Source organism: Peromyscus californicus, unplaced genomic scaffold (genome assembly GCF_007827085.1).
Source record: "Peromyscus californicus insignis strain IS unplaced genomic scaffold, ASM782708v3 Scaffold_7__1_contigs__length_154581171, whole genome shotgun sequence".
NCBI lineage: Eukaryota > Metazoa > Chordata > Mammalia > Rodentia > Cricetidae > Peromyscus > Peromyscus californicus.
Window position 1 is genome coordinate 2,716,124 of NW_026294595.1, and position 245,600 is coordinate 2,961,723.

Here is a 245,600-nt window from a genome sequence, read left to right on the forward strand (position 1 = left end):
ATGGAACAGGCTCAGAGTACTCCCTGTCTCTGATTTTTCTCCAAACCTCTGGAACTCACCTCTTCTATCCAAGCACCATCATGGTTATAAGATTCAATGTTGACTGTATCCCAGATCCATTCTTTTAAGGGTGCTGATCTTGCCTTTAATGGCCTAATTACTCTTTTGCATTGTGCATTAGCATTTTCAAAAGCCAAAGATTTAATTATTATTTGTCTAGCTTCCAAATCATTTTATTTACTGCTGAAGTCAATCTTTGTAAGAAATCAGTGAAAGTTTCTTTTGGGCCCAGTAACATTAGTAACTTTAGTAAATGACTCAGTTTTCTTTTCTATTTCATCAATTCTCTCCCAAGCATTCAAAGTTGCTGTGCAGAATAAAGCCAGGGTGTGGTCATCATATAGAGAATGCCTTTGTATATTAGCATACTCTCCCTCTCCAAGAAGTTGGTCTTGGGAGATTTCCATACCTCCAGCCCTACTTCATTGTTCAATGGTCTTAGCCTCATCTTTCTACCAGGTTCTCCACTGTAATTGAGGACCAGGCTCCAAAACTGCTGCAACCAAGTCTCTCCAGTCTTGAGAAATAATTCTATTACAAGTTGACCACAAGTTTAACATCTGCTTCACAAAAGGTAAATGCATGCCATATGAGACTATCACTTCCTTGAATCTCCTTAAATCTAACATTTCCCAAGGAGTCCATTCAGCTCTTTCACAGTCTTGAGGGTATCTATCATTTGGCAGTTCCTGTAAGGTTCCTGGATAAATTAAAGTTGTTTTTTTGAATAACTTAGGCTGTTTCCCTCTGACCTTATAATGCAATGCTGAGATTGGTTTCCCTTTAAATTTCTCTGTCTGGGTCTGAGTATCTCTATTATCTGTTTTAATAAGTTTTTCTAAAACCTGTACCTTAGCATTGATATTAACCAACGTTTTAAGTGATAAAACAAAAATGATAAAACTGATAGTTTATAATTGGCATCACATAAATCCCATCTAAATTAATTATCCTCTCATTTAATTGTTCCATTTTCAAGCCATCCAGTGTATTATCATACACAGATCTAACTCCCTTTATTGTAATAGTGTTTCCCATTTTTTAATGTGGGAAAAATCTCCCTCTTTTTTATTAAGAAATATTTTATTCATTTTACTTATCAACCACAGATCCCCCTCTCATCCCTTCTCCTGCTCCACTTCAAGCCTTCCCCCCTCAACTCACCCATTAGGGTCATAATCTATTAGAGGAAATGGGGGCTATGCTTACCACACATGATAAGGCCTTTTATGAGGACATAGTAACACATGACATGACAGGTCAATCTGGTAGAAACTCTAGCCTTCACCTCCAATTCTAAGGGCCACTGCTCCCTGCACAGATATAAATATTCCAAGGCCCATACCATTAAATTGGACATTGCAGAAGCCTTTGTGGGTAGAGAATTGAGAAAGTTAGTTGAAGAGCAATTGTCACTGGGCCATATTGAATCTTCCCACAGTAGATTTAACACCCTCATCTGTGTAAAGACCCCCTTTTTCTTTATATTAACCAATTTCTCACAGCCTAAGCTGAATTGCACCAAGACAATATGCTGGCTTTGTGCCTGCTGGAATACAAATGAGGCCATTCATGCAGTTTTGGTACATATTCCTGCTCTCATTTGGATACCACTAAATAATGTGACATACTATCATAGAGTGGAATTGATGGAGTGTACTAGAATAAGAAGAGACTTTGGAATAATGACAGCCATAACAGCCACTATTCTGCTTGCTGTGGCAGGTAGGGTGGCAGCCACAGCCTCCCTGGTTCAAATGGGAGCCAGCACCTCTACACTTAATATGGCCATAGAAGAATCAGCCCAATCATTAAACACTTAACAGCTGATTAATTCCCATTTCCAGTCAGCTATACTTAATTTACAACAACAACTAGATTTATTGGATAAAGAAATCCAGACATTAAGATGGCTAGTAAGAGGAAACTGTGATCCCCAATTCTCCTCCTTTTGTTTAACCCCTTATCCAGTCTTGAATATAACACAAGCTAGGAGTCGGTTAAGGGAAATCATATTGGGACCATGGAGCAAGGAGTTCTTAAACCTTATGGTACAACTCTCTAATGAAATATTAAGCCTGAACTCCACACATGTGAAAACACTGGAGGTGTCTACAACATACATAAAATCAGTCCTTGACCCTTCAAAAATTATAGCAAGGGGAATGATACTCTTAATAATTCTGTTGTTTAAGTGTTTCCTACAGCATGTTTCCTGGCAGCACCGCATCAACAAAATGACCCTGCAACTGCAAATGACTCTGGAATGCCCTGATCATCACCCCACTAAGGAAGTAATAAGAACCTGGTTCATGAAAATTGTCTGATGTTCTTGTACCCTAGGCACTTTACTGGGGAACCACCCTCTGTGGGCTGGTAGCCAGAGTCAGGTGGGGACAACAAGATTAGAGCAAAGAACTCCAATTGCCACTAGCAGCCACAAAAGAAAGTAAAAAGGGGTGGTATGAGGCAGGTAAGGCCGAAAGCACTGGGCCACGCCCTAAGCAAACAAACAGCTGTGACATGTGCAGAGAGCATTCTAGGCAGAGGAAACCTGACCATAAGCTCCAAACCAAAAGATGATGACATGCAGACCAGAACCAACTGAGAAATGCCATAGCACCTAGGAGCAAAGCCCGCCAAAAATCCACATAGATAAACTTCAGCCCATTGTTTAATAAATAAGAGCTTGTTTGCAACCTCCCAGAGTCTGTGTCATTGACTCTGCATCTACCCACTCCCTCCTCCCAGGGTCAGAGAGAACAAGACCCCAACTGCAGAGCCATTGGGTAAGTCGGGTAAGTCCTACATGTTGGGAGCCAAGTGAAGTGTGAGCCCACGAAAATCTATTTAATAACTTATTAAGGGGTGAAGTGGAAATACAGACTTACTGATACAGAACAAGGAAGACACTGATGCTGATCCTGCTGGCCCAGCTGCCACTGTCCTGTCCAAGCAAGATGGTTATCAACCACAAGCTGCTGCATGCCACTTGATCTGGTTCTGGCCACCCAAGAGAGTGCATGATCCCTATAACTCTGCTCTTAAATGTTCACATATACAGGCCAGGCCAGGCCCTAGAGCTTTCTACCTCAAAACTATTGACTGAATGGAACAAATTCCCACAACAGGTCAATTCCAAACCCAGCATAATGAGGCCTCCCACCAGGCCCAGATGCCCCACCTTCCCTGCTCTGCCAAGTGAGTTACCCCCTCCCATGCTCCAGGTGGAGCTTCTGCAACCCACCCCAGGGTAGGGGGGCTGCCCACCATGGCATCACTTCCTTCATTTCTGTCTACACCTGGTCAAGCTTTGGCTCCATGGCTGAGAGTGGAGGTGGGAAGCTACACTGAGAAGCTTGGGAAAAATTCCATGTCCTAGCAGATGGGCTTGGAGAACCATTCCCTCTCAGGATTAAAAGGCTGATACAATTTAGAGCTTAGAGGTATTGGTTACTCATTGTTATTGGTTAAGGTAATAAAAAAAGACTACTGTTAGTCTCAGATGCTTCACCCTGATACAAGTTTTTAGGTGTTTACACAAATTTAGAGTTGTTTTTGTTATGGTATATGTATGTTTCTGTTCCTGTTTAAAATACTGTAGCCACACAATATTGTATCCATACAATATATTCTAGACTACTGAGGAAAACCACAAAAAGAACTGTGGTAAAAACTTTTTATGTTGTCTGGAAAGCAAGAGAGAAGACAGGAGACTGGAATAATGGAGAGAAGGAAAGAGAAAAAGGCATTTGTCTAAAGTAAAAATGTCTTAGGAATCAGAAGAATGAAGATAGAAAAAAAACCTTACCTGAAGGTATATAAAAAGTTGTAGAAGGTCAGAGGAAATGTGAACTATATTTGTATATTTTCTTTGATTCTTCATACCTGCTTGTGTTTGTCTGCTTTCCCCCACTAAATGCCCTTTCTAGATCTGCTGCAATGTGTGAGTCAGAGATGGAGAAGCCAGCTTTGTCTCACTCAACACACACAGGTTCTGCTTTTCTTTTATTCACCTCCCATTTAAGATATGTGTGTGTGTGTGTGTGTGTGTGTGTGTGTGTGTGTGTGTGTATGTGTGTGTGTGTGTGTGTGTACATGTATGTGACTTGGATTTGACTCTATATGTGTATGTGTAAATGTAAGCTAGCTTTAACTCTGCATGTATGTGTATATAACTTGGATTCAAGTGTACATATGTGTGCATGGAACTATTGTTTAGAAGAACATGTTTTAAACAGCAACCATGTGGCTTTTGGCTGGCAGCTATCTTTTACTAAGGTTAAAAAGTACATTTCCTAGTCCTAATGAGCTCTCTGTTCATTGTATCTCCTTCTAGACTAAAGAAGCAACAACTCTCATATATTTTAGATTGGTATGAACTTTTGTATGATGATAAAAATAGATGGTTAGATTTGTTACTGTGTGTGACACAACTCTTGTTTATAATATACTCTATATGGTGATAAAAATTTAAGGTTATCAAGATCTATTCATATTAACAAAAGCTGACTTAGAGATTTACACCTAAGTACTTATGTCTTTGCCAAATGTTCAACACCAAACTTCTAGAGAATTTAAGTAAGTGGCAACATGTGTTTGATAAATAAGGTACTTGATAAATAAATATATTCTATAATAGAAATTCCTAGTACCCCAAGAGGTCCCTTTTCCCAGAGTTGTGCTGTGGGATGGTCTGTATGTCAAGTGTGTTGCTGATTGGTCAATAAATAAATCACTGATTGGCCAGTGGCCAGGCAGGAAGTATAGGCAGGACAAGGAGGGAATAAAGTTGGGAAGTGGAAGGCTGAGTCAGAGACACTGCAAGCCGCCATGATGACAAACAGTATGTGAAGATGCCGGTAAGCCACGAGGCATGTGGCAAGGTATAGATTAATAGAAATGGATTAATTTAAGCTGTAAGAACAGTCAGCAAGAAGCCTGCCATGGCCATACAGTTTGTAAGCAATATAAGTCTCTGTGTTTACTTGGTTGGGTCTGAGCAGCTGTGGGACTGGCAGGTGAGAGAGATTTGTCCTGACTGTGGGCCAGGCAGGAAAACTCTAGCTACAAATGGCATCCAACATGGTGGCAAGAGTTTCCACCTAAAAACTGAGAAAAAAGATTCTAAAATGGAGCTAAAAACAGTTCCTAATTATCTCTCTCAAATGAGCGGCAACTGCCGGTTTGAGCTACTGGCCTGCTGTATGGCAGGAATGAGGCCTCTGCAAGTGGCACAGTAAGCTGTGTGGTGGATTTAGCCTTTGCTACTACAAAACAAAAAAAGAGGTTTCTGGGCTACACGCTGCTTGGATAAAAGCATAGACCCATGATAGCTCCCAGAGCTGGCGGTAAACCACCGCCCTGTTGGGAAGCTGAGGTGGGTGGAGCCAGCAGCCACAGCTGCTGCAGTTTAAAGCAATAGATTCACAATAAGACAGATTCAGATGTAATAGTTTACAATGTGTGTAAAATATATGTAGGCTTGAAAGAGACAAAAAAGGTGATATATACAGTTGTATAAACAAATACATAGTTTTAAAAAATAAAGTCTTTAAAGAGACAGTAAAATTAATATAAAAAATAAGCCACGTAAAGATGAATATTACACAGAGAATCTGGATTGTGTTGTCTTTGGGATTTTTAACTGCAGAAAAACATTTGATTGCAAAAGCTGTTGAGTTATGCCAAAATGTATATTTTAAAGATACCTTGACTTCAAAATTTGGATGTAAGGATGTGTTGCTTTGGAAAGGAGACTCTGCTTTTGTTCCCACAGAAAGCCAGAGGCTATGGATTTGTTCCAGATTAAGATACATCAGGTTTAACCAGCCAAGACCCCCTGAAAGGTCTCTGATGACACCATGGCCCAGATGATCCAACATCCAGAATGGTTTGAAGGCAACTGGCTCAGACAATACAGCCTCATGGACTATTCCATAATCCTAAAATTTTCTTTGTGTCCCCATAAGATACAGTGCCCCCCTCCAGCAGGAAGTAGTAAGAGAAGCTACGCCCAAATTCCCAAATTATATGTAATTTTACTTTATTAAGGCTAAAACCTTCCTTTTTGGAAAAAAAAGAAAAGGGGAAGTGCTATGGGATGGCCTGTATGTCAAGTGTGTTGCTGATTGGTCAATAAATAAATCACTGATTGGCCAGTGGCCAGGCAGGAAGTATAGGCAGGACAAGGAGGAGAATAAAGCTGGGAAGTGGAAGGCTGAGTCAGAGACACTGCCAGCCGCCACGATGACAAACAGCATGTGAAGATACCGGTATGCCACGAGGCATGTGGCAAGGTATAGATTAATGGAAATGGATTAATTTAAGCTGTAAGAACAGTTAGCAAGAAGCCTGCCACGGCCATAGAGTTTATAAGCAATATAAGTCTCTGTGTTTACTTGGTTGGGTCTGAGCAGCTGTGGGACTGGCAGGTGAGAGAGATTTGTCCTGACTGTGGGCCAGGCAGGAAAACTTAAGCTACAGAGTTGGGCATTTGAGCAAAGGCCCCCATGGCCTGCCAAGGGCAGTGCTGGCTTCTGTGGCCCCTCAGTCCCTGCTCATGGGCCACACCCCAACTCACAAGCCCCTCTTCTCCTGTTCCCATTTTGCTCTGGGATCTTGCCCCTTGTCACTTTTCCTTGCCTCCCCAGGAGACAATTTTAACAGCTTGCTACAAACTTGTTCTGTTTTTTATGCTATTTTGGTTTCTTTACTGAATGAGCCCATTATCTATGATTACAAAGTTTATTTTGATACTAGAAGAGCTTCAATTCAAAAATCATTATTTTTAGGGCTAAACCTGACAGGAATGGAACTTAAAGCCCTAGTCTTATGAAAGCTGCTAACTTATTATAGACTGTTAAGGAACACAAGTTAATAGTCAGTCAGTCATCTTATAAATGATCAAGTTCTTTAATTGTAGTCAAGCTAAGTACTAATATAATTAATTACAAAGATAAGCCTTAGGTAAGCCCCTGTATATGTTTTCAAATTTAATCTTAAAACAAGTAACTAGAAATAAGCAAACATTGTCTTTTCAGATATACTTAATAGACAGACAGTCCTCAAATGCTCAGAGATCTACAGAATATGAACTTTAAAATGTTTAATTAAAAATTTAATTAAAAATAAAATGTTTTGTAATAGAAAGACATGCCAGCTCCTGACAGCACCCCAATTCCTCCAAAGAAGATGAATAGGCACAGAAGAACCTCCACCCAGAACTTGCTTCAAATGTGGTGGTACCAGTCACTGAGAAAAAACTTCCTTTCACCTCATCTGCTGCCAAGACCTTCTCCAGACTATGAACAGGACACTGAGGAACTGATTGCCTCAAGTTTCCTAGACAAGGTAGGTTGTTCCTGGTCCCCCCACAAATTCAAGTTCCTACTCCACAGCTGTCAGATTTTCTGGCAGGCCTGGCAGCCAAACACTGATATTGCCTTGAGATCTCTGCCCTCAACAACCATGGCAGATCCTGGGGTGGCTGTATAGGTAGCCAGCAAGTAAGTATCTGTCATTTCATTTGCAAATTCAGGTAAAATTTACACTTCGCAGAACTCTGATGCTGTTTGACAACTAGGCTAGTGGTAGCTTTGTCAACTTGACAGCAGCCATCAAGGCTTCAGCTGCCGTCTCAGTTCTCTGTGTAAAATTCACAGGTCTCATTCTCCTAGAGCTAATAATAAATCTAAGCATAGCTCACTTTCCTACCAGATTCAGAAAAGAGATAAACTCACAAAACAGATTTCAATGTAACCTTTACCATTCCTTTATTTAAAGGAACTCAATTTGCAGTGGCTGCTCTCAGTGGTCAGCCACCTGTATCTCCTGGTGAATTAAATAGAAAGAGATGTTTTAAGGTGTAAAGTGTATATGAGAATATGAAAACTTAAGATATGAGGATCCAAGAATGATTTATCATCTAAGAAAGTGACTTGAGGTGTGCAAAATGCAGGTTATTAAGATATGAAAGTTTAAGTTGTAAAGGTTCGAGTATGGGTCTGAGAAAGTAATTAAAAGTCTGAGGATATCAGAATCTATGTAAGTTCTGAGGGTCTGAGATATATAAAGGTCTAAAAATATAAAAGCTCAGAAAATGATTTAAGATGTAAATTGAAGTTACAAAGGTAAAAATATGATTTAAAATATGAAAATTGCTTCATGTTTCTTTCCCATCTATGATATTGTTATATAAAGATTTCAAAAGTTTGGAGTTTAACATTAATAGAGTTCTGACTGCTTATTCTTTGGGCCACAAGCTCAAGATTTTAGATTTTTTTTGGCTGTCTTCTAAATATAAACTTAAAGGTGCTTCTCACCAGGCCAAAGACATCTCTGTTCAATCTATACTTGGTTGTCTGGACAGAAGGAAAATGTCATTTCTTTTGACCCAAATCTCTAGCTTTTGCTAGGACTCATAGCTATAAGTCTACTTCTGCAGTTTTACAGATTCTCATTACCTGCATTTTCTATGATATGGATTTCAGTACATATTGAGAGCTGCTGATAGCAAGAGACCATGGGAGTATACAGCAGGTGCCAATACTAGTGTTCAGCACTAGACTCTCTGATATGAAGCCCCACCTGGTAAGACCATATCAGAGAGTCTACCCACTAGACTCTCTGATATGAAGCCCCACCTGGTAAGACCATGGAGTTACTGACTGTTAATGACCAGTTACTCCTGTCTGTAATTTCTCTCATCTGCCATTTCATTTCTTCCCTAAGAACTGCTGTGGGTGTCTTCCCACTGCTTATGTGTTTACTTCATGAATATATTCTATCTATTGGACACACAATATATCCATGGATAGTCAGGAAGATGACTTCTCTTTAAGCTGTACAATTTTGATATATAGAAAACATCCTAAAATATGCTTCATGAAGAGATCTATTGTTCCATATGGACTGTAGACACTAAGAAGTCTGTTTTCCATCCTCAGCTTACTGACAGGGCATTTGGGCAGATGAAATGTCTCTATGGTTATATCACAGGTTGGACTTTCACAGATTGGATTCAAAGACAAAATTATGAAATGTCTGACTTTCTTAAATCATACTCCTTCAGAAACTGAAAAACTGACAGCCTTGCCACATAATATTAGCCTGCTTTGTTCCTTTTACCCAAACTAACATAAGAAAATAACAATTTAAACTTGCTAGAGACAATTGTCTTATTTGTAACTTTAGAACAATTTCAAACTAAACTAAATGCTTTGGCAAAGGTTTCATGAGGTTAACCTCCACAAAAAATATACAAGGACATTTTCTCAGAGGTTTCTCAGAGGTCTATTGCAGAATCAAGGTCATTAGCACAAAACAACCTAAGTTATGATGCCAGTTCTTCACTAGCTAAAGTCAGACTGATAGATAACTCTGACCAGTGGCCATGGCTCTGCTCCTTATTGTCTATTCTAGGAATGTGCTATGACCTTGAGAGTTTTGAAATGTTCCTCAGGATTGTAAGGAGTCTCCTGTTAGAAAAGTATACCTAGCCTTGCAAGAGAGGAGCTAAGAATGAGAGATGAGAAAAATTAGAACTTGGGGGAAATGAACCAAAAAGAAGCTGTAGATTTAGAGAAGCAGGACAATAAAGAGACATGACTGAAGCAAGACATATGTGAGATTTTTCTGTAACCCCTCAGATTTAGAGATATCTTAGTTCCCTTCACTTGCTGTAGTGTGCCATCTGAACCCTGTAGATAGTCTTCAGAGCTTGACTCTGAAGCTATCAATAAGTACAAATTGGTAATACTAATGTATCTAAAATTTTTATGACATTTTATAAAATAAGAATTCATATAAGCTTCAGAGGATCAAAAAAGTCATAAAACTTGGATACACTTCTCACAGGTCAAAAGGACTCCAGATAAGTACAGCCTAAGTTTTTCCTACCTGTCTATTCCAGAGGATGGTATTTTTCTCTCTCCTGGTCTTGGGACTCCTGTCCTTCCCAATTACTAAGACTATGGGCCTAAAAGTTCCAAATAAGTTCAGAAATTTTAACTTCTGTTCATAGTTTAAACTTATCTCAACAGGTTTCCACTTAGCTGGCAGAAACATCCAAGCATCAGCTGCTGACTACAACCTGCTTCAAATGACTATGAGCCCTGTACTTGCTAAGAGTTGATGTGGACCAGTCCAGCCAATGTGATTGCTCCCTATCTCTATAGCTGGGTCAGATAACCACATGCTTCTGAAAAATGCCCCATTGCCCAGTCTTTGACTAGCCTTTCAGTCTTCCTGGGCCCCAACAACAACACCCCAGTGTCAGCTGGAAGTAGTTACAGAAGAGAATACATTGTCCTGTGCTTCCTGCCCTTAATAGATTGAAATGCTGAGTCAAAAGGAAATTTCCTGGCATAAGAGACAAAATGACTAACTATAATGCCCATTGGCATACCAGAAAAATGGGCCCAGGGTTGTCAATTGATGAATTCATTAACTAAAATGGTTCCACAATATGATAAGATACTTGGCCTTCTTTATGCAGAACCAAAGAGATATTATATGGCCTTAAGAAATTATTATTTCTATATAAATCATTCAGGATTATCAGATCAGAACTACAGGGCTTTAAGAATGGCAATAGATGCAGATGTCATTGCCCTAGAAAAAAATCTGTTATACATTTAGAGGAATTGCCCACCTCTCTAGCTGAAATAGTTCTCTAAAATAGGAAAGGCCTTGACTTATTGTTCCTTCAACAAGGAGGCCTATGCAATGCTGTTTTTATATTAACCACTTAGCACTCATTAGAGACTCCTTAACCCTGCTGACAAAGCAAATCCATAACAGAGAAGGGCAACAGCAACAAGGAACCAGCTGGTATGAAAATTTGTTCACTTGTCCCCCTGGTTAACCACCCTGGTGTCTGCCTTAGCCAGCCCCTTAATGATCTAGCTTCTTTTGCTTACACTTGGCCCTTGCCTTATTAATAGATCATCTTTGTAAGGATCAAGTCAGCAGCATCCAGCTAATGGTTCTCAGATCCCAATATTATTCCCTTGAACTCCTAAATAGACAAGACCCATGATTGAGTCCTATCCTTAGTACTTGTGAAGGGGAGAATGTAGGGCCCAGGGCAGCTTGACTGAACTGCCACCATGACAGGCTTGAAAGACACCAGCCAGAAAGTAGGCCTGTGTTTAGGTTTACTGTAAGACAACATCCAGTTCCAGGAAAGGCCATAAACTGGCACCACCACAAAATGGATCCATCATCATCTAAGGATAAAATACCTAACATGCCAACCTAAGGGGAAAGTACCTGAATTCCAAATATTTCCAATTGTCATAGATAAGATCACCAGATGTCCCTTAGCCCAGCACATACCTATCTCCTTTCTCCAAGATACTCCTAGGCTAATGTCAGCCAATTAGGATCCTATACCCTGGAAATCCCCTCACCCTAACCTCTGCTATGATCAAAAACCCTACTTTGACTGGGCTTGGGGCTCTCTGCTCTCACCACTGCATCAGACAGATGGAGAGCCCAAGCTTGAACTTGAATAAAAGCTCTTTGCTTTTACATATGGATTCTGTCTCTGTGGTGGTTTTTGGGGTGTCCCTAATATCTGGGCATAACACTGGCATGATTGCACAGATCTTCTGAGTTACAGATAAGACAGTCCTAAAAGGAGAGTTTATAGCTGTAAGTGCTCACATTTAAAAATATCATAGAGGGGCCACTGAGATGACTGAGGGGTTACATGCCACCAAATCTGGTGACCTGAACTCAATCTCTGAACTTACATGGTGGAAGGAAGTAACTTAATCCTGAAACTTGTCCTCTGACCTGCACACATACAAACATGCACACACACACACACACACACACACACACACACACACACACACATACACACACACACATACACATTGAGAGGCAAAGAGAGAATAATGTAAAAATAATTAATTAAACAGATTGTACTAGAGAGCTGGCTCCGCAGTTAAAAGCACTGGCCGTTTTTCCAAAAGACCCAGGTTGAATTCCCAACACTCACAAGCCTTTATCACTCTAGTTCCAGAGGAGCCAATGAATTCTTCTGAATTTCATGGGCAGTAGGAACTCAAATAGTATACAGACATACACACAGACTAAAGACTCATTAAATAAAATAAGCTGGTATGGACCATATGGTGACCATTGCAGCTTGACTAAGTTCCAGCATTTTGACATTGCAGACCACACTTCTCCAGTACCTTTTCACTTTCATTTTTAATGGTTCTCAATATTAATGCCTTTCCCATTGGGAAATTTTGTTTGGGCTTTGGAAAAGGATGAAAATGTGTACAATGGTAGCCTTTCTAAACAAAATAATTCTTTGGGAAAAAATCCCTGCCACCTCCAAACCAGAAATTCCACTGTGCCCTCTTAATTACACCAAGAACAGGAAAGTTAGATATTTACTAGCACACCTGATCCCAAGAATGAAATACCTACAATTCAGATCCAGAGCCTGAGGCCATCAAGGTCAAGAATTCAATTAATATAGAGAAACCAGAATGGTACAATATAATACAGAGTAAGACATCAGGACCTTCCCTTTGGGGAGTGTTGTGAGGTGAACAGGTTCATATAGTAAGACTAAGAAATTGTAATATAGTGTCAGCTCCCCAGAAATCCTTTTCCCAAGGTCAGGCATGTGAATAAGGGTCTCCTTTCCCTGGGGGCTTGAGGAAACTTCCTGCTTGATAAAGCAGTCATTCTCCTTATCTCTAGCAAGAGGAATTTGTGGCCTTTTCATTAACATATGATTAATACCTATTATCAAAGTCAATGTTAGATTCCTCAACACCTGATCTCAAGCCATACCCCAGCTCTCATATGCCTCTTGTCTCCCCTTTAATCCTATGTGCAACTATAGAATATAAAGGGTGTATTCTTTTTCAATTAAAGGCTGCTGGCAGCCACCCCAATTCACCCTCAGATTATATCTATCTCCTCCATCTCCTCCCATCCAGCCAACTCCACATATCTTCTTTGGGACCTGGAGCCCCCTCAGAAGCAGGTCTTCAACAATAATATTTTTTTGATTTTTTTAACTCAGACTTCAAACAAATAATATAATTATGAACCTCAAGGCTCTAGCAAAACAAAGGACTAAACTACAGCCAAGTTTATAATAAGAAATAATAAATTAATAAAATAGAGACTACAAGAGCGATACATGAACAATTCAGCAAAGAATTGTTTTGTTTTGTTTTTTAAGGTTAACAAAATGGATACAGTCATATTTTAATTTAGACATATGTGCCAAGAACAGTAATTTTAAGGTCTCACTATCATGTTCTGGGGGGTAACCATGAGACCCTATAGCTAAAGACACCACATACTTGAGTCATAGAATATGGAGAAATCAGGCTGATAACCAACTGGAAGATTTGTCCCTCCTGGCTAGCTTTCACAGTACTGGAAAGTGTTATGAAAACTAAAGAGGAAAAAAATAATCATCAGTCTCATCCAGCTATGAGCCCTGTAGACTACAATAATAGCTGGGTTAGTAAGACATGCCCATACTGTATGGATGCATTAAATTCTCAAATAATGAAAAAGAATATTTATTTTATCATCCAATAAGCTTTTTCAAGTACTAAATGAAGCTGCCAGAGTTTTAATACTCAGTTATTTTTAGGAATTCTAGGTGAAGTAGTGGCACAAATATTACAGGAGTGACTAACCACTTTCTGGTTGATTTTGAGACCCACTTCATAAGATAAAACTTCTACATCACTGGCACTGTTTACAGGGTGTTTCAGTTAGGGTTTCTATTGCTGAGAAGAGACACCATGACCACAGTAGCTCTTATAAAGGTAAAACATTTAATTGGGGTAGCTTACATTTTCAGAGGTTTAATCCATTATCATCATAGTGTGACATGATGATGTACAGGCAGATATGGTGTGGAGAAATAGCAGAGTACTACATCTGGACTCACAGGCAGAGGTTTGTTTCACTGGGCATGGCTTGAGCATACATGAAACCTCAAAGCCCATACCCACAATGACATACTTCCTCAAACAAGTCCACACCTCCTAATAGGGATGTTCCCTTTGGGGCCATTTTCCTTCAAACCACATTTCACTCCTGGCCCCCAAAGGCTTGTAGCCATATCATAATGCAAAAATGCATTCAGCCCAACTTCCAGTGTCCCCATAGTCTATAACAGTCTCAATCTTATTTTAAATTCTAAAGTTCAAAGTCTCTTCTGAGGTTCATTCAATCTCTTTAACTGTAATCCCCTATAAAATTAAAATAAAATAAGATCATATACTTCTAACATATAATGGCATAGGATCTACATTAACATTCCAAAATGTAGGGAAGGGAGCATAGTGAGGAAACACTGGAACAAAGCAAGACTGAAAACCACCTGGGCACACTCCAAACTCTGCATCTCCATATCTGATCTCAAAACCTCTTCAGATCTCCAATTTCTTTCAGCTTTCTTGACTACAACACACTTATTTCTCTTGGACTGATTCCACTCCCTGTTAACCACTCTCCTTAGCAGGTATATCATGGCTCTGACACCTCCTACATGTTGGGGTCTCCAAGGCAATCCAGGCTTCAACTTCACAGCTTCATTCAATGGCCCCTCTAGGCCTCCATTCAGGGACACCTCTGACACATGCCTGACCTCAGCAACTTTCCTTAGTCATTATGTTCCATAATGTTCAGTTGGAGTCTCCAGCTGGCTCCTGCATGGTCTGGGAAATCCCCTTCTTCTTCTCTCTCTCTCTCTCTCTCTCTCTCTCTCTCTCTCTCTCTCTCTCTCTTTCTCTCTCTCTCTCTCTCTCCAAACTCCACCCACTCAGAGAGTCTCCAAACAAAGAAAAGACACCAAAAGCCCAGTTCTGCATTCCTGGAGACTATTCCAATTTCCTCCCCTGATGCTGCCAGCCACCCAAGTCCTTATCTAAGCACTCAGCTTTTGACTATCCTTGGGCACAAACCCAGCTTGTGGCAGACACATCATCACTCCTTGCCTGCAATCTATAAAACATTCCTGCCCCAGCTCAGGTGCAAGATTTCTCTGACCTCATTCTCTGAGATCAGTGAACTCGCAAAGGAGTTGATCCTCAGAAACCTGCTATTACACTTTTTCAATTTGGCTTGATCTGGCTTACTGTATTAGTGGAAAAACTTACTATTAGAAGGCAGAAAACCTATTACATAATGCCTTTCTTCTATTCTTGACTCTAAAACCAGAATCACATAGCCAAAGCTGCCAAGTTCTGCTAATTGCTGAGGCTGGAACGTGGCCCCTTATTCAATTACATCTTCACCAGCTTTCTGTCCTTCACTGCCTAAGCTTGGCTATGGTGATATTTTATTTGTACTAAAATGTGATTTGTATGTTAATAAATAGCCGGGTGGTGGTGTCTCCAAAGTGAGTTCCAGGAAAGGCACAAAGCTACACAGAGAAACCCTGTCTCGAAAAACCAAAAAAATAAATAAATAAAGTTGCCCAGGGGTCAGAGCTATTAGAGCCATAGCAAAAGCTGGGTGGTGGTAGTGCACACCTTTAATCCCAGCACTTGGTAGGCAGAGCTAGGTAGATCTCTGTGTGTTCAAGGATACAGCCAGCATTAGAGACACACGCCTTTAATCTCAATACCAACCATAGAAGACCTGGAGGTCTGTACAGACAGGCAGTGATGAGGCAGTCATGTGGTTGGGTTTACAACCAATGAGAAGGCAGAACAGAAAGTCTATATAAAGACAAACACACAGGAAGTAGGTCTCTCTTGGCTGAAGAGGATAGCTGCAGCAGTGAAGGGTAAGGCACTTAGCTCTGACCTCTTGGGCTTTCATCTTCGCACTGGATCTGTGTTTCTTATTTAATAAGATGGTTGGTTGCTTCTACCCTTGGCTGTCCTGAAACTGGATATACTTAGGGGGCTTCAAACTGACAGATATGTCTATCTCTGCCTTTTGAGTGATGGAGATTAAAGGTGTGCCCCACGACACCCACCTCCAAAGCTTTCCTTTCATTCTTCTTCACATGTCGGAAATTTAGCTGGTGGGATCTTGCCCTGAGATCACCACTCCCTTTATTCCATTTCTTAATCTGTTTATCTCCTTGAACATAGGACTTAGCTCCATTCCACTTTCTGTTGCTCCTTTTCTCTCAAATATTTTTCCTTGCTCAGCTTGCTCTTTTTCATTCATATATTTCATTAGAGTTAACACTAGTAACCACGAAAGAATTTATACTAAATTCTTTTGAGATTTCCTCTGCCAAGGGAATTAATCCAAAACTCTTCACTTTAGCCTCAGACAAACTTTTTGGACAAGGGCAAAAAGCAGCCCTATTCTTCACTAAAATATCACAAGAATAATTTCTAAGCAAAATACTAAAATTCTTCTTCTCTGAAACCTCTTGAGCCAGCCCCCAACAGTTCAAATCATTATCAGCACCTTTGTCTTCCGTACTCCTATTAGCATGGCCCATTAAAAGCATTCCACTGCTTTTCTAACCCAAAGTACCAAGTCCAGATTCTTCCAAACAAAAGCATAATCAGGCCTATCATAGCAATACCCCATCCCTGGTACCAACTTCTCTTAATTCGTGTTTCTATTGCTGTGAAGGGACACCATGACCACAGAAACTCTTATAAAGGAAAAACATTTGATTGGGGTGGCTTACATTTTCATGGGTTTAGTCCATTATCATCCTGGTGCAAAATGGAGGTGTACAGGCAGACATGGTGCTGAAGAAGTAGGTAAGAATTCTTCATCTTGACTCACAGGAAGTGGTCTGTCTCACTGGACATGGCTTGGGCATATATGAGACCTCAAAGCACACCTCCACAGTGACACACTTCCTCAAACAAGACCACACCTCCTAAAAGTGCCACTCCCTTTGGTGACCATTTCTTTCAAACCACTACACTGGGATAAGAATTTGTGGGTAGGAAGTTCATAATGTTGATAGAAGAATCTACTACTATTATTCTGCTAAATGTACATGGTAGCAAATTTCCCCTAAGTTCTTACCTTTATAGTTATAGATAATGTGCCTCTCAATCCTCAATGGAGACACTTCTTTTTGTAGTAGATGGAATTTAACACAGAGACCCACAACTGGTCAGCCTCAGAGAATAAGAGACTTCAGAGTGATAAACCTGAATGAGACATCTATATCATGCCCTTTCATCCAAAGGCTCAAAGAAATATTGTAAGAACCAAAGGCAGTAGAGGACTACAGAGAAATTATTTTCCAGGACACAACATGGCAGGTTCATATATGAAATCATACAGGCTAAGACAGCATATACAAGACCTGTACAAGATCAATCCAGACAAAATCATAGCATGGATGAGAGAAGTGGGCATGAATTCCCACCCCTAGCTGAGGAGACAGTGCAATTGATGACTTTTGAGAGTTGGGGAGCCAGGTTTGGTCAAGAATTTGGTCCCTGAAGAGAGCTATATGTGATCCAGTAAGTGGCTCCTATACCCATGCACAAGCTGGCATCACTAAGTGGACTCCATGTGTTTAAAAAAATAACACATGAAACTGGAAGGGAATGTTGGTAGATGTCTTAGTTAGGGTTACTACTGCTGTGATGAAGCACCATGACCAAATAAACTTGGGGAGAAAAGGGTTTACTTGGCTCGCACTTTCACAGCACAGTTCATCATTGAAGGGTGACAAGACAGGAACTCAAACAGAGCAGGATTCTGGGGAGAGGTGCAGATGAACAAGCCATGGAGGGGTTCTGCTTAGTGGCTTGCCTCCATGGCTTGTCTGCCTGCTTTCTTACAGAACCCAGGACAACCAGCCCAGGAATGGCATCACCCACATTGGGCTGTGCCCTCCCCTATCAATCACTAATTAAGAAAATGCTCTACACCTATATCTTATGGAGGTATTTCCTCAGTTGAGGTTCCCTCTTTTCAGATGACTCTAGCCTGTTAAGTTGACATAAAACTAGTCAGGACAACTTGAGGTATAAAGGAGAAATAGGAGAGGTGGAGGGTGAACTTTATCAAAACACTTATGGATGATGCATAAATGTTCCCAAACTACAAAAAAGAATAACAATTTTATCATGAAATAAGCTTTTTTAAATGTGAAGTAGAGCTAATAGAGATTTGCTACTCTGGTATATTCAGGAATTCTAGGAAGAGATTAAGTTTTGACTCATTGTAAGTTTGGCTTTCTTTAGACACAAAACAATTTCATTTATTAGGAGCACACTCTTGAATAATTATCAGTTATAAAATTTGGTTAGCTAGATTTCTTCCTAGGAGACCCCAGGATAGCACAAACTTAATGTTTTCCATGGTTACAGGAATTACAATAGTGTACCTTTGGCAGAGTCCTCAAAGATATGCAGTAGATGACAGATGATATTCATAAGGCAGATCCACCAGAAAAACAACTCTCTGTTGAAGGAAACTCATGAGCAAGGCTTATGAGAAATATTGCCTATGAACAGCTGACTGCTTCTGTCTGTAATTCTCTTGTGTGATGCCATGGTCCCACTCTAAAACAGCCATGGGATTTGTCCCACAACCTTGGTAGTGTGTTCTTCACTTTCTGGGCACAATTATTCCTGTGTACTAATAGAAAGATGACTTCTTCCTACACTGTGTAATTCTGGTGAATAAAATAAGCCTTTATAGTCAAGTGCTTGTTCTACAATATGGTGAGAAACTTAGAAGCCTATTCTTTATAATTAGCTATATTGAAAGGGCAATTTGGCCAGATGAAATATCTCTGTGGATAGATTACACATTGGACTTTCACAGATTATATTCAAGGATGGAATTATAGTGTGTCTGGTTTGTTGAATCAAAGTCTTTCAGAGACTAAAGTGACCTAAATTGCCCTAAGCTTCCCCCCGTGGGTCCAGCTGATAATGGGACCCGCAGCACTCCCCTGCTCTGACCCTTTAGCAATTAACACTTTGTATGAACATTCTAACCTCAGTTTATGGTACAAGATTTTAGGCTCAGTTTACTAAGTGTTTGTGTTTAAGTCCTGAAATTTATGTGAATAACAGCAAAAAGCTATTATCCAACTAACCATGAATGGAGAGAAATAGCTTTACACCCAGTTACCATGGGAGAGGCTTCACAGATGGCCAGAACTGCAGGGAAATAGCTCAGCCTCTCAGCTTTGAACAAAACAGTTACAAGGTTCCCTCCTTGTGTTCTGAGGCTATGCACAGGATAGAAAATGTATTTTTAGACCTGAGACGTTTTTCTATACCAGTCAGCTTTTGGAAAAAATGCTGATGCAAAACAGTACTGTTCTCTTCCCCCTTGCTTTACACAGGTTGCCACAGTTACTTCCAGACAGCTTGCCCATTGGCTACTTGCAAACTGTTTCCAACCATGGCTGTGTTTCCCTGGGGCCAGGAAAAATCAGCACTTTTTGCATTTTGCTGATCATAAAATGTTAGCCTATAATATTAGTTACACTTAAGAAATGTAGAATAGTACACATATCTTCACTTCTTCCTTAGATTTCTCAATGGTTTAGCTTTTTCCCTTTGTAACCCCTGTTAGTTATTCCTTTAAGAGATAGTGTTTCAAGCCAAACTTTTTTAACCATAGCTACAGCTGGCCACTAATCAAAGCTGACAAGTTTATGTTGCATGTGTCTCTTATTGTCTTTACAAGGAATGATTTGTGACCCTGAGAAATAGCCTTGTAACATTTTTATTGCCAAAGTTCACTGTTGTATGTGTATATAAGCTATGGAAAGTTGAAGCTGTGGCAGAAGAATAAAAGAGCATGACTCAAACAGTTTGTGTGTGAATTTATTACAGATAATAAATTTTTCTTAGTCCCATATGGTGATAGTTTGTTTGTGCTCTCACAAATAAAGCTTGCCTGGAGATCAGGGTCAGGAGCTAGCCACTAGAGGCCAGGCAATGGTGGCGCACACCTTTAATCACGGCACTTGGGAAGAGGAAACAGAAAGTGATATGGCTGGGTGGAGAGAAGAAGTGATAAGGCAGGGTGGAGACAGGAGCTTGGCCCTTTCAGGCTGAGGATTCAGTAGAGGTAAGAAGTCTTGCTGGGCGGTGGTGGTGCACACCTTTAATCCTAGCACTTGGGAGGCAGAGGCAAACAGATCTCTGAGTTCAAGGCCAGCCTGGTCTACAGAGCAAGATCCAGGACAGGCACCAAAACTACACAGAGAAACCCTGTTTCAAAAAACGAAAAAAAAAAAAGTTTCTTTGGTGGCTCATTCCTTTACTGATTGGCTCCAGGTTTTTGTTATTAAGAACAATTTAGAATTCATGCTACAGTCCCACTCCTGAAAAGCATTCTCTTAGCAACCCTGGGAAGCGGTTTGAGAGCTCGTCTTGCAGGCTGCATTATACCTTGTTACCAATACAATTTAAGCTTCCCTATCATACATCAGACACCCAAATGTTTCTACAGAATTCAACACTCAGAAAAGCTTCCAAACTGGCAAGGCCTTTTGTATACGTGACATAATCTTCCCAATGATTCAAGAGAACCCAAAAGGCTCAGAAGAACTCTTTACAGCAAAGCTAGTCACACAAATGGTAGTGAAAGAAATGGTTCAAAAGGAACTCAAACTTAACATAGCCTCCAAACTAAAGGAAAGGCAATGCTGGAAGTGCCCTGATCAGAGAGAAACTCATCCAGTGTCAGACCTCAGGGTCTGTGCACTTCAAACCCCCCTATCTAAGCAAAGAGCAGTTGGTGGGGGATGAAGTGGGAAGATAAGGAGTCCTTGGAATAAAATGATTCCAGCAGCTGCTAGGACCATTCAACCTTTCCTCTCTATTCTGGGTTAACTTGCTACTGAACAAATAAAACATCTTTTCTTCTAGCTTGGATTGCCAAAAAATGTTTCTGGGGATTTTAAGGTCAAATATGAACCCAGAAAGTTCTAATAGGTGAGGCTCAGCTAACCTCTCTAAATTAATCAATTTAATACTTCTAATAGTGGAAGTAGAGGGAGATTTATTCTGTGTGTACACACCAGATGGGAACAAATAAGGAATTTAATTCCTTTTGCCTCAGCTGCCAACTCCCTCAGCCTTTCCCTGTGAACCTGTTAGCCATGCCAGCCATGGAAACAAGTAGGCAATATTCACTCTCCCTCCTCTTCTCCAGATTTAATCCCCCAGTCTCATCACCAGCTCTGTAGCAGGCCACTTGCTGCAACCTCCTCTTCCTCTCTGCCCCATTACCAAAGGACTACACAGATCCTGGTGTTATACCCTGCTTTCCTTCCTCCAGTTGATCCTCTCTCCAACCTACCCCCATTTCTAGCTCATCCCCATTCCTTAGTGTCAGATCCCAATACCTAAAAACACATTCTACCCAGAACTGATAGGATCTCAGAGCATTGTCTACCAAGAAACCCATAACCACCACACTCTCCTAAGACCCAGCAAGGTCAATAGAAACAAAGGAGCAGAACAACATCCACCCAACAAAGACAAGAACAGATATCAGTACCTAGAATTGCAGTCATCCCAAACCCAAATGCCTAGATGCCAACATAAAAACACAATCAATAACAACACAAAATACAGTATGTCTCCTCTAGAGCCCAGCAACCCTACTAGAGTAGGCTCTGAGAGATGCAATATAGATGATACACAACATAAGGACTCCAAAATAGCCTTTATGAATATTTTAGAGGTCCTTAATTAGGATATGAACAAATTCATGGATGAAAACACAAACAGTGGAATGAAATGAAGAAAACCATTCAAGACACGAAAGTGGGAAAAGAATCAAGAGAGAAAACCTAAACGGAGGGAAAACTGGAAGTGAAAATTTAGGAACCTCAAAGGAAAGCCTCCCCAACAGAATACAAAATTGAAGAGAAAGTCTCAGGCATTGAAGACAAGATAGAAGAAATGAATACTCAATCAAATAAAATGTTAAATCTAAAGAAATCTAGGGAGGAAACCTGGGGCACTATGAAAAGACCAAACCTATGAATAATAGGAATAGAGGAAGGAGAAGAAACACAAGTCAAAGGCACAGAAAATAGTTTAAACAAAATCATAGAATAAAATTTCCCTAACTTAAAGAAGGAGGTGCCAAGCTGGGGGTAGTGGCACATGTCTTTGATCCCAGCACTTAGGAGGCAGAGACAGGTGGATTTTTGTGAGTTTTTGAGGCCAGTCTGGTCTACAGAGTGATTTCCAGTACAGCCAGAGCTACACAGTGAGACCCTGTCTTGAAAAAAAAATCACAAATAAAGAAGAAGGGGGCTATCATGGTAAAAGAAGCATACAGACTACCAAGTAGATTGGACCAGAAAGAAATTCCCTATGGTACATAATAATTAAAATACTAAATATACACAGCAAAAATAATTAATAAATAAATAAATAAAAACTGCAAGAGAAAAAGATCAATTAACATATAAAGGCAGACATATTAAAATAATACTTGACTTTTCAATGGAGATTCTAAAAGCCAGAAGAGCCAGCCAGATAGATGTTCTACAAACTCTAAGAGACAACAGATGCCAGCCCAGACTACTAGACCCAGAAAAGCTCTGAATCACAATGGAAGGAGAAACCAAACTCAAGCAGTATCTGTCTACAAACCCAGCTGTACAAAAGATACTAGAAGGAAAACTTCAGCCTGAAGAGGTTAACCTCACCCAAGAAAACACAAGTAATAAATAATCCCAGATGAGCAAATCAAGAGAGGAGGGTAAAAAAATCCATACCACAACAACAAAATAACAGGACTCAACAAACACTGCTCATTGATAAGTCTCAACATCATTGGTCTCAAATTACCAATAAAAATACACAGACTAACAGAATGTGTGAGAAAACAGGATCCATCCTTATGCTGCATTCAAGAAACACACCTTAACATCAAGGATAGACATCACCACAGGACAAAAGAATGGAAAAAGACATTCCAAGTAAATGGACCTAAGAAGCAAGCTGGTATTACCACATTAATATCTGACAAAATAGACTTCAAACCAAAACTAATCATAAGAGATAGGGAAGGACACTACATAGTCATCAAAGGAGAAATCCACCAAGAGAACATTGCAATTCTTAACATCTATATAGCAAACACAAGGTCACCAAATTGGTAAAAGAAACACTACTAGAGCTTAAACCACATATTGGCCCTCACACTTCTTCAATACTCACTCTCCCTTAAAGACAAATCATCCAGACAAAAACTTGACAGAGAAATGCTGGACCTAACTGAAGTTATAAAATAAATGGATCCAACAGATATTTACAGAACAATTCACCCAAACACAAGAGAATACACTTTCTTCTCTGCACCTCATAGAATTTTCTCCAAAATTAGCCATACACTCAAACACAAAGTGTATCTTAACAGATATGAGAAAATTGAAACACACCCTGCACCCTATTCGACCACCATAGATCAAAGCTGACCTCCAACAACAACAAAAAGCTTACAAATTCATGGAAACTGAACAACTCTCTACTGAATGAAAAATGGATCAAGACAGAAATTAAGAAAGAAGTTAAATACTTTCTAGAATTGAATGAAAATGAATATGCAGCACACTCAGACTTAAGGAACACAATGAGGGGCATTCTAAGAGGCAAGTTCATAGCACTAAGTACCTACATAAAAACATTGGTGAGACCTCATATTAATAACTTAACAGCACACCTGAAAGCTCTAGAACAAAAAGAAGAAATAAAATCCAAAAGGAGGTGATGACAAGAAATAATCAAACTAAAGACTGAAATCAATAAAATAGAAACAAATAATAATACAAAGAACCAATGAAACGAGGAGTTGATTCTTTGAGAAAATTAATGAGACTGACAAACTCTTAGCCAAATTGACAAAAGCCAGAGAGAGACAATCCAAAATAACAAAATTAGTAACAAAAAGGAGCATTAACAACAGACACTGAGGAAATCCAGAGAATCATAATGACATATTTTTAAGACCTATGCTCCACCAAATTGGAAAATTTAAAAGAAATTGATAATTTTATTGAACTATACCACTATCTTAGTTAGGGTTTCTATTGCTGTGATGAGGCACCATGACCATGTCAACTCTTATAAAGAAAACATTTAATTGGAGTGGCTCACTTAAAGCTTCAGAAGTTTAGTCCATTATCATCATAACAAAGAGCATGGTGGCATGCAGGCAAATGTGGTGCTGGAGTAGTAACTGAGAGCCCTACATTTTTCAAGCAACAGGAAGTCGACTGAAACACTGGGCAGTATTGTGAGCATAGGAAGCCTGAAAGCCCACCCCCACAGTGACACACTTCCTCCAACAAGGCCTTTCTCACTCCAACAAAACCACACCTCCTAATAATACCACTCCCTATGAGATTGTGGGGACCAATTACATTCAAACTTCCATATTCCACTCCCTGGTCCCATAAACTTTTAACAATATCATAATGCAAAATGCATTTATTCCAACTTCAAAAGTCCCCATAGTCTATCACAGCCTCAACAATGTTTCAAAGTCCGAAGTTCAATATCTCTCCGAGATTCATGCGATCTCTTAACTGTAATCCCCTGTAAAATCAAAATCAAAAGACAGATCACATACTTCCAACATACAATGGCACAGGATATGTATTACCATTCTAAAACATAGGGAAGGAAGCATAGTGAGGAAATGCTGGAACAAAGCAAGATCAAAAACAGCAGGGCAAAACTCCAAACTCTGCATCTCCATGTCTGATGACAAAGTGCTCTTCAGATCTTCAGCTCCTTTCATCTTTGTTGACTGTAGCTGACGTCTTTCTCTTGGGCTGGTTCTACTCCCTGTTAGCAGCTCACCTAAGCTCCCATGACTCTGGCAACTCTAACATCTTAGATTCTCCAAGGCAATCCAGGCTACAACTTCACAACTTCATGCAGTGTCCTCTTAACTAGGCCTCCATTCAGGGACACCCCTGACAAATTCCTGACCTCAATGGTTTTCTTTAAGTGTAGAGGCAAATTCCATAACCCATTTCTTCTATTCTTGACTCTAAAGCCAAATCACATAGCCAAAGCTCCTTACTGGGGCTGGAACATGGCCCCTCATTCAATTACATCTTCACCAGCTTCCTGTCTTTCACTGCCTAAGCTTGGCTGTCCTGAAACTAGATCTGTAGACCAGGCTGACCTCAAATTTAGAGATCCACCTACCTCTGCCTTCCCAGTGCTGGGATTAAAGGTGTGCCCCTGCTTCTAAGTTTTTCTTTAATTCCTCTTCACAAGTTGGAAATTTAGCTGGGTGGGATCTTGCCCTGAGATCACCACTCCCTTTATTCCATTTCTTAATCTGTTTATCTCCTTGAACACAGGACTTTCTGTTGCTCCTTTTCTCCTCAAATATTTTTCCTTGCTCAGCTTGCTCCTTTTCATTCATATATTTCATTAGAGTTAATACTGGTAACCCCAAAACAGAGTCTATACCAGGCTATTTTGAGATTTCCTCTGCCAACGAGATTAATCCAAAGCTCTTCACTTTAACATCAGGCAGATGCTTCAGACAAGGGCAAAAAGCAGCCACATTCTTCACCAAAATATCACAAGAACAATCTCTAGGCAACACACTAAAATTCTTCTTCTCTGAAACCTCTTAAGTAAACCTCCAACAGTTCAAATAACTCTTAGCACCATTGTCTTTCATGCTCCTAATATGGTCCATTCAGCAGGGCTTAAAACATTCCACTGGATCTTGCTCCGGACTTTCCTTTTGGAAAACTGGTGAGTACCCTTCCTTGCCCCAGACCCCATCCCTGGGCACCAGCCACTCCAGGGAAGACCTGCCCAACTTGGCCCCAGGTTCTGGCCACCGGGCAGGTTCCCTGCTAGCCCCACCTGGAAGGATCCCCTTCTCCAAGACCCCTGGCAGACCCTGCAGTCTCCACGCCCTGCCCCCACTCCCATCTCCCTGAGCCCCAAGCCTCTTCCTGAGACTTAGAGGCTGGCCCCCAGCTCCCATCTTGCTCCGGACTTCCCTTTTGGAAAACTGGTGAGTGCCCTTCCTTGCCCCGCACCCCATCCCTGGGCACCAGCCACTCCAGGGAAGACCTGCCCAACTTGGCCCCAGGTTCTGGCCACCAGGCAGGTTCCCTGCTAGCCCCACCGGGAAGGATCCCCTTCTCCAAGACCCCTGGCAGGCCCTGCAGTCTCCACACTCTGCCCCCACGCCCATCCGCCTGAGCCCCAAGCCTCTTCCTGAGACTTAGAGGCCGGCCCCCAGCTCCCATCTTGCTCTGGACTTCCCTTTTGGAAAACTGGTGAGTGCCCTTCCTTGCCCAGGACCCCATCCCTGGGCACCAGCCACTCCAGGGAAGACCTGCCCAACTTGGCCCCAGGTTCTGGCCACCCGGCAGGTTCCCTGCTAGCCCCACCGGGAAGGATCCCCTTCTCCAAGACCCCTGGCAGGCCCTGCAGTCTCCACGCCCTGCCCCCACGCCCATCTCCCTGAGCCCCAAGCCTCTTCCTGAGACTTAGAGGCTGGCCCCCAGCTCCCATCTTGCTCCGGACTTCCCTTTTGGAAAACTGGTGAGTGCCCTTCCTTGCCCCGCACCCCATCCCTGGGCACCAGCCACTCCAGGGAAGACCTGCCCAACTTGGCCCCAGGTTCTGGCCACCGGGCAGGTTCCCTGCTAGCCCCACCGGGAAGGATCCCCTTCTCCAAGACCCCTGGCAGGCCCTGCAGTCTCCACGCCCTGCCCCCACGCCCATTCGCCTGAGCCCCAAGCCTCTTCCTGAGACTTAGAGGCCGGCCCCCAGCTCCCATCTTGCTCCGGACTTCCCTTTTGGAACACTGGTCTGGCTGAACCAAGTGTGAGGATAAGGCCAGTAACGAACCACAAGGAGATGGGCAGACGTCAAGGCAGAAACATATACAACAAAATGAATAGCAGTACAGCATCACCAAGCCCTAGCCCTCCTCCAACACCTAGACCTGAACATCAGAAATTGGAAGAAGCAGAAGAAAACAGCCTTATGAATGACATCATGAAGAAGCTAGAGGCTTGTGTAGAGGAAAAGACAAAAAAATGTGAAGAACGCTGTAAACAACTAGAGGAAAGGGCAAACAAATTAGAAGAAATCAATAAAGTCCTGGAAGAAAACAATAAAATACTGAGAGAAAATCAAGAAAAATCAATGAAACAAATGAAGGAAACAGTCCAAGACCTGAAAAGGGAAATAGAAAAAATGAAGAAGACACAAACAGAAGGAATGCTGGAAATAGAAAATCTGAGAAAACGATTGGGAACTTCAGATGCAAGTATAATCAACAGAATGCAAGAGATGGAAGAGAGGATCTCTAGCGTTGAAGATACAGTAGAAGAAATACATTCATCAGTCAAAGAAAACACTAAAGCCAACAAAGTCATGAACCAAAATGTCCAAGAAATTTGGGACACCATGAAAAGACCAAACCTAAGAATAATAGGGGTCGAAGAAGGAGAAGAATACCAACTCAAGGGCACAGAAAATATATTCAACAAGATCATAGAAGAAAACTTTCCCAACTTAAAGAAGGAAATGCCTATGAAGATACAAGAAGCTTATAGAACACCAAACAGACTAGACCCCCAAAAAAAGTCCCCTCGCCACATAATAGTTAAACAACTAAACGTACAGAATAAAGAAAGAATATTAAGAGCAGCAAAGGAAAAAGGCCAAGTGACATATAAAGGCAAACCCATCAGAATAACACCCGATTTCTCAATGGAGACTTTGAAAGCCAGAAGAACCTGGACAGATGTAATGCAGACACTAAGAGACCATGGATGTCAGCCTAGACTAATATACCCAGCAAAACTTTCAATCACCATAGATGGAGTGAACAAGACATTCCATGACAAAGCCAGATTTAAACAATACTTATCCACAAACCCAGCCCTACAGAAAGCACTAGAAGGAAAATTCCAACCTAAGGAAGTCAGATACACCCTCGAAAACACAGGCAACAGATAAAGCCACACCACTAAACCCCAACGTATAGAAGTACCCACACATCACCACCAAAAAATAACAGGAATGAACAATCACTGGTCATTAATTTCCCTCAATATCAATGGACTTAATTCACCTATAAAAAGACATAGGCTTACAGAATGGATACGAAAGCAGGACCCATCTTTCTGCTGCATACAAGAAACACATCTCAAATTCGAAGATAGACACTACCTAAAAATAAAAGGCTGGGAAAAGACTTTCCAATCAAACGGTCTTAAGAAACAAGCGGGTGTAGCCATCCTGATATCCAGCAAAATAGACTTCAAACTAAAATCAATCAAAAGAGATCAAGAAGGGCATTACATACTCATCACAGGAAAGATCCACCAAGATGAAGTCTCAATTCTGAATATTTATGCCCCAAACACAAGGGCACCCACATATGTAAAAGAAACATTACTAAAGCTTAAATCACATATAAAATCCCACACATTAATAGTGGGAGACCTCAACACCCCACTTTCACCACTGGACAGATCTCCCAAATTGAAACTTAACAGAGAAATAAAGGACTTAACTGATGTCATGACTCAAATGGACTTAATCGATATCTACAGAACATTCCATCCTAACAAAAAAGAATATACCTTCTTCTCAGCACCCCATGGAACCTTCTCTAAAATTGACCACATACTTGGCCACAAAACAAATCTAAACAGATACAAAACAATTGGAATAACCTCCTGTGTTCTATCAGACCACCATGGTCTAAAGTTGGATTTCAACAACAACAAAAACTACAGAAAACCTGCAATCTCATGGAAACTGAATAATACCCAACTGAATCACCAATGGGTTAAGGAAGAAATAAAGAAAGAAATTAAAGACTTCCTAGAGATCAATGAAAATGAAGACACCACATATCCAAATTTATGGGACACTATGAAAGCAGTACTAAGAGGGAAATTCATAGCACTAAATGCCCACATAAATAAGTTGGAGAAATTTCACACTAGAGACTTAACAGCATACCTGAAAGCTCTAGAACAAGAAGAAGCACAGTCTCCCAGGAAAAATAGACGCCAGGAAATTATCAAAGTGAGAGCTGAAATCAATAAAATAGAAACAAAGAGAACAATACAAAAAATTAATGAAACAAAGAGTTGGTTCTTTGAGAAAATCAACAAGATAGACAAGCCCTTATCCAAACTAACCAAAAGACAGAGAGAGAGCATCCAAATCAACAAAATCAGAAATGAAAAGGGGGACATAACAACAGACATTGAGGAAATCCAGAGAATCATCAGGTCATACTTCAAAAACCTCTATTCGACAAAACTGGAAAACCTAAAAGAAATGGATAACTTTCTGGATAGGTACCACATACCTAAGTTAAACCAGATAAACTATTTAAATAGCCCAATAACCCCTAACGAAATAGAAACAGTCATTAAAAGTCTCCCAACCAAAAAAAGCCCAGGACCAGATGGTTTCAGCGCAGAATTCTACCAGATCTTCAAAGAAGAGTTAATACCAATACTCTCTAAATTGTTCCACACAATAGAAACAGAAGGAACATTACCAAACTCCTTCTACGAGGCTACAATTACCCTAATTCCTAAACCAAACAAGGATACAACAAAGAAAGAGAACTACAGACCGATCTCCCTCATGAACATTGATGCCAAAATACTCAATAAAATACTGGCAAACAGACTCCAAGAACACATCAAAACAATTATCCACCATGATCAAGTAGGATTCATTCCAGGGATGCAAGGGTGGTTCAACATATGAAAGTCCGTCAATATAATACACCATATAAACAAACTCAAAGAAAAAAACCATATGATCATCTCACTGGATGCAGAAAAGGCATTTGACAAAATCCAACACCCCTTCATGATAAAGGTATTAGAGCGATCAGGAATACAGGGAACATACCTAAACATAATAAAGGCAATTTACAGCAAGCCAACAGCCAACATCAAATTAAATGGAGAGAAACTCAAAGCAATTCCACTAAAATCAGGAACAAGGCAAGGCTGTCCACTCTCCCCATACTTATTCAATATAGTACTTGAAGTTCTAGCCAGAGCAATAAGACAACATAAGGAGATTAAGGGGATACAAATTGGAAAGGAAGAAGTCAAGCTTTCCCTATTTGCAGATGACATGATAGTATACTTGAGCGACCCCAAAGATTCCACCAAGGAACTGATACAGCTTATAAACACCTTCAGCAACATAGCAGGATACAAGATCAACTCAAAAAAATCAGTAGCCCTCCTATATACAATGGACAAAGAAGTGGAGAAGGAAATCAGAGATACATCACCCTTTACTATAGCCACAAATGACATAAAATACCTTGGGGTAACACTAACCAAGCAAGTGAAGGACCTATATGACAAGAACTTTAAGTCCCTGAAAAAAGAAATTGAAGAAGATGTCAGAAAATGGAAAGATCTCCCATGCTCATGGATAGGCAGGACTAACATAGTAAAAATGGCAATCTTACCAAAAGCAATCTACAGATTCAATGCAATCCCCATCAAAATACCAACACAATTCTTCACAGACCTGGAAAGAATAATACTCAAATTCATATGGAAAAACAAAAAACCCAGGATAGCCAAAGGAATCCTGTATAATAACACAACTTCTGGAGGCATCACGATCCCTGACTTCAAGCTCTACTATAGAGCTACAGTAATAAAAACAGCTTGGTACTGGCATAGAAACCGACATGTGGACCAATGGAATCGAATTGAAGACCCTGACATTAATCCGCACACCTATGAACATATAATTTTTGACAAAGAAGCCAAAAGTGCACAATGGAAAAAAGAAAGCATCTTCAACAAATGGTGCTGGCAAAACTGGATATCAACATGTAGAAGGCTGCAAATAGATCCATATCTATCACCGTGCACAAAACTTAAGTCCAAGTGGATCAAGGACCTCAACATAAATCCAGCTACTCTGAACCTGCTAGAAGAGAAAGTAGGAAGTAGTCTTGAACGCATTGGCATTGGAGACTACTTCCTAAATAGAACACCAGTAGCACAGACTCTGAGAGAAACAATCAATCAATGGGACCTCTTGAAACTGAGAAGCTTTTGTAGAGCAAAGGATACGGTCAACAAGGCAAAGCGACAGCCTACAGAATGGGAAAAGATCTTCACCAACCCCACATCTGACAGAGGACTGATATCCAGAATATATAAGGAACTCAAGAAATTAGACATCAAAATGCCCAACAGTCCAATTAAGAAATGGGCTATAGAACTAAACAGAGAATTCTCAACAGAGGAAACTCAAATGGCTGAAAGACATTTAAGGAATTGCTCATCATCCCTAATCATCAGGGAAATGCAAATCAAAACAACTCTGAGATACCACCTTACGCCTGTCAGAATAGCTAAGATCAAAAACACTGAAGACACCTTATGCTGGAGAGGATGTGGAGCTAGGGGAACTCTCCTCCACTGCTGGTGGGAATGCAAGCTTGTACAACCACTTTGGAAATCAATATGGCGCTTTCTTAGAAAATTGGGAATCCATCTCCCCCAAGATCCAGCTATACCACTCTTGGGCATATACCCAAGAAATGCTCAACCACACCATAAGAGCACTTGTTCAGCTATGTTCATATCAGCATTGTTTGTAATAGCCAGAACATGGAAACAACCCAGATGCCCTTCAACTGAAGAATGGATAAACAAAATGTGGTACATATACACAATGGAATACTACTCAGCAGAAAAAAACAATGGCATCATGAGGTTTGCAGACAAATGGATGGATCTAGAAAAAATCATCCTGAGTGAGGTAACCCAGACTCAGAAAGACAAACATGGTATGTACTCACTCATAGCAGGATACTAGACATGAAACAAGGATGAATTGTCTGCTACTCACATCACCAGGGAGGCTACCCGGAAAACAGGACCCCAAGAAAGACACAGGGATCGCCCAATGACAGAGAAATGGAATGAGATCTACATGAACAGCCTGGACATGAGTGGGGGTAATGAAAGGCGAGGGTCGAGGGAAAGAGAGCTTGGGGGAGCGGGAGATCCCGGCTGGATCAACAACAGAGAGGGAGAACAAGGAATAGGAGACCATGGTAAATGAAGACCACATGAGAACAGGAAGAAGCAAAGTGCTAGAGAGGCCCACAGAAATCCACAAAGATACCCACACAACAGACTGCCGGCAATGGTCGAGAGACAGCCCGAACTGACCTACTCTGGTGATGGGATGGCCAAACACCCTAATTGTTGTGCTAGAAACCTCATCCAACTACTGAGGGATCTGGATGCAGAGATCCATGACTAGGCCCTGGGTGGATCTCTGGGAGTCCAATGAACGAGAATGAGGAGGGTTTATATGAGCGAGAATTGTTGAGACCAAGGTTGGATAAAGCACAGGGACAAATAGCCAAATGAATGGAAACACATGAACTATGAACCAATGGCTGAGGGATCCCCACTGGATCAGGCCCTCCGAATGGGTGAGACAGTTGATTGGCTTGATCTGTTTGGGAGGCATCCAGGCAGTGGGACCAGATCTTGTGCTCATTGCATGAGTTGGCTGTTTGAAACCTGGGGCCTATGCAGGATTGTTTGGCTCGGCCTGGGAGGAGGGGACTAGACCTACCTGGACTGAGTCTACCAGGTTGACCTCAGTCTGTGGGGAAGGCTTTGCCCTGGAGGAGGTGGGAATGGGGGGGGCGTTGGGGGGAAGGTGAGGGGGACGGGAGGGGGGAGAACAAGGGAATCCGTGACCGATATGTAGAACTGAATTGTATTGCAAAATAAATTAAAAAAAAAAAAAAAAAAAAAAAAAAAAACATTCCACTGCTTTCCAAACCCAAAGTACCAAAGTCCAAATTCCTCCAAACAAAAACATTGTCAGGCTTATCACAGCAATACCCAACTCCTGGTACCAACTTCCATCTTAGTTTGGATTTCTGTTGCTGTGACTATACACCATGATCATGACAACTCTTATAAAGAAAACATTTAATTGGAGTGTCTCAAAATTTCAGAAGTTTAGTCCATTATCATGACAGGGAGTATGGCAATGTTCAGGCAGACATGGTACTGAAATAGTAGCTGAGAGTCCTACATCTTGCAGGCAACAGTGTTATGAATTATTACTTGGGGGTCCCCTGAGAGTATCCCACACATGCAGGGAAACATGCTGGCATGCTGGGAAGATGAAGTGGCAGGCTGGCGGGTGACCCACTTCATGTGGGCATGGAGGCAGGGTGGCTGGTGGACATTCACAACCCAGATGCTACATCTGCACAGAAATGGTTTATTATAATAGAGAGATGAAGATAGGAAAGAGGGAGAGAAGAGAGAGGAAGGGAGATAAGGGGTGCACACTTCATAAGAGGAAAAGGTGGAAGAGAGAGAGAGAGGTAGTTTTTCCTTAAGAAGAGGCTTCTACATCAGGACACAGGGTGGCCCCAAGGGGCGGGATCAGAATATTAACAAACAGGAAGTGAACTGAAACACTGGGCTGTATCCTGAGCATAGAAAACCTCAAAGCTCACCCCCACAGTGACGCACTTCCTCCAACAAGGCCATACTCACTCTGACAAAGTCACACCTCCTAATAGTGCCACTCCCTATGAGATTATGGGGCTAATTATATTCAAACTACCATAACCACCTACTAAAGTTAAATCAAGATCAGATAATTAACTTAAACAAACCTATAATCCCAAGTAAAAGAGATGCAGTTATTAAAAGTCTCCCATGCAATGAAAGCCCAGAGCCATATGGTTTTAGCACAGAATTCTACCAAACTTTCAAATAATTAATGCCAATATTCCTCAAATTATTCTATAAAATAGAAGCAGAAGGAACAGATAGGATGTCTCTATCAAATCCCTCCCTTCAGGGCTCAGGAACTCTGCAGAAAATGAGACAGAAAGAATGTAAGAGCCAGAAAGGATTGGGGACACCAAGAAATCAAGGCCTTCTAGGGCTGGCACACATATGAACTCACAGAAACTGTAGCAGAATGCACAGGGTTTGCACAGGGCTGCACCCTGTGGAGTCTTAGCGCTGAAAAGAGAAGTGAACATATGTCCCCATCCCCAACCCAGAAGCTATCTCCAATTGATAACCACTTTCAACTGAAAAATTAGTTTTCTCTAAGGGAGTCTCACTGGGGAAACAAACTACTCTTGAGGGTAGGCCTCATACCCAACAGTAGATGGCCAACAAAACCTCAATGGCATATTTGGGAGTTTTTTGAATCATAATGTTTAAGTCAGGGTTTGGTTTTTTTTCTTAACCATATAGGTCCTTTGTATATATATTATGGCTTCAGTTGTGTGTTTTTACGGGCTTCCTGTGTGTGTGAATGGCTGTGTCTCTGTGTCTATGTTTCTCATGCTTTCTCTTCAGCTCTTTTTGTTTTATTTATTTTGTCCTATTTCAACTTGTTTGTTTTATTTTACCTTATTTTATTATTGTTCCTTGGAGCCTAATTGTTTTCTAATGAGAGACAGAAAGTATGTGGATCCAGACAGAAGGATAGGTGTAGGAGCCCGTTTTCAGGTTCCTCGTGACTTTACCCAGCAGGTCTGCATAGAGGATGATTAGGACCACGGGCCTGAGTGCAGGTGTCTGGGATGGTCTGCACTTGGCTGTGTTGGGGGAAGGAGGTCTTTTGCTCCACCCCTTGGCGTCTCTATAAAAACCCTGGGGCAGAGAGAGTCGGGGCCGTTGGAATAGGTTCTAGGCCCTCTCGAGGCTATCCTTTATTTTCTGTTTATCTCTGCAAGATTCTCCACAATAAATCTTTCTATCTAATATTTCCTGCTGCTCACACTCAAGAAAACTCTGGAGAACTGTGGGGTTGGTGGGTAAACGCCCCACAGAATGGTGCCATTAACAGGGACTAAAGAAAAAAGAAAAAAGGGGGGACTAAAGAAAAAGGGGGAACCAAAAGAAAAAAGGGACTGAAGACAAATGAACAGGACTAAAGACAAACAGGGACTATAGAAAAAGGGAAATAATAGTTTTATTACAGTTTTTGGTGAAAGTGCTGAGTCAGCCCTGCCAGTGGAAAGGCATGCCAGTGTTATGGAAAATTATATATATATATTATTGAGGGGCAGGGGTTTTATCCTCGAGAGAAAAGGAAAATGGACTGGAAGGATGTCCGATGCTGCAGCGCAAAATTGTCTTCTGTCAAAATTTTCTATCTTCTACCCCTTTCTCAATTTCTATCTGTGAAAAATATAAGGCATAGTGTAGTAATATAGTGTAGGAAAAACTTAGAAGTGTAAGATTGTGTAGAAAAAAATTAAGATAAGTAAGGCAACTGGACAGAAAAACTCAATTTTCTAACTTTGGGGGCTATGAATGCAAACTGGGAAAAATCTATCTTTGGGCTTTACGGGTAGTAAAAAGAGCTCTTCTCTGAGCTTATGGGGAAGAAAAAGTTTCCTATGGAAACTTTTGTCCTGGGGACAGCTGAAATGCTAAATCCAAGCAGCAGGAGAAAGTGTTTTCTCCCTGAGGCAAAAATGCAGGGGTAAAAAGCCAAAAAGTTTAAAGTTGGGAAGTTTTTGGGGAAAGTTGGTCTTTCTCTCTTGAGGGAAAAAAATCTTTCTCTTAAACTAGAAAGCTTTTCTTGGAAAATTTTGGGGGAAAAAATCTCTCTAAAAAGCCTTAATCTTTCTCAAAGCTCTGAAACTTAATAACTAAAGCCTTTAACTTTCTCTCAGAAAGGACAAAAATTAGAATCACCTGAAGATATTAGTATAGGGACCACCTGTGACTAGCTCTAAGGGAAAACAACAAACCTCTTAAGACAGCAAAACCTCTCCAAGTTCTGTCTTTCAAGCTTTAAAAATCCTCCCTGCAATGCGGGAGGCAGGGACAAGTTCCTAAAAACATCTTCTAAGCTCTGTCTCTTCAAGCTAGTAAAAGACAGTGGGTCAAAGCCCCCTGAGGGAAACGCTTGGGAGAGTGTGGGTAAAGAGCTACAGAGAGCCCAAAAGGGCAGGAAACCTTACTTGAGAAAAGCAAAAAAAAAAAAAAAAAAAAAAGCCAGCCAAGCTTTTCAGTTACAGCCAAGCTGAGGCATCAAATGTTTTGTTTCTGAGTGAGCATTTCAGAATGAAAAGGTGCTCCTAATTGTCCTAAACAAAGATCCCCTGAAGCAATGCAAACTGTTAGCATTGTATCCTCCCTTCGGACCAAAAACCTAGAGGTGACTGGCCAGCATCTCCGAGTTGAAATGCATTTCGGGGATACTAGGGTTCCTGCAGTTGTAAACTTCTTGGAGCACAGAGCTGAGGCAGGAAGGTGCAGGACCCAGGGGAAGATTGCTAATGAACAAACAAAGCTAAAACCAGTGGGAAAGGCACAGTTGCCCGCTTTCCTACAAGTCCTGGGTTGATAAGTCCACAGCTGCAAAAAGAAATCTGAGAAAAGCTTTCCTATCAGAGTAAGGACCTTTCTAGGAAAACAGTAAAGCTGAACTGTGTCTGAAGCAGTTGTGCTGCTGAGTCAGAATGCTGTCTGGGGAAAGAGCCCAGCCAGGGACAGAACAGAACTATCCAGGAGTAAAGCTTTCTTTTCTATCAGAGAAAGCATCTCTTTGAGAAAAGCTTTGTTTCAACTGACTCCTGGTGAGATGAGGGAGTGTAGCCTTAAGGGGTGATTGCCTCTGGCATAAGCTCTTTCCTTGAGCACCCAGGCAAGCAAATGCAACCCATTGGGGCACTGGGTCAGGTGAAAGGCCTGAGGGGAAAACACCTGTCTTAATGTGAGTTTAGAGATGGCAAAAACCTCCCTTGTTAGATTTTCAGTCTGTACACAAACCACAAAGGCCCGGAAAACAGAAATGGACAAAAAAAAAAACCCTACCTTCAGTAGCAGGGAAAGCCGCCACTGTTGTGTTGGAAACTGTTTCTGGGATAGAGGGGATAAACTGAGACCAAACTGGGTACTGTCTGGGAGAAAGACTCTGAAGAAACCGAGTAGGGACATAATCCTCCCCAGAAAATATATGACCTGAGAAAGCTGCAAGAGTTTGAGGCAGATTGGTGGGGAAGAAAGCCCCTACCTCCAAAGGCAGCTAGCAGGGGAATAGAGCAGCCTGAGATATCTATAGCTCTGTATCTGGGGGAGAAAGGAACAAGCAAAATGAGAATAGATCTGTGGGAGAAAATCTCTGAAGGAGCTATGGAAAAGCTCTGTTGTAAATGCTTGTTTTTCACTGACTGGCTAAGGCAAACACAAGCCCCGAGGAAAGCTGCTATCAGAAATGCCAGCCTCAATGCCAGCTAATGAGGCAGGCGTGGTTCTGATGGGGGCCAGTGTCAAAAGAAGGAGAGACACCTGCTAAAGCCAGCCGAGGAGAGACCAGAAATCTCCCAATATTCCATAGTTGAAAATGTAAAATGCTTGTTCAAATCTCCCATTGCAAAAGCAAAAAACTTTGTTCAAACCTCCTGGGCAAGAATTTGTAAGCAAGTCTGGTAAAAAAAAAAAAAAAAAAAAAAAAAAAAAAAAAAAAAAGAACTTAGAAGTTGACTCTCAGACCCAAAAAGAACTATGGGAAATGAAGTCCAAAAGCTAGCTTGCAATAAGGGACTAATATAAGGGAAATGCATTCTGGGAAAGGTAGTTTTTCCGCTAAAGAATACGTTTATGGTAAGTTTAAAATACAGCTTTTAAAAGAATAAGGAGGAAAATCGTCTAAGAGTTTAAGTGTCAGTTCCAATGAAAAATTGAAAGGATACGGAACTAGGTGCTTCGTGGTTTGGGGCTCCATTGGTAAAATGCCTTATTTACCCTAATAGCTGTGCAAAGTTTTTACGGTAGTTGGATGACAAAAAGCTACCTATAAGAGCAAATAAGCCACTTTAAAATCCTTAAAACAAGGGAAAGCAGCTTATACACTGAACGTTGTCTTAGATATGAGGAAACTTATGTGAAATTAAAAATTCTTTGCATTTTGAACAAACTGCCTGCAATGAGTAATTCCTTTGCAAATCTAATAAGGAGACGAGGAAACAGGCATTCAAAAAAGAAATGACTGCTTTATAGACTGGAACAAACTTCAGAAAATCTAGCTTTCTTACAAAAGAGTTGCTTTACCTGAAAGTTCCTTATAAGAAATCAATGCTAAATATCACAGTTGCTAATAACATCAGGAGTTAAAGCTAGTGAAATGAAAATACTAAATCCTGAAAATGCTTTTTCTCGAAGTAAACTAATGAAGGAAATGTTTCGTGAAAGAACATCTATTCTTGATTCCTTTGAATAGTAACAGTTTTGGTGAAAATATTGGAACTTAACAATAAAGTCAAAATGTTTCAACAAATTCAAGACGCTATTCACAAAAGAAAGCTGCCATGCTTTGTAGGCCATATTAGAGCTCACTTCAATTTTCCTCATCCTTTAGCTGAGGGTAATGCAATAGCTGATAAGTTAACAAAGATAGTAGTATTATCCCAAGTGGAAATGGCTCAACAGTCACATGCTCTTCATCAAAATAGCAAAAGCTTAAGAGAAAGCAATTCAATATCGAATAAGCAGCTGTCAAATAGTTAAACGATGTGGGATATGTCCAAAATATTTTCCTATCCCTCACTTAGGGGTAAACCCTCAAGGTCTTCTTCCTAATCATCTGTGGCAAATGGATGTTATGCATATTGCAGAATTTGACAAATTAAGATATGTGCATGTGACCATTGACACTTATTCAGGATTTTAATGGCTAGTGCACAACCTGGGGAAGCTACAAAACATGTAACTATGCACTGCTTGAAGTGTTTTTCGTATATGGATATACCAAAAATTATTAAAACTGATAATGGTTCTGGATATAGTAGTAAGGCATTGCAACAATTTTGTACCCAATGGGAAATCGTACATAAAACAGATATTCCTTATAATCCCCAGGGACAAGGTATTGTAGAGAGGGCTCATAGCAGTCTTAAAGTACAACTTCAAAAAATAAAAATAAAGGAAGAAATTTACCCTCAATCACCACATAATGCATTAAATCATGCTCTTTTTGTTCTGAACTTTTTGAATATGGATGTCCATGAGCAGTCTGCCGCATATAAGATTTTGTCACAATGGCATCCAATCGACATTTGCTCAGGTGAAATGGAAAGATCCCTGCTCGGGATTATGGAAAGGTCCTGATCCTGTTTTAATATGGGGTTGAGGACATGTTTGTGTTTTTTCACAAGAGGAGAATGAAGTTCAGTGGTTACCGGAGCGTCTGGTAAGGAGCATGGAACTAAAGAAGGTCAGCTCCAATGATGTTCCTATAAAGGAACCAGAATGAAAGTGGCTCAATTAGTGTTTCTGAGGTTTTGTCACTTGTTAATACAAACAGTGAGGAAATAGAGTTCGGAACTGTGCCGCTTTTGGCTTTACTAGCTCCTTTAGAAAAATACTTTATATCAGTATTTGGTGAAGAGCTTTACAGCAGCTAAATACGGTAATTTCACCCTCAGCGTGAAGTGAAGTTTTTCAGTAGAATGAACCAAAAATACTGCTGTAATAGAAATGTTTGTCTGAATTGAAGCACTTAGGGGAACTATTATGAATTTGGGTAAAGGGACAGCCTCTAATTAAAAACCATTTACCACTGACAGTGCATCTCTGCCAGTTCCGGAATGGCGTATCACAACTCTATAACGACAACACTCACTAAATTCCAGTGTTTTATAGCAAAGCTGACTATAAACTCTAAACTTTAGAAATGATGTATGTACTTCCTGTCTAGTTAAGAGAATCTTTCTAATAGAGATAGTGATAAGAGTAAGAAGTAGAAAAAGATGAAAATAAGATATGTGAGTTTGTAGAAATTATTCTGTTTTGTTAGATCTGTGTTAAGAAATTTTTAGGTGTTTGCTAAGTTAAATATATGCTAATGGTAGCCCTATATAAGTTTGTAAAATAGATCTATAGAGTTCCTTTAAGAATACAAGCTTGCAAGAAGTATCTAATGTAGTCTTAAGACATATAGTGATAAGCCTGTAAGAAGTAAAGATACTAGTTGTAAATGTAAGTTTAAATAAGAAAAAAGATAAGAAGTAATAAGAAATATATTTGCTAAAGTAGTTCTATAGTTTCCTTAAAGAGTATAAATAAGTAGATGTTAATATATTACATGTGAGTTTGTAAAAAAAAAAAGTGTATGTTAAGTGTGAGTCTATTCTTAATGTATATGGTGAAAGAACCTGAGACACAGAAGGTAGTGTCCTAGTAGACTGCAAAGCAGGCAGTCTGAATGGTTTCAAAAGCTCCAGAAGCCACTAAGAAGCTAAGAATGGCAGATGCCAGAACCAGCACAACAAGGCATCTGCAGCTGAGATCCATGGAAAATCAACGCAACATAGAAAAACCTGAGCTAACATCAAAAACAGTGTGGTTTAGAATACTACTGTACCTAAAAAGGTCTCTGGCTTGAGAATAAAAGTTGCAGAGATGCTTATTTGAACTAAAATTGTTAACTGCAAAAAGTTTTGGTTGAAAAACATCTTCATATTTGGAAGTGAAAGCCTCATACCAGAATTTATTTCTTGTTTGAACTTTTTGAACTTAAAATGAAATAAAACTGCAAAACGATTTTGGTTACGGATTTCTTCATATTTGGAAGGCTAGTACCAGAATTTATCATTTGAATTTTAGGACTTAATGAACTGAACAATAGATTTCATTGCAATGGGACAATTTTGAGTTTACTGATAGTAATGACCTAGAAACAGTTTTCTGAAATTGGGTTAAAAATGGAACTGTTTAAATGAAGAAATTTATTGTTTCTACCTAGATTAAAGATGCAATTTTGTGTATGCATATATGCTTTATTAACTGGTGATTCATGAATTGTTTTATGGAACTGTTCATGTAAAAATGGAATTACTTATGGAACTGATTTTGTGTTACAAATGGAACTGTTTAAACAGAAAAGTTTGGGTTTTCTAACTAGCCTTGGGACTTTGTTTAAAAAATTATAAAGAAAAGGAGGAGTTATGAGGTTGAATTGTTTGCAGAAATTATGTTTAACATATTGATATTAATGCACCCTAGTTTTATGGAGTTAAGGAAATGTTTAAGTTTGATATGAATACATCGAAGTTTTTCCTATGTTCTGTTAGCAAGAATATTCAAATGATTAAGAGTTAAAGTTGTAAGACGGAGAAAATCGTTAACTATATATAGCACAATATATGCTAATTCAAACAGTTCTCTTGTTTGCTTTGTGTTGTAAGATAGGGAGAATTGTGACTATGTATAGCAATATTTATGTTATCCTGTTAATGGTAATGATGAAGCTAAGGGATTCTTTAAGTTTGTAGTTGCCTTAAGAGTTTTTGGGTTAGAAAGGGCTTGAGGCAGCTAAGACTGCTGTAGTCACTTTGGACCTAATTCAAAAGAGAAATGCCATCTTTATCATCCTCTACTCCCATACTGGGAGGTGTAACAGCTATGGAGATTGCTGTAAGTCATTAATAATGAGTTATTTTTTATATATTAAGAAAGGGGGACCTGTAGGAGCCCGTTTTCGGGTTCTTTGTGACTTTACCCAGCATGTATGCATAGAGGATTATTAGGACCACGGGCCTGAGTGCAGGTGTCTGAGATGGTCTGTACTGGAAGGAGGTCTTTTGTTCCACCCCCTTGGTGTCTCTGTAAATACCCTGGGGCAGAGACAGTTGGGGCCCGTTGGAATAGGTTCCAGGCCCTCTTGGGGCTATCCTTTATTTTCTATCTGTTTATCTCTGCAAGATTCTCCACAATAAATCCTTCTAATATTTCCTGCTGCTCACACTCAAGAAAACTCTGGGGAGCTGTGGGGTTGGTGGGTAAATGCCCCACAGATAGGTAGGGAGGAACTAGACAGAGTTTGGGGAGGGGAAAACAGTTTTCAGAATGCATTGTGTAAAGATACTTATTCTCAAGAAAAGAACAAACTTTAAAAAAAAAAAGACAGAAGATTCGCTAAGTCTATCTTCAGGGTACTCTGTGAGGAGTTATTAGGAGGGGATAAATATGATTCAAATACACCGTACAAAATACTCAAATAACTAATTTTTTAAATGAAGAAAAGGAATAAAAAGAACTTTAGTAGGTAACTCTCAATTGCCAAAAGCAGCGCCAGAGCCAATTTCATCTCTGTTCCTCGGGCTATAGATGAAAGGGTTCAGCATGGGGGTCACCACTGTGTACATAACTGAAGAAATCGTGTCCTTAAATTAGGATTTATTTGAGGAAGGAAAGAAATAAATAATTGTAAGAGTCCCACAGTGCAAAAGTACTAGGAAGAGGTGGGGAGCCACAGGTGGGTAGAACTTTGCAGGCCTTCTTAGTGGAGGAGACCCTTAGGACAGTAGCCCCAGTGCAGATATAAGAACCCAAAATGGTACCCAGTGGCAGGAGAGTAAACACTCCCACCTCAATGAAGACCACTAACTCATTGAAGGAGGTGTCTAAGCAGGACAACTTCAAGGATTCATTGAGATCCTAGAACAGGTAAGGAATGGATGGGACAGAAGGGAGTATGCAACAGGGTGTGTAAACAAGAAATTAACCAACACCCAGCCACACACAGCTCCTCCCTCATCATAATGGTGTAGTACAGTGGGTGGCAGATGGCCACCTACCTGTCATAGGCCATCACTCCAAAAAGCAAATTGCCAACATATACAAAAAGTAAGGAAAAATACATTTGAGAAACACCCCTCAGAAGGAATGCTTAGGTACTGAGTCTGAATGGGTCCTGAGCATCTCTAGGACAGTGACTGATGAGCAAGAGATGTCTATGAAGGCCAGTTGTCTGAGGAAGGAGTACATGGGGGTGTGGAGGCTGTGTCCAGCCTGATGAGCAGGCTGAGGAGCATGTTCCCCAGCACCATGATCAAGTAAATGGTCAGGTAATGTGGGATATCTTTCTGTATGCTGTGAATAAATATCTGTATCCTTGGTTAATAAATAAATCTGCTTTAGCCTATGGCAAGGCAGGCAGGAAATCCAAGCAGAGATACAGGAAAAGGGCGGAGTCTGGGAGATACCATCCCAGCTGCCCAAGGAGCAAGATGTCAGCAGACCAGTAATGTCACAGCCACATGGCAAAATATAGATTAACAGAAATTGGTTTATTTAAATGTAAGAGCTAGCCAATAATAAGCCTGAGCAATAGGTCAAACAGTTTGTAATTAATATTAAGCCTCTGGGTGATTATTTACAAGTGGCCTCAAGATGGGGCAGGACAGAGAAAAACTTCCGGCTACCAAGCACCTGCCTTTGTCCTCTGGTTGAATAGGGAGCAGGAGGGAGAGCTCGGACACAGTGCTCTGGTTCTCCCTCCTCATGCTGCTCTTGTCTCGTTGGAAATGAAAGACAAGGGAATGTCAGAGAACTGAGCCCCTCGCCCAATTGACAACAGACACACGCTTTTTCTCAGGGGACTGACTGCATCAAAATTCAGATGAACTTTTGCTTTACTGTCTGAATCTTAAGTTCTGAACACAAAGATAGTATTCCCAGTGCAAGCAAGGCTTCCTTCAGGACACAGTATAAATTTGTTCACCTATTCAAGCATGGTCCAAGCAGTGCTTTCAGCACAGGGAATCTAACAGATAGCAAGATTCCTTCTTGGAGCCTATATCCTATCAGCACCTCACATAATACCAAACAAGAAAGCAGAGACGGGTTCTCCACCAGGAGGCATGAAAAGACCCCATCCTCAGCAGTTCACTTCTGCAGCAGCCTTAGGCAACGTTTGCTGTGTGTGCTGAAGTTCTTCTACTAAAAGAGTGTTATCTAGCTATGGGGATTTCAGAGAATTCTGTGTTAATACATGTAACAATCTTATCAGAGACCCCTATACATGATCCCATTCATTCATGTCAGCTGCTGTAGTAGGACACATTCAACAACAATAACCTTCTGTTAGACTCCAGGAACTCAGAAAAATAAGACAGTGGACATCAGACCAGAGGCAGAGGCAGGCGGAACTCTGTGAGTTTGAGACAGCCTGATCTACAGAAGTACTTCCAGAACAGCTAGGGCTGTTACATAGAGAAACTCTGTCTCAAAAAACAAAAACAAACAAAAAATCATTAACCTCCCAGACTTTTACACTCTCTGGGAATGTAGAGACCAAGATCCTAGATCCTGGGCCATCTAGATCATGCAGATTGGCTACCTGCAATAGCAAGAGCTCTCTCTCTCTCTCTCTCTCTCTCTCTCTCTCTCTCTCTCTCTCTCTCTCTCTCTCTCTCTCTCCTCCCCTCCTTTCTCCTCTCTTTCCTCACTTCTTCTCTCCCTCTGCCCCAATACAAGGGTTCATTCACAGAAACAGACTTGAAAATTTGCCCCAGGAAGCTTCTCACAACAAGAACTGAGAACTTTGTCGTGCTGCATGGTTTTGAGGGTCTAGTAGATTCATAACCATCCAATTATAACTAATTCCTAACATTTACCATCAGATTAATCATAATTGGTGCTGAATGAGCCTAGTACAGGCACTGATAACATTATATTCTCAGATTTGGAGATCAGAGAACTAAATCTCAGGTGATTAAGCAGTTGGTCCACTGCATTGAAGTAAGACTTGATACTGTCACAGTTCCAGACAGCTTTAGTATGATCAGATTCAAGGTAGACGCCATGATGTATGGAAGCCAAGGCAGAAGACTATGCATCTCAAAAAAATTAGAGACCTTGAAAGAGAGAGGAGCGTTAGTCAGGTCTGAAACTATTTCAGAACTTCAAAGTCACACTGTGCCACCTACTTAATTATCTGCCAACATACATACCTAGAATGACCCTGTAGTTTGTTATTTACTCTAATGTTTGAGAGTAGAAGGTTAGTTGTATAATAATTATGTCAGTACACCATTTCTATATTGAGCCTTTCCTGGGAAAACCAAAATGTACAGTCACATCAGACATTAAATTTGCAAGGAACATTTATGTGGTTTAATTCCAACAGGAAGCAAACATTCACATGTGCTTATAAAGTAGACATTGCTTTTGTAATGTAGTTTACAAAAGTTTGCTCTGTGTGGGATTTTTTTTTAATGTCCTTAGTGTGAAAAAGGGTGTTGAAGCCATGATGAAGAACACACAGTGCTTGGCAAATCCTGATCTTGAGTGTTTCCTGGAATGCAGCTTGGTACTTTATCCAGTGAGAGTTGAGCCACAGATCACATACAGAAGCCAGGAAAATGAAATCCAGGGAATGGACATTGTGCCAAGGATCTGGTACCTGGTAGATAATCCTCTCTGAGAGCCAAAAGGAGCAGAGAGAACAGGTGGTCATCTTGGTGGAAAAAAGAAGAACATGGTATCTTAGACATCCAGGTGAGATCTGACAACCCACTGGTGTTTACTAAATCTTGAAACTTAAGCATCTCTGGAAGAAAACACAAAGGTTAGAGGTCAAATGAATAATCAAATTTGATGGTAGAATAAGCAAAAGGATGACCTTGATTTAAACCATCCTTTGTGTAAAAAAGGCAGCTGGACACCTTCAAGAATGAAAAGGAAATGTAGGGAGATGGAGTTTGACAAAGGGTCTTAAAGGAGACTGCCTCCTCTGTTCTTGCCAAAATCATTCCCCCATGGACAGTTAAGAAATGACTCATGAGCTAGTCTGACATATTTTGCATGCTCATAACACATGTCGGAGTAAATATTTGGTTTTGTCACATTTTACAGTTTAGGCAATTGAGCTTCACAGAGTTCAACTGAGGCTATGAAGGGTCAAAACTAGAGATCTGAACTAAGATATGTGTGAGATCAGAGCCCAAGAATTTAGCCACTATCATGGTCCTAAGAATACAAATATGGCATTGCTGAAGGATAAAAAAGGAAAGGGCCCATGCAGAAATTGGGTAGCTTCAAGTCATATGGCCAAAATCTGTCCATTTAGCTTAAGGAGGACCCAGCTGGGACCTGACTAAAATAAGATAAAACAGCATTAAAATACACATGTGTACACAAATATATGTATCAGTGTACCATAACTTTGGTTCCATACCAGATTAAAGTATGAATGTTACATAGTCACATACAAACAAGCAATCAGATCTCTCAGACTAATTGTCATTCTCTCTATGACCTGAATTCAGCCTAGCTAGAAGACATTGTGTCACTTTCACATGAATTTGCACACAACTGATAAATACCACCATACACCACACTCACCATGAATGTTACACCTAGTCATCTCTCAAAAAAGTGCATACTGCATATACACAGATACTCATAAAACCAAGCAGTCAGAGAACAAACCCAGCAGATGCAAACACACTATCAAAAAGCAATGCTTCCCCAAGATGTGTAGTCCACACCTGTCTTTCTTGTGGTTATATGAATCAATTGCCTACTAAATACACTATATTTATTTTTTTAATTTATAAGTTTTCATACATTTTATAAATTATTAATAAAATACAACTTCATACATATTTTCCATGAACACACAAATCTAGTGCCAACTGATAATTTTTCATCTTCTTCTGACCTGTTATAACCCTTGATGAGCTCAGACACCTTCTGTTCAAGCCTATTCCCTGAGCCCTTGCTGCTGGTCAATAAGGACTAATATCCAAAACACAGGAAGAAGTTTTCAAACCAAAAGATCTATTGCATGTTTGTCTTCAAGCAGCAGAAAAATAAGGAAAATGTATATTTATCAACAAGAGTGATACCCAGGGGGAAACAGCCCAAACTTCTAGTGAGAAAGGGAGTCAGCATGGACTGACTGCCTAATTTCCTACACTGCCCATGTGAGGGAGTCTGTGATGGGACTAGATGGTCTGAGACAGGAAAAAAATGTGCTTGACCTTGATGCTAGCGTCACCAAAAGCACCAGTGGCCATAGACACCTTGGCTTCTGATGCAAGCAAGTATGGTCTGAAGTAATCATGAATCATACACTGGCCCAGACAAAGCAGGACTTGTCCTTCCTCCCTTCCATACCCCCCAGCACTGGTTCCATCTCCTAGCATTTACATCCCACTACTTTCTGAGAGGTTGCAGATCTCCCCGTTCTACTGAGATGCTCTATAGAGCAGGGACCAAGGCTTGTTCAGGAGACAGTGGGGTAGTGAGACTGATCTCAGAGTCATTTCATGTAGACTGACCTGAGAATATTACCAGCTGTACCCCTTGTTTACCATGTACCCTAACCAAGAGCTTAAGTTCTATGCTAATTAATAACACAAAATATGGAAAGATGAAACCATAGATAAATGTAAATGCACAGTCAATTCAAAATTCTCATGTTCAGTAGTGGTGCTGGACAAATCAGTTTTATCCTTAATATAAATGTTAAGAAAAAAGCATTAATGAATGACACTAATAGCATGGCTGAAGACTCTTGCAGCTTTTTATCCCATCTCTCAAAATGATCCAATTAATAACTATCTACAGATAAGAATAACCCCATAAGTACTCTAGAAATCGAGATTAAGGCTAAAACACCCACGCTGGACCACAGAAATGGGAAAGCCACAGTAAAACAGTATGGAAACTGAATTTTTGCATCTACATCACTCCTCATTCAAGTAAGCACAACACCACACACAGGGAATGCCTCAGGACTCACAGGTTCCACAGTTGCACAAGCAAGCTGAAGAAAGACATTTAGCTTCTCCACTATTCTGGGACCCTTCACAGGAGACTCATTCTGTCTCATCTTGTGAGTAGCTTGGGGAGCAGCAATAGAGAAAGCCCATCTGGGATGGGATAGAAACAAAACTGAAGTAAGTGTAGTTAGGGTTTCTATTGCTGTGAAGAGATACTATGACCACAGCAACTCTTATAAAGGAAAACATTTAATTAGGGTGGTTTACATTTTCAGAGGTTTAATCCATTACCATGGTGTGACATGGTGGCATGCAGGCAGACATGGTGCGGAGCTTGACCCACAGACAACAGGAAGTAGTTTGAGGCACTGGGAATGGCTTGAGCATATATAAGACCTGAAATCCCACCCCCACAGTGACAAACTTTCTCTAACAAGACAACACCTACTCCAACAAGGCCACACTTCTTAATAGTGCCACTCCCTTTGGAGGCCATTTTTTTGTTCAAACCACCACAGGGAGTACAAATGGATGTGATTGCCCATAGTTGTGCTATATTCTGGCCAAAGGTGAGAAACTACATACCAGAGAAATTAGCCAACACCATCACATTGAAAGAAAAGCAATCTGTGAGTCTTCAAGCCTTGAACCCCTGGCTGGCTTTCATGCACATTCCAGGTACTCTTATGGAGTCTTCCATGGACTGAGTCAAACTGGAGACTGCATTAGCCCAGCAGTGAGGAAGCCCAACCTGGAAAGATGCTGTCCAGTGCAATTCTGGGACCAGGATAGCCTCAAGGAGGAAAATTAGTGAAACTGGATTTGTTTAATATAGTCCTGTAATCACTCATTTCTGGTAATGCAGGGGAATAATAATAGAGAAAACATGGTAAGGGGTGTATGGAAAAGTCATGCTATATTTGTACAACTTTGAAACTACTAGGGGGAAACCTAGGGGCATTTTCTCATTGGGACCTAGGGATATTTTCAAACTGGAACATCCATTTTTGTTTCCTCTCACAGTGCTTTCCTGTAAGGTGTCCTATCAGGTCATTGGTCAAATATGAATAACTTGCCATTAGCAAGGCACCTGGTCTACTCAAAAGCTACTCTGAAGCTTTATATCAGCTAATGGTATACAGCTGTCTTGGCAGCTGGGGAAATTCAACTATTTTCCTATGTCAACCTGAGCTGTAATATAAAACAGCTTTTTAGTGGAACTCAATAAGCCCTGATTGTGTCAAAATTATACAACATCTTTCTGACAATCCATAGATATAAACCCATTAGATTGAGATGTAATCATGAGATAAATACACAACAACACAGGTAGTGGTGCACTGCCACATATAAATGCATCATATCAGATACCAGAGAAAAGCATATAGCAGCAACGATGTGAAGGCACGGCAAAAGTCATTCTGAAGTCTATGTTCTCATAAGCCTTGCTTGAACAAGACATTCCCATCAGAGAGTTGAACTTCTGGTGGGCTGACACCTGAATATTAATTGCCATCTGCTGTACTATGTCATGGCTCTTGGCATGTGATCTTTCAGGTTCTTACCCTGATATTTGACTCCTGATTTTTAACTGATAAAGGATTAATTAGGTTAATGCTTCATTTGATGTCCAACTTTTGGGTCACAAATTCACAAGATAGCTACACACCTGTGGCCTTAGAGCCAATGGCACCATCCAGAGCTGCCACCACCAGAGTCACCATGCTGCTGGCTGGCTTTCCCTTTCTTTCTCAAAGCCCTCTGAGTGAGTCTGAGATTTTCTTTCTGTAGCCTCTTTACAACAATCTCTGGCTGCCACCCAAACTCCACAGGTTCCAAACTCCAGAGGCACATGGGCTCCAAATGCCACCAGACTTATCCACCCATAACTGGTTGGTTCTGACTTCAGGCATCTCCCACCACAGTGTTTCTTCTGCAAGGACCCCTGTGCCAGCTTTTCAGACAGCTGGCTTCCTCTCCCCATAGGTTTCTGGCTTCCCCTGGACCACATTATCAGGTTGCTGCCACACTAGGTAGCCACCTTGACACCTGCTTGGGTTTCTATTGTTGTTGCAACCATCACACACTCTCAGCTCACAGCTCCATGTGAGCAGCTGCAGCTGTTCTCAGCCAAGTTGTGCACTGTGTATTCCCTGCTGCAGTTAGCCTCATACTTTACCATCATCCTTAGCAGATTTAGTGAGACAACTGGGAATTCTTAAAGAAGGGAATTAGTTTTTTTAAAAAAGGTGAGAGTTTTTCCCCATGTTAAAATTAAGAAACGATATTATAATGGAGGGAGTTAGGTCTCTGTATGATTCCACAATGGATGGTTTAAAAATGGAACAATTAAATGAGGGAATAATTAACTTAGCTTTGATTTACATAATGTCAATTATAATCATTATTGGTTCAGTAATTCCTGTTTTATCCATTAAAAAAAAGTTGGTTGATATCAGTGTCAAATATGAGAAATTGACTGCTAAGATACAGGCCTTAGGAAAGGTTACCTCTTGGCTCACAACCATCTGTAACGATATCTGGTGCCCTCTTCTGGCCTGCAGTCATACATGCTGTATACATAATAAATAAATAAATCTTAAAAAAAAGAAAAAAAATCCTTTAAAAAAAAGAAAGAAAGAAAAAGCTACCTCTGATAATAAGCAAGCCCTACAACTAATTACTAATGAAAATAATGCAATTTTGATTGATAAGTTACAAGCCTTAGAAAAACTTATTAAAGCAGATAATAGAGATTTTCAGACAAAGACACAAGAATTTAAAGGAGAACCAACCTCACCATTACATTATGAAATTAGAGAGGAACAACCCAAGGTTATCAAATAACCAACCATAATTTATCCAGTCACCACATAGGAACAGCTTCCAAATGACAGGTATTCCCAAAGTTATGGAAGAACTCACTGGATTCCTGTGGAAATGCTTGATTTTAGGAGATTTAAGGAACAATAGTCTCATATTGTATGCATTCACCTTTTGTGAGGCAGATGTTAAATTCATGGGCAACTAGTAACAAAATTATCCCACAAGACTGGAGACTTGGTTACAGCAGTATTGGAACCTGGTCCTCAATTACAGTGTAGGACCTGGTGGAAAGATGAAGCTAGGACCATTGAACAATGAAGTATGGCTAGAGGTATTGAAATTTCCCAAGACCAACTTCTTTGAGAAGGCAATTATGCTGATGTACAAAGACAGTCTATATATGATGGTCACATCTTGGCTTTATACTTTACAGTAGGTTTGAATGCTTGGGACAGAATTGAAGAAGTCAGAAAGAGAACTGAGTCATTTACTAAAGTTACACAGGGCCTAAAAGAAATCTTCATAGATTTTTTTACAAAGATTTACTCCAGCAATAAATAGAACAAATCCAGAAGCTTGACAAATACTAATTGAATCTTTAGCTTTTGAAAATATTAGTTCAGCCAGGTGGTGGTGACACACAACCTTAATCCCAGCACTCAGGAGACAGAGACAGGTGGATTTCTGTGAGTTCAAGTCAGTCTGGTCTACAAAGTGAGTTCCAGGATAGGCTCCAAAGCTACAGAGAAACCCTGTCTTGAGAAACAAAAAAAGAAAAGAAAAAAATGGTAGTTCACAATGCAAAAGGGTAATTAGGCCTTTAAAGGCAAGATCAACACCCGTAAATAGATCCAAGGTACAGTCAATATTGAATCTCATAACCATGGTGATAATTGTATAGGAGAGGAGATTTGCAAAGGTTTGAAGAAAAATTAAAATGTCAGATTTTTTAATTGTGGTAAACAAAGTCACCTAAAAACAGATTTTAGGCAAGGCATTCCTAGAAACAATGTTGTTTTCCTAGGAATAATCCAAACAGAAGGCCCCTGTCATCTGGAATATGTAGAAGGTGCAGTAAAGGCAAACATTGGACCAATGAATGAAGATCAACAAGGGACAGATAAGGTAACCCTTTTCCATAGGGAAACATCTTGGAAGGCCTCTAGTAGACCCCCATGTCAAATTTGGTTCAATCATTCCCTGTAACTATGGGGGAAACTCCTCCCCAGAGCAATTAAAGGACCTAATGCTTGTTGTAAAAAAACAAAAACAAACAAACAAACGAAACCCATACTACTCTGGATGATAGAACAGCTTTAGAAGGTAAAACAAAAATTTCAAGAGAAACCATAAATCAAATATTTTGGCAAACTTCTATAAATGGTCAAAGACCAAAGTTAAAAATACATAGAAATGACATTGTAATTGAGGGTCTTGTAGACATGGGGGCAGATGTAACAACAATAAAACCAGAATCTTGGCATTCAAATCAGACTCTTCAGGAGATAAATGTTCATCTTTTAGGGATTGAACTTTATCTCAAGTAAAACAAAGTATAAGATGGGTTGAATGTATAGGGATGGAAGGACAGAGAGGAAAATTAAAGCTGTATGTGGCTGACATAGCAATGAATTTATGGTGATGTGATTTGTTATAGCAATGGAATACCCAGATTAACATACCTCCATTCTCAGAAACAAACATAAACTGATATATGTCTCTGGGAAAAATATTAAAAGGTATTATAAAGAATAGTCACTGACCATTCAGGATGTATATAAACAGGGCACAACAGCTGCTGATATTTCAAAGGTACCAACAACCCCATCTTTAAAATGATTAACTGACAAACCTGTTTGGGTGTAACAGTGGCCTTTGACATCAGAAAAAATCACAAGCCTTAGAACTGCTGGCACAGGAGTAGCTAAATGTTCAACATATTAAAGAACCAACCAGTCCTAGGAATTCAATTTGTCATTTAAAAAAAGTTTGGAAAAATAGAGAATGTTAACAGATTTGAGAGCCATAAATAAAGTAATTCAGCCAATGGGCTCTCTACAGCCTGGAATTTCCCTTCCTTCTCTATTACCTAAAAGATGGATCTATTATAGTGATTGATTTAAAAGATCAATTTTTTACTATACCTTTACAGGAACAGGATAGAGAAGAAATTGCCTTCATGGTGCCTACTTATAATAATTCTCAGCCCATTAAAAGATATCAGTGGAAAGCTCCTCCACAAGGGATATTAAACAGCCCCTACCCTGTGCCAATATTTTGTGCAACAGCCATTGGAAATGATTCATAAGCAGTTTCCTCAGTCTATAATTTATCATTATATGGTTGATATCTTACTAGATGATTCAAATGTAGATACTTTAGAGAAAAATGTTTGAAGTAGCAAAGAAAATATTGCCTTGCTGGGGATTACAAATTGCTCCTGAAAAAAATAGCAAGAGGAAATTCTATTAATTACTTAGGATAGAAAATAGAAAATTCAACCCTGAAAGGTACAAATAAGGAGAGATCAATTGCTGCCTCTTAATGACTTTCAAAAATTGCTGGGAGACATTAACTGGCTATGTCCCACAATTGGATTAACAACTCAAGAACTAAGTAATTAATTCAAATCTTACAGGGTGACGAGGACTTAAATAGTCCAAGACAATTATCAGCTGAAGCTGAAAGAGAATTGGCTCTGGTAGAAAAGAAATTACAGGAAGCACATGTGGATCATTTGGATCCAGAACTTGATTGTTCTCTGGTTATTTTACCTTCTATGCATTCACCTATAAGAATTCTAATATAGAGATAAGATCATATCTTAGAATGGATATTTTACCACAAAAACAGGGTAAAAAATTAAAGACCTATGTAGAAAAAATTTCTGAGTTGATGCCTTTTACTAATGCTGAAATTTCCTCTTTGTGGGCAGAAAATGAACAATGGCAAAGAGCTTACAATATTTTTTTGGGAGAGATTAGCAACAAATATCCCAAAAGCAAGAGAATTCAGTTTATAAAGAGAACTAACTAAATCCTTCCTCACATTGTACGGGGAACACCAAATTCTGTAGCCCCTACATTCTATACTGATAAAAACAAATCAGGAAAGGCAAGTTATATGTCAGGAAATTTAAGCAAAATATCTCAAAGCCCTTATGATTCTATTCAAAAGTCAGAATTATATGATATTCTCATGGTATTATTGGATTTTTTAGAACCTCTTAATATAGTTATTGATTCTCAATATGCAGAAAGAGTTGTTTTACATATTGAAACTGCAAAATTTATTCCTGATGATTCCAAATTAACTTCATTATTTATATAATTACAGGAAATAGTTGGGAATGGCAATAATCCCATGTATGTAACCCATATCAGTACCATACCAGTCTGCCATACCCTCTAGCACAAGGTAATGATGAAATTGATCAGTTAGCAGGAAATGTGCTAGAGATCTCAAAATTTCATAAGAAGCACCATGTCAACCTCAAGGATTTGAAAAAGGACTTTTTCATCACTTTGCAACAAGCCAAGGAAATTATAAGAAAATGTCTTACTTGTTCCTTATATAACCAAAGTCCACTACCTACAGGAAGTAACACAAGAGCTACTCATAGAAATGAAATTTGACAAATGGATGTGTTTAATTTTGCAGAATTTGGAAAATTAAAATATGCACATGATATCATAGATATATATTGAGGATTTCAATGGGCAACTGCTTTGAGTTCTGAAAAGGCTGATTTTTTAATCATACATTTGTTAGAAGTTACAGTCATCATGGGGATAGTTGTACAAGTTAAGACTGACATATGTCTCTGGTAAAATGAAACATTTTTTTTGCACATTACAACATAAAGCATTGCTGCTATTTGTCACGGCACAGGTGTTTGGGTTCACATGAATTCATGATTAGATCTCTCAACAATTGCCTAATTTCAGCATTGATATAGAGTACCATAATCTCAGCTCTAGCCATACCTGACAATTGATGAAGTATTAATCTTTCCTTTATGATCAGTTCAGAAACCTTTTTTATATAGGTTTTCAATTTTTCACTCTGTTTGTGAGCTAAGAAAATCCATTCCAAAATATAATCCTCTCTCTGCATAATGAGTTCAGTAGGGGAATGATTTGAAGGTAAAATTACTAAAATACACCTCTTTGTAAGGTCTAATCTGTCCACATAGGCAGTTTGTAACTTTTGTTCTACCAGGGCTATTCTTTTTTGGCCTCAGCTGTTAACTGTCTTGGACTGTTTAAATCTGAGTCACCTTGCAGAATTTGAAACAAATTAGTTAATTCTTGAGTAGACAATCCAATTGTAGGCCGCAACCAGTTAATGTCACCCAATAATTTTTGAAAATCATTAAGAGTATGCAGTTAATCTCTCCTAATCTGTACCTTCTGTAGCTGAATTCTCAGTTTACTTAATTTATAGCCTAAATAGCTAAGAGAATCTCCTCTTTGTGTTTTTTCAGGAGAAATTTGTAATCCCCAATGGGGTAAAATTTTCTGTACTACATTAAACATTCTTTCTAAGGTATCTGTATCAGAAGCAGACAATAAAATATCATCCATATAATGATAGATAATAGATTGAGAGAATTGTTTATGAGTCATTTCCAGTGGTGGATTTACAAAATATTGACACAAAGTTGGGCTACCGGCAGTGGCTCCTACCCTAAATTTGGATAGCCAATTCCTGTCCTGTCTTGCCTTTGTACAACCTGCATAGCCTGTGATCTATCCTTATAATTCTTCCCGGTGTTCTTTCCAGGAATATATCCCAATTTAAACATCAATTTATGAGCTGTTTCTCAAATTGTAGGAATATTAATTTGAGGTCTCTATTGTTGTAACAAATCTCTTCCCCATAAATTCATGGCTATATCAGCCACATAAGGCTTTGATATCCTGTCCTGTCCTTCTGGCCCTGTACATTTAATCCACTCTATACTCTGTTTTCCTTGAGATAATGTTCCAGTGCCAACAAATTGAGTGGAGACTTCTTGTAGAGGCCAGTTGGGATCCCAGGATTCTTGTGAAATTATAGATATATCAGCACCAGAATCCAGTAATCCTTCAATCTCAATCCCATTTAATTTTACTTTTAATTTCAGTTTTTCATCATTAATGACTATTTGCCAAAACACCTTTTCTCATGTACTTCCAAATCCTCCAGTTCCACATATAGGTACCACTTTGCATTTAAGATATGGAAGCAATAATAATTGAACAATTCTATCACCAGCTTCTATTTCTATGGTCCTTTTTACATATGCTATCTATAAAAGCATTATATACAATCTCTATAGGATTTTAAGAGGTAACTTTAGGCAATACTCTGGAGTATTTTTATAAAATCTTAAAAAGAGGATCCTTTTTTATAGATCCCAAGTAATATATTAGTGCAACTCACCAATTATTAACAATGTGGATCAAACAATTTACCTGTATTTTATTTAGTGGAAAAATAATTTTGTAACCTCTTTGTCAATAAGAGATTATTTTCTATGAGTTATCATCTTAGTAACCATATCTGTTAGCCTAACAACCCATTCTGTTTTAGGTATTACGTTTTTAAGAATTTAACCAAGAATTTCTAGATAGCAATTTAAAGAGCAGAGCCAAATTCTCAGTAATGATCAATAGACAAGAGCATGCCTAATATATAGTTCAAAATTATGAGTCCTGTTCCTTCAGTTTATCTACCATGAAAATCAAACATTCATCCAAACATTTATTAGACAATCAAAAAAGAGAACATTTTTTATACACTGAATGATTGATACCTCTGGAAATTCAAACAGCATCAACTTAGCATTCCATGTCATGAATGAATCCATTCTTTACCAGAAGTTGGACCCATCTAAACTTCCTCTTTTTCCCATGAAGGGACTACTAATAATGACTTATTCCCACCATTAGGGAAAACCAGAAACATTTCCTACAAAGGGATCTTTAATATTGAGTTATTCCCACTCTGAGGGAAAAATAAAAAACATTTAAACCAAAGTTAAGCAAACAGACAACAAAATTCTAAGCTCTGGGCTTGCTGTGCTTGTTCAGGCTGCAGCAGTGAGGCCACCTGTTGATTCTTTGTAATTCAGATGCTGCCACTCTAAAAACTCAAGAGTTTTAGCTATCCTCAGTTTCTTATATTGGAAAGAGCCTTTTCTTCCTCTATTTCTACTGGGAAGAGGCTTTTTTCTTTCCTTTATTTTTCTTTTATGAGGCTTTTTAACCATTAGGCCTAGTTATAATACTTTTCCCCTTTTTACTGGGAAAATCCCTTTTTCTTGATTAAAATGTATTCCCTTTTCTATCAGGAAATTTCCTTTTATTTCCTTTCCTTCCCTCTTCTCTATTGGGAAGATTCTCTTTTTATTTTCTTTCTTTCCCTTTTCTCTATTGAGAAAGGTCTTTTTCCTTTATTCATTTCCTATCTCAGGAGCCATTGTATTTCTATCTTTAAAAATTGTGCAGTTACCACTTTTTATTTTGACAAGCATTTTAGCAACTGTACATTCTGTTGCTCCTGAGATGAGGAGTTTAGCTTCCCCTTGACCCTGCCAATCCTGGAATCCTCTTACCCTAAGTGCATTTCCTTCCAATTCCTAAGATGGCCAGTTCCTCTGTCCTTCTTCAGTGGATCCTTTGTCCTTCTTCAGGCTATGAGCATCATGTTGGGTGCCAATTGTCACTGTTTGTCACAGCATGGTTTGTGGGTTCATGTGGATCCATGGAAAGAAGACTCAGAGGCATCTTAAGAATGAATTTAGCTTTTCATGGCTGCAGGGGGTCCAGCCTCTAAGGACTGAAGCACTTTCCCTTTGCCTAGGGCATTTTTATTTACTCTCTGTTTACAGTTTAGCCAGTTAATTTCTGTACCTTCCAAGCAACCTCCCAAAGATAAAATGCCAAGTGCAAATTTCTTGATTTCTCATGTATCACAGTTTTCCAGGTTTCCTGAACCAAGGTTTGCATAGGCCTTTGATCCTTGGGAGACTCTCAGACAAGATTCACATAGGGCAATAAGAGAAACAAAAGGTATAAGAGAAACAAAGGGCATTGGTTAAAAAAATGATGGATTAGGGCTAGGTGCTACTCTCTGGAGCCAGGCCAAGAGTAGCTCAGCAGGAATGCAGCCACAAAGCATACTATAGGTATACCACAAAATTCTACAGGACAAGCAGTAATAGAAAGATCTAATTGAACTCTAAAGGATATGCTTAATAAACAGAAAGGGGTAATAAAGACCCCCAGAGATAGATTGCACAATGCTTTATTAACTTTAAATTGTCTAAATGCTAATAAAAGAAAAGAATGACAGCTGTGGAGAGACACTGAATAATAGAAAAAAACTACAGAATTAAATCAGCCTATACACTTTAAGGACGTGTTGACCTCAGAAGGGAAATCAGGATATGTGTTACATTGGGAAAGAGGTTTTGCTTTTGTTTCCACAGGAAAAGAAAAGCTATGAATACCATCAAAATTGATAAAAGATTAGATTTAAACAAGAGAAATCTCTTGATTAGAAGAGGTGATAGTTCATCAAACAACATGACCATTCAATCTAAACTAACTTATAAGACTAACAAATACTTCTCATTTGATCAGATTTTTCATCCCCCAAAGTTAGGGTTGGGGTATGGTTTTGGTTTTGTCTTTCCAGGAGAATGAAGGCTAAGGAATCTGAAGAACACTGGACAAATGAGACATCTGAAGAAAAAGGATGAATCAGTCATCCAGAGAAGATATCCTAAGAAAAAGAGTAAATTGGTCTACTGGTATATCACATTTCCAACAGGATATAATTTCATAAATCTTCCCAAATGTCTGTTTCTGCTGTTCTTTATAGGAATATAATGTAAATGCTCTTTTTGTAGTTCCAGTTCAACTGAAAATTAAAGCTGTCTCTGGAATTGGAGTGCAACTCTCTCCTCTAAACCTAAGCATGCTTGTTAAAGTAAAATCCAAAATCTTCATCTTATGTCAGAAGAGCCACCTGATATGGAACAGGAGAAAAATCAAAATTACGGCATTATCCTATTGCCACTAACATCATGATTCTTTGTTTTATTTTGCCTCTTTAAAACTTTTCTCTAGTGCTGGACAGTGGTGGCACACACCTTTAATCCCAGCACTTGGGAGGCAGAGCCAGGCTGAGTTCGAGGCCAGCCTGGGCTACAGAGTGAGTTCCAGGAAAGGCACAAAGCTACAACGAGAAACCCTGTCTCGAAAAAAAACAAAAAACAAAACAAAACAAAACTGAAAACTTTTCTTAAGGTAAATTTAATCTTCAAAATTTATAAAATTTCAGGTTTGAGTCTCTATCAGGTAACTAGGAAATTAAGTTTTTGTACATAATTTTTACATAACAAATTATGGTCCTTTAACCTCTTTGAGATCTGCTGCATATGACATTTAAAATGTTTAAGTTTTCTGCAGTGAACTATGACCATGCCTAACAGTGACCTTTGAAGTCTTCAAAAGTATTCTACTTGGATTGTGGTAATGCCACTAAGCTGACAAACACCACCCCAAGGTCAATTTTGGACTACAGACTGCTCAGGATAATTTCAAGGTGGCTAGCTGAGATGATCCAGCCTCGCAGACTACTCTACTCAGTACTTGACATAAGCCCTACACTTTCCTATTACACAAAGACTAGATAACAAATGATACAGCTACCTCTCCCAGGACTTGACAATTATCCCAATTTTTTCAGGGTCCCCTAAAGATGCCATCACCCCATGACAACAGGAAGTAACTTTAAGAACATGGTGCCCGACATTCCCAAGAGGTGAGATGGGTAATTTTTGTTGTTCAGTGAGTTATGGATATTTGTCATGGTTTTTTTAAATTTTTTTATTCATTTTACATACCAACCACAATTCTCACTTCCATCCCTCCTCCCGCTCCCATCAGCCTCCCACCAACCTACCCTGTATCCACTCTGCCAAAAGGGTAAGGCCTCCAATGAGGGGGTCAACAAAGCCTGGCACATTCAGTTGAGGCAGGACCAAGCCTCTCCCTGCTGCATCAAGGCTGAGCAAGGCATCCCACCATAAAGAATGGGCTCCAAAAACCCAGCTCATGCAACAGAGATAGGTCCTGATCCCACTGCCAGCGGCCCCTCAAACATACCAGGCTACACAACTGTCTCCCACATGCAGAGGGCCTAGTTCTGTCCCATGCAGTGTCCACAGCTGTCAGTCTAGAGTTCATGAGTTCCCATGATCTTGGTTCAGTTTTCTCTGTAGATTTCCCCATAATGATCTTGAACCACCCTTTCTCATATAATCCCTCTTCCCTCTCTTCCACTAGACTCCTAGAGCTCAGTCAAGTGCTTGACTGTGGATCTCTGCATCTGGATGAAGGCTCTATGATAGCAGTTAGGGTATTCATCAATCTGATTACAGGGGAAAGCCTATTCAGGAACCCTCTCCACTATTGCTAGTAGTCTTAGCCAGGGCTATCCTTGTGGATTCCTGGGAATTTCCCTAGCAATAGGTTTCTCCATATCCCCATGATGTCTCCCTCTATCAAGATATTACTTTCATTGCTCTCTCACTCTATCCCTCTCCCAGCTTGACCATCCAGTTCCCTCATGTTCTCATCCCCTACCCCCCTCCTCTCGACTCCCCCCCCCTCATATACCCAGTTTATCCAGGAGAACTCATCTATTTCCCCTTCCCAGGGTGATTTATGTGTCCATCTTAGGGTTCTCCTTCTTGCCTAGCTTCTCTGGAGCTGTGGGTTGTAGTCTGGTTATCCTCTGCTTTACATCTAGTATCCAGTTATGAGTGAGTATATACTGTGTGAGTACATACCTTGTTTATCTTTCTGAGTCTGGGTTACCTCACTCAGGATGATTTTTTCTAGTTCCATCTATTTCATGGAATTCTGCAAATTTCATAATGTCATTGTTTTTTTACAGCTGAGTAATACTCTATTGTGTAAATGTACTACATTTTCTTTGTCCATTCTTCAGTTGAGAGGCATCTAGGTTGTTTCCAGGTTCTGACTATTATGAATAATGCCGCTATAAACACAGTTGAACAAGTGCCCTTGTGGGTATGATTGAGCACCTCTTGGATATATGCCCAAGAGTGATATCATTGGGTCTTGAGGTAGATTGATTTCTAATTTTCTGAGAAGCCACCATACTGATTTCCAAAGTGGCTGGACAAGTTTGCACTTCCACCAACAGTGGAGAAGTGTTCCCCTTGCTCCACATCCTGTCCAACATAAGCTGTTATCAGTGTTTTTGATCTTAGCCATTCTGACAAGTGTAAGATGGTATATCAGAGTCATTTTGATTTGCGTTTCCCTGATGTCTAAGGATGTTGAGCAATTCCTTAAATGTCTTTCGGCCATTTGAGATTCTTCTGATGAGAAATCTCTGTTTCAATTTGTACCCCATTTTTTAGTTAGATTATTTGGTAATTTGATGTCTAGTTTCTTAAATTCCTTATATATTTTAGAGATCAGACCTCTGTCAGATGTGGGTTTGATGAAGATCTTTTCCCATTCTGTACAGTGTCATTTTGTCTGATTTACCATGTCCTTAGTCTTAGAGAAGCTTTTCAGTTTCATGAGGTCCCATTTATTGATTTTTGCTCTTAGTGTCTGTGCTACTAGTGTTATATTTAGGAAGTAGTCTCCTGTGCCAATGTGTTCAAGGCTACTTCCCACTTTCTCTTCTATCAGGTTTAGTGTAATTAGATTTATGTTGAGGTCTTTTATCCATTTGGACTTGAGTTTTGTGCATGGTGATAGATATGGATCTATTTGCAATCTTCTATATATTGACATCCAGTTATGCCGGCACCATTTGTTGAAGATGCTTTCTTTTTTCATTGTACAGTTTTGGCATCTTTATCAAAAGTCAGGTCTTCGTAGGTGTGTGGATTAATGTCAGGGTCTTTAATTCCATTTCGTTGGTCCATGTGTCTGTTTTTATACCAATACCAAACTGTTTTTATTACTATAGCTCTATACTAGAGCTTGAAGCCAGGAATGGTGATGCCTCCAGAAGATCCTTTATTGTACAGTATTCTTTTAGCTATCCTGAGGTTTTATTTTTCCATATGAAATTGAGTATTGTTCTTTTGAGGTCTGTGAAGAATTGTGTTGTGATTTTGATAGGGAATGCAATGAATCTGTAGATTGCTTTTGGTAAGATTGCCATTTTTATTATGTTGATCCTACCTATCCATGAGCATGGGAGATCTTTCCATTTTCTGATAGCTTCTTCAATTTCTTTCTTCAAAGACTAAAAGTTTTTGTCATACAGGTCTTTCACTTGTTTGGTTAGAGTCACCCCAATGTATTTTATATCATTTTGTGGCTATTGTAAAGGGTGATGTTACTCTGATTTCTTTCTCACCCCATGTATCATTTGTATATAGGAGGCCTACTGATGCTTTGAGTTAATCTTGTACCCTTCCACATTACTGAAGATATTTATCAGCTGTAGGAGTTCCCTGGTAGAATTTTTGGGGTCACTTATGTATACTATCATATCATCTGCAAATAGTGAAAATTTGACTTTTTTCTTTCCAATTTGTATCCCCTTGATCTCCTTTTGTTGTCATATTGCTGTAGTTAGAACTTTGAATACTATATTGAATAGATATGGAGAGAATGGACAGCCTTGTCTTGTTCCTGATTTTAGTGAATTCACTTTGAATTTCTCTCTATTTAATTTGATGTTGGCTGTCAGCTTGCTGTAAGTTGTCTTATTATGTTTAGGTATGTTCTTTGTATTCCTGATCTCTCCAAGACCTTTATCATGAAGGAGTGTTGGATTTTGTTGTAGGCTTTTTCAGCATCTAAAGAGATGATCATGTGGGTTTTTTCTTTCAGTTTGTTTATGTGGTGTATTACATTGACAGATTTTGATATATTGAACCATCCTTGCATCTCTGGGATGAAGCCTACTTGGTCAAGATGGATAACTTTTTTGATGTGTTCTTGGATTCAGTTTGCCAGTATTTCATTGAGTATTTTTATATCAATATTCATGAGGGGCATTGGTCCATAATTCTCTTTCTTTGTTGTATCTTTGTGTGGTTTGGGTATCAGGGTAACTGTAGCATCATAAACAGAGTTTGGCAATGTTCCTTCTATTTCAATTATGTAGAATAATTTGAGGAGTATTGGTATTAGCTCTTCTTTGAAATTCTGGTAGAATTCTGTGCTAAAACCATCTGACCCTGGTTTTTGTTTGTTTGTTTGGTTGGTTGGTTGGTTGGTTGGGAGATTTTAATGACTGCTTCTATTTCCATAGGAGTTATAGGTCTATTTAAATTGTTTATCTCTACTTGATTTAATTTTGGTATGTAGTACCTATCCAGAAAATTGTCCATTTCTTTTAGATTTTCCAATTTTGAGGAGTACAGGTTTTTGAAGTATGACCTGATGATTCTCTGGATTTCCTCTTGTCCGTTGTTATGTCCCCCTTTCATTTCTGTTAAGTCACTAGTGTGAGATTTCTCCATCTTCTTTATGTGGGCATTTAGTGCTATGAACTTTCCTCTTAGTACTGCTTTCATGGGGTCCCATAAGTTTGCATATTTGTACATTCATTTTCATTGAATCCTAGGAATTCTTTAATTTTTTTATTTCTTCCTTGACCCAGTAGTGATTCAGTTGAGCATTATTCAATTTCTATGAGTTTGTAGGCTTTCTGTAATTTGTGTTGTTGAATTCTAACTTTAAGCCCTGGTGATCCAATAAGATACAGGGGTTTATACAAATTTTTGTTTGTTTGTTTGTTTGTTTTGTTTGTCTGTTGAGATTTGCTTTGTGACTGAGTATGTGGTCAAATTTAGAGAAGGTTTTATGAGGTGCTGAGAAGAATGTATATTCTTTTGTGTTTTGGTGAAAAGTTCTATAAATGTCTGTTAAACTCATTTGAGTTATAACGTATGTTAGTTCCCTTATTTCTCTGTTAAAGTCTGGCAAACCTGTCCATTGGTGAGAGGGGGTGTTAAAGTCTCCCACTATTAGAGCATGGGGTTTGACATGCAATTTAATCTTTAGTAGTATTTCTTTTACACGTGTGGGTGCCCTTATATTTGGGATATAAATGTTCAGAATTGAGACTTCATCTTGATGGATTTTTCCTGTGATGAATATGAAATGTCCTTCTCCATCTTCTTTGATTAATTTTAGTTTGAAGTCTATTTTGTTAGATATTAGGATGGCTATAGCAGCTTGCTTCTTTTTTTTTTTTTTTTTTTTTTTTTTGGTTTTTTTCGAGACAGGGTTTCTCTGTGTAGCTTTGCGCCTCTCTTGGAACTCACTTGGTAGCCCAGGCTGGCCTCGAACTCACAGAGATCCGCCTGGCTCTGCCTCCCGAGTGCTGGGATTAAAGGCATGCGCCACCACCGCCCAGCCCAGCTTGCTTCTTAAGTCCATTTGATTGGAAAGTCTTTTCCCAACCCTTTACTCTGAAGTAATATTTGTCTTTGATGTTGAGGTGTGTTTCTCATATGCAGCAGAAGGATGGATCCAGTTTTCGTATCCATTCTGTTAGTCCATGTCTTTCTATAGGTGACTTGAGTCCACTGATATAAGGGATATTAATGACCAGTGATTGTTAATTCCTGGGTTTTTTGGTGGTAGTGTGTGTGTGTGTGTGTGTGTGTGTGTGTGTGTGTGTGTGTGTGTGTGTTTCCCTTCTTTGGGATTTGCTGCTGTGGGGTTATCTATTTCCTATGTTTTCGTGTGTGCATCTGACTTCCTTAGGTTGGAGTTTTCCTTCTAGTACTTTCTGTAGGGCTGAATTTGTGGATAGGTATTATTTAAATCTGGTTTTGTCTTGGAATATCTTGTTTACTCTGTCTATGATCATTGAGAATTTTGTTGGGTCATTGAGAGTTTTGTTGGGTATAGCAGTCTGGGCTGGAACCTGTGGTCTCTTAGTGTCTGCATAACATCCATCTAGGACCTTCTGACTTTCAGAGTCTCCATTGAGAAGTCAGTGTTGTTCTGATGGGTCTGCCTTTATAAGTCACTTGGCCTTTTCCCTTTGCAGCTCTTAATATTTTCTTTATTTGGTTGTTTAGTGGTTTGATTACTATGTGGCAAGAGAACTTTTTTTGCAGTCTAGTCTAGTTCGTGTTCTGTAAGCTTTTGTATCTTCATAGGCATTTTCTTCTTTAAGTTGGGAAAGTTTTCTTCTATGATTTTGTTGAATATATTTTCTGTGCCTTTGAGCTGGTATTCTCTGTCTTCTATCCGTTATTCTTAGGTTTGGTCTTTTTATAGTGTCCCAGATTTCTTAGACATTTTGTGTTATGACTTGGTTGAGTTTAATGTTTTCTTTGACCAATGACTCTATCTCCTCTATCGTATCTTCAATGACAGAGATTCTCTCTTCCATCTCTGTAGTTCCTGTTTGCTTACCCAGATTTTCCATTTCTAGCATTTCCTCAGTTTGTGTTTTCGTTATTACCTCTATTTTGATTTTCAAGTTTTGAACTGTTTTTCAAGTTTTGATTGGTTTTTCTTGAAGGGATTTATTGATTTTTTCCAATTTTGTGTTTATCTTTTCCACAATTTCTTTAAGGGAATTTTTTCATTTCCTCTTTAAAGACCTCTATCATCATCATAAAGTTATTTTTAATGTCATTTTCTTCTGCTTCTTCTAATGTTGGGATGTTCAGGTCTTGTTGCTGTAGAACCGCTAGGTTCTGGTGGTGCCATGTTGCTCTTTATGTTGTTTAATGTATTCTTGCACTGGTGTCTACTCATCTCTTCCTCCAATCAATGTAGACAGTGTCAGAGCTGCTGGGGGCCTCTCTTCATGAGAGTGGTGCAGGTGGTGTCTGTGTCTCAGGGAGCTGCTGAGGTTGAAGGGGATGAGTGGGTTTGGGGGGCAGATGACAGGGTCTGATGGGGGTGAAAATGCCTGCCCACCGGAGCCTTACCTGCTGGCCAGGTAGTGGGGCTGTGATGGGTGGGGGTGGGGAGGTACCTATTTGTCATTGTTTAAGGGGGTTGGTTACAAGTTGTTATTGGTAATGGTCAAGAAAAATGCTAAACAAATTAGATTAGATTCAGGGATCTTGTTCTGAAAAGAAAAAGGGGGGAATATAGAAATGATAGGATAAAAGGGTAGATTATTGAATATACTTTTAAAACAAAAAAAGCACCTACTAGTCTTAAATATTTTACATTGGCATGAATTTTTTTGTATATTGATACATATTTGAGGTTATTTTTGTTATGCTGTATATGTTTGTACTCATGTTTAAGATATTTTTATATATTGATACAAATTTAAGATTATTTTTGTTGGAATCTACTATACATATTTTTCTACTCTTGTTCAAGGTATTGTGCCTATACAGCTCATTTAACAATTTACTGTAAATTTCTAGTCCTTGAAAGTTATTATTACAAACTACTTAGGATAATAAAGAAATGCAGGTTAATAGTCACCTATTACAATCAAACTCGTAGTCATGTTAGGTATGTTTTCAAGAGCAAACAGAGATATATTTTAGTTAGATAGATGGTCTTCAAACACTTCAGAGATCTACAGAATATGTCATTTAAAATGTCTTAATAACATAAGGGTTTCTTTATGACATTGAGACAAGTCTGCTCTTAGCAGCACCAATCTACCTCAGAGAAGATGATGGACATTGAAAAAACTCCATATGGAGTTTACTTCCTTTGTGGTGAAAGTTAGCCATTGGTCAAGAATTTGCCCTTGCCTGGATTGCTGACAGTGTGCTGTCCAAACTGGACAAATAGGACACACCAAAAAGTGACTGCTGAACTTTTCCAAGACAATGTAGAATAGTCCTTCAAAAATCTTGCTTCTCAGAAAAGTCTGTCAGATATTCTAAGTTTGCAGGATGAAGATGGATACCCCCAAAGTTTTAGAGGAACCTTGGATGACTGTCCAAGCAGCCAGCTGTTTCTGTCATTTCTTTGTTTGCTCTGCCCTTCCTGTTTACTCAGGTAATATTATTTCCTTCTCAGGTCTCTGATGAAGTTGAAGACTAGATTGTTATAGCTATAGTTTTCCTTGTTACCAAATTCAGAAAAGAAATTCACAAGAGAGGTGTAAAGTATATAAGATTGAGAGACATAAAAAGATAGTTTTGTGTTGATAATACAAATTAGGATAGAAAGTAAATTAGGTACAACACTTTGGACTTATCAAGATAGGACAGATAATGGAGTATTTTCTCTGAATTGGTCAAATGCAAATGGATTGGACATTGTTAATGTAATTCTTGCCTGTATATATTTATATATAGTTATTGTATTTATTGTATATAGTTTTACTATGTTAGTTAAAACCTTCACTTTTTGTTTAGACAGAAGGGGGAAATGTTGTACAATATTTTGATTGTGTTCTGACAAATAAAGCTTGCTTGGAGTCAGAGGGCAGAGCCAACCACTACTTGACCAAAATTAACCATAAAGGTTTGGAGGACTGTAGACAGAGAGGAGACAAGAAGTAGTAAGGAGGAGCAGAGAGAGGATCTCAGCCCTTTGGGACAGAGGAACAGTAGAGGTAGGAAATGACTGGTGTCTGCTCCCTGCTTCTCTGATCTTTCATGTTTTTACCCCATTATTTGACTCCCAATTTTTTATTGATAAAGATTAATTAGATTAACACTTCACCATGTCTGTGTCTATGACTATACAGCAGCTAGAATCTGAGTTGATGTCCATAGCTCCTATTACCACAGAAGGTCATGTGAATATCTGAGGTCTGGTCAACCACCTCAGACCATTTTGGTGTCCTAGGACCATGCTGCTGCCAGGGCCATACTGATCTGGTTGCCCTGGGCTGCCACCAGGGTCATGGTGATGTCCAGGCCTGAGCTGCTTCAGAAGGGTCTGGATCTGTGGTCCTACTGCAGCTGGAGTCTGGGTTGATCTCCATGGCCATGTTACCACAGGCAGCCATAGGAACCATGAATGTTGAAATCCTTGGGCTGTGCTAAGTCAGCATCACCTTTTACTGACCATGGGAAAACTGGCCCTGCCCCTCACTGGCCACTGAAACAGAAGAGCTGTCTATACCCTCTCAGTAGAGTTGGCCCCACACTCAGGAAGAGATGGCCCCACCTCTCACTATTGGTGTGGGAAAGCTGGCCCTGATGGCATGGGCATAGAAGAGCTGCCTCTGGCCCTCCCCTAAGGGAGCTGGTCCTAGCAGCCCAGACTGACCAAAGCAGCTACCAACCAGATCCACATCCAGGGTTTCAAGTTGGCCCACCCCAACATCTACTCCATCTTTGACCAGCTGGAGTGTGTGAAGGGACTGTTCCTGCAGAACCATAGATGCAGAATCTCCATGACTTGGAGTAACAGCAGGATATCTGAGAAAAGTTTTAGTGAGGGTCCAGTGATGATGCTGTACTAGAAGCCAGAGGCCTTGAACCAGACCAACAACTCATTGCAATGAACATTTTCAAGTAAAGCTGAGTGGACCAAAGGGTATGCTGCATGACACACTGTAGCTCCCAATGCCACTAGGACAAATGAAGAGGTGTTGGACAAGTGGGAAAGACAGAGAAGTGAAGTGTTCTTCATTTGTTTTGTTTTGTTTTTAATCAATATTTTTAAAATTTCCCTTTAAGGGGATACACTACAGGGTTGAGGGGTAGATATGGAGGGGCTGGGAAATGAGTGGGATTGGGGTACATGATGTGAAATTCCCAAAGAATCAATTAAAAATTATGTAAAAACATGAATAACAGAAGATTTGTTTATAATGCTTCAAAAAAGAAATGGCTGTCCTGGAGTGCTAGCACATGCCTGCAATCCCTTCACTTAGGAGGTTAAGGCAAGAGGATTGTGAGTTTAAGGCTAGCCCGGGATACATAGTTTATTGGAATTACCCTACATAGGGTATTATGCTCATTCTAGCAGCTATATGTTGCCAAACAAAAACCCAGTGTCAAGTGTGGGACATCTTTCTAGTTTCTAGTCTGAGGTGTCCCTAAGGCCCCCAAAACAGTATGAGCTACTACCGTTGCTCTTGGTTGCCCACAGAACTTCATAAGACTCTAGTGTTTAAAATACCACACACACTTGGCAAAAACATGGAGAAATCAATTCAGTACTGACCAGGAAACTCCCTCCATACTGCCTAGCTCCTATAGTACTGGGGAGTACTATATAGCCTGCTTGGGGGCAGGGGAAGCCATCTTCAGTCTTAGTTAGCTATGAACCCTGTGAATTGCAATAATGACAGGTGTGGCTAGATATGCCCATACATGCATTACTGACACAAATAGTATGAGAATAACCAGCCACTTATGATTGGCTTTAAAGCCTGTTCCACAGGAGGAAGCATATGCCCATTCCTACAAATCTGCCAAAAAGCCCGTGGTTGGGAGCTCACAATCCCTAGAGGTGAACCTATTAATACTGTTTTGCTAAATGGACATAGTATCAAAATGGACTCTAAATTTGTATCTCTCTGCCCATAGATTAGTGAATGTCTCAGAAGTCATCAGAAAAACTTCTTTCTGCAGTGGATGGTGGTTAACATAGAAACTCACAACTAATCAAAGTGCAGAGTGTGTCAGTGCAGTTCTCGGCCAAAAATGGGATATCTATGCCCTTCATGGATTAAGGAAAAAAGAAACTTTTCACGATAAGCCCAAATCCATGACATAACCAACACTGCAGAAGACACTCAAGGGAATTTTACATATGGAGGAGAAACGCGTCTGTGGGGCCACAGGAAAGAACAAACTACACTTAAATAATAAATAAGCAAATGAGAATTAGAAATGGATCAAACATTATAAGAACAACAAAGTGACAGGAACTAATAAATTCTTTTCTGTAATAACTGTGGATGTTAACAGTCTCAATTCTTCAATGAAAAGACATAGACTAACAGAATAGAAGTTTGAATTTGAATAACAGAACGCATCTACTTGCTACCTATGAGAAAGGTATCTCACTAGATAAAACAAATATGACCTTGGAGAAAAAGGATGGAAAAGGATATGCCCAACAAACAAAACCAGAAATTTCAATGATGCTAATAGTAGTTAAAAAAATAGTCAGAAGAAATAAAAGAAGTCACTTGTATCAGTTAAGGAAACAGTCCTTCAAAAGACCATTACATTTCTAAACATGTACTCAGGGGCCATTGATGTGCCCAGTTTAATGAAGTAAACACTATTGACTGTATCCTGTATGATCACATGATTAAAATTAGAAACCAACAGCAAGAAAAAGTACAAACACCGCAGACTCTGAGATGGAACAGCACACTGCTGAGTGGATCAGTCTTGGAAGAGGTTGAGAGGGAAGTTTGTAGATGTAACCAACCGTCTTATTAAATAAGAAACACAGAACCAATACAAAAAGAAAGCCAAGAGGTCAGACCTAAGAGCTAAAAACCTTACCCTTCCTCTTGCGGTGGTCCTGCCTCTCCGAAAGAGACCTACTTCCTGTGTCTGTTTTTTTATAGAGTTTCTGTTCTGCCTTCTCATTGGTTGTAAACCCAACCACATGACCTCCTAGTCACTGCCTGTCTGTACAGACCTCCAGGTCTTCTATGGTTGGTATTGAGATTAAAGGCATGTGTCTCCAATGCTGGCTGTATCCTTGAACACACAGAGATCTACCAGCTCTGCCTACCAAGTGCTGGGATTAAAGGCGTGCACCACCAATGCCCAGTTTTCCTATGGCTTGCTAATAGCTCTGACCCCCAGGCAACTTTATTTATTAACATACAAATAAAATCACATTTCAGTACAAATAAAATATCACCATAGAAGTTTAGAAATGCCTGGAATCATCTCTCCTGAGAGGGAAGTTTAGAAATGCCTGGAATCATCTCTCCTGAGAGGGAAGTTTAGAAATGCCCGGAATCATCTCTCCCTACCTCCTCCCACTTGTTTCCTTCTTTTCCCCACCTCCCTCCAAATGTCGTAAACATAAATAGTTTCACATGTCTACAAACTCCAGGACCTATAAATGATAGGGAACATCCAGGATTGGCCTTCCAGTTCTCACTTGTTTTGTTTATGATGTAGATCTCCAGTTCTAGCCATTTTCTAGAAAATGACATAATTTTATTCTCCTTTATGGCTACATAAAACTACATTTATAGATTAGGACCTGGCGAGTGAAGGGCACTCACAGGCATTACCAGTCTGCTGGCATCCTGCTTCTCCTTGGGCGGCAGCTAGGGACTCATCAACATGGGCCATGTTTGCACCAAGACTGTGAGGAAGGTGGGCCAGGTCATCATTGAGAAGTACTACACATGCCTGGGTAATGACTTCCACACCAACAAGCATGTGTACGAGGAGATCGCCGTTAACCACAGCAAGAAACTCTGCAACAAGAGAGCCAGCACACATCTCATGAAGAGGATTCAGAGAGGTCCTATGAGATCTATCTATCAAGTTGCAGGAGAGAGAGAGCGAAAGGAGAAAGGAGAGTCAGAGGAGATGCCTAGCCACCACCCAAGGAGAAGCAGCATGCCAGCAGACCAGTAACACCATGGCTACATGACAAAACATAGATTAATAGAAATGGGTTAATTTAAGATGAAAGAGCTAGCTAGCAAAAAGCCTGCCATAGGCCATACAGTTTCTGCATAATATTAAGCCTCGGAATGATTATTTTGTAAGTGGCTGCAGGACCGAGGGGCCAAGTGGGACCATGGGGCTGGGCTGGCTGGAGAAACCTTCCGGCTACATTACTCTTAACTGCTGAGCTATCTCTCCAGTCCTTCGAAGTGTTTTTTGTTTGTTTGTTTTTAATTAATATTCTTATTTGTATTTTTTTATTTTATTATTTTATTTTAAGTTTTCCTTTTGGGGGGATACTACAAGGGTGAAGGGCAGATATAGAGGGACTGGGAAATGAGTGGGATTGGGGTGCATGAAAGTGAAATTCCCAAAGAATCAATTTTTTAAAAATATGTCTAAAAAACTACATTTATATGTGTATATGGTATTATATATGTATATTATGTTTTCTTCATATGCCTGTTAACAGACACCTAAACTGATTCCATTGCATGGTTATTGTAAATAGTGCTGTGATAAACATGGGTGTATAGACATCTGAGATTCATCCAGCCCCAAATCCAGAGAGGAATGTGGTCCTAGATGAGATCTTTCAGGAGGTTGGAAAAGGGAAAGAACTGAAAGAGAAATGAAGGAGGATATGGACCACCACAGTGGGTGTGGTGGCTTGAATAGGGATGGCCTCCATGAACTCATGTGTCTGAATGCTTGGCCTGTAGGGAGTGGCACTTTAGGAGGTGTGGCCTTGTTGGAGTAGTGAGGCCTTCTTAGAGGAAGTGTGTCACTGAGGTGGGTGGGTTTAAGCTATGCTCAGTGGTAGACAGTTCACTTCCTGTGGCCTGCAGATCAAGATGTAGAACTCTCAACTCCTACTCCAGCACCATGTCTGCCCACATGGTGCCATGTCCTGCCATGATAATGAACTAAACCTCTGAAACTGTAAGCCACCTCAATTAAATGTTTTCCTTTATAAGAGTAGAAGTGGTCATGGTGTCTCTTCACAGCAACAGAAACCCTAAGTAAGACAGTGGGACTACTGATGATTTTTGAACTTCAGGGAGCTTGGGAAAATCCAGGAAAGATAAAGAGAAGAACTCCTCAGACAAAGAAAGAGTGGAGAAACACAGGTGCAGCTGGGTCCCCAACAATGTCCCGCGTGCCAAGGGCAGTGCCTCCAGCCCCACGCTGCCAAACAGCGCTGGACAGGGTCACCTCCACCCCAGGCAGCCAGAGAGGCTCCAATGCTGCAAACCCTACTGCCTGCCCTGTGTGGATGTGGCCACCCAGCAGAGAAGTTAGTGGGGACTGCTGCCATGTCAACAGACCATCAGAGCACCTGATTGGTTCAAAAGACCAGCGTCCACTCTGCTTGGCTGGTGAAGCCCCTGAGCCAACCTCTTTTTTTCTCCTGGTTGGCTCCCCCATGCCCACAGTGTGTGGACAGGAATGGGTGCATGGAACCAAAGGACAGAGTCAGCAAACAGTAAGACGCCACCCTCACTGTCCTCAGAAGGAGCCGCTCCTCTTCTCTGGATGCCCACTCTTTGCTCCTGCTTTTCCTGTGAGGCTCCAGTGTGCACTGGCCTCAGGAAAAGGTGTCTTTCAAATTCACACAGCACACACTGTGCACAGAACACACTGTGCACAGAAAGCCTCCCCCATTTGGGGAACAGAACTGGATATTTTGCCTCATTCACTTGAACTGTAACAATGCATATAGTTTGTTTGGTCTCCACTATTTAATTTTTAAGAAGCGTATTTTACCGGTATTTTGTGCAAGGAAAAGCAGTGCAGAAGTTAAACCTGGGTGGTGTTTGTGTCTGGGGTGTTGTGTTTTAAGGTGACTGTGAGATACTGCTGGCTCAGTTTTTATACACCAGAGACAGAGAATCTATGGCAGTTATTTTTGTAATTTTAGTAACTTGTGAAAAAAAATAAAATAAATTTTAAAAGACCAAATGAGGGTGTGGAATGAAGGCAGGCCCAACCCACAGGCTGAGAGGACAGTGATCTGTCATCTGTAATGTGCTTTCATTTGCAGAACCTAAAAAAAAAAAAAAGCCAAACAGTGGTGGCTTGTGCCTTTAATCCCAGCATTTAAGATGCAGAGGCAGGAGGATGTCTGAGTTCAAGGCCATCCTGATCTACAGAGCAAGTTCCAGGACAGCCAGGACTACACAGAGAAACCCTGTCTCAACGCCCCCCTCCAAAAGACAGTATATGTGTGAGTGGAAAATACAGGAATAGAAAATGTTTTTCAATAAAAAATAATGTGTCAGACAAGAAAGCACAGAGCCTGAGGGCGGCACCACGCAGCTTACTTCAAGGGACAAATACACAAACTTACAGATGGGTTTGTCATGGACAGCATAAAAATTCTTAGACACTACCCTTACAAGTGAAGACACACATACCACCTCTCAAGGAGAGCTGAAGAAGCTCATCAAGAAGAAAGACCCAAAGGAAGTCTTCAACCTTGGTGAAACACAATGGACGGATGTTGGACCAAAAGTCACCACAACCGAGGAGCACTCCTTCATCCAAGTTTTCAGCTCTGAGCTGAAATTATTCTAAAAAAAAATCCAGAACCAAACAGTTCACATGCTTTAAATGATGTACCCTTGGAAGTAATGTGATGAAATCTCCTGATGCCTGCTTGATCCTGTCCAGGACATGACTCATCCTTCTGTCCAGCACATCCACTCTTGTATACATTTCCCACCCATTAGTCATTCAGTAATGCTCTTGGTTATCAGCCACACTGCTGTGGTACCACAGTGCATGTACTCAAATAACCCTCATCTTATGTAACAATGGCCCCAACATGCAAGAGTAGTGTTTGAGATATGCCAAAAAGATGTTTTAAAGTGTTCTTAATTTTTACATAGGACTTCTGAACTTTATTACAGGTATGTGTGTGGAAAGAAAAACAGTGCATATATAGCATTTGAATCCAGATGGCTCTTTTGTTTTTTTCTGGAGCTGAGGACCAAACCCAGGATGTTGGGTTTGTTCAAGTACCACTGAGCTAAACCCTCAGCCCTGAATGTAGCATTTGATACTACTCTGCTTGAGTCATCCACTAGGATCTTGGAATGTAGACTATGCAGATAAGAGTAGAGACCACTTAAGACTAAGTCCATTTTACCATACAGACCTTGAAGTTCAGCTTTAATAGAAATGCAATGGCTTTGAGATAAGCCAAGGTTTGAGAGGCAATCAGGCACCAAGGCACAAAACAGGTTAGCACAGGGATGACTAGATTCACTGGGGTCTAGTTTGCTCCTTCAGCTGCAACAAATGGAAACTAATACAAGTCAACGCTCATAGAATATATGATTTCAAGAAGGAAATATTGGCATGACATAGTTGTCACGTATCAATAATGATTTCCCCCTAAAACTTCCAAGACTTTGGAACACTAGAACTAGATGACATGAGGGATTAAATAGCACTCTCTTGGGATCACAGTTCAGTTTTGGGTCATGACGTTCACTTAAATTAGACTAGTACCATAAGTGTGCTTGGCAGCAACACTAATGATAACATATTCCATGTTGGTTCATTGTGCCAAACGGAACTTGGGAATTTGATTTTGTGTATGGCACCAAGTACACAGCTTTCCTGAAGACTTGCCACTAGAGGGAGTCCTATTCCAAGAAACTGGCTGAACTTGGCACATAGCCCAGAAATACAATGACGGGGTATTTGGATGGATTACAGGCTTTACTAAACTGACTCAGCATCTTGCTTGTCAATAAGTCAGGATAAGAAAACATATGCCCTAAGGGTCGAGGGAAAGAGAGCTTAGGGGAGTGGGAGATCCCAGCTGGATCAAGAACAGAGAGGGAGAACAAGGAATAAGAGACCATGATAAACGAAGACCACATGAGAATAGGAAGAAGCAAAGTGCTAGAGAGGCCCACAGAAATCCACAAAGATACCCCCACAATAGACTGCTGGCAATGGTCGAGAGACAGCCCGAACTGACCTACTCTGGTGATAGGATGGCCAAACACCCTAATTGTCGTGCTAGAAACCTCATCCAATGATTGAGAGAACCGGATGCAGAGATCCACGGCCAAGCCCCAGGTGGAGCTCTGGGAGTCCAATTGGCAAGAAAGAGGAGGGTTTGTATGAGCGAGAATTGTTGAGACCAAGATTGGAGAAAGCACAGGGACAAATAGCCAAACGAAAGGAAACACATGAACTATGAACCAATAGCTGAGGAGCCCCCAACTGGATCAAGCCCTCTAGATAAGTGAGACAGTTGATTAGCTTAATCTGTTTGGGAGGCATCCAGGCACTGGGACAGGGACCTGTCCTCTGTGCATGAGTTGGCTGTTTGGAACCTGGGGCTTATACAGGGAGGGACCCTTGGCTTGGCCTGGGAGGAGGGGACTGGACCTGCCAGGACTGAATCTACCAGGTTGAACTCAATCCCCAGGGGAGTCTTCACCCTGGAAAAGATGGGAATGTGGGGTGGGCTGGGGGGAAGGGGGGGGACGGGAAGGGGGAAAACAAGGGAATCCGTGGCTGATATGTAAAATTAAATTACAAAAATAAAAATAAAAAAAAAAGAAAACATATGCCCATTAGGAAGAACAATTGCCATGTTGCTGGCCTTAGTATCTGCTACTTAAACAGCGGAAGTCAGATGTGTTACCGGCTCAGGCAAAGGTGGCCCTTGTGAGGACACTTCAGCCAGCCTTAACCATGGCATAGGCAGACGACAGATGAGGACGGCATTTCATGCTACTCCTCAGCCATGGGGTCTCAGAAGGGAGCTCTGGCTCCCTGCGGTGCTCTAGGTTTGGGTACCTTAAGGATCCACATTGGGTTATCCCATGGAAGCCAGGTAGGCTGTGTTCCACAGTGATGCCTGAATTAGTATACAACATACTTATCCCTTAGAGCAGGAAGGAGACCATGCCCCTAGATTAGATGGAACCTAGAATTTGTTAAGCAAATGGCTGCTACCAGCCACTGGCTATGGGAAATGTATGGGGGGAGGGGGAGGAGAGAATAGCCTTTTTGTTGGGAAAGTTAGAAATTGCCATGATTTTAATAACTAATGTGTTCCCTCTACAACAGAACGTGATGGAAGACAGAATTTGTAGGCTGTTTTGGTCTGTTTTCTGTCCTTATAATGGAAAACCACAGACTGGGCAATTACTAAAGAACAAAAATTTGTGTCTCACAGTTGTAGATGCTGTGAAGGTCAAAATCAAGACATCAGTGTTTAGTGAAAACCTTCTGTGCTGACATGGAAAAAGACAACACATGCTCAGCTCTAATCTCTCTTCTCTCTTTACGAAGCCACTAACCCATAATAAGTGCCCCACCCTACCTCATCTAATCCTAATTATCTCCAAAAGGTCCCACCTCCAAATACCATCAACCTAGTAAGCATTAAATTTCCAACACAGGAAATTTTAGGGAATATATTCAACTCATGACTGAACATAAGCTCAGTCAGAACATTAGTAAAAATAAGGCAGAGGTTTGAAATGTTCACCTGAATAGAAAATTGTTTTGAAATAAACTGTAATCTCTAACTGATGCTTTTCACAGGTATGTGTCAATCAAAGAAAAAAGTAAACTTAACTTTAGGAATGATACATGCAACCCCACGCCGCTGTCAAGGGTTATTTTGAAAATGGGAGTGACAGTGGGAAAAAAGGGAAGCAGAGAAATGCAACTGGGGGGAAAAAGCAAAAACCATAAAGGAATAGCGTCATGTTTCCACGGAATCAGTGGAAGGAATTCCAACTCCCCATTAGATGAGACTCCTTGTGGTCACATAGGTTTTTTTGTTGTTTGTTTTGTTTTGTTTTGTTTAGGATTATAATTTAACTTAAAATGTCTATTTTTGTGAAGCAAATATTATAGAAATTATCTAATTAAGAATTAATTTTGGAGACATGGTGTGTGTGTAATGCCTGCATTTAGGAGACTGAGGAAGGATTGTCAAGAGTTTGACTTCAGTCTGGGTTACATAGTGAGTTCCAGGACAGTCTGAGCTTCAGTGTAAGACTGTCTGGGGGAAAAAGTTCTAAGTGTTTAAGTGTGAAATGTCCGCCACAGGCTCATGTGTTTTAACACATGATCCCCAACAGGTGGTGCTATTTTGGATATTTTTAGAGTGTGGTGGTTTGAGTAAGAATGGCCCCCATAGGCTCATATATTCAAATGCTTAGTCACCAGGGAGTGGCACTATATGAAAAAGAGTAGAAGGTATGGGCTTATTAGGAAGCTTGCCACTGAGGGTGGGCTTTGAGGTTTCAAAAGTCCAAGTCAGGCCAGCCTCTCTCTCTCTCTCTCTCTCTCTCTCTCTCTCTCTCTCTCTCTCTCTCTCTCTCTCTATTTTAGGAGGTGAAATCTTTTTGAAGGAAGAGTCACTGAGAAGCAGGTTTGATAGCCAAACCCCACCAATCCCTTCACAGAGGTAAAGCCCTTGTGATCCAAACACCCTTCAAATGACCTCCAGTTCTCAAATCTGTCACACTGGGGACTCAACTTCAGCTTGAATTTCAGAAAGGAAAAACCACATCCAAATCACAGCAGTTGTGTTGCCTGGTGTCTTAGTTAGGGTTTCTGTTACTATGAAGAGACACCATGACCATGACGACTCTTATAAAGAAAACATTTAATGAGGTGGCTGGCTTATAGTTCAGAGGTTCAGTTCATTATCATCATGGTGGGACATGGCAGCGTGTAGGCAGACATGGTGCTGACAAAGGAGCTGAGAATTCTGCATCTTTGATCCTAAGGCAACAAACAAGAAGTGAGCTGAGACACTGGGTGTGGCTTGAGCATACATGAGACCTCAAAGCCCACCTCCACAGTGACACATTTCCTCCAACAAGGCCACACCTCCTAATAGTGCCACTCCCTATCATAGGGGCCAGTTACATTCAAATTACCACACCTGGCATTCATCATATCATGGTGCTAAGTAAAGCTGGTGCTGGGGGAAGTCTATTGTGTTCTGTCAGGGACTTGGTGACTGCTAGTCCTGCCTGTTACACCGCCTCCTACTGCTCCTATGACTCGCTTCACCTGTACCATATTGCTGCTTTCTTTCTTTTACCTCTTAAATCTCAACTAATATTTACTCTTTATTGGCTTCTTTATTTTGGTGCTGGTGATCAAACTCAAGCTCCCATGCACACTAAAAGCATGATGTAACACTGAGCTATGCTCTCTAGCCCCTGTTTTAAATTTACTTTTAATTTTATCTGTTGCATCTTTCTTTCAAAAATCCTTGTTTTTAATTATTATTAAATAATTTTTATTTATTCTTGAACAATTTCACAGGTGTATATGACATATTTTGATTATATTCATGCCACATCCCCCTACTCCATCTCCATCCCTCTGGAACTCTTCTTTGTCTCAACATGTCCCATAAATATGAGCATATATATATATATATATATATATATATATATATATGAGTTTATATATATACGTATATGAGTTTATATATATATATATATCTGAGTTTAGATAGTAGAGAGATTATAGATAGATGGGTGGATGGATGGATGGATGGATGGATGGATGGATGGATGGATGAATAGACAGATCTGAGTTAGAGCTGCTGGTGTGTGGGTAGAGGTGTAGAGTTATTGACTGGAGCATGAGCAATTTATCAGTGGCTACATTCTTGAAAAAAGATGGCTCCCCTTTCCAGCAGCCGTTTACTGCCTCCTCCATTCTAGCTAGGACACTGCGCCCCCCCCCCCCACCTACAGGTCAGGTGAACCATAAAAGCTGTGAATCCATGAGTGTTATGGCCATGTTGTATCCAGAGACAGCGTTTCACAACACTCCTTGTGCACCCTTTGGCTCTAACATGCTTTGTGCTACCTCTTCCATTTTGTTCCCTGAGCCTTTGAGAGGATGATGTATTCACTATTTTTCTATTTTGATAAAATACCATGACCAAAAACAACTTATGGAAGGAGTTTATTTTGTCTTATGGTTCCAGAGGCATAAGAATCCATCATGGCAGAGTGGAGACATGATCCAAGTGGCAGGCAGGAAGCAGGTATAGCAAGCTAAGAGTTCATGCCCTCAATGTCAAGCATGAGGCAGAGAGCAAACTGGAAACAACAGAGGTTTGAAACTCTCAAAGCCCACCCCCATGATGTACTTCCTCCAGCAAGGCTGCCCCTCCTGCACTTCCCCAAACATTGCTACCAACAAAATATTCAAATAGCCAAACCCATGAGGGGCATATCTCATTCAAACTGTGATAGAAAAGTCCCACATAGAGGTGAGCACTCAACAGTCAGTTATAAGTCTCTGCATCAACCTTTGCCTGTTGAAAAAAAAAAAGCTTCTCTAGACAAGGTTTTACCACAATGTGGGATGCTAAAGGTCTGAACTGTTGGCTATCAGGAAAGTCTTCTACGGCTCAGGACCTTACTGTTGGCTTATAGACAGTTGTAACAGTGTAACAGAAGTCATGAATGGCTTGTGGATGGCTGTAACAGTGTAACAGAAGTCATGAACGGCTTGTGGGTGGCTGTAACAGTATAACAAGTCAGAAATGGCTTGTGAATGGTTGTAACAGTGTAACAGAAGTCATGAATGGCTTGTGGATGGCTGTAACAGTGTAACAGAAGTCATGAACGGCTTGTGGGTGGCTGTAACAGTATAACAAGTCAGGAATGGCTTGTGGATGGTTGTAACAGTGTAACAGAAGTCATGAATGGCTTGTGGATGGCTGTAACAGTGTAACAGAAGTCATGAACGGCTTGTGGGTGGCTGTAACAGTATAACAAGTCAGGAATGGCTTGTGGATGGTTGTAACAGTGTAACAGAAGTCAGGAATGGCTTGAGGATGGCTGTAACAGTGTAACAGAAGCCGGGCGGTGGTGGCGCACGCCTTTAATCCCAGCACTCGGGAGGCAGAGCCAGGCGGATCTCTGTGAGTTCAAGGCCAGCCTGGGCTACCAAGTGAGTTCCAGGAGAGGCGCAAAGCTACACAGAGAAACCCTGTCTCGAAAAACAAAAAAAAAAAAAAACAAAAAAAAAAAAAACAAAAAAAAAAAAAAAAAAAAAAAAAAAACAGTGTAACAGAAGTCAGGAATGGCTTGAGGATGGCTGTAACAGTGTAACAGAAGTCCTGAAAATTTCTGCAGCCTGGCAGAGTCCTAGCCAGAGTCCTAGCATCAGAAGATGAACTTGCCTCCCAGGAAGGTATCTCACATAGTTCTGACTCACAGCCAAGTCTGCGTATTTTGCTTTATTATGGCAATGCTCACAGGTGATCACATAGCTGCTCTTGAGAGATGCTGGTCTGCTTACAAATGTGAAATATATGGGTTTCTTGGCTTTTCTTTTGTTACAGATTCTTCTTGTCCCCTCCCCCATTCTTCCTCTTTTCAAACCTAAGGCTTGTGTCAGTACTCTGAAGACAGACTTGAGGGTCACTGGGCCCCTTCATCAGTTCCTCTTCTCGATGAGACACTTGGGTTAAATTTCATGGTTCTTTGCCATTGTGTGTCTCTTTGAATGATGTATCGGGGAGGGTGGCTGAGCCTAGTCCTTCAGTACTCCTGTATCTGGGCTTTGTCCTAAAACTCTGAGGACTCCTGTGAACACCAGCTTCTCCTGTGTATGTGAGTCTCTGTCTCCAAATTCCTTTCTGTCAGATGCTGCTGCCCCGTAGGGTTGGGATCTACCCTAACAACCTATTTTAACCTGATTTGCTCTGCAAAATCCCTAGAGAAGACTACATTCTGAGATATTCAGAGTGGGCACTACCACCTGTCCTTCTCTAGAAACACAATCAAGGTATAATGGCTGCTTTTGTCCAGTGTGAAGCCTCCCTGTCACCTGCAAACTGCAATCCTGAGCTCATCGAGTCTGGACAATATGGCTTCTACAGAAGTTGGTAGCCTCAACCCTTGCCTCTCATCCTGTCACTTGCATTCCAGGCTCTAAGTGTAAGCTGTGGCTCGTTTCTTCATGCCTTAGGGACTTCCTAGTCCATCTTCCTGAGAATGTCCATTTACCCTATCTGTTCTTCACCCTCAGACTCAGATTAGCTAGCTAGCACATTTGCTCAGAAATCTGCCCAGGTGTCCTTCCATCAGTTCCAGATCAGTCTGCCATCCTCTTGTACAAACAGTTTGGTAAAGGACTAAATCTTAGTGCTTATAACACTGCCTTCCTCAGTAGACTGTGTGCTGCCCAAGTATGAAGCCTATACCTGGTTGCTTATTGCACCGCCCACCTTGGCAGGGTGCCTGGAACACAATGGTCCCTTGATAAATATTTTCAGAGTGAAAGAATGCCTGGATGGTCATTGAGGATTCTGAACAGATGCAATGAAGACAGGCAGCAGATCTCAAACCACCTAAAGACCACTTCAGCGACAGCAAGAGCCCTCCATGGAGCTTCTTCCTGGTTTCTTACTGACTATACTTTTGAAACAGACCCCTCAGGGCCCTGAGCTAGCGACATGCTCAGAGATCAGGAAGCAACAAACTTCTGTTGTCTGAGCCATCCACTTCACAATACTGTACTGTGGCAACCCTCACTAACGAATGTGCTGACTCATTGGTGCCTGCATTTTAAGGAAAAGGAGATGAGAGGTCAAGGCATGACAGAAGAGACTTACCACTTTTACTGTTAGGGTCAAGACTGGTACCTGGGCCTCTCGGCTTCTCTCTGAAGAAGTGCTTTGCCTGATGTGGAAATGATGCTGCATGGAGCCTGAAAGTGTAAACATTGGTCCACATTTACCCATGCAGTCCTGCCCCTTATCAAGTGAGGGGTCCAGGGCAAGTTACCTTTCTCCAATTTGGTTTGTCTGCCTGTGAAGTGGATAACAAGAATACCCGCTTGGTGAAGTAATAGCTGGGGGGACTTTCTGAATACACCATTTAAAAAGCCCAGTGCAGGGCAGGTGTTGGCATCCCCAGCCCCAAACATCCGCTACTTACTCTAAGAGCCAGATATTTTAGTGCAGTGAGTAGTCATTGCAGTTAACTTTTTGGAAGCCTGCCTTGTGTGCACTTATGATACCCAAACATGTGAAAACCAGAGGCTTAGTCACAGTGGCCACCCACTCCTTTTTGTACACATGGATAGTGCTTGATTTCATTTGGTTAACTTGGATAATAACACAGATAACCTCTCCCTGATTCACGGGCATCTTATCAAAACAATCAAAATGATTCTTGACAATGTTTGACTCCTGGACACTTTGGAACCCTCTGTTCTTCCTCAGCTGCATCAAGGAAGGCATACCTGCTCGATATGTGCTGTAAACAGGCTGCTTGGTTAAAGTAGCTTTCTATAGATATGTTTCCCGTCTGCTGCACTCTTCAGGAGCAATGGCCTTTTCCATGTCACGTCTGCACATTTACCCGGGGAAATGTTTCAGCCTCCTGGCATTTCCCCACCTCCACTTTTTGATCAGAACAGGGAAGACAGAAGGGAAACGCTAACACCCATCAGGTTTTCCCAACCCTGTTCTTACTCATTTCTCATTCCCCACTCCATCCACCTGTAGCCCTGGCACTCTTCATTCCATAAGACAGAGGTGAGACAAATGCTACTGAGATCTCTCAGGCCACACTATCTCCACAGTCCTTTGCCAGGATTTGCTGAGTCCCCTTGTGCCCTCATGGAGTAGCACATCACCTGTCCCTGTTAATTCCTTGGGGAACCCTTCCTAAATTCTTCTTCAAATTTAGGAAAGCAATGCACAACTGTAGGAGGATGGAGAATGCCACCTCTTTCCCAATGTTGAGAATATTCTCAGAGCCTCCTTGATCCTGTCTCAGAGCTGCAACTCGGTTTCCCCCATTGCCAGATGACCAGGATTCAGGAATAGCAGTGGAAATTTTGGAAGGTAGGGTGTCTGTAGTGTGTGTGTGTGTGTGTGTGTGTGTGTGTGTGTGTGTGTGTGTGTGTATGTGTCTGTGTCTGTCTGTGTGTGTCTGTGTCTGTCTCTGTGTCTGTGTGTGTGTGTGCCTGTGTTTGCACTGGTCTACACATCAGTAATGGAAATCCATTAGCCTTCAGTGTTGATTTATGACACAGTATCGGATTTTTTGGTTCAAGAGCTGGTGATGTCAGGGGATCTTACTGTTTGATGTTTCAGTATGGAGTCAAAGTAATTTTACACGGTTTGTCCATTGGGAAAGCTGAAGGTTGTTCTACTTTCAGTTCAAATAATGGCACCCAGCAGCTCTTTCCAGTAACTGGCCTTTGTTAAATGATGTGGAGTCCTTTGTCCTCCAAGACATGAATTCAGTGCCTGCGTCAGGGAGGGAAAATGAAGTCTGGATACTGGGAATATCCTCAAGTATTTACATAACTTTGAAAGCCTGTCGTGCTTTCTGCAGTAGGGATTTACCACCAAGTCTTGGCATGCAAGCAGCAGCAGTATAATGCTGGGGGTGCGGGAGTTCTGGCGACTCTCTGGCTAACAAGTACGTCCCCTAGAACTGGTGTTTTCATATAACAACTTTATGGCTCCTGTGGAGTATCCTTTCCCACTCACAAAGGGAACTTTGACTACATTTTTACCCTCCTTCTTGCTTTTCAAAATCTGTAAGATATTTAATGATTGGCATTTTAAAATAAAATATTTTTTACAAAGGATGGGCAGGAACCTGAAGGCCCATCATTGTCCACTTCAGTCAAGTAACAATTGGTCTTAGACAGATACTAAAAAAGAAATATTAACAAGATCCAATACAGCACAAAATTAGTGAATCTCTTGTATCTATCTGTTCTATTGCTGTGAAGAGACACCATGACCAAGGCATCTCTTATAAAGAAAAGCATTAATTGGAGCTTGCTTACAGTTTCAGAGGTTTAGTCCATTATCATCTTGATGAGGAGCATGATGGCAGGCAGACATGGTACAGGAGAACTAGCTGAGAGTTCTACACTTGGATCCACAAGCAGAGGACAGACACTGCAACATACTTCTCTCTCTTGGGTTGGTTCCACACCCTGTTAGTAGCAGGTGGAAGTTTCTGCACCTTTCTCCTTGGCAGGTGAAAGTTTCTGCACCCCATATTAAGTCTCTCCACCAACACAGTAATCCAAATCAAGCCAAAATTAAAATAAAAGACCAAGTTTATTGGGCAAAAGCATTCCCAAGTGATTTTCCAGGCCCCTAGAGATGAGACCAGGAGAGGAGACTGGAAAAAAACATGTGGCCATTCTCCAGGAGGCAGTTTAAACATCCTGTGGGTATGGTCTTGAGTAGTGCCAGGGGAGGACTTGCCGCTTGCTGGGCTTTGTGAGGGCAGGGTCTGGAGAGAAAGAGGTGGGGCTGAAGCAGAGTTCTCTGCTAAACAGCAGGTATCCCATAACAGAGAGAGGGGGAGTCAAGGGGTGCACACCTTGTGGGAGTGGAAAGAGAGAGGAGAGAAAGAAAAATGGGTGGAGTTTTTCCTTAAAAAAGAGACTTTTGTGTCAGGACATATGGTGGTGCCAAGGGGTGGGATCAGAATATTAACATTTCTCCGTTTGATTATTATAAAAAAGAGATGAGTTATGAGGGAACAAGGGTGCTGGACTCTTGAGGCTACTTCAAGCTGGAAAGGGGCAAAGTGAGGAGGAGGAACCCAGGAATCATGCGTGGAGGGAGGCGGGAATGAAGAAGCATCCAGTTAACTGTCATCATGGAGATCTCAGGCATCTGTTTCTTGAGTGAGCTGTGTCACCGTGAAAATCTCAGGCATCTGTTCCTTTGAATGTGCTGAGAGGGCAGGTTACTAGGAGAAAAAAATAGATCATTATCATGAATGAATGAGGCATGAGAGCAGGAATGTCCTTCATTGGAACATCTGGTAAAGCCAGGTTCCAGTTGCTGGGCAGGTGCCTGCCTGAGCCTGGAGAGGTGGCACCAGCAGTAAACTGAGGAATGTGTTCTTCAGGATTGTAGGAGCCATCACATCTGCCATTTCTCTGGAGGTGGGGGTGCCTCCATCTCAGTTGGTGTCCTTGGTTAGGGGTTGGCATCCTTGGAGCTAGTGCCAGCTGGTACAGGGGCTGGTGTATCTGGAGAGCCCCTTGGCATAGGCAGAGGAGGGAAACTGTAAAATATGCTCAAAAATAGGTGAGGTCAAAAATGAGCTCTGGAAATTGCTAGGTTTCATCAGATCAGATTTCTTGATACAGTAGCAGAACTTTTCCCAGAGACCCGTAGGTATCTGTAAGACAGCTGGAATAGATTTACATCATAGCAAAAGGGTTAAAAATCCATAGAAATTTAAGGACTCTTAAGAACTGTTTGTAGTCAGTGTATCAATTTATCAAAGCTGTACTTATCAATATTAAAATTTTGAATCTCTGGAATTATATCTGAAAACCAGTCTATCCTGTACCACGAAGTCTGTAAATAAGGCATACCTGTCTGTAATTTTAATAGGAAACTTATTAATGAACTGTTAGTAATCTTGGGATTGGGGCTGTCAAATTTATACACCCTAGTCATCAAACATTGTCAGACCTGAGAAGGATAAATTTAAGGAGAAATGAGACAGCTTTCCAGCTACCTAGGCAGCAATCCCAAGTCTCTCCATGGTCGTTGGGGGACAGAGGCCCCAAAGGCAGCACTTGTTCAGCTGATAAGCCCAGAAGATCTGACAGATGTTTTTGTGGAGTAGGAATTTGGGGAGATTGACCTACCTGTCTCAGCAGGGGGCCAATCGATCCTCATTGCTCCGGTAATTCACAGCCTGGACTGTGAATGAGGAGGGTTTATATGAGAGAGAATTGTTGAGACCAAGGTTGGATAAAGCACAGGGACAAATAGCCAAAAGAATGGAAACACATGAACTATGAACCAATGGCTGAGGGGTCCCCACTGGATCAGGCCCTCTGAATGGGTGAGACAGTTGATTGGCTTGATCTGTTTGGGAGGCATCCAGGCAGTGGGACCAGATCTTGTGCTCATTGCATGAGTTGGCTGTTTGAAACCTGGGGCCTATGCAGGATTGTTTGGCTCGGCCTGGGAGGAGGGGACTAGACCTACCTGGACTGAGTCTACCAGGTTGACCTCAGTCTGTGGGGAAGGCTTTGCCCTGGAGGAGATGGGAATGGGGGGGGAGGGGTTGGGAGGAAGGTGAGGGGGCCAGGAGGGGGGAGAACAAGGGAATCAGTGGCTGATATGTAGAACTGAATTGTATTGCAAAATAAATTAAAATAAATAAAAAAAAAAACTAAAAAAAAAAAAAAAAAGCAGGATGCAGGCCCCACACTCTCTCTCTCTGCTCTCTGATCTGCTCCCTCCTCCACCCCCCCAACCATCTTTCTCTCTCTCCAGGTCTGGCTCTCCTCTTTCCCCTCCCCCCCCCCCTTTTCCCTCCTAATAAAGCTCTGAAAGTTAACACTGGGTTCTGTCATGACCATGACCTTTCCACGTGGTAACCAGCACTGCATGCCGCAACCAGCGCCTCCACCAGCACTGATTATCATCCTTTCAACTACCAGGAGCTAACATGTCTCTTTGCCATAAAAAGCTTTTATATTAAATGGCCATATTCTCAGATCTCTACAGATGTTTGAGGACTGGGAGAATAAAATCTGTTGGATGTATTTATAATTTTGAGAGCATATATATGACTCAAATCTGAGTATACAGGTTTCCCAGTTAGTTACAGCTTAATGAAGTTAGCAAGGACAGGGGGACTGATCTTTGAGTATAGCCAGATTATAATCTTGAATGATTTATATAGATATAATTATTTCTTAAGCTGTCTCCTGAGAAGGTAAAGAAGAGTGACAGGGAAAGATCTCAAGGCTGAATGAGAACAGGAGAAAAGGGGCTTGTGAGTCAAGGTGCAGCCCAACTCTGAGAAAAGGAAAAAGACCCTCTTGGTGGACTCTATGCCAGGGTTTCCATCCCTAACCTAGCCCTCCCTGTCCTGGGAACAGGGAGCACAGGACAACATATTTTCCATAGCTGCTTCAAGCTGAACTGGGGTGCAGGTGTTCAGGACCCAGGCAATGGGGTATTTATCGTCTGACCTGGCTGTAGAGGAAGAAAATGATTACATTAGGCTTGGCTGGTCCACATCACATAGACAGGAATCTCTGTTGGCAGGGAAAGCTGCAGGTTCCATAAGTGCTGCTTCGATGTTTCTGCCAGCCTGCTAAAATATAGCCTAGAGACGGGAGTTAAAATTTTGTGAATTTATTTGGAGTCTTCAGGCCTGTAGCTTTGGTAATTGGAGACCAGGAGAGAAAAAAAATGCCATCCTCAGGAATAGACATGTGAGAAAGACTCCTGAACTGGGGAAGAAATGGGACATCTGAAAAGCAGCAGTAGACTCATGCCTATAGGTTTAAAATCCTGAGCTTGTGACCCCAAGACTATCAGAATTGTATTAATGTTAAAATCTGAAATTTTAAATCTTAAACATTAGTGCTGCTACCCTGTCTTGGCATAGGAGTGTCCTGTCCCTACCCACCTGGGTGGCTGCAGGGGAAGGAACGCCAGACCAAAGCCAGAGGACTTTTCCTCGGCCCATAAAACAATGGTGAAACAGTGCATGGTGGGAGATTCCCTAACCTCCTACCATACTGACAGCGTGAATGCTGGGCGCCCTGCCCACGCTGCTCTTAGTAAAGATGGTGGTGAGGTCATATGACCTTAGCCAAGATGGCGCCTGACTATGTGACTGCCCTTATCAAATATGGTGGCTGACCACTTGGTCATGTGGGTTTTTTTGTTTTGTTTTGTTTTGTTTGATTTTGTTTTTTGTTTGTTTGTTTTGTTTTTTTGTTTTTCGAGACAGGGTTTCTCTGTGTATCTTTGCGCCTTTTCCTGGAACTCACTTGGTAGCCCAGGCTGGCCTCGAACTCACAGAGATTCGCCTGGCTCTGCCAACCGAGTGCTGGGATTAAACAAATACGGAAGAGGTAACGTGAGGCATTTAATAGTCAGAAACAGATTAACACGGCCATCTCTCAAGCCCCGGTAGCAGTAGCAGCAGTGAGGAAAGGCACTGTTCTAGGAGGGAGGGGTGGAGCCTCTGCATGGCTCAGTCTGCACAGTGGCAGCAGGGTCAGAAATACAGTCAAGTAACCAGATATTTGTGCGGCTAGTCTGTGGGCCTCCAGAGGGGCAATTTTACAGGTCACGGAAAGGAACCCAGCGACAGGTGATGATGCAATTGGTTAGTGGAGGCTGGAGGAGCATGGGAGGTGGGTGATAGGGAGGGGGCTGAGATAGGGTAGGCGCATCTTTGACAACGAGGTATAACAGCGCAAGATAATCAAAGGACCGTCATCACAGGGGCCATGCGCCATGAATTCAGGGCACAGGCCTCCTCCTTATGCCGTCGCATGGGACCGGAGCCAAGGAGCTATGAGCCTGACAGACAGCAAACGAAAAGAGACAGACCTCCAGCATCCCAGAGAGTCAGCAAGAACGAAAATCTCAAGACAGCTAACAGACCGTCATCAAAATGGCTACGGACCAGGAGGGCATAGGCCAGAGCGGCTTAAAGCCTGAAAGAGAGGTAGGTGGTCAGCACCATGAGATGGGTGAATCCTCAGTTGTGGGAAAATGGCCAAAAAGGAAGGGAGGAATCTTACTGATTTGATTGGATGTAGTGTTTCCCATGATCCTCCAGCCGGAAAAATGGTGGGTGATACGGGGTCCCAAAAGCTCCTCAAGACTGCCGGTGGGCAGAAGAAAGCAGTAGGATTGTCCGGAAATATTGGGTGCCAATGTTATGATTTATTACTCGGGGGGGGGGGGGGGCGGGGGGAGGGACCCCAAGGGTATCCTGCATACAGGGAAACATGCTAGCGTGCTGGGCAGATGCAGCCACCGGCTGACGGGTAACCCACTCCGTGCAGGCATGGTGCTGGGGCAGCAGGTGGACATTCACAACCTAGAGGCTGCATCTGCGTGGAAATGGTTTGTTATATTGAGGGATAAAGAGAAAGAAAGGAAAAGACAGAAAGGAGAGGAAGAGAGAGGGGAGTGTTGAGGGGTGCACATCTCATGGGAGTGGAGGGAGAGAGAGGAGAGAGAAATGGGTGGAGTTTTTCCTTAAAGGATCTCTGTGAGTTCGAGGCCAGCCTGGACTACCAAGTGAGTTCCAGGAAAAGGCGCAAAGCTACACAGAGAAACCCTGTCTCAAAAAAAAAAAAAAAAAAGAGACTTTTATGTCAGGACACAGAGTGGCACCAAGGGGCGGGATCAGAATATTAACAGCCTTCCCCTTACATTTGGTAAAACAGTTTGAGGCAGGCACGGTAGTGTTGGGTCTTCTTTAATGGCTAAGCATAGAGAATTAAGCAACACCCTTGGCAATAACCTGTGACATTTGGGGATGGAGGATTCAACAAGATGTAATCTGTTCCTGGCACTGGAGGATTTACTGGTGGCATAGGATGTCCAGCTGGGGCTTTATCTTCCCCATTATATGATGACTGTTTAAATTTCTTTTATATATGTATATATTTTAGGAAGCTTCCATAGTAACAGGTTTCCATATGGCTTTTCCAAAGGCCTTTGGTGTTAGTATCCCACCCCTCCCCACACCCCCTCCTTTACCCTGCCTTCCCACCCCCTCCCCACACCCCTCCTTTACCCTGCCTTCCCACCCCTCCCCACACCCCTCCTTTACCCTGCCTTCCCACCCCTCCCCACACTCCTCCTTTACCCTGCCTTCCCACCCCTCCCCACACCCCTCCTTTACCCTGCCTTCCCATCCCTCCCCACACCCCTCCTTTACCCTGCCTTCCCACCCCTCCCCACACCCCTCCTTTACCCTGCCTTCCCACCCCTCCCCACACTCCTCCTTTACCCTGCCTTCCCACCCCTCCCCACACCCCTCCTTTACCCTGCCTTCCCACCCCTCCCCACACCCCTCCTTTACCCTGCCTTCCCACCCCTCCCCACACTCCTCCTTTACCCTGCCTTCCCACCCCTCCCCACACCCCTCCTTTACCCTGCCTTCCCACCCCTCCCCACACTCCTCCTTTACCCTGCCTTCCCACCCCTCCCCACACTCCTCCTTTACCCTGCCTTCCCACCCCTCCCCACACCCCTCCTTTACCCTGCCTTCCCATCCCTCCCCACACCCCTCCTTTACCCTGCCTTCCCACCCCTCCCCACACTCCTCCTTTACCCTGCCTTCCCACCCCTCCCCACACTCCTCCTTTACCCTGCCTTCCCATCCCTCCCATTCAGTCCTCCTATTCTAGTCCCTTTTATCTCTTTGCAGCACTGTACACTATTTCCCCTTCCTTGGAAGATCCCCTCCTCCCCCTGGTCCCTTACTAGCTACCTAACCTCTTTGGTTATTCCAACTGAAACACACAAGGCTAAAGCTTAAAAGCTCACATCCGCATATAAAAGAAAACATGTCCTCTTTGTGTTTTGCTATCTGGTTGCCTCACTCAGGATGATTCCGGCTCAATCCATTTACTGGCAAATTTCCTGATTTCACTCTTCTTAGCAACTAAATAATGCAAATGTATTACATTTTAATTATCCATTCATCAGTTGATGGCCACCTAAGCTGTTTCCAATTTCTGGCTATTGTGAATAGAACAGCAATGAACATGGATGAGTAAGTTTCTCTGTGGTAAAACAGAGTCCTTTGGGTATATGCCCAAAAGTGGTACAGCTGGATCTTGTGGTAGATCAATTTTCAGCTTTTTGAGGGACCTCTACACTGATTGCCGTAGTGGCTGGACCAGTTTGCACTCCCACCAGCAGTAAATGAGTGTTCCCCTTCGTCCTCACCAGCATGTTCTGTCATTTGTTTTACTGGTCTTGGCCATTCTGACTAGAGTAAGATGAAATCTCAAAGTAGTTTAATTTGCATTTCCTCCAAACATCATTGCCAAAGCTGTTGGTTTCTCTCCACAACCTGATGGTAAATCCCTAGTGATGAAGACACAACTTACTTATGTCTTTGAACAGGTATGAATCAAGCTGGTGCCCAGCTAAATGCCTCACCCCTACTAACTAGTGTTCATGGTACTGGAAGGTACTTTGTAGGCTACTGGAGGGAAAAGTAAACATCAATATCTCTCAGCTACAAACACTGCAACCTGCAGCAGCAACCTGACTGCAAAATGTACTGCATAATGACATGAATATTATGGGAGTAATCCAGCACTTTTGATTGGATTTAAGGCCCACTCCATGAGATGGAACCCATACATGACACTCTAAAGTGACCAAGAAAACTGAAAGTAGACAGGCCATGGACCCTGGGGCAAAACCTACTATTATTATTCTGCTAAAGGAACCTAGCAATAAAATGATTCCTGATGACATATTGCAACACCCATATGTGATAGTTTGAATGAACTATTTCCCCCATAGGCTCATTTATTTGAATGTTTAGTCATCAGAGAATGGCACTATTTGAGAAGGATTAGACAGGTGGCCTTGTTGAAGTAGATGTGACCTTGTTGGAGAAAGTGCATCACTGGGCATGGGCTTTGGGCTTTCAAAAGCCCATGCCAGGCCCAGTTCACTTTCTCTCTCTGTTTAAGGATCAGGATGTAGCTCTCAGACACTTCTCTAGCTCCACTCCTGTCTGCTGCCAGGCTCCCCACCATAATGATAACGGACTAAACCTCTGAAACTGTACGCAAGCCCCCAGTTAAATGTTTTCTTCTTTAAGAGTTGCCTTGGCCGTGGTGTTCGTCACAGCAACAGAACAGTGACTAAGACATCGTATTTCAAAAAAGCTCCTTCTTGCAGTGGATGGGAATTAACAACAGTAATTAATGCAGAGGCCCACAACTGGACTGTGCACAGAGAGTGGGAGACTTTGGAGCAGTCAGCCCTAAATTAGATGTCTTTATCAAATCCCTCCCTCCAAGGCTTAGACACTTATGTGGAAAGGAGACAGAAAGATTGTAAGAGCCAGAGGTGACAGGCAACCTTACTCCAAGGAACAGTGTCTCCCAAACACAACAGGATTGGTACACATGAACTCACAGAGACTATGACAGCATGCACATGTTCAAACCAGGCAAAATTCCAGCACACAGAAGAAACAGACACAAAGTCCCACCCCTAATCAAGAAGCTATTTACAGTTGCTAGAAAGGAGAAATCGGTTTTCTGCAAAGGCATGTCACTGGGTGTATCAACAACATTCCAGGGCAGGCTCCGGATCCAGGAGCAGCTGAACAACACAAAAGGGACTTCGTGCTGTTATGTTTGTCTTGGCTATTGTTTCCTGATGTTTTTGTCTTGTTTTGTTTTAAGGTAAAGAGAGAACATGAAATTGGGATAGTGAGGTAGATAATATACAAATACATAAAGGCAAAAATAAGTAAGTGGTTGTCTGGAGCCCAGGGGAGGGAGAAGAGGGGTAGAAGAGGGGAGGGCTGAGGAAAGGGAGAGCTGGACCTTACTAAAATGCCTTACAATTTAAAGTCATACTGAGAAACTCAAAAGCCAGGCATGATGGCACACAGCTTCAACCTTTGCATGTGAGAGATGGAATCAAAAGAATCATGAGTTTTAGGTCAGTCTCAACTGCATAGCAAGACTTCATCAAAAACCATGACAATGATTTGACCTATTAGATGGCTCAGGGGGTAAAGGTACTCACCACCAACTCTGACACCTGAGTTCGATCCCAGGACCCACAAGGTGGAAGGAGAGAACTAACTCCCTCGGCTTGTCCTCTGACCTCCACGTGCACACTGTAGTATGTGCACATGTGCACACACACACATAATTAAATATCATTTTGGAACATTTAAAAAGAAATCAAAGAGCAAGCAGAAACTGGTATAAAACCTTTGCAGTCCTATGCCTTACACCAGTGATGAGGACACTGCTCAATAAGTGACAAAAGCTTCCGAAGGACATGGCTTAAAAAAGAGACAGAAGCTGGTACGGTAGCTCCAGGCCTCGGGGGATCCAGTGCCCTCTTCTGACCTCCCCAGGCACTGAACTCACGTACACATATTTACGCAAACGTAAACACATATACACAATTAAAAATAACAAAACCATGGCTAGAGAGATGGTGTGGGATGAAAAGGACTGCTGGGTTTCAATTCCCAGCACCTACATGTTCACCTACAGCTACAGTCTGTCACTCTAGTTCCAAGGGATCTGAGATCCTCTTCCGGTTTCTGCAAGTACTGTATGCATGTGGTGCACAGATATGTGTGTAGGCAAAACACCTATACACATTTTTAAAAATTAAAATCTAGAAGAATAGTGTATTGTTTAAAAATAATAGTAAAATAAATCTTTCTTTTAAGAGTACACTAACCAAGTGTTTCCATGATGAACATCCAGAATTCTCACACTGCTGAGGAATGAATCGTAGCCTAGCATTGAATGTCCTAAATTCTCACACTGCTGAGGAACGAAAGCAGAGCCTAGCCATTTGGGAAAACTATTTAGCAGTCTCTTACAGAGTTACACACACACCTACCACATAACCCAGGAGTCCTCCTCCAAATATTTATTCAACAGAAACTAAGATATATATCCACAAAGACCTTGCATCAAATGTTCATAGTTGATGTGTATATAATAAGCCAAACAAGAAACAATCCAAACGTCCATCAACAAGTACAGGAACAAACAAATCACTGTATGTTTACGCAATGGAACACTGCCCAGGTTTTTAAAAGGACAAACTGCTGATAAACAGAGCATGGATCATTTCACGAGACACGACGTTGGGCAAGAGAAGTAAGAAACAAAAGTGTGTCCATACTGCAGTTTCATTCACACAAAGATTAAGGACAGGATGCACAGTCCATGTACCTAGTAACCACCTCATGGGTTAAATAGAGTTTACACTGAGCAGTGAAGATCTGTGCCCTTTAATTTGTGTAAAACAGATTGCAGCTATTGTGATGCTTTGTGAGATTGTCAATTTGGCATGATCTAGAATCACCGAGGAAGACATTCTCAGAGGGAGATTGGTTCAGAGTAGGCCTGTGGACATGTTTGGGGAAGGTGGTTGTCTTAAATTAACGATGTTAACTGTGGGCAGCACAGTTCCCAGTTTAGGACCCTGGACTGTGTAAGGGCAGAGAAAGCTAGGCCAGCAGTCAGCACGTGTGTGTTCATTTCTCTCTGCTCTTGGCTGTGGATGTGCTGTGACTTCCCAGGGACCCTTTCTCCTCTAAGTCGCTCACAGTGTCAGAACACAGCCACAGAGACAAAAGCAGGGTGATTCCATATGTGCTTCAAACCGGCGACCGCTCTCCTGATCTCTGGACTTCTACCAGCAAAGTCGCGCTCACAAGTGGCTGGGACCTTGCCAGCTTTTGCGCCACTCCAAGTCCATTCCACGATGAGATTCTCTGCCCCACTCCCTTATTTGCCAGTGATCTGGTATCTGGATGGGCCGTCATTTTGAATGGCAGCTGCAAGCTCTGCCATAAGTATGTAAAAACTTTTCCTTGGAACAGTTAATTGAGGAACATAGGTCAGTATTTTTCCAAATATGCAGGGCTCTCACCTCTGAACTCTGGTCTGGCTATGTGACAAGAATGGTCACATTCCAAAGAACAGGCAAAGTGCTACCCATCAAGGATGCTCATCCAGAGAGACCCACAGAGCCAGGCTACATCAGAAGCTTGTGGCTCAGTATCTCTGCTCCACCGAGTTCCTCAAAGGCTTGCAGAATTGTTTGAGAGTTGGAAGAAAGGATGTATTTTCTAAAATACTAAAATAAAATGAAACAAAATTATAAATACTTAAGAAATAGAATGTTACTCTGCTACAAACAGCCTTACGTGCATAAATTATATATATATATATGTATATGTAGAATATACACATATAAATTATATATATGTAAATAATGCTAAATTGATACACTGGTACATTTTAATATGCTTGGTGAAGGATGAAGGATGGAGCATCCAAAAGAGATGCCTTAGTAGCAGGAAGTCAGGAAAAAAAGCCTGCCTTGGTTACATCACAGTCACATTTCTGTTAAATAAATATTTCCCTGTGTTCTCTTTTTCTCTGTCTGTCTGTCTTTCTTTCTCAATTTAATTTTGCATATTTTAGTGGTCACTGCAGTGACTCTTCCATTTCTCTGACCATATTGGAAGCCTTCATGGTCGTGGCAACCAGAAGCCCAAATTCTTGAACAGAGAATTTTCAATGCACACGAGGCACCTGGGTCCCGCTAGGCCCTCTCTCCTGAGGCCCCTCAGTCAGTAGCACACAAGGATTCCCTCTGTTTCTTACCTGGCTGCCTTGAGCATCATCCTACAATTTGCAAATGCAACCGACAGCATCTTGGGTCCCATTATCTGGGATTGTGGCGGCAAACTGCGTCCCTCAACTCAGTATCCCAAATTCTGGAAAATTCCTAGGGCATAAGTCATTTGAATCTGTGTTCCATTTTTTTTTGTTCCTACTTGACCTTTGGGTTGGAATGGAAGGAATATTCTTTCATAATGGAGTAATGTGGGCTTTGAAGTCAGCCAGACCTACGTCATTTATGTTTATCCAGGAAAAGTTCTCAGGGCTTGGCCATCATTTAACACAGGATGGAAATGGCACTGGGTTTGGAGTTCCAGTCCAGAATCCGCCAGTTACAGGCGTTGTGATTTCACAGATGTCTTTTCTCTCTGGGCTGCATTTATTTCACCTGTGAGTGGAAGAACCCAGTCTCCTGGAGCTGCTTGCCCAAACCTTAAGGTGTGTGTACAGCAAGGTTAGCACAATGCCTGGCATGCAGGGAGTGCTCAGAACACAGTCAAGCAAAACGATTGATAGTCACCAGGGGCTGGAGGGAGAGAAAGCAGGGAGAGCCTGCTTACTAGATACTGGCTTCCTTGTGGAATGATAAAAATGTTCTGGGGCTAGATATTGGTGATGATTGCACACTATTGTTAATGTCCTGAACGGCACACCATTACACACTGCAAAGTGATTTAAATGGGGGAGGGGGAGGATATGGTTCAGGGATAGAACATTTGTCTAACATGCATGAGGCCCTGAATTTGATCCTCACACCTCAAAAACAAGATTAAAACAGTTTATATTACGTGTATTTTACCACAATAAAAGATGAACAACTACCATATCTGCATTTACACCCCATGGGGTGAGGAAATGGAAGAGGAGGAAGCTAGGACCAGCCAGAAATTCCTCCCAAGAGAGCAAGAACTGAGAAGCAAGACAAAAATGGACTCCTGAGTGCAGCACGGTGGGAAGGCAAAGCCTGGGTCAGTGGGTGTCACGGAGTGCCGCAGGGAATGGAGGGCAGAGCAGAGGAAACAAATGGCATCACTTTCCAGACTCCAGGGAACCAGCTGTGCTCAGTGAACTTCGTCATGGTCATCGTGGTGTACAGAGTGCAAGTCACAGATGTGGAAGGAGATAGCAGGCCTGGAAGAAATGAGTCATGGGAGAGGAAAGAAATGTCACCCACCCACCGAGGGAAGCACAACCGCAGGCCAGCGTGATATGGAGCCCAGCGCTCCATCTGAGGCCTGCCACAGACTCCCCTGAAGTGAGCTAACACTTCCAAAGCCTGTCACACCCCAGCTCCATCTATTCTCCCACTGCCCACTGTGATTCGCCTCCTGGATGACCTGAGTGAGGCTCAGGCGGGACAACCCACATTTGGGAATGTAACTACCACCCATCAGACCACCACCAACCTTGCCACTTCAGAGACGTCTGACTTTGAACAAGTTGTCTGTTTTTTCTTTCCTTTTCTTTTTTAGTGTGTGTGTACATGCTCCTGTGTATGAGTAGGGTCATCTGTCTCATGATACACCTGTGGAGGTCAAAGGACAACCTCAGGGGGGCTCCTCACCCTCCACCTTGTTTGAAACGGGGTTCTTGTTGTTCAGCACATCAAGCTCATCCACCTGAGAGTGTCTACAGGTTCTTCTTCTGTCTACATCTCCACCTCATCCCACCACAGACTCGTGGAATTATGGGTATGTCTAGCTTTGTATGGGTTCTGGGGATCCATACTCAGGTCCTAACCCTTGTATGGCAAGCACCTTAATAATGGAACCCCAGCCCCAAGTTGTTTGAGTTTTCCAAACCTTAACTTAGTCCCCATGAAACAGAAAAGCCTTTTCATGGTGCTGCCAGGAAGGGTCCACGTGTCAGGCAGTGACGCTTCACCACAGGGCAGACTCCCGATAAACAGACCCTTTCCCCTCCAGGGACCCATTTTCTCTTTCCACCAGCCCCCAGAGCAAGAGAGTCATGGAAGCAGATATTGAATAAAGGAAGGATCCATCTTACATGATAAGTGAGTATAAACAGTAACATTTAAAATTCATGGCTTTATTCATAACAATCCTGGGATGGAAACAGCATAAATGGCCATCAACAGGTAACTACATACATACACATTAAATATTTACACAGCCAAGAGATACCCTTGATAAAAAGAAGCCAGACACACACAAAAAGAACACACCACGTGACAATATTCAGGTGAAGTTTGTAAGTAGTCAAAACTAACCTGACGGTAGGAGTCACAATAGCAGTTAGCTTTGATGTTCCTGACCACAGAGGAGCACAAAAGAGACCTCTGGAACTCTGAAGATGTGCTACATGTTGATGTCCTTGGTGGCCACATGTGTGGCCACATGTGTAAAAACTCATCAAGATGTGTATGCAGGCTCAGTGTATGATAAGCTATGGAGGAGTGGGAAGCAGGGACCTGACACGGAGGTCTGCAAGGTCATACGACCAGGTTGCCCCCAAACACATATGCTTAACCAAAAGCATAAAGACGGAGCACCGAAGAAATACTTAACCGAGCCCGGGGGGAGTCAACTTAAAATAAAACCAGAAGAGTGTGTAGTGAGAGAGTAGAGAGGAACTGCCTCCTTCATTCCCAAGACTAAAAGCAATTTGATTTTTCTTCTTTTTTAATGTTGCTTCTGACTGGTGAGATGGCTCAGTAAGTACAGGCTCACTGAGAATGCACAGTGACCTGTGTCCCATCCCCAAGTCCCATGACGGAAGGAGAAAATCAGCTCCTGAAAGTTGTCCTCTGACCTCCACATGACCTTAGCATGCACACACCTGCACACACTAACAAGGTTTAAATATATAGATTTAGTGTGTGTGTGTGTGTGTGTGTGTGTGTGTGTGTGTGTGTGTGTGATATTGTGTGAGAGCACTCACATACCACAGTGTGTGTATGGAGGTTAGAGGACAGCTACATGGGTCTATCCTCACCTTGCACTTTGTTTTTGAGGCAAGGTCTCTCATTAGCCACTGCTACACAGATACTCCAGGCGAGCTGGCCCTTGAGCTTCTGGGGTGGGGGCGGAGTCTCTTGTCTCCACTTCCAGGAGTGCTAGGATTCTGTCTGGCTTTTCCATGGATTCTGAGCAACTGAACTTGGGTCACCAGGCTTGCACTTCAGCAGGCATTTTGCCCGCTAAGCCCTCTCCTTGTCCCCAGTTGTAGTTTTTCTTACAGTCACTCACAGCAGCTGTTTTAGTTGAATCTCATTTTATCGGTAGACTGTGGTAGAGTAGGAAGGTGAGCACGTCTAATATGTTGACACTTTCCATGAGCTTGATTAGACGATGGGCTACAAGCCCTTCCCAGCCTCTGCTTACAGCTCGACGGGACTGTCACCAGCCACTGCGGTACCTTCTGGTGGCCTCTGCGGTGTTCTAAGGCTGGAAAGAGAGGCAAAAAGCTGGGCAGATTTCCAGCCCTTCGGATACTTTTTTCATCACAGGAGACTTCTCACATGATGAGTCCCTTCTCTCCACGACCCAAGCCAGCCAGAAGATTCACCTCCTTGCCCTCTCTTGGAACTGGAATACAGACATATAAGCTAGTCTCCAGCAACCAAATATGAAATAAACATGACCATAATAGAGGAAGTGAGGTGCAGGCACCACATGGAATCCATTTTCTAACAAGACTAATGATAATAACTGCAAGCTCTCGAGACCCTAGCAGTAAAGGTTTGGCAACATGGATTCGACTTGAGATGCCTGCATCCTCTAAGCCAGTTGCCACTGTTCTTAGGCAAGAAGCTCCCAAACCTGATTCTGGTGCTGGCGATGTTGGTGTGAGCTATGCAAGCCTATATTATATCCTTTCCTTTTCTGAAAGGCTAGCACAGCTTCTGTTGTTTGTACTGACAGCCCTGAATGAACTGACAGTAAAACAGTGTTCCTCCAGGGAAGCAAACCCAACCAGGTACCAATGGGTACATCATACACGCACAGGGAAAGTCTCTTCGTGGGGAGGTTGGCTCACACAGTTGAGGGCATTGGCCGGCTTGAGATCTAGATGCAGGAGCGAGACTCACAGAGATGGTGCTTGCAGGCCGTGAAGCAAGCACTTTTTTTGTTTGTTTGTTTTTCAGAATTCGGTTCTTGTTCTCAAGGCCTTACAACTGACTAGGACAGGCCCACCTGCATCACCAAGAGTAATCCTTGTTAAAACAGCTGGTTCTAGATACAAGCTGCATCTACAGACTATCTTCACAACCTAGACTCGCAGCCCCTGCAGCCCAGCCACCCACAAACCCCAGAGGAGTGCCGGTGTGTGATCTTTCACTTTGATTGAGCCTTCTTGTTTAGACCAACAAGTTTAGTTATCCAGGCCAGAGAGATGGCTCAGGCTCCAAGCCTAACTACTTGACAGTGCCTGGTGGGCTGACATAACGAGAGGAGCCAACTGACTCCCACAAGTGTGGATACACACTTGTGCACACAATAAATAGGTGTGAACTGTTTCAAACATATGCAGAGTTGAATACTAAGCAAGTCAAGGCAGCTGCCCCCAAGAGAGCAATGCCCTGCAGCCCACCCCATCAGGGCCCAACCTAGTTGCCACTACCTCTTTGTTAGACTGTAGCTACAAAGTCCTTCTGATCCACTCTTCTGCCCAACCTACCAGAGACTATTTCCAAAGCAGTGATCAGATTGTGCCTCCCCAACTAAAAGTCTCTCCATTACAGACTTGTCTTAGCTCTTCTACACCTCACAGCCATCACAGTTGTTAAAAGCAAAAGATAAATTCCTGAAACAAACCACAGTGTGGAGGAAAAGCTGAAGTCATTTTTGAGACAAGGTCTCTCTACAAGGCTGTGGCTGTCCTGGAACTCACTCTGTAGACCAGACTGGCCTTGAACTCAGAGATCTGCCTGCCTCTGCCTCCCCAGTACTAGGATTAAAGGCATGTGCCACTACACTCAGCTTAAAAGCTGAAGTCTTGAGAAGATTGGGAAACACAACTGCCCCTGGATCATCAAAGCAGGAGCCAACAGTCTTCTGAGAATTTAGCCTTAGCTTCAGGGATGAGTCAGTCACCATCTTAATCTGCACGGAACACACTCCTGGGGCCAACCATAAAGGTCAGGCTGTCTGGCTGCCTGGCACAGATTCATATCGCTGCCTTTGGCTGAAATATGCTCCTGATATAATTGTTAAAACTAACATTAAGGCAGGAACATAGCACACTTGGGAGGCAGAAGCAAGCAGAGCTCTGAGTTCAAGGCCAGTCTAATCTACATAGCTAGTTCCAGACCATCCAGGGCTACATTATGAAGCCCTGGGAGGGAGGGAGGGAGGGAGGGAGGGAGGGAGGGAGGGAGGGAGGGGAAAGAGACAGAGAGAGACAAAGAGAGAGATAGAGAAAGCTAGGAGTTGTTAATAAGAAAGAGACAGAAATGGCATGCCAATGTGGATGGAGGAAATCTCACAAGGCCAAGATAAAGACAGGCAATGAATGACTGCTGAGAGAGGCAGAATTAGTCTTCCCCAGGAATGAGCCCTCTAAATGGCTATCAATAACAAATGGTCAGCCCTAAAAGAATATGTGTGTATACATACATATACATATATGTATGTGTGTGTATATATATATATATCACTAAATTGGCCAGCAGGTTTTATCTATATATTTATCCATATGTGTGTGTGTGTGTGTGTGTGTGTGTGTGTGTGTGTGTGTGTGTGTATGTAACAATAATGGTTAAAGAGAAAGAGGCCATGAATTTGAGGGGGGTGGGCATATGTGACATGGGAGGGGTTGGAAGGAAGAGAGGGAAGAGGAAATGAAGTATTATATTTTAATTAAGTTTTTTTTAATTTTTATTGTCTTATGTGTAACAGTGTTTTGCCTGTACGTATGTCTATTTCCCACATGCATGCAGAGCCTGCAAAGGCCAGAAGAGGACGTCAGAACCTCTGGAACTGGAGTTATAGATGGCTACCAGTCTTCATGTAGGTACTGGGAATTGAACCTGGGTCCTCTGCAGAAGCAGTGAGTGTTGTTAACCACTGAACCATCTCTCTAGTAATTAAGTTTTTAAAAGACTGATACTAATAAGAAAGGGCCAGAAATGGGCAAACAATCAGGTATTGAAAGGGGAAAACAGATACTGGGTAAGCAAGAACAACACACATGCTCTGGCCATGTCTGGCCCCCAGAGGATCCTTATGTGTGAGAAAGAGTTGGGAGGTGGGATGCCAGGGATCATATTCTTTGTGTCCAGCAGGGCCAGGGTAAGTGGCCCCGAACTGGACACCTAGGAACAGGCTTTCTGAACTACAAGACCCAGCCCTGAAAAAAACCTCCAGCCAAACCCCGATCCATCTCATTTCACAGCCACAGTTCTGGAAGTGCTCTAGGTCCAAAGAATGGAACACAAGGCTTTTCTTGATCTCTCACCTCAGCTGTCTGTCTTTGCCTCCCTCCTTGGCTGTCTGTCCTTGCCTCCCTCTTTGGCCACAGAACCTATGTGGCAAGGTAAAGAGAACCAGGCCAGGACTAGAGAGAAAGGTTGCCTACTGCCGGGTCTCCACTGTGCTCTATTAAATGTGAGCTCTGAAGAGCAGAAGCCACATCAGTACTGTCCACTCAGCCATGTCCCCATCAAAGTACCCAGTGCACAGGCAGCATGAGAGAATGAACACTGGGCATGAAAAGCAGCCAGCACATAAAGGGAAGCTACCCCCGAGCCTCTCATGTCAACCTCAGGCCAGAGGCAACATCAGAGCTGGCAAAGAGGCAAACAGGAGGGAGAGGCGCTGGCTTCCAAGCCTGGTTCTGGGTCCTGTGGGACTGGCATGTCACCTGGACACTCTGCAGTTCTACTGTCCCGATGTCAATAAATGAGAATTAGGTGTGAAAAGTTGGCACAGAGTAGTGTGTTCTTCTTCCCAGGTATCCCTGGTTTTGCCTGCCTCCTCTATAAGAGAAGGCCATTTTAATCAGCTAGCAGGAACCGGATGCTACCTCTCCAAGGCTTGGGAGTTAGGTATTCTAGATGAACAGACTGACAAAGGCAGACCATACACCAAAGAAGAGATGAAGCATCAAAGGGAAGGCATGCATGGCAGGATGGACTCCAGGGATGTCCTTGGGAAGTCCCGTTGACCTCAGGCACACCTGGCCCGTGGTTAGGAGGAAAGCCTCATCAGCGCTCACTTGCAGATGGGACTTAAAGAGATACATAACAGGCAACTTTGGAAAGATAATTTTATTAGCTTCATGAGAAACAGCTGCCACAAGCAAAGACCTGGATCGGGACAGAGCTGAGGCGGATTCCCACCTGTTCCCTCCACATCTTTGGAAAGGGTCTAAGTGTGACTCCCAAGAACAACATCTGACTTCCTTGCCCTTCAGTGTAGAAACAGACGTGGGCAAGGCAGTCCTTGTTGGACATTGAATTCTTTTGTTCTGTGTCCATTTCACTGAACAGGAAAATTAACCAATTCCACATTCTAGACATTCAGATCTGGACTGGTCTGGCCCATGTTATGAACCATTGACCAGGAACATGGCCTTCTGAGTCTCCAATCAGTCAACATTCTGGAGGGGTCCCCAGATTCTAGAAAGAAAATTAAGAACCCCTGTAACTTTCAAGGAATTTCTTAGGAGCTCTACATTCTAAAATTGTTTGTTTGTTTGTTTGTTTGTTTGTTTGTTTGTTTGAAGACAGGGCCTCACTGTGTGACCATAGCTGGCTAAGAACTATGTAGAAGAGGCTGGCCTCAAACTCACAGTGATTCAGCTGCCTCTGCCTCCCCAGTGCTGGGATTAAGGTGTGTGTTACCACACCATGCCCTATAATATAAAGTTTTAAGTCTATATTCCAAATCAACCAGAACTCATACCTTCTGGGTTGCCAACAAGGAACCAACTTCTGGCAAGCCAAATAAAATCCACTCCTAATATTTTTAAGGGTTAACAAAGAATTCAGCATCCTAGAATGGCAAAATCACAATATTCTAGGCAAGGGTGAGATCCAAAGTTCTAAATGTCAGTGTCAGTTCTCACAATGCCAAGGCAGGAAACAGACATTCTATCTACCTCAGCCTCAGAGCATCCTAGAAGGACAAATGCAAAGCTCTTCCCTCCAGAAAGCTGCCTCCCTGCCCCCTCAGAGCTCAGAGGACGGTCTCTCTACAATAGGCCCATCATCTCCAGGTGAGTCTGGCACGTGGAAGGAAACATAGGGGCAGGTCTTGGTGTTGAGGCAGATCAGTTTCTTCAGTGAGGCTGTGTTGACAAGGTTGAAGCCCACATCACCCCCAAATGTGCTGGGCTTCCAATACTCTGGAGAACAAATGGGATTTCCTAGGAGACCCTTGAGGGAAAAGGGAGCCCCAATCTCTATCATACTCTCCCCAAAGATGGAGTTGGGCTGACACTTTTCCAGAAGTAGCCCCGGGTAGAACTCTAAAGCATCGATGTCACCATATAACTCCTCCAACTCAGCGGCCATCTCCTTCTCTCCTGAAAAGTGAGAAGCTACAGTCAGAGTCACAGCTTTGTTAAGGTCAACCTGGGGATGGAAACTTCTAGATTCAGTTTTTCTCTAGGGATGACGGAGACTCTGGGAGAACATTTGGGGCAACAGGGGAAACGTCCTAAAATTTGGCCCTGCTGGTATCAGGGAATAGTTAGGAAAGAAAGAACAGATGGGCACTTTAACTTGGACTCTGTGATGACAAGAGTCTAGTGGTCTAGGTCTGTCCTCAAATAGCTGACCTCCAGCAACTCACCCCAGTCTCTGAACTTAATTCTTGGGCCATCACAACATGGAGAGAACAGCCTGTCTTGATCCCCCTCAAGGAAGATTTGAAGGCCTTGCCTCTGCCAAAGCCCTGTTATTACCTAGAGTCAAGTGTGTTCAGGTTCAGACGGATATTCAAGGCCAGTCTACTCTCTGCTTCTTGGAACCCTTTGTCATGAGAGACTAGAGAGTCACCAAGGTTACTGTCCCAGGATCATGGGAAACTCATCTACTGATCTCAGGATCTGTTCCACTCTGACAACTGCATGTTCACAGATGGTGACCAAAGAGAGACAGACATAGGACTTGCCCACCCATTTCTTCAAACCTATCCCTCTATGGGGTACAGGGGTCTGTCACACCAGTGGTAACAGGAGGGATCCAATTTGACTGCCCAATATGTGGGGAATTTGGGGGAAAGAGAGGATGGAGGGAGGGAGAACGAGATCTTTTAAGATCTATTTTATTTTTAACTATATGTGTATTGCCTGTGGCAGCCAGAGGAATCAGATCACCTGGAGCTGGAGTTACAGGCAGTTTGTGAGCTGCCTAAGATGGGTGCTGGGACTCAAACTTGGGTCCTCTGCAAGAGCAACACGCACTCTTAACTGCTGAGCCATTTCTCCAGCCCCATGGATGCAGATTCTTGAACACCATGAAAACTGATTGAATCATGATCTCCAAGAGAAGCATTTGGGACTTGGGGATGGGGTGTGGTGTGTGTGTGTGTGTGTGTGTGTGTGTGTGTGTGTGTGTGTGTGTGTGTGTGTGTGTGTGTGTGTGTGTGTTTTATTTTGCTATGTTAAGGGGGTTAAGCCAAGGGCCTCATCTATGCTGGGCAAGTTCTCAACCACTGAACCACATCCCCAACTAGATACTTTTTATCAACCTTCTAAGTAAGTATCTAGGAGCCACTAGACAGAATAAAACCCAAGTCTTCAGCAGATCCTAGTTCAGTGTGAACCCCCCTTCTCCACATAGCATCTCCCAAGATTTACTCCAGTCACATCTATGACTGTCCTCCCAGACGGGTAACTACTTTTCACAGCTCTGTGCCTTTGTTCTCCCGCTTCCACACCTGAAGCCCTCCTCCCTCTATCTTCAACCTGGAAAGTTCCTATCTGTCCCTCAAGCCCACTGGGAAGGTCATCGTCTCTCCCAAAGCAGGCTACTGTCACATTCACTGCTTTCCCTTACAATGCTTGGTCACAGTGCTGGCCATCTGCGTTGTCCCAGTCTCTGTCTTTGTGACCTCCCTCACTTTCTGTGCAGACCTTGAGGGTAGAGACTGTGTCCAGGAAGCAGCTGCCTACCTGTGAGCTCCTGGAAAGAGGTGTAGGGCTTCATGCCAAACCTCTTTCGATATTCATTGAAGGGCTGTATGCGCATCTCTCGGGACTCCTTGATGACATCCACAGCCACATGCAGAACGTGGTGGTTAAAGTTCCTACCCCCGCCAATCTGCCAAGAGATTAGCGCAGCTGTCAGCCTAAGAACCAGACTGTCCTGTGTAAGGTCCTAAAAGAAGAACTCCATGGCTCTCGTTCTTTCCAAACCAGGACAGAGAATGTCGTGACACTGTGGTTTGCCTCTAGCTCTGCCCTGTCATTCTATTCTGAAGTCTACAGTTTCCCTGCTTCCACAACACGGAAGTGTGCATCACTCCACTCCCTAATGACTGGAACTCCTTGGAGTCACACCAACAGGTAGCGTCATTTTTATTGAAAGAGAGAAAAAAGTCCAGATGAAAAAGGACTCCAGATCCCCAGGACTTGGACGGCCTGCCTAGCTCACTTGGCAAGCTCCAGGCCAAGTAAGAGATCCTGTCTGAAAGTTCAGGTGGACAGCTCCTGAGGAGTCACACCCACAGTTGACCTCTGCCACACAGACACACATACAGACAGACACACAGACAGAGACAGACAGACACACACACACACACAAGACCCCACAAACAGTCATAATAGTTAAGGAGCATCAGTTTAAAGGAAGCTCTACTTCTGAGATCTGTTTTGACAGAACAAGTATAACTGAGCAGAAAGAAAAACATTTGAATTGAAATCATACGGCTCAGAGCGAAGCAAACTTGGGCCAGCAAACAGAGAGCAGCTCCAACCCCAGCTCTACCCATGACAAGCTGTGTGGCTGGAATTGTGCACCCCAAAGGTGTACTGACGTCTAACCTGCAGCACCCACAAATGTGACCTTAGCTGAAAATGTAATAGTCTCACCTTGCTGGTGGCTTAGCTTTACACACTTCCCATCACCCACAGGCAACTACAATCTGATAATATTTAATGGAAAATTCCAGAAAGAAACACTTCCTAAGTTTTAAATTGCATGCTATTCTGAGCAGCATGATGAAATCTGATGAGGACTCTCTCAGTCCTGCCCAGGATATGAATCATCCCTGTGTCCAGCATGTCCATAACACACAAGCCCCCTGGCTTGTCAATCACCTGGCATCTGTTAGTTACATGGTATCTGAGTGCCATGCCCAGGTAACCCCTGCTCAGTAAACTAAACATCCTGTGCCTGTGTCATTCATCTCGCCCCATGTCCTCACAGTGACACAATATCAACTCACATTACCCCAAGAGAGATGAGTACTGTACACCACTGAGAAAGACCATCTTATACACTTTTACTACAGAAAATTGATATACATATTCAATTTTTCTATTATCACTACGTCTCTTACTGTACCTAGTTTATAAGTTAAACTTCACCATACTTTGTATGTATAGGAAAAAAGTATGTATATAGTTCAGTACTCTACCATTTCAGACATCTGGGGGGAAGTCTTTGGATGTATTTCCTATGGATATGAGAACTATATAGTATTCCCTGGCACAGATGGAAATAAAGTCATACTTGATTAGGGAAAATCTTAATCCAAGAGGTGATGCCTTGTTTGTTTGTGTTTAAGTTTTTGCAACAGGGTCTCATGTAACCCAGGCTAGCCTAGAACTCACCATAGAGCTAGAGTGACCTTGAACTCCTGGTGCTCCTACCTCCACCTCCAGAGTGCTGGGATTACAGGAGTGTGCCTCTGTGCCCAGCCCAGTGGTCGCTCTTAAATGAAACTGGAGACATGGAGAAGACACCATGTGGCAAGATGATGGAGGCAGACAGTTGAGTGACACTTCTTCTACAAGCCAAGAAATAACCAAGGATTTTGGGAGCCTAGTGAGAAAGGCATAGAACAGATTCCTCTCGAGGGCCCACAGAGAGAGTGGCCATGCTGCCACCTAACAGTGAAGGACATGTCTCTGTTATCTCAAGCCACCCACTTTTTGTTGGAAAATCCTGGCACACAAACACAAGCACAGACTATGTGTTTCCTCATGTGCAAGCGTGGGGAGTGTGGGAGCATCCTCCTGATATGTTGTGGTAAAATGAAGGGAATGAAGAATGAAAGACGCACAGAGGTTGTCACAGTGCCGGTCACATGGCAACATCAGACAGTAGCCATCATGCTGATCATTAGGGAAAGGCCAGATCTGTCATGCCTCTGCCCCTCTTCTATATCCTGAGAGTCAACATCTGCTATCCTCTGCCAGTTCAAAACCCAGATTTTTCACACACTTCACAGCCATCCAGCCCCACGCAAGGCTACTATCCCTTCTCACACCCGCGTCCCCACAGAGAGCAGAGGGCATCAGCCTGCCAGCATACACAGGTGGCAGCAAATGCTAATTGCAGTCAAATTACCAGGAGGAAATGCAAATCCACTAAGTGTCACAGCTTCCTAACAGGGCTGAGGGACAATGATGACCGAGAAGCAAAGGGCTCAAGACAAGAATGACAGTCCAGAGAGCTGGGCTGGAGGAAAGAGAGCTTCCAACTGTAGGGAAGGAAGGATTTCAGAGGAGCTGGCTTCCAAGGGAATGCATTCATCTGCCAGGGCCACACATAGGTGTCTCAATTAACAGAAGCTTATTCTCAGTGTGGAAGTGAGTGTGTCTGATGCTTGGTCCCTTCTGAAGTTGGCCTCTGTGGCTTATAGATAGCCACTTCCCTGTGTCTGCATGTGACTTTCCTTCTGGGTGAGTCTGTTTTAATCTCCTTGTCTTACAGGAACACCAATCACATTGGGTTAGGGCCCACCCCAATTTCCTGGTTAGTCTCAATTGTCTCTTTAAAGACATTATCTCCACATGTTATTCTGAGGTCTTGAGGGTTAGGATTACAGAATATTAATTTGGGGAAAGACATAGTTCAGCTGACAAGAAATATAGAATTCAAAAAGCATTTCTTTGTACAGGCACTGTCATGTATATTACCATATCCTAACAGGGTCCTTCCGTCCCTCAGATTTCCTGCCCTCTGACCCTCAGGCCTTTGTGCATGCTGTCCTCTCCATCTGGAACACAATCATAACCTTCACCATCACCACTCCTCCAGGGAAAATGCTTGCCCATTTTTACCATCTCTGCTTTGCCAGCACACTAACACCCAGGTCTGGGTCACAGAGTTGACAGAGCAACATGGCTTTCTGCACTATGGTCCTCAACATGTTCTTATCATTCTGAGGACATCAGCAGTGCCTGTCATGGTCCCTCATACACAGCAAGTACTCAAGTGATGCTGTCACTGGACGGTTTCCCTTTTATGGTGTTGGTGCCAAAGGGACAGGGTCCAAGAACCATGCCAACCTTGTTCCTCTGGAGTATGCCCAAACATCTGGAATAATGCCTGTGCTGTGGTCTGAACCTGAAATGTATTCCATAGGTTTGTATTTTAAACACTTACTCCCCAAATGGTGGCACTATTGGGGGTGCTGTGGAACCCTTAGAAGGTATAGCCAAACTGAAGAAAATGGGTCACTAGAAACCAGCCTTTGAAGGTTACAGCTCAGCCCCTGGTTCCTGTCTCCTGATTTCCTGGTCTGCTGTGATGTGAACATCCTTTGCCGTGAGCTCCTGCTACCACAGACAGGGTCACTCTGCCACGGCTTTCCTCGCTGGGACACTGTGAGCCAAATCTTCCTCCCTTGGGTTGCTTCTGTCAGGTATTTGAGACATAGTAACATGAAAGTAACTAATAAACCCTGGTACTGTCACCTGCATGAGAGAATTCATAAAGAGATCTTTATGACCACTGGTAGAAGTAACACCATGCTCATTCCACAGATGAGGAAGCTGGGTTTTAGACCAAGTCTATCAGATCCCAGAGCCTGCCCCTGATGACTCTGTTTCTCTGAAGCTTACCTGGCCAGCCCTCTGGCGAGAGAAGGCATCCACCAATGCCTCAATACCATAGTCCACCAGCATGGAGGTGTTGAACAAGAACTGCTCATAGCTGTACTCTTGCGTGCCCACTTTGAAGGAGTCGGGCATGAGTGGGTGCCAATGATAGAGATGGTTGAACTCCACGGCGATGCGATTTTGGTACTGGAACTGGGCTCGGAACAGCAGTTCTGGGTCAAACTTGAGCTGCAGGAAGTAGCCACTCAAATGCTGCACGTACTCCTCAATGATAATCTTGATGGTTTCCCCTGTGTAGGGAAGATGGGAAATGGGGTCAGCAGAGCTCAGCGCGTGGGAAACGGGACAGCTCATGAGAAGTGCTTGCTTTTGTCTCCTTGCTGTTGGTGGTATTCATTTATCCCCCTTGGTCACTTCTGCTTTCTGTCCTTGTAAGAGGATGTGAAAACAGACTGTCTCAGATTTGACTGAGATACGCAGACAAGGGCATTGCTGCCCCAGAGGTAGGTCCTGGACCCAGTAAGGCAGTAACCAAAACCTGGTTTCCAGGGGCTAGAGAGAGATGGAAAGAGGTGAAGAGCACTGACTGCTCCTCCAGGGGACCCAGGTTCAACTCCCAGCACCAACATGGTGGCTCACAACTATCTGTAACCCCAGTTCCAGGAGTCTGATGCCCTTTTCTGGCCTCCTCGGGTACCAGGCATGTACATGGTGCACAGATATACATGAAGACAAAAACACCAAAATACATAGAATAAATTAAAAAAAAAACTATTTCACAACCCCGATGTAACCTCTCTCCTACAGACCATGACAAACAAGGTCTGGGGAAGTCATGAATGGTGACACAAGCCTGTAAACCAGACCTTGTGGGGCTAAGGTAGGAGAGTGGCAAAGTGGATTCCAGGATGGCCTACTTGGGAAAAGGTTGTCTCTAAAAAAAATTTTTTAAGCTGAGAAACTCTGAAAGGTACAAAAATACAGTGCTATGTTAGTGAGGATTATCATTTCACTGAAACCCTTAGTGAGCAGGGAGGGCTTCAGAGACACCCTCTGACAGCTGCTGCTGCTGCAGCCAAAGAAAAACCACAGAGGGGAGTGTGGGCTGGCGTTTGTCTAAATGGACCATGTTTCTCCTGTGTTGTTTTGTACATTAGAATCTCGTGGGCAGAGATATGCTTTGATCCCTAGGGAAGCAGCTATACACAACAGAAACAGCCAAGAAAGAAGTCAGCTGAAGATTCCAGACCAATAGGAAAGCTGGCCAGTGGATAGGTGAAGGAAGCTGGTATCTGGACCAATCAGCCAAGAGATGAACTGGCTTTTTAGTAAACTGACCTGGAGCCACAGGATTTGGGGTTAGCAGACATGGGTTCACATCCTAGCTTCTTAACATGTAGGCATCTGAGCCCGGGGCTCACTTTCCTCACCTGTAAACTGTAGGCTCTATGAATTCCCATGTGATTTCCATATGACCATGTATCAGGTCACATGAAGAATAGACAGCAGGCATTTATGCTGTTGGCATAGGGCAGTCAACCTCAGCCATGTCAACACAGGTCAGCTTGAGTCTCAACCTTGATCACAGTTTCTCCACCAGCCAAGGTGCTGGGCAACCTCTAGCCAGAGACCTGGCCTCTCTAGTAAAGGTCTGTGAGATACAGACTTCCAAAGAAAACTCAGCCTGTCCATCCTCAGGCTGTTCTTATCCCCAGAGCCCGACTCTTCCAGAAGCCAGTAAATTAAACACTGTAATTGGGACCAGCCATACCCAGTAATGCCCAGAGGTGGTAACTCACAGAGTATGGTCAGGACAGAGGTGTCAGGGTCCAAGCTCCCAGGCAGGAAGCTATCTGACATTTTAGGTAATAGACTCACTCCCCTTAGGAGACACAAAAATATCTTGTCCCTGAGTCACCTAGAATCTATCAAACTCCACAAAGGCTGATAGACTGAGAGGGGAAATTGGGGTTTCCTGAGGGTGAGGTAAGCTGGGGTTTGATCCTGGTGTGCTGGAGATAACCAAACTGGGTGACCGCACAAAGGGGAAACTGGGATTCAAGATTGCCAATCTAACATGCTCAGAGCCTTCCCACTAGGCGGCATTGCAAATCCTTCCAGCCTTCCAGCAACACATCCCGGACTTGAAGCCACAGCCTGGAGGCCCCGGCCTCAGGTCTCAGCCACCAGCGACTGTCCCTCTTACCAACGTGACCACATTGACTAAATCTCTTTTTCCTGCTTTTTACTATTAATTTGTTTTACTTTTAATTGGGTTACTGAGTATGGGTGACCAAACCCAGCTTGGGACTCAGGCTGTGACTCCCCCAGGTTCAGAAACACCAGAGGCCTAACCTGCCTGCCTCCCAGCTCCTTGGACATGCTCACCTATAAGGATGAGGCGAGTGGTCTGGAAGAGTTGCTCGTCATCCCAGGTGGGGTGCTCCTCTTTCAGCAAGTCGCACACGCGGTTGTGCTCACGCAGCCAGATCGTGGAGACGACCATCAGCCCTGGGAGCAACCCAAACACCTCCTGGCCCACAGCCATCTGACTCTTGAGCGGGACACCCGGTGGGTAGCGCATCAACACCGACGCCTGTTCCACGGACGGTGGGTACACCTCTCCGTCCAGCACCTGTGGGATGGGGCCGCCTGGCAACCTGGGGCCGGGCAGAGCAGCCGCAGCTGACTCCAGCCCTCCACCAAGATCCCTCTCTGTCCACATCCGGTCCCTGTGCTCCAGCTTTACTTCCTCAACCCAGGTCTACCTGCCTGGTACTCTCTAAGTGCCTGCCCGAGACCAACTCTTGCTCTTAGACATCCTTTTAGGTACACAGCACTCAGTGTGCCCCTTTAAAAAACAGACAACAAAAAACCTCAAATCTAGCACCACAGGCTAGCTGCGTTAGCTTGAAATACTTCCAGCCGCCCTCTGCTCTCAGCAGAGATCAGAAGCCTATACACAACATGCACCCTGCTCCCCTCCTTTCACCCAGTCATTCCTCACGCACCCCTGGATCTTCCTGCCTCTAAGTCTTCTCACAGCTAAAGCCTCCGGAGAGCTAACAACCTTGGCCCCTTCTTGGCCTGCTCAATCCCGCTGCAACTCTGACTTCCTAGAGAAACAGTCCAGGCCTCAAGGCCCTCCGAAGGTACCAACTGGTTGGTGGCAGTTACCCAAGAGTAACTAGGTAGGTGGTGGTTTCTTCATCCATTCATGAAATATACACATTGTCAAGCTATACGCCAAGTATTGTTCTCAGCTCTGAAGACGCCCCAGTGAATTTTCCTTCCGCTCGTTCAGATTTCCGTAATCCAATGTAGTGGCCACTAGCCACCTGTGGCCTCTGGGCACTCCAAATTTGACTAGAGTGAAGACCTCTATTTCATTTAATTTAGATTTTACTTGATTTTTGTTTTAAATTTTCCTTTTTTAAGATTTATTTTTGTATGTATGTGTATATGCCTCATGTGTGGGGATGCCCACAGAGGCCAGAAGAGGGCATCCGATTCCTTAGAGCTGGAGTTACAGACAGTTGTGAGCCTCTTTGTGGTTCTAGGAAGCAAACCCAGGTCCTCTGGAAGAGCAGCCAGTGCTTTTAACTGCTGAGCCGTCTCTCCAGCCCTACAATTTTAAATTTAAAGCTGATGTTTTAGCTATTGTGTATGTGAATCTGCTTATTCAATTACAATTTTTATGAAATCTAGAGAGAAATCGGCTACCTCCAATGAAAACCTTTTTAAATTTTATTACATTTATTTATTTATGTGTGCACAAGACAAGAGCACACAGGTGCCAAAGCAAACCTATGGAGGTCAGAACACAAACGCTAGTCACCAGGCTTGGTGCCCTCACAGCTGAGCGTCTGACCACCTAAGTAAAGTGCATTGTTAAAATCCATCTTGTCTGTTTTTCACTTTTGTTAATGTGGCCGCTAGGAAATGTGAATTACATATGAGGCTTGCACTACTGTTGGACAACTCTAGTTTACACAAGAAATCTTGCTACAGCCCATACCCTGGCATTCATGTACGTGACCCCTGATGGACTGTGGTTCCCCCATACCCTGGCATTCATGCACATGACCCCTGATGGACTGTTGTTCCTTGATGACTGGGCCTATAGCTAAGATGAACACTGCTTAGTCACCTGCACAAGTCCCACCATGGTGCCCATTCCACAAAGTAGGACAACAAAATGAATGAAAGCATCTCCAGTAGGCTATGGGAAGCCATGGGAGTCCATGAGGGGCATGGGAAGTCATGGGGGACATGGCAGACCATAGAGGGAATGGGAGGCCATGGGGGCATGGGAGGACATGGGGGACATGGGAAACCATGGGGGACATGGGAGGCTATGAGGGGCATGGGAGGCCATAGGGGGCATGGGAGGCCATGGGAACATGGGGGACATGGGAGGACATGGGGGGCATGGGAGGACATGGGGGGCATGGGAGGCCATGGGAAGCCATTCCTGTTCTTTATTTGCTTTTTGCCCTGTTAGCTTCTCCCAGCCTTGGATCTCTGGCCCATTCCCCTACCCAGCCATCTTAGCAAGAGAAAATGAGGGAGACCCTTCCCACAGTCCCATCTCCAAGCCAACACTACCTGGTACTTGAGTTTTCCATCTTTGAAGAGACGCAGACGATACTGTCGTTCCAAGTTATCTCCATAAATGTGGCCAAGGTCTACCTGAGGACAGAGAAAGGTCCACTCAGATCATCTGGATTGTGGTAAGAGCCTGCATGTGGTGATGAGCCCCTCCTGCACACTCACTCCGTGGCCCAAGGCCTTGGTGAAGCCAGGACCCATCTTCCCAGAGGTCTTGAAGAACTGGTGGGTGAAATGTTGTGCAAAGAAGGCAAACAAGACATTGGTCCCCTGTGGGGCGGGGATGAACTTCCTCCTCAGCAGCAGTCGCTGGGCTAGGAGCTGAACATCAGGCAACTGCTTCTTCCCTGGTTAGGGAAATAGGAAAGAACAGTAGATGCCTAGGTCCTGCTTGTATCTTCCTGCCCTGGGGACCACTGGTCTCCCAGAAGTCCTCAGGCAAACTATCTCAAGCAGGAAGGCCAGAGCATCCTCCTCAGGACCTGTCCTCCCTCCCCACAGGTAGCCTGTAAAGAAAGATCTTGAAGTATTTGCCAAGGAAATGGCCTGGTATTTGGAATTTGCTTTAAAATCCCCTACCAAAAGCCAGGCATGGTGGTGGACACCTGAAATCCCAGCACTGGGGAAGCTGGGGCAAGAACATCTCCAGTTAAAGTCCTGCCTGGGTTACACAGACTGTGCCTCAGAATCACACAGGGGTCCATTGACATGGCTCAGCAGACAAAAACGCCTGCCACAGAGGACTGACCACCTGAGCTCAAGCCCCCAAGCCCCTAATCATAACTCACACACAGGGTCAAAGTTCCTCACGCTGTTGGCTCTGTGCCCAGAAAGAGAAGCATTTGCAGAAGGGATCTTAGCATTTCTGTGAAAGCCAGAGGGAGGCACCTCCTGCCAGGAGCCAGGAGTCCTGGGTCTGCCTGGCTTTGCTCTATGGTTTTGGCCAAGCAGTTCTCCCTGAGCCTCAGTTTCCCTGGCTGAGCACTGTGTGAAGGAGGGGCTGGACCTGGATGAACTGAGTGAGTGTCTAACAACTGCTGAAGCATCACTGAGACCACAGAGATAGGACAAGGGGATGACAGGGTGGGGGAAGGATGGGGATTGGACACAGGGAGGGACTTCACTGTTGGGGGTTCATGAGGTGGAGTAGGGAGGAAGGAGGGTGGATGCAGAGTTCATACACCATCTCAGGAGACTTCTTCCCAGCCAGGATCTTCGAATATAGACCCATCTTCATTTAGGTCATCTGAGCCTTTTAGGGCAGCTCAGATCTTGGGGTCCCTCTCCCTACCACTTGTCCTTTATCCTTGGTTCTGAAAAACCCCTTTCCTGGAATTGATGGCTGAGCCTGAGGAGGATGGGTAGAGAGGAAATGAAGGGATGGACAGTTGGCCTGATATGACCATTTCCTGGTGACTTTTTCTGACCTCAGTTTCCCCACCTGCAAAGTGGGCATGATGAAATGTGCTGTTCCCTCCCTTCTGCAGAAATGGAAGACTATTCATCCAGTAACTGATGGAAGCAAATCCACAGCCAAGCCCCAGGCTGAGCTCCAGAAGTCCAGTCAAAGAGTGGGAAGAGGGATTCTATGAGCAAGGGGCATCAAGATCATGATGGGAAAATCTACAGAGACAACCAAACAAAGCTGGTGGGAACTCATGAACTTTAGACCAACAGCTGTAGAGCCTCCATGGGACTGGACTAGACCCTCTGCATAATTGAGACAGTTGTGTAGCTCAGTCTGTTTAAGGGACCTCTGGCAGTGGGATCAGGATCCATCCCTGGTGCATGAGATGGCTTTTTGGAGCCTAGTGCCTACGGTGAAATACCTTGCACAGCCTTGATGCAGGGGACAGGGGCTAGGACCTTCTTCAACTGAATGTACCAGGCATTGCTGACTCCCCATGGGAGGCCTTACATTTTCAGAGGAGGGGACGGGGGGTTGGCTGGGGCAGAGAAGGCTCGGGGGAGAACGGGAAGAGGCATGAGAGAGGGATCTGTGGTCGGTATGTAAAATGAATAAAAAGTTTCTTAATAAAGAAAAAATTAAAAAGAAAATAAATGGAAGGTTAGTGGCAGACCCTGTTTTCCTAGTATCTAGGTGCTCACAACATGGGGACTCATCTGGGAGAACCTGCCTCTGATTTTACTTTCACCTTAAGGAAGGACCTTAGCTGCCTTTTCTGTCCTCTTCCTTGGTCCTAGACATGTCAACTGCCTTGCTTTGCTCCACCTATCTATGACATCGGTCAGTAATGGCTCTTCTGCCTGCTTTTGCCTGAAGAGGAGAACTCAGGCCAGCTCCTTACCGCAGCCCCTTACCTTTGGTCCCCATGGGTGTGGGGCAGTCTTTGGGCACGGAGGGCAGAACTCGAGTATAGTAGCTCACATTGGAGAAGGACTCCCAGCTGATGTAGTCATGTGCTAAGTTGTAGGTTGGAGGGCTGGGGATAAGGTTGGACCGTACTGCAGATCAAAAATAATGGTGACAAGGCTGTTCCCATCCCACCCCACATCCCTGCCTCCTACTATGCCAGGCCTTGTTTTATCTGGCATCAGAGAGTTTCTCCACCCACTGTTTTTATTAGATGCCAAGAATCCCAAGAACTGGGGTGATTCCTCGTTCCTCAGATTAGAGGGGCCCAGCCCCACACTCACCTGTGAGTATCAGCCGCATGAGTGTTTCTCTGATGAAGGTGGCATTCACAAACTCCCAGAACCAGCGCCCATGTGTCAGGAGGAAATGGGTGAATGAGGGGCTGGGGCGCAGGAAATTCCGCAGCCAGGTCCAAAGCTCAGCTGCAGGAACAGTGGGAACCACTGAGTCCATCTCTTCCAACAATACCAGAGCTACCCATGGTGAGAGAATGGGGACCAAACAGGAATCTATGGGCAGCACCCTTAGGAGTAAAGATACATGAAAGAGCCAGGACCCAAAATGAGGACAGAGGACGAGGAGCATGGAGATGAGCCACCACAGAGTGGAATGGACCAAGAAAAGAGCTTACATGGAAGCCATGTTTGAGCAGGGTCAAAGCCAAACAAGGAGGCAAAAGAAGCCACAGCCAGAAAGGAAAGCAGGTGTCAGGGTATAGAGGAAGATCCAGAGGAGCAGGAGAGATGGGGGCCTGAGGCCTAGCTCACGGATGGTGCAGTTGGGGCCCGAGTAGCCCGTGTGAGTACAGTCACACTGGTAGTGGTCGAGGCCGAATCGGACACAGACACCCTGGTTCTGGCACGGATAATAACAACAGGGATTGACTGTGGATGAGAAACAAGTATTAGGGACACTCTCAAGTAGCCTCCTGACCCCACCCACCCACCCCCAGTGTGGAAAAAAGGCACAGAAGCAGCTCTTTCCCAAATGACCTCTGGACTTCTCTCTGGCCAACCCCACTTGTTACCATAGACATAAAATCCAACCCTGCCCTGGACCTCTAGCCTAGCCCATGCTCCAGGCCAGGAGAAAGTCCCCCTCTCTCCCTGCTGCCACCAAGGGGGTGAGGGAAAGAGTCCAGACCCAAGCTGTTGATACCCAGGCTGGGAAGCAGCTGATAAGACAACCTGCTGTGAGCTTCTGAGGGCTCACTTCCTACCTCTTCAGAGTCACGTGACTAGGGTATGTGTGAGGGCTTCAGAAAGGAGACCAGGGTGTGGGCAGATTCTCCCAGATGACCCCCCCCCATGTTGTGAGCACCTAGATACTAAGAAAATAGGATCTGCCACTAGTCTTCCATTTCTGCAGAATGGGGGGAACAGCACATTTCATCATGCCCACTTTGCAGGTGGGGAAACTGAGGTCAGAAAAAGTCACCAGGAAATGGTCATATCAGGCCAACTGTCCATCCCTTCATTTCCTCTCTACCCATCCTCCTCAGGCTCAGCCATCAATTCCAGGAAAGGGGTTTTTCAGAACCAAGGATAAAGGACAAGTGGTAGGGAGAGGGACCCCAAGATCTGAGCTGCCCTAAAAGGCTCAGATGACCTAAATGAAGATGGGTCTATATTTGAAGATCCTGGCTGGGAAGAAGTCTCCTGAGATGGTGTATGAACTCTGCATCCACCCTCCTTCCTCCCTACTCCACCTCATGAACCCCCAACAGTGAAGTCCCTCCCTGTGTCCAATCCCCATCCTTCCCCCACCCTGTCATCCCCTTGTCCTATCTCTGTGGTCTCAGTGATGCTTCAGCAGTTGTTAGACACTCACTCAGTTCATCCAGGTCCAGCCCCTCCTTCACACAGTGCTCAGCCAGGGAAACTGAGGCTCAGGGAGAACTGCTTGGCCAAAACCATAGAGCAAAGTCAGGCAGACCCAGGACTCCTGGCTCCTGGCAGGAGGTGCCTCCCTCTGGCTTTCACAGAAATGCTAAGATCCCTTCTGCAAATGCTTCTCTTTCTGGGCACAGAGCCAACAGCGTGAGGAACTTTGACCCTGTGTGTGAGTTATGATTAAGGGTCGAGAGGGTGGCAAAAAGTCAGAGCAACCTAGCATGGACTGGCCAGTCATCAAAGAGGCCAACATCAGGAGGACTGACCCAGAGCAGGGCCTACCCCTCCAGCCTGAATCCTCACCTCAGTTTCCACAGTGCAGCACCCTCCCACCTCCAGGGGCTTCCAGATGTCCCCAGAACCACCATCACCACACATACACCAGCAAAAATAATACCGACCATGCAAATAGTTTTGCTTAAGCCCTGGTAACTTTGAACAACCCCACAATGACATTTTTGTGATCTCTGGCAGGAGTTTGGAAGAGAGAAGCCAAGGGTAAGACGGCTGGACAAAAAGGCCTTATCAAGCTGCCACAGGCAGACCTGGCAAGCAAGAGCCAGGAACAGGAGAGCTGACAAGACCCCAGTCCTTCACATCCCTGGATGTTCCCCAGCTGGTCACAGCCCCAGAAAGACCAAAGGAGCCTGGAGCCACTTCCAGCCTACCGGAACTAGGGCTTTCCTGATACCAATTGCTCAAGTGCAACTCACCTGCCGTGAGCCTGGCCGGACTTTGGCATAGAGCTCTCCCATACCCAGGAAACAATCTTACCACTCAGAAGGAACAGGGAGAAGGTCCAGGCCTCCTCTGAGTTCCAGTTTCCTACTTCTACCTCAACAGAAGTCTCAAGAGGTTCAGAAGCTCAAAGGGGCTGCAGCAACCCTCCCTCAGGCCCCAAAGACCTACCCCCACACTTACCTAGACTATACTTGTCACATCTCTGAGCCCTCCCCAAGGAATCGCACTCTGCTCCCTGCTCAAGGCTCACCAAGTCCCCACTCTGAAGTCTGCCTCTCCTTCTTGCCCTGAGGGAGGGCCACACCTTCCCAGACATCCACCTCCCTCCTGGACTGGGCTCACAGCCTGGGCTTGGCCCACGTGCATTCAGGGAACTACTGGTGACCAAGCTTAACAAACGTGTGTGGAACTAACAAAACAGCATGATGAGACCAGCCATTCCCTGCCAGGCAAAGAGAAGCTTTCCTCCTCCCAGCAGTCCCGGAGGCGAGCTTCGAGGCCTCCTGATGCTGTCAGGGTTTTTCACCAACTAACCAGAGTTTCCTGCAGCACCAATGTCCTGTCTCAAGCCAGAAGAGGGCCTTCCCTCCCAACCAGACTATGGCAGCTTTCCCTCACCCCTCCCCACCCTCTTTCCATAAATACCAGCTGCCCCAAGACAGGAAAAGTCCTCTTGGGCAGGGACAACAGCCGCAGGAGCTCCGGGATACGAAAGTGTGCAGAGAGGGTGCCGCTTGGCCACGCTGACTGTGACGGCCATGCTGGGAAAACTGGGCTGTCACTGCCAAGTCCATGACCCCACCTCCCCAGGGTGCATTTGTCTTCCAGCACCCAGTAGCAAAATGGGTGAGTCTCCTGTCCACAATAAGGAACTCCAGGTCAGAGCAGGCAAGAGGCTTACGCTCAAACCCCACAGCCTCCGGGCAGCAGAACCAAAATGTGAACCTCCTTCCCTTTCCCTGCCTGACTCCTCCTGGGATGTCTAGGACTTGATTTAGGGGAGAGATAGAGCAGAATCACACTGATCCAAAGGCCACGGATGTTGCTGTTTCTTCAAGGTGAATTTTGCACATCCCAAGTGAATGTGGAAGCCTGGGGTCACTGTCTCCTGCTATAAGCAGACCTCCAGTTATTCAACAGGACAGTCGTCCTTTTCATCTGACTTCAGGCCTGCAGGATTCCATGCCAACCCAGTCCTCTGCCTAGCAGAGGGGACCACTCTACTGAGGCCACCCATCTTTCTTGATGGAAGTAAGGGGCCATCAGGGGAGGAACAGGCACCCAATCTAATTTACTTCCAGTGACCCACACTCAAGCACAAGTCGGCCACCAAGGAAGAACACAGGAAAGATGAACTCAGAAGTAGTGTTGTCCCTGGCTGTGTCTATGAACAAGTCCCCTCCACACTTAGGGCCTTGCTTGCCTGTCTGTCCCATAAGCAGAAAGAGCAGGTATCTCAAAGGATGCTTTCCTCTGATCCTGCCCCCCCCCACCCCCGTCTGTACTCTAGAGGAAGCCAAGCTGCTCCCCTAGGTTATTTCCATCATTCTCCAGCCCTCGGCACAGGACTCTGCAACTGTTCTCACTGAGTGCCTGACGCCCATGAAGCAGGACGATAGACAGCCACTGTGCCTGCAAGACACAGACCCAAAGGCCAAAGCAGTCAGCTTACGTACCCACAGATCTTCCAGCTCTAAAACCCACCCATGGATTTAAGTAAGATGTCCTTCAGCCCAAAAGCTGGAGATCTGGACTCAGAGGCAAGCAGGGCAGGGGACAGGTATGGCTGGGGAGCACCCAGTCCTCCGGATGTGGAGGTGGAGGTGGCATCAGGCAGAAGAGAAGAGGCTGAGCCCAAATCTCCTAAACATAATATTTACAGAGGCTCGGGGGCGGAGACTGTGTGGCAGTCAAGAAGAAAGCCAGCCTGAATAGCCAGGCCTGGGCCTCCCAACACCATGCCTGTAAGCAGATCCAGGCCAGACAACTCTGTAGCAGGCCCAAACAGCAGCCTACAGCAGGAAAGGAAGGCCCCTCCGGGTCCACAGACCTAGCTGGGGCTGGAGACAGGAGCACTCAAGGAAGACAGAGGGAGGCTTTGGCGTGTAGTCAAGTCTCACCCCACGTGCAGGAGCTGGCCTCAGGCTCCTCAGCCTGGCACACAACTCTACTGGCCAGGTCATGCATGCCCTCTCCTTAGCTAGGCATGGGGTCTCTTAAATGGTCTGGGTACTATGGTGCATGCCTTAAATTCCAGCACTCAGCACACAGGAGGCAGAGGCAGGTAGATCTCTGTGAGTTCAATGCCAGCCTGGTCTACAGAGTGAGTTCCAGGACAGCCAGACCTACATAGAGAGACCCTATATGTGTGCATGCGCACACACACACACACACACACACACACACACACATACACACACACACACGCACACACACACACACATGCACACACTTGCATGTACATGCACACACACATGCACATGCTCTGGAAGGGAAGCATTTAAACACTGTGGGTCCCAGCACAGTCTTGAGCTCCAAACAGGGCACTATCTCTTCCCCCACCAAGCAGTAGAGGCCTCCTGCCCTCAAAGATGTCTGCAGCTTTGGGCTCCAGGCAGGTGCCCAACCAGTTTGAGCCACTGTTTACTGCAGACTTGGGGGCAGGCAGGCACCCATCTGTCCAGTTCTGTCCTTAACCCTTGCAGGGGTCTGTGACCAGCTTCTCAGCCTCTAGGCTCAACCCAGAATCATCTGTCCTCATTTTCAAATTCCCAGGGACCCTTGAATACAAGCTCTGCTATCCAACACCCAATGCTTCCTGCAAGAAAGACCCTCACAGAACTCCAGCAGAAAACCAGTCTCCTCCTCCCACCACCTCCTTTCCTTCAAGGTCTAGTTGAAATAAATGCCACCTCCTCCAAGAAGCCCTCCTGATTCCTCACACGGGGGCAGATATTCCCTCCTCGACATCCTTTGCTTCTCTCACCCTTAGCCATTGCCCTCACTCCCTGTAGAACAGTCCTAGCATCTGTCTCCACCACTAGACTGTGAGCTCCGCTGGGTTCTGTGTCACCAGGGCCCCAGCCAAAGACTGGCATAGAAGAAACCTGTGGAATGCAAAACAGAAAAATCCCACTACAGCACACGCACTATGAACGTAAGTGGAAGGGATACTATGGCTCCCATCACCGTGTGGATCCTCTGTGCAGCTCGGGTCACCAGCTCACGCCCACTCCCTGGTAAAGAGAGCCAAACCCAGGGCCTGGATGCTGAGCACTGGATTTCCCAGCAGAGCAGTGCCCTCCAAGCTAAGCTCTACCCCTCCTCCCCAGGAGTCACAAGCAAGGAAGACAGGTGAGCGATGCCAGGTACTCAGGGGCCCAGATGGGGTCAGGGGCAGAATGGGAGCCGGACTCATGCTGACACCGACAGCACAGGCCCACGGCCAGCATGGCCAGCCTTGCCTCTACCTCCAGCTCACTGTGGGATCTCCAACAAGTGACCCCACTTCCTCGGCATCTCAGAGTTCTGTTCTATGAAATGGGTCTAGCAATCTGCCCCACAAAGCACTGAAGAAAAATCTACCCAGAACTGAGCTTGGTAAGCTGAAGTGCTGGGTCAGAAATATTCCCTCCCAAATCCAGGCTTGGGGGGGGAGGGGTGTTAGTCCCCATTCTTGCACAGGTTTCCCTAAATCTTCTCACACAAACCCTCTCCTCCAGAAGTCTACTCTGACTCCCAGTCCACTCTGACACTGCTCTTCCTTCCTCTGAGCTCCAAGTCTCAGCAGCATCCAGCAGAAAGCCAAGACTCCCATCCCTCCTCTCCCACTGCCAACCTTTCTTGGCCGCAGTTTACAGGTAGGCATCCGAACTAGAGAAAGGGGAAGAAAAGGCAGGAGAGGGGAGAGGGACTGGGGTGGAAGAGTGGATTCTTTTTCTTTCCTGGAACCTGGTACTGGCCTGAAAGAGGGATAAAGGACAGAACTGCAGGGGCCCATTGCAGGTATTGGGAAGTTCTGGATTAGGCGAGCCCTGAGTTCAAATCCTGAGCCCACCATGCTCTATGTGACTTGGGGGTGTTATCATACCTACTGAGCCTCAGTTTCCCCATCAGTGTGTGTGCACCTCTCTTCCACCTCCCTGTTCCCAAGATAGCTGGTGCCCCACCCTAGCCCCTGTCTCTACCGATGTGGGGGAGGTTGAGCTTGAGCGGCAGGATTAGTCCTCCAAAAGTTAGAGGCTAAAGAATGGGAACTCGCTCTCCAGCCTGCCTTCCCCTTGGCGCCTGCAGCTTCCTCCCTCAAAGATCCCTCACAAAACCACACACACACACACACACACACACACACACACACACACACACACACACACACCACCACCACCACCAACAACAACAACAACAACAACAACAACAACAACAACCAGAACTTGGGGCGGGGGGGGGGGGGGGGGGGGGGGGGGGCGGAGAGAGGGGGTTGTGGAGGGAGACCGCTTGGAAAGTTGCAGCCCAGCACAGGTGAAATTAAAGAACCGTCTCTGCTTCCCCTGCCGGCTCCTGAGCTCAGTTGGCTGTGTGCCAGAGAGACCCTAGGTAGGCCCTAGCCACGGCCACACCCCTGGAATTCTCCAGGGAGCCTCATCCCACAAACTCAACACCCCACTCCCAGGCACCACTCCCAGAAAGGGGAAGTGGGGCCCTCTGGAAGGGAGAAGAGGGAGATGGACCAAGCCAGCAGCGCAGGACTCGGGATCACCATGGGCATTGGGGCGGGGAGTGGGGGTGGGGGGGAGTTGCTTACCCGGTGAGGGCACCCCAGGGTCTGCAAGCAGGATAGGGGGCGGTGGCAGCAGCAGCAGGAGCAGCAGCAGCGGGAACTGGAGCGAGAGACTCCTTCCTGAAGAGGAGAGACAAGTTGAGCCTGGCGTTCAAGGCTCTGCCTGCAGGCCACCGAATTCTCCCGTGCGGTGTGTGGGGGCACTGGGGTCGGACTCACGGCTCATGGCTCTGGGAGTTGATGGATGTGAAAGCCAACTGCTGGGTCCTCGGGTGCAACTCCAGGACTGCCCCAGCACTGGCGGGTCCCCTCCCACCCATCCCACGGCTCCACCCCCACTCCTCCCTCAAGCTGTCACCCTCGACAACGCCCGCTGACTTCCTCTACTCAGGCCTTGGCCAAGATGTTTTATTAACTACTGCATTAAGACTGTCACTCAAGATCCTTTAGGTGCACAACCTTTTTAAAGTGTTAGAAATGCATCTATTGATCTATAGGAAACTGAGGCTGGCTGAGGATAGACATGACAGAGGACAGGGCTCAGACACAAAACAAATGCTGGAAGAAGTCAGTTTGAACCTGCTTGCAGATGAGGAGAAAGGGGCTGAGAAGCCCAGCACCCCAGCCCTGCCTGTACACAGGGGTCCTGCATGGAGGCAATAGGACTCTGCCTGCCAGAGATGAAGAGCTGTAGTTTAGGTTTTAATTACACAGGCTGCCAGCTGGGCCACCTTAGATGAGGTACATGCTCATCCTTGCTGGTCCTCGGTGTACTCATCTATAAAGTGGGCACATAAACCACCCTAGGCAATACACAGATCTCATATGCAGACGTGATCAGAAGACGTTCTTTCAAAGTTGTCCTAACTCAGATTCCAGGGCTGGTCGAGTGCCATCCCCAAGCTGGATGGCCATCAGGCAGCTTTACAGGATCTCAGCATTTGACTCTTTTTGATGACTGGGGAAACCGAGTCTAGAAGAAGGGGAGAATAGGCGCAGTCACAGCGTCTCCTGGTCCTCTCACTTAGAAGCACTATCCCTCGGTTTTCCCAGCACACCTAACTGCCCTCTGCCCACACCCATGGGAAGGCCTGGTGGAAGGACCCATCCGTCCTTGTGCTGGCTGTCAGATATCTCTAGGTACAGGAAAAGAACCCTGCCAGGTGGGAGAGGTGAGACCTGCTTCCAAGCCAGAGCTGTTCCCATGCTCTACTGGGACAAAAGCCAGCTGCTCTAGGGAGGCAGAGCAAGCCAGGGCAGACCAGGGGAGGGACCGGAGCCCCAGGACACTGAGAGGGCTTCAGCCTTCCCTGCATCCCAGAGGCAGGGCCCTCTGGTAAACCACCCAGTCAGGCAAGGAGCCCTGAGTCAAGTGATTGTCAGCAGAAACAGTGAGGTCTGGGAGGGAAGTTGAGGTTCCGGTGTCCAGAGGAAAGGGGACTTCTGGTGATCAAGTACTGGAAGAAGAGCTGGCACAAGCCTCCTCCTCTAGTCCCAGACCTGCCCTCACCTGGGGCCTGGACCCAGGCAGTTACCACACCTGTAGCTCGCTCCTAGACCTCATCTCCTGTAGTGAAAATAACAAACACTAGCTCAACCTTGGCCTCGCAGGGAGGAGACTTAGCTTGGAAATCAAGAAATTAAGTTAAAGTCTCCCTCCTTTGCTCTGACCATAGACGAGTCTCTGGGGCCTGTTTCCCATTTGAACACCAGGATAATCAGATGAGGGGGTTGGTGAAGACAGGTACCCCACCAGTGGGGAGCAAACGAGTCCTTGCTGTAACCAATGCTCTACAACCAATCATGCAATTCCAAGGTGGATGCAGTGAAGGAGAGATGCAATGGCAGTATGGAATTGATGAAGGGTGGATGCAGTGGAAAAGCCAGAGGCCAAGAGACCAGCTGGGGCCCCAATTCAGGCCTCCAAGGACCAAGCCTAACCAAGAGAATGGAGACGAGGGAGACGGTGGCTGAAGTGACACCAGCGTGTGGGTAGAGATTCTGCCAGGGAGACAGGCACTCTGGGACAGGCAGTCAGCTGGGACAAGTAGTTTGGATTTGGTCCACTTCAAAGGAACATCCAGACCAGCCCTCATCCTTGTTCTGCTAGAAGGGTCGAAACACAGGGTCCCCTTTCCTGGCCCTCCGCTCCAAAGCCAATGTCCTGAATGTGGACTGTGTGGAGGGTGGCTGATCTCCTCGGCTCCAGGTCATGTGACATGCTTTTCATTCTCTCCTGCAGGAAGCTCTTCTCTGCTCACGGTGTTTCTAGATTGAAGCTGTCCCTCTCCCCCCCTTGAGCTGCCACTGTCTTGGTCACCCTGGCCTCCCTAGACCCAAGCACAGGGTCTGACTGACAGAAAAATGGCACAAGAGGTGGGTGCTTGGATTAGGAAAGGCATGAGCACTGGTGTGAATAATCCAGAAAAGGAGCTGCAGAGATGCCTGGGCAGTCAAGAGCACTGGCTGCTCTTGCAGAAGACCTGGGTTCTGTTCCCAGCACCTACATGGTAGCTTACAATCATCTATAACTCCAGTCCCAGGAGAGCTGACATCCTCTTCTGTCCTGTGTGTGTGTGTGTGTGTGTGTGTGTGTGTGTGTGTGTGTGTGTGTAAGAAAACACTTATTCAACATAAAATTAAATAATCTAAAATAAAAAATTTAAATAATAATTATATAGAAAAAATTCATATGCCTGAGGGGACCAGAGCCATGTTCATCAAGGTGCCTGCCCATCTATCTGCTGGGGCAACCCCCAAAAGGGTCATTGCCTGCCTCAGTTTCTCATTGAGCCTCCTGGTCAACACTCCTCGCAGTCCCATAGGTTCAGCTCCACCACAGAGCCTGGGCTCTTTCAAGCCAAGAAGTAAGAACAGCTTCCCTACCCAGTGACAAAGTTTTGTCTCTCTGAGGGCCCCATCCCCTGCCCCCATACCAACCACATGCCCCGCTGCAAACCTAGGGCCCACATCTGAGTGTTACTGGGAAGGTCTCACCCAAATGGACTCCACCCAGCATTTGGAAATCCCAAGCTGACTCTCACCTGAATCATTCATGAGCCCAGCCCCACCTCGAAGGCAGGTTCACAGAACAGAAAGTTCTGCAGTCAGCCTCAGATCTCTTCAAACCTCGGTCCCAAACCCTGGTCTTCACTCTCACCACCTGAAGCCTTCAACTGCCTTTTGTGGGCCTCAGTTTCCCCATCTGAAAAAAAATGGGTTTACTAATTCCATTTCTGCAACAGCTACTCTGAGGCCAGCGAGAGCCAGTCCATGTGGGCATCCAGCCTTCACCAAGAGCTCAGCATTGTTTCTCCACTGCCCCTTCTTTCCCTTCCCTACCTGAGCAGGGTCGGCTCCATGGGAAGTCCCCCCCCCACCCCGTACCTGCTCAGTGCCAGGTTTCCATTAAGTACTATATAATCTGTGAGATAAAATATCCCAGTAGCCCTGTGAAGCCAATATTGTCGTCTCCATTTACAGAGAAAGAAAGTTGAGGCCCAGGACTATAACGGTTTGCTCAAAATTGCACTAAGAGGAAGCAGAAACCCTTTAGGACAGTGGGTGACTGGTTGGGGCCTCTAGCTAAGTTACACAACCCAGTCCACCTGAGCAGCCAAGGCCCGAAAGCCACAAAATCCACTTGTTTGTCTTTCCTGCTTAAACCTTTAAAACAGCCCTGAGAGGAAGGAGATGATGCAGAAGGAGAAGCAGAGGCCCAAGGACTGATTCCTCCAGATCTTGCATGAGGTGAGGAGGGAGAGAAGGAGTGACAGCCCCTTCCGGAGCACTTTGTAAGCCAGGCAGGATGCTGAAGGCATGTCACTCACCATAGCCCCATGAGGGGGCTTTTCTTCTTCCTGTTTCTATAAACAGGAAAACGTGCTCACCCACTAGAGCTGCACGTTACAAGCGATGGGGATGAGACCGGAGGCCATGCTGTTTGACGTTAACTTACAGGTTTAATACCTGCCACATCCTTTCAGCCTCTCTTGGACTCCAGCCCTGATTCTTTAAACACCCAAATCCTGCCAAGGACAGGCCCAAAAGATAAGCAGGCAGACAGTTGGTGTGTGGAGAGTTCCCTGTTCATCCAGGGAGTTTCCACTGCAGGGTCCGCTGTCACACAGACCTCACCACCAGATTAGCCCAGGATGGCCCAGTGGTCCTTCTACCATGATGCACCCTGGTTCATAGCCCAGCTTCCAGGTCTAGCTGTGTGACTCTGTTGACTCTGAGTAACTCATATGATGTCTCTGAGCCTAGTTTCCTCATTGGACAATAAAGACAATAATAACCATTGTGAGGGGCCCAGGATCACTTAGCCTAATCCATAGCCCCCAGGAGGCATTTGGGAAGTGACCAGTCCTGCTGTCATGATTATAATTAATAATTACACAATGAATTCAAATCTGTCATCATGGTCCTAGATTGGGGATCCTTAAGAGAACTGTAGAGAGAACGACAGCAGGCGTGTGCTAGCTTCCTGTGTCAGGATTACATTTAGTTGCATATGACAAAAAAGCGCCACACGTAGGAGATTTCATCAAAAGAGGGGATGGGGGTCTTCCTCAAATGGCAGGAAGTACTGAGATGGAGATTCCAGTGTTGTGCAGTCATGCCACAAGGAGTGGGCTCTTCAGTCAGTCCTTCTGCTGGCTATGTCTGTGTGTCACCCCCTGGCCCCTTGCTCCAAGTGTGGAAAGGCTAAGGAGAGAGCAGACACCCCCACAGACCCACAGGTACTTCTCTTATGCCAGACTTTGTACACGGCCTCCCTTAACTGCAAAGGAGCTTGGGAAATGGAGTTTTATAATAGGAAAGCAAAGGGCAAGAAGTGTGGGATGGAACGGCCAGTTTTGGTGTCTACCAAGAGCCAAGAGTGTTTCCGGTGTGGTCTGTCTCCTCTGGAGAATGCAGGCACAATTAGATGCTGCAGTTCTGAGGTGAGCAACCTTTTCCAGCCAAAGGAAAAGGTCCAGAAATAGCAAGACTACAGTGAGACACAGCCAGGGACTCCCAGAGAAAGTCCAATTCAGCTGCCCACAGGAGACTTTGATCTCCTCCGTGCCCCTGTGGCCTCCTCTAAAATGGACCAATCGTGTAAGAAACTGTCACACACCAGTGCAAGGGCACCTCATCCTTGGCGAACTTGAATACTGTGGCTCCATGGCTTAGAGCCTTGGAGGGCAGGAATTCATACTTTAAACAACTCCTTCATTCTCAGGCCAGAGCGGCACAAGTCCACTGTGCAGAGCTGGAGAGAAGCGGGCTGACTCACCCCATGCAGGGAATGCGTCCTCACTTTAATGCTTTGTTAATCGCTCAGCGCCACTTCGCCATATACAGCCTGGAATCATTCTTGCTTACGTCAACTTCTCATTTGATCTCAGCAGCAACCCTTGGACGAAGGGGTTTCACCTATGACTAGGGAGTCCCTGAAGAAACCAGGATCATTTCCAATGCAAGAGACATCCAAGGTCACTTTGGCAAAGAAGCTACATTAAATTCATATTCATCCCCTCTCTCCCCCGACTTGAGTATCTCCAGGTTCACACTGTCCTCATGCCCTGGTCCTGTATGATAGGATAATGTCTTTCTCCTCACAGCCCCAAGAGAGGCTCCTGAGACTCTTGATTGTTCTGCCTTTGCTCCAGTAGTCAGTTTTGAACCAATTGCTATCACCAGGGAGATGGAATATCCCGATTATTCTGGCTGGCCCTGCTCAGACTGTGCACCCACATGACGGAACGGAAGCAGGATACTTCCACAAGAAACCTGGGTGCAGCTATCAAGAGTAAGAGCAGATTTGCTGGGAGATGGCTTGAACCATGAAGAACCTGTCTTGCAAGCATGAAGAGCTGGGTTCAGATAGTCCAGAACCCACATAAGGAGCATGCCTGTAACTCCAGCACTTGGCAGACAGAGACAGGAGGATCCCCGGCACCTGGAACCAGCCAGACTAGCTGAATCTGTGAGCTCTAGACTCGGTGAGAAACAGATCTCAAAAAATAAGGTAGAGCTGGGCAGCGGTGGTGCACGCCTTTAATACCAGCACTCGGGAGGCAGAGGCAGGCGGATCTCTGTGAGTTCAAAGCCAGTCTGGTCCACAGAGCAAGTTCTATCAGGACAGCCAGGGCTACACAGAGAAACCCTGTCTCAAAACAAAAACAAAAAATAAAAAACAAAAGGTAGAAAACAGTTGAGGATGATACCCAGTGTCAAACTCAGGTGTCACATACATATGCACACACATACACACACACAAACACGTACACACACAATTTTGAAATTAAGTTAAATTAAAAGAGGAAGGAAGAGAGACAGGCAGGAACAGCCGAGGTCCCTCTACCCCTCTAGGTAACAAGGAAGGAGCAGGACCGCACTGAGACAAGTGGCTTTGTCTGCAGCCCGAGAGCTGGAGATGAAGGAAGGTCAACAGCCTTGGGCCACATGGGGAGAACCCAACTACTGCAGCATCCAGGGCCATTTCTTCTCTGCCCTCAGGAGACAGAGAAGGGTTGGTAAGGGGCACTGGGGGCCAGGCTTTCTTCACCTCCTGCTTCAGCTGGAGAGTAGCCAAGGCCCACAGAGACAACCAGACACAGGGTTATGGATTCCCTCTTTTGGCTTCGTAGTCTCAGTAATGAAAAATGGACTCAGAAAGAGGCTTGAGTTGTATTAAGGTGTAAGAGAGAAATAACAGGGCAGGTAAGCTATAAATCTTGGCAGCTGCCAGGAGAAGGGAGATGGAGGAGAGAGAGAAAGAGAGCGTCACGCCTTTAACATCAGTATACAGCCTCACCGCAAAGAGGAAGAGGGGGCTTCAGGGAACTGGTGAGAAAGCCCTGCTGTGGTGACAGTGTGTCCCCAATATACTGTGCACCCTAATAAACTTATCTGGGGTCAGAGAACAGAACAGCCACTAGGTAGACATAGAGGCCAGAAAATGGTGGCACACACACCTTTAATCCTATCAGTTGGGAGGCAGAGATCCATCCGGATCTCTGTGAGTTCAAGGCCACACTGGAAATAGCCAGGCATGGTGACACACACCTTTAATCCCAGGAAGTGATGGCAGGAAGCAGAAAGGTATATAAGGCATGAAAACCAGGAACTAGAGGCTTTTAAGCTTTTAGGCTTTTAGCAGCAGTTCAGCTGAGATCCATTCGGATAAGGACTCTGAGGCTTCCAGTTTGAGGAAACAGGATCTGATGAGGAGTTATCGAGGTGAGGTTGGCTGTAGCTTGATCTGTCTCTCTGATCTTTCAGAATTCACCCCAATAACTGGCACTGAGTTTTTTTAGTTAATAAGACCTTTTAAGATTCGTGCTACACCCTGTGTCTAGGAAAGTGTATTTAGCTTTGGGCCAGTACCTAAGAAATAAGGAAAAAGTTACACATTGAGTTAGCGTTAGTGTCTGACCCGCCCCCTGGACACCTGCCCAGCATCCTGACGTGAAGTTCCCTTTAAAAGAGAAAATCTCCTCCTTCCTCATCTCTCTCTCTCTCTCTCTCTCTCTCTCTCTCTCTCTCTCTCTCTCTCCCCCTTTCTCTCCCCCTCCCTCCCTCCCTCCCTCCCTCCCTCCCCCCCCCTCTCTTTTCCCCACCAAATAAAACTCTTCACTGAGTGCTGTCTGCATGGCCTCTCTGTCTCTCATCCTCCATGAGGCACCTTGGCTCCACCCGCCAGGGCCTCCCTGTATCATAACAGTTAGGCAGTTAGGGCACTGATAAGTGGGCAAGCCATGGCAGGGGTCCACTATGGTGCCTGGTAAAAAACGCCCCACGAAGCTGCCTGGAGGGAGGGGCTTCTGGGAAGAGAAAGTATATTATCCCATTAAGATAATTAATTGTACACTCTCCTTAGCATGTCTCCTCCCGATGAATCAGATCCTGAGAGGTGGGACTCTTGGCCAAGTGATTGACAGGTCCAGCCGGTTAAGAGAAACAGATATTCTAGTGGGATGCTTTGGGTCTCTTCCCAGGCTGGGCCAGAAGTAGAGCTTAGATTCTATTTTGACCCAGAGGAAATAACTTTGCCTTAATGGTCTCAACAAAGCCCTGGTACCTCCTTCCACCTTTGCATATGGTGATTTAAATTCTAAGGAATGATGATGCTTTCACCAGGGAAACAGAGGTGGGGCCCAAAGCTTCAACAGCATCCTTCTGAGACTATTATAAGGTCCCTCCACCTGAAGAGGTAAGCCTAAGCCATTTTTGGACCAGACCAAGGACCGAAGCCCTCTATAGTAGCAACATTTCTTGCCTCAAGCCAGGGCAAAAATCAAAGACTTTTCTTTCAGGCTTCCAGCTAGGACATGAACCCTGTCTCTAATTTCCTGTCCTGCTAATACTCCCTGTCCACATCAACACGGTCTCTGTCCTAGTCAGGGTTATCATTGCTGTGATGAAACACCATAACCAGTGGAAGTTGGAAGGAAAGGGTTTTGACTTACACTTCCATATCACTGTTCATCAGGAACGCAAATGGGGCAGGAACCTGGAGGCGGGAGCTGATGCAGAGGCCATGGAGGGGTACTGTTTACTGGCTCGCTTCCCATGGCTTGCTCAACTTGCTTTCTTATAGAATCCAGGACCACAGACCCAGGGGTGCCCCACCCACAATAGGCTGGGCTCTCCCACATCCATCACTAATTAAGAAAATGCCCTACAGGCTTGCCTCCAGCCCAGTCTTATGGAGGCTCTTCGAAATGGAAGTTCCCTCCTCTCAGATGACTCCAGCTTGTGTTAAGTTGCCATAAAACCGGCCAGCACAGTCTCTAAGCATGTTTTTTAGAGGTGAGAGCTGAGCCTCACAGAGACAGAGTCACTTGTGCAAGTCACACAGTCAGAAAATGGCAAGTCTGGGCCTCAGCCCAAGTCTGGAATGACTCCCATATGCCCTCTTTCCTGAGTAGTTTATTGACCGGTGCTGCTGTGAGGGACTGGCCTGCACAGGACAGGAAGCTGATAGTGAGCTAATATTGATCTCAGTGTGGAAACAACACAAATTCACACCCCCGCAGGCCCAACTTCAGCCCCAGCTCCCTCTTCCACCACCCTGTGCAAGTCTGGCTCCTTTCCATGGGTCCAATGCCTGCTATACAGAAAGCTCTTAGTAGGCATGTGTTAAATGAATGAATGAACTACTTCAGAGGAAATGTACTCGGATACAAAACCCAGCAGGACCATTCACTAGCTGGAAGTCATTGAGCAAGTTACTTGGCCTCTCTAGGCCTTGGTTTCCACATCTGTAAAATGGAGGCAATGCCAGTATCATCCTCATAGGGCTGTTTTGATGCTGCCTGGTGCCTAATAAGCACTATGTCAGTATTTGTTAAGTTAGCAAGAGTAAATGAGTGTGTGTGTGTGTGTGTGTGTGTGTGTGTGTGTGTGTGTGTGGTGTCTTTTTACACACACTCTTGTGTTTGTGATCTTGCAGGCCCTATATACCACGAGAAGATGAAGATCTGCAGAAAGAGGTGAGCTGGCCCAGCAGGAGTCTGCAGGTTACTTCACTTCCAGAACTACAGACTTCAGCCACTCAGCATTTCCCACCCCTGCGAGTGATAGACATCCTCTAAGCCAGAAATGAACAAGTGCTGCATGAAGGAGCTGCAAAGACCCCAGCCTCTGGTAGTATCCTGGCCCACAGCTGTGAGGAGCCAGGATCCCCTCCATCCAACCCCAGTCTCTCTCTCCAGCTACCCAGTGTGCGTGTGCATGTGCGTGTGTGTGTGTGTGCGTGTGCATGTGTGTGTGTATGTGTGTGTGTGCATGTGTGTGTGCATGTGTGTGTGTGCGTGTGTGCATGTGTGTGTGTGCGTGTGTGTGCGTGTGTGTGTGCATGTGCGTGTGCGTGTGTGTGTGTGTGTGTGTGTGTGTGTGTGTGTGTGTGTGTGTGCAGGGATGAGTCACTGAGGTACCAGAGAAGGAAGCACAGCCACCCAGCCAAGACCACAGGACCACAAGAAAGAACTAGGTGGTAAGTGAACACTGAACACTGGTCAGCCACATGCCCACACTGCTCACTCTGAGACACACTGGATATGTGGGTACCTCAGGACCCCAAAACTTGTTGCCCTCCACATGCCACCTTATGGATAGTACAGAGGAGTGACCCCACAGCTCTGCTCCATCCCACCCATCCTAGAAATACTCATCCGAGCCAGCTGCTGGACAAGCCTTTGAGACCAACACCAGTCCTCTCAGAGACCTAGCAGACGATGGGTTGTTGTGCATCTAGAGCAGTGGGGGAGGGGGGCCTCCAGCCTAGATCCTAGGAGGGTCCCAGCTCCCAATGCTGAAGTCATAAATCAGTGCGTTCCCTGCCTGACCTGCCTGGCAGGGGCTACAGACTCCCTGGTGATGTCTCAATGACAATGGCATTTCTGGGGTGCCTACCCTTCACCCTCTCCTCTCTTCTGCTGCCCTTAAATCCACCTGTCTCACACCCAGTCTCCTTCCATCCCTAATCAAATCCGTCAGAGCTCTGCTCATCCAAGCCTGTATGTTCCTCTTTCACTCTCTTGCCATAGAAGGCTGTGCCTACATGGCCTTCTGCCACACAGTGTGGCCTTGCATTGTCGTTTAAATTCCGTGGGCCGTAGTTTCTCTAAAAGACAGTGAAAGTGTTTGGGAAGGATTTAATGTAACAGTGGGTGTGAAAATACTAAGCACACAGTAGGTGCTCAATTAGTACTACTTTTTCCCTAAGGGCTAAGAGGCTGAGAGAAGGCCTTCTGACCTTTGCTTCCCCCTTCAGTCTTAATAAAAAAAAAAAAAAAAAAAAAAAAAGCCAGGATTATAGGTGGTGGCGCACACCTTTAATCCCAGCACTCAGGAGGCAGAAGCAGGTGGATCTTTGTGAGTTCGAGGCCAGCCTGGTCTACAGAGCGAGATCCAGGACAGGCACCAAAACTACACAGAGAAACCCTGTCTCAGGGAAAAAAAAAAACAACTGCTCCTAGGGATCCTGGAGATTGTTTAAGAGCTACCCCGAGGGAGGAGAGTGTTTGAGAACTACCCCTAGGTAGCCGAGAGTGTGTTCAGTGGCTAGGAGCACTCCCTGTTTGTCCAGAGCTAGCCCTTGGTTCTGAAACCCTTCTGAAGTGGCTCACAACTGCCTGTAATCCAAGCTCCTGGAGATCTGACATCTCCTTCTGGCCTCCACGGGGACCTGTATCTCACACACACACACACACACACACACACACACACACACACACACACACACAAATAAATAAAAATACATTTTTAAAAACAACCTGTGTATGTGTTACACACTCACACATGCAGTGCATGCATTTGTTAAACAAGGTTCCTGTTCCCACTTCCTCTACTAAGACACGAATGACAGCTGTGAGTTCCATTGCTGGTAGAAGTGTGGAGTGATTAAAAACTGGAGAAACGCTGAGGCAGAGCCTCCCGAGTCACAGCTTGGCTTCAGTCTGGGTTGTGGACATCCCTCTCTGCCAGTGTGCTGCCCCTTCATGGCCTATGGTCACCGGGGTCCCGGGCCTTCCTTACTCAGTTAACTTTCTTGACAGTCCAAGCCAATCTCACTCAATTCATTTCAGCCCATCTCAAGTCCATCTGTTCTAGTTTATTTCCACTCAACCACGGCAGCTGGACTTGCTTTTGGGACCACCAGCCCCCAAATAATGACACAGAGACTTATTATGAAAGCTCGACCTTTAGCTTAGGTGTGTTCCAAACTAGCTCTTATAACTTTAGTCAACCTGTTTCTATTACTCTGCATTTTGCCACATGGCTTTTTACCGACTCCATTCTGCATGTCTGACTCCCTCTGTGTCTTGCTAGCGTCTCTCTGGCACATCTAGATTCACCCGCAGCTCCTCTCTGGGACATTGAGCTCTTTATTAAACTGATCAGGTGCCTTATAGCAACACATCTTTACACAGTTTGCTCAAATATCCTGCAACAAACCACCCAAACCCAATCTCAACTAATTCAAACAAATTTAACTCCACTCAACTTGCCACATAGATTTAAGCCACAAACTCAGCTTCTCTCTACTCCACTGATGTCGAGTTGACAAGGGATGAACCTGTAAGGGTCATCTCGATTGTGAACCTCATTGAACTGCGTGTATCCATGAGCTTGTTTCCAGAGAGAGTTAACCAAGGGGAACACCTGCCATGAATGTGGAATGGAGATGGCCCCATCCCATGCATCCCCGCCACACCCCTGCCATGCACCCCTGCCCAGCTACCGTGAAGTGAGCGACTATGCTCCCCCAAGATGGACTGGAACCTCTGAAACCAAAATCTCAAGTCGGACAAATCTTTTTTTTTTTTTAACACTTTTTTAAATTTAATGTGTATGAATGATTTTCCAGAATGTGTGTCTGCACAGTGTGCTCCCACCTTGTGCTCTCCCTCCTCCCTCTCCCGGTGTCTCCGGTGTCTCCATTCTAACTCTTCCCTTCTGCCTGTGTTTATGGCAGGAGCTGCTTCTCTTTCCACACTTCCCTGGGGAGTATTCTGACCACAGATGCTCTCCCTCCCCTTCCCCCTCCCCTCCCCTTCCCCCTCCCCTCCCCTCCTCCCTCCCCTTTCCTCCCCCTCCAGCATTCCCAGGGAAGCGGTCTGAGAAGCCCTTGGAGGCTGCTGCATGCACGATGCCTGATGCGCACTGAACCCTGAAGCTACAGCTTCCCTCTGCCGTGTGACCAGCACACACCACACTGAGAGGGGCTAGAGGAGCTGCCGGTGTGTCTGGGGTCCGTGGAATGAGAAGGAAACATGGTGCTGAAGACCCCAGACCCTGAGCTCAGAGGAAGGAGACTTGGACGCAGGAAACCCAGAAGGCACAGTGGTCAACCCCAAAAGCCACTGCAGGACTGACAGAGACTGTGGGTCCCGAAGTGGCTTTCAGGGCAATGACTCCTCTGGTGCGTTCTCTGGGCGTGGGAGGCGAGGACACAGGAAGGAACGCTGAGGGCTTGCCCCAAGCTAGGGCAGAGTTTACCACACTGAATTCAGAATCCAGCTACTGAGCCCTTGGTCACAGCTCCCTGCCCAGCCAGGTATGAGGCTGTCCCAGGCAGAGCAAGCATCTGGCCGAGTGCCAGGGCTACATTCTTTCTGCCCCACCCACCACCAACCTCTTGTGCGTCCAGGTTTCAAAAAGAAACTATGTTTCCCTGGAGAAGGACAAGAACAGGGCCAGGACAGGATCCTTTGTGCTCCTCTCTCTGAGCATTCAGGCCTAGCCTCCTGTGTCCCCACACTGAGAGCGGCTTCTTCCTGAGCCCATGCCACCCACACACGCCACCACTGCTCCAGAGATGCCTCCGTGCAACCGAGTGCCCAGGTTCCGCCAGCAGCCTGGGCCTTCCTCAGAACTCTAGGACTTCTGAAAATAAAAAAGGAGAAGACGAAGATGTGGTCTATGTGGTGGGCAGAGGAGAAGCTGGGTGGGGGTGGGGGAGCAAGGCCCAAGCCTGTGGACAGAGGCTGGAGAGACCCATCCATCCAGGCTCCTCCCCACCTGCTTTTCACACCTTGTGTCTCTGCAGAATCAGCCTCCATTCACCCACCTACACCCCTATTCAACACACACACACACACACACACACACACACACACACACACACACACACACACACACACACAGGAGTTAGCCAAGGACACATTGCAGAGCTGAGCCCAGAGCTCCCGGCCCCCAGAACTTTCCCAGCAGGCTCTCAGGATGGAGTCTGTTAGAGGCCTTGATTTCTGCTCCACCTGTCCCAGGGACCAAATTCAGGTGGCCCACTCTCAACCCTAGAGAGCCTCTTCTCTCAGAGCCAGAGTTCAGCCTGTGCCTGGAAACCCTGACTCCTGGCTCCTTCCCAAGGGCTCCCTCCTCCTCCCTCCTGCTCTCAGGATGACCTCTGCCCAGGGCGATCTTCCTTCCGCTTTTCCTGGCCCTCTCTCCCCCACTCAAGCCTGGGTTCCAGCCCCAGCCCCAGCCTCCCTAACTGCAATGTCTGGGTCTCAGAACACCCTAGGTCCCTACCCTGGGGCACAGAGGTGGCGTTACCCTGTGGCTGGCTCCCCTCAGCACACAGCCTCTACCCTAGGAAGGTCCTGGGGCACATGAAACTGGAGTCTAAGCTTCTAATCTCCTGAACCCACTGAACATCACTTCCTCTGCCCCAAAGCCCGTTGGAGCCACCAAGCTCCTTTCAAGAGGTCATGAAGTTGGGTTTGGTGGCGCACGCCTTTAACCCCAGCACTTGGGAGGCAGAGGGATCTCTGTGAGTTTGAGGTCAGCCTGGTCTCCAAAACAAGTTCCAGGACAGCCTACCCAGAGAAAAACAAACAAAAAAGGCCACCAGGGAGCAGGGGCCTGCCTGGCTCCTCCTGTCCTTGGGAAAGTCAGCCGTGTGCTTCTCTGACATGGAGGCAATTAGGCACACAAGAATTTAAATGAGAACCAAGGTGGCACAGGCATCCTGGACCCTGAATCCACACTCAGCTACCAGCAGAGTTTCTGTGCTTATGTAGGTAACAGGCTCGGATCCTTTCTCCAGATCTAACCTGGTTCTTAAGCATGGTGGAGAACTAACAAGTAACTTAGTAACTGGCTGCCCAATGCTTACTCTGCGTGTAGCGCTGGGATAGGAAAGAACAGGACAAACACCCTCCTGCCCGGGGAAGATGGGCACAGACAACTGACAAGACCGTAGCGATGGCACAAGAGGCAAAAACGTACACCTGGGGCACCTAACTGAACCCTAGTGTTCGTTCCTGAGAGAAGAGCATCTGCAAAGGCCCAGAGGCAGGCAGGGACCTGTGAGAAGCAGAGGGAACTGCCTAACAAGGGCTAAGACTCTGAGGAAGCGGGTATGTCTATGTAGTTATGGACTTGACCTCACCCTGGGCTTCCAGGAAGTTCTGTCTGTTGTATCTCCTTGGGGTAGACTGGATACTCTTACAGGTGTGATGAACGGTGGGACAGCCACACTTGCATTGTCTTAGGGTTGGGGCTGGCCATGAAACCAGGCATACGACTTAAGGTGTGGGGCTTTGGACCAGGCTACACATGTCACACACAGACTGAATGTGGGGAGCTAACCGGCACATCAGTGATGCCGTACTACATCAGCTCTGAACATGGAGGCACAGCTGAAATTGACCTTCTGACCACCCTCCATGCATGATGCCAAGTCCATGCTCAGGAACACCACATCTAGGCAGGCAACTCCCCTCCCCTGGGGCTCCATCTTTTCCTTTGGCCAATCTTCCCATGCCTGGAGCCAACTATAACCGGAGTACGCCAGCTCCTGGGGGAGTTCGGTGAGTCTTTCTAGAAAATTCTCAAACCTGAGAATGGCTCAAGGAACCTCCCAGCTTACAGCTGGGGTGTCATGTGAGGGTGGCCTTGCCTGGCACAGTACCTCTAATCTTGTAGACAGCCCCAACTCAGCACAACTTCTTATATGGTGTTTCTTCCTACCCTAAAAATAACCCCCTGAAGGAGGCATAACTAACCTTAACTCTGCTTTCCAGATTGGGACACTGAGTCAAACGACCTGACTAATGGGGCGTCTAATGATAAAAGCAAGCTCTGAAAGTGGGATCCAGGAACTGGAATACAGCCTGAACTGTCCCAGCCAGGGCTGGCGGCAGGGAGCAGGGAGAGGTGGGGGTGGAGCTGAGCTGGTCTTGAAGATGAACATCAGGGGACACATTTCGTATCTGTAGAATGGGTCTGGGGTCCCAAGAAAATAGCCACACAATCCAAAGTATTTCGGCAAGGCAGTAAGTTCGACTTCTGCAGAGGATGCACAGCCGTGTCTAACCAAGTGGAGAGCACATGCCGTGTGGGTCCTGTGAGGCTTTCACTCCCGAGCATCAGAGCTCTGCCTCACACTCTTACAGGACTGACTAATTCAAAGTGGTACAGTTGATAATCAGAAAGCGATTGTGAGCACCTTGATTTCAGGAAGTGCTGATCCCGGGGCTGGAGAGGTGGCTTCGTGGTTAAGAGCACAGCTGCACTTTGAGTGGACCCAGATTCGAGTTCCAGAACCCATACCGTGAGTCACAAACACCCAAAACTCCAATCCTAAGGGATCCGACACACTCTTTTGTCCTCTCTGGGCATCGGCAACACACACAATAACAAACAAAAATTCAAACTGAGAAAAGAAGTGCTGACCTTGAAGGAATCTGAGTTTCTGCCAAGAAGCTTCTTTACAATTTTTCAAAATGGAATTTGTCTCGTTTAATCTTTGGATAGAAAAGATACTGAGTTTCTTTTACATTTACCACTGGATTTGAGATGCATGGAGAGAAAGGAACCAAGACTGAACCCCAGGCTGCTGCATAGACAGCCAGGGTGCCAGGTCCCCAGGCTTAGCAAATACAGAAAGCAAACCACGTGACAGGATCGTACCGCAGTAAAGGTCTCTAGAGTCGCTGAGGGCTGGACGCACACAGGACGCGCACCCCCTGCACAGGACAGTGCTCCGGAGTGACCACCAGATGGCAGCATAGGCCACCTTTTTCAGGTCTGCTGGGGAAGGCATACTGAAGAAAGGCCTCCTAGGGGCCGTACTAGGGGTCTGTCCGCCCCAGCGGACAGTGGAACCAGGATGGGGCCTCCGCCAGCGCCCCTTGGGAGGCACAGGGTCCAACGGGCCCAGTGGAGAAGGCTGCCTAGCCACAGCAGTTGTCTCTGTGAGGCTCCTTAGGGAATTTACATTTTCACCCCCAAGAGCTGTGGTCTCGAAACAGATTTTGAGGCAACATTTTTGTTTTAAACAAAGTTTCGATACCCCGACTCTAGTCACATTGTAAAACTGAAGCCAGATTTACGTTGGCCTGCTATTGTTGGAGCGAAGACGGGGAATCCTCCTGAGCAGCCTGAAAACCCCTCACTTGCCATTGAGACCCCTCATCCCTAGCTCTTGCCCACTCACCCCATCTCCACCCGGCCATCTGTACACATCCTTAGTGTTACCATGGGAACTCCCTCGGTAAGGCTTCCTCCAAAGCTTCTGAGGAAAGTGCCTCCCTCCGCACACTGTCACTTGCACCTTGGCCCTCCAGCAGAGACCAAGCACTTGGAACAAGCAGATCCTGAGTGTGTCCAGGGTGAGGGACTATGCTTGACTGCCTGGTAGCATGCCCAGCCTCACCCACATGGAAGGCAGTTGAGAGTTCACAGAGACCAGAGCGAACAGAATGCGGAGCTTCTGCACAGGGGTCACTGTCTACGCTGAGATGGTGTCAGAGGACATTAAACTCACCACAGGTCACATGCAGGAAACCACCCTGGCTGCCAGTAAGCATTTACTATCTACAGAGCACAGTTCAGGCCCTGTAATCAGCAGTGAGGAAGACATGGGGGTGGGTGCTGAATTCCAGACAACATGCACCCAGGGATGTTGGCCAGAAAGACTGTCCCTTCTTCCCTCAAGGGCCCTTTCTGCTACTGGAGCTGTAGCCCAGCAGAGCTCTGTGCTCTCAAAAGGGACGCCCCAGGTCACACAAGGTGCTCTACCAGCAGGCTCCCTGCCTGTGCCCCTGCAACTGTGCCAGGCTGCTAACAGATGAAGAGGAGTTGGAGGTGAGGGATTAGCATCAAGGTCAGCCCATACTGGAGCCCATACTGGAGCCCATTCGTGTTGGTGCAGGAAGGAAGTAATGGACGGACACACAGCAGTCAGACACTCAGAAAAGGTCCTGCAGCAACATGGCCCAAAACAATATTGAGAAATACTGGGGCTGGCAAGATAGATCAGCAGGCAAAGGTGCTTGCCTCCAAGCTGATGACCTTTCAACCCTCCAGACCCACAAAGTGGGAGGAGAAAAGCTACTCCTGCAAGTTGTCCTCTCCCCCTTCTCTCTCTCTCTCTCTCTCTCTCTCTCTCTCTCTCTCTCTCTCTCTCACACACACACACACACACACACACACACACACACACACACACACACCACAGGGCAGGGGGCATAAAAATTATTTTGAAAAAAATATCAGGGAGGTGGATTTTCAAACTTTCAAAGCAAGGTATCTGCAGAGGTGTCTTGGGTCACCAGGAGGGAACACAGGAAAGGCCAGGCACTCGGGCAGCAGCCCCTGTCCCACCTCCCACCCTTTGCCAGTACTTGTCCTAGACTTCTCACTTGGGCTCTTGTTTGAAGAGGAACCCTGCTAGCTCAGGAAAAGCAAGCGGCTTGCCCAGAGTCACACAGGGGAACCGAAAGACAAGGCAGGCGGCGACAACCATATGCATGAGACCAGAGACAGTGGACCGCTGGTAGACCAGAAGGCCACAGAAACCCGAGTTTAAGACCAAAAAGGGTGAAGTTGTGCTGACCTGGGGTCTGGAGGTCAACTTCAAGGTCATATTCCACTGTCAGAGATCAAAGAGAACCACTCCAGCAGAGGCCCCACCATTTAGTTGGTATTTGCTGAGCACCTACTATGTGTGGGCACAGCACTAGGACCTCTGATTGTGAGCAAAGCCAAGCCCCTGCCTGCCCTCAAGGTAAACACAACCATCAGAGCTGAAGAAAGGACTCCCCGTAGGTGGGCTGGTTCCTAGGGGGTGGTCAGGGAGGGCCTCCCTGAGGAGGTGACATTTGAGCCCCTCTGACTGAACCTGGGCCAGCTGCTCAGCTCCAACCCGGAGAGCCTGCAGATCCACTCTGGAAAGAGAGGCTGCCAGAGGGGCAGGAAGTCTGGCCCCCTGTAACCGTATCCCCAGGAAGCAGGAAACCTGGACGGCGCTTTCAGCAGCCCTATTCATCAAGGCCCAGCTCTAACCCCAGGCAGTACCCGAGGCTCCGCCTGGGGAGGGGGCAGTGAGGGAGCGGGGAGGCAGGGAGGGAAGGAGGCAGGGAGACCTGGATTCCCTCGCAAACAATAAATGCTTCCAGGTTCCCGGGAGCATTCCTCGGGTCACAGGCGCATCTGATCTCAATTACCCCCGGTGTAGGGTTCCCGGTTGGGGGGCAGGGGTGGAGAGGAGGCAGTTCCTCCATAATCAGAATCTCTAGGCCCAGCCAGCCAAGGCACTTCAGGACATGTCCCCAACATTTCAATAGGCAGGAGGAAGGATGTATCCAGAAAAGAGGCCTGGGTCCAACCGTGGGTGGAGGTCAGGGTCTTGCTTCACAACTGCTCTGCTGTGTGACCTAGGCCGTTCACTCGACCTCTCTGAGCCTCTGATTCTCCCTGCCTAACTGCAGAAGGTATGGGGATTCAGTGAGTCGCGGTGTGCAGCTGGTTCACTCTCAGCGGGCTAGTGTTAATTCGATCAACTACAACCTACAACCACAAAGGTGGCTGGCTGTCCAGGGCACGCACACAGAGAAGTCCCGTGGGACTGTCAAACTGCCCAGCTAGCAAGACTTTGTGACTGGCGACCTTAAGCCAGTATTGTCTTCTCTTCTCTCAGGCCTCAGTTTCCCCATCCATCACAGTGCTCACAGGCAAATCCTGCCCAGACGAGGGTCTTTTAGGCTCCAATGTGGGAAGCCTCTTTTGCACGGAGATCTCACCACAGCTGTATAACCAGTTTCTTTCCAGCCGCTAAAATTCCACTTCGAGGGTAGCCGAGGAGCGAGTGGGCTGGAGGGAGCTTGCAACCAGTGGCTGGAGTTAAGGGCATCTCAGGGGGAAATTAAGGGAGACTGCAGGCAGGGATTTGAACCTAGAACCCCGGGCTTGGGGCAGAACGGATGCTGGGGTCAGCGGAGCGTAGGGCACAGCGGGCTCCGCTTTCACCCCTTCTGTTTGCGGCCGGGAACTCCTCTCTGGCCTCGGCCAGGGAACAATGCGCCGCTTCCTGCCCGCCCTTCGGCCGCCGGGAAGCGCGCAGGGCCCGGGTTCCCCGCGCGGGTACACGAGGTCGCGCCCCGGGAGACCGCAGGGAGGAGGCTCCGCCGCCTGCCAGGCAGCGTGCAGGAGTGACCCGGGGCCGGCTGCCGTGATGTGCCCATCACGTGAGCTTGCACAGCAGCATGGGCTGTGTGCCTGGCGCGGAAAGAGGTCTGTCTGTGCAGCACCGGAGCCCCAGTCCTGCTGCTTTAGCAAACTCTGGCCTCTGCAGCTCCGGCATCTGCAGCAAGCCAGGCCCTGGCTGGACACTGGGAACTGAGGCTCCTACACTAGGGAGCTAGTGAGGAAGAACACAAGCCATGGACTGTCAGCCACTGTGCAAGCGCGAGGTCTTTAGTTCGAATTCCCAGCATCTACATAGTGCCATCTAGGTGTCCTGGCCTCTGCAACCTGTGTTGGAGAACAGACAGGCAGGTCACCGAACATATTCCCCTCTGGCCTCTGCACAACTGCATGGGCACACACTACTGCATCATACAACATACACAACACTCTTAAAATGAAGGATGCCTCACATTACAGTTACATTATGTTTCATAGAACACAGTAAGGAGGGGACTGGCATGGATATGGAGCTGTCTTAAACACAGTGGTTATTAACAATTTAGCTTCAAGGTGACATGTAGCAACGATGCCCTGACTGTATATGGGCCAGGACCACCTCTGCTCCTTGGGTGACTGTCATTACATTGTGTAGGTTCATCTATGTCATAGATGTCTAGTATGTATTTGTCCATGTCAGACATCTGGAGACATCATTCTACATGGATTTGCATGTCTTGTGATCTTCCTATGAAATGCATGTGCATGTATGGATCATAAGCCTTTTGAAAATGTAATTAACACACTCACTTCTGTGTCGAGCACAGATGAACTTTCTGCCTATTTTTCACACATTCTCAAAGCTATTTGATACACCTCACGTACACATATCATGTGCCGATGACATTCACTGTGTTCTGGCTGCGTGGTGAACCAGGAGCTCAGTGGACTGTGAGTCAGTCCCAGCCTCTGCGCCCCAGGTGCAGCAATCATGCTGCAGTCCGATGGCCTGAGTTTGCGCTGCAGTTACCTAGCCAGCTCAGAGCTTCCGCTTCCCCATCTGTTAAAGGCAATGAGCACATGGCACAGTACCAGACGTCTCTGCGTGTTCACCAAGTGAGACTCAGGCTCGGAGAGGTTGAGTGTCAGCTCGATGCTGTCTTGAATCACCATGGAGACCAATCTCTGGGCTTGTCTGTGACGGCGCTTGTAGGCTGCGTTAATTGAGGTGGGTTAAATGTTGACAGCACCACCCCACAGCGATGTAAAAAGGGGACATGGAACAGAGCAGCAGTGTTGCTCTCTGCTTCTTGACTGTGGAGACCATGTGAGCAGCTGCCCAGGCTGCGTGCCTTCTGGCATGGGTGATGGCTCCTCCAGATCTCGAGATAAAATAATATAAAATGATAAAAGGCAAAATAAGAGGAAACTGGTAATTTTTTTACATTGATTTATCTCTGTATATGAGTGTATTGGAGGGGCATGCTACATGTGTATAGAGACCAGAGGCCAGCCCATGGGGGTCAGTTCTGTCTGCCCACCATGCTGGTTCCAGGGATCAGACCTAGGTCATAGACCGTGGCAGTCAGCACTGAGCCACCTCACTGGCCCCAACCCCTCTTCTGCTAAGTTACTTCTACAAGTGTTTTAGTCAGAAACAGTAAAAGTGAAAAATACACCCATGCCCCACAACCAGTCAGTGGCAGAGGCAGGCCTTGATCCCAAATCCTCATCACCACAGGTCAGGTTTCTAAAGTTTTCCAGGCAGTCTGCATAGTTCATGACCCCAATGACACAGTAGAAGAGCACACATCCCCACATGCACACACTCACACAGTCACACACACATACATACACTCCACACATACCCACAGTCACACACATGCACACTCACACACCACACTCACACCACACTCATACGTGCACACACACTCTCTTTCTCTCTCACACACACACCACACTCATACATGCACACACATTGTCTCTTTCTCTCTCATATACACACCACACTCATACATGCACACATGCTCTCTTTCTCACACACATACTCTCACACACACACACACACACTCTCTCACACACACACATTCTCACACACACACATACACACACTCACACACACACAGTCACACACACACTCTCACACACACACATTCTCACACACAGTCTCTCTCTCACACACACACATACACAGTCACACACACAGTCACACACACACACTCTCTCTCACACACACACACACATTCTCACACACACACAGTCTCTCTCTCACACACACACATACACACACTCTCTCACACACACGCGCACACACACACGCACACACACACACGCACTCCAGGCCATCTATGCTCACAGCTTTGAGACATGCAGACATGCATCACACAGCTCTCAGGTGCCTTTCATATGAACTCATTCACCAGCTGTATACCTCACACCTCCAGGCACCCCACTGGAGTTGAGGGATTTGATCCATGCCTTCATGGCATTTAAAGCCCCAGCACATGCCACTGGGAACATATAACTCATAAAACCTGTGTACACATGACTCACATATGTACCGTATCTGATATTCAATCAGCATGAATACTGCACAAGTACGTGACCCCCCCACCCCGCAATGTGCCAAATAGATGGATCAGCTGCACACAGTCCACACAGAAAACTTCTGTGTCACTTACACATATCTTCACACCTGCACCCCATGCATCCCACATACAGTGTGCATACCACAAATGCCATACGCATCTTCTGCACTGTGTCATCCATATTCTACTAGTGTACACATTCCTTAACATGTCCATAACCCAGGGCAGATAGCACAAACAGCCAGTATGGGTGATTTGTGTGCCAGTTCCCTGTCCTTGTTGATGCTCAAGCCAGTTCTTCTGGGCGGGTCTGGCATGGAAAAGGGGGTCAGCAAAGCAGGGCCTGGACCCCCACTGCAGGAGAAAGAAGGTGGCCACTGGCTTCACGCCTAATGACCAGGAAATTATAGTCGACACAAAACCAAAGCAGCGTCTTCGCAGTCCAGGTAATCAGGCCTCTCCCAGATTCAGCCTGACAGTTTAAATGTTCTAATTCCGCTGCCAGGACAGACTCCCCCCTCCAGTCTCAGCCTGGCCCTGGCCTGCTGTGGTAATTAGACCCACGTTTTCATTACACTGAGATTAGGCAGGTCCCCTCCGGCTGGCCGGAGGACGCCCACAGCTGCACGGGAACCATCCTTTGCATGCATGCATTTACCTGATTATGGAGTTTACTTTATAGCAATTGCTCCAGAGCCCCAAGGCCTCCTTTGCCCCACTCCAGACCCCCAGACCCCAGAGGCCTCAACCAAACCTGGACTAGTGGATTCTGCCTGACATACTGACACCACTGCACCAACCCTGGAGGCTCGGTGCAAACATGGTCTCCTTTATAAAACTCACTTGAAGAATTCAGGGAGGGAAAGAAAGGCATCTCAGGAATCTTCTCGGGGTGCATAGGGGTCTCTATGGGGAATCTTCCTTCCAACGCTGTTTGGTTTACTCGTTGAAGAAGTACACTCAGTGTCTGAGTTGAAACATCTTTGCTGGACGAGGGAATCCACCCTTTATACACCCGCTGTGCGTCCGGAGAGACTACACACAGGCCCACTGCCCTCTAGGAGATCCATCTGGAGGGGAGACCTGTGGTCTTTGACAGCCTTTGCTGTGTATTAGGGTAGAACCATTCACCCTACAGAGTAATGTAGAGTCAGAGGGAATGGGATGGGGAGGCCCACTCCAGATGGAAGACCCAGACACTGTGGCAGTCTGCAGAAAAAAGACCCTATGTGTGAAGGGGACTGAAAAGAGCAAGAATAATAATGTGACTGAAGATAGAGCTTGGATGCCAGGACAAAGTGACACCCGAGACAGGAGCCCGGGCCCTGGCAGCACTTTATCCTGAGGACGGCAGAGCCATGGGAGTCTTGAACAAGGAAGGGACTCACTCGCTGTGTGCCAGACCCGGGTCCAAACACCCTGCTTTTTCTCACATCAGCCCTATGAGCCCATCTTCTCCACAGCATTGGCATTCAGGAGACTCGGAGGCCTTCATGCGGCTGATGTTCAAACTGACCTGGAGTGAGGGGAGCTGTTGGGATATTTTCCTCGCGCGACCTGGTGTACCTCATGTTTTGTGGAAGATATGAGTGAGCTTGCTCAGGAGATCATCCGGGCCCTCGAGGGCACGAGAGCGGGTTCTATTTGACTCACTGGCTGACTGACTGAAAAGCAGGATCTCATGTAGCACAGACTGGCCTGGAACTTGCTGTGTAGCCAAGAATGACCTTGGACCTCTGGTCTTCTTCCTCCCCCTCCCAAGTGTTGGGAATTACAGATGCGGGCCACTGTGCCCAGTTTTACTAGGAATTTATTGGGAATTGAACCCAGGGCCTCATGTATGCTATGCAAGCACTCTACCAAGTGAGCCACACCCCAGTCCTCTACTAGACTATATAAGCTAAAGGACTCAAAACTACCTGGATTCTCTGATTGTCAGGCAGGCACTGTAGATGGGCAATCCTTAGTCTACAGCTGAGAAGCCATCACAGGCTGGGTTCAATGCCCCCTCCAGGGTACACACAGGAGCAGAAGCAGCAGTTTTTAGCTTTTGATATCCTGAAATGGGCTCTGGGCCTGGCCCAGGAGTGCGGATCCTCTGATCTGCACCCAGCCCTGTGCTTGTGGACACCACCGGCCCCACCTCACAGCTGAAGTACACAGGGCTCAGACGGTGATGTGGGCTACTTGGTCAAAGTCCTACAACAAGAGGGCAGGAGAGCTGAGGTGGGCATAGTGTGATGTCACTGGAACTTTTCTGGGGGAACAGCAAGATGGAGGCATTAACTGCACCAAATGGAGAGAAAAAAAAATGAACTTCCTTAAACACAGGACAAAAGCCCCAGTGCCAGGACGCCAGGCAGCACAGCCACTGTCCTCAGGTCCTAGTGACAGCCCACCCCGTCTCCCCCCCTCCCAGTCCCTCCCTCATTCATTGGAGCCAGGCTTCAGGTCTGTACATCCAGACCCTGGGGCGGGGCCCTCTTTTCTCCCCTCACTCAAGAAAGTGTTTCTGAGGCACTTTATACACACAGTTCCTCCTCCCCAGAGATGCAGGGTCCCATCTTTGGAAGATAGTGTCACGACAGGTCCTCCCTTCCTCTGGGCCCTGGTTTGCCCTTCTGAAGGTGGAGCTAAGGGGCTGGTGTGAGCAACAGACAAGGCCTCTACCAGCACCAGGTGGCTGGTGCTGCTGTGGGCACTGCTTGGAGCACTACCAACACCCAGTGAGGTCCTCGGTCGTTCCCTTCCCCAACACAGAGAGTGCCCAACTTAAAACAGTCAAGCCCTGCAGCCCGCCTCCAGACCGCACAGTGGAGCCCTGTGCCGTCTCCTGACATCTTGGGATCCCCTGACTGCAGCTGCACTAGGCATTCATGCCCCTGTCTCAGGGTTTCCTTCATCTACTCTCTCTCATGCCGCTGCTGATACCAACCCCTCTCCATGCCCATGTCTACACTCTTAAAATTCTGCAACTGGCTATTGACTCAGTCACTTGTTCCTAGCAAGTGCTTTATTGAGTGCCTGCTTTGTGCTCAGGTCAGGAGCAGGTACCTTCACAGCTAACCCTATGATGGCCAGGCAAGGAAGGACGCTGTCTGCACCTTACAGAGGAAGAAACAGGCTCAGAGAAGTTGCTGGCCTGTGCCAGATCACTAGCTACACAATGCAGACAGGGTCCTTCCTTGTCAGGCTGCCATAAGGTTAGTTGTGAAAGCACCTATGTGTGCCACAGTTCAAGGGCAGAAAGGGGCACGGGGAGGGGGTTGGGGAGCCCTCTGTGCTGGAACTGGATTGTGTATGAAGGAGAGGAGGCTGGTGAAGGTGCTCAGGTCTGAAGGTGGAGAGACAAGACCATCCTAGTCTGAGGCCCGAGTGGTGAGGGCCTTGAGCTCTCCCAGCCCCATCTTTCAGACAGGAGAGCAATCAGTCATGGCTCTGTCCCCTTTATGTGTCCCAACTGGTTCATTCATGTCAGGATAATGGCCAATCTGATCACATATCCGATGAATCCCTGACAGCTTGAGTGTCTGCATGTCTCTTCCTAGGTCTCAGACTCTTGATTATCTGGGTCCTATATCTGATGGTTGCTGCCTTGCTGTCCTTGCCTGGCAGGTGAGGATAGATGGCCAGGGAAGGTCACTGTAGGAAAAGGTTCTGGAGACGTTGGAAAACAGCCTGCCTTACTTTCTCTCTGGGAGTCAGAGTTCTAGCTGGAGCTGCCCTGGGGTCTCAGACCAGCACCTTCCATTCAGACGCTAACTCTGGCAACCACTAAGAGCAAAGGGACCAGGCTAGATAGATCTAGAAAGAGCCAGCAGGAAAATGTGCACGGATGAATGCTGGGAGCCAAGAGGCCCTGGGAAAGCAGAAGGCAGACTGTACAGGCAGTCGGAGGTGGAACTGGATATGGGAATGATCCCCAGGTGCAGCCAGAACAGGGAGAGTCTCCAGACCACACCAGAAGAATCTGGCTTCGATTCCAGTACTACCTCTTGCCCTCTGAGGGCTTCAGTGGTTCCACTGGCTTAAATACAAACTCCTAGGTATCCACATGCCCAGTCTAGGGAAGGGATCGAAAGGGCCTGAGGCAGAGTGTGCAACACAGATAGGACCCATCCACGCTCCATGGCTGGCTGTCACTGTCTACTTCAGGGTTCCATTGTCCAGGAGGAAGACAATAGGTCAGGTGACATCTATCTCTAGGTCCCAGGTACTCCGTGTTCAGTGCCGTGTCTTCGTTCATAATAGGAGGTTTTCTGAAGAAGTCAGAAGGAAGTGTGGTGGGACACACAGACCTGTGTCCCAGCCATCCTTAGCTTTGATGCTGTCTGTGGGGCAGCACAAGGTGCACGGCTGGGTCCTCTTTCATCTCCTCGCCCACAGCGTTCACCCTGATGTTGATTTCAGTAGGACTAGGACCCATGACAGACACTAGGAGCATCTGAAGGCAAACATTGGTGAGGGGCTGAAGTCAGCCTTGGAGACTCTGTTCAGCTCTAGGGAAGGTGATTCTGGTTCCCACCACCTGCTTGCTACCTGCTAACCTCAGCTACCATGGGCTGAGCAAGCCGAGATGGGTTTCGGGACCCAGAGGCCAGCGCAAGGTGCAGACAGACAGGTGCTTCAGGGAGCTCAGGAAACCCCTGAGTTCTCATTAAGGAACTCTGTGAGCCAGAAAGGAATTCTGCAGTGAGGGGGCTGCTCGGGCTAGGAGGAACAAGCATAAGTTGACAAGCCTCTCGTGGCCCAACTCTTAGAAAATATTCTCTCCCTCTATCACAAAAGGGCTGGAGAAACCCAGAAAGAGACACTGAGAACAACTCTGAGACAGTTTCTAAACTCTGCCAACCGCCTCAGGCTGGCTTTCCGGTTTGCTGATTGCTCTCAGAACCACAGCATAAGCTGCCCACAGCAATAATGATGCTATAATAACCACAGCACCCTGGGCTCTAATCTGGTCAGAGCCACCACCTCGCAGGAATGCACAGGGCAACCCACCAGCTAGTTGTTGACAATAAACTCTTGTTAAAGAGCCCCACCAAATCACCTCTAGGATCCCGCCATGAGCCCAGGTGGTCAGGCGCTCCACTCTCCATTTTGGGCCCAGGCAGAGAGTCTCCACTCCGAGCATTCCTGTGCCTGAGGTCATCTGGAGAACTTCGTGCAGAGTGGGAGCCCTGTGCCAGCATAAGGCTAGCTACAAGCTCCCCTCACCCTCCTGCTCCTCGAAGCCCCTCTCCCAAAGCCTGAGCAATCAAGACTACTGCCTCCCCCGGGCTCGAGCTAGTGCCCGCCTCTCTCAGCCCCTCCCCTCCGCTGCAAACCCAGCTCATTTGCATGTGGATCGCGCCTGCAACCATGGGTGCTGGGGTCAATTGAAACTCAAGAAAAGAGAAGAAATTTATGCAAAACTGTTGATTGCATTTGTATGTAATGAAATCATCCAATATTCATCTGACTATAGAATCTAATCTGAGAAGAGAACTGAAGGACATGAGTGTCACTGCAAAAGCGTAATGAGCCACTGTAGTGATTAAAAAAGCTCTTGAGCCTTCTGAAAAATCCAGGCAGAAATAGCGTCTAATCAACTCTGAATATAGGAGGCGAGATTGGGCTGGCGCGCTGCACACGGCCCGCCCGGGCGCTGGGGGTGCGTGGTAAACCCTGGCGGTCGTAGTCTGTGGGTGCCAAGCTCCTGGTCACAATCAGCTGAGGCCTGGGTGCACAAAGCAACCGCCTCTCGCCACGCAGAAAGAACCCAATCACAGCTGTTGCGAAGAGCAGCTTGAGGCTGCCACATCGCCTCGCACCCACAGCACAGAGGCCCCCTCCTGAGTCTTTGCTCCAAGGGGAAGGGCTGGAGAATCTGGGTCTGCCACACCTGGCTGCTCCTTGGTCCAATCAACCCCACGCAGGGGAGAGTGGTGTCTCTCAGAAGCCTGGACTCATCCCAATGAGACCCCACCTCAGAGAGGTATTCCCTGACAAAATCCCTCTCTTCTCTAGCTCCAGGCTTTGTCTTCCTGCACTTGGCATTGTTGTCTTATGACTGCTTGGTGAATGTTGGTCTCTTCCATCAGACTATGAGGTCAGCAACCGTGTAGTGACTGGTTCATCTCTGGAACCTGTGGAAGCCGCCTCCAAGGATACTTACCAAGCATGGACAAGACACTGAAGCGTCTGGTGAATGGAAAAACCCATCCCATCCAGCAGCCAAATGCGTTAAAACTGTTTGTTCATTCAGCAGATCCTTGCCTTACAGACAGGGTGTGTGAGGCTTCGTTTCTGGCCTAAGCAGGCTGTGCAGGTTAAGAAGGTTAAGAAGCCCTCTCAGAGCTCACAGTCGGGGCAGAAGGAGAATTAAAGACTACAACACAATCAGATCGGTCATTGGGGGGGGGACAGTCCAGGGGCAGTAGGACAGCAGTCAGTGGGCACTGAGGTATCAGGCTGGGACCTGAGTCTGGAGATGATGTACCAGGATTCCCAGGTTCTGGCGCCCCTTTACAATGAACTGTACAGAAACACATGGATGGCCACAGGAGTGGAGCTGGAGGGGATGGAGATGAGAGGGGAGATACGGAAGGAGCTGCTCGTGCACTTTTCCCCCTCTGTGGTCTAGTTCCAAGGAGGCAAGAAAGGAGAACAGTGAGGCAGGTCCTCAGTGATGAGTCATTCCCATAGGACCCGTCACTCCCATTTCAGGCCACTAGGAGGTCTGCTCTGGGCTGGTGATGCTCAGGTAACTAACTACCTGCTCCCAGCCTCTTCCCCGTGCCTGTGTGTGTTAATCTCTGGAATTTTCTCCTTTATTCTCTGTCTTCCTGCCCCCACTAACTCATCTAGCGGAGTCACTGATGACTACTCCATGCAGCTGTGGTCGCTTAAGTTCCTTCTACCCAGAACGTGCAGTCTCTGAAGGGGGAGTGGGTGGGCAGAGCAAGGGGACCCAACTGGACTGAAGAGCAGCCTTTTTACCTGTCCTTCCTGTTAAGACCTTGGGGCTGGATTTCTTATGTCTGGGAGCAGCAGAATCTCTACCAGGGAGGGGCATGGTTTGCATTTTGAAGAGCTGGTCGAATAGAGAAAGATCAGGGCACTTAGGTTCTGCAGGAATGGAGATGGGCCCAGTTGGCCATGGAGAGTCCCTGGAGGCTCTGAGGAGGGCCACCCCACTGCAAAGGCTGTCCCAAGAGGGTTGATCAGATGATAAGGGATGGAGCAGGGGGAAAGAAAGCAGGCCAGAGGCAGGAGGCAGTTGCAGCCACCCACAGCTCAGCATTCTGTCTCTGTGGGAAGCTACCCTTCTCCTCCTAATTTATGGACACGAAGTTGCCGATTATTGAGGTGGTTCTAAGTTGGAATCAATTGCTTCTGAGAACCCAAGAGACATTATGATCAAACTACTTTTTTTTTTAACCCCAAGCAGGGAATTGGTGACATCAAAGGGTCTTTGTGAGTCACTTGCATACTTCAAGCCTTAACTTCAATAAAAACAGGGAGTCTAAGTGATGACCTGTGGGCTCTTTCTGTTTCCCAACCCCTGTGATTGTAATGTCCCAGGGAGACATAAAAACACCTCTGAACTCAGTGCCTTAAAAATCCCAATGTGGTGTCTCACAGGCTGAGGATGAGACTTCACCAGGGAGTGCCCAAGTCTCAGCTCTGCCACTCACTTTTGCTTTTGATGGGCACTTCACCCATATGTGAACACACACACACACACACACACCCCTATGCCTCACTGTCACCTTCTGTACACCGGGGGAGGTCCTAGAAGTAGTGAGAGTTATCTGAAGTGGCCAGTTCCTAGACCCACCCTCACACAAGTCATTCTTGAGTCCCAGTTCCCAGGCGTTACTGCCGGCTATGGCTTTCTATGAGGCTGCCAGCCTTTCTGTCTTACCTTGCTAGCTTTTGGCCAGCATGCTCTCTCTGTAAATGGTAGGTGCCTAGGGTGGGAGTAGGGAGGGGAGGTAGGACTCACTTCTTCTTTCCCCTCCTCCACAGTTGCCCCACTTTATCAGCAACTGGGATTCCCTGGGAGCTGATAGAATTTGAAGGTTGAAGACTGTAGATCTTTTGTTGTTATTTGTTTTTGTTTGTTTGTTTTTGTCTTTTTTGAGACAAGGTTTCTCTGTGTAGCCCTGGCTATCCTGGAAATTACTCTGTAGACCAGGCTGGCCTCGAACTCACAGAATCTGCCTGCCTCTGCCTCCCAAATGCTGGGATTAAAGTCATGTGCCACCACCAGCCAGCAAGACTGCAGGTCTTAAGAAACATTTTAAATGTGTGTACATGTGTGAGTGTATGCATGCCATAGCACACATGTAGAGGTAAGGGGACAACTTCCAAGAGCCAGTTCTCTCCTTCTACCATGTGGTCCAGGCGATGGAACTCAGTCTCCAGGCTTGGTGGTACATGCTTTTATTCACTGAGCCCTTTCAATGGACCCCAAAGTGCTACGGAATAATCCTCTTGTACACTGTAAAGATTTGTCACTCAAATTGTCTTAATAAAAACTCAAATTGGTTTTAATAAAATAATGATTGGCCAGTAGCCAGACAGGAAGTATAGACGGGGTGACCAAACTAAAATGATGGGAGGGAGAAGGACGGAGTCAGGAGTCACCAGCCAGACACAGAGGGAGCAGGAGATGAATGTGCCATGCTAACAAAGGTACTACCATGTGGCAAAGCATAAATAGAAATATGGGTTAATTTAAGTGTAAGTGTGTTGTAGCCAACTAGTTTCTCTAATGGCTGTACCCAGCAGGACTGCATAAGAGGTTGATTGGACCACGGGCCTGAGTATCAGGTCTTGGCTGTATCTAGCAAGGGGGAGGTCTTTTGCTCCACCCCTTGGCATTGTTATAAATAGACCTTTGGAATAAAGTTCTGGGCCGGTGGATAAGGATCCAGGCCCACTCGAGTCTATCCTGTATTTTCTCTGTTTCTCTCCACTCTGTTTCTAACTAAGTCTCTTATCCCTCATTCCTCAAAAGTCCCTGGGGTGAATAAATGTGGGGGCTGATCTGCCAATAAGAGTTAGCTAATAACAAGCCTGAGCTATCAGCAGAGCATTTTTTTTTTTTTTTTTTTTTTTTTTTGGTTTTTCGAGACAGGGTTTCTCTGTGTAGCCTTGTGCCTTTCCTGGAACTCGCTTTGGAGATCAGGCTGGCCTCGAACTCACAGAGATCCGCCTGGCTCTGCCTCCCGAGTGCTGGGATTAAAGGCGTGCGCCACCACCGCCCGGCTGAGCACAGCATTTATTAAGCCTCTGAGTGGTTATTTGGAAACAGGCAGGTGGGAGGGAACCATCTGTTTACACCAAAGCTGTAGGTCTTGTTAGTAATGTTGCTACAACCAACTAGCTAAAATACAATGGTACAGTACCTTGGACACGGTGCCCAGTGCCTTCTCTTTCCTCCCAATGTCTTTACAGCAGCTGCCCTGACCTTACTCCATTCCAGGAGCCATGGAGAATTTGAGAGTCTATGCCCCCACCTCCCAATGCCCAGTTGGCTGTGTTGGACCTGAGATGTGATGAGAACCTTGCTGGTAACGTCATAGGAGGATGAGGTTTCAGCTCAGACACCTCTGGACAAAGCCCCTAGGCTGGTTATGAACAAGGCCCTGCTCCCAAGAGGCTACCTTAGGGGGAAACACAAGGGGAAAGTTGTTAAAGCCCTCAGAGCTGCAAAGTAAGGGGAGACCACAGGGAATCATGGGAATGGGGATTTCCTGCATGTGGAGCCATTTAGGTTAGACTTAAAGGAGAGCTATGAGATCTCTCTCTCTCTCTCTCTCTCTCTCTCTCTCTCTCTCTCTCTCTCCCTCTCTCCCTCTCTTCATTCTCTCCGCCCCTCTTCTCCCCTCCTCCCTCCTTTTCCTTTCCTGAAAAAAAATTTGTTTGAAGTCTAAGCTGATGGAAAGTGCGATGGCTCAGCACATGGCTGCTGCCAGTCTGACAACCTGAGCACAATTCCCAAGACCCACATGGTGGTGGGAAAGGATCAACTTCCAGAGGCTGTCTTCTGACTTCCACATGTGCACATGACATGCGCACACACTCACACAATAAACAAATGAATAAACAAAAAATAAAAAAAGATGGATGGGAAAAATAAAGCTGGAGAGTGCTGCCGCCTGGACTACAGAGGGGCCTTATCTCAAAGCAAACAAACTAAATTCCTTGAGACCAGGCATGGTGGCGCACACCTTTTATCCCAGCACTCAGGAGGCAGAGGCAGGCAGATCTCTGTGAGTTCAGGGCCAACATGGTCTACAGAGTGAGTCCCAAGGTAGCCAGGGTTACACAAAGAAACCCTATCTTGAAAACTAAGTGAGACCCGGACTCAAAAAATAAGACAACACAAAACAAAACTGCAGCTGGAGAGATACATGGCTCAGCCATTAAGGGCACTGGCTGCTGCTCTGCCAGGTGACCTAGGTTCAATTCCCAGCACTCAGGTGGAGGCTTTCAGCCCTCTGTAAATCCAGTCCTAGGGGATCTGATGCCCTCTTCTGGCCACCATGGGCACTGCTCACACATGATACACAGGCACACATGCAGCCAGAACACCCATTAAAAAAATAAATAGGTAAATAAATAAACTAAACAAACAAACAAAAAGAACAATGCCCAGAATACACAGTAACAAGCATTCCTGTCTTCACAGCATGTATATGTACACACAAATATCTACACATCACATGTGTATCCATTTAATGGCAATCACCATTATAATTTAGTAAGCAACCTTCACAACCCACTCTACTTTTAAATTTTCTAATGCCCCCTCAAAAGAGAAAGAGCCTCAGTAGTTGTTTTAGGAAGAGTTGCTCTGTGTGACATTCTGGTTTATGAGCGACACTGTCTATGTGACAAGGCTGGCCTTCTGTACTGCCTCTTGTGCATAGAAGCTCCATTCTAGCTAAAACCTACCACCCTGGCTCAAGACTACGGCTACACCGTGTTTATCCATTCCCACAAGGGGTAATCACTACTGATCTTCCAGGTAGAGGGAGGAACATAGAAAAACTGGGGGTGGGGGGCCTTGAATCCCAGGCCAGGCCTGTTCCTGTGGTACACTGGGCATGTGGGAGTATGGGGACAGGCCCTCAATAGCCCCACTTCTTTGCTCTCCCTGGGGAAGCCTCTGCTGCTCTTTGTACTCATTGTCTCTTTAATGACCTGCTGAAGTCAAGTACCCATTGTTCTCTGGGCTGGGGCAGCCTCCCAGGCTTTCCTTCCCTGCCTTCCTTTGGCAAGCAGCCTTATCTAGTCCTGCAGCCTGCCAGCCCCAGCTGATGCAGCTTCCTCCACCCACATCCCTTCTGGGCCCTGGCTGCTGCACAAGGCCCCAAGGTCTCCACCCACCCTCTCTCCCACTTTTCTTTTTAAAAAGCGGACTCCCGCTCTGTCTTCAGGCTTCTGTCACCTGTCTGTCTGTCTGTCTGTCTCCATGTGTCTCAGCCTGTGTCTACGTACGTGCCTCTCACAGTAACACATGATGTCTCTGTCTCACTGTCTCACTCTGCACTGCCTCCCATCTTGCTGCCTGTCTCTACCTGGAAATATCTGGGCTTGCATGTGTGCAAGCCTTTGCCTGCACATCTCCATGCTTGTCTCTCTCCCCTTCCTGTGTGCAACGCTCTTTTCTACCCCCTCCCTGACTCACCGCCCTCATCCACCCCTCCTCCTGTTCCTCCCTTGCCCGACTCTAAACCCTCCTGATTGACTATTATCCTGTTTCCAACCCTGGCCTCACCACTACTGCACATTCACCCACGGGGTCCCTGACATACCACATGGGTCAAGCCGCCTCCATCGGAGCCTTTTCTCCCTAGTTACAGCTCCAGTGTCCCTTGGATGTCAGCCTCAGAGACATTAGCACCAGGAGTGGGTGTGAGGTCCTATAGCTCCCAGACGCTGAGATTTGGGCATCTGCAGAGTTAAAAATAGACAAACAAATGGGAACCAGCAGAAGTTAAAAAGAAATAAAGGCCAGAGAGATGCTCGGTTGGCAAAGGCACCCAGAGCCAAGCCTGATGACATGAGTTCAGTCCCCAGATCCCACAAGGCAGGGGAGAGCTGACTCCTGAAAGTTGTCCTCTGACCATCACGTATGTGCCCATGCATGCACACACAAAATAATGTGTTTTAAATAAATAATAAATAAATGGGGACCAGTGAGCAAGTCTCCATTTTTTAAAAAAAAAAAAAAAAGGCTTTTTAAAAAGAAAGCATCAACTTATCATTGCACAATAGAATTCCTAATGCCAAAAACAAAAGAACCAGAAATAGTCATCTTTAACTGAAACTTTAAATTTAGACAAAGTGCATGAATGTAATTTTATGGGATCATTTGCTCTATTACCTTTATTTTACTTATTTTGCCTTAGTCTGGTGAAGTCGTCGGGTCCCTGACAGAGTCGTCCCCCCCCCCCCCCCCCCCCCCCCGGCACCCGTAGGAAAACAGGGATCTTTATTAATAGCAGAAAGTGTAAACCGGACCAGGCCCTAGGAACTCTCGCTGGCCACTCAGCACCTCACAGGACCCTTTCCGGTCCCACAGCTCTCTCAGGTAACTTGTGGGGGTGCCTGGCTAGGAGTCAGGCACCAGACTGCCTGGGGTCCTAGTGTCCCTGTTCACATAATAACCTGGCCTCCAGGTTGCCAGATGGGCATTCCAGCCGCTCTTACTGTCTGGAAGGAGAGGTGGGGGAGCTGTTTTCATTGAGACCAGAGCCTGGAAAGAAGACATCCGTGACCAGCACTGCCCATGGGCAGTCAGAACGAGTCAGTTTGGGGAGATGCTAGTGAACTGGAAAACTTAGGAGGGGCTTGGAATCCCATCCAGGATTCCTTGAAATGCAGAGGTCAAGAGGCAGGCATGGAACTAGGGCAAAGACATCTCCAGCAAGATGTATCTATCCCAAGCCCCGGAACTAGCACTCTTATCAGGAACGAGGGCATTGCCAGGAGCAGAAAAGCGAAGCCTGCTAATGGGCATTGCTGCTACAGTAGCCAGCCACAAGGGGCCTGCACCGGAAGGAGTATGGTAGATGCCCCCACTGGGAACACTCCACAGTGCCTTCCGGAGTAGCCCAGAAGCCCCTGTGGCAGGCTTAGCTGACGAGACTGAAAGGCCTGGGGGAACAAGTTCAAAAGATCATCAGAGACTGGGTGGCTGAAGGAAATGGGACTTCATTTGTCTCCAAGGCCTAGCAGACCCTTGGAAATGGACAGATGTTTCCTTTAGCCCAGCTCTGCACCTAACATGGTGCTGGACAGAGATGCAAACCCTAAAAGAAACAGAGATTCTTCTAAGACACTTGCAAGAGGCTCCTCCAGGGTTAAGCACAATTGCCTCACAGGTGGAGCCAAATGCTCAGAGCCCCCGTGGAGGCCTGCTTGGGACATCTGCCATACCTGAGCCTGTAAGAACCTCCCAAGGATCTGCCTTGAATGGAGAATCACTTTAAAGAGAGAAGTGATAGGAGGTGACTTAGTGGATAGAGAATGAAGGGAGGTAAAAATGGCACCTGGGCGGGTGGTGCCTGTCATTTAGGTAAGGATACACAGAAGGGTGGGGTCTGCTGAGTGTGAGGGTGTGAGATTCTAAAGAAGCAAATCCAAGTCTAGAAAGCACAAGGAATGAGATGAGAGAACAGATGCACTGTGCGGGGAGGGATGTGGAACAGAGGGCCATGGAGTCTCGCTAAGTTTTGCCTGTTGGTTGGGGCAGGTATTAAGGTAGCACACAGCAGGCAAAGCAAACAGCTGGAGGACAGGCTGGGAGGTGTGAGCAGCCTGCCGCCTGAGGAGAGCTGTCCAGGCCACTTGAGCAGCAGTTGTATGAGGGTGGTTGTGAGAGTCACGTCCTGACGAGGCACATGCCTGTACTTAACAGACTTGAGGCAGAAGTCTGTATAATTCTATGGGCAGTGGGGGTGGGGCATTAAAAGGGTTTTGGGGAAATTTGGGGCCTTTTCCTCAGGTTGATTTTTACATAACAGCACAGAAGGATTGAAGTGGCCCAGAATGGAGTGAGAGAGAACAGCCATGACTACTTGCTCAGTCAGTCAACCCTCACCTTCCTCAGAGCAGGAGCAACCCTGTCTTACCACTCTGTGTTAATATTACAGAGTACACTGATTCTCTAAACACACCAGTGTTACCAATCAATGTGAAACAATTGTAAGGAGTTTGGTAAATACTGGAATATAACTTATGAATGGAAGAATATTCTTTATCCTTGAAAACAAAAAATTCTGACACATGATGTAACATGGATATTAAGGACGCTAACCCAGTCACAGACAGGTTCTGTGTAAGTCTCTACAGGAGGATCCTAGAGAATTCCAACTCAGAGAAGGGACAGTAGTGGCCCCAAGGGTGGGAAGTGGGGACAGAGGCAGTGTTTGTTTGACGGGTGTAGGGTTTCAGTTTTTGAGGTGAGGAGTCCTGGAGATCGGTAATGTAAATATGCTCAACACCACCGTGCACTTAAAAATGGCTAAGATGCTTAATACTGTGTGTTTCTTGTCACAATTTAAAAGCAAAGAGAAGACGCAAGTTTCAGGATGGCTCAGGGTGATGATGAAAGCCCAGCCCTAGAAGGAAAGACACCGCAGGCTGGGACTCTGAAAGGCTTTTTAAAAATGAAGAGAGAATGAAAACACCACAAAGTATAGCAAACACACCCCCCCCCCCCCCGAGGTGATCCAAAACGTGAAGTGATGTTGGCCTGGACTCCAGACAGAGCAGCAGCTGCACAGAAATGAAGAAATGCTATTAGCAAGGCTGACAGACCACTCCAGTCTAAGACTCACTAAAAGGCTAAAAAATTTCTTTGTTCTTCTTCTCCTCCTTTCTCCAAGACAGTTTCTCTGCATCGCCTGCTCTGTAGCCCAGGCTGGTCTCAAACTCGGAAACCTGCCTGCCTTTGCCTCCTAAGTGATGGGATTAAGGGTAACACTATTTCTAAACACCATTTCCTGGACGCAAATAAATGTAGTCCTCAACATGGAGTCTGCTCCTTACTGTGCATCGTGGAAGCTGAGCTCAAACAGAGCAGAGAAAGCATCAGCTGGGGGCTTCAGGAGCATGAGCCTTCATGGCAAATCTCTTTCCTAACAGCAGAATCGGGCTCAATGACTCCCAAGGGGTAAAGATGCATACGCATTCTGCAAACCAAATGGCTCAGAGTGAGCCTGGCACCTGCTGCTGCCACTACTACTGTATCGCTATTGACCATGTGGTTGTCATTTTGCAGGTTCTCCAACATGTTCTAGAAAGTTGCCAACATCGGGGGTGTGGATTTATGGGGGACAGGGCCTGAGGACACTATCTTTTCATCAGAGATGGCTCGGTGCTTTATCCAGCAAGGTGCTTCTTTTCCATTACTGTCCATGCAAGCGGAAGTGCCACACACATTTGGAATAACCGTTAGTGAAGCACACTGATTAAGGACCTGCTTCAAAGTTCTACCTGGGTTTGAAGCTTCTCTAGTGCTTGCTAGGCTGCATGGCTGTGGGCAAGAGACACAAAAAAAATTAACAGCAGCACCTACATCAACTAAGTGTCAGTGGAGTGATGGATGTTAAGGTCTAGCATGTTGCCTAGTTCACAGGGGACATTCGATAAATATGTCTGTAGCTACAGGACTTAGAGTGAAATTCACCAGATCATCTGAGAATAGGGGTCCTTTTTTAAAATAAAAATTTAACCATCATTTATTTATTGTGTGAGTATGTATATGTATGTGCATCGAGGCACACATATGGAGATCTGAGGACCACCTGAGGGAGCCAGTTCTGTCTACCATGTCGGTCCCCAGGATCAAACCCAGTGCTTTCATTTGCTGAGCCACTGCTTCCACTTTTTAAAAGATGGGATTGTAGCCCAGGCTGGCCTCAAACTTAAGGGGATCCTCTTGCCTCAGCCTCTCGAGTGTCAGGTTACACTCATAAGCTGCAAATCTGGTGAATAGTGATTAGAAATCCTCTAATCATGAAAAAGAAAAAGGAAAAAAAAAACAAAGTAAAAACATCTTCCAATGCACTGGATTATTAAAAAATACCATGGGTTAATAGTCAAATAAGTAACAGTAGTGCAGGAGGTGAAGGGACTGTGTGTACACATGGACAGATGGCCACGGCGGCTTCACGGGTAAGAAAAGTAAACTTCAGAAAATGAACACAATAGCTCTCCTCTTTTCACACTTTACTTCAAATGGGGCTAAGAGCAGAGATTTCTGAGAAATTATTTTGAAAATTTATGTGTGGGGGGCAGGCACATGTGAGTGTACGGGTGCATGGAGACGAGTGTGCACACAGAAGCCAGAGCACAGGGTGTCGGGAGTCATCCCATCCTCGTCTTCTCTTGGGACAGGTTCTCAATGAACTGGAAGCTCACTGTTTTGGCTCTAGTGGGGTAGGGGTAAGCGAGCTCCTGGAGCTACCCGTCTGTCCATCTGCCCAGTGCACACACTTCCGTGTTGAGGAGTCAGACTCAGGTCCTATGTAGACTGCAAGCACTCTTACCACCCAAACTATCTCCCCAATGCTGAGAAGTTTCATTTTTAAATTTCTATGTTTCTTTTGTGAGATCTGCACACTTGTGCGGTGCACATATACACCAAAAGGAAGATTTTTAAGCAGGCTAAAACCAAGTTTTTCATGGTACTTTGAGAGCCACTGAACTGAACATAGGAGGTGTTAATTCTGCTAGTGGGGGAACTTCCATGCCCAGCTGGCTCTTAAGACAGAGAGTGTCATGGGAGAAGCTCCTGAAGACTGGTACCTCAGCATACCCAGTCAGGTAGTCACCTTCTGGTCCCTGCCACCAACATATCCCTAACACACAGGACAGCAGAGCTTCTTTGATAAATGTCAACTGGAATAGAGCAATCAGCTGAAAACCATTTGCTGGGCCGTCTCACCGCCCTGGGCTCAGGCTTTCCTTTATTCATTTATCATGATATATGGCTTTGGCCAACATACACACAGGAGAAAAATTGTTGACATGTGGAACCCAAGTACTGAAAATCTTTCATCCCCCCCCACCCCCGTCTGTTCACCAAGTAAGTTTTGTTTATTTAAAGACTACAGAGGATTTGGCTGTTAAGAACCAAATGCCTTTGGAGTGGAGTTACAACATAATTTATCATTTCCTCTGTTTATTAAAAAATCCTGCATCTTTGAGCTTCACATTTGCAGTGAGAATTCTGCCATTCACAGAGCTAGAGTTCTGCAAAGTCTCTGCGTGGCCTGCCCTGCTCCCCTGGCTAACTTCCCATTGATCTCAGGATGTCAGCTCCTTCCATCCTTGGCCTAATCCTAACCTTAAATTCTCACTGCTGTTTCACAGCGGGTCCCGCCAATGTGGGCAGAGGCAGCAGCAGGCCAGCTTGGTCAGGCCACATCACCTAGAACTGGAACAAATCTTCCTGCCTGAGGCACTATGAGGGCAACTCAGCTCAGCGTACAGGCACTCAGAGCCAGAGGTCACACAGCAGCACTGGACAAACTGCTGGCGCCCACTAGATCCTGACAAGACAGTAGGTAGCAGTGGCTTCTGGGAGTGTGGCCACACAGGGTGCCTCAGAGTGGAGTCACACTTCCCAGCATTTTGCCCCATCTTATTCATCTGCACCCTTCACAGCACGCTTTCTAAGAAGCCAGGAAACCTACCTCCCAAGTCCTGAACAGCATCCTGGCTAATTACCCAGATCACAGGAGGGGCTGGGAGCTAGGTTTGTGTGGTCTCAACTTACGATTGTCATCAGGAATGGGGCTCCTTTTCAGGGCTGAGTCACATCTCAGAACTGAATCAGTGCAGGACACCTGGTTGGTATCATGTGGGAAAGCTGCACACATTTGTTACCTGAGTGTTCTGAGAGGACAGTGGGAAAACAGCACGGTCTTACCCGGCATCAGTGGAAGGAAGAGACTTTGGGATCCGAGACAAACTTTTTATCCCCGCTTTGCTGTTGCGAGCTATGCGACACTGTGTGAGAAACTGCACACTTGTGACGGGAGGCCGATGGCAAACAACAAAAGTGCCCTAGCCAAATGCAGAGGCGCACGCCTTTAATCCAAGCGCTGGGAGGCAGAGACAGGGGGAATCTCTGGGAGTTGTAGAGGAAAAAAAAAAGAAAAAAAAAAAAGGCCCACTACTTCCTACTCCATTGTCTGGGAGGATTCATTACCTTAACACAGGCATGTTTGTTTCCATATTTCTACGTGTAGGTGGGACATATATGTCCAGTTTCCTGTGAAGATTACAAATAACGCCTAAAAATAGCTTAGCTCATGATGGCTTTACTATTAATTGAATAAATGAAAAAATGATTGTGGGAGAGGAGAAAAGACAAACCAAATGCTACAACAGGTGAGCTGGCTTAGCAGAAAAAGGTGTTTGGTGCCAAACCTTGAAGTCTGAGTTCTAGCCCCAGGTCCCACAGGGTGAAAGAGAACTGACTCACGGGAGTTGTCTGACCTACGTGAGCGCTGTGGCGTGGGCGTGTGTGTGTGTGTGTGTGTGTGTGTGTGTGTGCGTGTGCGCGCGTGTGTGTGTGCGTGTGTGTGTGCGTGTGTGTGTGTGTGTGCGTGTGCGCGTGTGTGTGTGCGTGTGCGCGCGCGCATATACACAGATGCATGTATATACAGAAATGCAAAAAAAAAAAGATGGGCCACAACAAAGCACCTGTCTATCAGGAAGACAGGCCCCGGCCAAACGGAGCTCATTACCAAGTCAACACTGGCAGGGACAAGAGTGCATGACAGAAAGAGAAGAAAAGCATTGCTGAGCAGCTGCCAGCTTACTCAACTCAAGACGTGGACAACTTCAAGCGTTAGTTGGTGTCGTTCTCTCTCGTTATTTTTGTCAAGATACAGACTAACAGAGGAGAAAAAGAGATTTAATATAAGGAGCCTGTGAGCCCAAAATGGGGTCTAGATCAGAAGGCAGAGAGACGGCCCAGGGTGAGACTGATGCCACAGTGAACAGTCCTCGTGGGACAGCATGTGGGATGACAACCCAGAGCAGACACTGCTCTTGCTTGCTTTCTAAAGAGGTTCTGGGGGCTCTCCCACCCACACCACTCTGTCTTTCCTCTGTAGTTGTTATTTTTCTAATTTATTTAAGTTTGATCATTAGCAGTCAGGGTGAAGGCCCACTTAGTCCAGATGAGGTAGAAACAAGGCAGGGTCTGATTGCTGTCTGAAAGGAAGCAGTCCTGGGTGACATCAGAGTCAAGGTCACTGCCACAGCAGACATCCTCTGAACTGTCACACCAGAAGACTCCAAGCAGAACAACACTATGCGAGGAAACAAGGAAGAGATTCGGTGAGTTGGCAGGGCCTCCGTGGAGGAACAGCAGTGAGATCCTCTGATAGATGGACAGGGGAGTGGTAGGCGCCAGCTTGTCACCTAAGGGATGACCAGAATATGTGACTGCTGACTTTCATCCAAGGAGTTCTTTGGTCTTTGCTGCCAGATGCCTGTCAAGCTCTGCAACTGTGGCGTCGGCCATTTGGCTGATCTGCAAGAACAAACATGGAAGTTTGATGACTGTAATAGGGGGACATTCCCAAACTATGCAAAGGTTACTGGGAAATGATAGTGACAAAGTTCATATTAACTGAGGGCCACCCAGGCTCTAAGAAATGTGTGGAGACACTGTCACTGTAGGTGAGATAAGTAAGATTATTCCCTTCTCAACTAAGAAAAACAAGACAGGGCACACAGTCAGACAGTCATAATATCAAACTTTAATGCAGAGTAGCCTGATTCTATAAACCAACATTTAAAACTGTTACACAATACAGAAAAGCCAGCCTAGCTGCCCCAATAAACCTCCAGAGCAGTGGTTCTCAACCTTCCTAACGCTGTGACCCTGTACAGCTAGCTTCTCATATGTTGTGGTGATCCCAACCATAAAGTTATTTTATTGCTACTCCATAACTGTAATTTTGCTACTGTTACGAGTCGTAATGTAAATATCTGATATGTAGGATATATACTATGCGACCCCTATAAGGGTTGTTAAACCCCCAAAGGGGTCGCAGCCCACAGATTGAGAACCTCTGCTTTAGAATGTCTTACATGTCAGCTACTTTAGTTCAGAAAGCCTTTAGATGAACTGATATAAAGAGTAAGACTCTAGAGTTAGAAAATCAACAGAGAAATTTCAATAGACACAAAAATGCAAATTACAACAGGATAAACCTTCAGCTATCACTAACAAAACTTGATGCTATAGTTCCTAATTACAATATTCAAAACCTGCAAGCTACAGTGAATGGATAAGCTCCACTGGATTTAATCCCCAAATATCTCAACTGGGAAATTATCAAGTGAACATGATCTGAACATAAAATTCTTCTTTTACTATAATTATTATTTATGTATGGGTGCTTTGGCTACGTGTATTTTTGTGCACCAAGTGTGTAACTGGTGCCTAAGAAGTCCAGAAGAGCATGTAAGATCCCTTGAACTGGAGTTACAGCTGGCTGTGAGCCACCATGTGGGTGCTGGGAATCAAACCTGGGTCCTTTGGAAGAACAGCCAGTGCTCTTTAACAACTCAGCCATCTCTCCAGCCCCAAGTTTTTTTTTTAATTCTTTTATTTTATTTATGTAAGTGTTTGTCTACATTTATATATACACCATGTGTGAGCTTAATACCTGAATGTTGGATTCCCTGAAACTAGAGTTATGAACTACCATGTGGGTTCAGGGAATCAAACCTGGGAAGAACAATGGGTGCTCTTTATCAATGGCCAACTCTCCAACCCCTAGCCTCCAAATTCTTAAATGCTAGCTGTAAAGATGTTTATATGGGCTTAAATTTTTTAAAAAAATTTATACGTATGTGTGTGTGTCTGCATGAGTTTCTGTGCACTACATTAAGAAGTGTATTATGTGTATGTGTGTATGTGTGCCTGCATGAGTTTCTGTGCACTACATTAAGAAGTGTATTATGTGTATGTGTGTATGTGTGCCTGCATGAGTTTCTGTGCACTACATTAAGAAGTGTATTATGTGTATGTGTGTATGTGTGCCTGCATGAGTTTCTGTGCACTACATTAAGAAGTGTATTATGTGTATGTGTGTATGTGTGCCTACATGAGTTTCTGTGCACTACATTAAGAAGTGTATTATGTGTATGTGTGCCTGCATGAGTTTCTGTGCACTACATTAAGTATAGGTACTCAGGAGGCTATGAGAGCTGGTCACACTGCTAGGAACAGGAGTTATAGGGGTGATGAGCTGCCTGATGTGGGTGATGGGAAATGAACCTGGGTCCTCTCTGTAAGTGTAGCAAGCACTCTTAGTTGTGGAACCAACTTTCCAGCCCCCCACCCCCAATCTAATTTTGAATAGTGAGAAAAATGAGAAAAATCTAAAGTTATATGATGGGGAAGCAGATGAACACAGCACTACAATGGCCATGTCAAATTCTTGGGAGAGAAAATACAATTGACTGAGACCTTGGCATGGGTTCCATCTGTAATAATAAAATTGTGTTTGAATAATGCTTCAAGATAGTCTTAACATCTTGGAGACGTGTTCATGCTTTCCTTCAATTAAAAAAATAATTCAGCCGGGCGGTGGTGGCGCACGCCTTTAATCCCAGCACTCGGGAGGCAGAGGCAGGTGGATCTTTGTGAGTTCCAGGCCAGCCTGGTCTACAGAGCGAGATCCAGGAAAAGGCGCAAAGCTACACAGGGAAACCCTGTCTCAAAAAACCAAAAAAAAAAAAAAAAAAAAAAAATTCAATATAGAAACGTCTGTGTGAATATCTGTAGAAAAACTAATCTATAAAATATCTAAACAAAAATCACATACTTTAAAAAACTAAGCTGGGCAGGGTGGCACACACCTTTAATCCCAGCACTTGGGAGGGAGAGGCAGGTGGATCTCTGTGAGTTCGAGGCCAGCCTAGTCTACAAAGAGTTCCAGGACAGCCAGGGCTACATAGAGAAACCCTGTCTTGAAAAAACAAAAACAAAATAAAACAACAAGAAGAAACTAAGACACATGCCAAAATCTTTTCATTTTTATTAAACATTTTTTCATAATATATTCCTTCCCCTACCGACCCAACTTCATGTTCTTTCTCTCTCCCTTTTCTCTCTCTCTCAAAAAAGGAAAAAAACTAAAAAGTCAAAACAAAAAAAGAAAGAAAGAAAGGAAAAAGAAAAAGAAAACCAGTAACACAAAAAAACAAAATCAAAAAGTGCCAAAAAAAAAAAAAAAGTGTTTAATGGTCAATCACTCCTGGAGATGGGGCATCCCTACAGTGTGGCTGATACACCCAGTGATACTCCGTTGGAGAAAACTGATTTTCCCTTTTCCAGAAGGTATCGACTGCAAATAGCGTCTTGGTTAGAGTGGGATTCTGTGTCCACTTCCTCTTCTCCAGGCTGGATTCTGTGTGGTGTGACCCTGTGCAGGCCTTGTGCCTGCTGTCACGGTCTGTGACTTCACAAGTGTGTCTGTCAGCCCTGCTGTGCTGTTCACCGCTTTGCTTCTTCCTTGGAGTCACTCACTACCTCTGTCTCTTACAGTCTTAGGTCTGTCTTCCTCTTCCACACAGATCCCTTTGACTTGAGGGAGGAGTTTGATAAAGACAGCCCTTTAAGGACTGAGTGCTCCACTGTCTGCACACTGATCAGTTGTGGGTCTCTGCGCTAATTATCATCTACTGCGAGAAGTTTCTTTGATGAGGGTTGAGCAATGCTCTGTCCTATGGGTGTTGCAAACGTGCTAGGTTCCTTTAGCAGAATAATAATAGTTCGTTTTCCCCTAGGCCCATGACCTATCTAGTCTCAGTTTCTTGGCCACTTTATCGGAGTCATGCATGGGTTTTCATCATAAGGAATGGGCCTTAAGCCAAAAATAAACAACGAAATGAAGGGGTAGTCTGGTCACCCTGTAGCGCGTCACTATTGCATCAGTCAATCTTGCAGGCAGCCTCTGTCATAGGCCACAGGGTTTGCAGTTTGGTAAAAGTGATCACTTTTCTCTCAGGGGCCATGAAAAGTACTTCCTGGCACCATGAAAACTAGTCGGCAGGGGTGAGGTTTCTAGTTGGGCACCACCTTGATTTACACATGTTGTGATGACATAAGCTGTCTTTAGCAACAGGGCCCTCCCATCGGGGTATAGAGAGTAATCAGTAGTTTTAGCAATAGCCTGTGATTTTTTTTTTTTAGGGGGCTGGTCTATGGGACCTTTTTGGACAAGGACTCAACAAAATGTAACCCACTCCTGGCAGTGGAGGTTTTACTTGGTGGCATAAGATGTCTTTTTACTTGGTGGCATAAGATGTCTAGTTGGGGCACTGCCTCCCTCGTTATATGGTGATTCCATTTCAACTTCTTTCATATATGTATAACATGCCAAAATCTTAACATTCTATCTTTGAGTGATGGGAAGATAAATAATATGTTATTTAGATCTGTATTGGTCATATCCCGCCTAAGAAACAGAACATATCAAGTTCTCAGGAAGTTTTTGTTTGTTTGTTTTGTTTTGTTTTTCAAGACAGGGTTTCTCTGTGTAGTTTTGGTGCCTGTCCTGGAGCTCACTCTGTAGACCAGGCTGGACTCGAACTCACAGAGATCCGCCTGCCTCTGCCTCCTGAGTGCTGGGATTAAAGGCAGGCGCTACCGCCGCCTGGCCAGGAAGTATTTATTAAGAGAAAAATTGTTGAAATTCTCTGTGTTTGTCTGCAGTAAGTATGCATGCCTTTCTAAGGATGAAAACATGATTTAGTAGGTGTTGCAGGCTCCATTCTAAGTCTAAATGGGGTTGAAATGAAGGCAGGCAGTGTTGGCAGGAAGCACTGAGGGCTAGCATAGTATGCAGATCTGTGTGCTCAGCAGCAGGCAGCTGCTTGACATCTTTATTTGCCGACCACAGGCCTTGGCCAGGAATTAGGAACTAAATACATGGCTTGAAAGAAGGGAAAGTAAAAAGGGCTTGCTGCAATTGGCGCCAGGCAGGAAAGTCACCCTAGCAAACGCCGCACACTTTTTAAGCTGGAAAAGCACAGCTCCTGGGGCTGCTGGATACGATGGAAGAGTTGCTGGACTCAGAATGGCAGCTGCTCCCTGCTCTGCAGTCAGTCACAAATGTCTGAGACACTTCTGGTCCCTGGAGTTGCCTCTCAGAGGCCAGGAGTAGTGCCCAGCAAACACCAGCACTGCAGGCTGCCAGTCTGGGCCAGCCAAAGGTGAAGGCCGCAGTAAGGTTATCAGGGTGGAAGGACTGAGAAATGGAGGGATACCCAGGCTGACAATTTGAAAACATGGGAGAAGAGGAGCAAGCGACAATTCCACTTGGAGTCCGTTTCCTCACCCATCAAATGAGGTGCTGTCCCTTCCTCTGCTAACAATTAAGTAAAAACAGGACTATACAAGCATGCGATAGCCGTTACCTTATGCAAATGCTAGCTGTGCTACTGCGACTTTTACCACCACTTTCTGACTTCAAGCTAATCCATCAACAAAGTATTTACCAGCTTTTTAGAACAGCTGATAGGTACAAAAGGCCCTTGGGGACAGTTCACCTGCAGGTTCACCATTTCCATCTTTATCAGACTCTGTACAACACTGATGATTAATGACACCACCAGCAAGAGCAGCGCCTACTGCTGAGTACTTACTACATGCCAGACACTGGCTAACAATCCACACAACACATGAAATGCTGCTGTCTCCTTTAGCATGCTTTCACCTAGCAGTTGCATAAGAGTTTCTACTGTATCAAATCTTTCTGTTTCTGTTCACTCATTATTGAAATCCGGCCACCTCACATAGCCCCTATAAAGTAGACAGAACAGTTATTGTCCCCATTCTACAGAAAACTAACCCAAGGTAATCTTGGGCAAGATGGCTCTGGCCATTCTGCTCTACCCACTAACTTCTTGTGTGATGTGGTGTAGCCCAAAACTCACTCCCTCCTGATTGGCAATCCTACTCCCCAGCACCTGGCCTACTCCTTCCTCATCTCAGCTCCATGTTGTGCGAGGGGCACTGAAAGGGTTAGTTCCATTTCCTTTAAAATCACAAGGTCAGGAAGCAGAGTGGATGAACAGAGTGAAAGTTATCAAGGACCATCAACATATCAGTCACATTTAAGCATGTGTGTCTTCTGGTCCTCCAATCGCTCTAGTGAGATGGGTACAGATCATCCCACTTTACAGATGAGCAAAGAGACTCACAGGTGAGTGGAGCCATTGCTCACTTTCACAGCTGGGAAGTAAAAGAGCTAGGGTTTGAATGCCTGACTCCAAAGCAAGAAGCATTTCCACTCTCGTGCCTCGCTTTATAAAATCATAACATTATCACCATCACCACCAGACCTCTGTCATTACTGTGTCTGCTGGTTATCAGTTAAGGAATATGGAAGACTTTAAGGACAGAGCATGGGGTGACAGGACCACAGAGCACAGCTCTGGGCAGGCCTGCACACAAGCCATCCTTCATGAGGACTGCCTTACCCAGTCTAGTACCCTGCCTGCAGGGCCTCCCCTCCCTCAGCCCCACTAGCACCAGGCTTCACTCATTCCAGAGAGTGCTGCTTCTCAGAGAAAGGCAGCAGTGAAAGGATCTTGGCCAGAGTCACTGGAGGTTTCTGCCAAATGCTTTAATGTTCAGCAGGCCCATTTATGGCAAACCACAGCGAAGGTACCACAGCAGGCTGGCAGATGTCAAGAGTCCTGAGCAGGAACATCCGTGGTCCTGTAGCAGATATGGCTGGGCTAGGGGCTAAGGGAGTCAGGGGTCAGATACGGTGACTGAGACAGAACCTATCGCCCAATCATTTCAATCTCAGACACCAAAGATGAGAGAAATATTGTTATAAAAATATCTCAAAAGAATTTGACCAAAGAATTTTGAAAACAATTTTAAAAGAGAAGGTCAATTTCATACAATAAAAGGCTGTTCATAATCCCAACACTGAAGTGGCTTTGGATATTTTGATAATTACAAGCTATCAATCTTTATATGCCTGTGTATCTTTAAACTTCTTTATCAGACTTACTCATTTTATTTTATGTGTGCATGTTTTATGTGCATGTATGTAATACACCACATATATGCTTGGGGCCCACAGAGGTCAGAACCCCTGGAACTGAGTTACAAATGGTTAGGAACCATATTATGAGTGCTGGGAACTGAACCTGGGTCCTCTCTAAGAGCAGCCAGTGTCTTAACCATGAACCATCTCTCCAGCTACAGCTTTTTTTTTTTATAAAAATGTAACTGTAATGTTATTGTATAGTCCACTATTTTAGAAAATAATAAATTCATCAGTGTGTGGTGCATGCCTTTAATCCCAGCACTCAGGAGGCAGAGGCAGGCAGATCTGAGTTTGAGGTCTACAGAACGAGTTCTAGGACAGCCAGGACTACACAGAGAAACTCTGTTTTGAAAAAATAAATCAATTCTGAAAAATTTTCATGTCAATAAAGTCTTTTCCTAACTTCAATATAGATTCCAATGAATGGAATTCCAATGGACACAAATAATGACTTTCAGGAACTTGGTTCCTAGTTTTCTATCATTATACGTAACACACTAATGAGACACAGTCCCGTAGACTAAGGTTGAAAATTTCTCTTAGACATGTTCCTAAGTTACAGATCAGAACTAAACGGTCGGGGCATCTGTCATACTATCCTCTAGGAAGGTTATAAAGAGTTATATTAGCAAGAACAAACCAACCATGAAAGAGGATATAAAGCTAATGGTTTCTCTAGTTCTAATCTGTCATGGTGGTTGATAAATGCATAAAAATAAATTCAACAGTAAAAATGTAAATTCCAACATGAAGCACTACAGGTACAGATGGCCTTAAAAAACAAAAACAAAAAACTACTGTATAGGTGTTTTGTCTGTACATCTGTGTACCAAGTGTGCCCGTGGTACTCAGGGAGGCCAGAAGAGGGTGTTAGATCCCTTAGGGCTGGTGTTACAGATGGTTGTGAGTCTCCTTGTGGCCGCTGGGAACAGGCCTCTGGAAGAATGGCCAGTGCACTTAACCGATGAGCCATCTTTCTGGGCCCCAGAACGGCTATACTAACTGCACAGAAGTTCAGTAGGACATATAGAATTTTAGTCTGGTTAATTTTAGTGTGTGACTTTTTTTTATAATAAAGTTTATTTAAAAGATAAATACATTTTAAAAACTATTTCTCTAGAGTGTAAAAGATGATTTGAAGACATGCAAAAAACTGTAAGCTCACATTAAAATATTTTAGTTCAGTCAGGTATGATGGTACATGTCTGCAATCCTTACACTCAGGAGACTAAGAAGGATTCTTAGGACAGTCTGGGATACATAAAGAGTACCAGGCCAACCAGGACTACACAGCAAGGTACTGTCTCATAAAAACAAAAACTTAGTCTAATGTTAGAATCTAGTAAAAGGTAAAATAAGCTGGTGTGGTGGTGCATACCTATAATCCCAGCACTCAGAAGGCTGGGGAAAGAGGCCATGAGTTTGAGTCTCACCTCAGGTACAGAAAGGAAACCATGCATGTATGTTTGAGAAGAGACAAACTACACACTTGAAGTGATTTTAGAAAGATATATTAAGAACCTTATAAACAACACATTTCTGGACTAGGGGCAGAGCCCAGTGGTAGAGCACTTACAAAGCATATGCAGGGCCCTGAGTCCAATCCCCAGCAGTGAGGAGAAAACATACAAGCAAACCAGTGCATTTCTCTTGCCAGTGATCTCCACTTGGCATGTTCTACCTCAAGAAAACACAAAGATTCATAAAGAAGATAGTCACTGTAACCTCTGTAACCTCACTAATACAATTTTTTTAAATTTTAAAATAAGTTTTATAAAATAAAAATATCTACAAGCAAGAACTTCTAAAAGATAATTTTGCATATGGGAACAAGATGAACTACTTAGCAATCATGAGAAGTGGTCATTTACAAAATATTTTCAAACACAAACAGTGCCTTTATTAAATGAAAAATTAAACCTTGGCTCAAAAGTTTACGTATACTGTACATCCTCAATATTGTTTAAAACTATGTGCTGAAAAAAAGAAAAGGACCATTTCAACATGCTGAGAGATACCTCTGCATTTATGGGATGATTCTCTTCCACATGTTAAACAGTCTTCACATTCTACATTTTCTTTATATTACTTTGATAATTAGGAACAAAGAAAAATGTAAATTAAAGCAACAATCAGCCAGCAGCTTTATTACATAAAGCAAAGCAAAAACAAAAGCAACAGCAGAAACTCCTTTGGTGCCATCCACACAGAGAAATGAACAAACACACTGTAGAATGCACGGGGCTGTCTCCATTATGTCGTTACCCAAACTTCAACTACACAACTGTAAGTGAAGTTAACAAGACGGAACTGATGTCAAGACCATGACAAGGTGCACAATGAGATGCTGGTCACCTCTACTCTACTGAGTAAGTGACTGTCTTCACTCTGTCTCACAGGAACCAGGCAGTTTAGTATCAAAGGACAAAGACTTTTCACTTAGGAAGCACTGGAAAGAAAGGATAATCTGAAAAGGGTGGGAAGCCAGTGGTCATGAAAGAAGACTTCTGTCAAGGTCTCTGTCAAGTGTGTTTGAACAAGAGCACAGATTATCTGATCATTCTTCCTCTTCAAGGAGCAAGGACTCTGCACTCTAAGGCAGACTCCAACTTGTTGAATGAGGAATCTGACAGCTTGGAAGTCCACAGTCTACTACCAGGAAGCAACACAAGGGCCAAGTGTCCACTGAAGAGATGGAATTCCTAGGATAGCAAGGAGGAGCAGGCTTTGAGCCCTGATCAGTGCTCAGAGACGGACAGCCTGATCTATAACTGGCCCTCCAAGTGAAGACAGGAGGGCAGAAAGACAGCAAGAGGGGACACTTGAGACTTAAATGCTAGGCATCCTAATGGCACCTTCTAGCATTCCAGGAGCCCTTTCAAGGGAGAAATTACCAAACTCTTTTTACAGGAAAAACAGATCCCGAGGGTCAAGCAATTTCTCCAAGGTCACGAAACATCAGCTGCAGAATGGCTTTTCCTTTTGCACTACCAGCTTCTGGTTCTTTCATAGTATACTTTTGCAGAAACTATCAGAAAACATTTCAAAAATACACGTTCAAAGCCGGAGATGGCTCAGCAGTTAAAAGTACTTCCTGCTCTTCCAGAGGATCCAAGTTCAGTTCCCAACACCCACATCAGGTGCTTCAGCTACCTGTAATTCCACTCCAGGGAATCTGACATCTTCTTCTGGACTTTGCGGGTACTTGCACTCACCTGTATATCCCCCACATAGACACACATGTATACATAATGTAAAAAATCTTTTAAAAACACCATTCTAGGCAATATACTGAATCAGAAGATGTAGGAACAATGTTCAGGAACCAAAATTCCCCTCGGTGATTGCTGGCTGACCCACAACCAGAATGCTAACTGCTGGTCCAACACGAGGGCAGCGACTCACTCCACACCTCCTGTAGGCCCCAACAGCTCTTCTGCTCTGCTTACTTCTTCTTTCATGCTCCATCCTACCCCATCTTTCTTCAGCTTTCCTAAGATGATACTTTCATCGTGAACACAGCAGCTCTGAGGTCTAATAAACACTCGGTATGACATTACTCACTTCAGTTCCTAAATCCTGATAAATTCCCTTCTTGCCTCCATGTCGCCCGCTACAGTGTTCTCTACCTGGCCACCACAGTTACTTTTTCTAGGCATACATGTGATCTTATTGTCTGAAAAATGAGAACTTTCAAGAAAAAAATTCCTGGGCACCACTCCAGATTCAATGACTTAGTATCTTGGAGCAGGCTTCAGATACTTGCCTAGGGGGTGGGTACAAGTGCACACGTGTGTGCACAAGTGCAAAGACCATGTGCTTTTATCAATCACTCTCCATCTTGGGTTTTGGGTCAGGGTCTAATGGGATTATACCTCTAGCAACCCACAGAGTCTATTTAATGAGCAAAGGAATTTATTTGAGGGTTAACTCACAAGACAGAATAAAGGCATTTGTCACAGGATCTTGGAAGGGCGAGGCATGGTCCAACGCTGTCTCTGGTGAGCTCTGCCCTGGTCCATTCTAGCATCCAAAAGCATGCGGTATCGAAGACAGCATGCATATGTGCATCCTAGGTCTTAAGGGTCCCCTAGCAGCCACGTCCAAGAGGCATGTACCTCAAGGTCATAGGCAGGTGTAACAGTTACCTGCGGTGCTTCATGGCTCAAAGAGCCACCCATTACAAGGGTCTCTCACTGAACCTGGAGCTCACCTTTAGCTAGAATGTCTGGCTAGTGAGCCCCAGGGTTCCTCCTATCTCTGTCCCCACCAATCCCTATGCTGGGATTACAGGCAAGCACCTCCATGATCAGCTTTGCATGTGGGTTCTGAGGGATCTAATTTAAGTCCTTGTTCTTGCACAGCAAACATGTTACTGAATGAGTCATCTCCCTAATTCCTAGACATCTTCATTTTTCTAAGAGTAAATTATTATTCATCAAATGTTCACACACACCTTCAGACCTCTATGAAGTTAAGTATATACTTCTCAGCAGCAATGCCTGGTTTGGCTCATGTAACAAGCTCAGCTAACGAGAAGGGGCAAGAGCAAGTCCTTAAAATGAGTCAGATGTACAGCCAATGTGGAAATACTCTGGACATTGTTCACATTCAAATTCCTCACCTGGTATGTGAGACCTTTTATGATGTGGCCACTCTGTTTCCTCACTCATTGCCTTGACCCATCCTAGGATTAAGCCCTGCTGGCCCAAGTGGAAAACGTTCTTTTACATCACCACCCTTCTGCACATGCTGGCCTACCTGGTCTCTGTCCTTTCACCACTTCACTCCAGGAGCGCAGCACTCAGCACACAGAGAACACAGCTGCTCACTCCTCTGCAGTCAGAAAGCTAGACAGCAAGGCAAGCAGCCCTAGGTCTGGATCCCATCTCTCCCACTATCAGCAAGAATTGGAACTGGTTCCCAGATTTCCCTGGACCAGGTCTCCTCACCCTCCTCTTACAGTGCTGCTGAGCTGCTGTTTCAGCAATGGGGACTGAACCAGGCCCGTGTGAATGCCGAGCACTTGGCTATTCTTTCAGCCTCTAACTCAGTTTTGTAGTAATGAGGGAAAATGAAGTAAAGTATCCAGCACAGAGCCTAGCACACAAACAAGGATCAAGAGCCTCTTATCCTCTCGGTGGATCCTTCCAGGGTCTAGCATAGGCTAGACTTAGAACGGAGACTTGGTGTTGATGGTGTGGATAAAGTGACCAGAGGCACTCTGTTTTGCTGTCCTTGCTTCAGACATGAGTACAAAGACTCCTTGGGTCAGATACATAAATACTGTATCTGTTGGCAACAGTACCTGTTTCTCTATGAGCCTGATGGTGTCCTCTGAGGCTTTGTCCTTTGATTTCTTCAGCTTATTCATTGCATTAGTGCGAACCTTCCGTAAATTTTCTTTGGCCTTGTTGGTGTTCTGTTTGGCCAGTTTTACCAGCATTTCTCTGTGTTCCCTGGTTACTCTGAAAAGAAGACACACACAAAGTTGAACACACTATTCTTTCTAGTAAGACACTGACCTCCAGCCAAGAATTTGACACCACTCTGTTCACTAGCTTAACAATCTGCAATCTTGACCTATCAGCTGATGACCTGACACCTGACAGATACCAACACACATGCTTAGTTCTCGATGAGTTATCTGGTAAAAGCAAGTAAGAGACATTACGGAACAGACAGGCTAGGTAGACCTGGAGTCAAAAATCAACCATGCTACTTACAAGATGCAGACTTGTCTTCTCAAAACCCCTAGCTGTCTAATGGGAATCCAAGGAGTGGGAGGAACTAAGATGATCATGTGACTCATTTACCATTGACCCTGACACATTTTAAATGTTCAATAAAAGGAACCAATCAGCCACAATTAGCTTTCCATTCCACAGCAATGTAAATGGGGGACACTCAGAAATAACACCATTGCTAAACTCTACATCACCCAACCGTCATCATGGTGATCATTATCACACTCAGGATCATCTCAAAACTAACCTTCACCATCCTGATTACTATGACAAAATACTTAGGAATCACCTCAAAACCAAGAGATAGCATGAGTCCCCCTGTAATGCATAACAACTGCGGCACCAGTTGACTTAGAAAGCACCTTTGAAAGTATCCAGCATCTTACAAGGGCTTGGTAAATGCTATCAGTTACAAGGGCTTGGTAAATGCTATCAGCCTGTTATTGTTTTCTTTGTGCGTGCTTTGTGTGTGGCCCTGGCTGTCCTGGAACTCACTCTGTAGCCCAGGCTGTCCAGGAACTCAGAGACCTGCCTGCCTCTGCCTCCTGAGTGCTGGGATTAAAGGTGTGTGCCACTCAGATAAATGTCAGTTTTTGCTATCATCATCTTCATCATCATGACATTGAGCATAAACCGTTAAGAAAGGCATTTTACCACACACAGCAGTTACTATTTCACATTTCATCATCATGACAACATAGCAACGCAGCCCAGCATAAATGTGTTGCCTTCCTTTCTCCATCTTGCAAACACTGAGTGCCAGGAGCTGAGGTAATGGATTTGGATGAAGACAATAGAGCTTCATCCTGCTCCTACGGAACTTAGCTAAAGACAGAGGCAACAAGATAGTCATCAGAGAGTGAGAAGTGCTGTGGTAACCGAAGTAGGGAAAGAAAGGGGCCATACATAACTGGATGTCAACATGCAGAAGATTGCAAATAGATCCTCATCTGTCACCATGCACAAAACTCAAGTCCAAGTGGATCAAAGACCTCAACATAAATCCAGTTACACTGAACTTGATAGACGAGAAAGTAGGAAGTAGTCTTTTTTTTTTTGGTTTTTTGTTTTTGGTTTTTTTTTTTGTTTGTTTGTTTTTTGGTTTTTTCGAGACAGGGTTTCTCTGTGTAGTTTTGCGCCTTTCCTGGAACTCGCTTTGGAGACCGGGCTGGCCTCGAACTCACAGAGATCCGCCTGCCTCTGCCTCCCGAGTGCTGGGATTAAAGGCGTGAGCCACCACCGCCCAGCTGGAAGTAGTCTTGAATGCATTGGCACAGGAGACCACTTCCTAAATATAACACCAGTAGCACAGACACTGAGAGCAACAATTAATAAATGGGACTTCCTGAAACTGAGAGGCTTTTGTAGAGCAAAGGACATGGTCAATAAGACAAAACGACAGCCTTCAGAATGGGAAAAGATCTTCACCAACCCCACATCTGACAGAGGGCTTATCTCCAAAATATATAAAGAACTCAAAAAGTTAAGACTTAAAAATACTGAACAATCCAATTAAAAAATGGGCTCCAGAGTTTAACAGAGAATTCTCAACAGAAGTATCTCAAATGGCTGAAAGGCATTTAAGGAATTGCTCAACATCCTTAGTCATCAGGGAAATACAAATCAAAACAACTCTTGAGATACCATCTTACACCTGTCAGAATGGCTAAGATCAAAAACACTGAAGACAGCTTATGTTGGAGAGGATGTGGAGCAAGGGGAACACTCCTCCACTGTTGGTGGGAATGCAAACTTATACAGTCACTCTGGAAATCAGTATGGTGGTTTCTCAGAAAATTGGGAATAAGTCTTCCTTAAGACCCAGTTATACCACTCTTGGGCATATACCCAAGGAATGCTCAATCTTACCACAAGGACACATGCTCAACTATGTTCATATCAGCATTATTCATAATAGCCAGAGCCTGGAAACAACCTAGATGCCCCTCAACTGAAGAATGGATAAAGAAAATGTGGCAAATATACACAATGGAGTGCTACTCAGCAGTAAAAAACAATGATATCATGAAATTTGCAGGCAAATGGATGGAACTAGAAAATATCATCTTGAGTGAGGTAATCCAGACTCAGAAGGACAAAGTATGGACTCACTCATAAGTGGATACTACATGTGAGGGAAGGGATGGCCAGACTGTAACCCACAACTCCAGAGAGGCTAGCTAACAGGGAAAGACCCTAGGAGGGAGACATGGATGACCCTGCAAAGGAGTAGTGAATGAGATCTACATGAGTGGCCTGGGTGTGTGGGGGTGGTGGAGGCAGATGGCAAAGCATGGGGATGAGAACATAATTAAATGGGAGGGTCAACCTGGAACAGGGACAGTGTGGGAGGAAGATACCATGATAGATGAGGTCAGGGTGGGAATAGGAACAGACAGGGTTCTGGGGAGGCTCTCAGGAATCCACAAGGATGACCCCACCTTGATCTGCTGGCAGTGGTCCAGAAAGTGCCTGGACTGGTCTACTCTGGTGACTGGTCTAGTGAATAACCTAGCTGTCATCATAGAGCCTTTGTCCAGTGACTGATGGAGGCAGATGCAGAGATCCACAGCCAGGCACCAGGCTGAGCTCCGGGAATCCAATTGATGAGAGAGAGGAGGGATTCTGCAGGAGAGGGACGTCAAGATCATGATGGGAAGACGTGCAGAGATGACCGGCCACACTAGTGAAAGCCCATGAACTGTGGACTGGTGGCTGTGGAGCCACCATGGGACTGGACTAGGCCCTCTGGATACGGAAGACAGTTGTTTGGCTCGAACTGTTTGGGGGGCACCCAGGCAGAGGGATTGGGATCTGTCCCTGGTCTATGGGCAGGCTTCTGGGAATCCGGTGCCTGCGATGTGATGCCTTGCACAGCCTTTGTGCAGTGGGAAGGAGCTTGGACCTGCCTAGGCTCAGTGTGCTGGGCTCTGCTGACTCCCCATGGGAAACCTCAATTTGAGGGATGTGGGGATGCAGGTGGCTCGGGAAAGAGGGCTAGGGGGTGGGGAAGGGAGGAGGGGGGATCTGTGGATGGTATGTGGAGTGACTAGAAAATTTCTTAATAAAGAAAAAAATTCAAAATGAAAAAAAAAAAGAAAGAAAGGGGGCCATAGAGGAGCAGCTCAGCCCAAAAAACATTCCTCGAGAAATGACTTCTAAATATGGCAGGTGACAAGGTCCACTCACCACTACTCAGGGCTCTTGCTCACAGGCACAAGCAGAAACACATGTTCCTACCCTGAAATTAGACTACAAAACTTGCATGATCTAAGGAAATGTGAGTAAAAATGTAGGGTATCAGCTCGGGGCAGAAGCTTCCAGAGGCCATATTTGTTTCCCTGGGTCATAGTACAAGCTGAGATAGAATGTCCATCAGCTCAGGATGACTATGAAGAATAGTACCTAACACGTAGTTTGAGAAATGCATGTCTGTTGTTACAATCTATGGTGAAGTGTTATAAACCATGGTGACGGGGGACTTCTTGTTACTGCAGCATAATCCACACTATCCTAACTAATACACTTCACTCAATCTGAAGAGTAAATTCAAGTTTCTAGTGCTGGCAGGGCAAGAAGGATTTCCAAGAAAAAGCATGTCTAAAAGCTTTGAGGTGCAAAGAAATCATGTTTCATTTGAGGATCCAGAAAGAGCAGATAAGAATAACAAATGGAGTAACGAGAGCTGAGGCTTGAAAGCTATATCCTGGATGGTCTTATTAGATCATGAACCCTGCCCTAGTCAGGTTACTATTGCTGTATTGAAACACCACAACCAAAAGCAACATGGGAGGAAAGGCTTTATTTGGCTTATACTTCAGCATCACTGTTCATCACTGAAGGAGTTCAGGAGAGGAACTCAAACAGGGCAGGATCCTGGCGCAAGGGGCTGATTCAGACACTATGGAGGGGTGCTGCTTACTGGCTTGCTCAGCCTGCCTTCTTATGGAACCCAGGACCACAAATCCAAGGATGGCACCACCCACAATGGGCTGGGTCCTCCCCTATCAATCATTAATTAAGAAAATGCCCCCAGTTTGCCTATAGCCTGATCAATTCTCTGCCCTGAAGTGGTTATCATTGCAATGCTTCCTGACCCCTCAGATCAACAATCCTGAGTGAGTTGAGTAAGCACAGTCCTAAGTTCTAGGCACAGCAATGGTGATTCCGTGGCAGAAACCTCCCAAGTTCTGGGTACATGCTCAGTGTGTACTGGCAAAGGTGTATGTTAAATATTTCATGGCATCTACATATCCTTTTCTCCTGTGACAAAAATAATTTTAAGAAAAGCCAACCTCTGAAGACAAAGCAGACAGCTGAGTTAGGTGACCTCGCTAATCCCCTCCAAATCCCTCCTCAAATTAAGAGTTCCATTTTTCCTAAAGAAGAAACTGAGTCTCAGATGTTAAGTGACTGGCCCACGGGCTTCAGTGACAGAACTGGGATTCAGACCTAGATCTCTCTGGCCTGTATCCTTGCAATCTATTTCAAATAAATCACAAACTTTTGCTTCCAGGCAGAAAGCTTTCAAAGTCGTAATATGAAGCTTGGGACTGAAAAGGACAAAACCACCCTGTCAGGAGTTTAGGGATTTGAATCTGATCTTGTTACTTTTATGGTTTTTAATTCACTGCACAAAAATCATGCTGACATGTTTAGGTCTCTTTTTTGTTTTGCCAAAGCATATGTCAGTATAAGGAAGGAACAGGAAAATTAAAACTTGATCCCCGGGTTCAAAAAACCTAATCCTGCTGAAAAACTAGGAGGGGCAGAAAAGAAATGAAGTTAACCTTCTTAAGGAAGGTTTAGGAAGAAACCTCTTAAATTTCTCCAAGAAGATCGTCTTGAAGTACTTCAATCTTGTGTTTTATACATAATTTGCAATAGGTATCCGATATTGGGAAACCTGTAACAGAGAAAGCGAACTAACTTTTTACTGCTTTGTTTGTATTTCAAATAGAAGGAAAAACCACGCATTCTGAAAAACATAAATTGGGATTCAAAAGCCTCAAGAATAAAAGGCTATCTAAAAAAGTGAAATCATTATATGTAATGTAGCCTTAATACAATCTATTATTTTACATAAATGTTATTACCACCAACTAATACCAGTTTCTAACAGTGTATAACTATTACTGATATTGTCAAAAAACATGTTTTAGGATTCAAATACACAGCCAACTGTCAAAAAATATATTAGGAGGCCGGGCGTTGGTGGTGCACGCCTTTAATCCCAGCATTCAGGAGGCAGAGCCAGGTGGATCTCTGTGAGTTTGAGGCCAGCCTGGTCTACAGAGTGAGTTCCAGGACAGGCACCAAAACTACACAGAGAAACCCTGTCTTGGAAAAAAAAATATATATATATATATACATGGAAAAGGAGAAGGAAATACAGTAAGAACGGGGAGAGAGGTGAGAAGAGCTAGATATTGGTCACAGGAAGGCCCAACAGGAAAAGGGCAGATGCATTGGTGGATACTGAGCTTGTACTGCACAGTAAATATGAGAACAGACACCTAGGGCAACGGCAAGGCACTGGTTTTGAAGTCAGACCCATTTTATTACCATCTGTGTCAGCAGAAGACAGTCATCCATGAGAAAGCTACTTAATCAAAGAAGATGAAAAAGGACATCTCGGAGAGTGGTTCAGAGAAGCAGGTACAGCAGACAGAATGTACCAACAGAGAAAGCAGCACATAGTAGCCTCAAATACATCACAGTGTTTATGGATGTCTTAATCAAACACATTTAATTGCTTCCTCATGAAGCAACAAGAGCACATCTGTTTTAGAAAAAGAAACATACCACACTATATTATGGAAATATCCTAATCCCTTTCTAGTCCAGTGATTAATACATCTGATCATCTGCAGCTCACATTCATGGGGCTCGGCGGTACTCATGTTTGTGTTCCAGGCGCCTGAGTGTCCACTCTAAATTGTGCCCATTTGCTTCTCAAGCAATGGCTGAGCCCCTTAGCCCCATGCCAGATCCTGTGCTGGCTGACACACTTGACAGGAGAGGGATGCAAGTCTTTTCCCAGAGACTGAAAAAAGGCAGTGTGACCAGAGTGGAGAAAGCAGGAGGTAAGGACGTCCACAGCAAGGAGGCTGACAGGTGCAAAACCACACAAGCACTCCAATGTCATTCTGAGTTATGTGTGCAATGGGATGTTATCCAGTCTTCAAGAGGAATGTGATTCTGATACATGTACACATGGATAAATACAAGTGAAACAACCCCAAAAGAAGGACACATGTTGCATGACTCCATCTCTATAAGATTTCTAGAGTGGTCAGAGTCAGAGGGGCAGAAAGCAGAATGGTTCCCAGGAACTAAGTGTGTATAACTTTTTGATATATACAATTTCAGCTTTACAAGATGAAAAGCATTGGCACTTAAACTGACAAATTTTTTAATGTGTATTTTATCAAATTTTTTTTTTTTGAGACAGGGTTTCTCTGTGTAGCCTTGGCTGTCCCTAGAACTTGCTCTGTAGACCACGCTGGGCTCGAACTCAGAGATCTGCCTGTCTCTGCTCCTCTGGGATTAAAGGCGTGCGCCACCACTACCTGGCTCATATTTTTTTTTAAGGGGAAGAGTACTAGTAGATTCTTCTATAAACAATGTGACACACCACAAAAGAGGCTCAGGAGGTAAAGGAAACCCAACTAGACTGGTATTTTATATGGAGAGCAATGAACACACCCTATCTAAGCAGAGAGCGACTGTGCAGAAGCCCCTGGAGCAGAGAGAGGGAAGCTGGAGGCCCACTCTGCAGCAGCTTTTTGGCTGGGTGATGAAGACAGCAGCCTTTTCCGCTATGGTCACAGAGTCCTCCCTGCATGATACAGGAGTTTTGGCTGAGCTGGCAGGGTCATACTTTGTTTGCACAAACTCCGCCAAACAGGTCTTCCAGTAACATCCTGGTGGGGGTCTTCCTGCAGAATTCCTTGAGCATGTTCCCATGAACAATAAGCAGAGGGCATGCCCTGCTGGTAACCAACACACAGAAAAACCCACTGGCTGAAACGATACGTCCCATTGTTTCTACCAAACAGGACACATGTACAACACTATACACCACCCAGGGAAATCCCTGCTGAGTTGGGTCATTACAGCAAAACCCACTTATGATGTCTTTGGTCACTTAAAAAGTGTCACTAAACACAGAAAGATGAGCTTGTCCTAGGGCTCTGCCACTTGCTGGCTTCCAAACTTTGAATGCTCTATGCAACCCCTCCAAACTCAGTTTTCTCATGTTTAGAACAGTATGGCTACGAGGAGGAGGCAAGGATGAAATGAAATGATGGGTGGCAAGGGCCTGGCACCCTGCCAGCACATATGCACTGCAGGAGCACGACACAGGGCGGCTACACTAATTATTCTAACCACAGAATCTCCAAGACTTAGGGACAATGGGATGTGAGTGGTGAGGGAGAAAACACTTGAAAAGGATTTGGTTCCTTAAGGTTTTTGTTCATGGAGTAGATGGAGAACAGCAAAGGATAAGAAGGACAGAGGGCCAAGCCTGGTGCTCAACCTGTAATCTTGATTACCTGGAAGGCTAACTCGAGGGTTGCCACGTTCAAGACCTTCCTGGACTATACAGAGGGAGTTCAAGGCTTGCCTGTGCAACTTTGTGAGACCCTGTCTCAAAACAAAAAGTAGAAAGAGGGCTGGAATACAGCTCAATGGTGGGGCGCTGGCCTAGCATATGGGAGGTCCTGGGCTCAGTACTCAAGTACTACCAAGAAAGGAAAATAATAGGAAGAGAGGACAGCAGCAGGCAACGGGTTGTAGAGGCCATGACTTCTGCTCTAATAGCAGGGGGTAGCAAGCTAAGAAGGCAGCTGCATTCCAGGGAACAGCATATTAAAACACATCTCTGACAATTCCAGAGAGAAAGCTTACCACCCTGCCACTGGGCAGCTAGGAGACTTCCCCCTAGCAGGAGCACAGACCCACAGTCAGCAGTAGACACGTGCCCTGCTTCAGTTTGCTGGCAGGAGCTGCTCAATGCTTTGGGGCTGAGAGTCCTGAAGAAAATGTTTCTGTTTGCATAGCCCAGCTAGATTTCCTATGTTTCTAAGTACTCTCCACACCCCTCCCATTAACCCATCTTACATACATTAACATCTCACAAAGACATCAGACCAAAGAGAATCATACATTTGGGAAGGCTTCCTACCACCTATGCTAATTTTAATTCCACCCAGGGACGCAACCGGCCACATGCTTCCAAAAGACTGTACACTGACTGAAGTTCAGGTAAGCAGGGCAGGAAGAAAAAGGATGAGTCCCAACGCCAACTGCCAGCTGCATGGTCTCTATTACATCACCCATCTTCTCCTCATTCAGCTAGAAGGACCAGAACCCAAGCCCTGGACTAAGTGGCCAGAACCCTTGCTGAGGCTTCCACACACATGAATGAGCACAAACCTGGCAGACAAGTGAGAGCTGACCTCTAACCTCTGCTCTTCCACCAACAGTCTGAGTAACCACGGACACTGGCTTTTTCTCTCTGAACTGCAGCCATCATCTATCTGGTGGAGCTCTTGAGGCAGGTCTGAAGACACTGGCAGGGTTTGAGGCCCAGGTCTTTCATGTCTAAGTCTGTCTCAATTTCCCTGTTTGTCAAACACGTCTAATTCTACTTCTTAACTGGATTATTTGAGAGAATTAAGTAAGTCAATAAATGTGCTGGTACATAGTGACACACTCATAAACATTATTTGCTACTACTTTCTCACCTTTTAAGTACAGGACTGGGAAAGGGTTAGGTGAAGTGCTGCCTCTTGGTCATTAAGATGGCTCAGCTGGTAAATGCACTTACTGCCACGCCTGACAACCTGAGTGTGATTCCTAGAACCACATGACACAAGGAGAGAACCAACTCCTCAAAGTTTTCTTCTGACCGCCACACATGTGCTGTAGCACACACACACTGGAAGCAACCTAAGTAAATGTTTTAAAAATATTGTCTTCTACAAAGAGCAAATGGTAGATGCTGGTTAAAGAAGCATATGTAGGCACTAAACTCTTTTAAGTTCTCAATAACATAGAGAACAAATAATGGAGTTCTAGGATAAATTAGTGGGAAGCACTTGTCAAGCATGTGCAAAGCCCATCTCCACACCTAACACCAAAAGGGAAAGAAACCAAAGGTGCTATCTTCTACTGAAGAAGAGCACAGCATGGCAGCTGCAAGCTTCGACTCTGGAGAGAGGTGACCCTTTCCTTCACTTACTGACTGTGTGACACTAGGCACAGAGAACCAAAGAACTTCCTTCCTCTGTGACAAAACAGGGGTGCTAACCTAAGGACCCCCAAAGGTTATTAGGAATGTATTAGATGATACACAACAGCACCAGAGGGGCAGGGTGCACACAGGAGGTGCTCACACTCAAACACTGGTCCTATTATTACATACTTACTACATGCTAAGCCCTGTTCCTTGGGCTAGGGATACATAGATGAATAAAATGGACAAAGCTCTTCCTCTCTCTTCTCAAAGCACTCACATTCTAGCAAAGGAGAGACAGACAGTAAATAAATACAAACTGGAATAAGTGTATGAAGAAAATAAAGCAAGACAAAGATGTATGGAGGACCTTGTTATCTGTGGTATGGTGACATACTGCTCAACTCTATCTGCCTCATCACCTGACTCTAACATCTTTTCTGCTTCAGAAATAATAATAACATCTCCAGAGCGCTTTCCAAGTGCCCGGCTCTAAGCTGATGTATGCTGTGTGTACTAACCTGGTGACCGTCACAACACTCCAGTGGCCTTAGTGTCATTACCTGGGATTATAGGTTATAAAGCCAAGACTCATAGATGAGCAGCCGATCTAAGTTCCTGCTGGACCTGGAATATGAGGCCAACATGGTCTGAGTGCTGAATTTCATGCCTTATGCCACAGCCTCATTGTTGGTTAGTCAAATCCAGCAGCTATGCTTACAAGCGCACTGTACACTAAGACCTGCTTACATATGTAACAGGAGGAGACAGTTGGCTGGACTTGCCTGAAGAATGAATGGTCCTGCAAGGAATGGTAGGTAGAGGTCAGTGGCACAAGGGAAGAGTACCCGCCAGCCATTACTAAGCACAGTTTGAAGCCGCTAAGCCCCTTTCAAGATTACCAGCAGTCTATATACACGTGGGCTGTGTAATGACATGGCTTTACCAACACTTCCTGGAATGTGCCCACCATGGACACTACTCCTGTAACAAGATCTATAAAGTGAGGCCAGAATTAAATGGAACAATAGATAATATAGCTAGAATGTGAGCTTCGGAAGCAGATGAGTTCAAATCTGAAAAATGGCTCTTCCACTTCCTAACCTGTGACCTTGGGCAAGTTATTTCAACTTCCCAACACAGTCACTTCAAAAGGATACGTCTAGGCAGTTGAGGAAAAAATGAGACAACTATGAAAAGATATGTGCAAAATAATAAAGCAAACTGTGGCAGTGCAGATATTTGATCCCATTTACATAAACTAAGCACAAATGTTCCTCAATTTATGATGGGGACATGTCCCGATGAGCTCATCATAAACTAAAATAACCTACGTGGAAAAGCACTGCTCACACACCTAACCTTCCAGGCTATGCAGCACAGCAGTCAGCACTCTTTCCTTGTGACCAAGTGGCTGGAGCCACAACTCACTATCCTACAGGGTCGCTGTAAAACTACTGTACTCTGCATGACTAGTCTCCGAGAAAAAAATTCAAGATTCAAAGTATATTTCCACTAAACACTCTCTCTCTCTCTCTCTCTCTCTCTCTCTCTCTCTCTCTCTCTCTCTCTCTCTCTCACACACACACACACACACACACACACACACACACACACACACACACTTCTCACTGATTACATCCTCTCCTGTTCCACTGCTGTCAAACCTGCACTGCAATCGAACAGCATCACTGACTCCTGCCCCTCTCTCCTTCATCCTTCATAGGAGTCTCCCAATCATTCTTCACAAGAGTAAATGCTGTGATTACTTCGTCCTGCACACAAAGAAAGTGGGGCTCAGAGAGTTGGAATATCTTGCCCAAGGACACAGCATGTTTTTATTGGTTTTCTTAGGGTTGTCCTCCAACTCTGTCATGGCTTTCCCTGGCTCCATAGCAATTTCCCTCTCCATCCAACCGAGCTGGGGACCATCCTAATCACCTCACCCAACCTGTTATCATAGGAAAATTTCCTGGAGAAACTGTATATCCAAGTATGGGGAAATGTTGCACGATTTCTAATTGGTCTTATTAGTAAAAACCCAGAGTCAGATAACAGGGTGAAAGTTAAAAGATCAGAAAAGCAGAGCAGCCAGTCACTAGTTCTTTTTTTTATTATTAAGAAAATGTTTTATTCATTTTACATACCAATCACAGATCCTCCTCTTCCCTCCTCCCACCCCTCCAGCCACTAGTTCTTACCTCTACGAAATCCTCAGCCTGAAAGAGATCTTAGATCCTGTCTCTTCCCACATTATATTCCTCTCTCCACCCAGCCATATCACTTCTTGTCTCCACCTCCCTAGTGCTGGGATTAAAGGCATGAGATCACAAGTACTGGAATCAAAGGTTTGTGCCACCACTGCCTGGCTGTTTCTCTTTTAGAATGGATCAATCTTGTGTAGCCCAGGGTGGCCCTGAACTCCTGATCTTCCTGCTTCCTCCTCCCAAATGCTGGGATTAAAGTTGTGTGCCACTACTGCCTGGCCTCTATGACAAAGTATTGCCTGGCTTTGCCCTCTGATACTGAGGCAAGCTTTTTTTGTACAGCATACACAAAATACCACCACAGGGAAATGTTGAAGTCAGCCCGAGGGAATGTTAGCTGAGACTTCTTGTGATCTTGGTGTTAATATTCTGACCTGCCCCTTGGGGCCAGCCTACATCCTGATGTTTATGGAAAAATTCCACCCCTTTCTCTCTCTCTCCCTCCACTCTCATGAGGTGTGCACCCCTCGACTCCTCTCTCTCTTTCCCCTCCCTCTCTTCTTTCCTATCTTCTCTTCGTCCCTATTATAATAAACCATTTCTGTTCAGATGCAGCCTTTGGGTTGTGAAGGTCCACCTGCCACCCCACCACCATGCCTGAATGGAGTAGGTTGCCTGCCAGCCCACCACTGCATCTGCCTAGCATGCCAGCATGTTTCCCTGCTTGCACGGGATAACCTTGGGGTCTCCCCGTGTAATATATCATAACACTTGGGGACTCCCTGGTCTGATTCTACTGGGAATTCTGTTTTGATCACCTTAGAACTTTGGTCTCGGGGAAGAAGCCAGCAAGACATCAGCTCTACCATCCAACATGTACAGAGGAAGAGGGAACTAATGATAGCATATATCCAATGATGAGCCTTAGGTGTAAGTTTGCTGCAACTCTGTGGGTTTGGTCCCGGATTTCGGCACCAAAACATGAGTTTTGCAACTCTGGGAAGAGGTAGTCTGACCACTTGGGAGTCAGGTGATGGCTGGAGCTGTGATGAGACAGCAGCCCTGGAGGGTGAGGTATCCTGGACACCTCGAGCTGCCCAGGACAGCTCAGCCCGGAGGTGTCCCAGTCACCTGGAGCTGCTTATGACAACTCTGACAGCTGGTGCTGCAAAGAGACAGCTCAGCCTTGGAAGGGAAGTTTTTCTGACTGCTCAGGAGAGTCAGGCCTAGAACTGCTAGGAGCTCTGTAGGGAAAGGTATCTTGACTGTTCATGTGAGTCAGGCTATACCTGGTGTGGTGGGGGATGGTCTCCCACAGGATATAGCAATCCTGCTCCTCTCCTGGAGAGCCGCTACAGCTGAGCTTTGCTCAGCCCCCACTTAAGGGGGCTTCCTAGCAGAGCTCTGCTTCTCAGGCCTAAGATGTTGCTTCTTTTGCTTCACTCTGCAAAAAGGGAAACCCCTGCAGAAATGTAGCAATCTCCTCCGGCTCCAGAGAAAAGTGTTCCTTTTTAGCTCTCTCTTGCTCTGTCCACTGAGGGACATCTCAGCAAGGATCTTCTGCGCACTTGTGAATGAAGATCTTCACACCCAAAACTGTTTTGAGAGATTTATTTGGGAAGGAGGAGTCCAGGAGAGTAGCTGCCTCTACCAGGGTGGAGAGAATAGTTTTTTTTAACTGACCAGCCAGGGCAATTTATATAGGATGTCTTGGGGCGGAGTCAACCAGTGATTGGTTAGTTTCACAAGTCAGTTGGCCAGGGGCAGAGATGGCTCCGATCTGACTGAGCCAAACTGTGTTTCTTTCTGCCCTGATCTGAGCCATCTTTCCCTAGCTCCAGGGTCAGGGTATGTTTCTTTAGCCAGCCCCTTTTCCCTACATTAGGAGGAACAGATCACTGGTTTGAGAGTGTCAAGGATAGCCAGAATCTCTGCCTTTACCAGAAACATAAAGCCAATCTATACCAGACTTTATCTGGATATACCTTCCAAAGGGTCTTGTTCACTGTAATTCATATTCAAAGAATAAAGTGCTTATTTACAATCAAACTACAGTGCTCCTGAACAACTTAAGTTCCAAGATAATTACAACATAATGACTCAACTCCTCCCATCCCTAAAAGTGGAGCCAAAAAAGAAAAAAGCCATGAACATGTATCTGGGAGATGGGTTAGTTCGAAAGAGGAAAGGAAGTGCTAATGACTAGAAGAGAATCCATGAACAAAAAGAAAAGTAGCCTTGATTTGACTCCCAAATAACCAGGATTTTAAAAAAAGCTGTGTCCAAGAATTGCTTAACCAGGAGAATTAATTCAAACACCACAAGACAAGGAATTAAATGTATTAAGTACCTGTGAAAAGCCTCAAGGAAGAAGTCACACATATAATATCTGATTACTCTTTAAAATCACTGATACTTAATCTCGTTATACAGATAAGGAGACCAAATTCAAAAAATTAAGCACTTCCTAGGGTCTTGTGGGAGGTACACATACCACTGTGACTGCCCTCTCCAGGACTGGCTTTGAGGGGCAAAGATGCCCACAGCTTCTAGCTCCCACATTGTCAACCCTCCATGACATTTGGCTGAGATCATTCCCAAACAGACTCCCTGGCTATTCCTAGGCAATAACCAATCATTCCTGGCACAGGACTGACTAACTAACACAGGCCTCCTCCAGGGATGGGCTCTGCCCAGGATCACCCAGCAGCCTGGCTGGGACTTCTCTCAGCTGTACTTGGAGCTGGAGCTGCTTATGACTCCTCTTCCAGATGTCCTGAGTTCAATTCCCAGCAACCACATGGTGGCTCACAACTACTTGTAATGACATCTGGTGCCCTCTTCTGGCCTGCAGGGATACACGCAGACAGAATATTGTATACATAATAAATAAATAATCTTTAAAAAAAGAAAGAAAGAAAGAAAACTGGAGTTGCAGAGAGTTGTTAGGTACCATGTGAGTGCTGGGAGCTCAATCTGGGTCCTCTGCAAGAACAGAAAATGCTTTTAACTATCCATCTCTCCAAGTCCTGGAAATAGTTTATTCTACATAGTTTGGATTATTATTGTGGTGGTTTGAAGGAGAATGGCTCCCACAGGCTCACAGGCTTGAGTGTTTTGACTCTAGTCAGTGGACTCTTTAAGAAGGATTAGGAGGCGTGGTCATTCTGGAGTAGGTGTGTCGCTGGGGGTGGGCTTTTAGATTTCAAAAGCCCACACCAGGCCCAGTCTCTTTCTGCCTGCAGATCAAGATGTAGCTATCAGCTACTGCTCCATCTATCATGCCTGCCTGCTGCCATGTTCCCCACCATTATTATAAATTTGATGTGAAATTACCCCAAATTTATATTCTTGCATCTGTACACTTTTAAGGGTGCCTTCTATTTTACATTTGCTTGTTTTCATAGTAAAGGGTCCAGTGATCGCTATTTTAAATTTTAATTATATAATCATCTTAGTTACTGTTTTATTGCTATGAAGAGATAGCATGAGCAAGGCAACTTATGAAAGAAAGCATTTGATTGGGGGCTTGCTTACCCCAAATCTGGATCCTTTTTAATTCTGCTTGTCCTAGCTAATGAACCTGAACAAACTCTCGAAGGTTTACAGTGCTTATGCATAAGAACAGGGAAGAGCAGAATGAAATGAGGCAAACAAAGAGCACACATTGTCACCTTCCGTGCAGTGAGCCAGAGGAGACATCAAATGCTAGAGAGGTTTCTCCAAGGACAACAGCAGGTTTAGTTCTGTGCAACAATGGAGGGGTCACTCAGGTAAGCTGCAGATGCCTGTGAGGCCCTGAAACACCCACATCTCTAAGCAACTGGGCACTGCAGTGATGCTGCAGATACACAATCAAGCAGCAAGAGCAACACCAGGGCCCCACACTCCACATTCACTTCTTTCCCAATCCCCAACTTCCCTACCTCTCTGCTCTCAGCAGGACCTGGAGTAAAACTATAAAACTTACAAGAACTAAAACACAGTTAAGAGGCTGGAGAAACAGCCCAGCAGTTAAAAGCACTGGTCACACTTGCAGGGGACTCAGGTAGGCTAATCACTGTCCACATGGTGGCTCATAGCCACCATAACTCCAGTTCCAGGGGAATCTGACACCCTCTTCTGATCTCAATGGGCACCAGTCACACATGCAGTGCACATGCATATATACAGGCAAAACACTCTTATGACTAAACTAAACTGAAAAAATCTGTTTTAAAAAGCTACCAAAAGAAAAACAATTTAAAACAAGATATCTGGAATTTGGAAACTAGTTAATGCTAAATACATTAAAATACAAGCACTGAACCTTTAAGAATAAGGAAGCAGGTGGTGGTGGTGCCAGCCTTTAATCCCTGCACTTAAGAGATAGAGGAAGGCAGAGCTCTATGAGTTCAAGGCCAGCCTGGTCGACAAAGTGAGTTCAGGACAGCCAGGGCTACACAGAGAAACCCTGTCTCAAAAACAAAACAAAAGAATATGGAATAAACCAGGTGGGGTGGTGCACATAGGATCAAACATTCAGAGTTGTTTTAGCTAGCAAGTGTGGGGTTAGCCTAGGCTACATGAGACCTTTTCTTGATAAGAATAAGAAATCTTCATAGAAAACACGGACATACTGCTTCATTCGGGGAGAAAACAGTACCAAAGCTATTTTCTGAAAAACAATATGGTATTTTCCTATAGCCACCAAGTATGATTGGCGCACACCTTTAATCCCAGCATTCAAGAGGTAGAGTCAGGCAGATCTTTGTGAGATCGAGACCAGCCTGGTCTACACAGGATAGGGAGCTCCAAGCCAGCTGATGCTACATAGTGAGACCCTGTTTCAAAACAAACCAAACCCTGGCCACAGAGCTGATCTCCAATCGACAACAAAAAGAGGAAAGGACTGCTCTGCTTTCAGCCTGACCTCCTCCAAGGGACTCATCGTCCCCTCCTTCCCACAGAACAGAGAGCTATGAGCTCAGTAAACTCATTTTCAAAGAACTAAGACTCACAGAAGTGTGACGAAGTGGGGTAGAAGCTCAGAGCTGCTGCAGAGAATTACAGTTGGACAACCAGAGTCAGGGCAAAAGGCAAAATGCAGATGATCCTGAGGTACAAGAGTCACAAATGGCCAGAAAAGACAAATTTGCCTAGAACTAAGCTTGCAATTTTATAAACAGAAATGGATCTTAGAGATTTCTTATTATTATTCTCTTGTATTTCCCAAACTTGTCTTGGGGTGTGTGTGTGTGTGTGTGTGTGTGTGTGTGTGTGTGTGTGTGTGTGTGTATGTGTGTGTGTATGTGCGCTGCCAATGACTTGCTGTGACACCCAGAGCCAGAGCTTCAGCCTTTGAATCTGTCCTTATCCCTAAAGGGCAACGATGCCCTGGCCTGCTTGTGAAAGGGAATGAAGGAAACAGCAGCGTTTGATACCATCAAGAGGGTTTGACCCAGGATCAATGGCTCCAAGTACATTATCACATTATCTCCCAATGACCACATAAATAATTCCCATGAATTTAATTTTACAGATGAACTTTCCAAGATTCAGAGGTGAAAGAGCTGCTACTGTCATACAGCCAAAAAGAAGAGCTGGATCCCAATTCAGTATATATGTGGTGGCAGGGTTTAACTCTAACCACTGCGCTCTTCTGCTTCCCTGTGTATCAGGCACTTGAAAGCTCCTGGCAGAGTGGAACCCACTTCCTCGCCCCTTACTATTCACTGTTTACAGAAGTAACAGTGTATGTGGTTTCTTTAAAGAGATCCCGCTATTTCTTGTCTCTCTTAATCTCATAAAATCTCTGCCTGTTGTTGCGTACTTTTTCACCTGCTTTACAAATAATAAACTTAAACACAGCAGTCTGCTAGAGCCACATGGGAGTCACTGGCAAAACCTAATGAAAACTTCGGTCCTTTTATTTTAAAATAAACTTTTATCCCCTCACATGACACAGCCTCCATAATAAAGAACAGACCGTTCATTTTTTATCTGGAAAACTACCAAACGCATAATTCAGTAAGGGGCCTCATGACCCTACCACCTTGTCAAGGAGAAGAAAGTATATAAAAAATGAGGTTTGCAGGAGCAGAGGGTTTTGGTCTGTCAACTTTCTCTTGGATTACATCCATTAGCCAAGATAAAATAATGTAAAAACTAATGTAACGAATCCCACGTCTTTGAAAATTCAAGTTAAACACACCGATCCTTCAAACTTACATTCGACACACCAAAGGCAACTGTTAACTCCAGTGGGGTTGCAGAGATGTGTGTTATGTCGACCTGAGCTTTCAAATGAAAATGCGACAAGCATTCGGGCTGCTCTGAAAAGAACCCAAGTCAACAGTGTACATCAGCAGCACAAGCTCATAGTGTTGCAAAATGTGGGGACTGCAAAGGGACCTGCAGACTGAGCGCAGCCCTTTGATCTGGTCCATGAGGAAGACAAAGCTCAGCACCGTGAAGTGGCCTGCAAGACTACAGACAGGAGATTACGAACCAAAGAATGAAGATGCTGCCTACAACCTAGTCCTCTTTTACTATTTAAAAACAATTTTTAAAAGTTTCTTTTATTTTTATTTACACGTATGTGTGTATATCTCTGTAGTCATATGCCAAATGTGTGGGTACTCAATGAGGTGAGAAGAGGGTGTCAGGCAGTTGTAAGATGCCTGAGAAGGTGCTAGGAACTGAACTTGGGTCCTCTGGAAGAACAGTAAGCACTCATAACTGCCAAGCCATCTCTCCAGGCCCTCCATTTGTAAATCTTGCTTCTGATATTCATAATTACTTCCAGCACTTTCCAGAATTATTCATCTGAACAGAAAATAACAGAAAAACTCATGATTCTCAAATCCTGCCAGCCAATACTGGTCATGTGATCATGGGCGATCTCTATTTCTCAGAGCTTCAGGACTTTTTGTCTACACTGTGGGTCGCAGTAGTTTTCCCCAGTAAGCTGGAGGTAATACAAACAAGGAGCCTGACAAATGCCCTAGAAGCAAACATAAGGTCTCTGTGTCCCTAGCAGAGCCCGGCATACATATATGCTCAGAAGATACTTCCCATGCAAACATGTACTGAACTTGAACCCAAGTCCTTATGGCATTAAACACAAGGTTATGTCCAGTTCACAAGATTTCAGAGCAGAGTGTTAATTTAGTTTTATACAGTATCAAGAACACAGCCATTTTTCTAGCCATACAGCACATAAAAGTTCATTCAAGGAATGTCTTAGTTTCCTCAGTATTATGGCTGGTTCTCACAGCTGAGTGTGGTGGTACACGTCTGCACTCACAGTACTCTGAAGGCTGAGACAGGATGATCTCAAAAACCTAGCTATGTAGTAAGACTTCATCATGAAAAAAAAAAATCTTGATGCTATGACACTTTGCAACCAAGGAAACATGGGCAGCACTAGTTTACCTCTTAGAGCCTAAACTTTCCTAATTGGAAAAATGACACTGAAAGGGTCATCATATAACAAGTGAAGCAATTCCTACAAAGCACAGGAGGACAGGTGACACAGAAGGAACCCCAGCCATTCTATTTCCCTTCTCGTTATTGGAAGATGTCATTCATTTGCTTACATCGTTTGAATGTCCCTTCCTTCCTGAAGCTTGCTTCTATAGAGCCCCCAAATTTCTACTTCTTTAAAAGAGTTTTTAAAAATTCTCTGTATGTGTGACTGTCTGCATGAGTTAGTTCATGTGGCATATGCTCACAGGCCTGTGGCAGTCTGAATGAGAATGGCCCTCATGCTGTACACATTTGGTCCCCAGTTGGTGGGACAGTGGAAGGATTCAGAGGTGTGACCTTGTTAGAGGAGGTGTGGGGTTGGCTTTGATGTTTCAGAAAAGGCTCTTGCCACCCCCACTATACACTCTGATTTCTGTTTGTGAGCGCTCACCTGCTATCCAGTGCCACCATGCTCCTGCTACAATGGGACAGGTTCCTGTCTCTCTGGAACTATCAGCCCATGTAGAGACTGCCTTAGTCATGGTGTTTTATTACAGCAATAGTAACTAAGACAATGCCAGGGGGCATATCAGATCTCTCCGAACTAGAGATAAACAGTTGTAAGCTGCCTAATGTAGGTGTCAGACACTGAAGTCTGATCCTCTGCAAGAGCAGTAAGTGCTCTTACCTGCTGAGCCACCCTGCCAGCCCTCCTCCAGCTCTTTGCCTTACCATTACCAGAGCTTATTATATCTGCTCAACTATCAGATGAGTTCCAGAGGAACAAGGAGTTTTGTTGCTTTGCTTACTGCTGTACCCCAATAATTAGAAAAGGACCTGGCCTACAGTTAGTATTTAACAAATATTAGTTGAATGGCCAAACGAAGTGATCCAGTGTGGGGCACTGTGTAGGAATGGGGTTTAGTTCTGCTGCGTAACCACGGGTCATGTCTCACTTGGACTGCCATGACTCTACTGCTCTTTATATGTCCACTTCGTCCCCTAAATTTCTCGTTAATCAGAGACACTCCAAAGTCCCTGTCTTGTTACCATTAGAAGAAATCCCAGTTCCTCTCATGGCTGTGAAGCCTCCACCGTCAGTACTTGTGGTGATATTGTGTTCCCCAAAATATTGTGCACCCTAATAAACTTATCTGGGGCCAGAGAACAGAATAGTCACTAGACATAGAGACCAGAAAATGGTGGCAAACACGTCTTTAATCCTAGCATTCCAGAGGCAGAAATCTGTCTGGATCTCTGTGAGTTCAAGGCCACACTGGAAACAGCCTGGCATGGTGACACACACCTTTAATCCCAGAAAGTGATAGCAGAAAGCAGAAAGATATTTAAGGCGTGAGGATGAGGAACTAGAGCTGGTTAAGCCTTTAGGCTTTTGAGCAGCACAGTTCAGCTGAGAGGCAACCAGTCTGAGGAAACGGGACCAGCTGAGGAATTGGCAATGTGAGGTAGCTGTGGCTTGTTCTGCTTCTCTGATCTTCCAGCATTCACCCCAATTCCTGGCTCCAGGTTTGGTTTTATTACTAAGACTCTTTAAGATTCCTGCTACAAGCACTAGTCCAGCCCTTGCTCTCACTCCCTTCCTGGGCTTCAGCACATCAGCTGCTTTTCTTTTACTCAAACATGTCACTTTCTTGTGTGTTCTTTATTTTGAGGAAGAGTTTCGGTGTGTAGGCCAGGATGGCCCTTGAAGTTGTGATCCTTCTGACTCCACTTCCCAAGTATTATCTTTTCTTTTTAAAAAATTTTAACTTATTTTTGGGAGTTGCTGCCACAGCCCATGTGTGGAGGCCAGGGGACAACTGTGTAGAGTCAGTTCTCTCTTTTCACCTGTATAAGGGCTTTGGGGATCAAACTCATTGTCAGGCTTCTATGGCAAGGATTTTACCCACTGAGCCATCTCATCAGCCCTGTCTTCTCTTTCTAAATTCAGGAACAAAGAGCTATTCTAATCCACTTAAAAATCCATTAAAAACATAACAAAAACCACTACTCGGGACTTATGCCTTTAATTCTTCGATTACCAAAGAGTAATGTAAAAGTCCCGACAGGGGACGTGGGGTCAGAGCTGACAAGCGTCAAGCTGCTTGCTGAGCTGAGGCCTTTGTGCTCGCCACTCGCCCTTCTTGGAGTGGTTCCTCCAGGCTGATGATTCCGCCTCGTCATCTTCTCTCAGCAGAAATGTTAACTCCTTAAATGACACCTCCACGATAAAACTGCCCTTACCACTATCACGCCCCCGTCAATCACTCCCTCTTGAATACTGGTGGCTTTTCTTCCCTCTGAGAATTTATTTCATTTGATCTGCAATGACTTGGTGTGCTAACTTGTCCTAACTTGCCAGCCAGAATGTGTGAGGACAAGGTGCTCTACAAACTTACTGCTATAGACCAGCATCTAGTACACAAGTCTGCATCAGCAAACTGATCTCATGGCACAGCCAGGATGAAAGATACAGGTAAGGAAGCCACACCATTGGCCCAAGAGTGTCCTCGAGGTACTAGTTTCCATCCAAAGATAACCATCCCGCGTCACTGAAAAACATGGCTTTCAGCCAAACTTACTTAGGAATAGGTACCCGAATTAGTGTCCCTTCCACTTCTGGGTTCAGATTCATTCCACTTTCTCTTATAGCCTTGATAGCTGCAGCTGTACACTGAAAACCAGATCAAAAGGTAAACAGAATTAGTAAATAATTATTACCAGATGCAAGCCCTCTGTCGATAACTGGCAACCCATCTTGGCAGAACATGGAAACATTTAGTTCTGTTACCAGTAAGATCAGGAAGTTACACTGGTGTAGAGTGCTTTGATCAAGCTGAATAGCAAGCCATGTCCACTCCTGGTACCAGTGTACTGCGGAAGGAAAAAAGAAAGGGAAGAAAAAAGAAAAAGAAAACAGCTCTGCTTCTTTGAAAAGATTTCAATGGTTTGAGGCAACACAGATCAAAACCACAATAAATCCTCAAGGGAGGAGGGCTGGTCTATGCAAAGATTGGTGTAAAGACAGATGAAAGATTTCATACGTTAAAAATTCCAGTTGACATTTTACACTCAAAATATACTAGTGCCAGTTTGGAATGAGTAAATAAATTTAATTCATTCGCATCTACACTCATACCAAACTCACTCATGCTTTGGAATAAGCAGTAAACCTCCACTGGTGTGCACCGCAGGAAAGGCGGAGTGATAGGAGAAAAGCATGGGTCTTGGAGTCAGAAAAACTTCAGTTTAAATCCAGCTTTGGGACCACATACCCTGAGCAATAAATCTGAACATTCATAATCTGAGATGATACGGTACCTAAACATCACAAAAGCAATGAGATAATGAAAGCAATGTATCCAACTCAGTGCCTGGCACACAGTTAACAATCAATGAAGAGCAGCTATCATATGAACAAACCATATCCATGTATTGAAAATGTGTAAAGTTCTCAAATTAATGGCAGAGTTAATGTAAACATTATACTGACACACTGTTGTCCTCCTAACATCCTTCAGGAACTTCACTTGCAGGCTCACTCACTGGTAAACAGATTTCCTAAATGTCCAACCTCACACTTTAACAATATGCTGACTGCACCTTGTATCAATGCTAAAGGCAACAGGAAGTGGGTGGAAGACATGGACTCACAAGAACAAGGCTTCTGACATGTTCCAGAGCTGATCCATGCCATCTGAACTCAAAGGCCAAGTCCTGTCCTTGAGTTCCTCCAGCTTCACGTCTGAAAGGCATGGAGGGTGGTACACACCTATTTTATTTTTCCAAGCATTTCACTGTTACTGTTTTAGCAGAGGTATCTAAAAACTTACTTATTCCATCTTTAAATGGCCTTAATTCTACACCTGTATGAAGTCAAAACGACAAACCAGAATATCTACATACAGATGTGTAGAACCTAAGTGTTTTAAATGATGCCTCAGACCATAGGCTCTCAGTGTTAGAAAGGGGTCTCTGACATAACCAAGCACCACCTATTTATTATGAACAACAGGTCTACAGGGTATATTCACATCCTTTAGAATAGACAGCCCAAGAAAGATGCAATAAAGAGACAACCTATCAAACTTCAGTTACTCTCGGGGGTAAGGAGAGGCTGAGCTGCATTTAGTCTAATGTGACTTTGTCTTTATTCTTTTTACAGATCCTCAAGCTCAATGCATTCAGTAATTACTACATAAAGAAATGAACGTGTGTGTGTGTGTGTGTGTGTGTGTGTGTGTGTGTGTGTGTGTGTGTGTGTGTGTGTGTGTGTATCGACTGAGCTGGAGAGACGGCTCAGCAGTTAAGAGCATTTGCTGCTTTTACAGAGTACCCAAGTTTGGTTCTCAGCAGCTCACAACCACCTGTAACTCCAATTCCGGGAGACCCAATACCATTTCCTGGCCCCTGTGAGTAGTGCATGAACACGGTGCACACATAAGCAGACAACACACTCATACACATAAAGCAAAAATAAACAGTAGGCAAAGAAATAAAGTAAGTATCTCTCTGCAGAGAACGGCCACCCTTCATAAAACCATTCATAGAGTTAAAAGCACCCTCACTTTAAAGAGGAATCTTTATCTCCCATCCCCCAACCGTCTATAGCTTCTTACTCCATAACCAAGAAAACACTGCTCTAACACCCCTATGTCTCGGTGCTGTGAAGACACACCATGACCACGACAATTCTCATAAAGGAAACCAATTACTTGAGGTTGGCTTACAGCGTCACAGGTTTAGTCCATTATCATCATGGTGAGAAGCATTACAGCATGCAGGCAGACATAAGGAGCTGAGAGTTCTACATCTTAATCCACAGGCAGCAGCAGGAGACTGTCACACTAGGCCTAGCTTGAGCATGAGGCCTCAAAGCCTGCCTCCAGAGTGACACACTTCCTTCAAAAAGGCCACACCTACTCCAACAAGGCCACGCCTCCTAACAGTGCCACTCCCTAAGGATCAAGCATTCAAAATACATGAGTCTATGGGGGCTATATCTATTCAAGCCACCACACCCTACTATCACCAAACTCCTTTTCAGTCTGGCCCAAGTAGTTCCACGCAGCCTTCCCCTGTAGGTACAAGAGTACTCACTACCGGGCTGGAGAGATGGCTCAGTAGTTAAGAGCACTGACTGCTTTTCCAGAGAACCTGAGTTCAGTTCCCAGCACCCACATGGCAGCTCAAAACTGTCTGAAACGCCAGTTCCAGGGGACCCAAAACACATGGCAAAAACACTAATGCACATAAAATAAAAATTACAAAAGTATTCACTACCAACATCAAGCTCGGCAGGAAGTATGTCTCACTATTTGCACCTTCACAGTGGAAGGCACAGTTCCAGTGAAGTCTAAGCAAGTGTGCAGTAAAAGCTTGCTGAATGACTACTATTAGTAATCCTATTTAAATCTATTAGAAAATGCATATCTTGACTTTACTTCAAAACCTTATTTTACATTTTAGTTTTTGTATTTCTTCATATTCAGGGAAAATGTTAGCTGAGATTTCCCATAAAGAAACTTACTGAAAGTAAGTCTTCTAATTTTTCTAGGTATGTATATTTTTGTTTGACACGGCAGGACTCAGACCTCAGGAAATTATAATCATTTCCCTAACAGTATGTTTAAACTATTCATGGGTCAAACAAAAAAGGCATACATAGGTACACAATTTCCATCCCTTATCTTTAGCCTTTATTCCATCACTGGAGGGGGACACTCACTGGCATCACAAGGCAGACTGGTTACTTTGCTCTCAATACTAACTGACTGGTTATGGCTGCTGGAATACTGTGTATTGAAAAAGATCACTGACCCCATCTGGAGACCAGCAGAGAAAAGTTCCACTATCAATTAGCAATGCCTGCCCTTGTTATTCTTAAGCTAATCCACAATAATGGACAAGGGATGGCAACATGTCTGTACATAGGTAAACATATTCTTGAGAATTCAGAGTCAACTGTTAGTACCTTATCAATTACTGGCCTTACATTTCTTTATACCTCAGTGAGTTTCTAGAATACAAGGCACATGAAAACAGACCTCTAGTATCTCTTCTCACCAATGAGTTCCCAACCCTCCACATAGAACCTCCTCACGTGGAGGACACGAAAGACACTGCTGAGTTAATGGAGGACGGAGAAAGGAGTGCAAGCCTCCACGTCAAGCAGAGCCATGGTCAACAGCGGTGTGAAGTGAGAGGAGGTATTTCCCTTCTCTGATCCTGCTGCCTCATCTACAAAACAGAACAGTAGTGTTGATTTTTACTGTTGATGGTGTGGAAGCAGCTGTAAGAAAGTGACTGCAACATGGCAGAGATTTGGTGCACATCAGTTCTTTCCCATCCACAGACAAATAATGGAGTCTGCTGATGTATTGTTGTTGCTGTTGTTGTTATTTGCTTTTCAAATGATGCTAAGTTTTTATTCACTTCTCTTCCTTCCCATCATTAACTGTAGCTTCAGGCATGTTTAGGGAAGAGGGCAACTGTGTGCACCATTATCAAGCAGAATATATGCTCAACAAATGCAACACAGTTTTTGCCTTCAACGTGTTTGAAAGATTATACATGTACTGTGTCCCAAAAGCATGACACAGAAATGTTCAGATTTGGAAAGAAAGCCAATTGCACATGAAATAGAAAGGAATTCTATAAACACAAGGAGGATTAGCTCAGCATTTTGAAGCTACAAACCTCAGTACTTATAAAGCTGGAGGGAGGAAATGTTTAGCTAGAGCTGTTTGTTTAATGTGCACAGCAGATGAGATAAAGAAATTCAAAAGACTGCGTAACTCACACTTCCTCACTGTGCCTCTACATGAGCCCTCTATTGACAACATGCCGGTTAAGCTTTTCCCAAAACCCAAGGAACTGCACACTAGAGAAATTGCAAAGATACTTTAGTTGAAAGATGAAAATATACTCCAACTTCCTAAGAAAAAAATTAAGCAGTTAATACCTCCTCTTGCCTCATAAGAGATGCTCTGGTGGCCAATCAGGTGCTACTTCTGTGAATACCATTTGCTACTTAATAACAGAAGTGGTTGGCTCTGAAAAGCAATCTGCCTGATGAGGTCTTCAAGCTGTGTCATTAGGAGGCTAGTCCCTAAATTGGCCTACAGTGCCTACAGGATTAGATGAACATGGCAGAGAGGCCTCAGGGTTTCAGAGGGACAGCAGGAAAGAGTTGACAGTTCCTTTTCATCCATTTCTACACTCCTCAGTGACATCATGAATGAGTGCTTCCTTTCCATACACCTAATAACATATATCCACCAATTTAAGGATAATGTATGGAGTAATTCCACTGTTGATGTGAACACAACGAATAAGTTATATATGACTTCTACTACAAGCTTACAATCTAGTGAAAAAGTGACATCTACATTGTAATTCAAAACATGAGTAGCAAATAGCCAGCTGAAAATGTTCCAGCCACAGGAGCAGTACCTAAAAAGGCCCAGAGGGTGCAAAAGTCATGATTCATTTCAAGGCCAGTCTGAGTAGAGCAGGGTACCAGGAAGACAGTACCACAGGACTGCAGAGCCTGGAAGCAGGCTGAGCCAGATCACCCAAAGCCTTCTTGTCCACAGTCAAGATTCTGAGAATGATACAATCCAATATGTATTTGCAACATTAAAGTTCACTGTGGCAGAACCAACAAGGGCAGTGGCTGAGCAACAACTCTAGAAGTGCGCCTGGCCTATCAGTCACAGGAGGCTTCTGACTGGAAATGGTTTGTTCTACTCCTATTGGTAAGCTGGTTCATCAAATCCAAAACACAGCCTGCCAATAACAAAACTACTGAGACAGAGACCAGAACAAGGTGAGGAAATGGAGGCCAGCAAGGAAGCAACTTGCCAAATGACAAGGCAGAGAGAGGACTGGAGTTCAGGTTCTCTAGGTTTCTCAACTACAGTTAAAACCATACAGCCTCAAGGTTAAATGCAACTCATCTTCCAGTCTCTAACACCAGGCACTGCTTATATTATTCTGTCTAGTCTAGAGGAAGGTGAGTTCCTGGAGGTTCTCCAAATTCTAATGCTGAAGTCACAAAACGGCAGCCCTCGGGACATATCTGGCCCATTAAAATGTTTTATTTGTCTCAAGGTTTTTTTTGTTTGTTTTGAGGCTATCTCGTGTAGTCTAGGATAGCCTTGAATTCCTGATTCTACTGCCACTGCCTCCCAAGATCTGAGGTAACAGACACATGCCAGCCCTCCTGAATATCCACATTTTAGGAAGAGAAAAGTGAATTAGGCCAAAACATTTAGTGAGCAAAAAGACTTTGTACAAAATTCCTGGTTACTGGTTTCTTTTGGAAATAAAAACTGGAGCATCTGTTAATATTAATACCAGGCCTATATTTCTGCCTGGCAATTATTAGCAAGAACTGGGCAGAGATAGGCCCCAGAGATAGGCCACATGGTTTCCAGGTATGCTGGTTTGAATGAGAATGTCCCCCTAAGGCTCACATATTTGAATGCTTGGTCTCCGTTTCGTGGAACTGTTTGGGAAGGATTAGGATGTGTGGCCTTGCTGGAGGAGGTGCATCACTGGGGGTCAGTTTTGAGGTTTCAAAAATTCTTACCTATGCTCCAGTTCCATGCATACCTGTTGCCACGCTCCCCTCTATCATGGTCATAGATTTAATTCTAGAACTGTGAGCCTCAAATTAAATGCTTTCTTTTATAAGTTGCCCTGGTCATGGTGTTTTATCATGGCAATAAAAAAGCAACTGAGGGGGCTGGAGAGATGGCTCAGAGGTTAAGAGCACCGACTGCTCTTCCAGAGGTCCTGAGTTCAATTCCCAGCAACCATGGTGGCTCACAACCATCTGTAATGAGATCTGGCACCCTCTTCTGTATACATAATAAATAAATAAATCTTTAAAAAAAAAAAAAGTAACTGAGACACCAGGTTACCAAACCCTTATACTGCCCCAAAGCCAATCACTTCCTCTCCATTATTGTTTGTCAAATCACTTACTTGGTCACTATACATTTGAATTTAACAGATAAAAAATTAAGAGAGGGGCTGGAGAGATGGTTCAGTGGTTTAGAGCACTGGCTGCTCTTCCAAGGGACCCTGGTTTAATTCCCAGCACCCACATAGCAGCTCACAACTGTCTGTAACTCTAGTTCCAAGAGATCTGATGCCATCATACAGGCATACATGCAGGCAAAAATACCAATGTACATTAAATAAAGATAAATCATTTAAAAAAATTTAGACATAAGAGACTTTTCTTGTCCTATATTTTCTTTAATAAATTTCTTTCCAAACTAAAGGGAACATTTCCTTTCTGACCTGATTAAACCTCCGTGATCCAAAAGAAACTGAAGACAGATCATTTCAATAAAGCACCTTACCTCTGGGAAACTGGCCATATTCACCAAAATCAACTGTGGTGACTTCATGGAGATCTGGCCAATGTGATTTAGAGCAAGCTTCCCATCAGCAGTTACCACAGTAATATGATCAAGGGATCCTAAAGGAAAAACAGTAAGGTTTAGAATTCTAAAAGACCTTAGAAGCCCGTACCTCTTAGTCTAATTCTGATTCAACAAACATACAGGACTCCCTTACCAAAGTGACAAGGCTGTTCATAGGAGCAGTTTCAGGCAGTGGATAGAGTATGCAATGAGCCACATTGGAATTCCTTACTAGAACCAGGATAAGTAACCATTCTGGTCTACCTGGACTTAAAGCCTTCCCTGTGATATAGGACAGATCATCTGAAGGAAGCCAGGACAGGAACTCAAGCAGGGCAGGAACCTGGAGGCAGGAGCTGGTGCAGAGGCCATGGAGGGGTGCTGATTACTGGCTTGCTTTCTTATAGAACCCAGGACCACCAGCCCAGGAATGGGATTGCCCACAATGGGCTGGGCCCTCCCCCATCAATCACTAATTTAAAAAATACCCACAGGCTTGCCTACATCCTGCTCTTGTGGAGACATCTTCTCAATTGAGGCTCCCCTCTCAGAACTCTTTAGCTGTGTGAAGTTGACAGAATAAACTATCCAGCACAGAGCTGACACTGAAAAGCAATGACCTCCTTTCAGTAACTCTGCCACTCACAAGCTAGAAAACCACTAAGAAAGACATCACTTGCCTCTCTCTGTGTGCCTTGGTTTCCAACTCAGCTTAAAAAAAGTAGCTGCTTACGGAATTACGGCGACTACAGCTAAACAGAAATGGCCAACTACATCACATACCGAAGCATAAGCACTGACACGTCACCACCTGCTGCCCCTTACCATCCCACCCTGTAACGCTGTGACTATTACCATCACTTCACAGATGAGAAAATGAGACTCGAGGAAGATAAATGGACCAAGATCAGAGTTAACAAGCGAGAAAACAATCAAGAGCCCTAAGTCAAACTCAAGTGTGCTCAAGTCTGATTTCAGGCAAAGATCTTCCCTTCTCTACACAGATCTGAGCACAGAATCATCAGGGCTTCAGCCTGTACTCTTGCACCCCCCAGAGATCCTGATTCTGTTGTAATGTTTTTAATTCACCACACAATTCTAGCACACAGCCAGTTTAGAACAACTTCCTTATGTCACCCTTGCCTTTGGTACTGGGGACCCACCTTTCAGAAGCAAGTACACATTGTGTGTGTGTGTGTGTGTGTGTGTGTGTGTGTGTGTGTGTGTGTGTGTGTGTGGTGTTTGTATCACTGTTATCCTGGATCTTTTTCCACACCTATAAAATCCTAGGCAATTTTTTCAGAAGTCAAAAAAGATAAATAAGCCTACAATTCTAAATGGGAAATTCTTCTAAGTCCCTGATTTCCTATACAAATGAAGCTAGCAGAAAACCCTTGTCACTCACAGTAGAAACCACTCATGGGTGGCTCAGGTATCTTTCAAATAAACTGAAACTATTCTGGCAACACGCTGTAAGATTAATGCACTATGGTCCAAAGATCTGATTTGAAGTACTCAGCCAGATTCAGTGTCATCATGACAGACAGCTGTGGACACCACTGGCTTTAACCTACAAAAAGTATAGGAGTATAATGATAAAAAGTCGCCATGATTTTAAAATCATTCAAATACCCACGAGCTGCTTCCAGAGTCTAAGCGCCTTCTGGGCCTTTACTTCTTGATCTTCAAATGAGACCAAAACTATACTTAACAGGCTTTTAGGAGGATTAGACTCAAAAGTATATTAAAAAGCATTTATAGCTACAACCCAATAGTGCTGTTACTATATATATTTTTGGAATTTTTGTATTTTAATCAAACTAATATCCTTACATGTAATTTCCCTTCTATTAGGAATATACTTCTCTTTTCTTGAAATTATAAAAGTTATTTAATTCACCATAGCTTAAAAATAAGAATAAACTTAGCTAAGAAAGTATAGATGTCTACTTTAAGAATTACAAAGCAGCTGGGTGTTAATGGCACACAGCTTTAATCCCAGCACTCAGGAGGCAGAGGCAGGCAGATCTCTGAGTTCAAGGCCAGCCTGGTTTACAGAGTGAGTTCCAGGACAGCCAGGGCTACACAGAAGAACCCTGTCTCAAAGAACAAAAAACAAACAAAACAAAATAACTATAATCACTTATCACAGTATTTTAGATTCATTTATAATTTTTCTCAACATTCCTTGAATAAATCCTATTTGAAGCTGGGTCTACTGACTCATTCTCATAATCCTAGTATTTGGTAAGATGAGGTAGGGCAATCGCTGTAAAATTCTAGTATATAACTTTTTTTTCCTCAATGCTTTTTATTTTATTTTATTTTATTTTATTTTATTTTATTTTAAAACAGGTTTCACTGTGTAGCTTTGGCTGGCCTGCAACTCACTATGTAGTCTACTATGTGAGAATATACTTCTTTACTGGGATAACTCTTGTTCCCTCTTTAAAGTCTCACTGTAGTGGTGTCTAATCTCAGGAGCCTTGTCTGACTCTTAGGAGCCCTCAAGCATCCTAAGGATGCTTCCAACAATAATGGCAGCAGCCTTAAGTTACTTATTCTATAAGCAAAGCTCTAGTGCTAATGCTTTTTAATATTACTTGCTTTCATTATCTTATAAGATGATTATTACCACCACCATTTTACAGATGAGGAAACTGAGGTAAACAGAATGAACTGCCCAACATCACAACAGCTCTTAATAATAGAACTTAAATCCAAGTCCAGGCATAACCGTCTCCAAAGCCTTGTCTTCACTGTTCTGTTGTTATGTGGTTTTCTACACACTGGTTTACTTGTCTGCCCTTTCATATGAGGTTCTAAGTTCCTGGACATTAGGAACCAGATCTTCCCTCTCCATGTCCATTCCTATTAAAGAAAGTGGTACGAAGTAAGTGCTCAGTCCTACTGTGGTAAACAAATGGATGGACGAAGGACAAAGGGGAAGCAGCAAGAAGAAAAGAACGAGCCTGCATCTCAGGCAAGCGTTGGCAGATATCCGCTGTTTCTGAGACACACGCAAGACAGAAGGAAGCGAAGAGGAAAGCGCTGCCGCAGGTAGCAGTGAGAGATGATATGGAAGAGGCACTCTAGCAGAGAACACGGCTAAGCTTAGCTTGTTTGCCCAGTTTCTTCACAGCCTCAAATTCTACACAGAACATACACAAACTTACCCTAAGGAAAAGAAGGAAAGAAGAGATTCTAAGGGGAGGTCTGCTGAAGGAGGATCTTAGGCCAGCCTCCCTGACTGGCTGTAAGAGCCTCTGCCCCAGAAGTCCCCACATGGGCATCTCAGTGTGCAGTTGTGGTGGCTCCTATCCCTCAATCCTTATCGACATAATGCATCAAGCCCTTTCCCCTCAATCTGTCCCCAGTGGGAATCTCCCTCAAGCTCCCTCCTGCCCCTCATTTTCTCAGAGGTTAACAGTTAACAAATTACACTCCCACCCTCTTTCCGAGCCCATCATCATCTTAAGTTCAACAAGAGTGGAACTGGCCGGCTCATTTTAAGTATCACATTTCTCCCTGGGCTTCTCTCAAGCTGCTCTCTGGTTTCGGCTGCAGAATGTTAACAGGCAGAAAGCACAGGGGAGACAGAGCACTTTATCAGTTTCATACCTAAAATAATAAGCAAGCTTAAAATAAACAGTTGCGAAAGATTGAATGGCACGCTTTACTGTCAGCAAAGGCAGAAACACTCCAGCACAAAGGTTAACAAATGCCAGGAACTGCCTTCTAGTCTCACGCCAGATCGCATCTCTAAACTCAACGTGGTTCTGATCATTTTTATAATGAACTGAGTACTTTTCACAAGCAAGTTCATAAAATATCTTCTATTTTCCTTACAAACCTCCCCAATCAAAACATGAGTGGGAGGGGCTGAAGCTCCCGCAGACACCTTCAGAGGGGGTCCCAGGCCTAACTCTAGGATGATGACAATTTGCAGAAGGCCAATTTAACAGCAATTGGATTTTTCCTGCCTGCTTGCACCATTAGCTGACAACCCACTTCTCCATCACATCTGCAAACAGTTCTCCTAGACAGTTCTGACATTTCCCACTTAGAAAAGCCACTTTCAGGAAGCTATTAACCTAAACAGAATCAGAATCTTCCTGGTCAAGCTCATGGGCACAGAAAGGCCTCAGGTGGGTAAGTCTGCAGAATTTGGTTTTCAGTGTAGGATAAGAACTGCCAAATAGGACAAATTAGAAAAAGCAAACTAAAGGACATAGAACTGTGAGTCTAGATACCCACATATGCTTATAGTATCCACAAGAGAACTACTTTTTGAGAGTATAATTCCACAAGCACTGATCATGATAGGTTTTGTTCACTGCTATGCTAGTTCTCTGTGGACCAAGCACAATGCTACTCCACAGGAGACAGTTGCTTAATGGACACATGCAGCACTATCCCAGAACCATGATACAGTTAGCTCATTCACATTCTACAGCCCCAAAGCCACACAGCAGGAATTGGACAAGGCAACTCCTCAGTTACAGAAAAATAACTGCTCATAAACACCAGTCAGTCATGCCAAAGCTGGGACTGATACGGTGACAGACCCATGCTCTTTCCCACTATAACACTCCCTGAAACATCGGTTAGCCACTAACCTGGTGCAGTCCTTATGTTGAGAGTCTTATTGAAATTATCCTTGAGTGCTTCCATCACAGATTTCATTTCTTCATCCACCTCTTCCAAGTTGATTATGTCCTCAACCAAGGTTGTGTTAATGTTCACTCTCGCCTGGGGCTGTCCTTTCCCTTTAGCTGAAAAGCGAACAGTGAGCAGAGGAGTAGACGAATACACAGAAATAATAAGCACTGACTTTTTTCTTTAAGTGCCTACTGTGTACAGGGCAAAATGTCAAACATTAGAAGTTTATAAACACATCCCTGCCCTACACAAGTGCTCACATCTACTAAGTATTGGCTAGCTCCTAGGTCTGTGCTAAAGCCTTAGCCATTAGCAAGGGCAAAGGCATTATAATTAGACACTCTGGGTTACACCTGCTGTAGTGCATACTGGCTTTAGGACATTGCGCAAGTTACTCTATCTTTGAGTACTGGGACTAATAAAATGTGTATTATAAGGCTGCTCCAGTAATACAAACAAAGTCACTTACACACCCAAAAGAGTGTTCTACATATGCTAGGGAATCCAGGAGTAAATTAATATCTTATTTTTTCAGAAAAAATGGAAGACAAGAAAGGTAAAGTAACTTGCCTAATGTCACAGGTCAGGAAATAGTCAAGTCAAGATTGGTCCCAGATCTGTCTAATTTTAAGCCCATGAACTTTTCATAAGACAATCTCCACAAATCTAATGGAGAGAAAGGAAATATATTAATTCAGTTTCAAATGCATACTAAGAAAAAGTTATGCTCAACATTGTATGGCTGCTCTAGACAAAATGAACTGCAGAGACATTAAATCCTACCCACCACAGCATACTGGCTTCTATTTTAGTAAATCAACAGTGCTGGAAGACGGATGGAATCTGATTTCATGTCTAAACCATCAGGGGTTTTTACACACATTCTGAAATGTATGTATGACACAAATACTCTTGTATTTCTACATGGGGGGTGAGAAAGGAGAAGAAAGATGGAAATAAATAGTATCTGAGTAATGAAGACTATGATGCTTATCCACTAAACATTTAATAAAACATTAAAATCCATTCAGCAATTTTTATTATCATATGACTAGCTTGACTCTACGCTATCTGTGTTTCACATCCTAATTTGCAATTTCAAATGCGCTCTTCCATTTAATTTTCAAGATAGTTCTGAGGTAGGAAAATGAGAACTTAAGGTTCAGGCCATTGAAATATTTTGCCCAAAGAAACCAGCAAACAGGAAGCAAGGTAACTTTTCCAAAGGTTTGTCAGGTCACCACTCTGCTTAAAGCCTCCACTGCTTTGGAGCAAACAAGCTAAGGGCTTGGAATTTTTGGAACTGATAAAAAGATGTCAATTTAGAAAAACTGATTACAAGCAGGACAACAGGAGCAAATCCCTATCTAGACAAATTGTAAATAAAAAAACCAAAGACATACACATCATTTTAAAAGATGGAGAGAAAAGACAGATTTATCCACACAGGATCAAAATTACATGCTGAACAAAGAGGCAAGACACAAAAATACATACTACAGTAAAAAAGCCATATTAGAACAGTGTAACAGACAAAAACCAATCCATGCCATCAGACGTCTGAATAACAGTCACCTGGGAGGGGCGCAGGGAGAGGGTGGGTAAAAAGGGACTTCTGATGTACTGAAAATATTCAAATCCAGGACTTGAGTGTTCCACCATGGAGCTACACCCCAGCCTCTGGTTTCTGAGACAATATCTTGCTATATATGTCTGTCTGTCTGTTTCAGCCTCCTGAGGGCTAAGATTACAGGCATGAGCCCCCCCAACACCAGTTCTTGATTGAGGGGTAAGGGGAGTCTTGACTACATTGGTGATTTCAATTTGTAAAAATTAGCAAGTGTAGTTTATTTCTATGAAAAGGTTTTTAAAAAAAAAGTTAAGGGTAACTAACTATCCAAGTAAAGACAGATGGTATACACACACAGCTTGCAAATCAGCAGAGATGAAAAAGGAATAAAGAAATCTGATTAACTTAACAGAAAGGAAGAAAAAGTTAAGAAAGCCACAAAAAAGTACAAACAAGATTAAAATGTAAATACTCAACAAAGAGGATAAACAGAAATGAACCAAAATGACTAGCTAAAAGTTCAAGGTTCTCAGTGAGACTTTAATTTAACCATATAGAATATACAAGAAAATTTATAAATACATGAAATCACAGGTTTAATGGATAGGGAAAATTTTATAGGCCTGAAAAATATTAATGAAAATAAAGTTGGTTTTATTGTATTAACGGCAAGTAAAGCATTTTAAGACAATGCACTATTAGAAATGAGGGTTACTTTAAAATAACATCAGAAGATATATAACAATTCTGGGCTTAAATATATAGCCATAAGGTAGCCTCAAAATTAAAAAGGGGAAACTGTTCAATCTACACTCACACCAGGAGATTTTAACACACTTTTCTTGGTAACTGATAAGCAAAGGAAATAAAAAGTTAAGTAAATGGAAAATGTGATCCCAAGTACAGACTACCTTTAATCCCATTACTCAGGAAGCTATGATATCTGTGAATTCAAGGCCAGCTTGACCTACACATGAGTTCCAGGGCAGTCAGAGTTACATGTTGAGACCCTGTCCCAAAAAGAGTAAGTAGAAAATACAAAAAATATTATTATCAACAAAATAAGAGACTCACAACATTAAAAGATTTTTTTAGCCAGGCGATGGTGGCACATGCCTTTAATCTCAGCACTTGGGAGGCAGGGGTAGGCAGATCTCTGTGAGTTCGAAGCCAGTCTGGTCTACAGAGTGAGTTCCAGAACAGCCAGGGCTATACAGAGAAACCCTATTTTGAAAAACAAAAACAAAAACAAAGATTTTCTTTTAAAGCTTGTAACACTGATAAACTTCTGGCAAAATGATGATGATATGAAAGATGCTAAGAAAAAGAGAACATATAAGAGTTATCAAAACAGTAAAAATTTTAATCTTTTGTTTTGTGTTCTGTTTTTCGAGGCAGGGTTTCTCTGTGTAGTACTGGCTATTCTGGAACTTGCTCTGTAGACCAAGCTGGCCTGGTCCCCCTACCTCTACCTTCCTGAGTGCTGAAAACTTTTAATCTTAAGAGGATATTAGGTGCAATTTTAGACCAACAGCCTTAAAGAATTAAAATTAAATTCTTAATTTAGAATTAAAAAAATTCTAAAACAGAAAATATAAGCAGTCTCATAACTTTTAAAGAGAATGAATCTCTAATTTCAAGTTTATATACACTTTCCAGATCCAGACGATTTACAGGCAGGTTCTACCTAGGAGGCAAGGAACTTTAACCATCCTACTACATTCTATTACAAGAGATATGATGCACTCATCTCACACCATGAGGCTAACGTCAACAACAAGACCTAACAAAGGCAGCAAGAGTCAAGCCCTTCAGTATGTGGAATGACATTCAGCCTAACCTTAAACACGCAAACACAGACTAAAGAGCCTAACACTTAATCCTATGCACAAGCTTGGTAAGTCCAGCAATGAATACACAGATTATGTATCAAGCAAGATATATACAAATTATCAAAAACAAGCAGGGCATTTATCAAAAATGCAAAAATGATTTAACACAAGAAAAGCAATTGATGTTGAGTTATTCTATTAACAGATTCAAGGCAGGGGAGTACTGGGGATTGGCATAGAATAGAGGACATGCTTAGCCTATGCCAGGCCCTGAGTTCAATTCCCAGTCCTGCAAAAACTAAAGGGGAGAAGGTAGGACTACCTCAATGACCATATGTATCATTTGATTAGAAGTTGGTGTCTTTTAAACAGCTCAAGGATTAGATACATTTACCTGAAAGAGACTTCAAAAATATAAAGGAAACATTCTTTACATCAATATATAAGAAGTGTTCTCTCTAAAGTCAAGAATAAAAAGGGATGCCCATTATCACCAATCACACTTACTTAAATTAGAGTTCCCAGGCAGTCCAGTGGAGGGTAATACAGGGGAAATGGGGATGTACGTGCATGCATATGCACCAAAACAAATGTACAAGAATGTTTATATTGTAATGATACTGCTAGTTGAACTCCAAGTTCCAAGTGACCCAGATGCCATTACAGGATAGATACATAAACTGCAGCGGCACATCTGGGACACTATAAAAAAAAATTAAAGCACACAGCAACTGTTGCAGGTACAACATGCAAATATCTCACAAGAAATCTGTTACCCCACAAAGCCAGACATCAAGTTCAAAAAGGATGAAACTAATCTATGGTGTTAAAACCAATCTCCTGCCCTTCTAGAATATGGGATGTTTTCTTCTTTTCTTTTCTTTTTTTTAAATAACTTTTGTTTCTGTTTTTTTGTTTGCTTGTTATTTTGTGGTTGCTGTTTTGAGACACTTTATCAATATGTAAGTGTGGCTAGCCTAGAATTTGTTACACAGCCCATGCTAGCCTTAAACTTGTAGTGAACCTCCTGTCTCTGCCTCCCAAGTGACACCATGGCATGCTACATTTTATTTCTTTTAATTTAATTTTATTATTTTATGTGTATAAATATCTACCTGCATGTATGTCTGTGCACTACAGGTGGGCCTAGTACCCAGGTAAACCAGAAGAGGGTCTTGAGTCCTCTAGAATTATAGTTACAGACAGTTGTGAGCCACCATGCAGATGCTGGGAATCAAATCCCAGTCCTCTGGAAGAGCAGCCAGTACTCTTAGCTGCTAAGCCATCTCTCCAGTCCCCTATATTTTATTTCTTGATCTGGAAGATGGATACATGGTTATGTGCACTTTCTAAAACTCCACTGTGCCAACCACTTAACAATGTAGGAATATACTTTTCTGTATATGTTATGCCTCAAAATAATTATGAGTATATCATAAAATGATACAATAATGATATCATTTTCTAGAAAATGTTGGTTTGTGACTATAAATTTCACATAGAAGAGGAAAAAGGCAAGAAAAAATGTGTGTGAAAGGTAAAAATCTGTAGCAGTGCACACAAGGCTTTATGACTGATTCTGGAAGTAAGGGCAACTTAGTGAGGAAACAGAGCAGTTCAACAAAACAACCAGGAGTTAGCACCAAGTGGATGACAAAGTGCTGGCAACACAGCTCATGGCCCGTATGAAAAAGAAACCTAAACTGAGCTTTAGTTTCTGTTTTTGAGATAAAGTCTCAATTTGCAGACCAGGGTGCCCTGGAATTCACTATGTAGCCCAGGATTACCTTCAACGGTCAGGAATCCTCCTGCCTCAGTCTCTCAAGCACTGGGATTACAAGTGCGGGCTACCACAGCCAGCTTTTCAGTTAAAATTATTAATTCACACCACATTCAGAAATAAATTACTTTGGGATAGAAAAGGGTTCTTGAAAAAGATACAAAGAGTACAAAAAACTGAAAATGACCACATTCACAGACATAACACCCTGGTAGCACAAACAGTAAGGGATAGTATCCCTATTGTAGAAAGACTCCAAGGAATCTAAGAGAATGAAAAGAGCCAACTCTTAGAGGAGCAGCCAAAAAAGATGAAGATGCTGCTTGCAGGCCATACTAAGCACCTAGAAGACTGTGATGCCACGGTGTCAGAATCCCCAGCTTTCCTGTTCTTCCTCTATCTGGAGGCAACCATGAGCAATTTTTTTCCAAACAACTATACCCTGGCTTCTGTATTTGCAACACGTTAAAACCTATATTCATTAGACAATTGTAAGGATTTCTTCACTGGAAAATTATAATTGTTTCCAATGAATAATGGTAAGGAATGGATTAGAAAATCTCAAAAATGAGATACAAATCACATCTGAACTTAACAAGATAAGTCTTCTAAGAGTTAATTTTCTTTCAGTAGCATGTTAATCCTCCTTTCAACAAAAGCAGATCTGTGTGAAAGCAGAAAAGGAAACACTCAGGAGCACATTCTAGCACCATCCTCAACAGTAGACCACCTGACCCCACCCCAAACAGGGGGTCTGCCTGCTCACTCTCTGTCACCCATTCATCCGACAGAGTCCCTGAAAATACAGTATATATACCAGCCCTGGAGAGTGCCAAACCACAAAGAAACTGATCTTCATCAGATCCAACATAGCAGGCAGCTAACAAACAATAACCAAGTTTACAACTGATTAATTAATTACTTCAGTTCTAAGTGTGTCAAAAGTTAAATAACAGTGTACATGAGTGCATGTAACAGGGAATCTGACCCAGTCTCAGGTCAAGGAAGGCATCCTGGAGGAAGTGGCATTTAAGCAAAGACCTGCGGTACATCAAAATCTCATTCTTGGATGACATAAGCCATTAAGATCATCCATCTAAACTCGTAGTTTTAATGCCCTGTCACCCAAAACCCTTCTGGCTTTAATTATACCCCCAATCCGAATCTTCCTAAAGAATGAGTGTATGCTGATCCCTGCCATAAGCACTCCAGAAGGCTTGATACTTTTACCTCTAGTTCTGCATCTAAATAAAATAAATGAGGCATTTTCTGAGCCACCAAGAAAATAAATGAGGTGTAATGGTAACCAAACAAGCCCTGGGTTCCAACAGTCTGCATGTGAACTTCTGAGACATCAGGAAGGACTCTGAACATCTCTGAGATCTCGGCAAATGTAAGAAAGGACTGAGAGGGGAAGGAGATCACCTACCTTTTGCTTTCTTGGTTGCAAACTGGCGAACTGGCACAGCTGGGAAGGCTAAGTACTGCCTGTCATGTTGTCTTCCATGCACAGGTTTCATGGAAACTTCTGAAACAGGTCTGGTCAAAGTAGCAAGGTAAGTGCAAAAGGTGGGGTGTAGCCGGCGGAAGCAGTATACTCCCAAGGCCATGATGGGAGAGAATCCACAGAAACAGCCACTAAAAAGAGAAAGACAAAAGATTCCAGTAAAAGAGAGCCCACAGCAACTTTCAAAACTAATCCACACCAACTACCAAGCAATTCCTCTAACTGGGCCATGAACTTGGCACTTCACATACATTATCTCTAAGCCACCTCCCAACAGACTCAGGAAGAACTATTATCCTCATTTCACAGGATGAAAAAACTGAGGCTCAGACTTAAGTGACCCACCCTGTCTGTGGAGTTCTTTCAGTGCATTTAAATGCCTGTTAAGCAAATGTGCAGCAGCCTAAATCTGTGATGATGCTAATTAAGCTTTATATGAGCAAAAGCACAAAATCTTGATAAAGCTTAAAGAGGAAGGGCAGAGTACCAGAAGAGGACTTTAAGTAAGAAAAACATTTTAATAGGCATAAAATGACTAGAGAATTTACATGGCAGCATTTAATTAAAATTTTCTTTGGCTCTTTATGCACTGATTACCAATTAGAATGCACTTTAATTTGAGCCTGAAGCATGATTGAGGTTTGAGGTCTTCCACGGTCTAGAACTAGGAAACGCCAACATCCATTGAGTTAACACAAGTTATACACACTTCTGAGGTCTTTGACCATACAAAGATGCTATTGCTTCCTCAGACAGAACACAGTCCTAGTCAACAAATACAACACTAAGAACTTCTGCCAAGAATCTGGTTATTACTTAGCTAAAAATTAGGAACAATTAGTATCAAGTGTCTAAAAGCACTATCTTTGAAAATCACATTTCATTAAAAAAAAAAAAACTGCTCAAATGGTGATGCAGCATTACAGAAAACAAGAGTAGGCATTCTGCAGCACAAGACATGAAATCCAATCCCAGCTCCACCACTGCCTAAGTAAGAATTGCTGCATCTCCATTTTCTCTTCTGTAAAATGGGACTGGTACTCATTTCTTCAAGTTGAGAATAATGTGATTAGGCAGATAAAACACTAGACAAGGTGACTACTGGATAATAGGGACACAAACAATAATACTTATTGATTGCTATCAGTTTCAAAGACTTCCATGCTAGGGTCAGATATGATGAGGACACCTGCACATATGTCAGGACTGATGTGTAAAGTGGCCTAGATTCAGTCAGATATGAATACATCTGCCTGGGGTAATTCATCCTTTCCCTATCAATGAGAAAGATAAGCCTCATTTAAAAATGAAATACCAAGTACGTATAAAACATTCAGCATGGTACCTGGCACACGCTAACTGCTCAAGACCTGTGACTATTATTGACTATTATTGCCATCACTACTTCTTTTTAATGAAAAGAAAATGAACAACACATAATGCCACATATGGTGAGGAATGCCTATAATCCTAGCAGTTAGGTGCACACAGGAAGAATAGGAGTTCAAGGTAATCCTCAGTTAAACAGCAAACTAGAGGCTAGCTTAAGCTAGATGTGATCTTGTCTTTAAAAGACAAGCAAAAAAAGGAAGGGAATGAATAAAGCAAAGGCGAACCATTTCTCCTGATGGGATTTTTAACAAGTTATGCTGGATATCAGCAATCAGCACGTGAAGTCTACACAAATGCAGGCCTGGGCTGCTGGCTCACTCATATTAGTTCATTTACTCCCATTAATAATGCCGCAGATAAAGCATTATAGTCCCTACTTTGTAGATATTGAAACTGAGGCCCAGAGAGATTAAGACACTGCCCAAGAATATGGAACTAATAGTCCAATACAATTTAAAAACTGTTCACAAAACAGTTTGAGTTGACATTTCTAAATCTAAGTTTCTACCTACTCACATTTATATCCAAATATGGCTGTATAATAATGTGCAGTTTGGGTTTTTTTTTAATTGACAGGGTCTCAATCTGGCTGCAGTGTGTGTGACAGGTTTCCTGCAGTTCCTGTTGTGGGTCATAATACCAATCCACAAAGCAACAGGAAACTAAAATGGGTTAGAAATAAACAACCTTTGATAGAAAATTCAGCACCAAAAAAGCAGGCCCAACACATGTGAACCGGAAGACAATTCTATAAATACACCACATTGCTGGAATGCTTGAGGCATACATTTCAATTGCACAGAAGCCAGGGAATTTCACAGTGGAAGTTCAATAAACCAATCTGTTAGGTCTCTAGCCTTAGGAACATGAACTCTCAGGTCAGTATATGAAGCATTAAAAGTGAAGAAGAAACTTATGAGAGTTTAAGTATGTTCCAATAACATTAATTTACTCACAATAGAATGTTTCCCTACTTACTACATGTGTGACCTTGAATAGGTTAGTCTTCCTCAGCAACAACTTCCACCACATCTTTTTTCACTTTAAATAACTAATATTTTTAATTATAACTTATTTATTTTTATTTTATGTTTTATTTTATCTTATGTGCCTTGAAGTTTTACCTGCATGTATGTCTGCGTGAGGGTGCCAGATCCCCTTGACAGACAGTTGTGAGCTGCCATGTGGGTGCTGGGAATTGAACCCAGGTCTTCTGGAAGAACAGCCAGTGCTCTTAACCACTGAGCCATCTCTCCAGCCCCCAGATAACTAATATTTTAATAACATTTTTTGTTTACTCTTTAAGAGTTTCATACACTTATGAACCTATATCCTAGCTTGTCCACTGTCCCAGTAACCCCTTCCAATCAGCTGTGTATTGATACACAACATACATTTCTAATATGTTTGAACACCACCTTGTGTATAAAATACTTTTCCCATTTTATTGTATTTGATTACCACACACATTTTACAAAATAAACTGATCTTCCATTTCCTCATGAGCTTCTCCCATTGCTGAGTTTTCAAATATGCTATTAAGGGGGCTGGAGAGATGGCTCAGAGGTTAAGAACACTGGCTGTTTTAACAGAGGATCTGGGTTTGATTCTCAGCACCCACATGGTGGCTCACAACCATCTATATAACTCCAGTCCTAGGAAATTCAACACCCTCTTCTGGCCTCCACAAGCACTAGGCACATATATGCATGTAAGCAAAACACCCAGAGACATACATTTTTGTTGTTGTTGTTGTTGTTTTGCTTTGTTTTGTTTTTCAAGACAAGGTTTCTCTGTGTAACAGCCCTTGCTGTTCTGGAACTGTATCTGTAGACCAGGTTGTCCTTGAACTCACAGAGATCCACCTGCCTCTGCCTCCCAAGTACTGGGATTAAAGGCGTGTACCACCCTACCATCCTCCACCTACCCAGAACAATAAAACATTTTTTAAAATCATTAAATATGCTTGGAATGGTCTCCCCTTGTCTCTCTGCCATTGTTTTTCTTTAGATTTCATCTTAAGCATCTGTCAGAGCACAGGGTCAATGGCCACTTCTCCCAACTATGTCAAATTTCCTGAAATCCAGTTTTCATACCCAATACTTCATCACAGCACTTAGTTTTTAACAATAAAAGTAAATATTTGTGTAATTGTTCGATCCTTGTCTAAGTATCTCCACATGGCTGTTGGCACTCCATAAACTATTCTAGTAGACTAATCTACTTGTTCACTACTGTATCCTGTATTTAGGATAGTACAAGAACACAGACATCGTACAGATGTGTAAGTATGGTAATAGACTTCTAGAAAGATTAAATCCTTGTCCAATGTCAAAATGCCCACATCAGAGTTGGAATCTACACTTCTGATGGCAGGTCCTGGGATCTGCTTCTCAACACTGCCTCCATTACCACTGCTTTTCCAGTTCTTTGTTTGGAATATGGTGTGCTCCTTTTCAAATTCAGTATCACGTAAAGAAAGGTATTTGTAATATCTGACTCAATACAGCATTCAAATGTCCTTGGCACAAGCCAAAGAGGAATGATAAAATTTAACAAGTGGACAAAAGACTTCACCTAAAGACTAGAAGGCCTAGACTCCAATATCCCCACTTTATCAATCCCCATCACGTGTATCTTTTGGATTCACAACCACTCCCATTCAAAAAGCATGTATCTCAGCTCTACCAAGGACGTGCACCGGAGCAAATCATTTCTCCTAGCTTGGTTTTCCTTCCTCAGCTATTAACTGAAGGAATCAGATGACGTTTCCAGCTTTCCAACTACAAATTCTCCAAAATTCTGGGAAATGCAATGGAATGTGCATTTCCTTCCCTTACGGGGAAGGCCATCCCGCTCCAGGATGAACCCTCACACACTATAGAAAATGTAAAGGCCAAGAATCAGGGTAAGGAGGGGATTCCTCCTGATGAGCAAAGGTCGATCCTGCTGGTAAGCAGCTGGAAGATGGCTGTACTTTGTCTGACTACAAAATTCAAAAGGATTATCCCAAGAAGAATAAGCATAGAGAAAGGTCAAGTTGGCTGTGCTGGAGTACTATAAGATAGACGAAAATGGCAAAATCAGTCAACTTCAAGTGTCCTTCTGATGAATGTGGTGCTGGAGTTTTCATGGCTAGCCACTTTGAAAGACATTACTGTGGCAAGTGTCTGACTTACTGCCTCACCAAACCAGAAGACAAGTAGTGTGTATGAGTTAATAAAAAGACAAGAATGGGAAAAAAGAAAGAGCACCAAACTTTGAGACGGCCTAGGCAAGAGTCCTGCTTCTAGCACTTCCTAAGTATGCAATCTCAATCTCATCTGTAAAATGTGCCAGAGTAGTGGAAATGTTGAAGCACCATCGAAATGACAACTGTTTGCCCACAGGACGGCAGAGTGACGATTTTAAAAGCCCAGGCGTTCGATTCAGGCCTGGGTGGCATTTAAACTCCACCACTTGGGAGCCGTGAAACCCTAGTAAGGATAGAGCTTCATCACTGGGAATAATTATACCTCTGCGCGTAGGGCTGTTCGGAAGAGGCAATATTCCTGTCAGGTGACGTCCTAAATATCAGGAACTATTTACCGAGTTCCCTGGCAAGGCTCTAAATGCGGAGTGAGTGACACGAGCCCGCCCCCCCCCCCCCCCCCCCGAGAGAGTAGGGACCAGAAGTCCCGCCCCTGGCCTCAAGTCGAGCCGAACTCTGCTGAACCGGTCACGGGCGGTAGCCTAGCCCCACGAGGTCCCTTCGAGGTCCTTGAAAAAGTGTCAGTGTCAGCTGGACCCCGCCCGCGCCTTGGGACCCCTGGAGGCCACTCACCAGCTATAGCCCGGATTATAGAGAGAAACACGCGCGACAGAAGAGGCGGCGGTGCGGGCGTCATGACGTCACGGGGCGGCGCGGCGGCGCAGACGTAGCGCGTCACGGGCGGCCGGGCGGCGACCGGTCTTTCGCCTGAAGTATCCTCACGTCCCTCGCTCGGACCCGGGCGTCGGAAGCTGGTTTCAGGGCATGAGCTGAGGGCACAGCTCCGAGGCTGGCAGGTGAGTACCAGCGCCAACCTGGTGGCGGGACCATGGCGGAGACTGCCCTCGCCGCAGGCTTCTAGGCCCCGCCCCGGATTGTCCTGCTCCTGGCCCGGAAATAACAATCCCATTAGTGACCTTTCGCAGCCGCGAATCGGGAAACCCTGGTTCCTGGCCTGACCCCGCTGTTAGCGTTTAGAAATAAGCGACCCCAGTCCCCTCCTGGTTTCTAGAGTTGATACAGCTCAGCTGGGAGGGATCTAGAAAGGCATTTTATGAACTGTTACTCCAGGGAGTTGTCGTCATTGCAAACCCCAAAAGATTTGATAGTTGCATACTACCTTATTAGACTTCACTGTTTTTCAAAAATCCACGTGGTGAGCTTTCCCATGTATATTTATTTTCTTATTTAAAATAGCCACGTGATATAGGAATAATTGTCCCCGTCTTTGGAAAGAAGATAATGACTTTGTTTCATTCATTCTCTCAGAAAATAGTACCAACTCTGAGCCAGGCAGTGCACTACCTGCTGAGCATTGAACCATGATCAAGCCAGGCGAGTCCCTGCGCTATAGGATCTTTTATTATTTTAGAGACATGGGCAAAAAGTAAATAATACATTTTATTCATTTTATATGGAAGGGGGAAAAGTGGCAAAGACAGAATGTGAGGAAGACACATAAGGGTGATACTGTTACTTACAAAAGGCACAGTAATTGGGAAAGTCAGTTTTGAATACAGATCTCTCTAGTCGAGTGCCTTGTATTCTTCCGATTGGAACATTGCATCTTTGGCATTTTTAAAGTATCTTTTGGTGTTACTGTACCTTTTAGACCTGAGACCATCAGAAGTTATAGCACTCAAATCCAACTCTATCAGTCTAAAGTAGTCCAACCCCAAGTCACTTGATCCTTCTCGTTGTAAACAGTATCTGTCATTAATTACTTTCACTTATTTTAAAATTTAGTTCTGCTCTACTTTCAAATATAAGCATTCTGAGGGTGGGAACTATTTCCTACAGGGCTGAGCTCTGAGTCACCTCTTGATATAGAAGACACGTGGGGTTTTGGTTTTTGTTTTTCTAGCAGGGAGGTCTGAAGTCTCGCATGGCCTGCTATCTTCCTTGTCCCTTTATCTTTCCTTTATCATAGTATAGATATATTAAAATTTTATTTTTTTTTTCGGTTTTTCGAGACAGGGTTTCTCTGTGTAGCTTTGCGCCTTTCCTGGGACTCACTTGGTAGCCCAGGCTGGCCTCGAACTCACAGAGATCCACCTGGCTCTGCCTCCCGAGTGCTGGGATTAAAGGTGTGCGCCACCACCGCCCGGCAAAATTTTATTTTTTATCTATCAACTCACTTCTTCTCAGCAACCTTAATAAGCAAAGGAAGGTTTATCTTTATGAATTTTTTAGGTTTATTTACTCTATGTGCACGAGTCTTTTGCCTGCCATCTGTGTATGTGCACCACATGTATGCAGTGATTGCAGAAGTCAGAAGAGGGCATCTCATCTCCTGGAACTCAAGTGAGAGATGGCTGTGAGCCACCAAGTGGGTGCTGGGAACTGAACCCCTCGGTCCTCTGCAAGAGCAACATGTGCTCTTAACTGCTGAGCCATCCCTCCAGCCCCTCAAAGTTTATATTAAAACATGAAGAAACTGGGCCAGCAAGATGGCCGAAGCGAGAGTGGAAGGAGAGAACCAGCTCCTGAAAACTGTCTTCTGACCTCTACCTGTGCTAAATGATATGCACATGTCCCCCCATAATAGAGTAAATAGATAAGAAGAGGAAACTGAGGTACCGAGAAAAATCACTTCAGCGGAGTGGAACATTCAGGTCTTCTCACACCAGGCTCTCTGTTCTTTCCATCACTGCTCTGCCACAGCTGTCATTCTCCTACTCTGTGAGATGAGATACTTTGGGAATTAAGACGAGTAAGAATTATTGGTCTTGAATACTTCTAAGAATCGTGGTCCTAAAAGCCTTAGTGGTATAACTTGGCAGAACTACATTCCTTTATGAGATACTGTCCTCACAAAAGGACTTAAGAGTAGTTAAGTGACTTGCCGCAAGTTACACTAAGGAAGCAGATGATGAACTGTAATAACTAAGGAGATTCCCTTCTTGTTTCTACCAAAACAGTAAACTTGGTGGTCAATAGCTAATGTATATTGACTATTAACTGTTGTTAAACATGTGGTTTGGTAATTTTTTTAATGTATGTAATCTTCACAACAACTCTATAAAATAAGAACTATTGCTTCTAATTTTATATTTGATGAAATTGAGACCTGTAAAGTTCAGATAATTAAGTAAGTCACACAACCTGCTTTCAAATCCAGCTCTAACTCCAGTGTTTGTGCTCACATCTCTTGTGCCACCTTCTCCCTTTGCTGAATTGCTCCAAGAAGAACAGGAGCCTAAGCTGTTCTCTCCCCCACCCCCACCCCTACCCCCCACTCCCCGCCCCATTCCCTCAACATTCAAGACTATCTTCTTGGTGGCTTTCCTTTTTTTTTTCTGGTGTACCATGTGGTGATAGAGCCTTTGGCCTCCTGCCTCAGGAAGTTCAAGACCCTCCATACAACCATACCTCCTTATCCTAAATGGCAGCTCTGACTGCCAGAAGGACTGTCCCAAGGGAACTGGTCCAAGGCCAGTTGGGAACAACAGGCCTTTGAAGGACTCCCCAGAGAGCATACCTTCCTTGGATAAATTGCATGTGAAGTCTCATGTTCACACAAGATTATTCCACTCTCCTGCCTCAATGCTCACATTGCCTTTAGTATTTCGTAGAGATTGATGGAAGCAGAAACCAAAACCCTTCCCCTGGAGAACGCATCCATCCTTTCAGAGGGCTCTCTACAGGAAGGACACCGATTATGGATTGGCAACCTGGACCCCAAAATCACGGAGTAAGTGCAGATCACTTAGTTGATTGTGTGCAGAGGTGCAGTGTCTGCTTTGGATGCTCAGGAGACTTCCAGAGCATTGCTGTGCATCTCGACCCCTTCATTTGGTTTCAGTTTTTCTTTGATGGGGACATGATGCTCTTTTTAGCCTGTTCCCATTCTTCATATATTTGCACTCCACAGCTATAAGGACACAGCTTTGGATTTCCTTCAGTCGTAAGCCTCTTCCTTCCTACTCAGCAAAGAATAGAACTCTTTGCCAACTGTTTGACTCTGTACCCAGTGGTTATGAGGAATTGTTCTAGAGCCAACCTAAGGCATATTTTATCTCCCAGAATGGAGGAACACAAAGAAGTCTTGGGATCTTTACAAATAGGCATTTGGGCCCCATGCGACTGACTGCTATAAGTAGCCACAGAACCATAGAAAGTGAGAGTGGGAAGAGATCTTAGCGATCACCCTAGTCCCTTTGCTGTTCATTCATTCATTAAATGAGCGGAGTGCCTGTAGTGTGCCCAGCACCATGCCGAGCAGCTTAAACAAGCGAAGCCCTCTGGTAAATCTGAAAGAAGCCGTGTGTAAAATATGACTTCAGGGCTGCTTTAACCAAGGAGGGAAAAGAGGCACTCGAAGCCTTTTATCACCTGCCACTCTTCTTTGGGCAATCCCTAGGCAAGCTCCATGGGTTGAGATGACTCTGATACTATCCATCTCTCTTTCCCTATAGTAAAGGAAATGAGGGTCTGAGAGACAGAATTACTTTGCCCAAGATCACATTACCAATTGGATACAATAATCTTGACTGCCACTCTTCCCATCAGAGCCATTATAGTGAAAAGGAATATCTTGGCAGAGAATTAATAGGTTTTTATTTCTACCACTTGTTTTGAGGGGGGAAGGATTGGTTGGCGGCAGAGTAGCAAAGGGTAAGAAGACTGACCTACATGGAATCAGTACTTAAAGCAAGCATGGAATAAATGAGCAGTCTTGGAATTACTCCTCCTAGAGTGGGGCTAAACACAGAATAAGAAGAGAGGGAACCTGCTTTTCTGAGTCTGGGATGAGATGAGGTGTGTTTAAGGATGGGATTAGGAAAGAGAAGAAGAGATGTGATTTTACGTCACAACACCAAGTTTAGCTTCTAAACCTTTGAAAGCTCAAATCAGGTAAGTGCAGATGTCATTGGGTAGCCATATAAGTTGCAGAGATAGTAAAGCTATGTTGTCTGCATGTCATGTTGCTGTGGTCGTGGGAACTCTGGAATGTGGAATGTATTTAGCATCCTCTCTATGACTGTGAGGATGGATGTGTGAACCAGCACAGGCTCTTAATTAATGTCTGTTCATCTCAATTTTTCCATCATCTAAAACCCAGGCTCTCAGGGGTGCTCCCCAGAGGGTTTCCACTCCCACCTCTCCTTGTTTGAATGGAGATCTGAAGTGTGGACACAGTGCTGGTTGTGTTGGCTGTAGTTCAGGTAATGAGATTTCTGTCCTGATTGTGTCCTGCTGTCCATCAGGGTTCACGAGGGCACCTGCCCCTGGGTTTATGGCATAGTAAGTGTATGAATGTATTCCTGACAGGAACATTGGAGTAAGACTTTCCCATTGATATTTCAGTCAAAGGCAAACATTAAATGCCAAGTGTAGGTCAGGGCCCTGCTGGCTAGACGTGTTGTGCTCTACCTGTAGTATCCCCATTTCTATATTGCCAAAACCATTTTCTCTGTTTTCCTTCTATGACTTCCTCACTTTGGAATGATTTGTATTAAACTGATTTGTTACAGAATTTTCAGAAACATAGCTGTCAATCAAAGCTTGTGGTTCACTTGACAGCTTTGTGTAGCTTTGCTAAATTTCATGAGTCTTATGGAGACATTATTTCCTTCAAGTTGCTCAAATGCATGAACTTTTAGATCCTGCTTCTCAAAGGATAGAAAATAGTGAACCTAGTTAAATAATTAACGTACAGTCGCTCCCCAGCATTGAAGGAATATGAACACATGGTACTTGTGAATGCAAATCTCTAACCTTCTAATGACTCACAAGGGGAGTTTGCAGAATGTCTTCCAGTTTCCCTAATTAAGCTTACCCAACCAAAAAACTGCTGCCACTTCCTGCTATTTCCTCTTCACCAGACCCTTAATTCTCTTTCCTGTGACTGTATCCCAGCTCCTTAACACTTCTTTCCTAATCTCTTCCAGAAGTTGATTTGAGTGTCTCTCCTTAAATGCTCTCTTACTTCTTCTTAGGAAAAAAGCATATATTTACTATCAGGAATAGTTACAGAGGTATCTTAATAAAGTGGTAGGGGATGCTTTTTTGTTCTTACTATTTTATACATATGGGTATTTAGCTGCATTTATGTATGGTGCACCACGTGTATGCCTGGTACCTGCAGAGACCAGAAGAGAGCATGACATCCCCTGGAGGAGCTGGAGTTGGAAATAGCTGTGAGCCACCATGTGAATGCTGGGAATGGAATCCAGGTCCTCTAGAAGAGCATCCCATGCTTTAACCACTGGGCCATCTCTCCAGCCTCAATGGTAGTTTTTTAAACAACATTTGAACAATGCATTCTGTCTTTAATTTACCCACATTTATTTTGTGATTAGTTCTAGTTGCTCTGTGTATATCTGTATTTTTTGGTTAATTAAAAGGAATTCTTCTTAAGCTATACAGGACATCCATCAGTCTCTCCTTTCAAGAATGTGACAGTCTGGTCTCAAAAATATGCTCTTCATGCTCATGTGATTCAGATACATAACTCTTGGATCCTGCTCTTCTTGGGGTTAGATATGGTGAATACGTGAATAATTAAAAAAATAATCACTCCCAAATATTGCTATATTGTAAGATAGCTTTTGTGAACATAGAGTGTTTTAGGCCTGTGTGTATGCCAGAAGCATTCATGTGACTAGGGAGATGCTGGAGACTTGGAGTGATGGGCACTTGTTTTTACAGAGGCAGGCATTCAAGCCTAAGTGCATGTTACTTCCACTGTGTTCTAATTCCTCAGCTTCACTGTACCTCATGTTTCTGTAAAGTGAGAATGTTCAACTAAATAGCAGAAATGTTTCTTCTGACTCTAATACTGTGTGACGTCCTCCTATTTCACCTCATAACAGCTTGGGTGAGGGGAACAGATTTGCCCTTCTGTATAGGAAAAGGAAAGTGACATGGGTTGGCTCAGTTGACAAAGTAAAGGATGATGGCTCTTGTTTCCTCCACCCTAATTCAGTGTACCTTTGCTCAGATAGTCTGATAGAGTAACTGAATAATTGTGACCTAAAGCATCCTGTTTTGAATTCAGACATGTGGAAACTTATAAATTGCTGTGAGACCCAGACAGCAAGCTTATAACAGTACCTCTAAATAGCACCAGTCCTTGCAGCAGGGAAGCCGAAAAGTTAGTATCCTCACATGTTGATTTGCCATGCTGTACTTAGTACTGGCTTTCTTTTTCGGGTATTAAATGTGCTCTGTAAATAAGTAAGTAACCTTTGCATTGTATGAAAGTGTGAGAGAGAACCAATAGAAATTTTCATAGTGCCTTCTAAGCAGAGGGGAAATAATGAATAAAAGTGTGTCAGTTGGGGCAAGGAAGTTGATTCAATATAAGCAGATCCAAAAGGACTTTTTAGTTTAAGGCAAGAATGAGTCCTACTGGTAATGAAGAGGCAGTTGGATAGGTAGAATACTGTCAGGTGGAAATGGGCTCTTTACATTGTATTCAGACAAGTTGAATTTCCTGTAGAATAAAGTCACTGGATATTAACAAGAACCTGATACCAAGACAGGAAGGTTTTGTTGAGGGACTTGACTACATACGTGCAAGGTGAATTGGAAGGGCGAGACTGAAGAGGCAGGTTCGTCAGGAGATACTCCCTGTTCCTGCTGCCACGTGGGTGGGGATAGTGTACTTGGAGATTGCTAGGTGAGTCTGCGATGTGAGAAACAGGAATTGAAGAAGAGTGGAGTAAAGATGATTCTGAAGGGTGTTCTTCTACTTTTGTTTGTAATGCTGGGGCTCAGACCCATGGCTTGCCCCAGAGGTCTTGCCTGGGGAGTGTAAACTCAAATCTCCACTGACCATGGTGTAGTTTGTGGGGAAGAAGTCAGTTTGCCACACATTGAGTAAACTTAAAAGCCAAGAGGTGGCAAACCAACCAGATGCAAGTGTCCTTCTGGTGCTGACTGGATAAACCAGGACTCGCTGGAAGCAGATGCACGAGCCTGTGACAGCAGGGTGTCTGCCACTTCATATTCTCCCTTCATGAAATGGCATTTGCTGTTTGCTTACTTAAATCTGAGACAAGAAAACATATAGTAAGGTGTGTGGCACAAGACAAAAAGATTCTCTTCAGAGTAATTTTTTTTTTTCAGAGTAATTTTTATAGACTTATAAAGAACATTTTCTCTAAAAACTTTACATACTAAAAAAAGACAAAGAACCTAAAGGTCATTTCTTTGGCTCTCTGCTTCCTATAACATCAAATCAAATTCCCTGAATACACATCTTTCATGGCCTGTCCCTACTCTCTACTCTCTTCCAATAGGTCAAACTTGACCTTTCTCATTGCACAGTGTTCACTCACACTGATGCTGCATACAGATGTCCCCTTTTCTCAAGCTTTCCTACTCTTCCCTTTGTGTGTGTGTGTGTGTGTGTGTGTGTGTGTGTGTGTGTACACATGAACATAGGTGCTCTATATTGTAAATGTACACTGCTCATAGTTGTGTATACGTTGCTCTCCTCTAACCAGCATTGAGGGCCTGGAAGGCACCTTTATTCGTCTAGAGGTCCTGATGCCTCATTGGTCCTCAGCACCTAGTAGGTATTTGTTTTAGCATTTGTACATGTGATTGCTTCTGTGCCACCAGGCCAGAAGGTCATTTTAATGACTCACTAGAAGAAGAAAGCGCTGATTGGGTTACAGAAGTGTGGGGGGGACGCGTATACTAATTCTGTCTCCTGAAGGCAGCAGGGTGCACGTTTCATTAAGGGAAGCGAGCCGCTGATGAGGGCTGAGCTCCCATACCCCAGCAGCAGATAAAAGTACTTGCAGATGTGAAAGCAAGAGCCTTCAGGCTTTTTTCACTATCAGCCTGCAGTCCCCATCTCCAGGAAGCAAAGTAGTAAACATTTCATTCCTTTTGTTTCCGTGTTCCGATAATTTCAAGAAATTATCAAACAAGAAAAGAAATCCTAGAGAAGTTGAAAGACACAGACCTAAGCAGATGTTCCTGGAATCCTAAGGTCACACTTCTCAAGCAGCATGTGTTTGTTAGCTTTACAATGAATAATCTGTTGGCATTTTTTTCCTGAGTAAATGAAAATTCATTTCCTAGGAAATGCCAATCGCGTTACCTTCCTGCTATTTAGTAGAACGAAGCTAATGAAAAGATAGCTATGCCATAGTAGCCTGAAGTTTTGTTTTGTTTTAAATGGGTTTGACCCACCATTCTATGGCATTGACGTGGTATGAAGGTTTGAACGGGTGTAATAAGAGCAGGTGTGGCTATGAATTAAAGCCTGTGGGGGAGACTCAGCCTTGCTGTAGCCTGTTCAGATAATCAAGAACAGAGGTTTGTACTAGAAATGTCTCCCAGCTCCCCCCCCCCAGGGAGTGCTGCATTCTCATTGGGTGATTGAGGTCTCCTGATGGGAGATAGTAATTAAGTACAGAGTTGTGGTTCTTTTCCTTTTCAAAACCAGTCCAAGGACCAGATTACTATCCTCAATGGGGCTTGGGAGCCTTTCCTCCTATCCCAGTACTAGACCTGTATTGTGTCTTTCTACAATGGTATCAGACACCTGAGTAACTATAAGGACTTGCTTATTGATGCACATTAGTGTCAGATTTAGTGCAGTGTGTGACGTATTTCCTATCTCTGCTTCCCAAAGGAGATCTTGCTCAAGAATAAAATCTTGGTGAGTTTCTCCTAGCAAACAGCAGGAATATAAATGTGCCCACAAGGACTTGACTGGCTCCCTGTGGGGTAGAATTCCGAGTAGTAACCGATTTAGCATGTGGGCTGATACCTTTTTAGTATCAAGGGGACAGCATTGTTTAGAGAAAGCCTTGACTCCATTTGAATAGCTTAGAGGGTGCCAGGAGGAAGGCCAGAGGAAAAGGAAATGGGAGAGCTGTTGGTTTGTCTCACCCTTACATTGGATGACAGGAAGTCAGAATGGAGGTTGGCCACAGCAACCTGCTAAGGCCACATCTGTTTGAACAACTCGAAAGTCTTATAGAAGCCAAGTGAGTTGTAGGAGTGGGGAATACAAGAAAGGAGCAAGCAGGATGGCAAGGGATAGTGTGGTGAACCTCTCCTGGGAATAAATTCCTTCCTTGACTCTTTTATTGACCATACCCAGATGAGGTGGGCTGATTCACAGAGCTGGCCAGTATCACCTGCATGGTGAGACCAGCCTCAGTCACATTTGACTTCCACGTTGTCCTAATTTCCAGTCACGTCTAAAGCCTTGTGGAAGTGCCACTAGCTGTGTTTGGGTTCAGCAGAGTCACTACGAAGTCTAACAGAGAGGTGCTTTAGGGCTGGTTTTTGTTTGTGTGAATATGGATGGTTTTGCAACTTTGTTTATTTTTAATGCAGGGTAGATTTAGCGTATGTTTGTGTGTGTGTGTGTGTGTGTGTGTGTGTGTGTGTGTGTGTTTCTGATGAAGTTACAGATACTCACAAATGCTAAATCATTGCCAAGAAATTTAAAAAATAAATAAGTCGACACTATTTTTGAGCTTTTCTCCAAAAGGAAAACAAACAGTGCTTGTGGGCAGACAGCTGTTTGTTAGGTGTGGTTTTTTGTTTGGTATTTTGTGTTGGACAGGCACATAGCCATGACAGTTCTAGTTCCCATTCCAAGTGGAGGCAAACAATCCTGTTTCCCAAATAAAATAATAAAGCAGTTTGCAGGAAAGCATAGGGCAGTAGCCAGAGATTTTTTTTTTTGCCTGAGGTGAATTATCTCCCTCTTTTATCTCACCTTTGAGGCTGAGCAGCCAGCAGCATTCCAGGAGTGGACTCATGGGCTCTTCTGTCTTCACAGATACCACCTCCTCAAGCTCCTCCAGAAGTTTGGCAAAGTGAAGCAATTTGACTTCCTCTTCCACAAGTCGGGTGCTTTGGAGGGCCAGCCCCGAGGGTACTGTTTTGTTAACTTTGAAACTAAGCAGGTAATTGAGCTCCCTCTCCCCCTCTTCATTTGCACTCTGTCATAATCATTTTTATATCTCTTGACCACCAGACCTCATGGGCAGGAGTCATGTCTGGTTATTCTCTGTGTGCCTCACACTGACCCCTAAAGGATACATCCCTTCCACCAGTGACTTCAGTAGTGCAGCTTGCACAAGCTTCCTCTCCCTGGGCTCAAGCTATAAGGTGACTGGTTCCTACTGGCCACATGATTTGGGAAGCCCACATTGAGCATGTGATAGACACCCTTCCTACCTTGTTTTGTTTGATGCTTTAGTGGCTGGCCAGCCAAGTCTCCTTTTCTTTCGGTCAGTTCTGTTAAGGCCTGTTTCTGGTGGAGCCACTCACACACTTGATTCCATTTTATCTTTTAAGCATGTACCCTTCTGGGGATAGGGAGATGGTTCAGTCAGTCAGGGGCCCAAAGGGTACATAGGAGGGACTGAGTTCCAACCCCAGCACCCACATAAAGGCATGGTGGCACACATTATGACCCCAGTGCTTCACGGGGTGTGCAGAAGGTGGGACAGGCAAACCCCCTGAGCTCAGTGGCCAGCCAGTCTAACCAGTCCATGAGTTACAGGTTGGGTGGGGCCCTGCCATAAAAACAAGGTATGAACGGTGGAAGAAGGCACTCTGCATTGACCTGACCACTACATGTGCACGTGCATGGGCCCGCACACCACTTTGATGACACATAATTACACATATGCCTACATAATTTATATATTTTTATCTCAGTGTCTCAAAAACAATGCATGCAAGTTTTATTGATTTTTGTGATGTTGAGATTAAACCCAGGGCCAGTCTGTCTGTTCCTTTTTTTTCCTGAGGCAGCCTCACTTGTGTAGCCCTGGCTCTCTGGAACTCACAGGGTGCCTGTCTCTGCCTCTTCAGTACTGGGATTAAAGCTGTGCACCATCATGCCTGGCTGAACTCAGGTCTTGTACATGCTAGCTAGCTAGCTAAGTACCCCTGATCTACCCTACCCAATAGCACACGTTGATCTATAGTGATCTGTATCTAAAGCTTGTACTTGTTTGTTTTGTTTTGTTTTGTTTGTTTTTCAAGACAGGGTTTCTCTGTGTAGCTCTGGCTGTCCTGGAACTCACTTTGTAGACCAGGCTGGCCTTGACCTCAGAGATCCATCTGCCTCTGCCTCCTGAGTGCTGGGATTAAAGGCGTGTGCCACCACTGCCTGGCTATGAAATTTGTACATTTTACATGTGACTTAGGATGCAATTAAAAAGTAATCATCAGATGCTGGGTGTGATGGTACACACCTGTAAGTCAGGTGCAGGTGGGTATCTCTGAATTTGAACCCATCCTGGTCTATATAGTAAGTTTCAGTCTAGCCATGGCTACATAGTGAAACTCTGACTCAAAAAAAAAAAAAAAAAAAAAACAAGAAAAAATTATAATTTCTGGTGACTGCATAGTATTATATGGATTTATGTTACATGATCCCCAGTTATTAGTTATATGAGTCACCACCAGTAACTGACTAGTATAAATATTATGGAATGGGTATCTTTATAGCTGTAACTATGTACATTCACTGCATTTAGGGAAATGGAATGAATGGCATCATCAAAAGGCATAATTTTTAGCCAGGCATGGTGGTGCACACCTTTAATCCCAGCACTTGGGAGCAGGCACAGGCAGATGGATCTCTGATTTTGAGGCCAGCCTGATCTACAGATCAAGCTCCAGGACAGATAAGGCTACACAGCTCAAAAAGGAAAAAAAAAAGACATAATGACATAATTTTTCTTAATGCTGTTGCCACAGCTGGGCATGGTTATACATGCCTGTAATTCTAGCACTTGGGAGACTGAAGCGAGAAGATTGAGAGTTGGAGGGTAGCCTGGACTACATAGTTTAAAAAAAAAAATGCAGTTGCCAGAATGCCTATCACAGTGATGTATGGGAGTTCTAAGACTGCCCAAAAAAACATCATCTGTCCTCACCAGTCTGAGTATTTTTTATTTCCTCTAATTTTTTAAGATATTATAGACAACAATGATATGTTATTATTCTAATTGTCCACTCCTTTTTGGAAGCAATTAAAGAATGGTCATATGATAACCATTTTTATGTTTTTCCTTCAATGATAGAGTGATGAGGATTATTGCCGACAATTAAAATCAGAGGTCACAGGCCGGGCGGTGGTGGCGCACACCTTTAATCCCAGCACTCGGGAGGCAGAGCCAGGTGGATCTCTGTGAGTTCGAGGCCAGCCTGGGCTACCAAGTGAGTCCCAGGAAAGGCGCAAAGCTACACAGAGAAACCCTGTCTCAAAAACAAACAAACAAAAAAAAAAAACAAAAAACAAAAAAAAGTCAGAGGTCACGTTAGGGACACATGTTCATTTTAAAACCCTGGACTAGCGGTCATAAAGCATACTCTGTATTCCTGTATCTTTTATCACTAGCTTTAAGCAAGTCTCTTTTGGCCTCAGTTTTCATCTAACAAGTGGGGTAAATGAAGAGGCTCTCTCTTACAAAGGTGGAGGCTAGGAGGATGTATAAGTATATGTATGACAGTCCGTTGGCATTTAGTATTAAACTTGTGAACTTGAAACAAAGCACAGAGATGGAAATTGTTCTTTTGGACTACTTATCCCTTGTTGGCCTCTACTGCTGCAGGTACTTGAGAACTAATAGAGCATTGTGGGCACTCTAAGCTACCAAGTGAAACCAAAGAGTGTGTCTCCTGTCTAGCCCTCTGCTGTAGTGGAGCATTGCTGTGACAAGTGAACAGCCAATGCCTGATACACGGTGGAGAGCAGATAAGAGGAACTCATTGGGGATGCCAGTTTGGCTACTCCTCAGTCTCAGATGCATCTTGCCATTAGGTCTTCCTTAAGGGTCCCTTCACCCCTACTAGAGGTGGGTTACCCTTAGTTGGATGCCTCATGGATACCTGAGGGGCAAAAAACGTTTGTCAGGATGAGGAAGCATGGCCAGGTTTGCTAGGAGTATATACAGTGACTTTATGCAGCTTTAGGAATTCTTTTTAACCTTGTTACTGTTATATCTGATCAGGGAAGGGTCAGGGGAGTTTGTCCTCTGAAAACTAGGTGTATAGATTGCCTCACATAGGAACGTTGCTCAGTCTCTTGGGACTAGCTCCTGCTTTTCCAGACTGATTTCTTTCACACCCATATCTGTGAAGCTGTAGTCCAGGATGTGACTCCAGAGCCTCTGAAGGGAACACAGTTCCTTGATGTAGTCTGTTCTACGCTGGCTAGAGCTTGTGTGTAGAAAGATAGACCTGATGGGGCATTGCTGTCAGCTAACACCGGGAAGCTGCTCCCCTGTTTGCGAGTGCTCACACTACCCCGTGGGACGAGTAGTGACTGTATTTTACAGCTGACAAATGCCAACAAATGACACAGGATTTGAAACTTTGTTTCAATTTTTAAAAATTCAGATGCTGTTGTTTTGCCATTTGAAATTATAAGTCATTTCCCAAGTACCAAAAGCAATTTGGTTAGAAACCCAGCCACTGCAACCTCCTAAGGCCCGACGAGAATACAGATAACTAATAAGTACTTGATTTTCTGACTCACTACTGTCCCTCTCTTGGACAGGAAGCAGAACAAGCCATCCAGTGTCTCAACGGCAAGCTGGCGCTGTCCAAGAAGCTGGCGGTACGATGGGCTCACGCTCAAGTCAAGGTAAGTCAGGGGGACAGACAGACAGACAGCATCCTGCCTCATCCTAGCCCAGTCTCTGGGGAAAGCTGCCGCCTCTCCATTTGATCCCAGACTCTTCACTTTCCTGCTGCTGTCTGGCCTGATTTTTCTTTTGAAAAGCTTCTCAGGGAGGGAGCAGGTTCCTTCGTTGTTTCTCCGCACATGGCCACAGATCCCATTCTTGATTGATCTTTACTTGTGGCTGATGTGTACACTCAAACCTCTGCCTTTTTTTTTTTTTTTATGGGAGTTGTTCTTTGGAGAGAAAACAAATTATTTATTTTTTTAAATTAGTTGCTGTAGACATTAATAGACTCTTCCCAGTCTCACATCTCTAAGGAGAGTTTGAATGTATTTATTGTTCTAAATGCTTGAGAAATGAGTAGTTTCTCCTTGTGCATAAAGCATGGCAGTCTCTTTCTTCCAGAGGTCTGGAGAGTTACTATAGTGTGGGTTTGTGGGATGTCTCCAGGCCCTGAAAAATGGCATACTGCCCTGTCCATTTTATAGTTCATCTCTTGAGGAAAAGTACTAGAAAAGCTGCGGCTGGTTTTGTTTGTTTGTTTGTTTTCTTTTTCTGAAAAAGTTACTCTGCTCCAGCTGGCACAGAGGTAGTGAAGTGTGTGGCCTAGAGCAGTCCCAGGAGACGACTCCCAGTGCAGTGGATCTGGGCAGACCTGCCTGCAGACAGCTTTGCAGCTGCCAGAGCTGGAGCCTCTGCTCTTATCTAGATGAACATAGGTCCTGAAGCATGCTGCCCACTTCCCATAAGGACTCGAATGGAGAGTCTCTGCTGAAAAGCAGATCATAAAACTGTGAGGCCTGTGAGCATCTCAGGTCATGATGGGGCACACTTAGTGTCTAAGACAGAATTTCCAAGTGCTTTTACTCAGAATAAAATCAAGTCTCATTTGCCAGACTGGCTGGTGTTTTCTCATCCTGCATCTCATTGAAAAGGCAAGCAGGAGAAATCACTCTTCATCCTGTCTCTCATGTGAAATCTCTACCTCATGGTTCCTTTTTGACCAAAGGCTCCTGATTGCTCCTTAATACCACACTTACTTTTCACAACAAATGTGTAATTATCTTACATCAAATTAAACTCCTTTACTATGTAATGTTTTCTGTATCTGCCACTGAATACTGTTACTACTTCTCTTCCCCACTCAGGCCTATTAAGAGTTGAATGTTATGCTTGGTACTTTGCAAAATCTACCAGAATTTTAAAGTGTTTTGAATAAAACAAATATTGTAAGAGGCAATCTATGGCAGTTTAAGAATGTAAGAGGGTAGCCCTGCTGTGCATTTGTACCATCCTGAAATTTGAACAGTGAAGTCTTAGCTGGGAAATTCTTCTTCTCCCAGTGATGAAGACTAACAACTAGACAAAAGCTTTTTCTCAACGTCTCTTTCTAAACTGCTTTAGGCCAAAACTATGATGATTTTTTATGATATTAAATTAATACAGGCTTAAGACTGGAAATATGCTGAGATAATCTGGGTAGGGTTGGCATGTTTTAACCATGCACTACAGTCGGGAATACTTTCTATCCAGGTGAAATAATTTACCCTTTTTCTCGCTTTCAGAGATATGATCATAACAAGAATGATAAAATCCTTCCCATCAGCCTTGAGCCATCCTCAAGCACTGAACCTACTCAATCTAACCTCAGGTAAGGTGGCGTCTATAGGACTGTCATTCAATAGGTCAACCATGTCTTTCTTCCATGCCTTCATTTACAGCACGGTCACTCTTATTCTAGAATAGAATCTCTGGTTTGTTGTTGGGAGATGTGTTCAGTATATAGTTCCTCTTTTTCCCACCCGCCCCCACCATGATCATGTACCACCATTTTTAGAATTCATTCCCTTAAAAAAGAACAGGTTTAATTGTCACATACCACGCCTTGAGCTGGGGATACAGAGATACATCAGACACAGCCCTTACCCTGAAAACACGCATTCTTACAAGACCTCAGTCTCTGGCGTTTCCATCATGTACTAATTCCTCCCTGGTTATGGCTTCCCTTATGTTTGCAGACATTTAATTCTGTGTACCCGTGCAGCAACTATAGTAGTTTTGTTCCAGTTTGTATGAATTGTCAGTGGCTTCTTTGGAGATAATTCAGAACAGGAGCACTAAGAGTTGAGTAGAAAAGGGACATTCAGTGGGTGGTTGAGCAGAAGCAATTTTTTGGGGGGGTGAGGGGCGATTTGGGGGTTTTGTTGTTTCTTCTTTTGCACTGTAGCTTAGGGGAAAATATTAACAATAACAGTAACAATACCCAGGGTCTATTGAACTTTCTATAAGTAAGAACTTAGAAGTACTTTATTATATCCTTTATTTAGCATATATCCTTTAATGCCATAAAAAGCTTAGAAAAGTAAAATACCATGCCTGAAACTGTGCTGGTAGTAAGTAACAGAGTCAGAGTTAAAGCCTATCAGGAAACAGGAAGAAGGTATTCGAAGCGACAGCCGTGGATCAGAAATCAACAATTACACTCAGTCTATAGTAAGGTTATAAAATTTGTGATACCTGTTTGGACAGAACCCAGAAGGAAACGTGTCCTTATATGCGGTGTGCCCTGAACCCCACAGACTTAAAAGCATCTCACTGAACTGCAAGAGGAAGAGATGGTCTTGAAATTGAAATTAATTACATAGGAAACAAACATAATATTTTGGGTGTCATTGAGAGCTCATATCCATATGGCATCATCCCCATAAAATCTGATCTCCATGGAGATTTTTATAGTTCTGCTGTATTGATCTCTGGATTTATGCTTGATGGTCTCCATGTTACAGTGAACATGGCTTTAACTTCTCAGACTCTGTACTTGCGGCTGTTTATCAGGTAGCCTGGGGTGTTAATACATTAGGATTTTATTGCAATATAGGGCTCTTCTACTAATGCAAATATGGCACATATTTGTGGGATCCATGCGATGTTTGAACAGCTGTATACAGGGAAAGGGTTTGTCTCTTCACACATTTGTTCTTTTCTTGCTGACTTGATTTTTTAATTTGTTGCCTATGAGAATGTTCAACCACTGTATGCCCTTTGAGAATCTCTAGAAGACCTTGTAGACACTCCTTACAAATTTGTCTCACTAGCTATAGACCATTGACAGCACCAAGAATGAAAAATGAGGAATCTGCCAGGCAGCACGTTGCTGCCTGAGTGCTTTGCATTTTACTCCAGCGATTGCAGTGTCCCTAGTCAGACTTAAATGCCTCTCAGCTCGTGCAGCATCCCCTCACGTCATCCTTTGTGTGTCTGCAGAGCTATGCAGCTCCCTCTCTGATGCAGAGGAAAAAGCAAAGGCTTTTTGACAAAAAGGCAGGTGGAGTCCTAGCTCCGCAGTTTGTTAGCCTTGTGACTCTCGGGTACACTTATCCCATAAAATCCTGAGGGGAACCCCTCTTGTTGTTAGAAGGATTCAAAGCGGTAAAGTCCAGAGGATGGTGGGTGTCTGGCTCACTGTATCATATTGGTTAATAAAAAGAAACTTGGGGCTGGAGAGATGGCTCAGAGGTTAAGAGTACTGGCTGTTCTTCCAGAGGACCTGGGTTCAATTCCCAGCACCAACATGGTGGCTCACAGCCACCTGTAACTCCAGTTGTAGGGGATCTTCTAGACTCTGGGAGCACCAGACACAGACATATCTGCAGGCAAAACATCCATACACATAAATTAAAAGAGAGACAGACAGACAGACAGACAAAGAGACTTGATAGGATTTCTAGAATTATTTTTCTGATACTGCTCGGTGGTTGAAAAGGTATGGTAGTTAGTGTATTAGTTAATAACATGGGGTTTGAGCCAGTTTGTATCCAGATCTCAACTCTCACTTGCTAGCCATTTAACGTTTGCAAAATAAAAACTATAACCTACATTCTGACGTCATTGTCAATCTATCTTTGTCTACTTTCTGACAGGCACGGAGATGCCACCTGGTGTCTGTCTGAAGACTAACTATATAAGGCCATGTGAAGTACGCGAAACTGTGCCTAGGCTTAGGTTATAAAAAACGTAACTGATTGTCAGACTTGACTTTTCTTGGTTCATGTTTATAGTTTCATATTGTATGGCTTCCCTAATACACATCAGTGTAAGAAGGGGAAACGGGAGGGTTTTCTGAATGTCCCCAGGCACGTTCTGATCCTCTGCTGTCCTTTGTCCAGTGTCACTGCAAAGATCAAAGCCATTGAAGCGAAGCTGAAAATGATGGCAGAGAATCCTGACGCCGAGTACCCGGCAGCACCTGTTTATTCCTACTTTAAACCACCAGATAAGAAAAGGACTACTCCTTACTCTAGAACAGCCTGGAAGTCTCGAAGATGATGATGGATTACCAGAGCATCGAAAGCAAATGGTCTCCATGTTTGAAATCCTTCTCCTTTGTCTTTGTAGATGTGAATGGTACTGCCAACAACACAGCCACATGTTAGGGCTGCTAACATAACGTGTTTGGTATTCATATGGATGTGTCTTCTCTGAACTATGTGTGGAACTGAGCATCATCCAGAATAAATAGGAATGTGTCCAAACTGTGATTTGAACACTGAGCTGCTCTAGTTGGCTGCTTTGTTTGGATTTGTAACTCCAAAAACACAATGTGCCAGAGATAAAAACAAGCATGCGAAGTTGTTATTTAAATCAGGAAACTAATTTATTAACATCCACCAAAAACTCTGAGCACTTTTATGTATACACATCTTTTCAGCATAAACAAAAAATAAGAGTGAGGGTGGGAAGTGAGAGACATTTTCAGTCATTTTTAGAACTGTTTGAGAATTTACTGTGGAAATCCTTCAGTTGGACTAAAAAGAGAATTCTTGGCAAAAAGCAACTGATCCCTTGAGTGAATATTGTAGCGATCTGTTTAAGAATTATGCTTATTATTTCCAAATCTCAATTAGGAAAACATGGTATATGTCTTAAAATTGTTTATGTCAACAAAGTGTAGAATCAAATTTAGCATTTTATATCACAGCAGTATTCTATTTGGAAATCCAGCTTTTATTATTTGGCAATCATGGTTTTAAATCTGAATAACCTTGCCTTCTGAAATACCAAATGTTATTACTAACCTGGATTTTAATACCCTCGCTCCAAGAGACTGTTTTATAGCATGAAGTTGTTCCAGTTAGCATCATATCCTGATCAATCTAGGTAGAAAAGAACATTTCTCTGAGAACCTAAAGTTTACTTCATTGGTCACTCTCCACCACTATTTTCCAGCAGTTCTGTGGGGTGTGAAAAGTGGCTGAGTGACCTTGTACAGCTAAGGAGGGCAGTGCCGCCAGTGCTCGGGCACCAAGACATAACAACCACATGTGTTCTGTCGTTTTGGAACATGGCACAGCTTAAAAATAAGTCTTGCTCTGACAGCATGCTTCTCCCCAGATAGCTTTGTCTTTGGACATACTGAATATGATGGTATAGAAACAAACGTAGGCAGACAGCCTTTGGTATGTGTTTCTTCAGCTCAGTGTTGATCATTTTGGTGCCAGACCTGACAGACTGTTTCATTAGCAGCACCATTCTCCGCTGGGCAAATCACTGTCACTCACCACAGGTGCCACCCATGATAACTTGGAGTATAGAAACTCAAGTCTCCCTGAGGTTAAGACACTTGACTCGACCTCTGAGGTTTTAGAGTCGACAGAACTGCTTCGGAGGAATTCTTACCACTTTTCCCAAGGCCGGTCTTTTTAGCTATCTTTAGATATTGAATACTTCCTGAATTTATTAGTTGTGTGTATCTATGATGCAAGAAACTCTCCTTCCACTTAGGAGCTCATTCAGGGAAGTGGGAACACTGGCCCCCATTTGTCTGGTGACTTCTTAGAGTATAGAATTCACCGTTTCATCCTTAAGTTCTCAAAGGGTTGTGGTGGGGTAGAACTTGACGCCAATAGCCTTCTATTTTTAATAGGAACCTAGAAAATACTTAGGATTATCTAGAGTTGTTTCTTTGGAAACTAGAACTATTTATTTGTATTTAAACGATGTCTATGATTTGTACCAATTCTTACCCCTCTATGTGAATAAACACAAGACGGTATCTATGTGGTTGTATCATCCTTCATCCATGTACCGGATCACAGCTCTCTGGTAGGCTGGTTCCACTCAAATTGGCCAGCAGATTCAGGTGATATGCTACTTTCAAGTGCCTTCTCTCCAGAAGGTCCCGTGGGCCCAGTCGATTCACCCTTTTGCCTGCCTCACTCTGCCATTAGAGATGAAGAAGGGGGCCAGGTGGTCTCAGGGCACAGGTGATTGTCTGGAAGGAAAATGGGAGATTGAAGTCCCTGCATGTATCATATAATGTTCCTTAAAAGAATGAATGTGTACATTGTAAATGTGCTGAAAGGGGTCTGATGAAAGGCTTCTAATACAAGTGTTAACCTGACAGCTAAGAGGTTATCTGGGCCAGGCGGTGGTGGCACAGACCTTTAATCCCAGCACTTGGGAGGCAGAGGCAGGTGGATCTCTTGAGTTTGAGGCCAGCCTGGGCTACAGAGCGAGTTCCAGGACAGCCAGGGCTTTTACATAGGGAAACCCTGTCTTGGGCAGGGCTGGGGGAGAGGTTGTCTGTAGTTTGAAATTATTCTCTGGTTTGCTGTTTTGTCAGAACCAGTCTCGCTTGTAGTTTTGACTTGTTTGATGGAAATCCTGAGGTGGGAGGTGTGAAGTGTCAAGGTCTCAGCTCATGTCTCATCAGGTGTACAGCATTACCCTGACCTGATAGCTTTCTGTTCTTAGGGAAAGGATCACCTGAGGAGAGGCTTCCCAGAGTGCCTTGTGAATAGGTAAAGCCAAGCATTCTACAACCCTGTTTATGAAGATGAGCAGTTTATTTCCAAATCCATACATTCACCTCTGGTTTTTAATACTAGTGTATAAAAGAACAAGATATTTTTGCCTTATAACTGAAGAATTAAACATTTCCTGTGTGTAATCATTGTGTTCCTAAAATATTTGAACCCAGCAAATTTGTCCTTGATTTATTCATTCATTTATTTTTCCTTCTTGCTCCTATCTGGTCCATTTTCCCAACATCTTGAATATGAGTACTACTCACCCAGCACTCCTGTTTTGCTCAAGTTACAGCTATTGCAATATCTCACTAATTGTCCCCTGCCTTTAAAGTTGCTCCCATAAAGAGGATTTGCACAAAAGATATTGAACCCAGGAATTTGCATGTGCTAGCCAAGTGCTTTATCTTTGAGGTACATACCTAGTCCTTTTAGTGTTTTTTCATTTTGAGAAAGGGTTTCACTCTGTAAGCCAGCAAGCCTTGAACTTGTGTCTCAGGTCTCAAGCAGCTGGGCTAACAGATCTTGTCACCAGACCCAAGAAGCTTTTGGTGGTGGTGGTGGTGGTGGTGGTGGTGGTGGTGGTGGTGGTGGTGGTGGTGGTGGTGGTGGTGGTGGTGGTGGTGGTTTTTCGAGACAGGGTTTCTGTGTAGTTTTGGTGCCTGTCCTGGACCTCACTCTGTAGACCAGGCTGGCCTCAAACTCACAGAGATCTGCCTGCCTCTGCCTCCCAAGTGCTGGGATTAAAGGCGTGCACCACCACCGCCTGGCCCAAGAAGCCTTTTTTAACATTTCTTTTGAAATGTCCTCTTCAAGCTATATACAGTAGCATGTATCTGTAGTCTCAAGTACTTGAGAGACAGAAGTAGAGCCATTTAAGTCCAGATTTAATTGCTATGTAAGTAAGGTCTGTCCAAGTACCTGCATGTGTAGAATAAACCAGGTTTATATACTTTTGCAGTCTGCCCCAATGTGCCATCTCCCTAGTCACAAGAGAGAGACTCTATATTCCAAACTAGAAAACCCCCCAGAGCAACTCACCACCACCACTACCTGGGCTGCACTGCTGAACAAGACACTCCTTCTACTGAGAAAGTCATATCTTCCTATAAATCCTTAAAGGTTGACCCAAAGCAGTTAGTTACTACCTTTCTGCTTTGAAATACAAGTCCTAGTGCCAGGCGGTGGTGGCACACGCCTTTAATCCCAGCACTCGGGAGGCAGAGGCAGGCGGATCTCTGTGAGTTCCAGGACAGGCTCCAAAGCTATACAGAGAAACCCTGTTTCGGAAAAAAAAAGAAAAGAAAGAAATACAAGTCCTGTGTCAGCATTTCTCACTATACAATCTGCTTTGTCATTTAAAAATGATCACCACTGAAAGGAAGATAAATCTCATGTGCTAGGTCCCTCCCAGAAAGCAGACAAGGCCACTCTTTCTATATCTCAGCAGCTCCTGAGACTTCTGTCTCCATAATGACATCTCAGAAGTACCCTCCCAACTCTAGCTTCCTGAACTTCCTCCTGAACACACCCGCTGCCCCCATACCCTGACCAAACTAAGCTTATTAAACCTTGCCTGTGCCTAATTGCCCAGCTTATAGAGAAAATAATTAGAAATTAGAAACCCCAGAGTTAGCTTTGCCGTTTTCCACTACATAGTAAAGTTATATATGATGTCACTAGACTCATATAACATAACTATATATACAAATATATATAGGATCATGTATAAAACATAAGTGTACAACATGATTCTACACAAGTATGGAACATATATGATTCTATCATCTAATACTATACATAACTTTAATATGTAAAGCCAGTTTAGGAATTGATGTGTAGTTATAAGTATAGTTATATGTATATAGTATGTGATTAGACACAACAATAAACCAG

The 245,600-nt window shown here is 44.3% G+C and overlaps 3 protein-coding genes and 1 pseudogene across 9 annotated transcripts; 2 read left to right on the plus strand and 2 right to left on the minus strand.

The window, feature by feature from the left end:
* Positions 1-102,416: 102,416 nt before the first annotated feature.
* Positions 102,417-126,759, minus strand: Ptgs1 (prostaglandin-endoperoxide synthase 1). 2 transcript variants are annotated; one of them, XM_052725771.1, is made up of 11 exons: positions 126,626-126,759; positions 123,606-123,701; positions 116,939-117,055; positions 116,453-116,593; positions 116,117-116,260; positions 113,960-114,141; positions 113,792-113,875; positions 111,572-111,818; positions 109,187-109,473; positions 105,287-105,434; positions 102,417-103,693 (listed from the first exon to the last, which is right to left on the minus strand). In XM_052725771.1, exons 1-11 carry the CDS (start codon positions 126,636-126,638, stop codon positions 103,338-103,340), a joined length of 1,815 nt encoding a protein of 604 aa, XP_052581731.1. In that variant the 5' UTR covers positions 126,639-126,759; the 3' UTR covers positions 102,417-103,337. The 2 variants fall into 2 exon arrangements, with proteins under 2 accessions (XP_052581731.1, XP_052581732.1); XM_052725772.1 differs by lacking the exon at positions 126,626-126,759 and adding an exon at positions 123,801-123,889.
* On the minus strand, positions 123,631-222,954 carry Mrrf (mitochondrial ribosome recycling factor). 5 transcript variants are annotated; one of them, XR_008215352.1, is made up of 8 exons: positions 222,842-222,954; positions 217,549-217,757; positions 210,895-211,050; positions 206,213-206,331; positions 199,418-199,509; positions 177,497-177,656; positions 157,891-158,029; positions 123,631-123,701 (listed from the first exon to the last, which is right to left on the minus strand). XR_008215352.1 is itself a non-coding variant. In XM_052725774.1 (7 exons), the coding sequence occupies exons 2-7, from the start codon at positions 217,727-217,729 to the stop codon at positions 157,973-157,975; spliced, it is 765 nt and encodes a 254-aa protein (XP_052581734.1). In that variant the 5' UTR covers positions 217,730-217,757; positions 222,842-222,954; the 3' UTR covers positions 157,794-157,972. The 5 variants fall into 5 exon arrangements, 3 of the variants coding, with proteins under 3 accessions (XP_052581734.1, XP_052581733.1, XP_052581735.1); XR_008215353.1 differs by lacking the exon at positions 123,631-123,701 and adding an exon at positions 126,687-126,786; XM_052725774.1 differs by lacking the exon at positions 123,631-123,701 and having other exon boundaries at positions 157,794-158,029.
* LOC128102567 (ubiquitin-40S ribosomal protein S27a-like) lies at positions 221,833-222,224 on the plus strand (annotated as a pseudogene).
* Rbm18 (RNA binding motif protein 18) lies at positions 222,950-242,954 on the plus strand. Of its 2 annotated transcripts, none has more exons than XM_052725776.1 (6): positions 222,950-223,065; positions 225,834-225,962; positions 233,031-233,157; positions 236,772-236,858; positions 238,464-238,549; positions 241,065-242,954. In XM_052725776.1, exons 2-6 carry the CDS (start codon positions 225,850-225,852, stop codon positions 241,222-241,224), a joined length of 573 nt encoding a protein of 190 aa, XP_052581736.1. In that variant the 5' UTR covers positions 222,950-223,065; positions 225,834-225,849; the 3' UTR covers positions 241,225-242,954. The 2 variants fall into 2 exon arrangements, with proteins under 2 accessions (XP_052581736.1, XP_052581737.1); XM_052725777.1 differs by having other exon boundaries at positions 222,951-223,065; positions 225,844-225,962.
* Positions 242,955-245,600: the final 2,646 nt, after the last annotated feature.

Coding starts and splice junctions, on each gene's coding strand:
- Rbm18 (XM_052725776.1), top strand. CDS start 225,850: ATGGAAGCAGAAACCAAAACCCTTCCCCTGGAGAACGCATCCATCCTT. Junction 233,158..236,771: donor TTAACTTTGAAACTAAGCAG/GTAATTGAGCTC, acceptor TCTCTTGGACAG/GAAGCAGAACAAGCCATCCA. Junction 238,550..241,064: donor CCTACTCAATCTAACCTCAG/GTAAGGTGGCGT, acceptor TCCTTTGTCCAG/TGTCACTGCAAAGATCAAAG.
- Mrrf (XM_052725773.1), bottom strand. CDS start 217,729: ATGGCCTTGGGAGTATACTGCTTCCGCCGGCTACACCCCACCTTTTGC. Junction 206,332..210,894: donor CAACATAAGGACTGCACCAG/GTTAGTGGCTAA, acceptor TTTTTCCTTTAG/GATCCCTTGATCATATTACT. Junction 177,657..199,417: donor ATTCGGGTACCTATTCCTAA/GTAAGTTTGGCT, acceptor TCTTCTTTTCAG/AGTAACCAGGGAACACAGAG.
- Ptgs1 (XM_052725771.1), bottom strand. Junction 113,876..113,959: donor CCAAGGCCTTGGGCCACGGA/GTGAGTGTGCAG, acceptor CTCTGTCCTCAG/GTAGACCTTGGCCACATTTA. Junction 111,819..113,791: donor ATGGAAAACTCAAGTACCAG/GTAGTGTTGGCT, acceptor CCCATCCCACAG/GTGCTGGACGGAGAGGTGTA.